Source organism: Nymphalis io, chromosome 1 (genome assembly GCF_905147045.1).
Source record: "Nymphalis io chromosome 1, ilAglIoxx1.1, whole genome shotgun sequence".
NCBI lineage: Eukaryota > Metazoa > Arthropoda > Insecta > Lepidoptera > Nymphalidae > Nymphalis > Nymphalis io.
Window position 1 is genome coordinate 5,762,441 of NC_065888.1, and position 288,358 is coordinate 6,050,798.

A 288,358-nucleotide genomic window follows, 5' to 3' on the forward strand; every position below is an offset into this window, starting at 1 on the left:
TTAAAGTTTATCAGTTGACTTTGTCTTTGAAAATTAACTGTTTCTTTTTTTTTAAATATATTATTCATAGTAATTAATTATTTTTGTAATTGCTTAATTAAGGAATATATATATAATGTCAAAATTTCGGATAAAAAAAAGAATCCTTTCAAAGATCACATGAAATTTAGTGTAAAGAATTCTTATAGGATCTATTTTAGATTGAAGATCTTTCTAGTATTACATATCCAAGAACGATTCAATTCTCGGATTGCAAATATATTGTTTATTTCGGCCGTATCACGTAACATAAATCTTGAACCAAAATCTCCCCATCCAGCTTAAATCCCTGACATTTCGCTTCCGAGCCCTAACGTCCCCACTACATACCACGGCACTTTGTATCGCAATCACTAACGCGCTGAACTCCCGCGCGTCGAGTCGCGCTATGCCTCGGTGGTGAATTAGTGTAGTGCAGTGTTCGTGTTCAGTGATTTAAGATGAAGTCTCTCGGCGCTACCGCGCTACTCACGCTAGCTGTTATTGCAGGTGAGGATATGCTAAACATTTCAGGACGATTGTATGACTTAAATTGCGATAATTATAAATATTTTCAATGGGGTATCTGTGCAGAAAAATATTTAATTATTTAATGTCTTGAATTTTACATTTATGAATTATTGAAAAAAAAAAAACAAAAAATGGTGAAATTTTTAAACAAAAATTTATTAATTAATAATATATATACAACGAACATACTGAAGCTACAATTAGTATTTCAAAACGTTGTTAACGAATTGTTTAAATAGCTTAGTGATTTATCGAATGATATTTTGCTGCGGTTGGAATTTTCGCGGTGCGTTTGCTTCGAGCAATTAAATAATACAGGAAAATGAAGTAGGAATACGACAATGTGATTTATATACATTTGTTATTATAAACTGCGTGCAATCGTGTGATTTATTGTACTACAAATATTATCAATTTTATTTTTTATTTTAGTAGTAACTAATTTAGTTCATATCGTATTATTCTATTGAATTTATAAATTAAAAAAATATTTTATTGTTAGAGATAAAAAAAAACTGAATTTATAAATTAAAAAAATTATTTAATAGAATTACACAGCAAAATACGTACGACAAAAAGCCGCGTAACTTTATTGTCTACAAGAATAACTTTAAATATAGCCTATCAATATCATTTTATAAAAGTAAAAAAAAAATCTTTAAAATATGGTTTATTGTAGAAAAGTAATATGCGAGTCGAAGAGTGATTTTAATATAATCAAACCAACCAAAATCAAACGGAACTTTCTTCTCGACTCTTGCGTCATTTTGCAATTTAAATAAACTCTCTTCTGAATATTTAAGCGCATATTTAAAAAATATATATCATTCTAATTATTTTTTAGTTGCAAAATATATTATCAAACTTATATAATTGTTACAATTCGACGGATTTTTTTAAATAAATTATAATAAATTAAATACAAAATAGATTCATTGTTTTTGAGATGTAAGTAAAATATAAAATAGAAGAAAAAAAGCCGATCTCTCAAATGATGTAATAGTTAGAAATTGCATTTTAGATTGATCTAATTCAATACTATATTATGCGGATCACACTCTTCGATTGTGAATTGAACTTTCGTTTTCTATAAGCCGCACTATTATTATATACAGCATTCAACTAATATCATGAATTTTTTTTCAAATGTTTTCGGGATTAATACGTAATAAATAATAAATAAATATAAATCGGATAAATATCAATAAAAATAAATCGGATATTCACATGAATATGAAGTTATTTTGTCTTTTTAGAAATATTATTTTTATTCATGTGAATATGAAGTTATTTTGTTTTTCATGGTTTTGAAAGTCCATTTCGTACACAAATTGAATTCTGGATTGTCAGATTTTTTTTTTTTATAGAATAGGAAGGTGGACGAGCATATGGGCCACCTGATGGTAAGTGGTCACCAAACACCCTTAGACATTGGCATTGTAAGAAATGTCAACCATCGCTTATGCCAATGCGCCACCAACCTTGGGAACTAAGATGTTATGTCCCTTGTGCCTGTAATTACACTGGCTCACTCACCCTTCAAACCGGAACACAACAATATCAAGTATTGCTGTTTTGCGGTAGAATATCTGATGAGTGGGTGGTACCTACCCAGATGAGCTTGCACAAAGCCCTACCAAGTTTTATCTTATATGAAATTATACTTTAATTTTGCAATAAAATATAAAAAAATTGGTAGCTTTAATAAATGAAATATAATATTTTTGTTCTTTTGTCGATCTTTTTTGTATTTAGACATAAAAATTAATTGCGCTATCGCAAGTTGTTTGTAATTGTTAGTACTTACGTAATATCGGTCTACGCGTGTAACGCCACTGCAACCATAAATTGTGCGTGAAGTCGAATATATATTACTTTTCCTTTTATGGCCGTGTCACTTATTTCGTACTTTGTCATTTGATATTAAGTATAATTTTTTGAAGATGTTAGCATTTATGTATATTATATAGAAAGCTTTTTATCAATATATTACAAGATATTCCAAAGAACAAAATGGAGATGAGGAAAAACTATTAACGCATACTTTTTCAAACTAAGTTAAATCTCAAATGAAATATGTGTTTTTATTTTAAATTTTTTTTAACATGAAAAGACCAATATCTACGAATTCAGTCAGTATTCGAACTTTAACATTGTAATGTCAATATAAATAAAAAATAAGTGTTTGATTATATACGCATTATAATATAATATAGGTTATATTTTAGCACAGAGACTATTTTATACTAGTTATTTAAAAACGTAACCGTATATAAAAATATTTGCGAAGCATCAAGTTTTACGTAAGACTCATTTATATACTTTATATATTATAAATTATTATGCGCAATAATTAAAAAAATGTTAATTGCTGTTTGTTATTTTTGATGTAATAAATTATATAAGTCTGGTTTGACCAATTCACTAACTGACATATTAATGCAAATATAAAAAAAAAACTTAAATTTTGAAATAGATTAAAAGTAGCACTAGTCAATTATAACATCTATACTACAATTATCTTTATTAACTACATGAAATAAATTATGATATAATAAAAGAAATATATGAAACTTAATTGTTATATAAACTTATTATTCATATTATTTGTTAAAAAATAACCGGAGTTGTAAATTAATATTAAAGTCGCAGTTTCAATTTGTCCACACTTATTAGTCTTTTGGCTGTAATTATGTTTTTGTCTTTTTATATCTGCATTACATTTGTATTCCAGATCTATTTGTATATCTAATTAATTACTATTTATTAACTATTTTAACTAAGTAATACCGAATTAATAGTAGCATGTTCGCTAGTCCTCGTTATTTTTTTTTTTTATAGAATAGGAAGGCGGACGAGCATATGGGCCACCTGATGGTAAGTGGTCACCAACGCTCTTAGACATTAGCATTGTAAGAAATGTCAACCATCACTTACATATCCAATGCGCCACCAACCTTGGGAACTAAGATTTCATGTCCCTTGTGCCTGTAATTACACTGGCTCACTCACCCTTCAAACCGGAACACAACAATATCAAGTATTGCTGTTTTGCGGTAGAATATCTGATGAGTGGGTGGTACCTACCCAGACGAGCTTGCACAAAGCCCTACCACCAGTAAAGTCAGCTATAGTCAGCTCTTAAAACACTACAATTTCTCTATTATTTTTTAGCACTTACTTGACTGTCATTTATCGATATGTTAGGAGTAGATTCGGCTTTTCAGTTGGAGATGTTACGATATTTATTTCTCATAGATACAGCAGTTAGAATAAAACAGATACCTTATTCTGTTAGATACTATCAATTGCATATTTATTGACCTTTTAAATTGAAAGACAATAGTCATGATGAATGAATATTATTTAGCTGAAGGACGTTAGGTTCAGGATTCTTATCATTATACCATTAATTTAATTAAGGATTGTATTTTTTATAAATTCAGGCGCTAAAATTTATTTATATATATATATATATATATATATATATATATATAGTTATATATATAATATATAATTTATATATATATATATATATAATTTATATATAGTTATATATAGTTATATATATAGTTATATATATAATTTATATATATATATATATATATATATATATATATATATATATAAATTTGGAATTAATCATTCTTTTTGTAAAAAAAATGTTTTTATTTTTTATTTTACACAATACTTATTTAATTTAAAATTAATAATATATTTTTTCTTAAATAGCTACATTCAGATTTCTTTTATCGTACATATAGTATGAAGATATATATTTTGAAGAATAAACTATATCACAAAAGATTACAAATGAATATTCTCACTTACATTTTTAATATTGCGCATACAATAGTTTCTGCAGATATATTTGCTGTCAAATGTCTATTATACGATGTTCTTCATCCTTTCTGTAACTGTTCTCATTCTGCAATACTTCATGCCTCTACTTACGTCCGAAACACAATTGATACGCTTGTTTTTCGACGGAAACCACAAAGCATCGACAGTTGCCCCACAGCCGAATTATCTACGCTTCGGTATTGTTATGCAAACACTTTTCGAGTTAGTTCCATATCAGAATCGACATTGAGATTCCTGGTAGTGACTTTATTAACTAATAAAAAAATAGCTTTTTTTATTATTTCTCAAATTCAGCTTATGGCCGATATTTTCCGATGTTGTATATATATTTCGGTTTGGAATTTAAAAAAAACTAGTTTGAGTTATCTTTAAAAATAAGTCGTTATTCATTCTATATAATATGTCTGATTTTTGACTATGTTTGAAAGGCAAATACATTATAAAGCGTATTAGTTTAAACGATTGTATGGAACCACAATAGATTATGTCGGCCAAGGCTTGTTTCACAAACGCATTAACGATTCCGTTTGCATCCACAAGTTTTGTTAGGTCTAGCTTAGGAACAAAACATCTAGGTTTTTGTTACAAAACTAATTGGGAATGCACTGAATAAAAAAATGTATTTTAAAAGCAATTTTAAAATTAAAAATTATTATATTTTAATAACATATTAAAATAAAATAAATCAATCACAATACCGTACTGAGATGTTGTTGATATGATGGTGATGACAAGAAGATTGTTTGATAAGATGTTTGATGTAATTGATGAACCATTTAAATTGTTTAATTACTAGGAGAAAAAATCATTAAAAATAAACACGTTAAACATTAAGTATATACAGATAAGTTTTATACGTTGGATTCAAATTCTTTATTGTCTACAATTATAATCATATTTATATATATATATATATATCATATAAAATTAGGTTTCGCCCACGGAATCGACCGCGTGTTTGGTGTTAGGTTTGAAAATAGTAGCCTGTATCCTTTCTTGGGGTTCAAGCTTGCTTCGTACCAAATTCAGTCGTGGGTTAGTCGTGAAAGTGTGAGAGAGATAGATAGAATTACTTTCGCATTTATAATATTAGTATAAATTATATCTTTTAAAATTGGTTCTTTCAAAATACTTCCAATAGATTGTCTCATTAATCCGTACCGTACCGTAACAGCCTGTGAATGTCCCACTGCTGGGCTAAAGGCCTCCTCTCCTCTTTTTGAGGAGAAGGTTTGGAGCTTATTCCACCACGCTGCTCCAATGCGGGTTGGTAGAATTCACATGTGGCAGAACTTCAGTGAAATTAGACACATGCAGGTTTCCTCACGATGTTTTCCTTCACCGTAAAGCACGAGATGAATTATAATCACAAATTAAGCACATGAAAATTCAGTGGTGCTTGCCCGGGTTTGAACCCACGATCATCGGTTAAGATTCACGCGTTCTTACCACTGGGCCATCTCGGCTTATATAATATGTAATCATATATATTAATAATATTCCTTAAAATAAAAGTGATTCCAGCCTTCATTTTGTTTTAAAGCTTTTTAACTTCGATGCTGAAATTTCTTAAATAATATATATATTTCTTAATTCTCTCATTAATATATTATGTAAATATGCATGTCATTCACGTTTTTAAATACGAATTAATTAAAGTATTTCATCTGTGCAATACCAGGCGCAAATGTTAGAAATAAACAGATTATTAATACGTTCGACAGGTCATCGTCACCGTTTTGTTTAATTTAAACCTTATATAATAGGTCGAAGGTTACACAATTGTTCGAATCAGTATCGTATTAGCAAATCCTTCGCAAGGTTACTGGTAGAATGTGGGCGAGTCAGCTGTATCTAGTACAGATCAAAATTTATGGTCTTTGACGACATAATTTGGTAAGGGTGTCTTAACACCGTGGCTTATGAGACGCAATCTGTACTGAATGAATTTGTCACAAAATTATTTTTAGAAAAGGTTAATCTTGAAATTACAAAAAGAAAACGGTTTTAAGTAAACAAAAATAATAAAAGAAAATAAACATTAATATACTATAGCCCTTATAATAATAAATATAATAGTTGCGAAATCAATAAGTTATTTAAAAAAATGAAACATTTTAACATAAATAATTTAAGCAAATTCGATATGTTACTTTCCTATCACCAATTAGTTCACAATTTGTATAGTCGTCGTTATTAATGACAGACGAACGTTTTATTTTAAAACGGTTCCAATATTAATTCTATTATTAAAATATACAAATTTATTTGTATGTGTGTGTGTGTTGTGAGACACACACATATAAATAAAGTGTAAATGGTTATTAAATAATAAGCAAATTATAGAAATAGCAATATGCGGTATTTTTGTCGAAAAATATGGAAATCACACTGTCGACATCTATAAAATCTAAGATATTATTTTCTCTGTGCCTGGTAATAAACTGACTCACTTACTATTGAATGATACCACCCAAACGGGTCTGTAGAAAGCCTTATTATTAGCAATATAGTGTATTAATTCTTCTAAAGACTCTACCAGAAATTTACGTATAACGTAAGATTAACGTATCAAGAATTGCTTATTGCGACATATTTTTCAAATCTAAAGATAACCAATGAAATTAGAAACCAGGTATTGATTGCTAATACGCGGATTATCGCACAAATGTTTACCTAATATTAAACAGAACGTATCCAAATGATCGTAACGCACTAATTACTCGTCATGCGTTACGATGTAAAGAAATGGCATTACGCAAGAATGGCGGAATCAGATATTTTTTATTGTTTAGTAACTGCACTTTCACGGTCATGAATGCTTGACTTTCCTTACATTGTACACAAGGTTCGCTCATTAAACAGTTACATCATGAGTAATTAATCGGATCATACAATAATTGGTCGCTTTCAAACATGTGTGAAATTTTGGCAGTCTTTTATGTTTGTCACTTGGACCAGTTAAAAAATCTTTAGAGCTATTTAACTAACTAAAGTATTTAGTCCTAGCAAAATTCCAATCAAGTGCATTGCTGCTATATTGAGTATTACTATCCAACGTCATCTCAGATGATAAGAACTAAGAGAACAGTCCATTATTTTGGTAATACGCAATTATTTTTAAGGAAAACCATTCAAATGTTATTTATAAATTAATTCTTAATGTAGTGTTAGTTAAAATTATTATATATTGATAAGTTTGGAAAGACAGTGATACGAAAATATGAATCAAAATAATAAGTATTTAATATTTAACGGAGCTATTCACGTGAAAAATTGTAAAAATGACAGGCATAAAGCTAAAATATCTTAAAGTAATAATTTTATTAAAAAGTTTAATTTATATTTTAGACGTTTTTTTAAACATTCAATTATTATCAACTTTTAAAAATAAAAAGTATTTCTGAACGAATTATTAAAACACGGAAGTCGATATAATAAGCAAGATATAATAAAGATAAAAAGGAAAGTGCATTCGCGAATAAAACAAGTCATTTATAAAAAAAAATAGGAGTTTCCCTCTCAAGAAATCGTTACTTTTATTGCTAAGTCCGTAACGTAAAATATCGCTAACACTTCCAGTTTGTTCGTAAGTGAAAACGCGCAGGCGCATCTACGCACACATGCTCGGACGTAACTAACTCACAATTAGTTCGAATGTGTGGGTAAGCTCTCATTTGTGCATAGCGAGACAGGTTGATCGGTATGAGGTACAATTTCATTGTTTCATGATGTCGCGAGTAATTATGCTTCGGATTGAACCAAAAGTTATCCTTTATACTTTAAAGGTGAATGTTATTTTATTTATTCATACATAGTTTTATGTATGTCTTTGATTTTTGCATTTATCTAAAATAAAAAGCTAGATCACGTCCACAAACTCTATGCAAAATATTGTCTATTGTTTGTCCACAAGGGAGCTATCACTCTAGGTAGGTAGCAAGGGGTGCAAAAATTTCAAAGACAATTTTCAGGCGTACGTAAGCGTTGTTTTATTTGAAGTGAAAGTGTCGACCAACGGACGAAGAAAGACAATTTCTACCCTGATCAAGAGCCAGGGCCAGCGCCGGGTTCACGATTACCTCCCAAAATACTACATCCGTGATATACAAATATAGTATAAAATAGCTGTAAATATGCTACGAATGTTTAGTCATTTTAGTTGATTGAACGTTAGAACCAATGAACCATAAATAATTATTACATTAATAAAACACACGATTTCATTGCTTAACTTTGGTTTTATAAACGATTCCGTCAGTCGTTTTCATTGTCTTTTTATAAAATTCGTATTTACATATGTTCTTAAAGCAACAGAAAATCCAAAAGAAAATTAACACATGAATCTAATTCAAAAGTTATGTAAATAACGTACTGTTTGATATTTGAACAAAGTGATGATGGAAATGTACATGTTTATTAATTTTATCATTATCCTTATAACTTTACGAATATTACAGGTCAATTACTATATCAAGTGACCAATTCGTATAATCTCTTTTGACGTCACTATTCGATATATCTTGAATTTATAATAATAATGTTTTTATATTTAAAATTTCAATTTTGGAACGCATTCGAGGTGAAGTTGCGCTTTAAATAGTCTATATGTATTTCTTTCAAGTTGACGGTATCACTGACCATCAACATTACCCATCCGAGTACCCGGAGCGAGATAGACATCAGGAGCTTTTATTCGTATTATTTTATTTATTTTAACAGATTGATTCTCGCTTAAGATTTGACTTAAACAAAAAAAGTAGTCGTAGAAATAAATACGATGTAGGTTTATATTTACAATAATATTATAAATGCGAAAGTAGCTCTGCCTCTGACACGATTTTGATAAAATTTAGTATTCATACTAAATTTCATCTAACACGCGGGAGAAGCCGAGCGTGAATACATGTTTAATATAAACTATTCATTGCCCACCACGCTTTGCAATGCCTCCTTATTTATTTTTTGGTAAGTTATCCGATACGATTTACGCTACACCTACTGCACGTTTTGTTATTTAATTTAGTTCTATGTAACCTGTACGCAAGTACCAAGTACAGCTATACCAAGTATCAATTCATATTTTATAATTATATCATAATAGTTTATGAAGTAGTATAATAAATGAGATAGAGATTTAAGAACTATTTTCTTATTTATTTTTTATAAAGGTAAATAATAAAAAAATACAACAAAACATTCTATAAATAAATCTTGTCACTCCTTGATTTTGACATTCCTCTTACCATTTTATCAACTGCATCTAATAATAAATTTACATTAATAAATAATAGAAACATTAATTATTAACAATGTTATGTATAATTATATTCATCATATATTATACATGATTTTATAATTATTACTTAAATGAAAGATAAGAAAGTTTTACTTAATTCATTAATAATAATTTATTTGTGAACTATGGATGTAAATAACTATCAAAACGAGATCCCCGAATGTAAGACATCTGGCTTTGTGAGAAGGCCACTTTAAGCTAGCCAACGTTACAAAGTAATCAGATGACAGCGATTGCATAATTACAGTTCGAAAGTACATTTCTCCAATATCTACGAAATGTTAGCGAAACTCGATTTCTCACTGACTTTGCATATATGTGGCAAATACTTGGTATGACCGAGGATTCATTTTAAAATTCGAATGGTCATCATTTATGAACATCATGCAAAATCATAAAAAATCTATTTTTAAGAATGTTATCAATGCCATTTTTTTAGGGATTACTTATAATAACTTGTAATAAATACTGAAAGACTTATTTTTTATGTTATGTCCCTAATGATATTCCTGTTTGGGCCTGAGCGACGCGTGCTACTTTACGGGCCTTTACGGGCTTTCTCAAAGTCTAAGTATTATCATAAAAAAGTTTTTTCTAAGCTGGATTTTTATATATTTTTTATATTAATAGTTAAATACTCATTAAAAATATTATAAATTTATATAAAATAAACTCGTTTAGTCGGCTGTAGGGCGGATTCAATTTTCCGGAAAATATCTTAGTCACCTTGTGTTAACCTTGCAATAACTCTATATGTCTCAAAGACATCAAACTATAACGTAGAAGATCACCTCCAAATGTCGAAGGCTTTCGATAAATTCTTAAAAACTCGTTCTCCTACTAACTTTAGTTTATACTGATTTGAATAAAAGTAAATTTTTTGTGTTAAAAATATGTCTTAATGTTGGTTTAAGAACCGGTTGGATAGAAAATATTATTATGGAGTAACGGTAAATATCAAATATCACATATTTATAAATTTATTTTTGTGTCTATGTTATTAATTATTGACTAATATCATAAATACTAGTTGATAGTTGACTTCGCTTGTTTGAGATAGGTGGTTTTCTTTTGATAAATAATTATTAACTTGTATTAAACGAAGTTTTTTTATAGTAAAATTTAAATATATTTCGAAATTTATTATTATAAACGAATAAAAGTTTAGATGCTTGAAAGGTTTTTTTAAATATCAAGCCTGTATTTTGTGGAATGTTTTATGTAGTCAAATAAGATTTAAATATATATCAAGTACTATAAATAAAACATAAGATTACGTTGACATAGACAATTGTTTGTATATTTTATAATTACGTAAGTGACAAATAAAAATGCAGTACATATATGCGATCGTTTTCCGAAATAAAGCACGTCTTTAACAGGCATTGCATAAAAGTGGGTTACAGAAAGTGAGTAATCAATTAGATGTTGCGATACTAGCTCCTTTGTTTTGTGATCCCACGTTATTGCGAATATAATCAGCTCTCAACGAACATTTGAAAATTGACAGATACATTTAAGATAATTAATTTATTCAATGTTTGTTTTAATAATTATTTAATGATAACGATTTATTGTTATTAAACACATGTATTGTTATTATTATCAGGTATGCGATTTGTATAAAACAGCTCATAAATTAAATTAAATCGTATTTAAAATAAAAACGAAATTGATGCTAGATTATTTTTACTCAGGCAAAGTGACTAATTTGTATATTAATTTAACGAAGAATATTTTATTACGCTTTGTATAAATCGAATTTATACACAGTGTATTTTACTTTAAATCGAATTATATTTAAAATTTTTAGTATTATTACCGAACATTAAGAATTTATTAAGAATTAGGAGATTTATCAAATTAAAGACGTGAATTCCAGTCAAACATGTATTTTATTTTAAATCAATTATACTGTGAGATAAGTTAGTTCTAGTTAAATAATGACCTAAGTGGTCAAATTCCTAGAAGAAGAGGTTTTGCCATTTCAGGACGACAGTCTCAATTAGTAACTAAGAAACGAAATTGCAAGTAAATTTTGTTTGTGGTTGGAAAAATAATGTTATCATTTTTTATAATTTTTATAAATAACTATGTGTGCTGATTAACATTAAAGAAAGGCATTACTTTAGACATATGTTTTTTTCTTAAAATAAAACTATAAACGTTTTATAGGAAATTTAATATTTCATTGTCTTGAGTATATATAATATTTAATGTTCAGAACACAAATATTACATAACATATTCATATTAATAGAATTAGGCATTTACTTTCTTTGTCATTGTTCCCAACCCTTGTTCGAAATTTGAATATCACAAGGCAGTAAAAACAATTAAAAATATTTTAATATTCATAATGTTATATTTAATAGTATATTGTTAATTATTTAAAATTTCTCATTTCAGGTAACACAATACATCCAGGAAATATTAGTCGGATGTATGTTTTTCTCACGTACGAGTGTAGTATGTATAAAGTTTTATTGTAATAATTGTAGTGAACCGTCCGTTTTGAAACTTCTTCAATGAGTTAGGACATTTTCCCAAGCAAAGGTTAATAGTTAAATTCATCTTGTGATTACTTCGCGACGTTATTAAGTTGCGCTTACGTAAAAACATTATCGTCTTCACTATGGGAAATGTGTCAATTTTGTATGTAGATGCGAAAAGTTATGAACGTACTGATTAAAATTACGAGTGGTCATTCTGAATGCGACGTCATGTTAAGTGTATTATGCGTCGTTAAAATTTACTTTCTCATTTTCATTATATCAATGAAAGTAATCTTAAAGCAAGTATACCACAAATATATATTATGTTGTATATATCTTTTTTTTTGTAAAGCCGCATCTCCACGATGGGATATTGCATTTGTTGCTAGATTGCTAGTCTACCTATTTTTGGTTAAAAAAAAATCTTGTATTAGCGTCTTGATATAGTTTTTTTTAATTAAAAAAAAATCGGGTTTCATATAAATTAGAATAACGTATAGTTTTTTTGGAATTGTTTATACTGGACAATATATTTCAAAAGACAAACACCCGCCCTATGGTCAGACGATTGTAGGAAGATGGCTGGTGCTCAATGGATGCGACTAGAACAAGACCGGGAGAACTGGCGCGCCTGTGAGGAGGCCTATGTTCAGCAGCAGTTTTAAATGAAAATATAATCACTATGGATACGAGAGCATATTCACAAATAAGGAAATGTTGTCTTCAAGAAAATCGAGACACGCGGTAGCGTGTCAAGCCAAGTTAAGTCAAGTCAAGCTAACAGAACTGGCACCGTGTATAATATTACCACTAGAACCAATTGGAGCCACTTTTGACCCGTTCATAACATAAAAACTATTACAGATAAACTTGTCAAATTTGGCTCATATATTGAGACCTGCGAGATACATATGTACTCTAAATTTCATAAACACACCTAAAACGGTTATTTAGATATTAACGTCCAAAAATCGTCATTTTTATCACTGACTGACCTATAGATCAAAACTCTAACCCAGTTCCAGATGACCTAGAAAGTTCAAATTTGGCATCCCGTTAGGCAGTTGGGTGAATACAAAGAAACTAGTAAATTTTTATGATTTTAATATAATTAATTAATTTTTCAATTAATTGATATTATTAGGAACATTTTGTTATAGTGCTTGTAATGTAAGAATGAGTAATCAAAATTGATGACAGCCGGTCTTTATATGGATTTTAAGGTTTTCACGTGTATGTATAAAAAGTGGAATACCACCCTTAATTTTTCTTTAATCCAAACATATTACTTACAGCTTTTGAACTTGCAAAGGCTATAATATAATTCGTATATGAGAACTAGCTAAGTCAGACCACTGGCTTCAACATATTATCCTAAGTTATAAGAAGAAATGATATTTTAAGTTCTTATAAAATATTTTATGTTGTTATAAATAAATTTCAATACTGACCACTGAACTTTGCACTCATTTAGATCTCACTTCTTTTGTCGTTGAAGTCAACAACCGAGGCATATATCATAATATTGAATTTAGCTTTTATTTCACATTTATGTTTTTGACGAGATTTATTTTTAATGTGTCATATAAAACGAAAACGTCTAAAAACCCATTCGTAACTGTAAACAAGAGTCATCGTCCTTTGATGCCCAAAAAATATCCACATCTTTATTTTATTATTTAATTTATTGAACAGTTCATTAAACGATAAACTTTAATATGTTTATAGAAATCATAACTATTATAATTTATTTTCTTTAAAATTTTTATGAAATATAAGATAATTTATTCATAATAAAATATATTATATTGACCAACGACATTACGATTCTATTTAAAATATTTTTTAGTTTCGATAAAATTATCGTCCTTTGTTAGTCATTTGATGCTGCAGAAACGAAGATGGCGTTAAATAGCGTCTTAAGAAAGTAGGACTATTAAACGCCATCTTCGTTTCTTATTTTCCAAAAATAGATTTTTTTTTTTAATATGTCACTTCATCTAGCCTAAAGTCATCCGTTCTCAAAATTTCGTTTCCTATTTATAAAAATTCAAGAGATCATATAGAAATTATTGAATACTACTTTTCTCTTCAAATAGAAACACAACAGTAATAAGTATTGCTGGTTGGCGGTCAAATTTTACTGGTGGTAGGGCTTTGTGCAAGCTCGTCTGGGTAGGTACCACCCACTCATCAGATATTCTACCGCAAAACAGCAATACTTGATATTGTTGTGTTCCGGTTTGAAGGGTGAGTGAGCCAGTGTAATTACAGGCACAAGGGACATAAAATCTTAGTTCCCAAGGTTGGTGGCGCATTGGATATGTAAGCGATGGTTGACATTTCTTACAATGCTAATGTCTAAGAGCGTTGGTGACCACTTACCATCAGGTGGCCCATATGCTCGTCCGCCTTCCTATTCTATAAAAAAAAAAAAATATTCATATGGTAAGTGGGTGGTACCTACCCAGACATGGCTCCGACTACTAAGACTACTCAGGCTTGCAAAAAGCTTTACCACAGAGTTGATTTATAATATCATTTAGAATTGAAACATTCAATAATTTACATTTAACATATGAATATTTTATCTGTGCCCATTCATTTACTCATTAAAAGTATAAGAAATGACCTATTCAGCGATATTATGGGTATTTATCAATAATTAATTTGCATTTTAACAATTATTAATTTCATGCGTAAAATTCAGGTTTCATGTATAAAACGTTGTTTTTATACCAGCTAATACTAAAACTAATGTAATAACTAGTCATAGTTATTGATTCTCGGATCCAACGGCCAAGGTTGTATGTAGGTGCTAACTGTATGTGACATCACTTTTGTCTACAGTGGTCAGTCTTCACATGTACCGTCAACAGAATAATATCATGGATATTTTTATTAAGTTTTCTTTTATTTAAGTACCATTGACACTTAAAACTCATCTGAGTTTCTTTATTTTTAGATATTTTTTTTTTAGTTTTTTCCAAAACGTAGGAATAAGTAAGAATATTTAAAAAAAAAAACATTATTTTACTGATTGTACATTCAAAATTGTATTAAAATTCATTTAACGTAGCTAACTGTAACCGGTTTGTGTATACTTAAGTTTGGATGAATACAAACGGCGGCTTAGATTAAATGCTTTAGAGATTTTAAAGTGATAAGCTGATTATAATATTTAAAAGTCACACTATTGGTGTCCAAATGGTTTTTTTTTTTTAACAGATAACATTTGATCTGCTTCTCTTGTTTTAACTTTCATATCTTTTAAAATTATTTTGAATTTTTATTTTATATATATGTGACTAGTGTTATCATAACCATATTAAAATTCGAGCCTCGTTAGGAACAGTTTTAAAATAAGTAAAAAAAAATAGTAATAGTAAAGTAAAAAAGTAACAGCTGTAAATATCCTATTGCTAGTCCTGTACTTTTTAGGAGCAGATTTTTGGAGCTTTTACAAAAAAAAAAAAACATTATTTTACTGATGATACTGATATGTAGTGGTGCGAATAGTGATTAAGAAAGTAAAACTTATTATTATAGTAAAAGTTCATTTACAAAGTCATCGGTTGATTCTAACAGTATCACTAAATGAAACCTTTCATATTCGAGATATCCTGTTAATCGCTTGTTATTGTGTTGCATTATAGTTCTTAAGCCGTTGAAATAAGTGCCGGCATGAACGTCGCATAATACGACGATATTTAGAGTTAAAACACTCTTAGCGGTTTCGTAACGTATTAACAAGTTTGAATTCAAGCTTCACTTGTAATGATGATGCTTATTATCTCATTATTATTATATTTGTATGATGTATTCAAATGTTGTTTTAAAGTTTGTATTAAATATATTTTAAAGTTAATATTTGAATGATGTATAGTAACAGCCTGTTAATGTCCCACTGCTGGGATAAGGCCACCTCTCCCTTTTGAGGGGAAGGTTTTGGAGCTTATTCCACCACGCTGCTCCAATGCGGGTTGGTAGAATTCGCATGTGGCAGAATTTCAATGAAATTAGACACATGAATGATGTATACACTTTATAAATAAATAAATAACTTCAAGTGTACTATACCATCGATGTGTTGAGTCGTATGTCATAATATGTGCAATGACATGACTTGAGAGCTATTAAAATGTTTGCAAAATTTTGCTCAAATTAAAATGGGAACAAATTTTTTTTTTGTTTTCAATAATATTATTATTTATTGATTTTGAAATGGATGTATAATAATGACGGCGATGTAATTTTAGCGCGTCCACTCCAATCTCCATGATTATGAGAATTGTAATTTTCCCGATACAAGTCGAGCATCCCTCGATGGGTCTCGATTCGAGCGTAAACGAAACCGCGGTATTTTAATAATAATAACCTCTTAATAAATTTTTTAACCAGTAACTAATAAGCAGATTAATTTAAAACCTAAGAATTTTTTGAATCGTAATGAAATGAAGACAGTTTTATTTGACGTTTAACTCATTCTAGCATGTATGCTTAGCATTTTAATTAATACTTAAACGAGATATATTAAATTATTTCTAAATCAAGCAGATGGTATTTGTGTGAAGATGATTCCAGATTGGTAATTCATGTACTCAAGCAGTTGGACCTTCGGCTTTAGTACATATTTAGTACATATTTAGATTTCTTGCATATTTGCGTTAAGGAACGTACGTTATGCCTTTAAAGACTGTGTCGTCTTTCTATCTTATAAGGTATTATGTCAGTAGCAATGTAATATATTATAACATACTAAATAGGTCTTTTACGTTTTACTTAAATAAGAGAAAAATTTATTTATTATCTACTATGGCAGCAGATTTTTATTCTTATTATATATTGATATTAAATACGTTTTGGAAACTGTTTTGTATTGTCCTATAAACTGATTAGTCTGAAAGGATTCCTGTAATTAGATATTGTACCAGTCACAGGTTCAATCCTTACTAATAACGTAATCGTACAAAAGGTGTTTATTGTGTTAACACCATAAAAGTCAAGTTTTATATGTACATATATATATATATATATATATATATATATATATATATATATATATATATATATATATATATACAATATCTATACATTTATTCGCTTTGGAGTCGTTTATTGAACTGAACTAACTAAATACGATGGATTGGCTTATTTACGGGTTGTACGATATTAAAAAATAATGGCACATAAGGTTTAAGACTCTACATATATTTTTATAATATAATATGATTTATGATAAAAAATTTTTTTAATAATTCATAAGTGAAGATTAGAAGGAAGTCACAAATAACAATAATAATGAAGACAGTCAAGTTTCAACTTCACACAATCTTTTGTATGCATAAATACCGTAAAATATTTCCGTGGTAACATCATTATACGTAACATGAATTTCACAGGAGGCGAGAAAATATGGCATTGTTTTCCTTCCGACAGACGCCATTGGTAAAACAGAGCAGATATTATGCCACAAAATTGGATTTCCTGAGCGCGGGAGAGTGCTTATTACAATGTAATAATATGGAGTGCTCTTAAAGCTGACATATTGCACGAAATTTTGCTGACATGACTGTATTAAAGATTTCTGCTAATCACGTTGATTGGTCAGAAGTTAATTACGAGTGGGTGCGCGTGCATATTTAATAAACATACTATAATATATGAAATCAAATTGTTCTTGTAATTTATTCATTATAAGCATTTTTGAATATTACAAAATTAAATTTAATTCATTCATTAAATGTGTGTATATAACAATATACATATCTCCAATTGGTTCCGTCGTTGAAGCGTAACAGTAAACATTGGCATTCGTATGAATTAATATCATAAAAAATGATCACGTTTTATATATACTTGTTATACATCTATGTTAATATTTGTTCACGTCTCCGCAATTATCGTTAAAGTACGTTTCCTAATTTTATATTGACTATTCGATGATTGTGAGAATACCCATTTTACGTTCCGAACTAGAATTAAATTATTGAATAATTGAGAGAAATCATTCGATTTTAGTTTTGTGTATTCTAATTTCACCCTAGTCGAATAAAGCTACAGGTGAACTATAAACCTGTTATATATGAGAGTAGTATTATGTTTTTATTGTTAATACCATATTTGCAATATACATACATCGGCTCGATAAAAGTCTTATCATTGTACACATTCAACTTTCTCGATATTATCTATTTAAATCGCGATCATACAACTCTTATTTTACCTGACACTTTAACATGCGAAAAATACATGATTGCGATTAAAGCCTTAATCAAATTTTATATAGACGAGAAACTTTATTATGAAAACTTTGTACGAAAATATTATACTAAACAGCGGTTCTAGTTGAATGTTTAATGTTAATAGATCATATATCAAAAAGAGTTTTTTTAAGATCTCTAAGTATAACAGTCATTTTATAGGTAATTTATTAATACTATCTTGCAGGTGGGCGATATTTACGGAAGCAATCAATGTGCGTGCATATCGCATACTTCTATAAGCACGCAACTCTAAGTGAATGTACTCTACCAAGGCCCACATTACACTTAATACGCAAATCATAATCCACAAATATAATTGTTATATTTATAACAATAAGAATGAAATTACTGTACCAATAATTCTATTAATAAAATCGGTGGTGCCTCACTGTTCGTTCTTATTTTGCAATCAAATTTAGCTCTTAAATTTCGTAGACAAATACTAAATTCGCTTGTTAAATTAATCGCAGACGTAGATAATAGTAATTGTTTTAGTTCAGAATACCTGATATAATCATTATGTTATAAGGCGCTGAAATAAATAATAAGAGCGATTAAAGAGAAACTTAACGAAACGAATTACGTATTTGCTTGTGTTTATAATTTAACTATAATGCTGTATATACCTATTAAGTGTTTGAAATTGTATCTGTCATTTTATCGTATTCTTGTTTTAAGTGCCATATTTCAAATACTGTGGTGTATCGATTAAAATAAATAAATAAATAAATAAAACTATTTAATGATTTCTTTAAAAGCGTCGACAGTCGTTATTTAAATATGAAAGTGGGCTGGGGCTCAGGTGTACTAAGTAATTTATCTCTTGTAATCAAAACTTTAGAATTTTTAATAATATAAGAAATACTATTCAAGAAAAGATGGCTTATACTGATTGCTCAAAGAATAGATATTCATATCTTCGGATATAAAAGTATCACTTTTCCAAATAATTACTAAATTAAAACTTTTTAATTTAGAAAATATTGTCTAACATCAAGTAGTACTTTCGGTTGTATTTTTAAAATTTTATTAACAAAAAATTGAATTATGAATAAAACTAAATTCATACAAATTTAAATCGAATGTAAAATTATATATAAAACATATTTTAAATTTTTAATTTTTTCTAGATAATTTCACAAATTAATAGACGTTGAAATTCAGTAATATTTAAAGAAACGTTTTAATACAAAACGTTTTCGTTAAACCTATGTGTAATCTTGACCCGACCTCTCCTTACCTCACCCGTCATTCTACTAAATCATAAACTATACGCTGTCATATAATTATCTTTGGCATAGATGTTATGTGTTTCTATATTACTTATACGGAAAATAATTTCTCAGTATTGATGAGGTGTATTAATATATATAATGTTTGAACATCAAAAACTGTCATTTTATTTATTAAAGAAGAAGGAAAATAAAACTTTTTAGCATTCGAAAGTTACTGCAACCAAATATGCGCAGTAAAATATGTAAAGAACAAAATATATAAAATAAATATAAAAAAATTTAAAATAAATGTATAAAATAAAAGTGATTTTGCCTACATATTATTTTCTGTTAAAATCAAATACAAGGCGTAATTTAAAAAAAAAAAGCTATTAAATGTAACCCGGTAAAGTATTTCAAAACACACAGTCTAAAGCGCTAATATATTTTGTTTTAACTTGTCTAACATTTAATTATATATAGTATAAATTTGCAACAAAGTAACGCGCAAACAAAACAAGTATGTATATATAATAATAACATAATATATATAAAATATTATATGTGTACTTATACCTATTGACTTTAAGTAGATAACGTCTTAAACACGAAATAATTATAAATTTATTTTATTACATTAATACTCATGAAACGCGCGTTATTTTTTTAATTTATTACAACTAAAATTCATTCACTTGTGTCATTTATTAAATATTTTAAAAATTATTAACCATTTGAACTTAAGATTTTGTAAATATTAATATCGATAAGATTTTCCATTATTTCATTCTATTTGATTAATGGTTTCAATTAACTTGTCAAAAAGGGTCTTGTTTACATTTTTATTACCATATCACCATCTTTAGGTTTCTAATTTCAAAAACCATTCAAGTGTTGTCGTAAGGGATGGGGTAAATGACCTTAATACTCCACTATATACCTGCGTTCTAAATGATCCCTTTTGAGTTCATAGGACCCTGACATCATGGTTTTATTTAGACATTTCTTTTTTAAAACATATTTACTTTAAAATGTTATTTAAACAAATAATTCATCGTCTATTTGCTTTGCAGGGTCAAATGTATTAATGAACGTTATAATTGATTGGAATTAAATAGGGGTATAAATAGGGAGTATAGGGTTTTTTAGTCAAAATCAAATCAAATAAAAATAAACTTAATTCAAGTAGATTTTGCACTTTTGAAAGATTTTATTATATTTGAAACTATCATCGGTTCGAAATGTATATTCTACCGGGAGGAACTGGCAAAAAACTCAGTAGCTATCTTTTTCTGACAATCATATTATATACTCAATTAAATACAATTGAATTTTTATTTATCCTGCATAAACGAAAGAAAATAATTCTTCAAGTCACATTCTCCTTTTCATCTAAAAGTTTATGTAGCTTTAAAACGACAATGATATTTAAAGACGATTGTTTAAAATGTAAAGACGAAGTGTTTGGAAGATTTTTTATTTGATTTTAAAGAACAAGAAAAAAAATTTACTTTATGTATTAAAAAAAATCATTATTATATTGGTATTCTACTGAATACCAATACATTAATTATGTGTAAATTATGATAACTAATGACATGCAGGATTTGCGGTGGAACCTTAATATATTTAAATAATGCATCTTATATTTAAATCTGTCGTACCCACTTCAGATAAATCTTATCTTAAAAGACAGTTCATTAACCGTGAAAAATAATGTAAGAATAAATTTAGCGCTTAAATTAAAATGCCCGAATTCATCGATGAGTTATTAAACCCAATATGTACGTAACGACGTAGGCAGGCCAAAGTAAAAACATTAAAATTAGGTAATAATATTTTATATCGATTTAATTATTTTGAATTTCACAATTAATTAATGTTATAATAATAACGATACACAGAAACAGAGAAGCAGCAATTTCATAACGAATTAGATTTATATATATAAATTAAAGCCTTGCATTGCGTATTTATTGACTATTTACGAAATCTTTATAGAAAATATAAATACACCAATTCAGTAATGGATAAAATAATTTTAATTAATACAATAATTTAATTCGCATTAACATCTTTATCTTTATAGTTATTTAACAATTATAGAAAAACATAACTTCCTGATATTTAATTAGAATTTATTTTCAATTTAAATGTCATTGAATAAGTAAGATGTCTTAAGTAAATTATACTGATGTACTCAAAAATCAAGTTTTACACGAAACTCGCTTGTCACTCCGCTAAGTTTGTTTTGAATAAATGCGATCCATCGAAAGTGGTTTTAGACGCCGTCATTACTTTCGATTTCGTTCGAACCTTGAATATAATCTTGTATTTATGGAAGCTTACCATACTTAGCTCTTAAAACCTTTTTTTAATAAGATATTTGAACTGGGCGCGATTAACTTTATTTTGAATTATAATTTTCGTATAATATTTTTCATATGTGCAAAAATAGATTTTTTTTTCTTATAAATGATTATTAACTGATTTACTTTTAGTAAGTTTATGTTATTAATATTTCAACAAATCGTTATTTTTTTCTAAGCTTGTTTTTAAAAAGCCAGTCACTTAGGATATATAAGGGCGTTAAGAGCAATAAGAGAAATCAAAGAACTAGTTATCAGAAAACGAGGATGTATGCAAGGTTTGAACAATATTTTTCTAATCAAGTCCTTCCTTCCGACCTTCATGGTTGTGTACTTCACTATATTAAATAATATTATGCAGTTAATAGCAATTATAACATAATTTGACGGGTTTGATTTACGTTTGACGGGAATGTAATATTATTTATGTCGAAATCATTTATTTTGTAATTGGTATTACATATTATATTCGAAGACATATTTTTCTTTTTAAATGTTTTATAGATGTTATATTAGAGCATAGATTATAATATTTGTATATAAATAAGTATAACTTTTACTCTGGTTTCGTAATGTATTAAATACTACCTACTTGTTTTCGAGAAATGTGAAAAGTGTAAACACAATGTTATACATTGTTACGAGTCCCAAATTTTCACATCCGCTCATGTAATCAAACAAGAGCTTGATTAATTATGGTATTAATTTCTCGTTCTTCCCGTCAGTTGCCATTGTTGTCGGCCATCTTGAAATGACTTGACAGATGTGACATGTAGGTGAATATAGATTATATAATTCTTAAGCTTTTTACTTTAAAATGTACAAGTAATTTAAGAAAGAGTTAAATTATTTTACACAAACGTTAATTAAACATAAAAATAAAACTCAAAATTTATTTGTTAACATATTTTTTATGCTATTTATATTTATTAGGCACACAAACAACATGATCTTGTTGTTGATAATTGCTAACTATATAAAATTAATCCATGAAAGATACTTTCGCTTATTCGTTATGGACGTGTTATATCTTTTGTTCTCAGGCAAAGAGGTGAAAATCATCGCCATTGTTTTCGTTTAATTTATTATAAGTTTGTATGTTTTATTTTGAATAAAATATATTAAATATAATAGAAGTCGATGGTTTCTGTTTGAGAGATAGTATTTTCTAATATTAGTATTGAAAATAATAAATCTGTGTCTAATTCAGTTTCAAGTATTGTTATTTAGAGTTTTTTATTGTATATCATCCCAAAGATGAAGCCTAACAAAAATAAAATTTATATTATTGTTAAACCGAAAAATACTTTTCAAGGAAATCTTTTAAATCAACTCAAGTTAGCCAACGAGTAAAGCGCGAACGTATGCAAGATGAGATCAACCATGACCCTAACTCATTCATTGCTACCACTTTTAAATATGTAATGAAGAAGACAACTTAGTTCTTATTGCTGAGAGATAAAGCGTATTTTTTCATGGCAGAAGTAGACATGTCATTAGCATTTATCTTTGCCGTTTTAAGAAATATATCGCCAGATGGACGTAACAGCTGAGTTAGGTATTCGATATAAAATCCGATTTAGTCCCATTATCGATTCTCCTTTTCATATTTCTCAGAAGTTTTAATGTTATCTCATACCTCGGAAAACGTAATGAAACATTGAATTAAAAGCTTTCATTAACTATATATTGGCTTCGAGTGACCGATCGATTTGTTGCAACAGTGTAATTATTTTATAACACCACAATAGAACCCTATTATAAATGAACTGGCTTTCACTTGCGTACATCTGAAACTAGATTAAGCATAATAACATATATAATAGCAGAATACAAGGAGCTGTTAATTGTTTATTTAGGAAAATTATGATTCTAATATTATAAAGTAAGTAACGTTTTTTTATATATACATCCAAATTGTACTAATTTGATTAACTAAGCAATCTTAATAGTCTACAATTTCATGATAGCCACAGATCACCGTTGAAGAGAATATCCTCAGTTTGGCGCTATTTTGGCAAAAAGTAAAATTATATATGCAAAATGTCCTAAACAGTTTCAATACCAATTTTTTTTTTATTTACAAAGCGGGAAAAATCCTTTTTTTCTTAAAATTATTATCAAAATATACACTTAATATCGTATTATTAATTCATCACTAATAATAATTACCATTTGTGAAATCTGTATTGTATCCATGTGGGGTCAGGGCGATTTGCTAGTATTTAGTATACCGGCGTTGGATAATTCCTGTCTCTAATTATAATATATGGAGTTTTGGTATAAATTTATATATATATTGATTATAAATTATAAATTATAAATTTATTTATATATATATATATATATATATATTCCTATATAATATAATTCCTGTCTCTAATTTATATAATATATGGAGTTTTGGTATAAATTTATATATATATTGATTATAAATTATAAATTTATTTAAATATATATATATATATATATATATATATATATATATATATAGAATATAACATAGTTAATTAATATCCTGGGACATTTTTCACACACGGCCATCTGATCCCAAATTAAGCTTGTACAAAGCTTGTGCTATGGAAACCAGACAACTGATATACTACATATACTACTTTTTTTTTGGAAATATATACTTATATAGATAAGTTAATTGCGTAATAGAAAAGTTTTTGTTTATAAATTTTTCAAAGTTTTATGAAAACTTTAATTATGATGTAGTGATTAAAAACATAAAAACTTACATTTTATGTAAGACGACATTAATTTGTATCGTAATGATATAAATATAAATTAACACGTTTATGAAATGGCTAATGAAATCCGAATAATAAATTGTTGATCGATTAACGAAATCGATGTCAAATTGTACTTGCCGCCGATTGGCATGTGGTACATTTCCATGTTATGTAACGTTGGGTCTACAGTTACAACAGTTGTTACATCTTAATCGATAAAATAATAGGGAGGAACGAATTTGCCGCGATCATTTAATTGATTCTTTTATTTTTGTAGTGCCTGTCCTCAACCATTACACGAATTAAAGCTACCTCAGCTTTAATTCGTGTGATGGTTGAAGACGTTATATAATGTGTTATTAAATACGATGGGAAATTATATTTAGTACGATATCGTTCTTGGGAGGTACAATGAGATACAGACGAAGCGGTAGTGACTAGGTACTTTTATTAATTTTTTTAAGTATCTTGTTCTTCTAAGTTGATTCTATGACTGAGTTGATACTTAGACCCCGTTTGTGTGGATTTGGGCAGAGATTAACGGTTCATGGTTTACGGGGTTTATGTGCAATAGTTATATTGGTTTTTGAAAAGTATTAATTAAAATTGTAGTTCTATTTAAAATAAAAATAATAAGCTTACATTTAATTTAAATTGTTCAACAATCACCGTTAAACGATAAATTTATGATAATAGTTTGGAATTAAATTTATTTTGTAAAATGATTCAAAAGTGCTTATGAGAGTTACTGGTAAATACTATATTTTGACATATAAGTGTGCGAACGATATGTGCGAACGAACGATCAATTTTAATGGAGATTTCTATTTCAAATTAATGTTATAAATATACTTTTTTAACATATGCTTCTATTAATGCTTTATGGCAAAATCGCCATGAAGCATTTAAATAATTCATTAATATTGCTCTTGACCTACAATACAGAGTTGAAAGCAAAACTTGATTGTTTTATTATTCTAAGTCAGTCCAATATACTTTCACTTTGTACACAAAAAGCTCATACATTTTATTCTTTTTACAGGTAATTATCTGATCGTCGCTTCAAGGGACCCTGGTGAAGTTTTTTTTTTTTTTTTGGTGAAGTATTGGGACATTGTATTTAAGTTTATATTTCTAATTTATCTAAATAATTCTAATAATTTAATACATTTCTAATCTAATTTATATTCAATATTAGAGACAACAAACGAATAAATTTTATTATTTTTTTTTAAATTTAATATTCCATTAATATGATTCGTTTTTTTTTTAATATAAATAAACAATATGTATCCCTTAATGGTAAGACTATTGGAGTTATGGAGATCGAGAATTTTTAAGTAAATTATTTTTTAATAAACATTAAAATCTTCACTACCTTTTTTCAAAAGTAATTAAGCGGAATAGAAAGAAAAACTGCTACAACGGGAACTGTTTATTTAAAAAATATATATATATGTATAGAAATTATATAAAAGTTTTTTTTTTATAATTTTCAAATAATCAGGAAACAACCTACTAAACGCGGTAAGACAAAACAGTAATTAAAAAATATGTATAATAGTGTTATCAACAACATAATTTTAATGTTGTAATTGCGTAAGTCCATGCCTTTAGAGGACATTATTTTTTTCAGACACTCAATTAACATGAGTAAGTCCTCGATTAAGATAATAATTATCTTATATAACTCAGTTAGTATAATAAAACACATTATAACAGCTAATAAAACAACATTATGCAAATCAAGTTGTTTAAAACATTATAGGCCTTAATAAATAAAAAACACTGTTTAATCGTTGCATAGATAAACAAGGATTTCTTCACTTTCTGGCATTAGTGACTTGACATTTGAAAGAAGAAGACAAGGCACTATACAATATAAAACGTTAACCACGACGTTTATTAGTAGGCAAAAGAGTATAAAACTTAAATGAAATGTACATTAAATAATATATAAAATTAGTAAAAAGATTTGTTACTCATTAATTTTACAACTAAATTGACTATACGTGTTAAAAATAACATTATCATAAATTTTCTTGGTTTCACTTAGATACGTTATTTATCGAGGAAAGCACGATATTTTTGGTAAGACTAACTATCACGTAATCATTGCGCATTATTGCATATTAATATTATATGATCTGCCTATTATTTTGTGCATAAGTAAATTATTTGAAACAAACATTTATCATCTAATTCAGACTTCATTATAAAATAAGTTACAAAAAACACAAATATGAGCACTTGAGAAGCCGTTGGATGTTGTCATTATAATTTAATAATCTGATTTAGTTATTATAAAACAATATAATATAACACTTTCTTCCAGTAAGCAATCCCAAGAAAGACTGTGAAGGAAGTTGCCCGCCAACATAGCAAAATTAATATTTTTGTCTAGGCATATTGTAGAGTACCTAAGTGTTAATGATTTATGGGTCGCTTAGCGATGAAAAACTTATACCAGAAGACAAAGTGCCTTTAAAAGGCTTTAGTATATAATATTGTTATAAAAGTAAAGGCGTTTTGCAGTTTCACCCGCTTTAAATTTAGAATACTGATGTGATAAGCGCGAATTTCATGTTTTAGTATCAACCTTATTGATGCAAAAACATGCAAGATATTCACGTGTATAAATACGTATGTAAAATCTTAAGTTGAAATATCTAAATATAAAGTACTTAATTATATTATATCAAAGTTTTTAATATTCATAATAATTTACGCTTGTCGCTCTATTTGAATACATTATACATAAACAAATTTACTAATTTTCTAGTCGTTTTTTACAATTTTAAATTATTTTAGCGCTGTAAAAGCTTTTTTATTATTCATATATACTTTCGTTTTTTTTTCTTATCTTTATCAAGCGCTGACAATATTTTATAAATTCAAGGTCAATCATCACCCATGACATTTATATATCATTGTAGTTCTAGTAATAAACAAGGGAAACTGGTATGTAATAAATTATTAAAAGCCTATAATTTATAATAATGCCCCGCATTGCGCTGATTGTTTATTTAATAACCTGTCGATGATTCCATAAATGCTTTGAAATTAATTTCTATAAAATATCATTATCGTTTTTTTTTTTAATTATATTTAATTGTATAATAACCAGTATCCGAAACCAATTAAAAAACCTCTAGGTGTTTACATCCTGTAAGACTTTTAAATCCTTATTTTTCTGCAATCACAAATAAAAATTGAATTTGTCAACGAGAAGTTCATATTTCGAGATGCAGTCTTATTTTAACAATTAAGATATTATATTTTCCCAGTATCTAAACTATTGTCGGACCAGATTCTGTCAAAAGCTGGGAAATAATATACATATACATAAAATATAATATATAGGTAAAATGATTTCTGTAATTACAATATTATTATAGGCATTATACTATAATGCCGTGTGGTTCCGAAAGAACTAGCTATTGTAATCCACTCAGAGATTCTTGTTAACACTTTCTTAGTAAGCAATCCCAAGATAGACTGTCAAGGAAGGTGCCTGCCAACATAGCAAAATTAATAGCATAGTGCAAGGTGCAACACATCAACAATTGTGACAAGCTAAATCAGACCAAGCGTCAAGCAATCTAACCTACATTTTCTTCACCTGCATTATGATACCTCTAAATTAATGTAATGAACCAGTTACTTGTGTTTCAAGTCTCGCAATTGCATTGGTTTGGAACAAGTTATTACACGATCTTGCCCTGGTTCCGAGTATCGGTGACACTTGTAAAAATACCTGTTCTGCTTGAAAAGGAACGTTTGCGAAATAATGCCAGCCCAATAATCATTTGGCGTGTAATTCGGTTATCGTATTATTTAAGCTGAGATCAGAGATGAAGTAAAAAACGTTTTATAATTAAAAAAACGTATTGTTATATAAATCTGTTGTTAGAAATAGGCTGAAAATAAACTACAGTAATAAACTTTATACATACATTGAAAAATATGTGAAAAGGATGTTACTGTTGTATCACATTATATTTAATATTATTCGAAAGATTCGTCACAGAGTTCATTTAAGAAATTGATAGAATTTTCTTCAAGAAAATTTGAGCGAATTTCGAACATTCTTGAAAATAGTAATTTATATAATTATGTTAAAAGGATATGTTTACTTTATAATTTTCTTATATAAAATTTTTATATTTAAATGATGGATCCATTTATTCATCCATAATAACAATATTAAAAACAACTTGTAATAACTTTCTTTCTATTTTATAATCCAATGAAATCTTTTAATTTCTATTTTAATATAGATAACCTATTCGTATCTATAATATCAATTAGTATTTTTTCTTCTTAGTCCAGAGGGTGGATCTACCAGTTATCTGTCCGATAGCTGGTTGGAATCACTACGGGTACGCGACCCCGGACTGCTCTAGCTACTAGTGTCACATTCCTGTATCTTCCGTGATCACAGTATCCTCACCCCTCTCCTTGATACGTTGTTTCCCAAAATTACCCCAGCGTCACGCCAAAGAAGAAGGAAAACTAATATTAAACCCGGAGCGGTGCCTCCGTTTAGGCGTAAGCCAGTCACCTGCGGCCAAACCAGCACCACACGTATTGACTCGTCATTCCTGCGGATCCTGCTGGGGAGGAGGAGAGGGTGGCATGGGTACTGGGCAAGCCCGTGTTGCCATAAAGTCGCCTGGCCCAGGCGTAGCAGCATCCACGGAGAGGACACTTCGCTCACCTGTCTTGCAGGTGGAAAACAACACGGAGAGTGGCAGTCACCGGTTATAAGTCAGCACGAATAGGTGTAAGTGCGGACGCCAGGGGCCACTCTTGACAGTAGGAGGATCCATCGTAGATCCATTGATCAGTTACCGCCTGCTTTAAGTCGGGCAGCCCCCGATCAATAAGGTACTGATCCGCCTCAGCGTTAACTTGTTCCGCCTGGGTGAACGGAACACAAGCCTTACAGCTAGACGTTGACGCTGTGACATTGACCACCTGCTCAAAGAAACAAAAATCTCAAAACCCACAACAACGCTGCTTACATGCGCTTTGCGACATGGAATGTCCGAACGATGAGGACAGGCTTCCCGAACACCTACGGAAGCTCCGATTGCGCCCAAAAACTGCGCAAAACTTACAATATCGACGTGGAGCTTAAAAGGCTCAAAATCGATATCGTAGCCTTACAAGAGACCAGAACTGAAGACGAAGGGTCTTTGCGTGAAGCTAACTACGCTTTTTACTGGAAGGGCAAGAGTTCCTTGGAAACACGAGAGCATGGTGTAGGTTTCGCGGTTCGAAACCATCTCATCAACGCCATAGAGACATCTGTAGGCGTTTCCGAGCGAATTATGGTCTTGCGTCTAAACACAAAAAGCGGCTTTGTCACGCTAATTTCCGCTTACGCACCGACGCTTAGTTCAAAACCTGAGACCAAGGATCAGTTCTACGGCCAGCTCGATGAGACAGTGCGCAGGGTGAATCCAACTGACAGACTGCATATTTTGGGTGACTTTAATGCCCGCGTCGGTCAGGGTACATCAGCCTGGCCTGAATGCCTCGGTGCACACGGCATAGGCAAGCTTAACGACAACGGACAACGACTGTTGGAGTTTTGCTCAAGGCACCAGCTGTGTGTTACCAACACCTTTTTTAAAGGCAAAATGATGCGGAAAGTCTCGTGGATGCACCCTCGATCTAAACACTGGCACCAATTAGACCTTGCTCTAACAAGAAGGAGGGATCTACGGGAAACGCTCCACACGCGGGCGTTTCACAGTGCCGATTGCGACACCGATCACAGCCTCGTCGCTACTAAAGTCCGACTTGTCCCTAGAAGAGTCCATTCTTCCAAGCCACTCGGTCGAAAAAAGATAAATCTTTTCAAGACTCGTGACATGGAAGTAGTGGAGTCATTTGGGGAACTCGTCCGCGAAGAAGTTGCAACTTGGGATAGTACGGCATCAGCGCGAGTCGAATGGGAAAAAGTCAAGTCTCTTCTCACTGACACTGCAGGCAAGATTTTTGGCTATCAAAAGGCAAAATCTTACGACTGGTTTCAAGAAAACGAGAAGCACTTACTTCCCTTGATTGACTCGAAACGCCAAGCCGCTTTAAATTTTCGCCTTAACCCTTGCGATGCGACGCGTAAAGATCTCACGAAGGCAAAAGCCTCACTCCAGCGTAGCACGCGCTTCTTTGTAAATGCGTATTGGACAGAGCTTTGCCAAAGCATCCAAGCGTGCGCAATCGCGGGGGATATTGGCGGGGTGTACGCGGGCATCAAAAGAGCTCTTGGACCTACTCCAAAAAAGACGGCACCTCTCAAGGAAACCGACGGTTCTATTATAACAGACAGCACCCGTCAGATGGCAAGATGGGTAGAATACTACAAGGGGCTCTACTCGTGCCCAGTGGATATTCAGCCAGAAGCAATGGAGCTTGTCCCGAATCTGGCAACTTGGCACGAGCTAGACGTTGCACCCACAGTAGAGGAACTTTATCTGGCCGTCAAGAAGCTCAAATGTGGAAAGAGCCCCGGAAAAGACGATGTTGTCACCGAAGTCGTCAAGCTTGAGTGCCTCTTGCCCATCCTTCATAACCACCTGGCTAAGTGCTGGGAAGAAAACTACGTCCCTCAGGATATGCGAGATGCTAACATCGTCACTCTTTATAAAGGCAAAGGCGATCGTGGCGACTGCAACTGTTACCGCGGAATATCTCTTCTTAGCATCGTCGGTAAAGCCTTTGCCAGGGCCATTTTAGGCAAACTACAAAGGCTCGCCGACCGCGTATACCCTGAGGCACAATGTGGTTTTAGGTCCCAACGGTCAACTGTCGACATGATATTTTCACTCAGACAGCTACAAGAAAAGTGTAGGGAGCAACATACCCCCCTAGTCATTGCATTTGTAGACCTAAATAAGGCTTTTGACTCCGTGAGCAGAGAGGGGTTGTACTCGGTTCTTGTCAGAATTGGATGCCCCCCAAAACTCCTAAGGATAGTGCAATCGTTCCACGAAGGTATGGAAGTTACCGTCCTGCACAATGGCAACGCATCCACGCCATTCGACGTACGCCGTGGTGTTCGTCAAGGTTGTGCACTGGCCCCCACCTTGTTCGGAATATTCTTCTCAGTGCTTCTGAAGGTTGCTTTTGGAGATGAACAGCAAGGCGTCCACTTACACACGCGAACCGATGGTAGGCTGTACAACATCTCAATGCTCAAGTCCAAACGCTACAGGGAGGACTTATTTGTAGATAGTCTCCTCTTCGCTGACGACGCTGCCTTCGTTGCTCATGACCAAGCTCAACTCCAGAGTCTAATGGACAAATTTGCCAGAGCGTGCGACCTCTTTTCAATGTCCATAAACTGCAAGAAGACCGTTATTTTAGCGCAAGGATGTTTAGAGCAACCTGTCATCTTGCTTAACGGCGCACCTTTACAGGTGGTTAACAAATTTTGCTACCTTGGGTCGCATTTGTCGAGCAATCTCTCGCTTGATGCAGAGATCGACTTCCGCATCGGCAAAGCAGCCTCTACGTTCGGGAGGCTCTGTTCAAGGGCTTGGGATAACAGACACCTTACGGTAAAAACGAAAATGCTTGTTTACCAATCATGTGTCCTAAGCACACTCTTGTATGGAGCAGAAACGTGGACAACGTACGCAAAACAAGAACGCCGACTAAACACATTTCACTTGCGCTGTCTTCGGAGCATTCTGGGCATCACATGGCAGGATCGCGTGACAAACGAGTCTGTTCTAGGCGAGGCACAGCTGCCTAGCATCATGGCCATTCTCAAAAAAAAACGGTTACGGTGGCTGGGACACGTGCATCGAATGGAGCAGACCCGTCTTCCAAGGCAAATACTACTGGGAGAGGTTGTGGATGCAAAGAGGTCTGTTGGGAGGCCTATGCTCCGTTACAAAGATTGCGCTAAGCGTGATATGGTTGCGTTTAACATCCCTAGCAATCGATGGGAGGAACTGGCAGATGACCGTGCCAAGTGGCGACGCCTTATTCACGAAGGTCAATCAAAGCATGACAATGACTGGTTTAAACTACTAAAAGAAAAACGCACTAGGCGTCATGAGCGGGCTTCAAACCCCCGCCCATCTGGGGGCGCATACACTTGTCGGAAGTGCGGCCGGAGGATCCTCTCTCGCATTGGTCTATTCAGTCATGAACGCAAGTGCCTTCGCGATGCCGCTTAAATCATCTGTCAAAGATGCAGAGGCCTATTTATATTTTTTCTTCTAAGGTTCGATTTGGAAAATGCTTTGAACTTCAATTCAAGGTGATTTATTAAAATATTACCAATGCTTAATAATAATAATAATATACGATCACAATTCGTATGATCGTCAAATCTTAATTAAGTTATACTTTAAATACATATACATGTGGGAGCAAGAGGTGCTGTAATAAACAAATAGCGAGCAATGTTATTCCTTTAGCAAATTTTACACCAATGACTCCGCGCACCCGCGTGTTGTAAAAGAATATATTATTTTTATAGTACGAGACCTTTAACATTTACTTTTTATCGTAATTTTACAAGTCAATTGAAGCTTCCACTGGTTCTTAATCAGTAGCATTTTTTTCATTTAAAATAGGCAAAGTATATCAAGCGGCAAACGGGCAACTCGATGATAAGTAACCATCGCAAATACAATTTGGCACGTATGAAATATTAAGTATTCCTTACACCGTCATTACCAACCTTGAGAACTAAGATGCTACGTCCTTTGAGTTTCTGATTATAATACTGAGATTAATTTCTCCTTGAAACAGAAACACAGCATTACAAAGTATGTCTATTTGCCAATTACGTCTATTTGTCATTATTATGAAAGCCGATATGACCTAGTGGTTAGAATGCGTGAATCTTAATGGATGATCGTGGGTTCAAACCCGGGAAATTTTCATGTGCATTAATTTGTGCTTATAATTCATATCGTGCTTGACGGTGAAGGAAAATATCATGAGGAATCCTGCATGTGTCTAATTTCATTGAAATTCTGTCATGTGTATTCTACCAACTCGCATTTGGAGCAGCGTGGTGAAATAAGCTCCAAACCTTCTCCTCATAAGGTAGAGGAGGCCTTAGCCCAGTTTACATTAACAGGCTGTTACTGTCATTATTATTGCGTGTGTGTAAGTGTAGTATAAAAAAGATCTAATCTCTCATCATTCTAGATTTTGGTTATTCTCAATTTATTGTTATTCTTATATATATGAATATATTTTTTGATTATATGAACAATATCATCAATATTTATATTTCTCAATTAAAATTCCTTGCTAGTCTGAAAATTTAAATTGAATCCGAGAATCTGAGACTTAAAATTAATATAAAATTATAGGATATCGCTTTAATTTTCAAATTATATTACTATAATTTGTTTCAATAGGATTATTTGAATTTTAAGTATTATTTAGTATATTTAATCTACATTACCGTATCCACGCTTTATAAGGGGAAATTTTTAAATTAAAATAAATTTGAAACATTTTTAAATTGTTTTACAAGGGAAGGTCCTCCAGATCGATTTCGGCCACGGTGGCCAATCTCAAGAGAGATTTGCCAATTGAGCAGGACACATTATAGTGTACAAGTGTGTGCGCAATCACAGGTGCACTTTCTTTTTCCTAACTCTCACAATCCGATGGGATGGCAATCCGACACGACCGGAAAGACTTCAAGCGTAGGACCAACGGTTTTAGGTACTTTCCGAGGCACGGAAGTGGACACACTACTAACTTCAAGACTCCGGGCTGTTATTGAGAATTTTCGACAGAAAAACCCCATTACTTTTATTGGCCCGACCTGATTTGAACCCAGAACCTCCGGGTCTGCGGCCTTACGTCTAGCCAATAGACCAACAAGGCAGTCAATTTGTTTTATAGCTACGAAGGAAATCTATAAATAATTTCAACTGATCCAAACATGGAATCAAATGATTAAATCAACTATATATTGTTGTATATTTTATTTTCGGTAAACCTATTGTGATCTGTTTATTTATTTTTTGTTTGTGTATTTACCATTTTTTACAAAACGGCGTTATACTTAAGGTCTTATATAACCTTAAATGGCTTCATTTATAAGAAATATAATCTTGTAAAAACACGTTTTCTAAATTTTAAATCTCGAAATTCGAGTATTTATTATTACATATGTTGATGAATAACTTTGTTTTGGTAAGGTTTACGTTTAAGGAGTAATATTTATCTAGCCATTTACCGCCGTCAAATCATTTCAAAGCAAATTGTATTATGTAGTTTATTTTCTAAATAATTAATAGTTCAAGCATTAAATAATGTCGTCATAGTTTCGGCGCAGTTTTAGGCCTGAGGCAGTTATATCGAATAATCCTATCTTATGTAAGTTGAATCTGGAGCGATTGCGGAATATTATACTTGTCGCCGGCACTTGAGAAAGGAGAAAAATAATGTAGGCTGTCTGTCAGTTTACTTAGGAAATGTTTTAACAAATTTGTTATAAATATTTAATGAATTGTAAATGTTTTTAATTAATATAACACATAAATGCACTTTTTACGTCCATAAATTACGCCGACGATATCGTTCGTATTTTTTTCACTCATTTGTTTAACAACATCCTTATTCTCTAGAAACGTAAATCATTGTTGATTAATGGTCATTTAAAACGTTTGATTTTTTTGTAATTATCTTATTTAAATAATTTGATGTCGCAATTTACAGAAAAAATATTTATAGAACATACATTTTTGAAAATTATTTGTAACAATCGAGATCTGGCAATTACTTAAAAAAATATTAAAAGTTAAAATTAATATTACCTTCAGCGGCGTTTTTAAAGTTTTTAGGTAAGTTTTAAAAAAAATATTTAGAAATTATTATTGATAATAATAAAATTGATACATTCCCGCAAATATTCAAATAATAAAATTAGTATCGTGTTAATTATTAAAAAAATAATAATTATAATATAATTGAAATTTTGTAGAACGTTATATTTTATTGCACCTGATTAATATCCATTATCACCTTAATGATTGCTAAAATCAAAGATCAATGATGATACAATGATCGATGAACCTGAATTAATGAATAATGATGCATTTTTTGTTGTTATTTATGTCTTAATAAATTTGGATGGTAAATCACTATTTAATTACTGTAAACAAATGATTCGTCTAATAATATTTGTTCTTTTGTTTGGCGATTTTGACATTCTACTTAAAGATATCGATTGAAGGTCACATAAACATTCTTACTTGAATAATAATAAAATTAAAGCTGCGTCTAGACTATGAGTCATTTCACCCAATCCTTAGAAGACGTTTAAGGTGATGAAGAATCATATATTTGAAAACACGATGTTTTTATGAGATTAAAACTTAAGTACGATAATTGTTTATCTAGTTTTTACATTCATTATTTTGATAATTATAAAATTAGAAAATATATTTTTGTCTATTGTCTTAATAACAAGTCTTTTAAAGTATGTAATTATAATGAAAGTAATTAATGGCTTGTGAAATTATAAGCCATTCTTTACAATTACAATGATTTAAATAATTATAAATGTAATTAACTAATAAAGACGTCGCTGGAGTCTAGTTTGTTCAGTCTAACAAGCATTATATTTTTCAAAAGGAACTATATTTTGTTAATTATCATAACAACTCAAAATAAAAATAAACTTTATTCAAGTTTGAGACTTTTTCGAATGCAATTTAAAATATTAATTAAAATTAATGTTACCTTGTGGTAACGTTTGGAATGTATGTTTATTGAACCGCTTAGAATCAGCTTAGAATAAACTATTTTAATACATTATAGTTGTGACATCATAAATTAATTATTCAATATTATAACGAATTCTACCTTTTTAAATGCACATTTTTTCAATTTATTTTTTAATTTAAACTTTAATTAAGCGTGCGTATGATAAATAGCATAGTAATATAGAGCGTGACTTAAGTTTCGATAATCTTAAAACAGTTTTTAATCTGTTTCCTTGAATTTGTAATGAATGTAAATTAAAAACAATGCGTTATTGTTGGTTCTGTGTAATTAATTCTATTTTATATTTTAATTTAATAAAGTTAAGACATAGCTTAAATTTATAATTATACAAGTTATTAAAATACTTAAGCAGTCAATTATTGTATAAAATAAATGTGATTGTCATTCAATTTTCCGTAAGAGTTACAAAGAAAATAAAGGAAATAATTATCTATCTATTGTAGAGTCAACTAAAAAATGTGTATATTCTGAAATAGTTAACTGTATTAAATTCTTTGTTTTTATTACAAATAAGCATGACGTAAAATTTTCCCTCATTTTCTTTTTCATTCCGGTCGTTCTTCCGCAACGATACGTTTGTACATCTCACTGTTTAATAACAGCTATTTATACTTTGCACAGATATAAATTTATGTGAAGTGGCAAGCGGATTCGGAAATGGGCCACCCAAATAATAACTTGTCAGCACTGTTAGAAATATTAATATATAATATAAGCATCTCTTAAATCACTAATTTGCCATGAAACTTGTAATCTAAGATTTTATGTCACTTGTACCTGTAGTGTAGAAGATTCTACTAACAAATTGTCATTTTATCGCAATCGGATCGAAACGTAAACGTTGCTGTTTATCCATTTTCTGATTATTTAATTAATTAGTCGTTATTTGGCTTAGTTAATAATTAAGTTTGGTTTTGACACAACGGTATATGTTAACATTATATTTTGTTTTGATTCTTATAAAAATATAATAATCAAAGTTGGATTGGAATTGAATCGGGAAAGTATCGTTATTGTTATAGATTAGTAGAATTATCCCCCTGACTGTAGTCACTTACTCTTCAGAATGTAATACAACAATTTACTAAAATTAGTTTACAATAGTAGTACTATTTCTGCTTGGTGATAGAATATCTAATGATTCTTTGTAACTACTTTTTTTATAGAATAGGAAGGCGGATGAGCATATGGGCCACCTGATGGTAAGTGGTCACCAACGCCCATAGACATTGGCATTGTAAGAAATGTCAACCATCGCTTACATAGCCAATGCACCACCAACCTTGGGAACTAAGATTTTATGTCCCTTGTGCCTGTAATTACACTGGCTCACTAACCCTTTAAACAAACACAACAATACCAAGTACTGTTTTGCGGTATAATATCTGATGAGTGGGTGGTAACTACCCAGACGAGCTTGCACAAAGCCCTACCACCAGTAAAACTAACGTAGTACGATATACAGTGTATAAGTAAACATGTTAAGATTTAATGTTATAAAATGTTATATTTAAACTAACTCAAGGTCAGTGATTATGCTCATACTAAAATGCGCAAATATTAATTATAATTACTTTAAATAAACACAACATTCCTTGTACAGTGTGACATGTATTCATCAGAAAAAAAAGGTATTTACATTACCCTTTAATGATTACATTAGTACATATTAAATACATATTTGCATGCATGCCATTAAAATGATCGCTGCTATTTATTTTTAAAACAATTTGATTAATTATATTAATTAAACGTTTTTATTAAATTTCATTATTTGCTATGGCGTATTAGTCATTAGTATTCACCTATTTATTTTATTGATTGGATTATTAAACTTGACATTTATTTTCATTGTTTTTATTGCATCTATGTATCACTTCCATAATCTCTGTATCCACAGACGGCTAAGTTTTGCTCGAGCGAATCGATCCGCTTTCCGCATCCCTCCTTCGGAATGTATTTTCACTCTTGTATCTCGACACCACTCTTCCGTGGTTAGTGTGTAACGGATATACTTCCGTTCATTGAAATTAGCGAAACATTATGTTTACAAATCACCGTTCATCGTGTAAGCTTATCTCATATGTAATTATAGAACTAGCTGTTCCACGCGACTCCATTTGTGTCAAATAAATATTCTGCATTTTGTCGTAAATCCGTTAAGGTTCCAGACTACAAATAAATCGATTCTACGAATAGATCGATTTTATTTCCAGCTGTTTAGCGCTGTAGTCGTGATAAAGCTACCAAGAGACAGATTTACTTTAGTATTTAAGATTAACTTTTAGTATTTTTATAAGTTAGATAAATTTACAATTAAAAATATTTTATATACAATTATTAAAAATTATTAAAGAGGCATAACGAATGCACGACTCTAGCTAATATTTAATAAATCACAGACTCTTTGTTTATTAGTATGCTTGCTTAACATTTAGGTTATATAAATATTTATTATTTTAAAATTTATTCAAAATTACGCATCCTTTAGGAATTATAAGCATAATTATTATTATAACTTATCCGGCGAAGGAAGGCGTAGATTGGATATCGTTGCAAAACCATGTTCTTCCTAGTTCAATAAATTTTATTATGTAAATGAACACTCCTCAATTTAGTAATTTGAAAATAGTTCTTAAATCTAATAAAAATAAATGTTATTTTTGCGTGCGCTTTATTAAAACTTTTAATAAGCAAAAGAGACCCACCATCATTATGTTCTCATTTAATTTGATTTCTAAGCTTATACCATATATAGGAGTAGAGTTCGGTATGTATTAAATAAATGAATATGTTTTTGTAATATATCAATTATTCATTTAAATTACCAACCTGTAAATGCTGGGCTAAGAACTCTAATCCGAAAAAATAAAATATTTTAAGGAGACGGTTTAAAGCTTAATCCACCACGCTTATAGAATACGGATTGGCGTATACACATGTGGCAAAATTTCATTTGACGCGTGCAAGTTTTCTCACAATATTTTCTTTCACAGTTGAGCATAAGATGAATAAACATAAATTAAGTACATGAAAATTCAAAGCTTGCGCGTGTTTGATCCCGGTATCTTATGTTAAAATTCTCGTGTTTTAACTACAGGGCCATCTCAGTTCTCTCTAAACTATTTCAATTAATGTTCATGCATTACTTTTAATCCATATGTTATCAGAAAATCTTGAAAATGTTCACTATTTATTATGTACGATGTATATAACCGAGAATGGGTTTTAGATCTTCGTGCGAACATTCCAGCTATGCCTCACTCCTTTCTCGTTACCGTATAGCTATCAAAACGGCAATAAAGTGTAAGATAAGTCTGTAATAGTCACCGTGCATTTAGACTTCCTATGTTAGGAAGCTTGTAAGTTTACGCATGGGCACTTGAATGTGTATTTGGCGTCATATTGTGTGTCATTTTCCACTACAAATGTAGAAATTCCTTTTATGGTATTGAATTGATTCTTGCTTAGCACCGATGCTTCTGGTATGTTTTATATATGTATGTATCTTAAGGTTTCATTTTAAAATGTATATACACAAACGTCAAAATCTGTTGTTTTTTAATAATGTTCTATTTAATTTAATTTAAATGAATGTAAAATTAAAATATTTAATTGATTCTTTTGATTTTGAATGTTTTCACTCATGTTTTTGCATGTTTTTTTTTTAAATACAAGAACCTTGTTTTCTATTATTTCAATACTTGAAACCAGCTTAACAATTTTCTTATTTTAAATGCTTAATGTCGTTTTGTAGTTATATAAAACTGAATAACACAAATATGAGACGAATTTTATTAAATCTTAAAATGAGTTTAATTATTTGAAGACATGGTTTATGCTAGTACGTTCTCACGGACATTTATCTACATCGACAGAACCAAGTATGGTTGCGTCGAATTCAATATAAGAACCGCATTTTTAAAATGAAAAACTATATTAATTACTTGTTAACTTATCTAGTAATCTACAAGAACAAATTCTTTAAATTATCTTTCTTATGTAGGTATATGTGCTAATTTTTTTAAAGCGCTATTTTGCTTGAATATGTAATCGCCAAATTATATGGTTCTGTACCATGAATGTTAATAGATGCTTAATTACTAGTAATATTGTAATAACTTATTATGATTTAATTTGTAAGTCCGAATCTATCTCTGTCGTCATAAACATCTAATTTTTTATATTTGACGTCATTAATAGTTTGGAAATGATTTGAATGATTTTTGGTTAAAAATTCCAGTCCTTTAATTTTAAAACGTAAAAGTATCCAAATATTGGTAACAAGACTAATAGAAGAAATATTTGTACACCTTATTAAAGTGACAAAAGTCTCGTTTTTTTAAGCTCTGTATTGGATATAATATAATATTGACTTTTGTGATAATTTTTTATGATACGTTCCTGTTATTATTTTTATTTTTATATAAAGAAAATAATTACAGATGATATCACTTATTGTTTGTCCTAATAAAGGGATTAATTAATACATAACTTTTTACATATAACGAAAACGGTCAAGACATACGGAAGACATACACAAATGGTATGAAAACCAAAAGTAATATACTTTAACACGGTATTTATTGTATGAATTACCTCTTTAAAAAAGTAATTTATACATATGGTAGAGCTATTAAAATACAGATCGGGCAATAAATATTAATCGCAATTACGAAAATGATTTTATTGAGTGCGTTATATGAATTCCGCTATTAAGTTTCATATAACTACATTCGAATTGAAATCCTTAGAACTGCAGATAATTTAATTTATTGCGCAACATCCGTGGAGAGTGGTCAAACTCTTACAAGGTTAGTAGTGAAGTTTTATTACCTACAAAAAGTGTTATATATAACTTAAATCGAAAAAGTTCTATTTCGCCGGAAACAAGCGGATGTTGTAACCTTGTCTTGTTTAATGTTTATCTATCGATGTATCACTTCAGTCTATAATGCGGATGACAATCATTAAAAGATGCAAGGTCGTCAAAAGACCGGCCCATAAGTGGGTTGTTTACGCATTCTATTATATAAACTTGATTATATTTATGTTGTAATGTTTTTTATTTTACAAATTAAAATATAGAGTACGTGCTTAATGTACACGCTTTTATAGTATTTTTGGTTAGATTTTTTGGCTGTCGTTTCTTCTCTAATAATTTTTATAGAATTGATAGTAGATGTTTTGGACAGACCCTAGGCACTAAAATTTGAGGCATCCACATTCTGAAGCATCATCATCATCTTAGGCGTAACAGCCGCGGGTGAGCCTTAGCCTGGTCCAGTAAAAGCATTCTGAAGATTTAGAGTATAATAATATCGGGTCACTTAGGCCGGTGCCTTGTAGGCCTAGGAATAAATCCTGGGTTGGTATTAGGAATAAATAAGTGCTTTTATTTTAAATAAAGATATTGATTTAATTAAAATAATAATTTGTGTTAATTATCTAACTTTATGTTTAATAAATTATATCTTTTTTGTTATGCATATCTATGTTAGAAAACTTTAAAAGATTTGGATTGATGCTTTATTTAATATAAATGTTTTTGTCAATAATTAGGTTATTTAAATATCTGTCTTGTTTTTATAATGTATGAACGCACCATTAAGTTTATTCAATTTAAAGATAAGTTATCATACATTTTTGTCGCTCTGAAATATTCCTTAGTGATTTAGTATGTGAAGTAGACGTCCGACAAAGTCACGTCAGAAGGTCGACTGACGCAAGTGACTGCATGCGGAATATGTGAACACGGCCTACTTTGTCAAATGTCAACATGTACTTCGTTACAATGTTAATGCTCTTATTTTTTGTTACAGGTAAGGGCAACGCCAGGGTGATACAAGTTTCGAAAACGATTATAAAAAGTCAATTTTTATCGACTACGAAATGTAAGTTTTTTTGCGCAAAAATCTGAAACAATGTCAAAGTCATCGTTCAAAATGGAGTCGACATCAAAAAATATATATGTATATATAAGCGGGTAATGTGGTCATAAGTATGTTTTTATATATAAGATAATATATGGAGAACAACTTGACAAAGTGTTTTTTTACATTAATTATAATTAGAGTAGGCGTCGCTTTGTCGTATACATTTTTTTTTTGCTGCCGTACAACAGCTAGTCTAATAAAGCTATTGACAATTTAAAATCTTAATATAGTATATAATAATTACAATATTTATTTACGTAATAGTAAATTGAACTAATTTAATACTTTAGCTGTTATTAAATTCACAGATAAAAATGTTTTATTAATTATGTTTAATAAAAATGTGTAAACGACATTATTTTAACACTTTTTTTATTTATACAGGTTTTTTCTATTTTTTGGTATCAAAACAAGTAACAATTTTAACAATTTATTTTTATTCTCTTTTTATAGCTGATTCATGATCCCTGTCTATAAAAAAGAGAAAATTAAAAATAAATTTTAATAATAGTCATAATATAATTTTATATTTAATTTTAAATATAATCAATAAGGTTAGTATGTTGTTTAAATTAATTCAAACATTTATCCTTGTCAAATTTTTTAGTTTATAACATTAAAACAATAGCTTTTATTTGCAATAAATTTAACTTTTTTTTGACCTTTGAAAGCGGATTACATTCCATGTTTTTTTGTAAAGTTCATTGATACATATTTCTCGTTACTTACACGGAAATGTCGTATATAGCTACATATTACATACATAATATCTCTCGACCTTCGTTGAATGAAGGTTAAAACAAGTTTCGAGACTACCTTTCATCAAATTACAATAGTTTTTATTGCACTATTGTTTCATATCATATACTGTTTCGCGTTATTAGATATTCGCGCTACTGTTTTTATCGTATTGAATGTTATTCAATATTTTCAATGCAAGAAGTTATACACATATCGTTTCTGTTATAGGAAATTAGAACTACCGCATTTCTACAAGTGAGTGGCGGAAGAAACGACTAAGGGATGATCAAGGTTGATAGCATATTAACGATCAATATAGTCACGGGAAACAAACCGAATGCCCTATATTATTATTCTACTTACTACTTACTAGTTTTATTCTACATTTACATAAATTCCAAGCATGTAATACAATTATTATTCATACTTTGAAAGAGTACGTTAGAAACAACTCCATCACACGTAATCATAATTTGAAAAGGATATTACAAAATTAGCTTAATGCGAATTAGTCTTAAATAATCAAAGCCATATGTATTTCTATTTTACGGATGTGTTCGTTAAATCTTCGGTTATTATAACTACCAATATCATAATTATCCTAAGCCTTAGCAGCATTAACATACATAATTATGTTTAATCAAATAGGTAAATAAGTCGAGCAATGCGTGGGTAACGGGGCCGGTATTGTAATATTGTCTAGAGGCTATTAACGTGATAGGTTAAGTCCATTTTAAAAGCATAGACAATATTTTGCCACAGAACATTTAGAATTGTGAAATTTTGACTGAAGTCTTTGTTTGAAACCGCCTATAAATTGTTTAAAGAATATTAAATTTTTGTCTCCATTGAATACAAACACAAAATATATGTTTATTACTCTATTAATACATGGAATAATATTTTTAGATACAATTTAATATATTAAAAAAGACATCTGTCTCGATTAAAGGTAATTATTATATTCGATCTATCATTTGAAAAGTGATAACTTTTTTTTGGTTGACAATGTTTTAATGAGATTGATATTATGCGTGGTTTCTGAACCAGTTTTCTGATATTTCCGCATGGCAACCCTTACAAGGCATTTTTGAAGGCCAGCCGTTCACTTGCATCTGAACGACTTATTGGAAAATACCGAGCAATGGACATGGTTGCTGTAAGATATGAAGTTGTGATATATAAGTAAAATAGTTCAGATTTTTCTATATTGCCCACGGAAGTTCGAACTTCAAACTTCGTTGGAAATATTTCTGTGTGAGTTGCTTTTCCGCTACTAATAGGTGCTTGAGGATTTTAAAAGGTATTAATAGAGCCGAGATGATCCAGCAATAATACGTCATGGGCATGTGTCGGGTTTCTATCTATCACACGAGTGTCTACCAACCAGCATTCAAGCAGAGTGGTGGATTGAACTCCAAACTTTCTTCTTAAGTGGATGTCTTAACCCAACAATGGGACATTGACTGCTACTTTATTTTACTATTAAAACTTAAGAAATCCCATTAGTCGGCTCTACAACTCCCACTGGTTGAAGTTGGATAGGTATATACTGAGCCTGAACAAAGCGGTTCGTTGGATAAAATTATATATATCTTTGAAACTTCTTTGACTTCCTTAACTTGTCACGAGTCGATTGAAGGTATCACGTGTAGGAGCTCAATAACTTGTTATAAAGTTTATCGACGCGAAAGAGTCGGTTGAAAAGATATACAAATCTATTTTCATATTGCTAAACTAAAATTAATAAGAGGCAAACGACCTTTAATGTTTCAATAATGATAGTGTTTTATTATATAGAGGGCAGTGGAAAAATTGTATCAACCTTTATATTCCAACCGGTTGTAAATAAAAAAGTCTAAATAGCTTCTCGAATACCTCAATGAGGAAGTCTTGAGAACTGGAATTATCCCTGAGTAATTGAACCAGTATGAAAAAGTCAGTTATTTTGTAAATTATAACATAAAATTTACATAATTACTGTAATTAAGGGTGTAAATTCTTAACAGAGATAGGAAATTGTCAATGAATAATATGAAATAGGTTTGCGGTAAATTCCTTTTGTTGCCATAAATTAACAATATACAAATTCCACTATGGCAAACTCGCAGATTCAATCATATCCCCATGGGAGTATGTACTACAAATATTACCTAAATAGTATACTAATGAAACATATTATTTATTACTCACATTTTCCCTACAACATATAAATAAATTAAATAATAAAAATCATATTAAAGGAAACCATTTGAGCGCGTTTCTTTTTATATAAGGTACTTTTTAAGCTTTGAGTTAATACAGTAAGAATATATTTTTTTTAAAGTTTAAAATATTTAATTAATATTTAATATTAAAATTATGATATGATTCATCAAAATCGATTCATTAATATTTAGCAAAATTATATTAACAAATATTATATTACGAAATAAAAGCTAATAAATATATCACATGAGTATTTAGCCTTGTACATAAATTGTTTTATTTATCTAAAATATTTAATCGCGTCTAAAATCGTAGTTAAATAGCATGTCCGTCGAAAATACCGACAATTTTGTAAAACACTGCATTATAAATCTTCCTTTTAACTCATTTTATACGTATATTTTTTTAATATCGACCTTATATTAAATAAATAAAGGTTAGTTTTGTTTGTTATTAAATAAATATCAAACAAACACAATGAGAAACTCATAAAAAATGTTTAAAACAAATCTATAGAAAATCCCTACCAGTTATAACGTGAGGTTAAAATATTTACTTCGTTTCATATTTAATTTAATATTTTCTCTTATAGTATTGATTAATATTGCACCTAGAAATAAGTATTTTTATTATAATATTTCCATAAATTTTTAATATTAATTAAGAAATTTTTCCCTCAAATGATTGAAAGACATCAAGTTTGTGTAATTCTAATAGATGATGAATGAAAGAGTTCGTGTTCGTTTATTGTCCTAAAGTATACATAAATATACTTTGTATATGATTATTTCAAGTATATGATTAATGAAAAAGAGTAACTCCCATTTCACCTCGGTAAAATCTTTATTCCAACCGATGGTATATTTATATTAAATTCAATCTTGTGAAATGGCGAATTAAAAATTTTTGTTAGACTACTTGAAATATTATAATATTCTAATTTGTTTGTGTATCTTGTTTTAATTATTAAAAGTCTAAAATATATTTCTTTTTTGCTACAAAGCAGTTTGCGAAAATATTTTATGTCGTATTATATATAATTCTAGGTCAGTATTGTTGCGGGAAAAGACTAGTCTTAATACACATATGACAAGCTTAGTACCATTAAATATTGTTCTATTAATATTTCTAAATCGCCGAGTAGCACAAGGACGTATTAAAAATTTCGTAATTATCTTTTCAAGTTAATCATATTTGTATGAGGTCATGGTCAATGTCTCTTCATTCTGGTTATCCTTTTTTAAATTTAAACGAATAGAGGCAATAAATCGCATTTAAAATTCAATCATATGCATGTAATCTTTACTAATATTATAAATGTGAATTTGAAATTGTTTACTATGCTATCACGTCTTAACCACTCAAGCGATGATGAAATTTTGCATACACGATGTCAGGAGTACAGATTAGGGTACTTAACACCTACCTTTCTCCCATATACGCGGACAAAACCGTGGACGAAAAATTAAATTCCACGCAGCTGAACAAATTCCTGTCATATCAAGATATGACGTTGTCCAGTTTACTGCACCAATTTAGTTGGTATGTTAAATGTATCTGTTATCTGTCTTTTCTTTACAATTTTTTCTATCACTGTCAAGAACGAGATCAATCATAAATACAAATAATAGCACAGTAGAGCTTGCTCAGATTACGATCTACGAACTTCGGTTCAACTTCACACATAAAAGTTAAAAAAATTTGAAACTATCTTCTTCTAAATCTTTATATATGTATTACGCACTTTCACACTAGAAGAGTTTTACTGTTAGTAGTATTAATGATCGTTTAATTTATGAATGCTGTGTAATAGTTATAATCTATGGCCCTACAATCGTAGCTATGTCAGTCTCATCTTCAATCATGTGTTACGTCATCCGAGGTCGAACTTTCGCTCGAACTTGCCATTGAACTTGACATCATGTTGTGTAAGCTACTTTAAATTATTCATATATTGCCAATTAAATAAATCTACAGTCATAAAGAGGTTATAGTTCATATCCGAGGAACGCTGAGGACGTTTCGAATTGTTTTTATTTTTATAAAATTCAATAGAACAATTGACAGTTTATAAAATACAATTTAATATGCAACAGGGATTCGTGGTCTTGTGATGCATACAAGTTTGACTTTTATTTTTTAATTAATTGCAGTGTATCCTTTTTTTACTGGTATTTTTAATTTCAAAGAAATCACAATATGTGATGATGATTTTTATATCCTCCAGATCAATTTCAGCCACGGTGACCATTCTTAAGAGGAACCAAATGTGTGGAACTTATAGTGCATACGTGTGTCCGTAAATACAGTTGCACTCACTCTAGTTTAAATTTATTGATGTTTAAAAATTAAAATAAGCAAAATGGAAAAAAACACATACAAATGAAAAACAAACAATCTTTGCACAAAATACTTCATGCTACATTTATATGTATAAGTAATTAAATATATTTTAAAATCATATAATTAAGCTAATGATATTTGAATGTGACAGAAGGTTCATTTATGCTTATAATTTAATTAATTCCTTTGATTTACCTAATATGGTCCATCTCGTTAACATCATAGATTACACGCATTTATTCGGTGTGTAGGCGCACATCCTTGTGCTAGATATGCGTGGGTTACCGATCAAATATTAATAATACAAATCATCTGCTAATAATATTTAAATTTAAATTAAAGATGACAGATGTAAAAAAAATATCTTTATTTAAAATTGATATAAAAATAGTATGAAGAATCACTGTCGAGTATTTATTTACATTGACATCTAAAAAAATATTAATATGATTGCCGCTCCTTGAGATTTTTTTTTCAAAAACCCACTTGAGTGTCACCTCTTCATTCACTTAAAGTCACACTTAAGTCTCACACATACATACTGCTTATACTATGGATATTGTTATACCAGATATCATTCGTATCTGCTTATTAGTAGTAGACAAATATGAATAGCTATAGCAAAGAATAATAATTTATCTAAGTCAGATTTCGTAAGTAATACGGCTTTATTAGATAAGCATATATAAAGAGTGATGTATCAATTGAAACGATCATTAAGTTTCTTCATGTTATGATTCAAATAAACGAAGCTAAATCAAGATAAGGATATTGCCTATACTGTATTTCATGTTGATATTTACAGATTATAATCAACTAAGTCTTAACAAAGGTCGCTTTTTATTAAAATCTTTACACTTAAATTAATAAATTGATGAATTTAGATGTGAAGTGTAAATATAATAATTTAGAGTGACTTGACCACAGATACGTAAAATTTTATTTTATGTATTAATTCTTTTTTTGTTGGAATTCGATAAATATTAAAGCTATTTGCGGTCTAGATATTTGAAAGTCGTAAGGTCAAACAATGAACAGACAGGAAATATCAATATTACCTTACCAATATCGAAGCTCGGTGTTTGTTACGCTTAAAAAAATTTTATCTCGGTAGTAAAAAACTAGCGCAGATCATGTCAAGCGGATATAAAAAAGCTTAATTCGTTACCTAATATTAAGGTGCTGTTGGCGCGTTAAATTACATTTTTTGTCCTACTTAACGAAGATTGCCAGCACCTGCCGTTACTCAACAAACATTCTAACGAGCCATTGTCTAAAAAATTAATGGCAAGTTCCGTTTCCATCGTCCATATATTCAGCTTAATACTTGGCAGTGAATATGCAACTATTGTTTGGTAATACACGAGGACACAAGGTATTCAATCACTGTTCTCAGTCCAAGGCTTAGACAGCTGTAGCTTCCTCCAATATTCCTCAATCGGACAGCATAATGCGCTGTGGACCATTGTTGGAACCGGCCGGCTAACAATCGCGGTTATCTCAATGACATCTGTTGCCAATCAATCCTTCAATTAGCTGTCAAGTAACATAGGAATATACAATAAACATGATAAATTTTGAATTTCATTAAACAAGATTTAACTAAATAACTATATTGCAGTTTTTTTAGTATTCGTAATTTTCATTCGAATATACATATAATTTGAATTATTATCATGAAATAAAACTATATCTATATATTAGGAATTTGATTTCTAATTATTTTTATAACATATTTTAAACACTGCTGTTCGTATTATTGTTATTAATTTTTTTTTCATTCAATTAAATTTATATTAGCAATCTGTATTGGTCAACATGACTTGTTGATGTTGCTTTGAATAATTCAATGTATGTAAACTCGAATATTTTTATTTCATTTTGCCGTTTGAGGTTACCGTTAAAGGTTGTTCAAATATATCTTACAGTTTTATATTCGACGCAATGCATCTTGTCGGGTCCCGTTCGTATGTCAGTTTAAAAAATGCATTCAACATTCTAAAAAAGGAAAAAAGAGGGCAAGCTTGCTCAAATGTTTAATTTCTTGAGAGTTTCCTGTTTCTCATATATTGCTTTTAAAAAGATCTTATACCAATAAATAATCATCAATATCATTATCCTCAATATATTTTGAAGTCTAATAAGATTCTAATTTATTTTTAATGAATAAAATGACGAAGGTCTTTGCGAAGAGATTTAAGTCAGGGATGTGTGTCGGTCGTGTCTAACACAATTATAATGAGAAATAATGTATTAATTACAATAGATTTTAACATTATAATATACTTCTATTTGTAGTCATTATCGTACAATTAAATAATAAATTAATTGTATTTGATTAACATACCTATGTAATTTAATTACCGGAAAAGAGTAACTACTGAGCTACCTGCTTATTTCTATCTTCTCGGTAGAAACTAAATTTGGAACCGGCGGTAACTATTAATTCTTGTAAATTAAAGAATCTGATGTGGTTGTAAAAGTCTACTTTACAAAGGTTTATTTTGTTTTTATGAAAATCAAAATAAACTTTAATAAAGTATTACGTGGTTCGTGTTTTTGTTCGTATTCTATGAGGTCACGCATCATTCAATCAATGTATATATATGATATGATATAGCTATTATCAACGTCGAATAATGTGCGTGTGAGTTGCATCAAAAAAAAATAAATTAAAAAAAAAAAATATTTTTTATATTTAAGGAGCTTTGCATGCCGGATATTAGATAGATACATATTATATGTATTTTTATAACTGAAAATAGATTACTAAGAAATTATAAAGAAAAGCATTGTTTGTAATTCAATAAATTGAACTTACCTTTTGTGTAAAATAGTCTTGCGTCAAGCTCTTCCTCAAATAACAATAACATAACGGACAAAAAACGAGACAAATCATTACATCAGGCTACCTCACAACTGTTGTAATCTTGACTTTCACTTAATCTGTGCATCGGTCGGTGCATTCAAAGGACCGATTTTTAACAACGACGAGAGATAACATCAATGACCTACGCATGTACGCGTGTATACTAAGTTCTTGTATCACATCGCCCACGTGGTGTAATAAGTTCAGTGTTACAAAAATTGTGAATCATTTTCGTGATACATGCTTCTTTTCTCTTGATGTAGACGGGTTTTATTCACACAAATAACATCCGTAGTTACAGAAGCTAATATTTGTATATACACGTAAATAGTACGATGTAATAGAAAAACATCTTACACAAAATTGGCAAATTAAAAAAATAGGGACGTTTGTATGTGAAAGGTATCATTCAAATAGTGAGTTCATGGATTCCTTTTTGGCTATATTTTTCCAATATTAAAAATAATAAAAACTTGCTGAGCATCTTTCACTGACTTTTCTTATGTCCGTGTATTTTCTTTTCCAAAACGGTGGTAGTTTATATTTTGCCTATCAATAAGTATTAGAGGTAATGCAAAATAATTCAATTGAAATGAAAATTGAATATAAATTTGAAAAATGTAGTTGAGTAAAAATATTGATAAATAAATGTTACCAACATATTCCATTAAAATACCGTTGGCCGTGATTTCAAATGTTCATTAGCGTTCATTCACTGTGCAACAAGAATCTAATCATTTTTAGATTATATTGATTTTCATTATGTTTGTTACAAAGTTTCTATGAGCTCCGGAGTTCAGCCTTGACTAGTCATAAATGGCACACGACCAGCGATAATTGCGGTATTGCTTATTGACAGTATAAGGGTCAATTGTCAATCACTTATCGAATAAATTGAAGTTGATCTACTTGATGTTTGAAAGGGCAAACATTTTTCTCCCAAAATTCTTCTAGTGCAGAATTTGTATTTTTACAATACTTAGATAGAAACCGTGATGGTAAAATAAAGTTTTATATCAAAGTCTACAACAAAAATGAGATGATGAGATGATTCCCAAATAACGAATAAACGTCGTATGATGCAATGCTTCGACCGCAAAACATTTATCAAAGTGCAATGACCTGAATACTCAAGTTGATCGCTTTTTTGAGATTGAAAATGCGGTACGATGCACATCATACTTATTATAATAATAACAGTGCATTCATGATTTCATTCGAGTTTTTAGAACAGATAATTATGATGATAGAAGTATCCATATGGTCTTGACTCCTGTTTACTCATTTTCTGTCATGAAAGACAAAGACTTCTTTATATGTGTATATATGTTAAATCAATAATGACAGAAATGTTAAAATTTGAGTTTAACTAAGCAGTCGCTAACGTTTATATGTAAGGCCTTATATGTATATGTATCAGCCTAATATTATAAATGCGAAAGCATTACAAATTTAACACAGTAGCAATCGTAATGTTTGACTGTGCTTTAAAAAGCCTACTCGTTACTCTTTTTCAGCATTTTATAAACAAAGTATGTCAATCAAATACAATTAAATTTATATATAGCCTTCCTGAAAGTCAACTCTAGCAATCTGACTCTAAGCTTTTTTAGCATTCATATAATTTTGTATTGACTAAGTTATCTTATTTATTAATGTTTTTAATAAAGGATTGAAATTTATTAATAAGTAAAGTTAAAAGTATCTGCGGATTTTATTAAAGTAACAAATACATTTCCTCAGGAAGGATTTATTGACTTTGCAGTCTGAAACTTGCCGTTAAAAGTTTATCCTTACTTCTCATGACTATACAGTGGTTATCACCCATTCTATAAAAATAAATACATATACATAATAAATATTATTTTCTATTACAATTTTGTTCTAAATATTGTGTGACGCAACTGTAAGGTAAATCCTAATTTGTTAAAACATTCTCAAGGTAGCCTCGAGCGCCATGTTTATAAATAGTTAAACATAAACTAAAAAAGGTAAAAATACTACGTTAACAATAGTTTCAAAATTATAATTGAAATGTGAAAGCAATTTTATGAGTAATTTAAGTCCGTTTTTATAATTTTAATTTATATTTATAATTTTATTTATATAATGAGATTGTTTCATATTTTAAGTACATTTTTTTCTAATGTTTATACGTCTTTTTTCAATTTCCGTATTTTCAATGAACAGTGTGCTAAAAATCCATTCGTATAAGATGCAAAGATATGTAGATTGCCACAAGCGATGACCAGGTTCAAATCTCGGATTGAAAAAAAAAAACAAAATAAAAAAGTCATATATTTTTATTATAATTATATTAATAACGTTGATTAGGGTATAAAAAGATTGTAAATTTAATTAGATGCACTAATGCAACTGCGTATAATATAATTTATTCATGGATTATAAATCACTAATCAATCAGACACGGAATATCTTCCCGTAATCGAATAGCCATTATCTATTGGGCAATTGTCCCATCGTTCTATCACCTGTCAGTCAAAACACGCAGGTTATTGGCCTCAAATTGCTTTGCGGTCGACATTGCATCAAACTCAGGCGCCGGTCTGTGTTAAACACAGGAAAATTATGTTTTGCTTCGATTAACAGATACATATATATTATTTGAAAAATGTAAAAAATTAGTTTAATTTAACTAGATGTTATGCAAAGTTGTTATCAATTACATTTTCATGATTGAAATTTCAGAATTATATTTTTATATTATTTTGTTTCTAGTTTATGCCATTTGATACAGTTGAAATCCAAAACTTATCCTGAGTAAACTCGTAAAGAAAATATATTTGTAATTGTTTGATCTACTCTTATAGTTTAAGTTTTTACTACAAAAACGTATTATACAAGTGCAAGATAAAAACTATACGCGTTGGGGACAAAAGTTTATGTAATTAATTTTAATCAAAGTCAAGTTGTGACTGAAGATTTGATTTGACTGTCTGAAGATTTACAGTTGTAAACACAGAGATTTTCAACTATTTCAGTGGAAATACACTATAATTATCGGAAGTAAATTCACCCGAAAAAGCCCTAATTGATTATAAAGAAAAAGAAGTACTTAACAACATAAAGAGGTACTTAAATTATGTCAAATGAGTAACTAGTACGTTGATAAGAAAATCAAATACGAGTATGTAATGTACGGTGTACACTTGTTAGAAGTCAATTGCAGTTAATCCAAGCGTAGAATGTTGATTTTGAAATAAATTTAAATTAGTTAGTTATCGAATACCGTATTAACGATCAGTAAATAAGAAGCGAGCGGCAGTTTGGTTTTCAACTACTACGTTTTATCACATATTGAATCTTAAATATTTTTAATTCGAACAAGCTGCTATAAACTCAATATGTTGTAAGCTCTTATTTATTTTGTAATATAAAAATAAATAAAACGGGTGTTATATTTCCTACTCATATAAATGTCACACATAGTCATTTCGTGTTCTAAATATAAATTACACAGATTAGACTGTGAAAAACTGAAAACGAAAACATATGAAAAATGATTAAACATATGGATTATTTAGTTGCAATTAGTTTCGAGTAATAAGTTTTTTACGTGATGTTTCTTATAATTTTTACGGGTTCATTAAAAATTAGACATAAAATGAAGTAAGTGGTTCGACATCAACCCTAAGGATACACTTAGCCTTATCTACACATTCCTAATCATTAGTTCATATAGGATTTGTAATATCCGTTAGTTGCCTTAGGGCCCGATGGCTCGGCTGCTTATTATGTATTCTGTTTGCGACACTGTATATGCAGTGCAATCATGTGGAAAAGTTTGGTAACCATGATACTATATTATTTTCGAGTTGTGAAATTTTTAATCATTACTCTAGATTAGTAATGTCATAATGAGGAAGGCAGCCAACTGATAAATTAACTTTTGTTTAAAATTGGTCCTAATCTAAATGGTAATGATTTTGAAATAACTTTAAAATGAGAATTCAATTCCATTTCCCTCTTAAGCATAACTTTGAAATATAATATTTTCTTAGTAATATTTTTATATGCATAAAAACAAATTAAAAATAACTTTAAATAAAAATGGCTTTTAAGTTGATATAATAAATAAATTATCAATAAAAAATGGATACATTAAATTTAACAATATATATGCTAAAATAAAACAAAACTATGAGTATTAAAAAATATTAAATTATACGAAATCAGTATAAACATCGAAACAAAACTGCTTTGAACCCGTGAAAGTGACAGTGGTTATTGCAGCTTTTCCAATGGCCGAGTTTAATTGAAGGTGAAAATACGGCATTGCATAGCGTAATAGTTAGCTCAGTTTCCACTAGATGGCGTTCGTTCAAGGTCACTCGCGTTCACTGTTAACTATCGCGTGCATAATCGCAAGCGAATCGTGTATTACGAAATCGCTACGGAATAAGGTACTTGTATTTACACATTATACATCCACTTATAAATATTTAACTAATTTTTTTTTATTGTGTTAATTATATAAGCCAATAGTAAATTATTTCAAGGCTCTATTTCTTGTTTATTGTTCTGTTATTAAATATTATTATCATTCAAAAAGATCTTCAGGTAATACTACACCTATTCAAAATGATAACATTATGAATGGATTTAAATAAACGAAACCTGAATTTTCTTATTTTTTAAAATTTCGAAAAAGAGAAAACGCTTAAAGTATTTCGATTAACATGTCAATTATGCTTTTTACTATGCCTTTTGGTAGACAGATAAGAAACAAGGAATGCGAATTGAGCAACGCATGGCTACTGACTCGAACCGCAATGGAAGTTACTGCTCATAAAAGGATTTAGTTACATGGGTAGAGTACTCGTTTACTAGACAATATTTGTTTTTTTTTTTAACTTTCTATTTATTTAATTGTCATTTGTCATGACATCGTAGGGATAACTGCGTGTGTTAGGTGAACCTTTGTTACTTCCATCAGCTAATCATTAAGATGAGAGTCATTTAAGCAGCTGTGAAACATTTACAGGCTTTTATTTACAACATGATATATGTACATACATTTTTCATTGTACTTCTTAATTCGTAAAAATAAACGTTTATTTCAATTCCGTAACAGACTGTGAATGTCCCACTGCTGGGCTAAAGGCCTCCTCTCCCTTTTTTGAGGAGATGGTTGGAATAAGCTCCAAACCTTGTTTCATTAGGTCTTTGTTATATTAAATATTATAGCTACTTCCCTTTACATGCTGGACATAGGATTCCCTCAATTCACGCCACTCAGCTCAGTGTTGTATCATCTGTAGCAGTTCGTATACGTTTAAAATAATATATAGCAAATAATTCGATTTAACCAGTTTTTTTTAAATATGTCGGCTGTTTGGTGTATGGGACGCCTGATTAAAAATTATCTTATATTGGCGTTGTAATAAATATTACATTGCGCCACCACCAACCTTGAGAACTACACTCACTCATACTTTAAGCCGGAACTCACTAATATCAGTATGGACAAAATAAATAGAATAATTAGTTGATATACTTGTTTATAATGTCAGCAGTGCTAAACATGTGTTCAAGATTTTAGATTAATCGGTTCGTTGGTTCAAAATTCTATTTTAAATTTAAATGAAAGCTTGTAAATGTAATATTAATAGTTATCCTTAAAATGTAGTGCATATGAAAGACATTTTCAGAATATCTACATTTTTTTTTCAGGAACTAGGAATATTTAAACTTTTTTTCGATTAATATTATCTAATATAATAAATAAAAATAAGATTTATATTATATACATTCTTAAATATATGTAATAAATACTGATTAATTATGATGTTTAAATTAAATTCGTATATATCATAAATGAATACAATAAATATTATAAAATCATAATAATGTTTCACAGCTAAACATCATCTAAAGCTGAAACTTTACAACTATTATACCGTGAACACGCGTTGATGTCGAAATATTTAGCGAAAAAATTAAACTGTCGACAAAAAATTGATAATCATTTTGTAATAATACATGTTTAATTTTATAAACAACAATAAGAGAATGCAAATCACAGTAATAACTATTTCGAAAGAATAGTTTTACAATTTGGAAACATAAAATAAAAATAAAAGGAAATATTGCGTGCTAGTTTATTTTTATGTTTATGTGTGATAGTTACTAAAGAGTTTGTATGGACACCGTTTAAGGCAGCATTCTTGTTATTTTAAGGGCTTAAAATGCTTATTGTGGAAGTTGGCAAGAATTTAAATTATGACAAGACAAATTTGTTAAGATAAAAAAGGACTTTAAAGGTTGGCTAAAATATGTACTAAATAGAATAGACGTTATAGAAAAATATAGAGAGATTATTTTGTATTTATGAGTTCAGCAAATAAATATAAATTATACGTTTCCAATAATGAATTGCATAAAGCGATGTCAGTATTATAAAGTTATTACTAAGCTATTATAAAATACATATATAAAAAGATTAACGATTAAAACTGATATTTAATTAAATAATAGTTTTGATAGAATAGCATAGTTTTAGCCATGCCATGGCCATATAATTTATATATTCAAACATATATTGAAGCGTTCGTCCTGGCTAAAGATACTATATTTTAAATTATTTGGTGTGATAAAGTATCATAATATATTTATAAAGTAGTAGTAGCCTCGATTATTAATATATATGAATACCTTTCTAGCATTATGATGTTATTAAAACCTAAATATATATTCAACAATATTTTATTTTATTTCGAGAGCAATAACATATAAAATCAATCTTTTGACATGCAAAATACAATTTTAATTTTAAAATCCCGCAGCCAACAGCTTTCGCTGACGGTCATTGCCATCGGATGAGACCCATTTCACATTGCCTTTAGAAATAAAAATGCAATACAACTTGTTTGATTAGGTAACTTGACTTATACATGTTTGCTGCCGGTTGTAGTAATTGATATCATTGAAGTAACATTACTCGTATTTTTTTTTTTATATAATTTCCTAACTTACATCTAACCTCCTTAAATTTGTTTGTAAACAATTATTCGATACAACTCAAACGTTGCCTGTTTTTTGAAGGGTAATAAAAATTACCGTAAAGTAAAATACCGTTTTTTACCTAATCGGATAAAGATGAGTAAACACATATAATACGACCAATCGTACGTTTAGCTAAACATTAACAGCCTTACATAAACTTTGCTTAGCAAGTGTTAAGTTAAATAGTGCCGTGTCTTCGTCTTTCGAATGTCAAATCAATAATGACAGAAAGAGCGAAATCATTGTTTAACTAACCAGCCGCTAAGTAAATTTATAAATAAGGCTGTAAAATTATAATTAGAACCGTATAAAGTCATAATCGATAAATGTCACATAATATATACATTTATTTTGTTTCGAAGTCGTTATTCTCCGGTAAATCGTGACCTCGTTACGGTCTCACGTAATAATGCTATCACAGCTACTATCACAATTGAGTAATAATCCTTAGACCTCTAAAAGTACGTAACGTTATCAATATTCGATGTACAACAACGACCACTTTCACTAGCCATTAATTCCCGTACTGTACCGATGTCGGCACCGATAAATACGTCGCGAATTGAATCCGATATCAAGTGGAGCGGAAACGTTACAAATAATAGAATTATTTGCGGAATTTTTGAAATATCAAAAATAACAGTTCATTTAGAAAGAATTGTAAGATTGTGATGCAAGAGATTTATTTGATGTTATCTAAAAATGTTCTAAGCATTTTAGAATCATACACAATAGAATAAAAATGTATTGATATTTATAATCAAATTGGCTTAGCAGAGTAGGTACTATTTAGCAATTATTTTTTATATTCTATGGTATTCCCGGGACCTGGAAATGTAATCTGCACTTCGCAACTGTATTTTGCTGTTGTTTTTTTTTAAATTGCAAATACACATGAATGAATTTTAAATAATAATCGCACCGTCGCCACTTACGTCGGAAGTTAAAATATTTTGACATACTTCGTTCGGAAATGTGTAACGAATCGCGTCTTGCATAACACAACATACATGACTGATGTTATTCAAAGTAATGAATGATTATTTAGCCGAAATTGTCTATCAAAGACAAAACGTCACTTTTAATTATATCAATCTTGTTGGATATGGAAGTGTTACAAAATTTGGTTCATAATTACGTCATAGGATTTGGTAAGCAAATTATAACTAATCACGTACTCGTTCTGCGATCTGTCTGTCTTTTGTCCTTCCGTTTAACCACTTTCTCTATACGTGAGTGCAATAACTACACGAACAGTCACGCTTGCGTGTATTGTGTAACGCTATAATGTAGCACTGCCCTTCGTGTTAACTCAAGGAGCGATGTCAGAAGTAGGACAAGATGTCAATCTGAATATTTTAATGTTTTGTAGATAGCTTTTCAGTTAAATATAACTAGACTACTACGATAGCTTGGAGTATATAGTGTAGTATAATGGCAGGGTGAACTTTCGAATGATTGAGTGTTTGTCGATAGTTATATACTAAAAAAGTCACATTTTTTTGTATGTGTTTTAACAATATACGCCATTATTTCAAAGAAGGCATTTTCTCGATCTGAGTTTCAAGATATTCTAGTTGGCCATAGAATCCACAATCAATATCAAATTTACATCCTCGTTATTGCTGAAGTACAGAAATACAAGACACGTATAAATTCTATTAAATTTAAATCTGCTCGTCCTTAATTATGTAGCAAATTATTTTTAGATATTACGACGTAGATGATTCCATGCAGTACCAAAAGTTGTATGAATTATTTCTGATTTCACAAGCTTACTTTTTTTTCTAAATTTATTTTTAGAAGGCGGATGAGCAACCCGTTTATGTTTACCTTTTGTCCATAGATACTAGGTAAAAATGAACCAAGCCTTGCTCCGTCACTTTTGATCGAAATTACCCGGCTCATCCACCAATAAAACCGGAAGCAATACAAAGTATTGCTGCTGGTCAGTGGGTAGTAATCACCCAGACAGCCCAACATATAGTATAACTGGTTGAGTCACTTTCTGTTACGTCAAATTTTAAAGCATCTTAAGCTCTTGAGGGCGAATCGATTAAAACGGTGTCAATATTTAGTTTAAAGACGTTTGAATTATTAGTTCAAGTAATTAACCAATGATGCAAGTTAAATGCGTGTATGAAACAGAGTTATACACGTAACAGGTGCTATGATGCTTTATATAATTTATTTAATAATACCAAGCGTTGTTTGCGGCTAGTCGTATTAAATAAAATTTCATGTATTTTGCTATTTGTTTAGACTATTCAGAATTCACGTTGATTTGAAATGACAGTATTCGTTTGTAAATAAATTACTAAATACTTATTTTACTTATAATAAGCAAGATATATGTCTAAAATGAATATTATAAATTAATTATTGCATTGAGACATATATTTTATAATTTGTAGTAAGACTAATTATTAAAATAAAATCAAGTCTCTAATCTTTGATTAGATTCAAGACTTCTTGTCATTAGTATATATACCTATTAGAGAGGTTTTTGTGACTTTATATATATGAGTGTTAAAAAAAACAAACAAATTCTTCATCTTACACATATACTAAACATCATTTGTACACGTATAGTTAAAAGAAGCAATATAAACGAGTCCTTACAAAGCGGCTTAATAGACAAAAGCCTTACGTAAATAACTGTAACACGTCAAATTGTTTCCTAGACGTTAAATTGCTATGTAATCGGAGTCTTAGACGATTGCCCGCCAATTTGAGCACTACCTTATATGCAAATATTCACGACTTACCGGAATACTTGCGAAAATTATACATTTTCTCATTAATATTATGTAATTTGGTTTATACTTTAGTAACGTAGTTTTAACTCAGATCACGTGACGTAATGAACGTAAGGAACACTTATTGAAATTAACTTTTGTCGCTGTTGTTTCAGATTTGAGATCTGGAATGACTTATGTAGAATATTATTAATGTACATAAGATTATAATTCCTGTAGGTCGTGCAAGGAAATTTAAAAATGTATTCAGTATATTTTTATTGATTTGGCTAGACTGAAGTGCACGCTCTTTATATAAATAAAAACAAATCTATCTAAATGGGCATTTGAGCTAAATAAAATTATAGAATAATTTATTGTATTATTCTTTGTATGTATTTAGAATATATAACAATATATATTATAATAATATAATAGTGAACAAATTATTATCTGCGGGGGTTAATCTGAAATAACGTCTTAGTTTTAAGACGTGCATTGACGAATTAGTTTCTTCTTCAAATTTGGTAATGCTTAATATTTCTTACAGCGCCAATGCTTAAAGGCAGTGGTGACTACCATAATTACATTACATGACACTTACCATTAGGTAGGCCATTTCCCAGTTCGCCTTCCTGTTATAAATAAATTAACTTTTACACCAACGAACCAGACAATATATATTTTTAAATTTAACAATCATTAATTTAACAATAGTCTTAGAAAATGAGACAAGATTACGTAGACTTTGAAAGGCGCACAATTATATTTTTCTTTATCTAAGTAGGCTCTAATTCACGAATTCGTTATGAAACCTCTTTACTTTTAATGAAAGTTTTTTTACACAATGACATCGGGTATATTATTAAACTCTATTTGTATAGACTTCGATAAATGATTTTTTAAAAGATAAGCAAATCGTGACAAAATTATTGTAAGCAAATTATTACCAAAGTCTGTAAAACAGAGGAGAGATAGCTCAGTGGGTAGAATATGTCAACCTTAAACGAGTTCGAAGAAATTTTGTCACTTTGTCTGCATTCGAGCAGTGGGTTGAATGAGTACTACGTTCTCCTCAAGCGGAGCGGATAATATTTAGTCTTTTATTTATTTTACTGTAAGAACTTTATCAGACATTCCTTATAATGAATGATTCATTAATATATTTTATAATGACTTAAACAATGCTTGAATATATATGTAGACAGAAACTTTTCATATTTACTAATAATAATAAATCTTACAGTTTATTCATAACCTTTTGTTTTATTTTATTCAAATACTGATAAATGCCCAGTGATTAATGTCAGATTTAGATTACCTTGTTATGTTATTACGCAGTGCATGCCTAAAGTACGTTTTCATTTCGTTCGTCTAATTCTAATGAATGTACATACATTCATAAGATATAATCTCATTGACACGATTGCAAGTGCGTTTACACAAGAAACGCGCGTTTCTCAATAACTATCTTTAATCTACATCTGGTGATATTTTTATGGTGTGTGACGGTTGTTGTTGTTATTCTGTTATTTGTTTTCAATTACACAATATCATTATATTTTTTACTCTCATTAGTTTGAGCTAGGTACGAGAATTAATAAAACTGTTCGTCGTTTAAGTATTGGTTAGGAATATAGAATATACCGAGAGGAACCGGCAAGAAGGCCAATGAGTGAATGGATAAACCAAATTTTATCTGTAATATATTAATTGTCTTATCCGAAATTCTATTTTAATTTTATTTTTTTCTCACTTCATTATACGTACCTACAAAAAATTGTATATAGACACAATGAAAAAGTAAAAAAAAACCTCTGCTTAAGAATTATGACAATGAGATAGAATCAAATGATTATTTTGTCAACTCATGATCTATTGTCACCCAATAGGAGATAAAAATAACAAACTCTCATTTCCATATGACACATTGTTCAAGTTATCACCGATCTCGATATGAACACAGACGTGCATAGATTTTCTGAAACAATGATAAAATCACCTTTTTAATTATATTTTGATTTTGATTGGCGCTGCTTTACCCTACGATTTTCTACTAGCTTTAGTTTACCTGGTCTAGATTAAGGGCGTTGGTCCACTTAATGCTTTTAAGACTAATTATGGATAATTAAAACTTTTCGAACTTAGATTCCTGGTTGATTTTATCGTACAGCTTTATCATTACTTACTTTGCATTATTAATCAAATTTCTTTATACCTGTAAACATTGCAATTACGTAATTTTGAAATACGTAATCGGTGTTTGTAAACTGATCTAGTTAACAGGGCACACAGTAGACTGTGATCACCGCAGTAATACAGGCCTATAAACAAAGCGCTTGGCCCGAGTCAGGAGAAACACTAATTTATAAATGCGAAAGTAATTCTGTTTGCTTGTTACGCTTTTAAGACTAAGCCGCTGAACCGATTTTGATGAATTAAATTTGGTATGAAGCAAGCTTGAACAGACATAGGCTATATTTACCGAATACCCGCCCTCTCCTCCTAAAACGTGGGCGAAAGCGCGTTCTAATACTTGTACTATACATCTGTCTTGAAAGGTTACTTATAAAAAAAACATAATGATTATTGTTCTTTGTTAATAAACCCTAGATAATTATATAAATTTGAAAGGATTAGCTATAACTACAATAGCTTTAACTGATTTATTGCGTACGGTGTAAAGGGGAAGAAAGTATTTGATTAATTGTTGTGTTTTGTATTTAACAAAACAATTGCAATTACAATAGTATTTATTCAGATAAGCGAATGAAACGGACACGATGAAACAAATTTTCGACCATTTTATCATCTCTAATTAAATTTAATTAGTACCATTAAATATGTAATAGACAATAGTATTATTAAAAGTCATCAATCAATTAACAAATCGACAAAAAAATTTAAAAGTAAAAATTTAAAATCGAAACATTTAAATTTACCATTGTACAGCCTTTTTACTTAGACCACGAAAGCTAGCTGCCGACGCGTGCGCAATAATACGTAAGAGCTTATCAATTGATCACATAATAGAGCTTAAGCTCAGTGTCCTACATGTAATAATCACTGATAGCGGCTCTTATTTAATATATTATTTACTAGAACTACGATCAAGAAACCGTTATTACGTAAAATAATCATAACTCGTATAATTATGAAATTGTTGAATAAGTTTTATCTTATTTTCCAGATTAAAATAGATTACAGGGTATTTATTTGTCCATGTAATTTATAAAAATATATTTTAAGATACTTAGTATAGATATATTGTATCATGTAATGTTTCTGTATCACCGTTGTTACGAGACCGATGTGCGCTGCTTGTCGCACAGAACGCACGTCGCGTTTAACGGCCTGGTCACGGAAAATTCACGCTTCTTGCGATAAAACAAATATATAAAAATTTAACAAGCCATTGCGAAAGTTGCCCAACGAATCGCACGAACGTCAAGTGACGTAGCGATAGAAATAGTCCAGGAACCAAAATCGTTTAGTAATCGCCGCGAAATAATGGACATAGTGGTCGTTCTGAAAGTCTCGCAACACGCGCTGAAATATGCATTATTATTTTAAATAGATATTTGAAAAATATCTTTGTTTTTAATTTTGTCATGATGGTTTTTGTTATTTTCTTTAATTATTGTAAAAACAATTATATTTGTTAAATATAATTTGCTTTGAAAGTCGAGATGGCCTAGTGGTTAGAACGCGTGAATCTTAACCGATGATCGTGGGTTCAAACCCGGGCAAGCACCACTGAATTTTAATGTGCTTAATTTGTGTTTATAATTCATCTCGTGCTTGACGGTGAAGGAAAACATCGTGAGGAAACCTGCATGTGTCTAATTTCATTGAAATTCTGTCACACGTGTATTCTACCAACCCGCATTGGAGCATCGTGGTAGAATAAGCTCCAAACCTTCTCCTCAAAAGGGAGAGGAGGCCTTAGCCCAGCAGTGGGACATTAACAGGCTGTTACTGTTGAAAGTAAAAAGACAAACAAAGTTACTACATAATATGTACTTTATATATATACGAACGAACTTGAGAAATCGATTGTTAGTTACGTTTAGAAATTGACAGTTACATTGTTAATAATAAAAATGAATATTATTTTTCATGTACTTTATAAATAGGCTGATAGCTGATTCATTCCTATTACATCAATTGCGTTATATACGAAGAAAGCGATAAATCATTAATGTTACGATATGTTACGGATGCGAGGGGAGTCGGAAGGTTTGTTTGTTTCACGCTCAAATGATTTACATCATGTAACGAAAGATTAACTATTCTGTTTATTGAAATGAAATAGCTGAAGTTATAATTGCATATTGATGTTCCGGATAAAAAAGAATAAGAGCTTCTTCTCACGTGTTGTATTATGATTTTAAATGTCGATAACATAATTGTACAACAAATATAGGCCTTGATTAATAAAAATTTTCTTTACTGAAAATACGCTATTTAAATTAATTAAGCCGGAACACTTGCTTACAGTTAACTCTGTTCCCTTACATATTCAATTACCAAATCGAATTATACAATATAACAGAAGTAATAGTGATCCTTTTAATTTTCATTTTAAATATTGAATACTGTCGTACACCATAATTAGTTAATATTTCAATTTGAAATTTATGATTAGTGCGCTTTAATTGTTTTTGAAATGAACACAAAAAATTTTGAGATATAATTCTTAAGTATATACATACATGATTTAGAATGATTTGTGTATACAATAGAACGTATTGAAATCAAAAGTAAAGTGTAAGGAAATGACCACCTTAATAAATTCGTGACGTTGAAAGCCTCAATCGCTTGGCACTATTTGCGTGTAAAGTGATAAATTGTGTATAATGATTCCCCAGTCTCAGCTGCGCATGCGCAGGGCAATTTACGATCTCGAATCGTGAACTGGTCATTTGTTCTACGTGTTATTATAAATCTGAACACACGTAAGTGATTTCCTTCTATGCACGAGTTGATCTAAATTTATTTTGTGATACGATTTGTCAATGTCAAACAAATTAAGCGGTGTTCTATTATTTTAATTATGCCCACGAGTCATTTCCGTTCTTAGATTAATTGGTTAACTAACTTTAAAAATACCATTTTGTTATACGGAGTACTTTTTGTTTTTTAAAATATTTTCTTGGAGACAAATTATATAGGGTAGAATATAACATCTTTTTTTACCCGATTTTATTTATTTTTTCATCTGCCAGTATATTTGGATGTTGGTGAAATGCGATATTTATTATTCAATCTTGTATTAAATAAAAGTTTGTTTAAGCTTTTAATTTAATTCATATTTAATAAAGTAAATTTACAACTAAATTTCTTTATCATTTTTATTTTAGTGTTCGCTACGGTCACTTATTAATCCTACCCAGTGATTGGTATTACTAATAATTATTATTTATTGTTTCAGGTAAAATCGTAGTGGTTTAGCAATTGTCCAGATCGAATATGTAATAAATTTTGATGGCGAGTAAAGCAGAAACATAACAAGAAGTATCCGTATGTAGCGTATGCTTATGGTATCTCTAGGTAACAAATAACAATATATTAGAATATGCGCGGTAACCGCAATGAATTTAGTAATTTACCGTTTTGTTTGTTGTCAGATCGGTCTCAAGGTTTGATAATTTATTACACTAATAATACATAAATAGTTATTTGAAAGTATGTAAGGCAATTTGTTACTAACATTAATTTCAATGTGACGTGGAGGTCGTTAACCAAAGTATTTGGTTTTAAAATTATTACAATGTGAATTATTTACAAAATGATTACATCGGTTTCTTGTTATAACAGTAAAGTATACGGTTTTATTCTTGAATTAAATTTAAAGTAATTTTTCAAATAATCGTTACAATATCTTTTATTTACGTGTCAAAATAAATTAAATTTTTGACGATAATTCATGTATCTCAATAAAATCTTCATATTATTGGAAGAAATCTTCCTGACCGATATCGAGGCTTGCCACGCAATATTAACTATCTGCACAGGACTTATTATTATAGTGGACAAGTGTATGCGCAAACATAGGTGTTCTTTGTTACCACACGGTTACAACTTAACGAGCGTTTACCATTATTTAATAAAACCCCGGGCGGTTATTGAGAATCCATTGAGAAATTTCAGGACCTCAGTATTTGCAGCGCTATAGGCTAGTCACCTAGCATAAAAGCAGTTTAGAAACATACACCTGTCTTAAGAATAATTTTATTTATGATAAATTATTTTTTTTTAAACTTTATGTAATACAAACTTATCAAGTAATCAATTGTTACCAACATATTTATGGTATTTGATTGACAGTGACATTTAAAAGTAAACTTTTAGGCTACAGGTTAAAGTTACTTCCTTATTCACTGTATATTCACTTATATAAATGATATTCTTACTTAACCTTTAAACTTTAATATAAAAACTCTTTGATGATACGATAGTTAGAATCAATTAATTTTGTCACAGATATATATTTTTTAAAAAGTTCAAGCATGTTTAATTATCTAAGGCTGCAATTAATTGGGTTTTACAAAATGCAGAGAAATAACTTTTTGTTTATTTTATTGAGCCGAACATAGTTAAGCATTATAATGTAAATACGTCTAAGTCTTAAGTCTGTGAAGTTTACTTTATAAGTACAGTTAACTTATCAAAAACGGATAATCTGAACTGCGATTTGGCATCAAATTATACTCGTAGGGTATTTTTAATGTACTATTTTCATTTAAAGACTAAAGTAAAGAGCTGACTTTTTTGAGGAGAAGGCTTGGAACGTATTCATGCAGGCTGCACCATTGTGGATTGATGAAAGATATAAAATAGCGTCAGTATATTTTAAGAGTAAAATTGACACGTTTCGATGTAAAATATTGTAAAGGTCACGGAATAATCCGGCGATGAGCACGACGCATGATCATTCGGTCAATAAGTCGTAGGTCGAGTGACGTAATCGTGACGTGACGTAACATTATCACCTTTTAATACTAGCACGGTAACATCGGAATTAATACGTAAGTGTCTTTTTGCAGAAATGTTATAAAATTATTATTATTTTTATAAAATCGATAGGCGGACGGGCAAATGGCCACTTGATGGTGGTGATGATGATATTAATATTAGTTAAAATTACGAAATAACTCAAAACTAGTTAAAATTCGTCTTGTCTCGACACGGATCGAGACAAATGACATAATAATGGTCAACGGCAAAAACTCATATTAACATTGATAGCAGCTGGAATAAATGCGAACGCGTATGTTCTGTGATAAAGACGACAATTTCAAATTTTGCTTAGACATTTAAGTTAAAAGTGAGTATTTAAAAAAAAATAAAATAACAAAATAATTTAATTTTTGTTTACATTAGATAATAAGGTTGAGTTACAATGCATTACTGTAATAGTAGGTACAGTTATATATTAAAATTAGACCGCTTTAACATTCTCCTTTTAAAAGGAAATAAATGTAAGTGTCTTTCTTCTTATTTATGTTTTTGATACTGCAGTGATGCCCACAATAATTTGATTAAACTATAGTCGTGATTATGTAAAATTAAAACGTCATTTTGACATTTCAAATTTGTGAATACTTTCATTCTTGTATCCGCTCGCTAGGAAGCCGAGATGGCCTAGTGGTTAGAACGCGTGAATCTTAACCGATGATCGTGGGTTCAAACCCGGGCAAGCACCACTGTATTTTCATGTGCTTAATTTGGGTTTATAATTCATCTCGTGCTTTACGGCGAAGGAAAACATCGTGAGGAAACCTGCATGTGTCTAATTTCATTGAAATTACGCCACATGTGTATTCTACAAACCCGCATTGGAGCAGCGTGGTGGAATAAGCTCCAAACCTTCTACTCAAAAGGGTTAGGAGGCCTTAGCCCAGCAGTGGGACATTAACGGGCTGTTACTGTATCCGCTCGCTATACAATTAACACAACTAAAAATATATTGTAAAAAAAATTATAAGTTATTTAAACATAGTGTTTTTGTTGTGTATTTTTGATGTCTAAGTTTGTATTGCATTATTTTTAATTTAATATTTGGAATGACTTCCACAATTTTCTCTATGTATATTTCTCTATATAATCAATTATCTACTTATAGAAATATCGAATAACGAAAAACAAGATGCAACCGTTATTTGAGAACATTGTAACTTCATAAATATATAACAGCGCGATTTGATATTGAAAAAATGATCAGAGTTATAATAAGTAATTTATTATCTATTTATGTGAATTGTAATAGACGATATAAGCTTAATTTGTAGTTGTAATACTTTTTATATAATTTGAAAGTGATACATTTCTCTTAGTAATTTCAAACTAGTCACGTTTTGTATTCGTGACAGCTAACTACCGCCTGCATTCTAATTAGAGCGATTGAAAAAAGATTATCTCTTTATCCGCCGCGGATTCTTTGGCACTCCACCCATTAAATAGTAACTCGTAACAAAGTTACTTAGATCGATAGATCACGATTCCGTTAAGTAACTACTTATTATGGTCGGGTTATAGGTAGTTAGTCCAATTAAATGTCGAATTTGTACAAATTATAATGCGCTTGATCGAGTTTGATACTTTACACTATACGATTAAGTATACGTAACTATAGTTAGTTGAAGCAAGCGTGCATCTGAGAATCTTTAATGCGAAATACTTGGTTACAGGTGGTTATGTGTAATGATTTTAGCATTGATGTTTTTATGTTGTATGTCTTTAACAAGGATTACACACATTTAAGTTGCAGAAAGTGATTTAAACATTTGATCTGAGATTTTTTTTACAAATACGAATTTTATACATTTATATGACTGATATTATATAGAGATAAAATCGATAGACTTCGAAATTTGAAAAATGATGTTTAGAAGACAATTTGCTATATTAATTGTAGTTGTTCAAATCGTTTGAAGGCATGTGGTTTGCGATTAAGTAGGGCGGCAGGTTGGTTGCGCCCACCTCGCCAGCACCATTGCGAAACAGAAATACTGGCTCCGGTATTTAAAGGGATTTTGCAACGTTTCATAAGGACCCATTTTAGTATTTTTGGTTTAATATAAAATACAAAAAGATAAATATTTCCTTTAAAACGATATTTTAAATGGATTCAATCATTTTGGCTACTCGACGCTTTGTACCTTAATTGAAAAGAAGGCTAGGGTCAATTCTGGGTAAAAAAAATGACTAAGCTTTTGAAATACTAAACACATATTACAGTAAAATTTATCCGATAATCCGCAATGAAGTTGCGTGGTGAATTATACTTCGAATTATTTTCATTAATAAAATTCAATCCCCGGTTTAAATGGCTGTATAATTAGTATTTTATATATTTTATTTAGAAATGAATATTGCATCACATTTATACTTTCATAAAACTATCTTATGAAAATTCATTGTATATTCATTCATGTGTCATTCTGTGCGTTTATATATGTAGTGCTGATTCGACGAGTAAGTTCTTACATTATTATAGTAGGCTTGCTTTCATGGCTGTAGATACCGAGATCCTTGTTTTAAGTCTTGAGTAAGGCCTTTAAAAGTTATTGGTATTTAACTGTTGAACAATTCTCAGTAGCAACCCGGCACTTAGAAGTTACAGTTGAGTGTTAAGCCGTCTGTAGGAAAGTACATAAAGTCGTTGGTCCTCCGCATGATCACCTCGGTCATAGTGGACTACTGACTATGATTATGTTTATGCACTATATTATACCTAGCTCTAGCTATATATAGACAATGGTTTCATAAATTTATGAATATTTCAAACGCATGGTATCTTAACATTACGCATCATAATTCTTTCATCAGCTACGAATACCATATCAAAGAGTTACAAAACAATATGAGTAACCAATTAAACCGGATTTAGTTTGGCACAAAGTTAAACTCACGCGCATCTGCTATTTGGCAATTCATGTAAATTTACGAAGGAAAAACCATTATATTCATTTGAAGGCCAACATCCGATTATACGCTAGAGGTTGCGTTGTTTTCCCATACTATTTTATTGTTGTGTGTTTCTAGTATGTAATATATAATTGTAAATAGATCAAACTCACATCAGGAGATTAGAATTTATATGTAATAACTTAAGTTTTGAAAAAAATGTAAATGTATAAATATAAAAATATATAATACCATCTACCAGATAAAGGCTTTTTTTGTGTAAATGTCTTGGAACATATTCCATTACGCTCCTTCAATGTTGATCAATATAATACACATAAAGTATTTATGCATCAGACATATGCATGTTTCTTTACCATGTTTTTCACCGCTAAGCATAAGTCGAATTATAAAGAAAAATTAGTCACATACGGGCCGATTAGCGTGGTTGGTAGATACTTGCCTTTCACGCGGAATTCACATTATTTTAATTCTGTTCACAGGAGGCGCTGCTAACAGAATTCAAATGGAATTAAGTTTAACTTATTGCAGACAATAATTCAATTTGATTTAGAATAATCATATAAATTAGGAATTTATTTCGAATATTGTCACTGTAAATTAAATATTTTAACAATAAATAAAACATAAAAATGTATTTAAAAGTTTCAAACAAACAAAACAGAACTATAAATTAATATTAAGCTAGATAAGCTTGATAAATAATAAAAATAATGGTTTAGTGTTTTTCAATAACTATTGGAATATATATTTCGCGTTTTAGACATTTATAAAATAAAATCATTTAAACGATAACTTAGAACAAAGAGATCAATATTTGACATTCGAAACACTTAAAATCAAAAACCAAAATAAATTCATAAAAAAATGACGAGCCGGTTAGCGTGGTAAGTGGATGCTTGCCTTTCAAGCCGAAGGTTGTGAGTTCGATTCCTACCCAGGACAGACATTTGTGTGCATGAACATGTCCGTTTGTCCTGAGTCTGGGTGTAATTATCTATATAAGTATTTATAAAAGAAAAGTAGTAAATGTAGTATATCAGTTGTCTGGTTTCCATAGTACAAGCTCTGTTTAGTTTGTGATCAGATGGCCGTGTGTGAATAATGTCCAAGGCTATTATTATTATTATACACTCAGGCAACGGCCTAGAATTGAACCCGTGTTCTAGCCTGGGACATGTCGACTTTGTACAGGAATTGTTAAAAACTGTATTTATCAGTGAAAGGAATCGATATCTATATTTTCAAGGATTGAATCGCCTTCACACTGTTCATAATTCATACCCGGCTATTGTACTCAATGCGATTTGAACCGCTTAATACAAAAACGTGACTTTTAACGTGAACTCTAGGTCAATTATAGTTTATGCTATTCATACAGATTGCTTAATCTGTCACGTCAGAGTAAGCGAATTCTTGATTAGATTTCAAATATTTATTATATGTATTATCTAAATATAAGTGGTGGGGCTCAGAGTAATAACCACCCACCTATACAAACTCATATTGATGTGATCTGGCTTGAATGGTAATTGTTATAAGTCTCATCGTTGGCAGTTTAACTAACTATTAAAAATATAAATTCTAAGTGTTGGGCTATCACAACTTGAAATAATAATTACTAATAAGCACTTGTTATTGAAATTGACTGATTGGTCTAACAGCTAGTTTTTTTTTAATTATTTTACTTCAAAGAGGTAAGATGGGCAAATTTCAGAGGGGTGAATGGACCATCCGATGGTAAATAGTCATCACTGCCCATAGACATTGATGCTATATAAGAGTTTCAATTATGAGTTTATCATCCCTTAAAAATGGCTGCTGTGTCTGAAATTCTGTTTTTGACAAAAATGTTATTTTTTTAATAACTTGAGTAAGTTAAAATCTATCAGCTTCCTCTACTTAAATTATGCAATGATGATGTTATCATCTCCTCCAATAGGATATTAGTAATTCCATCTGCTTGACGTCAAGACTCTTGACATTTTCTTAAACACTTTAAAGTGGGTTTAAATTATTAACTTCATATTTATTAACTCTGACATTTATTATAAATTATAACAGTTGGAATTATGAAATATAGAAATTAGATATAGAAATAAATAGCATAGATTTTACATGTCAAAGGTATACTACGGGACATCTAAATAGGTGTTACATGACTGAGTGTGGCAGTCCAATTTTTTTTTCAAATAGTTTATATTTAGAAAAAATTAAAAACGATTAATAACGTCTTATAATAATATTCTATTTGTTGGGCAAAGTCTTAAAATATTTTTACTGTGTTGATGAAATGTTCTTGACAAATATTATAAATTTAACGTATTGCTTGAAATAAAATGTTTTATATTATTTCAAACATTATTTAAGGATTATAAAATAACTCCATGCCGTAACAGGCTTGGAAGTATGCATGTATTATATGCTCTATTACTTAAAGCAAACTACACAAAGTCAAAATATTTCGCAATTATATTTCCTCAACCTACTTTATAGCAATATATTATGAGTCGACTTTGAATTGTGAATTAAATTCATAATATATAATAACAAATGATAATCTATAGATATTTTAATAATTATTTTAAATAAATTAAATTTTTCTTTTGGTGGTAGGAGTATGTGCAAAGCTGGTCTGGGTAGGTACCACCCACTCATCAGATATTCTACCGCAAAACAGCAGTACTTGGTATTGTCGTGTTCCGGTTTGAAGGGTGAGTGAGCCAGCTTAATTAGAGGCACAAGGGACATAATATCTTAGTTCCCTAGGTTGGTGGCGCATTGGCGATGTAAGCGATGGTTAATATTTTTTTCAATGCCAATGTTTATGGTGGTGACCATTTAGCATGGGGTGGCCCATTTGCTCGTCCACTTACCTATTCTATAAAAAATATATATTAAAATAATCTATCTTACTATTAAGTAAACTTAATCGATGTGTATTAATTATTTATAGTTCTTAGTAAAAATATATAGTTTGCTAGTTGTTTAAATTATGTACAACGTTCATACTAAACTTAATGCCAAGGTTTACGAGTTACAAGTGATCTATATAGAGGTAACTGTATTAAATAATAATTTTAAACCGGCTGTTATGTTTCTGGAAGGAATAATTATAGTTAGCTATCATTGTTAGGTTTATGTTAGTATTATTACTTGCTTGAGGTTGAAATTTCTGAGAAACGCGTTATTATTTCGAACATGTTAAATTAATTGCTCTCAAAGTGGATTTTCGTTTAGTTGGTGTTTTATAAATAGTTATTATATGGTCATTACGTATATACTAAACATCACGAGGCAGCAATTCGATTTAGTAAAATATAATCTTGTAATTTTTTTTGTAGAAAGTAATTTTCGTAGAAACAAAATTAAAATCGACTTCCTAGATTTGTTTGTATACTGACTTTGAGTGAGAAGTCAATTTAAATCTTTAAAAAAAAACACTAAAATATGTCAGGACAATTGCAGGTGATTTCATAACCTTCGGTGAAATATTTATACGTAAATGTAAAAAAAATGTATTTATTAAATAGTGAACCAAAAACAGTAGCAAGGTCGATTTAACTCTATAAAAATTCTTTGCTGTACTTTGACACAAAAAATGAGGTTACGAGATCGAGCGGAAGGTTTTCACTTTGTTCACGAGTCTGAAATTTTAAACATTGTTTTATATTTATGTTATAAACAAAACATGGTTTTATTTGTACGTTTAAATTGCATATGAATTTAAATTTAATATACGTGACTAAAATAGATTTATTTTTTTATTTTCTTTGTGGTAGGGCCTTGTGCAACTGTTTGGGTATATAAGAACATTTGAATTATTATAAGCACTCCACTGATTTACATATAAATTTTCTTTGTCGGTAAACAATTAGCAGTAATCTCTCAAAATATTTATAATTGATATAATTTTTTTGTTTATTAATAGCAATTACCTTATTTATAGATATACTCCTACAGAGTAGGTTAGCCAATCGAATGAATGAATGAAGTTATTAAACGAATTTAATTTAAAAAATATGAACTACTTTTGACAGATTTAAAACGATATTAAAAGGACACTCCTACTTATAAAAAATAATATTGCAAATCACAAGTCGTTGTATATCTTATATTACCGTAAAAGTATTGATATAACTTATTAATAACTACCGGCCTTACTTATAAACATTGCTTAGCGGCTGTTTACCTAAATACTGATTTCACATTCTGTCATTATTGATTTGACGAAGTAGAGACACAGCTTTGTTTAACTAATCACTTGCTAAATTACATCTTTAAATAAGGTCGTAAGTAATCCTTTTTTTGGTATACATATTAATTAGTTACTATTAAATTAAAATCAACTTTGACAGCATAGAAAATTGTTGTAATTTATAAGTCAAGGTTTCATATAATTTATTGATATGTCAAATGGTCGTTGATATGTGGCGAAACCAAGAACATAAACTGATTGATTTTAATTGGTTTTTGCTCGACCGTACTTGCTTCTAGTGAAATACACGCCCACTCTATTGTTATTATTAATAAAGAATTTACTGTGAGAGAGTTTCAAGGCTCTGTATAGTTTCGATTGTTAGGACAAGCGCAAACTCAGCTATATTCCTTTTAAATATCGAAGTCATAAATATTGTTTGAGTCAGTATAAGCTGATTATATTATTTACCTCTTAGATACCGAAACAAAAATAAAAAGAAACGAGTATCATTGGTATAAATAGTATTGTTACGTCATTGATACTTTTACTTACTTCGTATATACTGTACTACCACAAATACATTGCCACATTTAATTTTTTTTGTAGCGATTTGTTCTTACCACGAATGGACAGTATTATAAAACGATAGAACCGGCAGATATTTGCTAAAGGTTAACCAGTCTGTGCCTGCACGATTAGTATTGTTAATATAATCAGAAATCAGTATTAGAAATACAATGCTTTTACATATTTTCGTAGAGTAATTAAAATGAAAATCATACGAATTTCAAAATATATTTGAAGTAACACGGCTGCGAAATATAATAAACATATTCAGTTTGACAACACGATGCAATAAATCTTACATTTTAGATTTTATCTTACATCTTTATCGAAGCCAAGCAATGCGCCCCCATTGAGTATAAGCTAGACTTGGTTAAACTTAGGTTCATTAATATTTTTTTTTAGCACTAACGCAAATACAGATTAGCTTAAATATTCTTGACCATAAATAATGTAAAATCATCATAATTGTTGATGTTTATTTTCAAGTTTATTATTTTGAAGCATGTACTAATGTCTTGAGAGTTAGGAATGATCTCCCGATATACTTGCTTATTTTTTTAAAATTAAATTATTAAAGTACGTTAGTGATATAATTTTCAGCTTGTCAGAAAGCTTAAGTGCAGATTAAAGGAAATAATTTTTTGGGTTAATCGGTCCATCAATACTAGCAACATTTAGTGTCTCAACATATCATCAGGTGACAAAAAGGATTGGGGCCAGGCCAGTCGTAAAAATAAGCCAAATGATTTTCCTTGCGCATTTTAATAGTAATATAGAATAAGGTCAAGCAAATGATGATTAAAATATTAAAAAACTAATATAATTTGAACTGAATATAGCACAATGTCGCAGTAACAAACCGCAATTGCATAACATTTATGTCATATCAAATGACAAATCTGAAACAAAATGCAGCGCCGTACGTGCTATAAACTAAGTTGCATAAAAGTTCCACGACTTAAGGCAGTTAATACGACTTAAATTACAAAACCATTATTGTAGCTGCTTGCAGCAAACTAATATGTTAAAATTTTTCATGAGATTTGTGTCAAAAATGAATCATATTGCTTGTGTTTTCATTTATTATACCTAGTTTTCATTTACTTACTTATGAGTGAGCAAGGTAATGGGCAATAAGTGGCAATTCGCATTGAACGCATTGAATTCAATACGCATTAGCGTATTAGTATCAAAAGATTTTTGAGGGTTTTTTTGTTGGGCGGCCTAATTGTAAGTGGTCACCACCGCCCATAGACATTGGCGATGTAAGAAATCTTAACCGTTTCTTACATCGCCAATGCGCCACCAACCTTGCGAACTAAGATGGTATGTCCCTTGTGCCTCTTAATACGCCGGCTCATTCACCCGATAAACCGCCTAGTACTATCAGTGATGAGATGGCCTAGTGGTAAGAACGCGTGAATCTTAACCGATGATCGTGGGTTCAAACCCGGGCAAGCACCACTGAATTTTCATGTGCTTAATTTGTGTTTATAATTCATCTCGTGCTTAACGGTGAAGGAAAACATCGTGAGGAAACCTGCATGTGTCTAATTTCATTGAAATTCTGCCACATGTGTATTCTACCAACCCGCATTGGAGCAGCGTGGTGGAATAAGCTCCAAACCTTCTCCTCAAAAGGGAGAGGAGGCCTTAGCCCAGCAGTGGGACATTAACAGGCTGTTACTGTTACTGTTACTGTACTATCAGTACAGTATAGTAGTAGTATCATTTGGTTTTGGTGTGGCTTATCATGAATCAGTTACATAGTATATAATATTAACGAACAATTATAGTAATCAGACTAAAGATTTTTTTTAATCTAAGTTAATAACTCGTAAAAATTTCAATGTTTTGATACTAATCGATTCTTTTTACTACATTATTTTATTTTTTAATACTCATTCATTTAAAATTAATTTATAAGTTTTAGTAGTAGAATATTCCACTGTTGTGGAGGTTGCCCTGCCTACTTAATGTATATCCTACACGACCCACGCGGGAACATTTAACAAATTTATGTAGAATGTTAAAAAACTGGACTAAAATTAGTCATTACTTTAAATTAAAACGAGAAGTTTTTATATAAACTTCAGTGACATTAATTAATACAATTACCAGTTTACTTCCATTTGTATGTGTGTCTTGATTCCAATTAAAGGCATCCATTTCATTTGTACTTATTCCATTTTTAGGGTCCTGTACATACGACGTAAAAAACGAAACATATATTGAACTACTGTGTTTGTATATCAGTCCGTATTTTATAGACTACTTATAGTGATTATAATTTTTTAATTTAATATTCCGGTTTTTTTAATAAAATCTTGTAAGCGCCATGTGGGGTATCAAATTATTGTTTTTTTTTTATTGCATTGCTTAAGAAATTTAACGACCATTCTTCCGTAATGAACGGAATTGCTCGAATACCTCTCCATGTGAGTTCAACTTGCACTGAATATGTTTTTTACATTGTAGTCCCATACTAGTCAGAAAATTAGTGGGTGTTAATGCATTCAGACCCGCAAGCGATGCAAATTACTTAGCAACCGGGAGATATCATTCTAGTCGCCTACACCTCGCTCGGCGAAAAATAGAAAACTTGTTCTTTAATCGAAATGGAATTAAATTAAGGAAACGCACAACTGCAGGTCAATGTCCAACGACAAAAAGTCTTTAAGTTCAAAATAATACACGTTTTAAAATAAATTCTAGAATAAGATATCGATTAGGTTTCGTGCAAACAAAAATAACACTGTATTTAATCTAAAATTCAAAATTAAATATTCATATATCAACAAGATTTTGTTGAAATCAAATTGGTTACAACAACAAGATTTTTTTTATATAAAGTTTCCTAAAGACAATATTGAGCATATCAAAATGCCGGTATATAATGCATATATATATGTTTGATTTATTGTTTATAATTTTTTCGTTCTAACATACTCAGTTCAACTCACTCAGATATTGTTGGAATATAAGGTAAACGTATTTCAACACATGGCCGTAAATCTTCGGAGCATTTCCCACACAGCTGTATCATTATCTCAGTTTTCAATGATCAGTTCAAGGCTACGTAGCTTTGTGAACTTTTGCGCCATAACAGCGGGCTAAGATTGATCGTTGTATGAAGTATTAGCCATATGGTGGTCTAGATTTGTTCTATAGTATATTATATAATAGTAAATTTCCACTATCATAATCCAATGGAACCACAGGAAGGATTTCAGGTAATATCTAAAGGCTAAAGGCATTGCGTATTTTCGGAGGAGTTCTCACGGGAGTTTAAGAAATTCAAGCTGCTACTGACATTTATTTATCATTAAATTTTATTGAAATGATCCAGGATTTTAACCTCGGATCAAATACAAATTATTTTTCACCTACAGCCCGAAAGGAAGTTGAACATTATTAAGAACATTGTATATATATGTTTAGAATGTAAGTTATCTAAAGAAATATTTATACAATGTACATATAATAAATTGCAGTATTTATATTGTCGATGGGTCACAACTTATTTTCCTTGAGTTCAGCCTTTAATTCTATTAACATAGTGAAACAAGCATCTATCTTGTAAACAATTTATTTTCCGCTCTCAAGGGCTGTATGTCGACAAAACACGTGTTGTGCGCAATTATAGCTCTTAAAATAAGTACAGTAAAGATTTTTATTTAATTGAAAAAATGTAAATGACACGGTGAATTGTTTTGCGTTATTTCGCTTCATGGGAGAATACCGCTTTGTTTAACTATTACTATTAACTATTGTGTATAGTAAGTTGTCTTTGTTAGAAAAATTTTGTTCGAGGTTTTGTTGCAACTCGTGGAATCGTAATGTGTACTTTGAGATTTTTTTGTATTTACAATCGGATACGCAGTTATTATGGTTTATTACTATTCTGCAATTATCTATGCACAATTGTTCGTTAAATATTTGTGTTTTTTCTTGATATGATTAATTATCATGATTAACCTTAGTTTTTGTTATAAAATTGTTGATGTTGCTAATTTATAGAAATCGTTATCTTATGTTTTATACCTATGTAGAGACTTAGTGTACAAGTCCAAGATTAGTAAGACAAAATACATATTATATATCGTTACTCCCATATCCGATGAGACGGCAGATTCTACACGACTCCAATGAGTTTAGATGCTTAACCAACGGTGTCATGTACTTTTCGAGCAATGGGAGTGTAGTTTATTGTAAGAAAAACCTAATAAATCTTTATTGCTTAACCCATCGACCAATTCTCAGGATCTAATGTCTTAGCTAGCGACTAGATCAACGATGTCGTCAAAAGTATATACGAGTGAATCTTCCGCTAAAATTTAATATGAAATAATCTCGGCGAATTAAATTGAACGTTAAATAATCTTCTATATTGCACATTAATAACTCAAACGTGCGCGAGAGTTGGCTGACGTCCTAAATCCCACACCGCTCGTGAATCTTGGACGTGACAGGTTATTCGAATTAAGATAAAGTTACATATTTAGAGAAATTAATAAAATGTTAAGACAAGCTAATCTTCATGAAACATTTTAGATGTTGAACCTAACAAATAACTAAACGAATAGTCGAGTCCGTAAATATTTAAATTTATGCAATTCAATTAAAGGTCAATTGTATGTTATATATAATTCTTAGCAAATATTGTTGAAACTATTTACAAAACAATGCTTTAAACTTGCCCATTACCAACTTGTGAAACCGAATATTCTAATATTGTGAAAGCCACAAATGCGTGTCCTATTACAGCAAATAGATTTCAATATTGCAAGTAAATAATGTAAGGTGTGGTTAAATCAGTCCAGTGAATTTAAGAGAACGCAACGTGTTTGTCAAGTACGTTATCTACAAGGCCAGTGGTGCAATTGTTCTGAATACCTAGCTTTTACTGTATATGGCTATTAGAAGCACGATCTTGTTACAAAGTTTCCTATATGCTTAAACATTTCAGTAACAGTACGTATTTCAAATGTTAAATTCAAATAAAAATTAAAAATAGTTACTATATAATCATGTTCTATCAATTCTTCCCTTACGAGTTATTCGTTAAATTCCATCCTGAATCATAGTCGAGTCGTCAGGCTATTGGTATTCATGTATTATAGATTTTTTTTTTTGATAATCGCAATCCTATTTTTATATTACAGAATGTCTCGGGGCACAGGACCGTTCCCGGCAGCGCTCCGGTTCCTCTCGGAGCGTTCCTGTAGCGGCCAACATCAAGAGGGATACTGACTTCGATTGCCCCGAAGAGTTCGGCTACTACCCGCATCCCACCGACTGCACGCTGTACTATGTTTGTGTATTCGGCGGCGCCTTGCTCGAATCTTGTACTGGTGGCCTTATGTACAGGTATAGTTATTTCTACAAATATATGTGTAAATTTATTATAAAAATGTATTAATTGAATGCTTTACATTAAATAAACTTACATTATTATTACTTTTGCAATAAACAAATATAAGATTTTTAAAATTAAAATAAGTGCTATGTACTTTATAGCCACGAGCTCCAAACTTGTGATTGGCCGCGTAATGTGGGCTGCGATGCCACCGGTGCCGTGGTTGCGGAAGACTTAGAACGCTTGAATGGGAGGGAACCTCCATTATATCCACCAAGACGCAATCCACCGCCGCCGCCGAGAACGCAGCCCAACCCCGTAATCACTTCGCGAGGACAACCGAAATTCAATCGACAAGAATACGAACAGGTTAATAAAATTAAAATAAAACTATATTAACATTTACTACAATATACCCAATTATTGAACTAAAATACGAATATGTCAAATTTTAGCAACAACAGTTGTATGCTGAAGTGGATGACTTACCACCAGTTGAAGAGATTGAGAATGACAGGCAGCAGAGAGTATACAGAGGACAGCCTTCGACGATAGGACAAGTTCAAAAGGACAGAGATGGCTACGGGTCCCAGGCCATTAGTTCTGGAAGAACACTCAACTCGAATATTATTCCTGCTTCGATTAATCAAAATACTAAAATTGGTTCATTTTCATTTGGTACTCAAATTGATGACAGAAGAACGGCTCCTTTAACTCAAGCGCCTCAGACGTATAGGTAAAATATAGTAAATTAATAATTCTAAATTTGCAACATATTCACTTAAATACTTACACGACTATATGATTTCAGAGGAGGTAAATATGACGACGCTACTGACTCTTCTGACAGACATAAATACTTTTCGACTGATACAGGTACTGTGAATGACATAATTAATGATGATTATGACATAATAACAAACACAATATCGAGAAAAAAAAGAGAAATTGGAGATCCTATTTTAAATGTGTCTAAAATACCGGATGAACTATCTAAGCGTAATGATAATGATGAAGTCATGGAATATATTGAATTTGACGAACATTCAACTGAACGAGAGGAGTATGATGATGAAAATTTAGACGAAAGTGAGAGAGGAAAACGACAAATTCGATTTTATGTTAAAAATGGACACAAGATACCGACGAAAAATTGGCAAAATGCTAAACCTTTAAAAACTTTGAATTATCCGCAATTTACATATAATCCAAACATACAGAGTCAAAGGTTTCAGCCGATTTATAAAACCTATAATTACGAAGTTAGAAATAACCAAAAACCATACCATACGAATAATAATTATTTTGCGTTCGATAACTCGTTTTCGCCATATTCAAATGACAATACTCAAACCGTAAGGCCATTTAAAGCTAGTTTGCCAGATCCATCAAAACAAACGATTACACAAAATAATGCACCTACTCAAATAATAACAAAAAGTCCACCTATATCTTCATTAGTTAATATACAAAATTCGTTTCCTACTTTAGCTGGTGGTTTTTACAATAATGTTTTAAAAGAAAATGACAATAGAAACAATAATCATCTCAATTCACAATTTATATCGCCAACGAAACAAGCAAATTCAGTTTCCTTCCCTGATTCTTCTCTTCTTTCCAGTTCAATTGTTACTGGTAAACCAATACAAATTACTTCTTCAACGCGAGTTCCAAATAATTTATCAAAAAACCAAATCAGTAACGAAAATCCATCCCCAAAACCAACCCTCACGACTAACTATAAACCTAAAGAAATCATCCAAGAGCAAGATTACGATGAAGATGAATCAATTGAAGATGAAGAAAACTCGTCTGAAGAAGATGATAATAAATTCAGTCAAAATTTTCAACCAGATACATCTAATCTGCCCTATGGTTATACAAATCCTACCAATAAATATGCAAACATAGAAAATCCATTTGCAAATCCTAATTTTAATTTTGATGCGTTCTTAGCAAAGCTTCAAGGAAATCACTACTCTGTTACTGATGTAACAACGGAGAAGCCAACTAAACAAAACCCAGAACGTGTAGTTAATAATAATAATATATTCACGACTGCGGCATACACCGATAGTGGTCTACGTTCTTCAACCTTAAAGTATAAAGGAATAAGTACTCCAAAACCTTTTACAATGCCTGTCAGTTTAAATAACGATGGATCTGAACAAGGTAATGCCCAAAAGCAATCACAGTACTCACAACAAGAAAAAGTTAATCAAAGGCCTCAAAACTATTATCAATCTCAACAGATTACTCAAAATCAAAATTATAATAGACAAACACAAATAGGCGCGGGAATTCCATTGGAATCTCTGAAACCAAGATTAAAACCACCTAACTTCAATGATGATCGTCAACTTCCCATAAGTCACAGTTTTAATGCCGCGATAAAAAGTACTATTCAGCCTACGAGGCAAACAGTTACACAAAAACCATATACAATAATATCAGCTACAGGATCACCAATAGCATTCTCCACCCCTAATAATTATAATATTGTAACTTTTCAAAATAATTTGTCAAGCAGAAAACCGTATATTACGTCAACTATCTCACCAATGAATGCGCTAATTTTATCATTTTCACAGTCAACCCCAAAGCCTTTATCTAACATAGCTAATCAACATCTTTCTACCTTACAACAGTTCTGGAACAATCCTTCAACTGACATTACGGTTCCAAAAATTACGCTTAGTAGACCTAATCCAGTTACGGAAATCCCGAATAACATTTACAAATCTATACAAATTTCAAGTCAGAATGATAATAAAAATACTTTATCTACGACCACAACGAAAGATCCTCCTAAACGAAAACCTATACCAAAACCTTCACCTGAAATGAATGATTATTATTATGATGAAGAGGATGAACAATACTATTACGAACCAGTTGTAAAACCTAAATATATGCCTAGTTCTGAAATCAAGCCCCAGCGACCTCCAATGGCACAAAATTATCAGGAATACGAAGACACATCGTATGAGGAAGATACAAATCAACGCGTCAAGCCCGAAATCTCTTCAAAACCCAATAAATATAATCCATTTAAACAGGAAGCTGTGACTAAAAATCATAATGATGTATCCGTTGTTACGAAAACACCATATAAACAATCAAACAAAAATGTAAATGGAAAAATTCCAGTGCCAGTAATGATTGATTCAGTTAATTTGTCTGACTCAATATCCACACACCCAGATAACCAGAACGGTTATCGATTTATTCATAATAATCATCGTAATAGAACTGTTCATTTAAGAAAACCAATTCGATTAGACAATAGACCAAATACATTGCGACCTCCAAAATATCTAAATCATACAACTTTGCGTCCTTATACGTTAAGACATAGATTAGCCAAGCCAACTACTGAAAAAAATCAAAACGATCTTGATGAAGAAAATAAAAAGAACAGAGGAAGAGTACGACATCATAACATAGTGGCACAAATGCTTATTACCACTCCTCGTGACAGCTACAAACAAGAGACTCGTTTTACAAAGACTAATCATGACGATAGAACTAACAGGTAAAAACTAGCATTGACTAAGTAAGTTATATTGTACTGCACAGCTATGTATATTGCCTTCCGAGGAGACGATTTTTTTCTGCACTAAGCTATATTTCTTTTTACCTAACAAATATACAGTATTTTCCGAATGTTCTTCTCTAAACAGGTAACTTGTGGTAATACTGTAGAGGGTGGGTTCTGTTACTTCTTCTTTCACGCTCTCTGATATGACACCAAATTGACTTATGTCACATGTAACATACATTTAAATATCCAATATTGACAAGACCAGACTAGAATATGACTTGCAATATATTTAACACATGACTTTTTGATTTCGCTTATTAATGACGACTTTATTGATACATTAAAATAGTATTAATCTAAGGTAAAATGTGTTGTTGTTTTTTTTGCTTTATTTTATTCATACTAAGCTGTTTTATTGTTTTTCTTTAAAATTAACGTTGTTTTGCATAATTTTCTCATACTTCAGATTGGAACCGACCGAAAGTATTACCCCAACTTCGTATACTGCAACCCCGCGGCCTAAAATGTTGTACAATGGTTCTCAAACTTACAGTCCTGATCAGTATGATCCTTATTACGCTGTTTACGATGAAGACGGTGAATTGTACAAGGACACAGGTGAGGAAAATGCACTTAAATCCCTCAATTATTATCGATCATGTGGACAAACTTGTATCATAATAATTATGTATTTAAAACCGTTTATTTAAGTTTTACCTGGTTTGATTATAATTATAAATGAACACATATATTATTTTGTCAAATAAATAAGCATGTTATTGTATTCCTAATACAACTTCTTGAATATTTACATTTGAATGTTAAACTATTCAAGCGATGTTCAAAACTGTTTTAGGTTAATGAATAATATTTATCGATATAAAACCTAAAATAATGTTGTAAATATTTTTAATAAATTATTTATATTAAACAATAACTTTGGAATTTTCTTCGGAGTCCTATATTAGCATATGTAAACCTAACATTTTATTTATAATATTATTTGTAATCAAATAATATTATCATATTATTATTATAATATTAAATAATAAATAATAGTCTAAGACATTCATTTTCTTTAACATGGCAATAGTACCGTCTAGTAGAAATTAAATGATTTGCAACAACCATGTTTTGATAAACGTTTAACACACTAACGGGATAACGGTACCGGTGTTGGCAGACTATGTGCAGCACTATAATACGGCTTCGCTTCGACCAGCAGTCCAGCAGACTTATCGTGGTACACCACCGCCTGTTCGCCGACCTGTTGAGACTTACTCAACAAGACCGGTTTCTCCTGACGACTATGATGATGCTCTTATTCAAGGACAGGTATGAAATTAAATACTCTAGATATACTATGAATCCTATGCACATGTGAATTTAATAGAATATGTTTGACTGTAAGCTAAAACTAAAATTAAAATATAGTTATAAACAAAAACAAAAATAATGGTATGTACAAAAGGCATTTTCTCGCTAAGAGAGCGATATTTTTCACAACCTTTCGATAAGGGACTTGAGATTGATAAAGCGGTAAGGAGATGTACGGTTTATGCACTTATAGTATATTTATGATTGGTATAAGTTTTATTTTTTTATTATTTTTGTGAATTTTTAACACAATACAATCATCGTCAGCATTACATACTAGAATATATTATATTATTTAAATGTTTTCAGATAAGCAATCAGAATCAATACCAGTCCTCCATTCGACAGCCAACAAGGTAATATTTTTAATTAGTAAATTATGAATATATTATAAACAAACTGAACAAGCTAGTTTATATTGAAAAGTTATTCATAACGTTTATAATAAAAATAATCCAGGGGCGAAGGTAACGAATTGGGCTATGATCATATTCCAAGCAGCGTGAGGACGACTGTTTACGAAGCAACTTCCCTACGCACTACTCCTTCTACAACTAGCACAAGCACAACTACTACTACTACTACTACCACTACTACCACAACCACACGACGTCCAACAACTGCACCCTACACCGAAGCTATGACCCCGTCTCGATATACTCCAAGGTACTACAAAAGATTACGTGATTCTAAATATTTAATCATCAAGGCTTAAATCATTACACCCAAATTCATTTTCATACACATACTTCATTTTTTCAAAGTGATTTTTAATACTTTCATATTTCATTGATCCTTTAATCTCAAAAGCAACCTTAAGACTGATAAAATAATTAATCACTAATATAGGCTTGGAATAATTTTAATCGGTTTAAAGGTTGTTGTAATACAACGTGTATTTCTTTTTTACCTTAATGTATATAATATATTTTATTATTTTTAATTTATTTATTTCCTGCCTTATGATGTAGTTGTAGATTTGTTTGCCTTTTGTAGTATCTTTATTTTATGTGAAAGATTCTATTTGCATAAAATGTAATTTTTTTATTAATTACTATGTGATTATGAATCTATCATATAAAAAACAGATATGGTTTCTAAGTTCAGTTGAAAATATCTACATAATAGGAGTCGGTTTTTCAGAGCTGAATTTAGAATCATTTCTTTGCTTTGTATTCGACAGATCATCAAGCGATGAAAATCGTATTCGCGTTCCCGTTTCTGCATCGACCCAAAAGTCTTTTAGCGAATCCACACCACTAATTCCTTCTACAATATCACCTCTTATAAACTTCTCATCCCTGGCTAAACCTTTTGAAAAGACAGACAATTCGTATAGGTTAGACGAACCGTCGACAGAAAAATTACCGACTCGTAGACTGACTTCTCGTGTGACTAACGGCAATCGTAAAGATACTGTTAATATAGAACAAGATAGGCAAAATGAAAAGAATAAAAAAATGTTTTCACTATCGACTGGTTTCTCTTTCCGTCGGAATGTTAATAATACAAAAAATCCTTATACATTAACTTTAATTTCAAAACCTTTCGATGGGTATTCAACGTCAAGAACAAAAAATAACCGCGTTAATAACAACAAAAAACAACACATACAAAGATTTCATTATGACACAAGCAATGACGGTAACACTGTAAAACACAAGAAGAAATTATCCACTTATGATGATAGTACGTCATCACGAAGAAAAGATAATAACGAAGAAACAAATAATAACGAAGATGATGTATCCATTTATTTGACACCTCCTGTACAAAAATCTACACCAAAAACTAGAATTCGTACAAGTACTACTACAACTACGGCGGATACAAAATATTACTTAAAAACTGTTTTAAAACGTCCTGTCAGTAACGATGATTCTACGGAAAATTCTCTTAATACAGAAGCTCTTTTAGAAAGAAATTCACACAATGTAAGCGATGATCATCATTTTAATTTAAGTGCTTATCCTGTTGTTGACTCAGATAACTGGAAGCAAATTGATTTTAGTGATAACTATAATGAACCTATCGTATCACCATATAAAACTTTAGATAATCTAAGAAATACTGAAAGTGTTACATCAGTAGACCTTACACAAGATATTGATGCTGTGACTACTTTATCAAGTACAACTAAGGGTTATTTTTCAACTACATCTAGATTAGACACTTTCGAACAATCTAAGCCAAACTTCTCTAGAAAACCCTCCTATTATCAATACCAAGTAGAAGATGAAGTTATGACCGATCAGACAACTGAAGTACTTAATGGTAAGTTCAAAAGTGCCATTAAAAGCTTTATAAGTAATTTTCCAAGTTCTTCAACCCCAAAAAAATTAGATTATATATCTGCACCGCCACAGACTGATGATAAAGTTATTAACATAGAATCTCAAAGGATAAAACATTTTCCTATTGAACAACCTTTCCGTAGCCACTTAAAACAATTAAAAATTATAACAGAACCTAACATCATTCGATACATTTCTCCGACTGGCGAGACTATTTCATTTACTGGACCAAACAAAGACACAAAAAATGATTATTCCTCATCAACAATGCCTACAATATATTCAACAAACCAAGGACCCTTAGTAGATATTGAAACGGAAGCTGGATTAGTAGATACGGTTCCTAGTCCTGACTATGTGTCAGAAAAGGGTATTTATGAATCTAAATTTAGTACTCTTGTAAAAGGTAAGTCAGACATCGAAAAGTCGAGAAAATATCAAAGTATCATTAATACTGAGGAAACGCCTGATGATAATATTAAGATTAAGAATCACAAAAACAATGATTATATTGAAGTAACACCAATAGTTGTAGTGAGCTCTGAAAATGTTAAAGCACAGATTAAAACTGATAATCCACGACTAGTAAATGACTATAATATAAGTGACATTGCTTCAACTACTAGTACTACTAAATCGACTACTACTTTGAAAGCTGTAATAGAAACAAAGCCGACGACTAAAAGCGTATCCTTTCCAACTCGTGCCTCTCGAATCAACCCTGCCATAAAGTTAGCTGCGGCAAATCTTGGAGGTGGGCGCAGGAGTTACCAATCGTCGTCCAATTGTTCATCAGACAACAGTCTGCAAGTGAATCCAAAATGCAACGAAATCAAATATCAGAGGTACTCGCCGGCCAGTAGTCGTAACATTCTAATGTATTTCATATTAATTAATGGACGGTGGAGGCTCCATACTCCTTACTTTCCGCATCGCGTAGTAACTGGCATGTGAATGAACATATCTCTAAACATTGATAATGGCACCCATAGCTAAAATCTTTTGCTTAGCATTCTTTCTATTATATTCTCATTGGGGGACTTCCAGTCGGTTGAGTTTAATTTATGAATTGTTAACTCCTGACGCGACCATTTCCATTTCCTGCACCATGCTGTTTTTATTGTTAAAACTTATCTTATAATAATAATCAATGTGTTTAATGAATTACCTAAGATCATGTTATTGTTTTCAGTAGAAAGTTCCTCAATGTAGTTAGCCCTGTCGTACTGTTTGCACCACATCGCAATTCATCATCTTTATTTAATAATGCACCTGAAGTAGCAAGAGTATTCAAATTTTAAATTTTTGATATACGACTGCATGAAAATATCAGATTTTTTTTCATCTAAATATTAGTTTATTTCATATACAATTTTGATCAAATAAATATTAATTTAATTTTTTTCCTTTTGATTTGCTTATTTCTAAAAACACGCATACTAATTATTTTTTTAATGAGCATTTTACTCCAAATATTTATTTTACAGGCCAAACACCAGTACGCGAGGTCGCGGTTCTGCTCATTATTCAACTTCTGGTGCATCTGATACGGCTCAACAGACACCCAACAGAGGAACACCCCCAACGTTAGAATTACAATTATACATAAAATTGTAGTGCTTAGATAACTAAATTATAATATTTATATTTGCTGCCCTCACGTGTCATTGAGAGTCTTTATAACATTTTAATTTATTTTTATTAATTTGTACAGTCGCAGTCGACCAACGTTGAAACCATCGACTGCTATAGTAGCTAAGGTGTCAGAAGTGGATATTTACACTAATCCTCCAAGTCGACCAGCTCCCGTATATCCGCAACCTACGCCTGATAAAACAGCAGCTAAATGCAGAAAAGATGTCTGCCTCTTGCCTGACTGCTTTTGTGGAGGAAAGGATGTTCCTGGTATGTGCTAAAAAATATTATTGCTTGACTTTGTGAAAGTGGAACAATTTGTAAAATAACAAAAAGTCAAATATTGTAACAAATAATCTATCATAGGAAATTTGCCTGTCAGCGAAGTACCACAAATAGTTCTTATAACTTTCGACGATGCTGTAAATGATTTAAATAAAATATACTACGAAGAGTTCTTTGAAAGGGGGCGTGTCAATCCAAATGGGTGTCCCATAACTGGCACTTTTTACGTTTCCCATGAATGGACAGATTATAGTCAGGTGCAAAATTTGTATGCAGATGGTCATGAATTTGCGTCTCACACTATATCGTAAGTTTATAAGGTATAGATGGACTATTGCTGAAATCTGACGTATCTTCTGGAAGCATCTATAGAGGTTTCACATAGGGTCGACTCCTCAATGCTATAAGACATAATTGTGTTTTACAAAGCACTGAATAGTCGACCCATATTTCTAACTAACGGTTTTATGGCCATCTATTTATACAGTTTTCTATTTAATACTGTATAGTATATACGGATAAAATATTTATGTTAACTATCTGATAATTTATTTGATACTTTTTTTAATAATGGTTTTTCTTTCTTTTCTTCCATCCTTTCTACCTAACACCTATACCTTCTATTGCCTGTCATATTTTCCTCTTCCTGGCACATTTGACACACCCAAATCACACGTACAATCACTACCTACATCCCGCGACAAATAGGCGAATTACCGGTGGATAAGATCCCGCAAATTGTCCTGCTGACGTTTGACGACTCTGTTAATGATTTGAATAAAGGACTCTACGCTGACTTATTTGAAAAAGGTCGCGTAAACCCTAACGGGTGTCCTATTTCTGCTACATTTTACGTATCACACGAATGGACGGATTATAGTCAAGTACAAAATTTGTATTCAGCTGGACACGAGATGGCATCACACACAGTTTCGTAAGTGATTGAAGTATACACGCACAGAGCCTAACTTTGCACCTTATTGTTTTTTGTCGACCCAAGATTATTATTATTTTTTGTTTGAAAACATTATATCAACATTATTTTTTATAATATGTATCTGGTTTTGGTACTAAATCTATTTAAATATCTATTACTTTAACTTATTAAGCTTAATTATATTCTTTAAAAATGCTTTAATATATTGAAATACTGAAAAGTAACACTAAAATTATTTTTTGTCATCTCATTGTTGATTTAAATTTTCAGCCATAGTTTTGGAGAGCAATTTTCTCAAAAGAAATGGAACAGAGAAATTGGTGGTCAAAGAGAAATTTTAGCTGCTTATGGAGGTGTAAAGCTTGAAGATGTTAGAGGCATGAGAGCTCCATTCTTGTCTGTCGGTGGCAACAAAATGTTTAAAATGTTGTATGATTCGAACTTTACTTATGATTCATCACTTCCCGTGTATGAAAATAAACCACCGAGCTGGCCTTATACTTTGGACTATAAACTATTCCACGATTGCATGATACCACCGTGTCCGACTAAATCTTATCCAGGTTTTATATTTTTTCAAATATTATAATAATAATGCGTATTAATGAAATATATGATATCAAGTTTAATGGTAACAATTTAATTGTAATTTGACTTATAAAAATATTTTAGGAGTATGGGAGGTACCCATGGTGATGTGGCAAGATCTTAATGGTGGTCGTTGCTCTATGGGAGATGCCTGTGCTAACCCTCCAGATTCAGACGGCGTGTACAAAATGATTTTAAAGAACTTTGACAGACATTACACAAGTAACAGGTAAATTCAATAGCTACATTTACAAACAAGTTTGTATATTATAATAATGTCCTCCAGACCGATTTCGGCCACGGCGGCAATCAAGAGAGATTAGCCAACTGCGCAGGAGATATTATAGTGCACAAGTGTGTGCGCAAACACAGGTGCACTCTCTATTCCCTAACTTTCATAATCCGATGGAACGGCAATCCGACACGACCGGAAAGAGTTCAGGCGCAGGACCAACGGCTTTACGTGCTTTACGAGGCACGGGAATGTATACACTTCAAATTTCTAGACTCCGGGCTGCTACTGAGAATTTTCTGACAGAAAAACCCAATAACTTTTTATTGACTCGACCTGGGAATTGAAACCAGGACATCCGAGTCTGCGGCCTTTGTATATTATATATAGATATAAAAAGATATACATTTTATATACTTTAGTTTTATGTACATCGAGTAATATAAAGCTTCAAAAATCATATTCTCTGCAGGGCTCCGTTCGGACTATTCTATCATGCAGCTTGGTTTACTCAACCACACCACAAAGAAGGTTTTATCAAATTCTTGGACTTTATAAATCAAATGCCTGATGTATGGATCGTCACCAACTGGCAAGCTTTGCAATGGGTCCGTGATCCAACTCCAATTTCAAGAATGAATAACTTCCAACCCTTCCAGTGTAATTACCAGGTTAGTAAGCAATTTACAAGAAAGTAAAAAAAAAATAGCAGTAAATTATATATTATAATATGATTTTTTTTAATTAGGACCGACCGAAGAAATGTAACAATCCGAAAGTGTGCAACCTTTGGCACAAATCCGGAGTAAGATACATGAGGACGTGCCAACCCTGTCCAGAAATATATCCCTGGACTGGCAAAACTGGAATAAGATCATCACGCATCGACCATGACATCGAAGAATAAATAATCCTATCAATTAAGTAGTTACAAAACAAATAATATCCATCCCGAGAAATGATCCATTAGTATTTGCTTTTTATTTGTAAGCCAACGAGGCAAGGATCACTAGTAAATTATTGTCAATAGAAATTGTTTTGTCACCAACTAGTATGTGCCATTTAGATTAGATGGTCACAAAGCAAAAAGTGTAAATTATACGCGACTTCATAATAATTGAAGGAGTGTTTTGAATATTTTATATTAAATTACATTTTGTTCCGTTTTAGATAAAGTTGTAATGTATTGGAAACTGTGATATTATGTGTTTTCAACCGTTTAGAAAGAAAAATGCGTCCAACATTATTAGTAACTTTATTTAATTACTTTGTCGGTTACGATATTCTGATTTATATAGTTTTCTTGTAATAATTTATGAATAGGTCTTTTCAAATACTTTTATTGGAATGGAATATATAATAGGCATAAGAATTTTATATGAAATCACAAAGTTACTCAAATAGGAATCAGATAAGCTGCGATGCTATCAGTTCCATAATTATTGAAATCATCTTCATTAACATTTTGACACAGATTATAATTTTTAACGTGAGCCATATTAAAATTTAGAAATACTTCTCTTATCTTGCCAGCGTTGTGGTTAACACTGCCTTTTTATACAATTGTAAATATAGTTAGTGCTTTGTGTTAAGTGTTAGGTTAAGACTATGTGAATTGTAAGCGCTTTAGATATAACGGTAATTGACATATAACTTACAACTTTTGTATTACGATTTGGCGATTTTTCGGCTTATAATTTCGGCTAGCGTCCCGTGAACGTCTGTCTACATCGCATTTGTGATGAAGCACATGTTAATGTGATCGCTATTAACATTTAGAAATTGTACCTATAATTGTAATGTTAGACCTTTATTGGAACTGTGAAAAATCAATTAGTTTGCAAAATATTTGATAGTTTTTTTTAGTTTCATTTATTTTACATATAATTTTTATTGCAGATACAATGCACATTAGGTGCTGCTAAACCAATAGTAGCGCTTGCAAAATATATTTAAAAATTTAAATATTTATAAGTACTATTATTGTAAATATAGATATAATATTTAAAATTGGTAGTTCCATTCTTACGCGAATCTTATGTGTTTGATAAATATTTTGAATTATTTTTATCGGCTTTTTGATGCATGTCGTTTGTGATATTTGATACTGGGACCCGTTTCTCCTACCAGATGTACTTTATGTATTCTTTGAAGTAATTTTATTACTTCGACATGTAATTAACGCAAGCTGTGCAGCTTAATAAAATGATATGATTAGTTTGGTGTTTTTTTGTTACGCAATTGTTTTGAAAATAAAAATATGTGGAACTCAAAAAATACAGTAATTACCAGATTTCGAACTAGAAAACTTATTTTAAGAGCACGCCTAAAACCAGCAATATTTTTGAAAAATAAAAAGAAGACCTACGCTTCCCTTATATGTCCTTCTTGGCGCGCAATCTGATTACTCTATTAACAACAACCGGCAATTTTATTTAATAATTTTTTTAATGTTCTATATAATTTAAAAATTATTGAATTTCAACAACACGTACGAAGTGACTTATTTAAAAAACAAATATATGTTTGAAGTATGGTATAGGAGGATATAGGATAGGAGATGTGGTTTTCATAAGAAAATGTAGTAAGCTGCACCTCATTATAAAATAAAAAAGGGATATTTCAATATTTCAGTCAATAAAATCATAATTAAATGAAAAGTGATATTAAGGCTTATACACACCCAAGTACCAAATAGTGTTTTTTTTTTTTAAAAAACTCATTAAAATACAATTATAGATAAAACATAACACAAATAATTTATCACAACATTAACAACTAAGAATTTACTAAGAACGTAACTTGTGTTCTATAGAATGACGGCATAGAGTCATACATAACGTAATATCCCTGACCATGAAAACAGAATTGCTCATAAAAAATAAAAATTCAATCATAACACCTGCCTAAATGTCAATTCGTTTTATTTCAAGTCTAGCCAAGGTCCGTGAAAAACCTATAAAAAGAAGACTTGACAAATCATATCCACATTTTACGATATAAGCTTCAAGTATAAACAAGGAACATCGTAAAATATGAAATTTATATCCTCTATGTTTTATATATTATACTCATGCCAAGAAATTTGTAGTAAACATAGTAATGATTTTACATCAATTTTTTTGTTACAAAATTATCAGAAACATTTGTTGTATAAGAATCGCTATAATTTTTTAGAACTAGAAAAGAACAAACTTAAGTCTGATAGTCTCGAACAAAATATAATTCGAATGAAGACTAAAAATCCAGTAAACGTTAAACGAAGTGCGGATCCAGTTTTCCATGGACATCCGAAAACAAGAGAAGAAATTTGGCATGAAAATTTTTTGCAAAAACGTACAACTTTCGACCAAACATCGTCACTAATTAATTTAATTTATAATATAACATTGACATATTTCAATGATTGTACACCAGTGATTCTATATGATGATCAAATAAAGGCCAGCGGGAACTATTTATTTCAAAACCTTTTCAAAAATTTTCCTGTCTCATTTATGCATGGTTACATAAATGAAAAAGATTACTTGAAAGAGCCAAAGTTGCTGCAACCCAGAAGAAACTGCCATCATTTTATAGTTTTCCTGACTGATGTTATGAGAAGTGCTAATGTTTTCGGTAAGCAATCGGAAAGCAAAGTTATTGTGGTCGCGAGGTCTTCACAATGGGCTGTTCAAGAGTTCCTTGCAGGACCTATGTCAAAATTTTTAGTAAATCTACTTATAATTGGGCAAAGTTTTAAAGATAACGAAAATACGGTAGGCATTAAAAAAAACTAAACGTCAGAAATGTATAATAAGTATAAAATTAATTAAATAATTAATAAATTAACAGGAAGCTGCGTACATATTATACACTCATATTCTATATACAGACGGATTGGGTGCTAGCAAACCATTAATATTGTGTTCTTGGAGTCACGGTAAATTTTCACGAAAAGTTAATTTATTCCCATCGAAAATGACGAATGGCTACGCTGGTCACAGATTTTTAGTTGCTGCTGCAAATCAACCTCCCTTTGTATTTAGGAGGTATTAACTTATTATAATTTTTTATTTTATTTAGCCAATATATATTTAAAAATTTATTAATATTTCTAGAATTGAAACTGATTCAGATGGTGGAAATCCAAGAGTCGTTTGGAATGGTATTGAAATAAAAATTCTTATCATGCTAGCAGAAAGGAACAATTTCTCTATCGAAGTAGTTGAACCTCGGGACCTTCATTTAGGGTAATATTATAATTACATAACACATTACAACTATAACGATTATAAAATAAATAAAATATGAATATATCGTTAAACTATTTTTAAGTTCTGGTGACGCCGTAGCTAAAGAGGTAACTTCAGGTCGAGTTGATATCGGCATAGCCGGAATGTACATAACAAAAGAAAGAGCTCGTGATATGGATGTTAGTTTCTCGCATTCTCAAGATTGTGCCGCATTTATAACCTTAACCTCTACTGCTCTTCCTCGGTTAGTATCGAATAGGAATAAATATTTTTATTTAGAAACAATGTGTTAATTTTGTTAACAACGTACCTATATATTTCAGGTACCGAGCAATACTTGGTCCATTTCATTGGCATGTCTGGGTCGCTCTTACGTTTACTTACTTAATTGGTATAATCCCTTTGGCTTTCTCAGACAAACATACGTTACGTCATTTGATTCATAATAAAGGAGAAATTGAAAACATGTTTTGGTATGTCTTTGGGACGTTCACTAATTGTTTTACCTTTGTCGGTGAAAATTCTTGGAGTAAAACAACAAAAATAACTACAAGATTATTAATAGGTATGGTTTTTCATACATACGATGTGATCATACTATTATTTATATAGTTTATTTTGTTTTATAATATTGTAGGATGGTATTGGTTATTTACAATCATTATAACGAGCTGTTACACAGGTTCAATTATAGCATTTGTAACTTTACCAATATTTCCGGAGACAGTAGATACGATATCACAACTTCTGGCGGGATTTTATCGTGTTGGAACTTTAGGTAAGACAATTTTAAATTTATTTCAATTCCAAAAATTATAAATATTTACACTTTGACATAGTTCGGATAAAAAATAATATTTTTATAAATAATAATTTGTTACATAAATAATAGTTAAAACAGTAACAACAGAGTTAAAAGTATATCTGAAGATTATTAAATGTCATATTTTTATTAAATTACGTATCGTCCCAGATCATGGTGGTTGGGAAAGGTGGTTCTATAATTCGTCGGATCCCTTAACTAATAAACTTTTGAAGAAATTGGAATTTGTACCTGATGTGAAAACTGGTATTCAGAACACTACTAAGGCATTTTTCTGGCCGTACGCATTCTTGGGATCACAATCGGAGTTGGAATATATTGCAAAAGCGAATTTTACAAAAGCGGAGTAAGATTCATTCGTTTCATTGATCAAATAAAGTGATGATTCTCCTTACCGATTTCAGTCACGGCGTTCAATCTCAGAAGAGACTAGTTAATTGCGCAGGATTCTAGTGAACAAGTGTGTGCGTAAACACAGTTGAACTCTCTCTATTCCCTCACTTTCATAATCCGATGGGTCGGCAAATCTAACACGATCGGTAAGAGTTCAGGCGCAGGACCAACGACTTGCGTGCATGAGAGTGTACACACTTCCAACTTCCAGATTTCGGGATGCTACTGAGAATTTTTCGACAGAAAAGTCCAATAACCTCTTATCGGCTCGACTTGGTGGTTGAACAGGACTAAGCACTAGACTAATGTCAAATAAAGTAAAGGGTTAAAGGATAATAATTTATAATTTTAGATCGAAACGTTCTCTTCTTCATATATCTAATGAATGTTTCGTACCATTTGGTGTTAGCATGGGTTTTCCAAACAATTCTTTATATGGAGCAAAATTAAGTAAAGATATCAGTAGGATGGTACAAAGTGGTATTATAAACAAATTGATTGATGAAGTTCGATGGGAGATACAGAGGACAAAATCAGGAGGATTATTATCAGTAAATATATTGAATTTTTTGCAAGCTCATTTTAAATTTTTTTTCTAAATTGTACTGGCCAAATTATCTTATATTAATTTTTAGGTAATACATAGCCCAATAAAGATAAACTCAATTGAAGAAAAAGGCTTAACATTGGAAGATACGCAAGGTATGTTTCTCTTACTAGGCGCTGGTCTTCTTATAGCGGCCACTGCTCTTTTATCTGAATGGATGGGAGGATTTACAAAAAGATGCCGTAATATAGGCAAAAAAATTACGTCAACGAAGAACTCCAAGAACCTTCCTAAAACGCCTAGAACTTCTGCGAAGAGGGTAGTACTGAAAAACGATGGTGCCGAAAGTAAATTAGGTTTAAATGAAAGACCTTTAAGTTATGATTCCGATAATACTTGTGATGGTCAAATTATAACTATAACCCAGGAAAGTATAATAATACACAACGATTGTAAAGAAGGTTGGGATTCTAACCGATCCAGTTTGATTGATTTAGATTATGAAATACAAGAAGTTTTTGAAAAGGATAAACTTACAGGAACAAGGTCAGATGAAATAAATAGAAACAATACCGCATCAAAAGGAGCATTTGGAGATATTGTTGATACCAAATCTTAACATTTAAATGTTTACGTGAAAAATATATTTGCACTATTGTTGTAGTTTTGCACGAATTATATTACTGGGAAGTATAATAAAAATAATAAAACCATGTTGACATCCAACTCTTTATTATCCTTCGAACAGTCATCAAAATAATTTATAACAATTTTCTAACACTGTCCATTAAAATTAATATTCCATTCATCCATTGAGATGTTATTATCGTTACTCATTCACACATAGGGCAGATTGCGCTGCCGCGCAGAAACACAGGCGCTGTAAGACCTAAATTAATGCAATATTTGGCCCGGCCTCTTCTTAAAAATAATTATACATTATGACTTAAATTTCCACGAGGCACCTTAGAAAATCTTAGGTATCCTCATTATTATCAGTAAAAATATCGATAAAATACAACAGATTTTGCATTACCTTCTTGTAAATTCAAACAAAAATATACCTAATACCTACCTAAGCGATTTGTTACATTATGTATTGCACAACTGTTGTTACAAGAGAAATAAGTGTGAAATCGACTTGAGTATTCAATAAGGATATGTATTCATATACCAATAATCTATCTGGGTTGTCCACGACTGCTGTGAGGCAATAGCAAAAAGGGGAAGTTAACGAGGACTATTATGTACTACGTCGAAATCTAATCTGATTTCGGATACTATATGCTTATGACTACAACATTTAAATGCAATAATGTAAAACTGAAGTGACTCTTTGCTATTGTGACACAGCTAGATAAATACAGGTAAAAACATACACAAAGTAGATACGTCTACAAAACAAAACAATGCAAACACTTTTTACAATAACACACAACACGGTTGTGCGCGAAATGAATATTATATTTAAATATTAATTATAAAGTGATATCATTCCCGATAGCAAAGCTCACAACCTCGGAAATAATGCTCCCAATACCAGCTTACTGATGATATATTTTTATACAAGAAAGTCGATAAGTTACGTAAAGTGCAATCGACATAGTTATCTCTTATCAGACATTATTATAATAAGTGAACGACTCACATAAACAGACAAACAAAGTATTGTCCCTAAGTCTACTACACGAAAAATATTTAAAACATTTTTACTGAATTTTATACATAAGTGTTGTTTTACAACATGATCAGTGCAAACAATTGTGATAGGTATGTAGGTAACAACGTTTATTGTATCTAATTCACTAAGCAATCTATGGGGGAATGGAGTTGCAAGTCTTTGAATGATTTCTCATTTCAACATTTGATTTTCTCATATCTTGTTCGCTATTTGATTCAACTTTGTTCAAATAGTAAAGAATATTGATCGATTTGAGAAATCAATAAAGAAGTCGCGACCTTAGTAAGATTAACAGAATATGATTCAATTCTTGAAGTACGTGTTAATGGCCAAATGTTAACGGTTGAGCAAATTTCAACAAATAAAGCACTCGAACTTTTCATTGAAAGGAACAATTAGGAACGAACGATCGAAAACGATCACATATGGATATAACGAAATTTTAGAATTTGAAACACGATATTTGTAACAGTGCAGTGTATTGATATCACATTAACAATTTTAGACTAAGCATTATATTACGGTGTACTCTTATACTCCCTCAAACAAGGGCCAACATTTATTATGCTCCGGTAATAAAATATTTATTCGTATTACATCTAGTTGTGTATAATATTTTACAATGCGAAAATACAATTATTATTCGTTCAGACTTTTGAACTTCAAAATGAGTACTTCCCTGTACAATTTTTAACAAATATACATTAACATTTTGTTACTGTGATTTGAAGAATTAAGCAATTTCTTCGATTTATTTAATAGTTGCTACATTTTAACAGTAACATTGAAATTGTTAATAATATTTTAACTAACGATCAAATACAGTTGGCGATTATACATTTCCATCTATTATTCTAACACTAAATATTTCTTTACATTTTGTACAATGATAATCAATTAAACATGTCCAAACACATAGTTATGTATGCAAATGAAATTAGTTTTTCAATTGCAATTATTAACATTTATATATATATGTATATATTAATATATATTGTAAATACTTAAAAATATAAGGATGTGAAAAAATCGATGCACAAAACGTATAGTACGATACAAATTTGGTAAAATATGGTACATTTAGGCACTGTGAGTAAGGCAACTACAGTGAGGAGATATGAGGAAGTATCTAACACGAGAATTTAAGAGGGTTAATCATTCGTAATGAGAACTTGTGTTCGATGAACATTCTTCAAATTCAAGTATTAGATTGTGATATAAAAGTAGAATACATTCGAAATATTTGAACAATTAAGTATTACGTGGTCGTTTTGGATATCTAGGTAACAACAATATTATAATGAGGAAATACGTTTTGTTTATTACGTTTATATAACATGATCTAAAAATAGGGTGGCTTGTGACTTAATAGTGCTTTACGAAAATATGTATGATTTAGTGATAAATATATTTCTGTGTTTGAATAAAGCTAACAATCATTAACATGTGTGTGACACAGTGTGTATCGAAGACTATTTAAAATATGATTTTTGAATGTAACACTTCAGATCACATTAACAAAATATTTTTTTACTAACAACAAGCTTCATTTTTCAATAGCAACCAATAATAGCCACTAATATATAACACTAACACGGGTACTTTAGAAGTACGGTTTTACAATGATATTAAAAATTGACTTTGTTTTTGGTCTGAAAATTAGACACTCCCGTACGTTCTAAATAAAGAAATTAATTTGATTTAATTTTTTTTTGTTATATTTCAATTTTAATTCATAAAAAAATTGATAAATTCAAAGTGATTGTTTTTAAATTTTATTAGGAGTTCTAAGTTTGTATAAATAGAATCGTGTTTACTTACATGACTGCTTAGAGTGCGAGTGTTATCATAAGAATTTTAAAGCTTCGTGTGGTACCTTTATATAGTCATCTCTACCTAACTTTACCTACTTACATTACATAACATTCGTTCCTAACGGGACGTGTATACATATTATGTAAATATCATTATGATTCTCATGTATAAATATGTCAATAGATAAAGTACATTTTCCAATACATAACTTATTATCTCCTGTGATGACGCTACGCTTAATTAATTTACAAAGATTCAAAGTTCGGATGTCGCACTAATGATATTTTAAAATGGCACAAAAAAACTTTAAAACACTAACACAAAGTCAACAGTCGGTTTAGTTCTCAACGCACTCGCACAATACTGTGGTCTCTTTTTCGCGCACACTTCTCCCTCTGGCTGCTCGTAATAGTTCACGCACCGAACTTCAGAATTTGTTTCCACTATAACTAATTGACTATAAGCTAAACAGATAATGGCACGGATTGCACATATAATGTCGCTATTTACAAGGGTAATTGAATTCTATCTATATACGTTTAAAGTTTAAAATTGATCAGGGTTGCATCTACAACACATAGTTGTACTTAATTTAAACATTAATCCTTACTCTTTAGTGTACTTGCATGTGCATTACATTAATAATTACGTATCATAGAAGGGTTGTGAATATGAACAATTAATCAACATCAACATCTACGGGAAACGAAGGTTTGAAGACAGCGTAGTACTAATCTGCCCTTTTCCATAGGACTGATCACTCCAATGATTCCAATAACAAATGTATATTTCAATATAACCGCACCATTTTAACATATTTCGAATTTTTCTCTGATTAGTTGTATAATCCATTTGAGGAAAAGAGCATTTTGTGTAGACCAGGACGGTATAGTACCGAAAGCTCGATGGAGGATTTGCAGCCACGTTTGTTGGGCTAGGAGGTGCGTGGCCCTGGGCCTAGCCTGGGCCGTTTAGCAGTGCGGGTGGAGGGGCCTCGGATAAGAACCGAAGGCCTCATAGCCTAGCTATGTGGCCCAACCTTCGATCCGCGGCCGTTTTGTATGAGGCTGCTCGTAGTCTAGTGGGACGGTGTTGGCGTGCCTCATATCTTGCCCGGCTGGCGACCCCATGTTACTTGATGTGACTGATCCTATAAATGAATTGATGTATATAAATAATATATATATATTAGATAAATTTATCACTTGATTATAATATTTATTGTCGCGTTGATAATTGCGTATCCTTCGGTTATTCTTTAAATAATTTTATATATTTTTAAGTTTCTCTGATACTCTTATTAATTCGACTGTTCCATTTTGGACTTAAGTTAAAGGAAGAAGTTTTTAAGTACCATCAATGCCTCCGGACAAATGCGCGGGCTGCGGCGCGGGCGCACGATGCATGTGGTCAGGCGCACGCGGAGGCGACACGGGCTCAGCTTTTATTTTCACGTTGCTAGGCGATGCAGCGGGCGGTGGTGTACCTCCGCCAAGCACTGGCAGGCTGCTTCTGATAAGAAAAAGGAAATTATTAATCTCGTCTTGGAAAAACTAATAATATTAATTTAGCAAAAACAATATTTCAAACAATTTTGCCTATAGAGACAAATAAAGCGTGCTCTAGCCAATATTAATGCAATATACGAACATTTTTTAAATAATTTATAACTTACTACATTAAAAAAAATAAGCAATTTGATTTGAAGAATCTTTGATTTTAAGATCTTTGATGTTTTATTTTTTTGCTATTTAACAATGTTAACAAGAAATAAACAAGACTTAATCGTGCGTAACGAATTACATTACGCTTAATGCAATTCCTGGTTGTAAGCCTCGCTCTAGGCGCCAGGTAGGGGTGCGAAAATAGTAAAAATGATTTTCCAGAGGAACATAAGCAATGTTTGATTTTATAAATTAAACGAGCGTTTCTTATAAGCATATTATAATTTTACGCCAGATTTGTTTTGTTTCGAAATGGACAACATCTAAATAGGCAACCATTAAATTGAAAGTCAATCGACCGTGAAATTACAAGTCAGAGGCTATAAGAATAATATAGAGATAAATTTGAAAGTTACAGATACCAGCTTCGATAGCCGTGATCGTCTAGTGGTTAGGACCCTACGTTGTGGCCGTAGTAACCCAGGTTCGAATCCTGGTCACGGCAGCGTTACGCTGTCTCGGCGAAGCGTATTTTTTTTTTTATATATTACATAATTGACCTATAAATTTTATCTTTTCTATTTAGTTTTAAATTGTTGGATTAGATAATTGTTTCCGATTTAAAGGATTAAAAATATAATGTATAAAGATAATTATTTCTATTGCATTAATACAAGACTAATTGAATTAATTAAAGCAGTATTTTACTAAGCAAAAAATGTATCAAAATTGGGCACAGACATGTACCTGTTGTGTTGTAGGGTCTGCAGCTGATGCGCGCCCCACGTCAGTCCAATGCCCATATCCGAACTCAGGCTGAAGTCCTGTGGTCCGCCAAAGTTGCCAAGTCCTGAGTAGCTCAGTGGTGTCTGGAACAGATGATGCTATAAATTAGACATAAATCTTTGTCGAAAACAGATGTAAATATTTAATTTATTAAAAATATTTCTTGATTATATAGATATTTATAAAGGTTTACCGATATTTTAACTTATGTTTTACCAAACATTAGTATAACAAAAGAAATATTTAAAACAGTTTAGTGTGTAATTAAATAATATATATCTTGTATTTTTCATTAGCTGGTGATAGGTTGGACGCTGATTTTTTAAGATGCAGGGTTATCTTATTTGGTCACGAGATTAAATCGCCTAAAATTCGATTATATCTAAAAATATTTTGTATCTTTTAAAACATTAAACAGTTTTCAACTCACTTCTCCAGTGTAAGATATATCGTCTTGCGGTGGTGGCATGGAGCTGGGTATGACGACGCGCAGGTTGTTGTGACGGGGCGAATGGTGCGGCGGTGGTGCATGTGAGTGTGGCTTGTGCGGATGTCGGTGTGGAGAAGGAGAGGGTCCGGGGGACGGCGAAGGTGTACAGCCCGCGCCAAGTGGCGAGCCGGCTCCTGGGTAACCGTTTGACATCTCTAGCATTCCGCCGCTTGGGTAAACTGAAATAGAGAAAACGATTAGTGTATATGTTATCAATTGCAATATTATATTATAAAATTTTGCACTGGTCAACTCATTTTTAATTTTCAGCTATTCATAAATTTTACCTGAATCGGTTTCTGAAGACGATGGCCGTGGACTGATAGAGGAGTGCATCTGTGGGCTGGCTTGCAAGAGTGACTGTTCATAATTCCCGACTGGCACGCTGACAGGTAAGTTGTAGTTGCTCCCGGTAACGCCGACTCCGACTCTGCTGCCGTTCAATTGGTTTCGCTGCATCATCATTTGGAATTCCTCGTCAATCTTTGAATACTTTGCCTCGGTCCGTGGTGTCAGGTTATATTCCGGTTCTGCTTCAGGGCTGTCAGGCGACATCACTCCGTTCTTATGCTCTTTCTTTGTTAGTGCCTGTAAGTGTCAGCGAAACCAGCTCAGGTGGCTTGACGAGCCCAAATTATAAATCCAATATGTATGACTTCATGCAATTTAAAACTGAGTTACATATTAGAATCACCCTCTGTACACACTGTTAGTTTCAAACACGATTCGATTTTCGATTTAAAAAATAATTGCTTCAGTATGTAGAAGAGGGTAGATATGTGCTATCTATCACAAAACTACAAAGCATTAACTACTAAGTTATACGTGAAAACTTTTTAGCGTACATTTGTGTGTTGTGTCGAATGCAATGTTACAACACTGACTATACCCTTATCGAATCTCGGAGTCAGGTAGGCGCGCTTAATTCAAATAAACACAAAAATATTTATAAAACCCATGCTGCAAGGAAAAAATAACATAAATATTTGGGGTGGCCGGTCATAAACTGTTAGTATGAAACTGGGTGTCTGGTGTTTTGTACTTCATCTTTTTTTTTCTAACAGGAAATAAATATACATGCTGCGCGGTGGTGTTTGTCTATTTATAATACTAAAGGTAAAAGTGAATTTTACAACATTGATTCTATACTGGGAATATCTACTATATCGATTTGTTATCTAACTGGAGTTTTATTAATATTTTTGGGTTTGTTTTAGTAACACATGGTTGTATTAGGTTTGTTTGTGAGTATAAGCGCTGTTAATTGGATAAGTCAAGTTTGCATGGACATTGCATTGCGATCACGGGCACACAGATGACGCCGTACTTAATGTACCTCGATTATGTTGCGGTTGGTCAGGGACTCGTGCGGTTCGTTGTATTCCGTGTATTTCAGTAACACCTGGAAATTTATTATCGGAATATTATTCGGGCTATTGTACAAGAACAAACTCAAAACTCATCACGGAAAAGTCGGTTGTCAATATATATATCAAGGGTGAGTAATGAAGTGAGTTTTTATAGAATAGCATTGCTGGATAAATTCTGAAACTCCATGACTCGTTTTGAAGAAATGTGTAAATTAATTCCTATCGATATGCAATGGTGATTTTGTTTAGCAGCATGTTAACTGTTTAGTAGCGTATAACGGATGTAGCGTGTTTTAAAAAAAAAAAAAAAAAACATTAAAACTTTGTAACCGTCTTTTTGCTTGTATTCCATATTCGCGTAAATCACGTCATCGTACATCCGATTAAATTTAAATTTTGTATAAATGTTGGTGCGAAAGTATGGATTATTGTTATAAAAATAAATAAAGAAGCATTGCAACACGTGTCGTAGTTTTATATGGATTGAATTCATATTGTATGCCGCATTTGTCTATGATAATATTGTAGAAAAAAAATATTATGTTTTTTATTGGATATATGTTGAATTAAAAGGATTCTATTCCTACACTTTTTTACTGGCTAAAAGATAAAAACTCACGCGTAACAATGTTAACATACTTTATGCAGTCTAAGCATTTTCCGTGTAACTATGTAAAAAAAAAGTTAAGGATAAGATCCTATTGACTTCTTTTGGCGGCATAGTTTTTCATTCTTTGAAATCGGAAAAGCGATTCAAGGGGAAAACTAAAAAATATATTTTTGCCTTTTTTTACATTAATTTCTGCCGACGATGCCGCCAGTGATGTGTTAGTGTATGTATGTTTTTAATCGATACACACATAATAAAATATCAATAAGTAACTTGAAGATAGTAAAATCATATTAAAAATAAATAAGATTTTTTTTAAGTAAAAATGTTTGTGTTGTACTTACTTTAAATTGTTTTATAAGCATGATAAATGGTAATTAAAAAAATAATTAAGTGTAAAACTTGTAAAAAAAGACATTATGCAGAACGAAATTAATTTTATCTTTAAACTAATTATTTATCATTAAATTAAACTAATTAAAATGTAACATTAAATATAAAATAAAAAAACAATTAAATTTTATATATGATCATATACATATACCTGGCAGCTATAGTTATATGTATTTATACAGAGAAGGTTTTAATAATATCAACTTCTACATTATTTAACTGGCAATGTTGCAGGGTTTTGCTAGTGAAATATCCCGCCCTGTGACGCTGTTCAGGCCATTTGAGCCAACAGCAAACAATCAATTCGAAAAAATAAGTGAAATATAAAAAATGAAATTCAACAACAGATATTTTAATTTATCTTACCTTATCCATATCCGTGCTCGCATATTGGTAGAGTTTGTTGTTGGAGCTGAAGATAATAAGAGCAATTTCACAATCACAAAGGACGCTCAGCTCGTACGCCTTCTTCATCACTCCGAATTTGCGTTTGTTGAAAGTCACCTGAAAATTAAAATATATTACAGTAACAGTAACAGCCTGTGAATGTCCCACTGCTGGGCTAAGGCCTCCTCCTCTCCCTTTTTGAGGAGAAGGTTTGGAGCTTATTCCACCATGCTGCTCCAATGCGTGTTGGTGGAATACAGATGTGGCAGAATTTCAGTGAAATTAGACAAATGCAGGTTTCCTCACGATGTTTTCCTTCACCGTTACGCACGAGATGAATTATAATCATAAATTAAGCAAATGAAAATTCAGTGGTGCTTGCCCGGGTTTGAACCCACGATCATCGGTTAAGATTCACGCGTTCTTACCACTGGGCCATCTCGGCAAAAATATATGAATTATTTAATTTTCTGAATAGAATATTTATGTCTCAACTATCATTTTAAATCTCTTCAGAATTGTGTGCATAATGTGAGCTGATTACTTTTTTACTTTGATTATAACATATCAAGATATGATTTTAACATTTATTGTCAATCTAAAAATGGAATTACATTAACGAGACTAAATTTTTTGTAGTAAAATCTTTGCATGTAACAATGAATTATGTCGCAATTTAATGTTAATTGGTAAATAATACATTTTATTGAGTTAATAAAATACTTTAAGCTGTATATTTAAAAAAAGTACACCATTGTACAATAAGATAGTCATAATTATTTGTATATTAAGAAATTAAATATTAAGAAATTAAATATTAATTAATTCTGAATAAACATTAATGGTCGTAAAAGCCGTGGGCGTTGACTAGTTAATAATATAATTGTACTTAATTAACATACATAGTATGTAATTTAATTGTTGGAAAACATCCCGAAACGTTGGTTGTGGTACTTAATCTTATCCTTTTTAAAATCTTAAGTATGTAACTACTGAAATAAATAATGTATTATTTAATTTAGTCTAATTTTATCGAACTCGTTACTTATATCAATATAATCTAATGTCATAAAAATCATTATAAATAAACAAGTTATTTATTATTTTAAATTTCAAAATTTTATGTTTGTATAAAAAAATATTACTATGCTATCAAACTTATGCTATTACAACTAAATTTTGTCAAGCAAATAAGTTACGTAATCAGTGTTGTATATATCTGTAATTGGTAAATGTTTAATATATTCATTGTAGATGTCACTTTTTAAATAAATATTATGAAAAAATATTAAACAATTTTAATTATAATATTTATATCACAACTTTCATATCTGGCAACACTACGTATAATAAATCAATATGATTACAATTCATTTTCATTGTACAATCTAAGTTGACAGGACATATTATGAGGACAAAAATTGTGAATGTGTCGGTTTACGTTCATAAACAGCTCGTACTGTATGTGTACAAAGAAATTATTGTATTTAAAACGACGTCGAAAGTTATCGGTCTCAATATATTGGGTCACGGACACTTATGTAAGTAATTATAAACTGGACCTGTAATGTAACCATTTTAAGTTATTTAAAATTTAAATTTGTTATAGTAAATATATTCATTTCTAATTAATATGCATATATGGCTAGTTATATATTTTTAAATGGGTTTTTAGCCATCTAAAAAATCCAGTGATTAGGGATACGTTAATCATAGCCGAAGATTGTTGAATGAAAACCGGACAAGTTTAGGGAAGGAAAATATTGTGATTAATCTTTCATGTGCTAGATGAGATTCTGCCACGTTTGTAAAAGCTCCCAGCATTGGAGAAACGTGGTGGAATCAGCTTCAAAATCATCTTCTCAAAAGGAGATGAGAATTTTGTCCAGCAGTAGGACATTTTTTATTTATAGCATAATTTAGCAAGCGGGCATATGGGCCACCTGATGGTAATGGCCACCGTTGTGTCATATTATGTTCCTTGTGTGTACATTGGCTAACTCACTCTTCGAAACAGAACAATACTAATATTGATATATTAATGTTTATGCGGTAGAATATCTGATGAGTGGCGGTACCTACCACAACAAGTACTTCATAGGCCGTTATTTTTTACTGTTTTAAGAATCTATTATTCTTAATAAAAATGCGCCAAATATTATAAAGTCGAAGTAAGAGTGCGAGTCATACTGGCATTAAATGCAAATTTAAAACAAATATTCTATTTTTTTCGCAATGGAATTTTGTAGCTTACTCCAAATATTGTCATTATTTGTATTTTCATTAAATGTTCTCCTTTTCAGTTTTACTTGTGTTCTATTTTTTTTACGAGGTGATTTTTTTAAATTACGATTTAAACGACCGGTACAATGCCTACAGCCAGAATGTACTTTTAATTTTTTTATTTTCAAATGTTATTTATTTTTAATATTAAAAATAATTTATTTATTAAGTTAAACAATTAAAAATCCTTTTAAAATTTTTCGAAATTGAAATTATATTTCATTTATTTGTAATAATTATTTTATTTATTCTCATAAAAAAATTAAAAAAATATTATTTAATATTATTGAAAACCATTATTTTCTAAAATACAATCAATATCCTCAGTTCGCTCTCAATTTTGTATCCTGTTTTTCATTTTATCATACGAACACTTATCGTCATATAGATTATATAATGGCTGTACTAGTCAACTCGGCATGCGTTGAATCTCTTTACGTTTTTTTTTTGGAAAAGAATATCCTTAACCCCACCTTTTTTACGTTGAGGGTAATATGTTAAAAACCTTTGCATAACTACCAAGAACAAATGTAACCGTAACCGTAACAGCCTGTGAATGTCCCACTGCTGGGCTAAAGGCCTCCGCACCTCTTTTTGAGGAGAAGGTTTGGAGCTTATTCCAACACGCTGCTCCAATGCGGGTTGGTGGAATACACATGTGGCAGAATTTCAGTGAAATTAGACACATGCAGGTTTCCTCACGATGTTTTCCTTCACCGTCAAGCACGAGATGAATTATAATCACAAATTAAGCACATGAAAATTCAGTGGTGCTTGTCCGGGTTTTGAACCCACGATCATCGGTTAAGATTCACGCGTTCTGACAAATGTACAAAGCTTCAACTAAATCGGATGGAAAATAAAGCATAGAATATGAACAAAAATAACTAATTATGACGATATCGAAAATTAAAAAACACGACTGCCAAAAAATTAAATAAAATGTAAAAAAATATGACCAAAGTCACTCACTAGATGATGTAAGAATTCTAACGATATTCCTCACCATCCAAATCTGTTGCGGCATTTAAAATTGTGGGGGAATAAAAAACTCGCACACATACACGAGCCCTAAAAACATTACGCGGCTTTTTTAATCAGTCATGTAATAACCAAATTTCACATATTAAGATATACAAAATCGTATTCAATAAAATAAACTTCTATATAGTTATAATAAGTATACATAACATGTTTAAATTTCTATTATATGATAGTTAATAGGCGCACATTGATTTCGGCGGTAGAGTAAGCTACCCATATTTTGATTGGTTGATTATTTTAATTCAAAACATCAATATATTCAGTAGCATTATATTGCTTTGTAAAACAACTTACATATGCCATAGAGTAAAGTATGCTACAAAGAAAGAATTTAATAATTTCGCTTAAAATGTATTAAAAGCATTTCAAAACAAAAACTAATTAAATAAGTAATTTTACATTACGCGCTATTACCTACATTCTAGTTTAGCACTTGCAAAATGCAAATTGACCTTCGCAACAAACATTTCAGCCGTCTGATGCTCACATTAAACCAATCAGCTTTGACCTCCTCCCACCATGGTTTTTTAAAATAATTAAGCGAGCTTGAATAAGCTTTATAGCTCAGTGGAGACTGGACAAGGGTATGTAGTTGTATAATTAATAAATTACAAGCAAGAGCGGTCATTGTCCCTAGCGATAATGTTAGCAGCGCGTTCTGCTGATATGTCCATCTGTTAGGTCAAACCAATAAGGTCATTATTTTCACTCTCTCACAACCTTGTATTTAATTTTCGTTTAAATTTTTAATATTTGTTTCTTTTTGCAAACTATCTTTATGAGTTATATATGTAATATAACCAAATTATGCTAAAATTATCAAGGCATTAGTCGTCCCGACTTCGCACCAAGAAAATTAGAGATTTTCCACTATTTAAGGGTCTTTATAAACAAATAAGCTATAGCCATCTCCTCCACTACCTTCGTATGGTAAGAGCACCCAGACAATTTTCTCTCCGACCGCGTTGATATAGCTCTATATACCCAGATGAAATTGGGTTGAGCTAAAAAAGAATAAAGAGGATATTCTTTTTCATCACATTTTCGTCAATATTCATAGTGGCCGATAAAGTACTACAGGGTTTGGTTGTGTCTGATAGGTAGCATAAGTTTGCCGTGTTCAAGCATGCTTAAGGACTCAAATAAACATTTATACTAAACTATATTATAAAAATGTATTTTTTGATGTTCTATAATTTAGGTTAGGTGCAACACATGATATTTCTTGATTTCGTTTCAAATAATGTATAATAAATGCAATTTATAAAGTAATTTTTTGACCTCGAAAGCCTTGGTTACACAGTTTAAAACTTTGTAAGAATTTTATTATGATTCAGACAAACTGATACAGGTTTAATAATAATTAAAATTGTTTATTTTTCTGTACACTTTAAACGTTTGCGATGTATGTTATGTGCTTAAAATAGTATATTTAGGTATTAAATAATAATAAAAAACTATATGATCGTGGTTATAATTATAATTTTTAAAATGTTTATTTTTAGCTGTATTACATAGTTTTGGGTTTTTAAAATATTTTTAAGTACTTAGTTCGAAGTTTTATAACGTTTTTATGACTGATTTAGGTATCCAAATTTTTAAAACGAATAAATGATTCTGAAGAAGTAATTGTGGTACTTTGAACATATTTAGAACATACTTAGAACGTTGAAATTTTTGGAATAAATTCTAGAATAATACAAGAATAAAGAGCAGTCACGTATCTCCTTTTTATTTTAGTTGATTTATGTTTTATATTAAAGGACTACAATGTGTCTTTCTGAGCAAAGAATGTGTACTTGTATAGGCATCAGTGTTATCTTCAACAACATAACATGGCCTTATTTACAAAAGTAGTTACATATTATACATATTAAAGACATTTTAAACAGCGGTATTAAATATTAATATTAAAGAAAAAACTATATTTGACAATATCGATTGTCTCTGGCTGTTACTATATGTCATTAGATAAACTTTGAACTTGCTCACTGTTTAGAAGTGAAGTATAACTACTAAATTTTTATATATTTAATTTATATCTATACTCGAAATTCATCTCGGGCTTGACAGTAAAGTGTATGTGGAATAAAAATCTGCAATAGGTATGTATATTAACCAACCCGCCTTGAAGTAAACCTTAAGAGACACAGACCTTTGCACAGCGGTCCGACATAAAGGCTGTTATTTATTTTGTTACTTTCTAAGTAATAAAATGAAAGTGATTCTTGGGGTTACTCAAAAACAAATTTCACATGTCCACAATCAAAGGTCTAAGACACATCATTTGTTACTGACCTGTCGATTCCGTTCATCCGTGATCCGTGATATTTGTATTTTCTTCCGACCCATGGTGGCAGCAATCTTGGAGAGGGTTTGAGGAGCGGGGGGAGAACGACAGTGGCCGGGCGGCTGGCTGCTTCTACGGACGTCAACAGCTATCTGTTGGCAAACGATAATGAATTTTAATACTATTAACATAAAGTAAATTTTTAATTAAATGTAAGTTAAGTCCCACATATCACAGTATTAACTTGTTATTATCAGAATAAAAAAAATGTATACGGAAATATACAAAACCTTCATATGTGAGAGACAAATAAAGGAAAGTTATTATTTTTATTTTTTGATTTAATTATTTTTTGTAGTAAAAAAATAAATCTGTCAAACAAAAACAATTTCAAGGGAACTTGTGAGAAAACAACACGATTAGACGTATTTCCGTAAACAAATTTCACTCTCAAAATAACAAAAGGACAAATGAACTTGATGTGGTGATTTAGACAAAAAATATATTGTACCCTTAGTACTTTTATTTCGTTTCGAATAGATGGACAGAGCTAATATAATAGCCCTGATCAAATAAAACATAGTGATACTGTCAACATTCACGAATCAATGAGCGGTAGGTGATAAATTTGCATAATGACCCCCACAGTCAGCCCCTATGACCTAAATTTTTCCTAATCGACAAGCGATTTCTGTCAAGAAGTGGGCTATGATGAGAGCGATGAATGCACAGTGTAACCATGTAATATAATCATATTATATACTATAAAAAAGGCAATAAAGTTCATAATTTTGTACTTTACATATATTTTTCCTAGTGAGGCCTGAGGTAGGGCCTGAGCAATCCACTCATCATTAAGTGTTCTACTGCCAAACATTTTATAATTACTATTGATCTGTTGTGGTCGGGTTTGAAGTGTAAGTAGTAGAATATTTAATTGAATTTGTGAGAGTACAAAATCAGATCATCCCTTAAATTTACATTCCAGAGATGATGAATACGTGGATCAAAATGTTTTAATCCGAATCTTAATGAATCTTATCCGAAAATTTTGTGTCGAAATCCGGATAAGAATTAGGCTTTTAACGCTTAACTTCGGCGTGTGCTTGGCAGTGAAGGAAAATAACGTGAGACAGCCTACAATCTACATGGCAGATTAAATTCTGCCATTTGTATAGCAGTATACCAAGCGACAATGAAAAAATATAGTGGAGTAAGTTATCTTATCCTTTACCGAAAGGAGAATTAACATTACTATAATTAATATAAAAATAATCGAATTGAATTACCGTAATATTAAATAATACGAAATTTCAATTATATTAATTAACGAAATCTCAGTTAATTGTAATTAAAACGGCTTAACGACAATGTTTGATAAAACCAGTCTCTTATTTTGATACCTTGTAGCTATATATAATAATGAATTTCTGATAACTTAAAAAATTGGTCATACGGTGGGGCAGATAAAATGGTTTTAAATGTTTTATCCTTCTCAAAAAAACCAACTCTGTAACTGCGCCAGGCTCTCATATACAACAAAAGCGTTCTATGTGGTCTTTATTTGTGTTGCATTTTCCTCTTTTTGTTCAGACTCATATTGCTCAGTTTCCCTCAGTCTCGCATGTGTGAGTTGGCGGTCACGCATTACGTTGCACGTTTGCACTTAGCTGAGCACATATAGCTGTGCGGCGGTCAGTGTGTGAGTAAAGGGTGAGTAGGGGAGAGGGTGTCAGGTCACTGTGTTTATAGGTGGCTTGTTACGTGGCATTTGCGTTTAATCAGGCATTATCAAATGCTTTATATGAGTGACGGTAAATCTTACTTAACGTGCCGTGATTTCAGATACGTTTATTTCTTTTTTAATTTATGAGGTAAAAGTATTTTTATTACCGTATTTAAAATAAAGGAAGTACGAATGCAATTAAATACAGTTTTAAGTATTTATAAGGTATTTTGTTTTATTTATGTGCGACTCGTTTTTTTTAAACATGACAGAAAGAATAATATTTTAATAAATTTCAGTATACAATCATTTTAATGTAAACGATGAAATTAATGATTTTAGATATTATAAGCTCAAATTATGAAAAGAGGTCTCACGCCTGTTATTTTTATGCCTTGCCATGGTTTTGGTATGGTAAAATGTTAACTAGAACGCAGCAATAAACCATTTGAAAATACTTTAGTAACTAAAGTTAGATAATTTAAAGTAAAATTAAATATTTAATTAAAGCAACATTATTATATATATACATATATATAATGTTTTGTTGTCTTACAGGGATCTAACGATATACCGTAGACGGATTTAGATCAAAATAATTTTTATTTCATTATAATTATTATTATCTAATAAATATTTTTTCTCAATACAAATCGATAGATCCAACATGACTCTTTTTTAATTACTGTTAATGTAATGAAATACTAAAATATTACTTTATTAAAAAATACTCACAGGAATATAAATATAAAGATCTAAAATGTTTTTTTTTTTAAACGTATATAATATTTTTGATATACAATGAAAATGTTGATATTTTATTTTATGACTGCAAAAAGTGAAAATAAAAGTAATATATAGGTTTTTGATATAATGTTTTTAATGTTGGAAGTGCTATTGAAGCGAACGTGGGTGTTTCGACGCCTACGCTTTTCACGGTATTGTGACGTACGCGCGTCGAACGGGATACTATTTAAATACTTATAAATAATTCATATACTATAGTTTTGATATTCTAGATTGTTTCAGTTTCATATTCTATTTGTAGATTTTACATGATAAATGAAATGGGTATTTGATGAACTGAATTATTGATTTTTCGCATACCTATTTGTTATAAATTTCGTTTTTCTTTTGCCTATAAAATTAAATAGTAAAATATAGGTATGTTAGTAGTGTATTCATGATTTGAGAGATGCAAACCAATTATCATTCAAAGGTAGCTTGACAAAGATGTCAAAAAAAAAAAAAATGATCGAAATTCTTTACAAGAAAAAAATGGAGAATTCGAACATAAGCGATACTCTTATTCATAGACACCTCAAACGTGATTAGTAAATACAATTGTTTCTCCAGACTTTTTTTTTTTGTAACTAACTGTTTACAATTTTCATTATAGTTATTCTTGTCTACTACTTATTATACTTTCAGCTTCTTATTTGTATTCGTTATTATTAGTGGAAACTTAATTGGTGTATGTGTTATTTTATTGTTATTTATTATTTACGTGTTATTGAAGTGCTTGTTCCCTGAATATTAAATAAATAATAACTAAATATAACATTGTCAAAGTAAGAATTAATATATTTTGAAGAAAATGTTAATGATCTTGTTAGAATTATATTCAACAATAACATAGTATGTCTGTTGCCGCTTAATCTAATAATGTAACACTATTATAATATAGGCATTACACAAGACCAAGCCAAGGACTAGGGCATTCGATAACTTACCTAGCATATGTATCTCTATAGTCTAGTATAATATGTTTAAATGTTTTTATATACGACTTCGTGACTTTGTATCAATTTTATTTACGAAATATTTAATGAATACGAAGTTGTTTTTGACAATGTCCTGAAATGTATCCATTTTTGACAATGTTATGTAATGAATCTAACTGAAATGAGGTTTATTTATTACGTAAAAAACTTTTTTAACGAATTTTATTTGAAATTTATAATCATAGCAAACTTTAGCGCAGAAGCATTCCTTGAAGTCGAGTCTTTTGTTTCACGCTGATTCGTTCCGCATTGGCGGAAAAAGGTTTTTTTGGCGTGAACTCTGGTTGAGACAGGTCAGTTAATGGAATTCGTTTTACGTGGGTGTCACAAAGTTACAACGAGTTGACATTGTCTATAAAGGTATAAATAAAGTACTTTGCTTGAATCAATACCTACATATACAATAGATCTAATACTTAGGACATTAGTATTATAGACAAGTAATATATACGTTATATATATACTTCTTTATCATTATATTATCATGTTTATATTTATAGGGTACTCATCACAAAGCTTTAATAAATTTAATATTAAAAGTATTTAGTTGTATTACCATTTTTCCTTAATGTACTATTTATAGGACCATATTGGGAATTTAACCATATTAAATTTTTTAAAGTAGCATTTTGACGAAATTCGACCATATTTTTTGTAGATATGTTTCATTAGTTTGTATAAAATTTTCTGATTTAAATATATATAAGTACAACTAACAACAAAGTACAACTTTGTCACGGTGCAAATCTATACATAGATTTGAGCTGTGACTGTAAGTAGACTGTAAACAACTAACAGCCGCGTCTGGTTGATACGTCATTTGAAAAGGTCTTAACTAATTGATAAAGATTATGTACAACCATTTCACACTTCAATATATAAGTATGTGTGTGTGCCTTCAATCAAACTGTTCTTGGAAAAAACGCAAAGTTTAATTTAATAAGTAATTTGTCCTTATTTAAAACAACCGGCCTGTTTTTAATAGAAATAATTATTTCTTGAATGAACGTTATTGCTAACAAACGTTCTAATCTACGCACCTTCACTGGAATATTTACGAGGTTTACATAATATCAATAATCGTATCATATCTTATTTGCTCCGTTAGTCTTTGTTTGATAACTTTGATACTAGTTCGCAAACAAATTCCGCCGCATCATTTCTTCACCTTTCATAAACACCTGTTTTCCCCGCTCTCCTCTAGCCGCGTGACCTTGCGGGGGGAGCTGGGGAAAAAGCGCCTACGCTAAAAATAATAAAGCACTCCATTTTGAACCTTGTTATCATGTATTAAGACTCATTTAAAGGTTTTGAGTGTTATGGTCAGGATCCTTGTGGACATAACAGATAGAAATTCGATTACGTTCGTATAGCAGGAAGATCATATAGCTCGTTTACTAGAGCTGGTCGATACTGAGTAATCCATTAGTCTAGTTATATGCGTTTCAGATTGGTCACCTTTGTCCATCGCTTCGTGGTTTTCCTATTGAAATACTGATTGAATTCGTAATTTTATTCACGTTATAAAATTTTATTTAAAACGTAACAGGTTGTTTCGTATATTTTAATAATATATCAATAAAAGCAGCTCTTTGTAGCGTGTGTGTTCTGCTGCTTCAAGGTTACGGAATGAAAAATGATTACAAAAAGAACTTTAAGTTTTTCGTTTAACATTATATTTTACACTAACACAATCCATTTATTGTGAAAATAATTTGTATTATGATTGAAAATGAGTGATCACCGTCCACAATTTTAAGCAATGAGAAAGATTCATATTCAAACTTGTCATCACAATTAATATTCATTATTTATTTAACAATGAACAATTTAACGATATACTCACTACTGAAATTTCAATTTTAATATTACCCAGAGGGAAATAAATGTGGGTGAGGGTATAGTGCATTCGTAAGCCGAGATTGCACGTGTAGCAGCCTCCCACTTTCTCCCCCTTCTCCCACGCATAATTCCCAATGTAAGGGCGAATGAAAGGAAAATCTAATAACGAGTAACAGTATATGGAAATTCTTCAATAACTAATTTAAGCTTACGAATATCATTTAACAATTATATTCATTAAAAAATTACGCGAATACATTTTGTGAATAAGATATTCCATAAAGTTCATTTAGCTACGGTAAAAATACATCGGAATATTAGTTTAAACTAACAATTTGTAAAATTACTGGAACTATGTGACGATAGTGGAAAATTATATTACACAGGTAATCGACTAAATGAGGTGAGTCGAGTGTCAAAGAAAAAGTGTAATCATAGAAAAGAATAGGTTGGAAATTGCAGTAGCTGCTATTTATGCCATAACGACTTTTTGTGTATGAATATTACATAAGAATCGGACAAGCACAAGTACCATTTATGATTTTAAATGCTTAAGTGCTATTTATAATTTCTTTAGTATTTTACGACAAAGAAAGAATACTGAGCTAACAACAACATGTAACAGGCTTATCGCTACTTCCCTGTGTGCACTTTGGTGTATGATGGAGATCATACCCTTCCCTATGAAGATATTACCCAGTAATATTTAACGGGCTGTCTTTGACGATTGTCAGGATTGTTCAAGCTCTTATTCTTAAGAACTAATGTTTTTGAAATAGTTTTGCTCTCTGTAAGTTGAGGTAAAGTCACTTGGTTGTTTGTGTTTTTAAATATATTTAAGAATTTATTTTTTATTCATGGTTAGTCATCATTACAAGCTAAGTATATGAAATAGTTAGCATATATTTGATGTAGGTTTCATCGAGTAAACTTTAAATGATAAAAAAGTATGTATCTGTGGTAACTTAAATAAACATTTAATACCATATATCCTCTCAATATTAATTGACCGTTGCAAGAACACAAATCAAAATTTAAATGGTAATTTTCAATATAATTTTAATAAAAATATGATCTCTTTTCCTGTAAACCTTGATATGGAATGAAATATTATCAAAAATAACAATGTTTGCCCAATTAGTAGTGAAAGTAATGGTGACTTTGGTTCAACTTCGTTTTAAGAATAATATGTAATCCACAGTATTGAAGGTAAATTTTATTATTTTCCAAAATATAAAGAAATTCGTAGTTATTGACTTCTTATAAGGAAGCTTTTTTTTTAAATTATAAATCAAAATTACATAAATTAACGATTAAATATATCTATTTTAAAAGACAAATATCGCCTAGACCTAGATTAGCTGATGGACTATTAGAATTTAGACATTTAGTGTGTCTCGCATTGACAAACTTATATTAATGGTAATTTCATTTTTGTTGCAACTGAATAGTGTCAAAAGGTCTGAACAATCAAGTCAACAAATCGATCGTATATTAAGGAATGATCTAAATCGTCTAATTGTTTTGAATATGAGTGGCGGAAGATATATATCATGTAAATATTAATATATGATCCTCTGCCCAAAGGTTGCCTGGAAGAGATCGCTGCTTAGCGATAAGGCCGCCTGTTTCACCTCAAAAAATTGTAATTTTTAGTTTTAAGTTGCAATAAAGTGTCAATAAATAAATAAATATTAAATTTATTAAGTTTTTTTACGTATAAAGAGGAAATGAATTTTGTCTCGCATAGGACGTTCTGTTCATAATATATAGCTTGGCTAGTAATAGGACTTTGTCCAGTCCCGTCATGATGGATATTACCCACTCATTATTCTACGACAATTGCAACTATGCCTGTGTCGTAGTTAGAGGGGTGAGTGTGCGGTGTACGCAGTAGTTTATATGGTGCCTTCTTGCGATCAGTATTCTACGAGATTTTATTTTATTCTTTCAGGTTGTGTTAATATAAAAACGTAACATAAAATATTTTTTTAGTATTTTACTTAATTTTATTTAAAACATTATTATTTGTCTCAGATACTATTTTCATAGCATCGAATTCAGAGCTGAATAGTCTAATACATTATGTAAAAAACAGATTAAATATTAGTATAATGTAAATAAGACCGTCCATGACGAGTAACAAAATAAACGTGACCATTGCATTAACAATCTTTTATTAGTTTAATATTTTTTATCTCGTTCACACTTTTTAAGTAAAATATTTACACATCCTGTGAAAATATTTAGTTAGTTGAAAATTCAGTACAGAATTAACACGTGGTTTCTAATCGTAATAACATTATATAATACTCTTTCGCTTCGAAGTTTTTAATACTGAAAATATTCATGCAGACTAGTTGGAGTTTTGTTGTTTTCTTTAAGTTTGTCAATTATATAAAGCATAATTAGAAATAAATAATATTATATTGATTTGTGTCATTTTGTCTCTACGTAGCGCGTGCTGAGTTGCTTGGCAACGCGTCACTGAAGCAAGATGGCGCGGGTGACGTCAGCCCAAGGGACGAGGGGCGGAGGTACAAGGTCTTGCGGCCAAGCGTGTCACTTCCCAATGAAAAAGAGGCCTGAGACCCGAAAGAGGGCTGTCCTTGGAACGATCTTGCGGAAGGTAAAAGTATAAAGCAATTCTTTTTGTTTGATACGTGAAAACAGAATAAATCACCGCCCTGCCATCTACTATAAGGTTTACGATCGCGTGACAGGTGGATATGACATCAGCGGTCCTCTCAGTTTGTTTGGCTTTTGAGTGTCATCGCACAGCCGTTTGACCTATGTCAAGTTCAGTGAAAGCGAAACTTGTTAGGTTCTCAATAAGCTCGTGTCAGATTTTGTAATAATGGGCAACCTACGCACATCTCTCGAGTATTATTATTGGTATGGAAAGCTTACAACTGCGCAAAAATGTCAAATACAGTATTGCTCTAATTGAAATATAATCTTCTTAATATTCTTATAAGTGTATTAGAATGTACAATTAATGTAAGCTAACGAACAATTGTTTTACGCAGAAATGAACCGAGTGACCGAGTGTCGCCCGTTAGCCATTAAAGCGATGAGTCGATGACAATTGTGCATGACGTCACCTACGCACACATGCACCACCCTGCGCGTATTACACTGATAAGGAAACCGCAAATGTGTGTATACAAACACAAGTGTGTGGGTTTGAAAGATTACATTTGTTTGTTGTTGAGATCGTAATGTTTTTAATTGGTCATGTAGCACATTCATTATAACATCGAAACTTAATGTTTTATTTCTCATCACATTGTATTTATTCCAACGACTTTATAGTACTCGTACAATATGTATATTTCTACGAAACGTTTTGTCCTTGATATTATAATGTTTAGTTAAACAGAATTGAACGGCAAGGCAAGCTATGATATAGGTTTGTCCAGTCACAGTAAGTGATTTTTTCTTTCTACCGCCAAATGCTAAAGTATTAACTATTAATATTAAAAAAACAGCAATATTTACATAATTTGTTGGTAAAATATTGTATTTTTTTATATAATCTACATAAAAATATTTGCGACCGACCGACAGTGAATGTGTACATTAAAGCACTATAAGGATACGACTTTTTATCATTTGCATGTCCTTAACCTATATACTTATTTTTAATTATTATTTTATACTTAGTTATTTTCTCAAAAAACAGAAGAATTTACACTTAAAGAAAACCAATAAATATATATGGAATAGACTAAATAAAAAGATAAGAAAATCTTTAACAAAATAAATATTTTATTTTTATTTAAAAATAGCAACGGAAGTACATAGTATAAGCGAAACGAATCAACGAGGGAGTAAAAAGAAGCGCCGTAGAGAGAGCAATACTCCCAAAGCGCGCCAATAGCTGTTTAACATCATAAATGAATTGGATAGATAATAAGGCATTATACAACAACCCGTGTCGAGGTGTTTTCTGCTGATGGTATTAATGGCTCAGAACGCGATAATTTTTTATTGCAAACTCTTCCAAATCGCACGTCTTCGAATCAAATGTTTTAATGTTGCAATAATGCTTTCTAATTAAAGATACCTACTTCCTGCTACAGACAGGATTTCAAACGATTATGCAATTTCACAGATATATTTATAAAAAATGCTAAAAAAAATACTTACGTTGCATAAATATTATGTCTAAATTTAAACTGGCCTCGTTCTTGATAAATATATTAAAAGTAGGACTTTATCAAATACTGATCTATGATTTACAACTAAACTTAACATTTGATAGTAATTATGAAAGTGGTCAGATATACCTACCACCGGTGACCTTGTTTTAGAACGTGAATATTATTTTTAGTATAAGTATTTTTTAATTACAGACGACACATATATTATGTGAATTAATTATCGTATGCCTAAGATATAAAAAAATACTGCTTAAATATTAGGCATTCAAATTTACATGCAACAAAATATTCGACAAAGAATAATAATAATTAAGACATAATTTTTTTGCATACATAAAATTTACGAAACTGTTATATATACTTTAAAATATATTCGTGTAATCGGAACTGTAAATCAAAGAAACTGTTAAAATCTAAAACGTACATTAAAATTGATATAGCTATATTATATATGTATATATTATGCTAGTGTTATTGGCTATTAGCTTCATTCGTTGTCTCATGTACTGGTTTGTATCGCACGTAGAATATGTAATCAGGTCTGGATGGCTTTGAACTTGTTAATTGAACCTTTTCAATGTTCTCTTGTGTGCTGTGTAAAGACATTCGTTAATATCGACATTTGTTAATATACGATTTATTGAATTCTAAATGTCAACCGGTAATATCTTAGTAATTAAACAACAATCGATTTTTTAGGCTTTTATTATAATCTGCGACACGAGCATATATTTTCATGTTTCTAATATCTACAAACGACATAATAATTGTTTTTTTATGTCAATAGGTCGTTGACATGCCTCGATAGATAAAACATAAAACGATGAGATTTGAATAACATATTAGTACGTACGTTTAATTTAACATTACTCGTTACATAAACATGTACTTACTCATACATCTACTTCTTTAAAAGCAGGATGTATTTGTCAGATCTATAGAGCATCGTAATAGTATTCATAATTTGCCAAACGATTTCATATCTTATCGTCAAGGAATAACATTTAGAGTTGTATCTTACAACGGTGTACTGATAAGGTGTTAGGTCAGACCTTTGTCGAGATTACAACGACGATTCGAAATTTTCAAACTCTGGTGTCTCTTATGATGTTAATAACAAAAGATGGCGCCTGATCTGATATTATCAGGCGGCGTGCGGTGGTTGTTATTTGTCGGTTATACTTACGTTATTGAGTTGGAGTAATTTATTTTTAAACGCGCTCGACCATAATAATATTTTTTGTATTATGTATACGAAGAAAACTCCAATAAGAGCCGTCTACAATAATCTTGAAAGGGTACTTTGGGAGGCTATTTTAATAAAAAGAATAGGCATATCATTGAAAAATAATATAATATTCAAGAAGGAATAAAAGAAAAAAAAAGATTAATATTTAATTTTAATGTTTTATACATTTATATATTTCATCAACGATGTGTTAGGTGGCATTTGTCTTATTAGAATTCTGGAGACACCGCAGCTTATAAGCCTGAACACTTCTACGAATTTACAACACAAACCAAACAAACTAAACATAAAATATATCGTAGCGTCTTAAGCGTGTGCGAAATCAAACGTGCCAAGATCGCTCTTTCTTCCGATCCCGTGATGTCGTAACGGGCATTTGTTTACGGGGCACGGGCACCCGTCTGACCCGAAACACGAAACTGTGTCAAGCAGTTTATTCAATCTGCCGCTCGTGAGACTCTCATCTAGATTACAAGGGAAAAAAAGACCTATATTCAAGATGATAAAGTGATATTTTCTAAAATGCAACTCATGGGGAACGTTTCTACTTCTTTGGTTAGTTTCTGCCCTTGAATGTGGAATTAACGATGTGTTTAAGTAAAATTGAAGAAAGTTTGAATTATTTAATCCAATTACTGTCTTCGAGTTTTACTGTTTTAGATAAAAAGTTTTTGTACCGGAAAAAAACAATGAAATTATTTTATTTGTTGATCAGGATCGAAGCTGCGACTTTCTAATATGGCCATATGGACTATATTTCATTGAGCTATTGAGACATCATATATACTGTTGTCACATCACAGGTACTCAACACATTAATTATGAAATTTAAAGTTATAATCATAATACAAAATTTATTTTGAAGCAAAACGTAGGTATATATATAAATGAGGTGTAACTATAAAGACAAAATTTGCTTATAAATAACAATTAATATACAATATTGTATACATTGTATAAACCCATTTATGGAAACGAACGCTCCCATGTTTATATTCAGTTGTTTTTACAATGTTGTGTGCTTAGAATATTCGTTCAATTAAAATCAGTCTTTTATTTTGAGATTTACCTTAAAATACAAACAAAAAGAACAATTTGTTTCATATTTTTTATATTAATTGGACTTATATATATTGTACGGGTAAAATATATTTAAAACAGAAGCTAATACGGTATTAGATGTCACCATCAGATAGGTTTGCCCTAATAAGTGGCTAATTCATGGATTAATCTTAACGCTTCGGTAACGAAACTCGTCGCAAATCCAGTGTACGTGGCATCCACTCTTGGAAACGGATTACCGTGTCCCATCAACCGTGATATAGATAACATACGTCACCGAACATATTGTCAATATTTATAGAGCGCTACATCAAAATTAACAGAATATTCACCTGCAAAAACATTGTTGATGACTGATCTTTTCTTCTTTTTTGCTTCAATGTATTTAAGATTTAGATATAAATTAAAGTAACTTCAATGATTAAATGTAATTAATTAAACTTTTAATGAATCGATTAAATACATATATTTTTTAATCCGATAAGTCGTTCGTAAAAATTTTTGAAGTTTGAATTTTTACCAAGTTTTTAGCTAGCTATATTGTGGGTAACATACGCCATTAAAAAGCATTGACTAATTAAAAATATAAATTACATAAAATAAAGAGGAGAAAAGTTGCATAACAAGATGCATTTTAATAAAATAAAATCAAGTAAAAGCGAACGCACCGCACGCCGACATGCTGGCAACATTGAACGCGTGAAAAAAAGCAAATGGCCGCCGCCAAGGTCGTAAGAAGCTGTCCTAGTCACGGAGGGCATTTACATTTTTTATAATCGCTTCAGGAGTTTTGCAAAACAGGCTTGTTTTTAAATTAATGCCTCATTTCTCAACAGAATCGTTTTATATCGTTTTGGGTCCGTTGCATCTTCTCCGATTAAACGATTATTGGTAGTCCCACAATCGAGTAACGAACCAGTTAATGGTTTTATGTTATTTTATCTTATTCATAGATGAGTAAAACTGGACTTGCGGGTTGTAATGTGGTCATAAGAGTGAGCTTCGGTCATACGTTGATGCGGAATTTACATACTTTCAAGACGTATATTATGTGAGTCGATATAGCAGCAGGAGAGCACTAAAACAAACGATGAATCTAAAAAATATATGAGGAAATATATTTAAATAAACAAATATTTATGTGTTAGTTCACAGATTACTATCCGTGAAATAAAATAAAATATTTGTTTATATACTATTATGGAAATCTGATAACTATTTAACCTGCCTCACTGTATGAAACAGTGTACCACACACTGTCTAATCTTTTGTATACTTTTAATATTTTTTAATATGATTGGATGTTACATAATGCATGTCATAATAAATTAGACTATTTTTAAGCAATGCTATGCAAAACATATATTATGATTTTAAAACAAATAGTCATTTTCAATAGCGAAATATGATAGTAAAACTAATCGGAATCAATATAACATTATATAATAGGTAATACAGTACATAACTAACAAAATCGGTATGTATATCAATTTTGGTAAATATATTTTAATAACTTCTATTTATAACTACTAAATTATAAATTTCGTATGATTTGAAACTTTGAGCATAATATGTTATTCGGGTGTTACAATAATTTGGTATCGTCAAATTGATCTGCTGATAAAGTCTGGTGGTAGGGTAAAGCCAGCTTAGTGCAAGCCAGTCTGGATAGGTTCCACCCACCCATCAGATATTCTACGTCATACATTAATACTTAGTATTGTTGTCTTCCGGTTGGAAAGATGACTGAGCCAGTGTATGATACACAAGGGACGTAACATCGTAGTCCCAAGGTAGGTAAGGGATGATTAGTATTTCTTAAGGCGCCAATGTCCATGGTCTCTTACCATCAGGTGACCCGTTTGCCCGTCCACCTATGTATTATATAAAAAAGGTGTAGTAAAAACCTTCAAGAGCTAATTGTAAACCTTCGTTAGTAAGTTCGTAAGTTTTGGCTGAAATTTTGTTTCGTGTTAACTTGCACTAATTTACACGGACAAAAACTTATACTTATTACGTAATTAATCCACAAACGATGTCTTTCTGTTTTACAATAAGTATAATTTATTAGCATATCAAAATCACTTATTTAATAAAAAATATATATGAATTTGTATTTTTTTTTTGTATCTGAAATAGGGTAATAAATGTTAAAAAAAATCGAAAACGAAATAAAACGATAAAATCGAGACGGCACTATCTACTATCGATATTACGAGTTGCCTTGCAAAACCAGAATCATTGTGGACCCGTTTGAGAAAAAAGTTAAAAACCTTCGTGCACTACGCGACGATCGCATGGGAACGGAACGCATCTTCTGAAACGGTTTTGTGTTGCAATTTTGGACCCTGCATCGATGCATTACAGAATATTTTACTTGCCAGTACAAAAAAAAAATGTTGGCTACTCCGTAAACGGTCACCCGCACCTGCCACTAGACACAGCTAGATGTTCTAGAACAGGATGGTGGAATTGACATGCTTTTTTAATATAAGGTAGCGTATCGACAATTGATAATGTCTTCGCAGACAGCGAAACTGAATTCTGTGTCGGAAATTCCATGCCTTCTTTAATTAAAATTGTCTATGTGTGATATCATTTGATCATACGTGGATGAAATATTTGAACTTAATACTGCACTTTATATTATATATTCTATAGTCTGTCACTTTCGCACCACTCCTTCTCATAATTTATATGTTCAATTCTTGGGTCTTAGGATTTCTAAATGTCAAAATAATATTACAAGCGTTTCAGCGGTTAAGCGATAATGAAGACGAAAGACGTTCGCATTTATAATAGTTCTCGTTCTCCATGTCGATAGAAGGAATCATGTACGTGTAAAAAAAATATATCCAACAAGTCACAAAGTCACCTTATTTAAAAAAACATTTATAGACTGAAATATAAAATTTTATTGACAAAAATTAGAAAATAATTTGTATGTATGATCATTTATATGCGTCTAAAATTAAATCAACTGTTTTGTAAGTAAAGATTTAAATCGATAGCACTAAAAAAGTTGTTCGATAAATTAAACTTTTATTTAGTTGAATGAATTCGTTTATATAAAACATTCACGTCATATCATAAAAATAATTTAAATTTATACTTATTTTTGTCACATACATATTTTATCTAATTTAGTGTCTATTAAATATAATTTTTAATTTATTGGTTTTAACATTTCGTATTTCACCAATGTGAATGTTTTTATGCAAATAATCTGAATTTAGAAAATAAACTATCAATTAGTTTAGACGGTGCAATTTGACGTATTTTTCTTACTTATCTATAACTTGTATCCCCTAATGTGAAGGGAGGGGAGCAGATGTTAGGTACTCTATGTTCCTCTTTGTATCTTTGACTTGTATGCAAAAATTCCTGATGACCGCTTGAGTAGTTAAGACGTTAAAGCGTTACAAACAAATAAGCTTATTTTCGAACTGACTATGCTTCTATTTGTTCAACACGTGAAATGAAATAAAATGTTGACGTTTTTTGAGATAAAAGGTTACATATATACGTCGGTACACGGAATACGGTATATTATACGTATGGTATGTACCGGTTCTATCTTGCGAATTTATAAAAGAGTTAATATTACTCTGTAGAGCTATTTTGTAAGAACAAATTCGAAACTCACCGCAGAACACAACCATGGACTGTCAGAAAGTGATATGCGACATTGACAATAACAATTATAAAATTTTAATGATATACGTTTAGTAATACCGTATCACTTTATATTCGTTTTCAATATTTCACGAGTGAGGTACGAAGTAAATTCGTACAGAATAACTCCAATGATTGCAGTAATAATAACGCAATGCTAATAAATGCATCCAAACTATCTGAGAAATATTATAAAGTAACGCCTAAAATGACATTTTTACAATAAATCGTAAGAAATACGCATTTTTTAAATATAAAAAAATAAAACACATATTCCGTTCGTAAGGTAAAGTTTCATTAATTTCCCTTTATATATAACAATCGAATCTTACACTTTATCAGTTTTCATAAATATTTTACATGTTTTTAAAACTAGTAATAACGGGTTTTTTGAATATATATTTTGTGGTAGTAAAAATGAATATTTATTTGTTAACAATCAGCAACGTAACCAAAGTTATAAAAAATATTATAAGTGACCAGATAATTTTAACAGAATGGCAATACAACTGACACTCCTTATACGCTTTAACCTATATGTACACGTATAAATGTATATACATTTAACTTGAAATACTTTCAAAACTACCTGTCAAAACAATATTGCTTGAATAAATAAAATTGAATACTGGCTTATAACTACTATATATATATAAAGTTTAAAACATAACATTAAACTTAGCTAGAAAACAGAAATCTGCATAATATTAAACATGAGTATATAGAGACATTCCGCGATTAATAGATAAAATCCAGATCGTCTATAAAGATTTGCTCTTATATCTCAAGAGACTGTCGAGGCGAGTAAAAATATTATACTTAATAGCAGCTTTTACTGTGTCACTTAATTGCCTCAGACCGGTCCGAGTTCTCTTGGTAGCAATGACTTGAAATTACTACCCGTGGCGATGCATCTGCACTGCGCCCGATTAACTAAACGCCTAGGATCAAAATGTTGAAAAACTGGCAAGGATAGCAACGCTTGGAAATTACGATGTTCTTTATAAGCTATATCGTTGACGACACTGAAATCTTATGTAAAAAAAACATATGTCGGGTATATAAGTATAATTGTAAAATTTATTTCTTTGAAACATATTATTTGAACTGATGATGAACTTACCCATATTTTAAATAATTTCTCTAAACCAAAATAATATATATGTCAAATTATTAATAAAAAACAAATATTTTATTTTGGTTTTGAGTTTATGTACAGCGATAATTTTATATACTATGGGTATTGTATTGTAGGCTATGGTAACTGTGACATCATTTTATACATACATTAAGCTTATTTACTGCGTAATGAAATTTCCAATGAAGTGCTTCACCAAATGTAATAAGCATATAGGTAGTTAACATTTTAAAATGTCTGTAACATTTTAAAATGGTCTATAAATAAACTTAAAAAAAATTATTATCATGATTAAAAAAAATATATTATGATATCTAAACTAATATTATAAATACGAATGAAAGATTGTTTGATAGGCTTTCACGTCTTAACTACTCAACCCCTCATCATGAATTTTTGCTTACATGTTGTCAGGGGTGAAAAGGACATAGGGTTGCGTTCATCTCAAACGCAGGTAAAGCGCTGGAATCTAATAATAATATAATTTTATGATACAACATGTAACTGTATAGTAAATTATCGCAATTAAAAATTATATTCTTTAATAACTCCATAAATATTGCGTTTTGTTTAAAATACTTTTGAATTTTGTATGTTTAAACCAATATAATTGATTATTAATATGTAATTATCTTTATCCTTGAAAGTACTTTAAACGATCAGCCATTTTAATCTACTTTTTTAAGATACCTTTAACAAAAACAGATAATTAAGCGAACAAAATAACATAAAGTGAATGTTGTAAGACAGTTGTACCGTATTAAGTGTTGGGTACAAAAATTTTATACATGTAGAATATTTTATTCGGACAAAAAGATTTAATATGTTTCTTTGTACATATGTAATGCACACTGACGAGGGACATTGCCTGCACCTTAAGAGCGTGCATTATATTTAATAAATATATTTTTCAATAATATTTCATGGAATATTATACATTAAAATTTTATTTATTTATTATAATACTCTTCCATTATGTCCGCACATTCATCTCTAATATATGTATGTTTATAGACCACACAAAATGATTTCTTTGAGTCCAGGCTATAATATAATATTTTTAAATATGGCTGGCTGAAATTTTAAGTATAAATCGGCGTATCAGTAGTAATTTTACATAAATAGAGACAATAGGTAAATCTTTCTTATTATAAATGAAACTTAATTAAAATTAATGGCGATCCCTCGATGACGTCCAGCCAAGGTATATGTATGTCTGTCCGTTTGACGTTCTGTCAGAGTGATATATCAACAAAAAGTCTGCTATCACTCTCGTCTCAAATTTAATAGATTAAATTGATGACAACACCACAGTCTCGCCGTCATATATATAAGAAATGGTACATTTTTATGATGCACTATCTTACGTTCTTATTTAACGAACCAAATATTCTATAGCATATTAATGCATTTCTTATAAAAAAATGAAAGAAATAGAGTAAATAAATATGTCAAGAAAATTTCTTAAAAAAAAAGTGGTACAATTGATTTATAAGATAAAAAAGAGTGAACTGAATTCAATCTATAAGTACTATACAATTCAAGTCCTAGTAGATTGATAGCGAGAATGCTAACAGCTTTTCCTTATTAATAAAGATTTTCTCGGTAATAAAGTCAGTACTCCACAGTGACGCACCGATACGCTACATACATTACATAGCTCCGCTTTTTATTGACTTCACATCAATCCGTTTAACAACAATTTGCGACGATTATAGAGTAAAATAATATGTTTCTTTTATAACATTGTGAATCTTTGATTTATCATGGTCTATCTCGTTGCTCTAATAAAGCTGCAGAGCAATAAAATGTCTTTGATTTTTCTGTTAAGTAATTATCAGTAGCAGTCCGAAGTCCAGAAGTTGGGAATGTTTACACACCAGGAAGCACGTAAAGCCATTGGTCCTGCGCCTGAACTATTGGTCATGCTGGATTTATGAGAGTGAGGGACTAGACAACACTTGCATTTACGATTACACTTGTATATAACCTGCGCAGTTGGCTATTCTCCGCTGGAAATGACCGCTGTGACATCAGCAACCAGTCAGGAGAATATCATCCTTATCATCTTAAAGTAGTAAAGGAAGGAATACTCTATGGATTCAAGTTATCATTTAATCGGCAGTCATCACTGAAATGAAATGTTTAAAATGTAAATTAAATAAGCCCGTAATCGGGCAAGCACAACCGACGATGAGTTGTCCCTGCAATTCTGTTGCTAACCGAATAAATTAGCAGCGTGGTAGAATGAGCTTTCATGCCTTATCAGGGGAGTAGTGGTACCCAGGAGCTATTGCAGCGAATAATGCTTTACTTTACCTTTTTTGATATTTAACACCGATATTTCTCTACTCTCTCACCCTCTCTTTCTTACACTCTCTATACACGCCGTTTCTTTGATGTGATAAGTTTCTACAGCTGTCATTGTGGCTCAAGAAAACTGTAATATTAGGACGTTTATATTTTAATAAAAAAATATATGTAATAATTTAATGGCATGAGTGTTTAATGCCATTATATTGTATAGTTATTAGATGATAAAATAAAATGAACATATACTTATTATATCGTAAAACTGTTTATGTTGAAAAAATATATAGAGTTAAATGTAAGCGTCAATAACGTGACAAATGCAAATTCTACAATGATTCTTGAACGACTATTTCTTTTATTTACAAAATCCATGGCCGTAGCTAGGCTACCTGCCTTCAAAGGTATTTCCTCGGCTGTGGAATGAGATCATCATAATCTGAGACAGCCTTCAAACCTACCGGTCTAACATTTTAATGAGGTCTATTGTGAATTAAGTAAACATTACGCATATACGGAATAATATTGTGTTGACATTATTTGAAATCTTTTTCTTTATACAATTAGCCAATTTAATATAATATAAATATAATAAAATAAATAAATTTAGTTACGATTTGTATGTGTTAATATCAGCGTTCATTTTATGAAATATCTTAATGATGATGTCAGAAACAGGGTCATTTCAAGATTGTATTTTTGCGTGAATGTATTATAATCATTTTAATTTAACGGATAAAGAAATCATTCTTTAATTATTAAAATAAAAGTGTACTTTTATTAACGAAACATATGTAATTCCTGTAATTACAAGGGACATAAAATCTTAGTTCCCAAGGTTGATGGCGCATTGGCTATGTTAGCGATGGTTGACATTTCTTACAATGTCAATGTCTAAGGGCATTTGGTGACCACTTACCATCAGGTGGCCCATATGCTCGTCCGCTTTCCTATACTATAAAATATATATATATATATATATATATATATATATATCGTTCAACATATATATATGTTGAACGAATTTACTTTAAGTGTATTTTATTTCACAAAATATTATATATGATATTTTCTTTAGATTTATGTTTCTATTAAAGAGACTTATTTTTTTTTTTTGATTATTAAACCATTAGCCTTGTCGTGAATGTAGCATTTAGTTTAACAAATAAGGGCATTGTTCCTACACATAAAAATACAGACGATGTGACGTCAGACTTACGCAAAGTAAAACAAGACATCGCCTATGCCTAGTACGAAATGGCGCCAAAACTAATTTAATTAGCTTATAAAAATGAACAACAAAACTTTAATAAATCAAATAGTTTAAATACATAAATTTTTATTAAATTTGTTATAGAAATATGTTTAATTCAATATTTCAATATGTTTTTTACAATCATTGTTATTTTAGATTGAAAAGTGCAAAAACTAAAATGTAATTTGAATAATACATAATACTGAAAAAAAGGTTATCTACGTTTTTCATTATACGCCTTAATAAATAGTAAGCTTTTATAAAATACCTCTTCATAAATGTGAAAGAAATGTTGGCTCTGCATTTGATGGAGGAGCCTTAGGTTAACATACCTGAAAACCAAAGGAAAATCTATTAACTATATAGGAAATAAACTTGTTACGTTGTTAGAATAAAAAATACATTTCAACAGGAAATTTAAAAACACTGGAATATTTTGAATTCAATTAAAAATCTTCGACGTATTCAATTGTAATAAAAAAGAAGTTTGTCTATTATTTTCGATATTTAAATTATTTTAAATAACGATTATTTCGTTAAATATATTAAATTTTAAACAAATACTATTTTTTTTAATGTTTGTAACGTAGTATTAAATTCTAGGTTGTATTATTTCTTTATATAGATCATTTTAGAAAATGTTCCGTTTATTAATTACTAATATGAATTGACATTTATCATAAAACTAAGTCGTCTAAATTTATATTTGTATTTTAATGATTTTTACCTGAGAACTTATATCTAACTTATAAAAATAACAATTCGTTCGGATCAGCAAAACAGATGAGATAACAGTTTCAATTAATTATTTTAACAGAGAATCGTTACACAGAATATGGTTATAAAGTCGAGATTTAAACATAGAAAAATTTGTTAGAGTTTTTACTTGTTTAGGTAAATTGTTATAAAGTTTTGCTCCCTCAAAAATAATCATCTTTTTTCCACTCTTAGTTCTAGTTTTAGGCAGTATTACGATTTACGTATTATGTATTAAGATTTACTTCTTATTCGTAAATTTCTTTATTTATTTGAATTTAGGTCAAAGCACTCTATTATATTAAATATAATGAAATAATAGCCCTTAAACATTTTGTTTTAGTAATAAAGAAATACAAGTTAAAAATATATATACAAACTTAATTTCCTCTTATTGTTTTAAATAAAAGGTCTTGCTTATAGCAAGGCTTCATAAAAAGGAAAAAAAAAATCCTTTCGTGCAATAAATAACACAAGTTCTATTTATAGAATAATTTAAACCAGTACTCAATTTGTCAATCTAAAATACTATTTATGTACTAAATGTAGATAAATCAAGTTTTTTGTTTATGATAAACGAGTAGAAGAAATTTATTTTAAGAGCATTATTATAAAAGTGAGAACAAATACTATACTATATTTTTAATTAAAAAAAATTGAATGTATTACATTAGATGTAAATTCAACTACACGTGTTAAATTCTACTTACATACTGGTCAAAAAAAAGCTGTCAACAAAGAAAAACAAACGATACAACATGGCGTCACAACGTCAGACTACTATCGGTCTCAGTCGCGTTATCACTAGCGCGTAGACGATCCATTTTTAGAAATATTAATTCAGTAATAACTGTTGTACAGTAAACTATTTTTAGTACGGCCTAGGCTAAAAATACACGGTCGCCGCGACCAGTGACGCTTACTTGATAATACTAATGTTACTCATGTTATGTTGGTGTCGTTGACTTGTTGCAGTTTATTGGGCTTGCTCGCGATTGACATTCACAGAATATCGCTGGGGTTATCATCAATGTTTACAAAGCGTAGGCTCTTATACTTGTACTGGACTATTTTTTTATCATTTATAACTCAATTAAAATTATGCATATATAATAAACAGAAAGTTCTACAAATTATAATGTTACTCCGAAGGCTTTAATAAATCCTATGTTGTTTGCGAAATATAGGATACAAAGGCACTGACTGATATAATTATTGGAACATTAATTTCAACATTTGACTACATTAGTATATTAATTCACGAGTTATGTAACCATTCGGCTACGAGACGTGCTCGGTCGAGCCACAAGGCCGATCTGTCGACATTGACCGTGAAGTTACGACATAATATAAAAAAATACTCAACAATGTTTCCGCAATACGAGTCGATTTTAACTATTTTTCCACAGCAAAGTAACGAAGAGGTCAAATATGATTTATCAAATTAAATTACTTGTAATATTGTTTTGAAATTAAATGTTATTAACTGATTAAATGGTTGCTGACCTTTTTCAGTCGTCGATATCGAAACATATAGACCTATATGTTATTGTTTTTAAATTATTAACAGCGAGTTCGGTTTTACATCGAGGCTAAATACTCTCAAGCTGTATAACATGAGAAACATGACAATATAAAAACTATTGTTATAAATTATTACAATTTATAGATTATTATTGCATTATTAAACTTTTTAAACATACCTAATCGCTTAAAACGAAGAAAATACATATAATAAATAAAACATTTCATTGTATAGATGACATTTATATACAATAATCATGCAGAAATAATAATCGTAAGCAAACAAGTGACGTGAGATAATTCGTTCAGAGAAGTAAATAAGCGGTGTTTATTAAATATCATTTTAATTGTATGTTGTGAATATTCAACAATAACCTATTTTTTTTAAATTAATTACAACAGTTTCAAATTTATTACCGAGGTGTAATGCGTAATAAGTAGCATTAAGCAATCAAAAATTAAGTAGGCTAGATTCTAAAAATATATAAATGCTATTTTTAATATTAACATAATTAATTATAGCTATTATATGTGTAGAAATAACAAAATATAAAAATATATTTTATCGCGAAATCAACTCTGCTCACTTTTTACACAACGTATTATGTGCGTTTCGTTTTAAATAATAAAAATAAATAATAGAATTTTTTTACATGATTAAATTAAGTGCAAACCACCGATTCGGAATTTAGATTATCGGTTAATTAATTATTTGAATTAATGAAATATATATAGCCATTAATGAAAATGAATATTGATTGATTTTATAATAACCGTTTCTAAATTAAATAGGGAATAATTTGTAGTGCATATGCAATAATAGTATTATTGCTAAGAAAGCGAAGCGGCGTGGATCTTAAATTTCGCCAGAAAATTAATACATATATGTAATTTTTGATGTTATAGGTAGACCGACGGGTAAATAATCCACCTGATGTTAAGTGGTCACCATCGCCCATAGACATTGGCGATGTAAGAAATATTATCCATTCCTTATATTGCCGATGCGATTAACTTTGGGAACGAAGATTTTATCAGTGTCCCTCGTGCACTAAGTCGAGAGAGCCAGTGTAATTGTAGTTACACTAGCTCACTCAACCTTCAATCTGGAACGCAACAATACTAAGTATTGCGGTTTGGCGGTAGAATATCTACCTACCACCTAGTCCTAGAGAATATAGCGATATCCACTGGGCAATAATAATTATTTTTAAAAACTTTATAAAGCACTTATATGATAAAAAGAGCACTAATAGCGAGAAGAGTTCTGGTGAAAAGTTCGGTTACTTTTCTTCAAGCTAATTAAAAAACAGTGTTTCAGTCATTCTGTACATATATAATATGTGTGCACGATATCTTTTGACAATCGATAATAATCACAATGATTTTTTTTATTTATTTACCTTCAACCGGATATTTTATAAAATCATTTTAAAACGATAATGTGTGCTAAATTGATGAAATCTGAAAGGCCGCCAAACGGGTATATCGACCCATTGGAATTATTCCGCAGGAACGGAATCGAAACAACAAAGAATTCGGTAGTGAAATATCTGAAAGAGATATGCGGTATTTATTACATTAATTATAATATCTACAGAATATAAGTACGCGTAAAATCAGCATATCTTAAGACACGCCAATTTCAAACATTGGCGATAAACGCGTATTTTTAGTTAATAATAATATCCTGGGACATTTTTCACACACGGCCATCTGATCCCAAATTAAGCTTGTACAAAGCTTGTGCTATGGAAACCAGACAACTGATATACTACATATACTACTTTACTTTTGTAAATACATACTTATATAGATAATTACACCCAGACTAAAAACAAACAGACATGTTCATGCACACAAATGTCTGTCCTGGGTGGGAATCGAACCCACAACCTTCGGCGTGAAAGGCAAGTGTTCTACCAACCACGCCAACCGGCTCGTCAATAAATCAAGTTAATAGGTAACAATCAATTTCATAAAATATTATCGAGGATGCGTTTTAAAATGTTAAAAAATGATCCAAAACAACAATGGTTATAATTGTATTTAATACTTTATTTTATATAATACCACTGACTAGTGTGATTGCGTTTTTAAATGATTTGATCAAGTCAGCGTACAGTTCGTTGCTGGTACTATTTCCTATTCGCAACAGCCTTGGACCAACGTCTTTCGTGATAGTGTTTATATGAAATATCGATATCAAAATGCAATAAATTTTATAATAATTTATACGATAAATTGTCATTTACTAGAGGATATCCTTTAAAATTTATTTAAAAAATATTCATATACAAATTTACATATTAATTATCTATCAAATAGTATAAGATTGTTTTAACATAATATATTATGACAAATATAAATGTGATTTTAAAAAATTTAATATTATGATACATGAATGTGCTTATTTTGAATCTCATTTTTTTTTTAAATGCGATTGTGATTTCGTAAATTTTGAAAAGTACGTTTACCAGTTTTAATTTCGTGGTTATATATGGATATTATGTTTTTTTTGTTATTGTACCACGTTTTACTTTCACAATTACGCAAGCGAACCTTCTGTTACTAGTTATTTTCTTTCAACATATTATTATTATATCCAAAATTTTCACTTAATTGACTTCATTTTTTTAATGCGATAAAATCTGTCTTATGTTAATAATATGACGTAATTAATTAATAACACGCTTTTTTGGTTTGTACCTATATACATATTTTGGTTATAAATATATGAAATCCTTAATTGGAAAACTTAAAATTCAAAAAACCTTATATACAACCACTTTTAAATTTTACAACCACTTTTAAATCGTTCTTTAAAATGATAAAAGCTTGCCATAATTAAGATGCAACTGGCATTTTATAAATAGATATATATTTAAAAAATATTATGAAATAATTCAACAATGATCTTATTTTTATACATGATTAAAATTAAGTATCAATACTTTAAGGTATTTGAAGTTATATTTTATGTCAAAGAAATGTATTAATAGACTTTGTAGACTTTGACTGTTGTTTTAAAATAGTATTCGCATAAAATTATAAATGAAAGTTAAAAATAGCTGTTCCAGATATAAATTGTCAACAATTGTTAGTATGAGATGCTTTATACCAATTAACAAAAATGATTAAGATTATTAACACTAATCTGCAGTGGACGGTTGGCGCCAACGCGTCAAGCGTGGTTCAGTTTTTGTACCGTTCCTTGCATTCCGAATTCTTTGCGCGTATAAAATGTGAATGTAATTATATTTTAAAAGCTTTCTTATTTTATCCGGATTTTTATTCTTGCATAACGCAAAGAAATGACGGCGATATGCAAAAAAAAAGAAAAGAACATTTTTTTCTGTTAAAATAATTATCTATAGGTATTGAATTCCTTGCTACGAAGTTTACACAAGTCTTTTAAAATAGCAAATAATTTACTGTCCAAAAATGGGGAGAGCGGTAAAGTAGCTTGAATCATATTGTTTATTAAAAAAGAACGAACGCTGAATTTAAAACTAGAGGCGATACCAATAACTTTTACTGTTAAGCCCAGTAAATTACAATTAAATTTACAAGTGAAAATAACTTATAACAATAACATTTTGCAATCATGCTACTACTGTTACTTCGGTACTATTAATGTTCGTAGATCAATAAGCTACGTAACACATCAAAGTGAAATAAAGAAATTTATTACATTCTTCTGCCTACGTGTTACCCACGTAAAATATGTCCCGCACCTGATCATTCTTTGGTTGAGTCGGATTTCTGTCCGACCGGACTACGAGAGTGAGGGAGTAGATAGTGCAACTGTGTTTACGCACACACTTGTAAAATATATTATCTTTAATATTAATCGTGGGCGAAGTTTGTTGAGCATTTTTTTATTATTATTATCATTTAGTTAATGATATTTAAATTTATAATATAAGATTATGTTTGCGAATCTAATTTGAATAATTGTTATAAAATAAATTATGTATTTTTTTTATTATTTTCTTCGTTTCGCAAATTAACCTTCAACCGTAGAGCTAAGACTTACTTTACTGATGTGTTTTATTTATAAATATATAAAATTCTTGATTGTTACACGCGAACGTTACACGAATGCATGTAACGGGAAATTAGTCCGTATTAGTCGTAATTTGCATTGATCTCAAATAATCTAGTATTTTTCCTAGTCTAATTCGGTCACTATCATCAACACGTTTTATACAGTAAGCGTCAAACATGCGTTTCGTAATATGAAATTGTAAAAATAGTGATTAAGATTAGATTAGAATTTATATAATGTAACGTTACAAGGGAATTGTAATGATGCAAATTTGTTACGTAATAACAAATTTCGTATTTTTCAGATATTTAAGTAATTAAATTCACCCCTCTACAAGCTAGTCTTCGCATATATACATACTAACTACGGTATATCATTAAATGTATTTCGTTAAACTGAAACAAAAAATAATTAATTTTATGCATTGTTGAGCTTAGATTTGCGATTTGATAAATATTTGACAGTCATAAAAAACCTCTTTTAAATTTTATGTTTGAATTTATATGATAATTTTTTTAAATTTATTATTTAAATAAAATATTAATTTTTAATTTTAATACAATAGCAGTGAAAAATTATACTATTATTATTTATTTTGCAGACAATTAAATAAGTACGATGCTTGGCTCGCAGTAGGCGACTGCGTCACAGTCAAGGTTGAGACGCGAGGAAGTGGGCAGACAATACGAGCGTGCTGATTTCGCAACACGCCTTACTCTACCAAATGAGGAAGTCCAGTGTTATCTTGACATTTACTTATCAAACGGAGGTATTGGGTTCTGTCAGATAAAAACAGGTGTAGTTTTAAATGAGCCTTAGATATGCAACATAAATAAAAACTTAGACATGTATATATTTATACGTCAACGTGAAACGTATTTATAATAAAGGAAGGAAAATATATTAATAACATTTGAAATTGAAATTGTTTCAGGCATGCAAAGAAAGAAACCGAATTTTTAAATAAGAATAACATATATTTACATATAAATATTTTAGTATTGTTCGATATGAAATCAAACGTGATTCATTAACGTCATTTTATTAGAATATATATTAATGTTGTATTTAGTTTTAATGACTTTAAGAAGGTGGCGGGTACCGACTGGATGCGGAAGGTGGAGGACCGAGAGCTTTGGCGCACGTTGGGAGAGGCCTATGTTCAGCAGTGGACTACGATTGGCTGTTGATTGATTGATTTATTTATTTCTTTTCAGTAATAATTTTTCGAAGGTGCATTTTTATATAATAGAACAATAAGAATATTATTTATTCATTTAATTTCAAGGCAGAATATGTCAATTATGATAGCAAAATGCTTATAGGATTATTGGATAAATATGAAATTATTATATAGTGTAATAAATATGTATAAAACATTTCTTAAATTGATTTAATAAAATACTATATACGATTTATGATGATGTCCTCCTAACCGATTTTGCTCACGACGGCCTTTGTCAAGGCAGAAATAAAAAATAGTGCATAAGTGTGTGCGCTAACACAGGTGCACAGTCCATTCCGTCTAAGCCTGGTGTATATTTTACTTTTAATCTTAGTGTAAATAATAATAAATAAATAATATTGTCTGCGGTAATCGAGGAGACTGTCCGGTGTATAAAGCTCTACCACCTTTATAATTCCATTTACAATTTTATATATTATACAATAAATAGCTATTCAATGCATAATAATATGAGTAAGTAATAATCATTTAATTACTAAATTGATTATTATTTAATAATGCTAATTATCATTTTAGATTGTGTGCGTGTGTGTATCTCATGCTAATGTTAAAATAATTACTTATCAATTTTCTAATGAAATAGAGTTTATCTAAAGATTCAATGTGTAGTATATCTATATAATACGATAAAATTGTAACAGGGCTGTCTGACGGCTGATTATTTCAATTGTTTTTTTTTTTTTAATATTGAAAATAATGAATGAGTTTAATGATAAAATTATTCCAATAATTTTTGCTTATTATCGATTTACTATATAAAATAAATTTAATGCTTCTTATTAAAGATCTCGGATCTCACTTTTCCGAGAGGAACAATTTGATTAGCATTAAATGTTTAATTTAACGGAATTATTTGAACAATATTATTAAATTTTGATGGCTACTTCGATCGATATTCAAATATACTTTTAATAATTTGCTAAGCTCTTCGCGACATATATTGTTAGCAATATTATATCTCTATAATTTATTACAAGATGAGATTAGACCTCGAATACGTAATGTACGCTGATGGATGAATGAAGGCCGCCTTAGTTTTGACATTTATCAAAAGTTTTAAATAATTCAATTAGTAAAGTTGAAATCGTCGATCTCTATCTGCTCTTTCCTATCACATTAAATAAAAAAAAGTTAAATTGCCTGATGATATAATTTGATATCGTTTTAAAAAAACGTCATATCGTACATGATTAAAGCGCTGATTATTTTATAAAAGAATGTTTTGCAAAGTGCTCTGTACGGATATGTTTATATCTTTAAATTGACATTTTTTTATCTTTAAATGGCGTCATGCTAGACCACCTAATAATACAGAGGTTCGTATCCGATAATCGAGAGATATGTCACGATATTGCGATTATAGTAGGACCATGATAATGTACATAGATAAAAAAACTGCCAGATAATATGCTGTCAGAGTTTATTTCCTTCTTTTTTTAATTCAAAACGGGATATGTTAGATGTGTTTCACCTTTTAAAAAAAATTACAGTAACAGTAGTATTTTTGTAAAACAGTAACAGTTAAAAACTTAATTTTGCATTTTTAATAATGATATAATCAATCAAATATACGCGTTAAAAAACTTTTCTTCGATTTTTCTTTTTTTCGATGGTTATTAGACGATACTTACTTTTTTTTTAAGTTTATAATTTAGCATATATTCTTATCGTTGACTAGATTTCTCATTTTATTTTTAATTTTATTACTTTTGTCCGTTTTTATTATGTTAAATAAAAAGTCTGATGTTAGTTATATGAGTATATATTTTAAGGATAATTTAAGTGTTTCTATAGGTTGCCAATTGTATGTTGATATTAAATTATTTATTAATATGTCATAACTCATATTAGACCTACACTTGTAAAAAACTTTTAATAATAATAGATATATAAAAGTACGTGTTAAAGTCTTTTGTAATATGGTATGATTCGTATAAAGTTCTTAATTTTTGTACTATGAAGGTGTTATTTGAATAATAAAGCATAGTCACATTTTCTGGTGTCAATATAATTATGTATAAATACACCCTACCGTGGGAGAAGGCGCATTGGTATTGAATTTTGAAATATAAGGATAAGTTTTATTATTATTAGGCAGTGGAAAATTTTAATTAGTTTTCGTTAATTTTGATTGACTAATTATATATAGAAGCTATTGCTCATTCGTGTTGGAGAACGACATGATTCTTACTGCTTTGTTTTTTTATTAGGTACCAACTTTTATTTACCTTCATTTGTTAGTATTTGTACTTCAAATCTTGTAATTGAATTGCGAACCAAAACTATGTAAAATATTGCTATTTTCTATATATATTTTTTTATTTAACTTTCCCTGTCAGTATGTGTGGGGCAAATATTGAACCAGTTTCTTACAACCGATTGAACGGAAATATTGAAAATTTACACGTGGCGTTGGCGACGGTAGGTATAGTCTAGTTTACCTAATTCGATTCAAAGACTTCGTAAAAAGTTGTCTTGTTTTAATTAATTATTTTTTAAATAAAACCCTACTATAGTTGACCATTGAATAATAAATAAACATAATTTAAATATTAGCTCAGATGGTGTCTAGAAACCTGAGTATACTCAGGTTTCTAGACACCTATATAAACTAACTAACCTAATATAAACTACTAATTAATAATTAAAATATATATATAATTATTATTAATTAGTAGTTTATTTGTATCATTAAAGAAATATAATGTGCAGGTATTTTTATTTGCTTGTATGTCATATAGGAAAAATGCAGTCCTTCTGCTCTTGGAGGTAACCGAAAAAATTTGCTTTGCTTTAGGGACTTTCTTTTTGTTTTCAAGTTAGAGAAAATGTCTTAAAGAAGTTATCTTATTATGTATTGATTTACAATTAATGAAGGTGCGTTTTCAAGGTTCACAATCACAAGATTATTATTAAAGATAAACGTAATTGATAATTTGCAATAATATAAATTTAGGGTTGTCCCAAGAATGTTACGTTAAATAAATGTCAAAAACAATTATTTGAAATAATTTGATCATTTCAAATCCGAATAAAGCAATAGCTTGTTAATATCAGTACTGTTCTTGCTACTCCAACGCGGATTGGTAACACATGTGTCAGCTTTGACAGATTTTCAGCCGAGGAAACCTAGTTTCCTAACTATGTTTTACTGCAACTCCAAGAGATTTACACAAATTAAGCACATGAAACTTCAATGGTACATGCCCAGGTTTGGCCCTTAAATCTTCGGTTAAGATCGGTTCTAGCCTGATTTATCCCGGCTCTTGAAAATCTGATTAGTACTAGTAATTCATTACTTCGCGAAGGGCTCCATAATAAATACTAATATATATCGTTTAATTGTTTAGTATTCAAAAATAAGTTCTTTTGAATACTAAATAAATGTAAGGATATTTAATAATGAATTTTACAAGACAAATTAAATAAATTATTAGTCAAATAGTTTTCAATAAACAAGCTTTTATATACAAAATTTCGTATCTATGGTTTTGAATAGTTAAGGAGTTCCTTAGTCTGAAGTCAATTTTGGGCGTAGAATTAGGTCATCCTTATCAAAACTAAACCAAAACGTAAAATTTTAACTTGTTCTAATTCCATTCTAAGAACTTTTACTGGTGGTAGGGCTTTGTGCGAGCTTGTCAGGATAGGTACAATTTTAACTTGTCATTTTTGTTTGTTCCTCTTATACTACGTAGTAAACTTGTTCTAATTCCATTCTAAGAACTTTTACTGGTGGTAGGGCTTTGTGCGAGCTTGTCAGGATAGGTACAACCCACTCAGCAGATATTCTACCGCAAAACAGCAGTACTTGGTATTGTTGTGTTCCGGTTTGGAGGGTGAGCGAGCCAATATAATAACAGGCACAAGCGACATAACATCTGTGTTCCCAAGGTTGGTAGCGCATTGGCGATGTAAGCGATGGTTAACATTTCTTACAATCCTAATATCTATGAGCGTTGGTGACCACCATCAGCTCATCCGCCTACCTATTCAATAAAAAAATCAGCTAGCAAGATTTGACCTAAACAAACAAAAATTACAAGTAAAATAAAAAATTGTAAAGATACAACACCATAAAAGTCAAAGAGTCTTGTGACAATTCACGAATCACTTGACTAAAATATACGTATATATACTATTTATTATGTATAATTGTGAGTTACGGTAACAGGCAATACCAGCGGTATAAGTGACTTGACATTGAAATCGCAAGAACACCGAACAGCTAACTTTCAGGGGTTTTTTGGGGGCACCCATCGATTCCCGTGGAAAAGGGGTCACCCTCCCTCGACCTTGGAACGGAAACGCACGACGCGAACCGAAAACAACCGAAGTTTCATTCATCGTTCGAAAACCAGACTGTCTTGTAAAAACTATTTAAATATTTGATGTATCGAATCAATAATGCTGTTCATGCTTTACATAATTTTGTTTATTTACACGGGTCTTTTTCAATGAGGCTTGGATTGCGTTGATGAAGGAAAAGTTATTAAAAGTCATTTAATACTATTCTTTTGTAACTATTGTAATAATTTAAGTGAACAATAGTCTGGTTTTAATTTATAAAGCGTAAAACTTACATTTAATTTATAAAAATTTTTTATTAACTTTAAAGTTTTATTAATAATAATATCCTGGGACATTTTTCACACACGGCCATCTGATCCCAAATTAAGCTTGTACAAAGCTTGTGCTATGGAAACCAGACAACTGATATACTACATATACTACTTTTTTTTTGTAAATACATACTTATATAGATAATTACACCCAGACTCAGGACAAACATACATGTTCATGCACACAAATGTCTGTCCTGGGTGGGAATCGAACCCATAACCTTCGGCGTGAAAGGCAAGTGTTCTACCAACCACGCCAACCGGCTCGTCATAATCGGTATCGTCATATTATTATAATATATGTAAGCAGTCTCACAAATGTTTATTAAGTTAAACGCAATTTGTATTTTAATTGTTTATTTTAATTGCCGTGTTAAGAAGTTTTATACTTAATTAAAAAAAGATATTTAAAAACAATTAAGAAAACTTTTTTGTTAAAATATGATTGCTTATTATTCAAATAAGTTTTTCATTAAATAAAAAGAGCAGTCACCTATTATTATATTATAAGTTACATATAGTTTCGATTGGACTATCACGTAAGAAATTTAAATATAAGTCATCGGAATATAAAAACAATTATTTGTAAATATTTAGTTTTCCGAAACTAAAAGAAACAACTTTCAGAGCGAAAACATAAAATAATACATATGAAGTGTAACATACTTTTTCCATCAGTAAAAGGTTAAAGGTGTAAATATATTATATCAGGTATCGTTAAACCAATACCTACGAAATATTTACTATTAATGATGCGTCTATATCAGACGAATACATGTCATATTTATACAGCAAGTGTGTGGACGCGGCATGTTTGCTACTGGATGACGTAATGCGATAGCAAAACATTCAATATTTGATATATGCAACCATAGCCTATTAGCCGTGGCGTGCGATAAGACAAGTTCACTAATGAATAGATGAAATAAACGCGGTACATTCGTTAAAGTCGCATTATACTACTGGCGGTCATGGGTCAAGGTATCTGAACAATTTGACAGTTTGCATTAAAAATTTAATTAACACATTTATTTTCTATATTTTAACAGTTGTTCTAATTTAAGGAAAAAAAAAAGTATCAAAAAACAAAAATTTAATACGAATGCGTGGATATGCTATTACTTGTTACAAATAAATGACTGAGTTTGACGGCGCTAGTTGTTAATAATATTCGTTGTATGTAATAAAGCATAAAATAATTTTCATGCGTAGTTTCGTATAAAATCACTGCAGGTTTTAATATTTCGCAGAGGAGTGCGGACGGAGGTGGGAGGGAAGACAACAGCAGAAGGTTATCAATGTTGATAAGAGCTCATCCATCATTCAGCGTATCTATTACAATGCTTCGAGACATCGTCGTGTAAGGAATATTTTGAATTCTCGGAGCATCTATCAAAATAATATCTTCTAAATAATGTTAGAATAGCAAATTTCATTGATACATATTATTTATTTATTTACTTTATGTTCAAACAAATTAAAACTTATTCGAATTATAAATTAATAATATTTTTAAGCAAATATAACATAATGATTCTTATAAATGTCCAAATGTCCCAAATATATGAATCACGATTATTCGAACGCAATGGTAATAAAAATAAAATATTAGATAATTGATGATTACTTTTCATAATATAAGTAAAAAATAATAATACAACAGATAACAAATGTACATAACTTTTTATCTTATCTGTAAAACTATCAACGTAAGAGCGTAATTTATAATCGATTATTATCATTATAAATAATCAGCAAAAACAACAAAGTTTGAGGCGTGAAGGATAATTTGCTTTTATGCTTCAATAACTAAATAGACATTTACATAATTTACTAAACAAATAATAATGACTTATTATTTATTATAAAGATTTGTTATATATGTTATGTAACTTTTATATATTAATGTAAAATCTTTTATATTAATAAGTTCGGAAGGATATAAGTTGAGACATATCATTAAGCTGAATTTATTTATCCTATTTCTGTTATATGATAATATACATTCTATTTAGGCCAGTGGTTTCAGATTTATTATATGATATTTGAATAAACACATATTAAAGACGCTACGCGTAACGTGTATTAACCGTGTACGGTAACGTGTATTAAAGGAGACCAGTAGCATTGTCGCGATATCGATTATAATCAAAATATTTTTATGATATATATATTAAATATATATTTTTTTGGTAATTAATCTGCAATACTTATGTATGATTGTCAGAGTATTCAAGTAACGTATAGTTGAAATTTAAGTTTAAAGTTGTAGTAATTTAAAGTATTTCGCCTACTTTTCACGAAAAATGAGATAAAATAACATAAAAAGAGGATTAAATATAATATCATTCAATGACTTCAAATGGCTAACTATAAACTTCATAGAGACATTCAGAGAGAAGAAAATGTTTTGCGGGATATTGCTTTTAAAGGGAGCCCTTAATCTTTAACTCCAACTAATCAACTTTCTCCATTATTTGTCTTATTCGCCCACCAAAAGATAGTCATATATGGAATTAGAAAAACGTATCGCGATAAAAAGGCGGTAATATATATTGGTTATCTTAGCCGTGGTTAATTATAATAATGTACATAGGCACGTAGATACTTGTAGTCACTTTGTAAATTCTTACAAAAATATTTCTTAATATAAGTCGCGTTGGAAATATTCTCAACGCAAACAAATTTATGAATGAATGTTTTCGTATACACAAACTGTCAATGAATCTAGACATAACCGGAAGTCGAAATCAAGAGGTGATAAATATACAGAGTTAATGTGCAAAAATGCTTAAGTATTCCACGTGAACACTGTGAGATTGTTCGAGCCTCCCGTACTTACGCAATAACTCGTGACTGCTATAACGACTACCTCGAATAAAATACGACACAACTCTTATCACTTAATCAAACAATTTATACCTTTCTCCCTCACAAATAAAGTTGCAATTCGAATGTCGCTAAATTTTAACTCTTCCTTATTTGAAATGAATACTAACACGCTTTTTCCTGTACTTTTTGTATGTATTATCAGTCCATTATTCGGTGCAGCCACATAGTTTAAATATTTGGTAAATTTCCATAAGACATGTAGATATTTTGTATAACAAATAACATAATTGTGAATTTAATTATCTTATATAATACGCTTAATTATGCTAAATAGGAATAATTTAAAATATATTAATATTTATGTTTTATTGTTACACAGTAAAACGTGAAAAAAATAATTACATAATATTACGTTTAATTAAAAATAAAAACATTTGCATAGAAAGGTATATTGTAGGCAGTAATCAGTTCAATAACGTCAAACGCAAAAAAAAAATCATTCAAACACGCACGTCTTGAAGAACCCACGAAGTTGGACTCGCACTGGCGCAAAAAAGCGTCTACACAACACACACACAGGAGCAAAAACATCACAGATGTGCTCACACGCAGCGGGGAAAAAAGCAACCCGCGACTCTTGATCTTGTCTTTGCTCAACATGTTTTGCTAGCGTGTAATATAAAATTCATTTCTTTCTTTTTGCGTTCATGAAATTGTTCAACGCTAACCGATCGTTGCCATATTTCATACAAGTTTATAAAAAGGCATTATTTTTCAGATATTTATTTCTTGAAAACTCAATTCCTATGATCTCTAGAGCCCGTTTTCTCTCTGCTTTTTCTTTATTATTCAAAATAAATAATCAAGTCGCATTTTCTGCAAGAACCTGCGCAATTAAACCTTTATTGTCGTAATCCTTTGCTTTTAAACTGGTTTAATTAATAGCTTGCAAGATTTAAAGATGGCGAGATTATATTTAAGTTTTTCTTAATTACAAATGACATTGTTGAATAATAACAAAATTAAGCAAAGTAAATAGTACTGTTGATATTACAATATCGGTGCTTATTAGATTTGATTTGTCAACAATAAGCAAATTATTAGTAGTAAGTAAATATTTATCGTACATTTCTTTAGTTATATTTTTGTTTTTAAATTTACTTATCTAACGATTTTATATTTGTCCTTTGACGAAACCTGTTTGACGATATTCAATAATACATTTTTTGTTTTAATGATTCAGAATTATTTTGAATATGTATCACAATAAATGTGGTAACTGTAACTGTAATTTTGTCCTGAAAAAAAAAAAAAATATAAACATTAAACAAGGTCGATAGTTTGTGGAATCAAAAATCTACTTCTGATGTATATGGTACTTAACGATGGTAAAGTTACTAAGTTTTATTGCCAACAACTTCTTAGTAGCATAGTACAGTTTGGAAAAGCGAGTAAAGCCGCTGGTCCGCCTGATGCGCCTGAACTCACTAATGACACATAGCGTTATGGGAGTACAGGTGCACCCACCTATGTTTGAGCACACACTTGTATGCAATATCTTCTGTAACCAAAATCGTTTAGAAGGACATCATAATCAGGTATTTAATGAACGAAATGCTATAGTTATATTTTATTTATCAATCGTACCAGTGATTATTTACAAGGATAATAGTAGGCTAAGAAATTGATATGTTTAATATACATTGTTTAGTTTATCGAGGTTCGGTTATAATTTGATTTAGAAAACATTGCATTGTAATTTGTTAATAGGTTAGTTACAGAACCGTTTGTCATACTAGTTCGCACCGGATTCCACATATAAACCTAATTGAAGCGAATACTTCCCTACAATAAACGCTAACACAAGTACCATCAATTGCTGAAGACTCCGTAGCACTTCATACATAAATAACCGCATTATATAATATCGCTATTAATCCCTTACTAATACTGTAAAAATGATAATAGTTTAAAAAGAAGTTAATTATATTACATAGAGTATTTACATTCTGTGTTGTAGGGCAGGTCATGGCTGAATGCGTAAGCGCAAACGGATGTGCATATGATAAATTATTATCTTAATTTAATTATTTGTTTTCAACTAGAGTGACATTCAGTTTAGTTTATATTTCATGTTGAGACTGAAATAAAAATAATTACTTATATTAAACGTCTCCAGTAAGTGTTTGTTCAATTTGCTTTTATGTTTTGTGGATCTTGGTATTATTTTATATTTAATATTTAAATATTTTATATCACTACTTTTTATATGACTGATAATTATCACGTTATAGTATAGTATAGTTGTCTGGCTGCTACACGAGTACCAGGCGAGCAACGGATCGCAGTGGTATCACGTTACGCGGTGGCTGTTGACACCAGCGCCTGATTAATATTTATGATACGACTGAGCATCTCGCATGGCCGGTTTGTTCGTTCGATGCGAATTAACTCTGTCCCGCTCACACCCACGCCCACATCATTACGACCGACGGAGAAAACATTCGCGACTCATACACTAACCGCTTTTTCAAACATACGTGTGTGAGTAAGTGCGAATGAGAATCCCAAATCTTCTTAATTTTTGTACAGTTTTGTTTTTGCTTTCAGTTTTATAAGTTAAAACGAGTCTTGAAGGTCACGATCAAAATATTACAAATGTTTAGTTCAAAAAGTCTTTAATAAAAATAAATATTTAATATTCTATTCATTAATTGTTTTTATATTTTTTAAATGAATCAAAATATGTTTGTAATTTCTGAAAAAAAAAACATAGTTTTGTTAGGATGTGTGCATTAGGAAGGGCAGAATGCCTCGAACCTGACCGTATCGAGGTGACCTAACCGGACAGACTTGACTGACACATTACAAATCTGCAACCTATATTACCAATATAAATGTGGCTTCTAGAGTAGGACGGACGGCGCAATACACTTTTCGCTTTAAGTATTTACGAAACAATTTATTTAATTAATATAATCATTTTCCTGGTAAGTCCAGTGTGGAATATTGACTACCAGAATTTCCTCAGAAAATTTGTTTAACATAAATCTAAAACAACGAGAACTCTATCCTAGTAAATTACTCATTACATAGTATTAGTCATTTAATTGTATAATTAAAGTTGTTTTTGATTATTTATGTTGGAGTTAATATCTGTTTTTGTTTCCAGATCTTTCTGTTCCAGTTATTTGTTTTGCGTACAAATAAATATTGCAATATATAAATTTCATATAAGAAAATGTTTGTTTAAAATAATCTTATTAGAATCTAATTGAGAAAAAAGTTACGTTGATATTATTATATTAAGAAGTCCATTAGCGTTGTTTGTCTGAATATTTTCCGTGAGCTCGTGTGCCTCCAGCGCCGGCCGGCATTCGGAACAGTGCCTCAAGGTCACGTTATCAAGCTGTCGCCAGCCGAACCTAACAACGCTACTGTCAGATACGCGCTCCGCAATAATTACCTACACATGCACTACTACTATTAACTCCTTGCGCTCGGCTAATTTATCAACAATTACGCGACACTAGCATGACCGTTTTACAGGAACTCGGCAATCTGGACCTCTGCAATCTTTATGACTAAGTAGGTCTAAGTGTATTGCGTACTCTTTCTTCTGACCACCAATACCGCAATATCGTCTCAAATCAAATTAGCGGCATGTTTACATTTTATAAATAGAGTGCGTTCACGTGGCGCCGCTGCAAGATAAGCGTCCAATGACTCGTTTTGCATTACTTACCGTACGCTGTTAACATCCTCCGTGGCAGAAATCTGATTTCTCCGTCACACTGACACTTGAGCGGGAACTAAAGCACTCACAACAGGCGCACTAAGTTCAGCGGCACACGCGAGGACTGCACGGCGCGACACCCACGACTAGAATGCGGGCGAAACGAATGCGGGGCGCGGGGGCGGAGGACGACAGCGACACACGGCTCATACGAAGGCGCGGCGACTAGGACTGCGGCCGGGCAACAGAGCAATCCCCCCCATTGGTTGGACGAGGAGTGACGTCACGTAAAGCGACCAATGGCCACGAGACGAGAACTTCTCGAAACGATCACCAGTGGCGCTACTGTTTACGAACTCGCCCGCCCTACAGAGCTTTCTTCAGCTTGGGCGTATGCTTTACCGGGCGGCAAACGCTGATAAAATGTCATAATGAAATTAATATGCGCAACAAATGTCATTATCAATAAATTGTAGACAATTAACTATTCATAAGTGAGCACTAACATTTGAAAGCACCTACCAAAGCAATACCGATCAGTAGTTTCGACGTTACTTGTTGGGCAGTTGCCAGATAAGGTGAATATACCTATGCCGTAGATAAACACAACGATAAATCACTAATGAAAGCAAATTGATGGTGTCATCGGAAATAAAAATGATGTAGCAACAGACACATATATTTTTATAATTCTTGTTTCTTATACAATTGAAATACATAAATAATACAAACTCTCTTAAAAACATTTAGAGTTATTGCGATTCTTAAATAATGAACATAGCAAATACTTCAATTAAAGAGAAAAAAATCTGTACCAAAAGCTTCGTCATTAGAGTGTGCTGTAAACAAAACCCTCAGCCGTGCCCGAGGGAGCGACAGCTGTCCCCAAGCCTCAGTGTTGCCATTAAACACCCACGGTAGATTTCATAACACTATTTCAAACTAAAAAAGATCTTAATCCTTTATATTTTAAAGTCACTTTTCCAAACGTAGTTCTTTCAAACTTCTTAAGGGCATCATGAAATACGTGATTGAAAAAGAACTCTTATCGTTAATACATATAATGACAAATATTTCCTTTTGATGCTGAAAAAGTATTAAAGTTTTTTTAAGAACATGCATATATGAGGTAAGTTTGGTGTTTAAAAGAGACTAGTTAAGGTTTGCATGTTAAAATTTTGCTGATGAGTAATTACAGTCGCTCTAGATACGCGTACAGAATTTAACAAAATTATCACTCCCGTCTACCCAGGGCAACGAGGTGCCATTAAAACGTAAATTGTCTTACCATAAGCATACCATAACAGCCTGTGAATGTCCCACTGCTTGGCTAAAGGCCTCCTCTCCCTTTTTTTGAGGAGAAGGTTTGGAGCTTATTGGTGGAATAAGCTCCAAACCTTCTCCTGCTTCAGGGCGGGTTGGTGGAATACACGTGTGGTAGAATTTCAGTGAAATTAGACACATCCTCACGATTTTTTCCTTCACAGTAAAGCACGAGATGAATTATAATCACAAATTAAGCACATGTGCACAAATTAAGTGATGCTTGCCCGGGTTCAAATCCGATCATCGGTTAAGATTCACGCGTTCTTACCACTGGGCCATCTCGGCTTTCAAACCATACGCACAAATACTTCGTATTATTGAGTTTCTTGTGAGGCCAGTAATTCAATGTTATAAGCAATTTTGTTGTCTATTTTTTCCGGTATATTTAAGTAGGAACTATCAATGAATTAAAAAAATACTCAGTATACAGCCTCTTTGTAAATAAGTCATTCGTATATATTTTTTTTATTTTTTTTAATAAATAGTAACTTAACGTTGTCATATAATATATTAAATAACAATTTCAGTTGAACCGTCCATTATTAGGTACGAGTAATATGAGATTTTTATTCATTTTGCTTTTGATGATAAAAAGTTACACATTCTTTAATATAGTGTTCTTATATAAAAACGATCAATTTTGATGTCTCAAGAATTTCGTGCGGCAACTATTTATTATTAGAATATTATTACAACATATAATATGTTAAACTGTACATATAATCATTGCCAAAACATAAAGATAAATAAATATTTTTTATTGTTATTGGTTATAAAGGTTTATCTTCTGTTGTCGAAGCATATGAAAACGTAAATTATATAATTGTAACACTAAAGTAATACTCACTTTAAATGTCACATTAATAGATTTATTCGTATTTTAAATTTGTCGATAATTGAAAGGTCATCGACCTGGGTGTTCATTTTTTGTTTTTATTCAATGTGCGAAATTCAAGTCTCTTGTATATTTGTTTTTTCCTATTATTATTAATTGTTTGAACCGTACTTAAACCGCAGAGTTGGGAGAGGAAAAACATATTGTTTTCTGTAAATTCGCACCGATGAAAAAGTTACAAAATTTTCTTGATTTGCTTCGAATTAAAATTTTGCCGAAAATATAACTTTTTTCCTGTTTTTTTTTTGAATAGGGGTGAATAACTTCAAAAATATGTAATGTTATTTTTTCATGAGCTTATTTTAACATAAAGTACAACGAAACTGAAGTCATAGCAGAACATATTTTCTGACGGACACATACACATACTGTGAGTATTTACACACACATTTAATTATATTTTCTATCATACAATTAGTAGCATCATTAACTGTTGTTGTGTGCTTAACTTAGATTATGCAACTAATGTATATTTCTTAATGAATGTAGAAGTGTTATGGAAGAGCGGCTTTTGTCACAAGAACCAATAGAATTACTAGTAGCTTACCAAATTAACTCCAATGTCAGTATAGAGATGATTTATGAATGTGATTTTTTTTATAAACATATTATATTTGTCTAAAAAAAAATTCCAAGAGCGCGCTTTCAAACGCTTACGTATCATCGATTGACAAGATTAACCTAAAACTATTAACATACAATTTTATTAATCTTCTCTAATACTTTTAATACTTCTTTTAACTTAGAATATACTAATACTGCCCGTATTACCCTTATCATAAATCTGTCAAACTATAATGTCAGTTGATCCTTAAAAGGCGAATTAATGTGAAGTTACATTTTGTTCCCCTAATAAAGCGTTAACGTATTTATTCGTAACAAGAAAACGAATTGTAATATATATATTTTAAACGTAGTTCCAAATATTCGTCTTTTAGTATTCTTTTTGACCTCAAAACCTCTAAGATTATAATATAAAATATAAAAGTAATTAAATAATAAAATAAAAGTCTTCTTTAAGTTACACGATTGAAAGCTCAAAATTATTTCATAGCAACAATATTTAGTTAAATACAATTTCCAATTTCTATCAAATAATAGTTTAACTTAAATAAATAAAAATAACATTTAAATATTTATAGTTAAATCATCATTCGCGTATGAATATGTAATTTTATTATTCACTCGTAGATATACAGGAACAGATTTTGTTCACGATATATCAAAATATACATATATATTTTAGTTCGTTTTCAGCGCTACACGTTTATTTAATCACAAAAATTTGTATGACCATAATTATTTTTCTTGGTGTGACAAAAGACGGATTAATTCGATCACTTGAAGAGTGAAGCCCTGACTTTAATTCTCGCAAAATGCTTGTATACTTTTTAACATTAGAATATCAGCTCTTCTGCAAGTTTCAAGTCAATATATGTCATAGCTTAAGTGGTGTGGTACTTTTATATTTACATTATTAAAATAAAGTACTGAAGCTTAATAACTAACACAAAATTTTAATATCTTATTAATTAAATTAATTCTGTATTCATAATTCCGTATTCCTTATAAATCATTAAACAAAACTTCAGACATCTTTCGTTACAAAAGAAAACCCATACGTCTAACAGTTAACTCCGTAATCTGAACACAGGAATCCGTGTGTGGGTCTATTTTTGAACTCCCCTCGGCGCGTGCGCACAGCAGGAATTACCGGGAGTTTAATGCACTGAAATCGTTTAAATGGATGCGGCTTAAGCCGTGTAACAATAAAATATGCTGAAGTGGAAAACTGGAGTGCCGGTACCAGTTACATGCCTTTTATTTTATTATTATTGGTGTTTCTAGTACATACTATGAACATATTTAATAATGACTAAAATCGCTTTAAAGTGTGAATATTCCAGCTGGGGTAAGACATTTCTTTTAAATAGGGTTTAGAGCTTATTCCACGCTGCTCCAATGCGAGTTAATCGATACACATGTGATAGAATTTCAGTGGAATTGAGCATATGAATACGTTCCATCCCAGCTCGAAATCGCTGGACAAGAATTTTTCAAATAAACTAATAAAATCGAGTACATGTTAAAGTGAGACAATGGTTTTGATAAAAACTCATTGATTGAACAATAAGCGTTTTTCTCGTTACTTAATAATAAACTAACATGAATACATACTTAATATTAGTAAGGATTGTATGCAAATCGCAAGATCCTCTTTGCTTGTGTACCGCATTATCAATAATATACTAGCAACTCCCACTACCTTAGGGGATGTTTTTAAAAATTCAGTCAAAAATAAAACTATGCTGTTGATACAATTAGTATCAAGCGCACCGACAACGTCGCCCTTACTGAACTAGCCAATAAAGTCATTTTTTTATTATGTAATACAAAATATATCTTTAAATATCTCTAAAGAGTTAAGGCTAAATTACTTGTGATGAATTTATTTCATTCATTCTCTCATCATCATCATCATATCAGCCGGAAGATGTCCACTGCTGGACAATCCCAAGGATTTCCACATAGTTTAGTCATTATTTATGTGCTTGCTGTGGTCTCATTTAATTGAAGGAGCACACATATTTTAAAACATTATTCCACGAATGTATTCGTAAGTGTGTATCCTTTGTTGGAGATCCCTAATAAAGAAATAAATAATACACTTTTTATTGTTCGTTTTTTTCTTTAATTATTTTAGTTTGTTATTATAACTTTTATTATTTTAATTTTATGGCATTTATTAATTAAAAGAAAAGGTTTAGATTTCTACTCCATATTTAAATTGTAAAGATGTGCGCATGTAAAAGCTTTTATTATCTATTTTGCTATTGCTTCGTTGTTGTTTTTAGATTTTTTTTGTAGCAAGTTATAATAATTTAAATTTAATAAACGTGTAGTGTTTGCTTTTAAATTGTTCTACAAATTTTGTAAATGTATTAGAATTGTATGTATTCTAAGAATGGCCAATATAAAAAACGCTTGCAAACCTATATAATAAATAATATTTAAATAATATATATATATTTAATTTACTTTGTAAGATGACGGAATGAATTTTATAAATCTACTTAAATAATATATTGTTTTGATTTGGTGGAATTTGCACTTGTCGGAAGAAATACTGATACATGTAAATAGATCCGTCTTTATTACTTTTTCAATAAGCTTTCTGAGCACTCGAATAAGAATAAGAGTATTATAAAAAATATGGAGATGGACGGGTTGGATGAGCGGGTAACACCGCTCATAGACATTGGCGGCGTAAAAAATGTTAACCGTTCCTTACATCGACAAAGCTTGTTGTGAATGTAGTTACACTGGCTGTTTGGTGGTAGAATTTCTGATGAATGGGCAACTTTACCATCAAGTAACATTAACATTTACTGGTATAATTTTAATTTGAATCGGCCTACCAAGAGTCATCTTCAATTGATATCCAACCTTGCTTAAATAAACTAGGCTACAGGCCTACCAAAGAAAAGGTTTTGAAGCTTACACCACCAGGCTGCCCCAACGTGGTTCGGTGGAAAAAGATGTCATTTTTAAATCATAGCTCTACGAGAATAGCGATTTCCATAAACTACAATCCCACTTATCCAGCAATTTTTTCCGATTTGGTAAAGAGCTTTATTAGAGTGTCATGTTTAATTTTCATCATTATTGAAATTTTCTTTTTTCTTGAATGATTACTTATAAACGATCAACGTTATTGAGTTAAAAATGGTTTATACATATTTCAAACGAACTCCTAATAATGAACAAACGGCTAATCTACTAACACGCTGTTCATCTGTCAATAATTTCGTTGTCAATTGATTATTAAAAATATCTCAATCACCAGTGGTTTACATAAATTTGATTAAAATGTGTTGTAGTGACCAAAAATTAATTAATTATTCTTTAAAAAAGTATAATGTTACGAATATTGGTTTAGTTTCAATGAATAAAATATTGTTTTATTCACATATTATTATATTATTCACACACAAATAACACATTTTACTCCAAAACAACAATTTCAATATGTTGCGCATTATGCTAACCTTTCGACTGTCACATCGGAGTCTCCCACAAGGTAACAAAATAATCCCTGAAGGTATTGAATACATTATCATTAAAATACGTTGTTCACCTTATTATTTTAAAAATAAGGTTTATTTTGCTTAATAGAATGTATGGACATAAGTTGTTAACATTGAATAGTTTTTTGTCTTAGACCCACGTGGTGCACCACATGTTTAGGAACATCTCATCCCACTACAATCCGGGAGATAACGTATATTAGATAAGCTTATAGTTTTCTTATTAATGTTTTTTTTGAATTGCAATATTATTATACAAGTAGCTCAAATAATTCATATCTTGGGCTAATCTCTTTAGAAGAAAATAATTCAAAATTAATTAAAAGATCTAATATAAATTATTTTTTGTTTTAAAAGTTTTATGGTAAAATTTTGTGCGAATTAAATAAGAAATGAGATTTTTCTTAATTTATGAATTTAATGCTTTAAAACTTACTTTTTTGTGATACCATGGAGACAGTTAAAGAAGCAATATGAATATTATAACTCGAATATTATGAAAAAAAACCTTTTTTTTATTCTGCTGTACACTACATAAAATATTTAAATACCAGTCTTTGATCTATTAACAATATTAGCAATATTTTTCATATTAACAAAAATATAGGTTTTGTAGTATCCAGTGTAGCTGAATAAAGTAACTATTTAAAAAGCGTATTAATTCCAAATTATTTATAATTATTTATTCATATGGAGTAAATGATAAGTAAATAAAATATGACAAAAGCCAATGAATCAGAAATTCTCATGAAGACGGCAGAGCCACATGTGCCACACATTTGTAACGTCCTCCCTCAGCGCACGTAACCTCACCCCCTCTAAGGGAACCACTGAAAAAATTGGACCAGCGTACAAAAAATTGCACCTTTATTACAACGACATAAGGTATATTTAATATCTGCTATTTAGGTACGGCGCATATTAAAATATCATGTGTAAGGGACATATTTTTTTTCTTGGAAATTAATTCTTAAGTTCAATGACCTTTCTATCGTCTTAGCAATTTTGTTTTTGAAATAAATTTCAATATTTCTTAACAATTAATACACATATGTTAATTAATCAAACATCATTATCAAAAAAAAGTAACAAGTACGATATAATTATTTATATTAGATATTATATTAGATAGATATAAGGAAACTTATTTTTGAATATCATAGAAATAACCAATTTCTTAACACATAATAACTTTTGAATGTATAATCATGCAAATATCATAAAGAAATAGAGTTTTTTTTGCATAGCAAGATAGACATATAAAAAATAAATCATCTGTCAACTTTCGATAGATTTACAGATAAGATAAATATTTCAAGGATATATAGACTTATTTTTCTTTTATTCTCTGATAATATTAGTATATGTGAACACGCGCCATGACTACCATGTGGTTGCTTATAAGCACATGTAGTGCAATTATTTGTGGTGTTTTAAGTCAAGATAATAATATTTATTTACCTAAAGTTAATATTTCTCAAGGAACTGTTGTTGGCTCCGTATCTACTGATGACAGTTATTTTGAATTTTACGGTATCCCATACGCTGACTCGACGTCTGGTACCAATAGATTTAAGGTTTTTATAGTTGTCTTGATTCTTTTAGTTAATATTTTGAATGAAATAAATTATAAATATACTTTTTTTACATTGTCATCTCATGATTGTTTCTAAATATTAAAATTTCAATAATTTTTAGGCACCATCAGCACCGCCATTATTCGAAGATGAGTTCATAGCTAATCGTAAAGATATAAAATGTATCAAAGCTTCAGGCATGGGTTATGAAGGAACCGAAGATTGTTTGACGATAAACGTTTTTACTCCGACACTCAATAATTCTAGGCAATTGCCAGTAATGGTGTGGATAAAAGGCAAGGAATTTGATAATGCTAATGATGCAGAACTATCATTCAAAAGATTCTTGGAAAAAGATATTATAATTGTAAATATAAACTACAGAGAGTCAATTTTAGGATTCTTATGTCTGGGAACTGAAAGTGCTCCGGGAAACGCTGGTCTAAAAGACATAATAGCAGGATTAAAATGGATTCAAAATAATATTGCTGCATTTGGTGGAAATCCTGATAATGTTAGTTTATTTGGACATGGTAGCGGTGCTGCTGCAGTAGATTTAATTACACTTACCCCATCAGCTGAAGGTCTTGTCCATAAAGCAATTTCACAAAGTGGAACAGCTATGGCTCCTTGGGCTGTAACTCGTAATAATTTACGATATGCTATCAATGTTGCTGAAGCTCTTGGTCATAAAATAAATGATTTAGATACATTATCTGATGTGTTTGCACGAACTAGCGTGGCAGCATTAATGGCTGTCATCAATGAACTAGATCTTACAGATAATTCACTAGCATTCGCCCCATGTATCGAAAGAAGTATAGATAATGTTGAACCTTTACTATTAATATCACCTTATCAAACAATAATGGAAGGTAAACAATTACAAATTCCTTTTATGACTGGTTTTGTGGATATCGAAGGAACACTGAGAGCAGAAAAAGTTTTAAAAAATGATTGGTTAGAGAGAATGAACACATCTTTTAAAGATTTCATCCAACCAGATTTAGAGTTCTTATCCGATGAACAAGAATTAGAAATAGCGCAGAAAATTCAAGATTTTTACTTCAGTAATGAATCAATCGACGATAATCATGTTAGTGATTTCTTAACATATCAAGGTGATACGATGATACTGATTTCTGCTATAAGAGAAGCTCGATTGCGAACAGCTTCTTCAAACTCGTCAGTATATCTTTATCAGTTTTCTTACAAGGGCGATTTAAGTGAAGCGCTTAATAGGCCATTGCCAATTGATGCTGCCGGACATGGAGAAGAACTAATTTACCTATTCAACAAAAATAATAATAGTGATATTAACACTTACGATCTAACTGTCAGTGAAATTTTAATAGAACGGTGGACTAACTTCGCTAAATATAGGTGAATTAACTAACAATTAATTTTATCATTAAAAAATATTATTTACATGTGCGTGAATTATACAAATAGTAAATATACACAGTTACAGTTTCTGATTCTAACGCTGTTCTGTGATCTTTTTCTTTTATTTTGTGTGAAATAAGGAAATTTATTATTATTAATGTTATTGATCTTCCTTTTCTTTACAGTATCCCGACAAGTGAAATATCTCAAGTGACGTGGCAACCATATACGTTTACTAACAGCAATTACTTACGTGTGCTTGATGACAGAGAAATAAATGAAAATGGAAATTCTAATTTCGAGTTGGATTTAATAAGTCCTCATCCTAACACTTTAGCTTTTTGGGACGCTATATATGCTCAACATTTTATTGATGCGAAAAGTAGATGGATTCTTAATGATAGAGCTGAAGAAGAAGACAACACTGAGGGTGAAGGAGACGACGGCAATGGTAACGGTGAAGAGGACAACGACACTGGCGGCGAAGAAGATAATGATTTAGATGGCGAAAATAATGAAGAAAATAAACCTGATGACAGTGCTCCTGACTCGGCATCAACAGCTGTAGGGTACACGTTTGCGATCATAACGCTATTTGCATTATTAGATAAATTTCACGCTATGCAAATACTGTCATAATAACTTACACGGTAGAATATATAGCTATTGTATAAGTTGTATGTAAGTTAAAATAAAACAGCTTATTTGGATTTTGCTAAGAAATCTGACTTAAGTAAAATATAGATATATTAAATTTATGAAAAAAAAAAGAAATATGTTATGTTAGATATGTATTCACTTTTATTTTCATCAGATAAATTTATTATCTCGATGTATTTGTGTGTATATCTTATCGAAATTTTCGAGAGGATGGTCTTGATGGAAGAAAATTGCATTACTTAATAGTAATACAATAAAAACGTTTTAATACCCGTGACATGTTTCAAGATTCGATATAAAAACATGAGTCGGAAATGACAATAAATAATAAATTTAAATGTTTCTTTGGACACACTAATCTTATGTAATTTCAACTTAGCTACATATAGTATATAAAAATCATTACATTGAATATATTTCATTTGAAAAAGAATAAAGAAAAACATTTTTTTTTAAAACTTAACATTATCCAACAATATAAATAAATCATAGAATACTCTTGTCACAAATTGTAAGCGAAATTCACAATACGAAATAATAAAAAACGTCTGAGAAGCTATAAAATTTTATCTTATTTTGATCCACAAATATTTCATGTATATAAACTTTACATTTTTTCTTCTTATAATATATACTTTAAACAAATAATATTTACTTTTTCTTCTTTACTTCAATTCTTTTCGTCGTTATCCATAAATAAATTTCCACTGATGAACTTCAAATGAGAAAATATATTAAATTGTACGACTACTATGATTTTCCAGGGGCTAATATAAATGAAGCCAGTAGATTGGTATAGAACGAGCATATTTTTCTGGCGCTTCTTTCTTTTTAGAAGAAAAATATTAGCAATGTCCGTTATTTAAGGAATTACTAATATTTCTATTTACCTCTTCAATTAAGCGTATAGCCTGTGGTAGAAGTGGGGGTGACAATAGCTCAAGGGGTCAGAAATGAACCTGCGAGTTTTACGTCGCTAGGTGGCCCGTAATCCATTGCATTTTGACGCTTCGAAGTACACTTCAAGTGCCTAGTCCCCTGGAACGGGAAGCTATGTTATGTCTGCTACCTAATCTCGGGGGATTGAGTGTGGAAGTTCGACATCTCTATGCTCGTGTCATACAATTTCTCCGCAAAGAACGGTATACAAGCAAATGTCTCGTCGTAAAATCCCAGTTTTAGTGGGTATTCCGCCACTGTTCCTAAATAACCTGCTCATCTTAGATGGACTACGTATGCTACGACTATGCACTGCATGGAGTAGTGCATGCTATACCGGGAAGGTTACCCTGTTTGCGTAACTGTTTTTTTGTAATAAAGCTAAAATGTATTTACAGTAAAGGTGTAAATTAGCGTGTTAAATGTCGGTGCATGAAAGTTCAAAGGGCTTGCGAGGCTTGTGTCAGCCGCGGAGGTTGGAAGGTCAGGTACGCGTTATGCTAATACCTATGCACTTGTTAGCTGAATGTCGTGCAAACTTAATTATACTGACCTTGATCGTGCACGATCCCTTGTGCCTACTCCTTTAAACATATAATACACGATACACAAAGTATGTACGCATATATATTTTTTCTAACTGTCCATTTGTCTTGACTGTTTTTGAACAATTCACGTGGAAACCAAAAGCTTTTTTATTTATAGAATAGGAAGGTGGGCAAGCATATGGGCTACTTAAAGGTAAGTGGTCACCAACGCCCTTAGACATTGACATTGTAAGAAATGTCAACCATCGCTTACATAGCCAATGCGCCACCAACCTTGGGAACTAAGATTTTATGTCCCTTGTGCCTGTAATTACACTGGCTCACTCACCCTTCAAACCAGAACACAACAATATCAAGTATTGCTGTTTTGCGGTAGAATATCTGATGAGTGGGTGGTACCTACCCAGACGAGCTTTTCAACCCACGAAATTTCAATTTCAGTCGTTGAATTTCAAATTGAATTTTATTTCATCCCCAGGAATACTTCTGGTTGCATCACTTTATCGATTGTTTATTACAGAACAATATAAACCCATTTTATTAAGCACTCATTAGGAATGTTTACCAGAGTCGCCGATGTTGGCAGTAAAACTTATAGGGGAAGCCATAAAAACTGCAAAACTGCAAATTTAATATATCGTTGAAATGCAGCTGCGTTTGATCGTTAACATACGACTAAACAAATTAAAGGGTATGTTAGGTTTTCTCTTAATATACCAATTTAGTATGAAAAATATTTGAGTTAATTATGTCATATAAAATTTACTGAAAACTCTATAATTATGCATATTTTGTTTTTAAATAATTATTTTATTCATTATATTGCAATTTTTATTTCATCAAAGTTACAATTTCAAATTAATGTTTTTTTTTCGTTTAAATATGTTTATTACAAATCTCGATACTGCGCAAAATAAATTGTATAAATCTTGTTAATGAAATAATTATAAGCATACTCTTATTAAAATTATTGTTGTATTTATTGACAAGTAAATAAAGAAGGGCTTAAACAGCTACCTTAGATTGTATGTCACAGTTTACGTAATAGACAGAATTAAATGCTATTATTTCAAAATTTGATTCTGTCAATATTTAACACACGTGTCTATGCACATATGCTAGAGCAAGTTTAGTCATACTTCGAGAGCACAAAACATAGGTTTACTGTTATTTGTATTTTGTGTCTTTATGGGCTCACCAACAATAATATTATAAAATGTATATTAACTATCATAAATATAATAAATCTTCATAAAATTAACGTTACATGCTACGTTATTATTGTTTTGTATTGTTATTACATTACGTAAGAGCTATGCATTATAAATTCTGTTATTTTATTTCAATAAAAAATTGTATATGCGAAGAAAAGCAATACATATTGGAGTTGATATTAAACAAAGCTAGAAATGGTATGGCATGAAAATTTTACATTCCCAATATGTATGGTTAAATAATAATAAGAATAAAAAAAAAAAAAAACAAGTAATCGTGATGTGATTTTATTAGTACCGAAATAAGCTTAATAGCCTTATACTGTTCATTAGTCATTTAATATAAGTAGGTAAGTATACATGGACGGTGCATTTGGTTGAAATTGCCTTACACACGTGCTGTTTGAGATTTTTAACGTTACTCTTTCATTCAGAAATATTAGTACGGACGTGACTTATCTCGTTTATTGTTTTTGAAATGTATTATTTATTTGACGTATTGTATAGCTATTTAAAACTAACTATTAACAGTGCTTAGACTTTACTTTTAATTAATTAAATCGATGTTTTAGTAGATTCGTTATATGTGTAGTATAGGTTGGAACTTCGATTCCAGAATTAGGCTATAACAACTTAATGTTTTTAATGACTGGTGGTCATTAAAAGGAAGGTGGTGCTGTTATATTCTTATACCTCTGTAAATCTGATATGTCGAGGGTCACGAATCTGATCTCCCTGAGATATTATGGAGTGGCCAACCCATCAAATTATAAGAATGAAGGAATGTATTGGACCCCTGTGTCTACGTTCACAGGCCTCCACTATAATGTTTGTCTAGTATGATTTGATTTAGTACTTATGTTTAACCTGACCTGGTTAAACATTGGTTCTTAAGTACAGATATATATGTATCATATTTAAAGATGTATTATGCTAGTACATAATATCAATTAATTTTTATTTCTCGTTTATTTTATCACCAAAAAATAATATTACATATTTCATACATTATGTACTGTCATTATAAATATACAGCAGCAGAAGCTAACGAGTACCCTTTTTTTTATATTCCCTACGTATAATAGAAACTTTTTTTTTAAATATAAGAGTGTAACGATCAGTTTGACTTTTAAATTTTAATAAAATAAACTTGTTATTTACGGTTATTTTTTTAGTATCATGTCCACACTTTTCCACGTACGCACCGTTCCGTCTATAGACGCCCGTGCCGCAGCCGCCTCTTGCGGGCCATGTGGCACATCCTGCCATGTTCAGGTTACACTGAGTGACGAATGCACCGTGTTTTGAATGTACGTATGTACTCAGCTTAACTAATCAGTGCGTGTGATTTTGTTCAATTGTAAATTTCTTTAAATTAAAGAAACCATGTATCAAAGAAGCAGTAATTTGCCAGAGTGCAACTTGAATTGTAATATTTTGTATGTGGAACTAAAATTTGTAGCACTCCAAGTGTATTGATACTCAGGTAAGGTAACGCCTTCCTTATCTCAGTATGCTAATAAATCTTGTAACCTTAAGTCAAGCAACTGACCAGGTAGATCATTCTTTTTTACGAGATTTTACGATAAATTTTGTTTAAGCGGCAATTAAAATTAAATAAGATACATATGAGTAGAAAAAGTATTAATACTTTATTGTAATTAACGGCTTAAAAAAACTTACATTTCTTATTCTTTTCTTCCTACTATTTATTTTTCTAACTGACCAGGGTCTGCTGCTTTTTAAGATACAACATATTATCGTAAAAAAATTGAATAAAATAAATTAGCCATTTTAATTTTTTTTTTTTTTTTGGTTTGTCCAAATTCAATAAAAATATTTATAAATTATTATAATTTATTAAAAGTTTATTGAGTTTTAACATACTTAATAAACAAGTAACAGAGTACAGTATGTATATAAACTCTATAAATATAATCTAATCAATGAAAAACAACAAATGTTTTAGATTTTGTTCGTTCCCTTGATACATAGTACTTTATCGATTTATAAGTTATCGATACCGTTATATTCTATTCGAACTTCAAACATAATTTCAATGACAAAACATATTTACATGAAAATGAGAAACTATATCCTTAGAGATTCAACAATTCCTATATAATGCGGTTAGTATATTTGTATTATTTATACATGTAACGCAATTTGCATGTTGTACACTATTGAATAAAAATATTTTTATATACAATATAACGAACGGCTTAAAAATGTAGGTAGAAATATTTATTGGTTGCAGTTTGACTTCCGACCGATTAAAGTAAAAGTGATATCATTGTTTTTTTTTTTATAGAATAGGAAGGTGGACGAGCATATGGGCCACCTGATAGTAAGTGGTCACCAAACGCTCTTAGACATTGGCATTGTAAGAAATGTCAACCATCGCTTATAGCCAATGCGCCACCAACCTTGGGAACTAAGATTTTATGTCCCTCCCTTGTGCCTGTAATTACACTGGCTCACTCACCCTTCAAACCGGAACACAACAATATCAAGTATTGCTGTTTTGCGGTAGAATATCTGATGAGTGGGTGGTACCTACCCAGACGAGCTTGCACAAAGCCCTACCTGTGGCATGTAGTGCATGATTGTGGTAATATCAATTCGATTTTAGCTTTTCCAATTAATTAATAAGTCAGATTAAATATTACAAATTTGTATATAAAGCGTTAGTGTTACTAAATATAAGTAAATTAATTTTTATGTACTTATATCGTATATATATAAATATAATTTTTTTTTATTTTGTTTTGTGTGTTATACTAATACTCCTTGATTTTGAGTTTATTACCGAATCTACATTCCGAAACAATGGTAGTTTTACTTTTAATATAATTCTGTAATTTGATGTTTTTATTTATATTAATTGCATTTATCAGCATTGAGCATTGAGAGTCATTCAATTATTGAGCAACCCACCAACAAAAACATTCCCTACGGAGGTCGGCGTTAGTAAGCTGTGAAAGTATATAAAATCCCATTTTTCATTGTCTTTCAAAATGCATTGTGCTTGCTCTAAACAAACAGAATTTGAACAAAGTGAATGATAAATTTAATAATCAAAACAGATAGAATGAAAAAATATTTATATAATTTATTTGGGTGAAATATATATTATAAACAAAGGAAACAAGATATGCATGATAAATTAAATTTGTAACAGTTAAAAATTAAATTCGATAGATATAGTTTTATAGATTTGTTTTGCCGTACTTGAGTAAGTTGTACAGGAATCGATACAACAATTATATTTCCGTAGGCGAATATGGAAGTTATCCTTGACCGGTTCTCTGAATATCCTGTCGAAAATACACTAATCGGAAATATACGAACTGATGTTAACTTATTAGATATTATATGTTGTATTAAAAAAATATAGAAACTATTTGGAAATGTTTTGAAAAGAAAAAAAAATCTTTATAAAAATGTTTTGTTTGGAAATTTTTAATATAATAAAAAAACGCTAAATAAATATGTGATGAAGAATAAAAATTAATTATTTTTATCTTTAAAGATATAAATCGACTTAAAACATGGATGTACTCTTCATTCAAAACTGACATAGCACTCGCTTCAAAAACAAAAAAATTTATACTGGAACATAAAAAATATATATATTGAGGCTAATACTAATTACTGTTTCTTTAAAAAAAAACGGTGGTTTAAAAACAGTCCATATTTTAATTTTTATAAAAATTAAATTGTTAAGCTATAAAACACAACCGTCGTTGTAGAACCCAATCTAGACGGAATTTTTCATAGTTTTTCGAACTGTCAAACCGTCAAACACTGAAAAATGCTTTGAACAGCCAGACCGCTGAATTATATAACGCTCATGCTCGATATGCTTTTAGAGAAATGAACTGTTTGTCTGAAGTAACTTCTGGAGCTTAATACGTCTTAGCTTCTGTGATACGATGGCTGAGTAATTGCTACTATATTGAGAACAATTTGAATCAATGATCTGAGGGATTATTGCAACTTTATAGATAAGTGCTTCTAAGAGTAATAGTTGAAGTATTTCTGGTTATTAATCGGATGTTTCAAACCTATAGTATTTCATAAAATCTGCATTGAATCAAAGTATGATGTTTAATTCAAAGTTTGATACTTTCACTAATATGTTGAAAAATTTTTGTTGACATTTAAGTCAAAAAAATGTATAAATTGTTTACATTTGATACTATGGTATTGGAGATAATATGGTACACAAGTAGCAAGTAGTGGGTACAAACAAAAATGCACTCTCCAATGCTGTGTCTTTTTCTTCGAAATTCAAATCAGTAATGACAGAAAGAGAGAAATATATGTTTAAAAAATCATCCTCTAAACAACGTTTATTAGTAAGGTCCTTGATGTACAGCAAAAATATTGATATTTATAAGAAATTATATTCTTTGATTATTCAAACAATCTTTAGAAATAATTTACATACCAAAACATTAAAATCGTCAAAGTATAAAACACATTTCCTGGCACTCTCAGTCCGATGGGATGGCAATCTGTCACCACGGATGGGACACCGGGACCAGACATAAGGCAAATGTCAATACTTTTTGAGGCTCAGTAAGTAACACTGCTAGTATAAATCCCAACTAATAATTTCTTGATAAAAAACCCAATCACTTTTAATGTCCTTAACCAGCGAATACGGAACATCACAACCAATACTCCTGCAAACCGTTATAATAACGAGGCAGTTTACTTCATATATTGTACATACAAATTATGTATAACACAAATTATTAAGCAAGAATTTTAAAGTTTATTTATCAGCTTTTACAAAAAGATAAATCGAATTTAAAAAAATATTAGTATTTTTTTAGTCACGCAATATATCAACAATGCGTATGTAATGTGAATACACTATTTGAATATTTTTCTTAACATTTACTGGTACGTGTAACCATAATAGTACTAACTTGAATAAATTTTTTCGCATATTCTATAGTATAATAGAATCTGACTTGACCATTATTTTTTAAATATAAAAAAATAATATAAACGTATTACGTCACTTGAATATTTAGAAATGTAAATTTCTCAGTATTAACTTAAAAATAACTCATGTGCGTGACTGGAGAGTTTTATAATAGCATAAAGTTTATAGAATTTTAAAATGGAAGAAAACGTCTAATGTTTCAAATAAGCTATAAATGGTAAAATTTAATTAATATTTTTATTAGATTTATGTTCATTGATTTATCTCATTAAAACGAAACAAACTGAAAATAAATTTACTTCCAAACTTTATAATTAATAACAATGTTGGCAGGGTTTAATAAAACGAAGTAATTGTTTTATTTTAAAATATAACACATAGTAAGACCTACTTTGATACCATCAAGCCTCTTAAATACAAGATAATATACAAGATGTTGAAGTTCATGGAAAACTCAGAAATCACTGGAGTTTGCGATATAGTAGAAGTTGAACCTGCGCCAGTTAGGTATTGCATACGAGCTGTTTCGGTATGTAAATTATTTCTAAAAGATAGTTTTATATAATCGTAAGATAGTTTGAATAATCAATGAATATAATTTCGTGTAAATATCAATAGTTTTGCTGTACATCAAGAACCTTACGTTGTTTAGTGGATGTTTTGTTGAACATATATTTCTCTCTTTCTGCCATGACTGATTTGACTTTCGAAGAAAAAGACAGCATTGTTTAATTAATCACTTTCAATGCAGCATGTTTAAGTAAAGCCTCCTTATTTTGTAAATCACGTATGAATGGTTTAACGTAGTGGAAAATGTGTACTCGACATCGCTGAATCTTAGGGAACAACCATGACAAAATCCTATACACCAAGCCAACAGACAATAAATAAGTGTACGAACGAACAATGTCACAGGTAGGCTGAGTACCAAGTTAATATTCAAACCTTATAACATTTATAAGCTTATTTTCTTAACTAATAATTCTAAACACTTATCGACTTCAGTAATCACAGTAAATTGTTTCAATCCAGCAGTAAGTGGTTTTCTGTCTTGTTATTAAGTCATAATGCATTCTTTTTCGAGTGGACTAGTTCGATTGAATATTCGACTTGTCGTAGAATAAGTAAATTATCGTAAAATGTTTGCTTTATTTCTTTGATTTGAAACGTTGAATTAATGAACTGTTGACGGGAATTAACTTTTCAAATGTGGGTTAGCAATTTGGATAGTTAGCAATTTGCAAGATTATATTATATGTATATTTTATGGAGTACAAGTACATTATCCCATTAGAGGGCAAATCCAGTATTACCTGATACATTTCAAGATCAGAACCAATATTATGTGCTTTTAAAGGTACTGGAGGCACGTAAACACTGTCGACTTCCAGACTGGAGTCTGGCGGCCACTGAGAATTTTCCGACAGAAAAACCCAAAAAATGTTGTTGTCCCGACCTGGGGTCTTTAATGTATTCGCTGCAAATGAGTAAATCGAAAATTATAATCATTTTATACATATTATTGCAGAAATATACATTTAAGTAAAATAAACTTCATTGTATATTTATTATTCTTAGTCTACAAAAGTTCCAACATGGAACTTTCGTAGCCCCATATTCATGTGTAGTGTAAACGCATACATAATTTATACGCCGAACAAGTGGATACTCATATTATTACGATAAAAATAAAACAAATAAAAAAATAAACCCTTCGAAATTTAATTTAAACTTAACAAAGCGGCAAATTTATTATTAATTTAAAGTTGCCGCACTTACTAGTACCATCTGTCAAAAAGTAAATAATTAATTGGACAGAGTATTATAGTATTTATTTACTGACACAACGTATAAAGTACGTAATACAAGATGATAACTTTATTCAATTAACTTGTCAAGAGAACTGATATTATGTTATTAAAATCTCGATACATGGTAGCGTGTCAAGCCAAGTTCAAGCTAACGGAACTGGCGAGCAGCACCGTGTGTAATAATATTACACGAACCATTTGGAGCCACTATTGACCCCCTCATAACTCAAAAACTGTTTCACATAAACATGTCAAATATATAGAGATCAGATATATAGAGGTCAGAGTCTCAATATATAGGCTTATATATAGAGACTTGCAAGATACGTGTGCGCTCCAAATTTTATAAACACACCTCAAACGGTTATTTAGATGTTAACGTCCAAAAATCGTCAGTTATATCACTGACTGACCTATAGATCAAAACTCTAACCCAGTTCCAGATTACTTAGAAAGTTCAAATTTGGCATCCGGATAGGTATTTGGATGAATATAAAGGAATAAATAAGAAACTAATAAATTTTTATCATTTTATAATAATTTTTTAATTAGTTGATTCTATTAAGAACACTTACTTATAGTGCCTATAATGTAGGAATCAGCAATCAAAATTGATGACAACTGGTCTTTATGTGGATTTTAAGGTCTTCACGTAAATATATATAGGAATACCACCCTTCATTTTTTTTTAATCCAAACATATCAGTTTAAGTACTTATAACTACTTATAACTAAGAAAATGGTCGTTTTTCGTATTTATTACGTTACTAATAATTATTTATAAGTACACTACACTACACTACACTACACTAGTACACTATTGATGTGCGCTAAATATTGAAATATTAATTATTACTAAATCCCAGTTAATAACGTAATAAATACGAATGTGGACTATACTCATAGTTATAAATTAGTACTCATAGTTCTTATAACTTAGAATAATATATTGATGCCTAAGGTTTGACTTGGCTAGTTTTCATATACGATATGATATGATATTTTAAGTTGTTATAAAATATTTTATGTTGTTATAAATAAATTTCAGGACTGACCAAGTTCAATAACTTGGCACCCATTTATGTCACACTTCTTTTGTCGTTGAAATCAACTATATCACAATATTGAACTTGGCTCTCATTTCACATTTATGTTGTTGATTGGATGTTGATTATAAAAATACATTTCGTGCTAAAATGATCTTGTTTTAAAATAAAAAAATGACGTAAAATTTGTCAAGCTCCCTTTCGAATTGATTGAGACCTTTAATTTTATCATTGGAAGCATTTATATGTTATGAATATAAAAAAAACGACGAGAGTGAATAGCGAATAAAACTCATATATCCTTGGTTAAACATAAATAATGAGGCAGTTGATAATGATATTTAAAATTTATTAAAAAAACAACATTTTAAATACAAGTTTTTATTAATCAGGGTACGAAAATGAGGGTTCCAATGGTAGATTAAATAGTCTCCAGCGCCAAAAGCGTGTGGAAATTTAATTTAAATCGCTTATAAGAAACTGATAAAAAAATGTGCCGTCGGGGGTGCCCGTGTTATTTAAGCGATATTTTTTCGATTCAAAACGTGTTTTAAAATTTAGAATTATATAAATTATGTTTCTGTATTTTTGTCAAATTAAAGAGTCACTATTGACGGGCGTTTACCCTTTGTCATGTCAAGTCATGTTGATAACAAAGTTGTTAAAGCTCAAAATTTTAGTTTACCAAGCAGAACACTCAAGGGTTTTCAGGGAAAACTAAATTACTCTTGTACAATTAATTAGTGCGCTGATGTCTTGAGTATACCAGCCTTATATGGAATCAATTGTATTATTATATTATTATTATAAAATGCATGATTAGTTTTAATTTATATTTTTATTAATTTTTAATTTCAATTATGATATCGCTTAATTTTTTTGTTATAACAATAATATTAATTAATAGTTTCATTTTGATATTTAAATAAAAATACTAATGAATTTTTGCTACTTTTAATTTGAATTTGATTAGATTGAACCAGGGAGTGCTATGTACACTTGTAATTGACAAGCATATTGGATATACCATTATTGTTTTTTAAGTTAATTTTTCCAATCCTTTAAATGTATGTTTTGAGTGTGCTTTTTAAAAAATAATAAATAAATAACAAAAAAAAGTAATGACCATATAATATTAGGCAATTTATCATGGCATGTTTATTTAATTGTAAAATTTAAGAAAACAATATTTTCATCCGGTTCTTACCGGATAAGGTCATCTCTAGTTCGAATTTTATACTAAGACATTTGAAATTGATTTGAGTTGAAGATAACGTCAAGAAATGTAGGCGGGTCACATGTACTTCGATAAGTACGTGAGCGTTGCAAATTTAATTTAATTCACATGGAAATACAGGTCAAAAGCATGAATATTATATATTATATTATAATTATTATTATATACAAAGGAATACATGCAAGCGATAATAATATAAACACTTCTTAAGAACGAAAAATACATAGTCTACTTTATGAGACAATTATTCTGATATTAATCTTGTACTATAAAATTATCAGGGCTAATTATAAACTCGTAATTTCAGTGGAATTTTCATTTAACGTCTCTAACAGAAAATCTCAGCTTTTTGCTGTTAGAAAATTTCGATAAGTAAATGACATTGATACTGTTCGATTAGTGATTTAGTGATTTGGATACTTTCATAGTATTACATCTTACGGTTCATTACTTTAGGGGAACGACACAGAGGTTGAAACTGTGTTCATTCTACAGATAAGAGTTGTGAGGTGTATTTATAATCTAGAAGCTCATCATTTCTGTGTGACTGTGAAACACAGAAATTTTTCGCACAGATTGCCGTTACATCGGACTATGACAGTAGGGTTAAAATGTAGTGCCGTTAGCTAATAAATAAGCGAGGGCTCTAATAATGACATCATAAAACATAACCATTGGTATCTACTGGTAGATTACATTTCTAATATTGTCATGCATACAAATTATTATATTATATTCGTATTTTTTACATTAAACTCTTAATATCCTAAGTGATAGATAGAATAATTAAAAAAAACGAATCATTTTAATAAATAAAAATAAATATTTCTTTATATATTTGTCCTCTATGCTTGCCTTATCCATTAGTCTAAATGTGAGCCAAGAGCCGAAAAACGATACTGTCTTTATGTGTCCTTTAAAATAAAGATTCTATAAAGATCCTTATTCTACTCGTGCAAAGTGGGCCGCGGACGCAGAACTAATCCTGTATAAAATTTCAAGGTAAACTAACTCTAGCTAAACCTGTATAAAATTTCAAGGTAAACTATAGAAATAAAATGTAAAATTTGATAAAGAATTTCATGTTTTTTAATTATTTAACATACTATTTATTATACCTAATTTTTTAATTATTTATTTAATCTAAACACGAAAAAGATTGCGTGTGACATTCTCATAATGGCTTTAATATATTTATTTTGTAATAAGATTAAGGAGTCAAAAAAAATATTAAGAAATTTTACTATTTAATTTAAAATATGATTTAACACTTTGTAGAATTAGTAATTAAATCAAGAATATGCTTAATTCTAAAAAGTAAACGTATCTCGAGGCGTAGTACAAGAGGTATTTGCTTTTTGAATGGAAATTATGTCGTTCCTTTGTTATGAGTTGTTGTTCCTCAATAAAAGGTGTATTTAGCTCATTGTATAATAATATAATAATGTTTAGTATATAATAATGTTTTTGTAGCAAATGTTGTTCTAATTTTTGTTGTGAAATTATTTGAGTCTTTCGTTTTCATGGTAAAATGTAAAAATTGATTTTTAATGTCTAGTCTAGAAGACCCACGTGGCACCCTAACATTGGTAAGTAAAAATCCAACATCAAAAATGCACAATTTCGTTCGACATATATATTGAATTTCTTGACCATTAAATTATTGACTTTCTTGTTGTATGTTAAAGGTCCAAGGTGCGATTGTCATATGAATATTTTGTGTTTTTTTTACAAATGTAAATTTGAAAATCATAATTATGAAGTATTCAAAACTTAATGTAATTTGTCTCGATGTGACAGTGAATGATATAAATGTATTCACACGATATATAAGTGAAGGTGCCTTAACATGTTCACATATGCAAAATTTGTTGAACTCGAAAAAGGTATTCTTTTTAAAGAGAGAGTTCATATTGATTAAAATTAAAAATGTATTTGCGTAAGCATTTATGTACAACCGGTCGAGAGCCTCATATTATGAAAAAAGAAACCAGGTTTTTATTATGGAAGGGCTATACACACTACTACTACCTTAATAATAGTTTATTGGTTCGTTGAATTATAATCATTCCTCGTATCATATGTAAGTAAATCTAAAAATTATGTTAGCAAAAATAAAATCATTTAATGTACTTTATCTTTTAGAATTTTTTAATGGCTCCAACCTCAATTTTATTTATTTATTTATTTGTTAACAAAGTAACTTTCAAAAATAATATTATGATCAATGATAATTTTGAATATGATAACTGACTGACATATAAACACACAGCCCAAATCACGGGAACCAACAATTAATGTTAATACAATTAAAATTTGCATAAATTTTACACATAAGATTACTAATTAAGGATTTTTAAAAAATTCAACCGTTGAGGTAGTGACAAAGGGGATGAAACTTTGTATGAAATCCTTCATTTTTTAAGGAATAATAATATTATATTATTATTTCGAGCAAAACCGTGGGTAAAGCGCTAGTACGATATAAAACGGTAAATGATTAAAATCTGCAATAGATATCAAATACCAAAATATCTTGTCCTAGATTTTCTTCGATGCAGGTAGTTATTTAAAGCCTATATCAGACTCGGTTACATCCGATGTCGCTCAATTTTCATTAATATACTACAGGGTTAAGCGGTTTTCTATGTTGCACTGTCCAGAAATAATTCTACCTTTGCATTTCATATTATTTCGACGACCGTTAAAAGGTTTTAATTTAATTCATTTCGCCGTACATTCGTTTTAACATTTATGCACTTTGTGATCAGATTCAATGCGGTTTATTTTTATTATATTGATTTTATATAGTGATTGTTAATTAGGATGTTTACATTTTTAATTTTCTTTGACTTACTTATTTACTGGTGGTAGGGCTTTCTTTAAACTAGTCTGGGTAGGTACCACCCATTCATCAGATATTCTACCGCAAAACAGCAGTACTTGATATTGTTGTATTCCTGTTTGAAGGGTGGGTGTCCCCAGTGTAATTACAGGCACAAGGGACATAAAATCTTAGTTCCAGGTGGTGACCACTTACCATCAGGTGGCCCATATGCTCGTCCGCCTTTATTGACATTTACCTTTTTAATAATTATTCAGACAGCTTTGGTTGAAAGTTGGTTGGTTGGTTAAATTTTGGAATTTTCGTAACTATATGCTATCCATATACAGACATGGTCATAGCCTTGTTTATTTTTATTTATACAACTTGACACACAGGTTTATTTAAAAACGAAATAAAAATATAAAGCAATAAAATAAATGGAGTTTATTTTTTATAAAAGACCTTAAAAAAATATACAAATAACATAGTTAAAGGTTATTAATTAAAATTTTATTATGTTTTACATTTTTACACGGAAGATAAATGAAAATCAAACTTGCTTTCTCAGCGACCTTACTTTTCAACGAGCGCAAGCCTAACCTCAATCCACAAAACACTAAAATAAAAGGCCAATAGGTCTAAGGGTCACTCGCTAAGTGGGGGTGACATTTCAGTGTGCATAATTGGGAACGGAACTGACGGCCACCCCGGCAGGGGGACGTCAGGCGTCGACGTGTCAAGTCGGGGGCCTGAATTATATATTGTAGAGTAGGCGGATGGCTCTGCCACTTATGTGGCTCTGAATTATATATGCAACGGCTATGGAGTTGGTTTGTTTAAACAGTTGCATTGTGACTCGCTTTGAACTGGAGTTTGGTAACTTGCATCTGTATCACTTTGTATATTCATTATGAAGTTTCATGGCTAGTTCATTTTAACTGTGAAATTAAAGTGTTTGTTTGTATGTTGTGTAATTTTTATTGGCTGACTCGAACTTAACTGCGTTTTTTATGGTGTAAATTCTTAGTAAATTTAAACATTCTCTAGTAATATATTCTCATTTCGAAGAAAATTTTCAAATGTCGACCATTATTTGCTGTATTTACATTTTTCCAGTCTAATGTAATTTTGGATTAGAGCAATTTTTAAGATCTTAAAAATATATTGTTTTACTAATATAGATATATGAAACATGAGTTTAAATTTCACTATGATTTTATAAATGAAACTTCTCATTTCATAATTATATATTGCATATTTCAGATTTTCAAATTAATTTTCAATTTCAATTTATTACGAATACATATTTGTATTATTATTTTGTTTACAAAAAACTAAAAAAATATACTTTTAAATGTTTATATTAAATGAAGTCATCACAACTGTCTATAAAACAGCTATTTCGAATTACGACACAGTGTTAAAAGTTTATAATAATCAACTTGAACAAACATTTAAATTTTTTTATTACTGAGCCATAAAAACATTGGTTATTTTAGCGCCATACATCACCAGCCATATCAACAGTTTATAGAAAAAGGGACATTATAGTGAACTGTTAGAGAAAATTAAAAAGCTATAACTCGTGCGTGTGCGTCGATCTGTTGCCGCGGCGCGGGCGCAGGTGTCACGCCGGATGCGGCTGAAAGAACGGAAACGTGGGGGACTGATGTGTTCTTAAATGAAGGATAGTAATATGAATTTTGTGTTATTGACTTCCATATACGTAGTGATTAGTTTATTTATCATACATTACATCTGTTATTTAATTATTATTAATAAAAAAGCCTCCTCTGATCTAAACTCTTTTATTAATGAATGTTATTTATGCAACTAATAACAATAAAATTAATTTATTGGTACATAGATTTTTTAATTAATTATTCTCATTAGAAGTTATGATCATTAATTTTTTTTTGAAGCGTTTAAAGTTCGTTCATAGTACGAACAAATAGACTAAAGAGAATTTCATATGACAACAGCTGATGATTTTCTTGAATACTGGTTGTAATAATTCACACAGTGCTAATTACTGCCGTAGAACGAGTATGACGTGCAATTATTAAGCTTTGTTTTTGAATCGAAGATAATGACGGTATAGTCGTGAAAGCGCTCTAGACCCGTCATTTGTAATTATTTGTAATTTTGCATTGAGTTTTGCGATAAATAATACGATGCACCAGTTGTTATATAACTCGTAGTTCACAATTTAAATAGATAACTAATAGGTATGAGTAAATAGGACAGTTTTTTAAGGATTCATTTTGTTTGTATTTAAGATATACTCATTGATATTATCTCCATAAAAATAATTAGATGCTAGATTGCCATGTTATAAATAAAACATACAATTCGAAATAAGCTATAGAAGTGCACAAAAAAATAAATTTATTTTGAATTACAATTCGTGGAAATTTGAATTCAATTCAAAATAAATTAATTGAAATCTAAGTTATTATTTCACTCGGTCGATTTTGAACTTGCTACATCCAAGTGTCTACATTCTATATTAGCTTTTAAATTTTTACTTATTTTGTTGATATTGTACCTACAAGCAATCTGTAGTAATTAATCTCCAATTTCCAAACGATTTCTCAAAGAGATCTCTTGTGAGAAATCTTTTATACTCTTTTTTTTCTCATCGTAAGTTGTGAATAAATACAGATGAAATATTAAAAAGGTCATATTAGAAAGAAGGTAATTAAAAGATAACTATAGTAACTGACTTAGCCGAGATAAGCAAGCTGAAGTGGCAGTGGGCCGGTCACATCTGCCGCGGAACCGATAACGGTTGGGGTAGAAGAGTTCATAAGCGGATATCACGTCTTTGCTTACATAAGAGGGGAATCTCAGACTAGGTACAGTGACGACACGTGGAAATAGCAGATTAAATTTGGAAAATAAGAACTGAAGATGAAGCTCAATGTCTTACTTTGTAAGATGCCATTTTCATTAGTAAAAAAACTTGCACTGATATTGGAAGGCAATTACAGTAATAGTTAAACTTAGACTGATTTTTTTATCACCAGCTCTGAAATAAAACATAAATTTTATTTTAATAATATATATAAATACGCTTTGTGGATTAAACTACAGTTGTCGCCTAAACGGAAGAAAACGCTCATATTGCGTTATTAAAGATCTATATTTGCTGTGGTTCGCTCTGTGTTATTATAATATTGTGATTGTGTTAACGATAGCCGCTCACAAGAGAAACTAACTATCTTCGCAGAACATATCATACTCGTATTGCACAAGTGCGTGCACAATCAAAGTGATCTCGCTTTCCCCTCACTCTTGGTAACTGATGAGACGGCAAATCTGATATTACCGATAAGAGTTCGGGTTGCAGAACCAACGCTTCGTATATATCGTACTATAAAATGCTATGTACTCCCAGGCACGGGACTGTAAATACTGCTAACTTCTAGAAAAACCCAATAATTTAAGCAGCAGCCATATAAGCTAAATACTCAATAGATTAACGAAATAAATAAATTACATAATATTAAATAAACTTCGTTTGTTATAACCAAAACACAAATAATTACATACGTCTAAATATGTATGTATCTATAATGTATATCTATATGCTTATGTACATGTGTATGTACTCTATTTAATTTTCTTCTGCTCGATTTGTTAAAGTACAGTGTAAAAATGGTAAATTTCATTAAAGTAAAACTAATGGATGAAAAAATTATTAACTCAATGCCCCTTAGAATAAGCACGAGTCTTACGTTAGGGGAAGTGTTGGATGATCAAATAATGCAGTCAACGTGAAAATTAATTTCACGTGAGTTCATTATCGTTCCCCTGAATCGTTCCGTTTGAAAGAAATGTTACACTTTTTCTTTATGACGTCGTAAATTTTTAGAAACGTGTTTTGTGATTATTTAAATTCTTTTGATTTCCTTGTCACTTAATCGCATTAAAAGTTTTTATATATATTATTTATATTTAAGCTACATAAAAATAGTAATCAAAAATGATGTACACTTCGGAAGCATTTTAACAAAATTGTTCAAGTATTTAACTAAATTGACTCTCTTTGTTATTTAATTTCTAGGGAAATTACTTAAAATAAACTTCGAAAATATTGATTTAATCTAATCATAGTTTAAATTAAATTATAACAATAATTTTAAAACATATCATAGCACTGAATTTCATTCGATCAGCGGATGCAAAGGTCTTCGTAAGCGGTGGCGCCGTCGTCGGGTCAACGCCCGCTCGTTTTTGAGCCCACCGGCTGGGCCCGCTTCCTGTCACAATTAGTCGATTTTTTTCTTTCACCACCGTAACAGGAATAACATTTTTTGTCACGGTAAAGATTGATGCTCACCGAAGAATCTCTTATTTCATTTAATTTAATCGTGCCGTAAAATTCATATGTAATAATGCATTTTGAGAAAATGAATAAAACCTTTTTCATATTTATAAACGTACCGTAATACCGTAAGTAGTAACGTACCGTAAATATTCTTGGCTTATAAATGTACCGATTACATTTTATCTATGGATGACATTTCTTTTATATAAACACTTCTACATATAAGGTAAAACTTTGCATAATTTTATCAAATTGTCTATTCGGATCTGTTGCATTGCTAATTAGAATTGACACATCAGGCCAGACGGAAATATCCCTGTCTGGCTCTAGTGGGGTTGGGAGGTACCCCCTTATCTCGTTGTTTTGCCTAAAAGCATTCATTCATTTTAATCTCTATTTCTATCGTCATAAGGATTATTTGCGAGCACAATACATTTGCATGTTGCAATAATGGTATTTGACAGGACTACTCTTCATAAGCATGTTGATTTTTTAATAAGAATCTCTCTGTTATAAATTACTTTTAGATGGAGTTAAGAAACCTCGTGCTGCGTTTTTATTGTTGAACTGTTTATATTATTAGCATTTGCTAAATATAAATATATATAATACAATGACGACGACTATGACGACGTGTCTGTATTGATGACATATTGTATATATTAACGCGCATCTCGTATAATCTAATGGATAGATTTTGCTAAAAATTCAAATAGTTGAGTCCACGTTTTATTATAAATAAAAATGTATTATTTAAAAAATTAGCGAAAAATAATATTTGATTGTAATATGTAAATTTGCATCGACATTGGCACCAACACCCATAGACATTGGCATTGTAAGAAATGTTAACCATCGCTTACATCACCAATGCGCCACCAACCTTGGGAACTAATGTCTCTTGTGCCTGCAATTACACTGGCTTACTCAACCTTCAAACCGGAACACAATAATACCAAGTACTGCTATTTTGCGGTAGAATATCTGATGAGTGGGTGGTACCTACCCAGACGAGCTTGCACAAAGCCCTACCACCAGTGAATTGTCGATGAAAATATATATTTTAATTACATAACCGACACCTTACTGAACATAAGATGGTTCAGTAAGTAACCCGTATTTTGATAATTAGATTCGTAACGATTTAAATCGTATTTATATCGTATCGTATATCTTAAAAGACACAAAAAAAACTTGTACGCTTTGTTTTAAACAAAATACTATAAATATTATAAATTGCTTCCTTTATAAAATCAAAAATTAAACGTGAAACGTTATAAGATGATTTAAGTTACACTATACCTATATTTTATTTTTATTTTGAAGTAATAAAAATGGAACCCAATTAAACATGCTAAAGTTAAAACTGCCTATAGCTAATAAGAAAAAAAAACTCAAAACAAAACTACAAAGTGACGATATAAGCCGAGCTGCGCGTTGATGCTGCGAGACGCCGTGTCCCATACACACCGCCGCGACGGCGCATCTTGCGCGCTACGACTGCAACGAAAATCTTCGCAATCGAGGTATAAATAATCGTTTACCGATACGTCCGAAAACACGCAAACCACCGGCCGTAGTACGATATTTCAGGAAGGTATTCCCCCGTCCGTCAGACGCAACTACAGAACATCCTATTTATAAGCGTCTATGTATAAATTCACTAAAAGTTAACACCACAACACACGTAACGAATATAAACTCGGAAAAGCCTCTATTAATAATCGACCGACTGACTTTGCTACCAAAAATAATAGTCTAATTGTGAAAAGTTTATGCGGGATGGGTCGTGGACCGGGGCTATCTTGGGGCGGCTAAACTTAGTGGTGCGTACGAGCCAGATGGTAAAATTAGTGCTGAGTTTCTCAACGAGACGCCGTCTGCTCTGCTCCTCATGACGACACTGCGTCCATTCACTCAGCACACGCCAGCCACGGTGACGAACGCGTTACCAACTGCCAAGCTTATGACATTCCATTTTCAAATTCGACCGCCATACTGCCAGGTAAACTTTGCCATGGTAGCAGTGCTGTCACGAGCCCAGAACGCTACCTTGATCTACTGCTGGCGAGCAATTATTTACTGACAGACGAACACTACCTTGACAATAAGAACATTGAAATGCCGCTGCGTGGTTGTCCAAAACATTATCTTAAATCGATCACACTCAATGACGAAATTAAATTATATATATTTTTATTTTAATGAACAATGATCCGTATGTGTAAATTGCCATAATGTAGAAAAATAAAAGTAACCTTCAAAATAACTAAGGTTTTGAACTTAACTTAATGTTAATTAGCTTTATGTTATATAAAAACAAGAAAATGTCACAGTATAAATTAAATTAAAAGCGATAAAAAATAAAAACATATTACTTTTAAAGGCAATATATAAAAGAAAATCAAGACATATTTAATTTAAAGAAAATATTACACATGAGGAATTTTCTGAACGCGTCCTTTGTCAATAAGTAGTTGATAAAAAATCTAACGAAGGCTTTTAAATTTTAAGCTTTATTGGTCATGGCTTGGACCCCGTAAAATGTGGTGGAGCGGCAATTCAAAGGTTTTTAAGGGCCGCTTGGTTCATTTCTGTAATGAGAGGAAAATTACGCTAAAGGACCAGTGAATTTTGAAGCACTAACTAAGATAGCTACACGACAAAGAGTATCTGCCCTTTAAAGTTAATCTATATTTTTTATCTATTTCGTTTTATATTTTCCTGCTCTTAATATTGCTTAATTCATTATTAAATAATATTAATTTAATTTAATTAAATTTGTGAACAATCGGTCTTTGAATGATTTACGTATGACTATTATAGTCATAAGTTCTTGGCATAGGATTGAGAAAACACATGCTTTTATTGTTATAAAAAATTTTAAAAATCCTACAATAAATGTAATTAATAATAATTTAAAAAAATTCCCTCCACCTTTTAGAAAAATTGGGTATAAATAACACGTAAGGTAAAATAAATATGTGTATTTATTTTGAAAACTTTAAGAATAATCATGAAATTTATAAAACTTATCTCGTCTTATTCAATATTAAGATACGTCCGAACGTATAGAAATAATTTTCGTCTCGGAAATGACGCGACGCTTTACGCTGTGGTATGTTTGGACGGACGCCAGAATGAACACAATCGTGATGTTCTATACAAGATTTGAATGATCATCTCTATTTATTGTTAACTCAATTTAGAATAAAATATCCGTTAATTATTTACAATCTATGTCCAAAATAATATAAAAGAGATGTTTTTGCTTATGATAATATTTTTCTTAAAGATTTATACACTAGACAACATTTTCACGTTGCAAAATGTATGTTTAATTTCTCTTTGAATAACGGGAACAGATCTGTGGTAATAAAATAATATGTTCAATGTCATAATAAATACATAATAACTTCTTATATCTGATTTGGATGGTTATTGTTTTGTGTTGAGATATTAAGAAAGTAATTTTATTTATTTAGATGTTTTATTTTGTTCAAAACAACGAACTAGTCCTTTATAATAAATAAAGTAAGGCTAATAAAGTACGCTCATACACAGACTTTGGATTTGTCATTTTACAATATTATACTAAATTATATAATTCAGTTTCAATACACTTTATGACAAATAGTCAGCTTTACATTTGTAAAACTATCACAGCAATTCCACATTATCACCATTTAAATAGCATAAATATGTCAATTTTGTATTGACTTTATTATACCCTATTATTTTGATTTTATGCAATTAAATACTAACCTGTGATTTTTATCGTACATATTTAATTTTATTTTATTACTTTTTGATTACACGAAGTAAAACTTGATAAAATAAATGAAAGTTTATTTCAATTTAAAACCAGTAATTCAAAAATTACACCATCTAAGATCTTTTGTAGAGTTAATTGTTAAACCACGTGAAATCTAATTATATTAAATGTTAAAATCTATTTTTACTACCAAACACATATGTAAAAACACAATGTATAATGTATATAGTCTTTAAAGCTACCGAACAGATAACGTGTGCGACGTTTCTATTACCGTAGTCACAGTGCTACGAAATAATTAAAACGACAGAATGACCGACATTTTAACAAGTCTTTAAGTCTTTTGCATGTAAGTATAATTTTGATACAATTTTTACGTATGATGTGATTACTTAGATAACAAAAATTATATTAAGTAGATCTGAAAGCCCGTAAATATCCCACAGCTGGGCCTCCTCCCCTCTTAAGGGGAGGACCTTATTACCCAGTGATTATTTATTCGCGGTTTGGTGGATAACCAGTGGAGCTTGCCATTTGATTTGAACCCACTATTTTTAGGCTAAAATGTACAGAACTAAAATAACTTAATAATTCTTCATCAAATTAAATTAATCTACAATTCCTAATATTCATATATACGGTTATAATAAATATTACATCAAAATTTAATTGCTTTCATGAAGTCTTATAAAAGCAGCAAGTTATATCATAAAATAAAATATTTAAGTTCAAAGTCGCCGTATAATTAAATTGTCTTCAACAGCGGATAGTCGATATTCAGTGTACTTGAGTCGTACCTCCCAGTTTTCTGTAGTAGCATTTATCTCTTATTCATGAGTTCAAGAGTGCGCCGTCGTTCCGACTTGAACAAGCGTCAAACACGTTTGTCGGCTTTACTTTCCGTTACGAAACTTTCATTTAACACGATAGTTAAATATGTTGTTTTGAGGTTAACATTTATGTTACCTTTGTGTATTTGGCATTCAGATAGACTGATAATAATTAAAGTGATAGCATTGGAAAGAGATTTAGACTTACGCTTTTGTAATTAGCGTTTTTAGCTGTAAGAACGATTTTTATTATTTTTTTAGGTATTATCGATAATATTAATTGAAGCGTGATTCAACATATGAATAGGAAGGGGTAAAAAAATGGTTGATATTTTAGTAACAGTCTATTGCCTCTATTATGTTAGGTATTTGTTTAGCCTATTCCACAATTCGAGTTAATGGATATAAGTTGGTCAGAATTTTATCCAATATATAGAGATTATTCAGTATGTTTTCTTTCACTGAGCACGAGATAAATTATAAGCATAAAAAAGTACATGAAAATTTAGTAGAGCAACGGAAGCAACCATTTGAACCTGAATTTTATTCACGGGCCTAACCATCTTTGTAATGATAATATATAATTGATTTATATTTCCATCTATCCCATAAGTTATATTTTACATTGGTATAAGATAAATACCGTTAAAAAACTCATTGTATGAATAATCTCTCTTTGCAAAATAGGAACATTTTCTAAACGTGTTAACCTGGTTAATAAATTATGTTTTTCAAAGATACTAATGTACTTAGTCGGCCAAAACTTGGCATCGGTCAGAGTTGTTTTGTATCTTCATATTGAGGAATACTACGCTTGGCAACAGTCACGCGATGCGCTGTGCCAAATGGAGTGTCAATTAGTAATATTTTATTAATCTCAACAAAAATAATAATTCTCCTCGATTCATTACATGTTACAAGTAAATTGTGATAAATAGATGTTTACGATTGAAAACAAATTTAATTAATTTTATAAGGACTTTTTTTGAATTTTTTCGAAATGTCGTGTGAGTTTATGAGATGCCCATCCACTAGAAAAAATATTCGAATCAAATCAAAATCCTTTATTTAATATAGAAGCATTACACTTACATAAACAGCCGATACCGCGACCGCTACCTTGGTCGAGCCTAGCGGGCTTGCCGGTAACTGGGGGCCTTTTTTTGGGCGCATCTGCCATTAAGGAGGGTTTGCCCATACTCGCACTGGCGCACCTTGGGAGAGGCCTATGTTCAGCAGTGGACAACGATTGGCTGTTGATTGATTGATTGACACTTACATATAGATTGTCAAATTGGAAACTACCATTGGCTCAGAAAAGAGAAGTACCAGCTAAAGAAAATCAGAAATTCCAAGGTGGATTAGTAACTAATGGCCACAAAAGTCTGCCAAGACACCTTGTGCTCACAAACTATCACACTGCGGCGAATCCTTAATAAATAAATAATAATAATATTATATACGGGATGAGGGCAAGCTGCTGTTTATAAACGTCGATTCAAAGTTTTAAATTTTTGGTAAGGTAACTTATGACGATTATACGTATATCTCAATAAAGTCCAACCAATCGATCGTTCGTTGGTTATGATGTTTATTATGACGTCGTCACAATGACAACCAACTCATCAAAAAGTAACAAGGAATACGGCGTTATAGTCTGTAGGCGTGAAATAAACGCCGTAAGATTGTATACAAGTAAAGTGATCAAGTTTTATTATTGTGTGTGTAGTTCATATTTTTTTTATTAAAAAATAGTAAGAGGATAATTTTTTATTTCCGTAAAACATAGAGATGACTGAATTCTTACGGTAGTATGCGCAAGCGATCTCGTGATGCTTTCCGAAGGACGGAGTGTGTCCTGCCTGTTTTTTGGTAGGTATTTCGGTACATACACAACGCTGGCATGTTCCATACACACATTCTCTCCTAATTCATGTGGAGAAACGGGTAAAAGAATTATTCAGTGAGATAAAAAGTGGGTACATATGAGAAAGTTCACTCATCAGATATAATTTCATCCAGCTATGATGTTTCGCGGTACTCTCCGTTTTAGAGGCTGAGTTAGCCAGTTACAAAAGGAAAATTACTTAAATATTGAAAGAATAGACTTAGTTAGAATTTATTGTAATGAAAATATGTACAGTACATAAATAAAGGTTGGCATAAGCATATTTTCTAATCACATGAACTTATGTATAACGTTATATTATGAAACTATCTACGTTACTGTGTGCCTTCCTGCTGGTTATATTTTATTTATATAAAAGATAAATGTATTTTTGTTAATGTCGCGACGCATCTAATCTCTCATCACAGTAACAGCTCATTAAAATCTACCATCAAAATGGGAAACGACAGGACGCTTTACGCTGGAGTAATATAAACACCTTTGTAGTTCTAAGATACGTTAATTTGTTTATTTCAAGTGTCATAATATACTTTTATAATGGTATAAATTCTCTTTAACCTTCAAACTTATACAATGTATTCAATCAAAATAACGTACACGTGTATACATTTTTTATAAACACTTTTATTTCATCTCTAAATAATTACAGATCGTGTTCTCAATTTAAAATTTGTACATATTTATGTATTGTTATTGATATAAAATCATAATGTATTTGCATAATATGTGTTGAGTTGTGAAGTAAAATCAAAACTCCCTGTAAAATTGAGGCGAAATCTTGCCTGCACACTGTAGGGCGGGGGGCATGAGCGTTATACCGCCCAAAATAGCTCGCACGTGCCGCCGCGGCTGCCCACGCGCACCCAAGATGGCCGCTGCCGCCGCATACGTCGCGCATGTGTGCGTGTGATTTATGCAAGCCAACGTACACTTGTACAATTTATCCAACTATCGTGTTATAAGTTATAAAATGCAGACCAATTTAGAATCTAATACATTTATGTAAGTGTCAAAATTGTCTAATAATATATTTTAGAAACGAATAGTGTGTATAATCAGATAGCCGTGATGAAAATTCGAATGCGCCAAGTCTATGTAAGTAGTGTAGTGTCGTACAGAACGATATTTTACGCCGTAGACTTGTTTAAATTAATGTATAATGACAAGAACGTTTTGTTATAGTCAGCATTTAAAAAACAGAAGTAGAATAATGTATTTTAATTGTCTAATATTACGCCGTTGGGTCTCGCATAGGAGTAGAAGGCGTGAATGTCGTACGAGTTGTTGAAATTGAATAATTTTTTTAAGATCGACCAAGTTCATGACTGTCACAGACAGTGTTGTGGGGTGCACCTTCAGCAAAAACAATTCCATAAAAGGTTCCTATCTGTCAAATCCATTTCTAGCAGATAACACACTTAAGAGATCCTCAATAATTTTGATAAGTAGAATAATGTTGATAATCGATGTGTATTATATTTACTGTGTATTTTATTTTATTAACGTTCCTTTCTCGTTTTACAACATGTAATAAGATAGTGCATGAATAAAGTTAAAAATGGAAATATTAATATTAATAAATAACAAAGAATGCTTATTATATAAAATGATTTATCAATGAATCAGCAGATCGCTATATCCTGTAGGTGGGATATTTTTTAGCACATGTGATCCTGTCATATCTCAAGCCGACATTTTTCATTAAAACTCTGAATCATGTAGCAGACAAAACGATTTGTTTTAGATCAAGTGCGGCACCTGACAACAATATGTCTCGGAGATAAAATAAACAAAAAATATACAATATTTTCATTAATCGATTTCTTTTTATTTATTTAAAATAAGTAGGCGGGCTGGCAAATTGACCATCTGATGGTAAGTGGTCAATTTGCCAGTCCTTGCCAGATGGTAAGGCGTTACCATCGCACGTCGACGCTGGCATTGAAAGAAATATAGACCATCTCTTACACCGCTAATGCGCCACCAACCTTGAGAAGTAATATGTTATGTCTCTTTTGCCTGTTGTTACACTGGTTCTCTCTTAAAACCTTATAATAAATACCATCAAACCGGAACACATTAATACTAAGCATTGCTGTTTGGTGGAAGAATATGAAATAAGTGGGTGGAACCTACTAAGACGGGCTGGCACAAAGTCGTACTACCAAGAAAATTTAATATTGTGATTTTTATGATTTTTAAAACACAATAATTTAAAAGAGGATTTTGCTTGCAGTTTAAAAAGTACCTAACATTTAATTATTTAGATGTTCAATTCAATTAAAATATATTAATTATATAAATAAATCCCGTACTAATAAATATAATAATAATTTGTATAATATATATATAATAATAAATTTATATATTATACAAACTTTTTATATCAAATAATTGTTAAAAGTTCACAGCTACTCGGGAACATAAAACGTTCCAGCGTCGATGTAATGCGTACATCTATAACACGCACATAAGCTAGGCTATATAGGTGAGCGTCGAGGTAATACGGTGACTAGAAATGCGATGACTTAGAGACTGATGTTACATCTTTATAACGTGTAAGATCCGCTTGAATCCCGATAAAAACATGGCGGCAGCTTTTTGATCTATTTTATGAAAAATTAAATAAATAAAGTTTTTTTTTTTTTTTTTATAGAATAGGAAGGTGGACGAGCATATGGGCCACCTGATGGTAAGTGGTCACCAAACGCCCTTAGACATTGGCATTGTAAGAAATGTCAACCATCGCTTACATATCCAATGCGCCACCAACCTTGGGAACTAAGATTTTATGTCCCTTGTGCCTGTAATTACACTGGCTCACTCACCCGTCAAACCGGAACACAACAATATCAAGTATTGCTGTTTTGCGGTAGAATATCTGATGAGTGGGTGGTACCTACCCAGACGAGCTTGCACAAAGCCCTACCACCAGTAGGGCAAGAGAATTATAAGTATGAATATTCATAAAATCTCTGCCGATTATCCTCTGGTATATTTTCGTTTTCCAAAGTACTTAAAGAATCCTGTATGTTATTATAAAGAGTCCTATATATTTTTTTCGAGGGTAATGCTTTTTGTATATAAAAAATGTATAATCACCGAAAATAATAGGTACTGGTGCAAAATTGACAATACGGACAAAGATCAAATCAAATTTGTCATAATTTTGCGTGAATATAAATTTAATTTTTCCAATATTTTTTGTGTTACAATTTCAACCACCCTCTTTGTCCTGCTTCAAATAACAAACATCTGGTCACTGCGCGTGCGCCGATCACGCGTCGCGGCGCGAGCGCTTCTAAATATAGCCCCGCCTCCCGTCGAGCCGATGTAGACCGACACTGGAGATTTCCAACATTCCAACCCCTCGTTATTGTTTTTCTAGTCAGAAATAATGAAGATTATTCTCCACCTGTTATCATTTGTCTACTTAAAAATTATTACCTAAAGCTAAGTCCAAGGTAAACATTTCCATAATTGATTTAAAAAAATGTATATATTATAAAAGCCCTAGAAGAAAACTATAAATTATTTAATGTACTTATTAAATATATATTAAGCATGTTTGCTTCTGTCATTATTGTCAATAGTTTCAAAGAATAAAATCACATATGAAGTATCACATTTAAACGTATTCAGCCAACGTGAATACGTTTTGTATTCACGTTGGCTGAACCCGTATTTGCCCGTGGGGTCGTTTGATCCTATTGATTAAGTATATAACCAAAAAAAAATATCATCTATTTTATATTAATGACTATAACACGAATCTATTCGTAGCAATTCCTTCCAAGTTATGGTTAAAACACAGTCTATTATTTAAGTATGTAGTTTGACAAGGTGTTTTAATGACGTAACCACTTGAGCAACGTTGCAGTATACAACCCAATCGCTGTAAAACACAGATTTTTTGTTCTAAAATTCAAAATATAGTTACAGGAAAATCGATTGAAATCTATTTTAAGCCAATTTCCACTTGTAGCTTCGCCCACATGGTGGTGGCAGATATTAGATACTCTATGTCCTACTCAGTCACAACGACCCATGACGACGTGTATGAAAAATTTCATAATTATTGGTTGAGTAGTTAAGACGTAAAAGCCTAACAATAAAAAAATGTACAAACTCACTTTAGCATATATAATATTAGTAACATTCTTACTAATAATATAAATCTCCGTTAAAATCAACGAAAACTTTACGCTTATATTTGAATGTTTTTTTTTTCAATATATAATTTAAATTCGTTAAATAGCTAAGATTTCATATTACTTATATATACAAAATTGTATGTATTCAAAAGCTGAAAAGAGAATGTGTACGAAAAAGTTTTTTTGCAAAGTAAAAGTTTACATATTAGGTTATTCAATTATTAAAACACGTGAACTTTACACGCAATCGTTGTATTTCATTTAGAATATACATAGACAAAAGTGAACTGTAAAAAATAATTAATTAATGTTATATAATAATGAATTCATATAAAATATTAATACATATAATATACAATCCGTGTATTAAATAACGATTCTGAAATGGTTACTAATTGAATTAATTGTATTCTGACTAGGTTTTTTTATATCTCTTGATTCTAATTAAATTGTAATAAAGCAGTGAATCAAAAGAAGATTGAGAATATCATAAACAAGTTGTCTATTCAAACTTTGAACTTTGATTTTAAGACCTTATGTATTATACTATTATGCAAAAGAAAGGAGTTAATAAAGTTTTAACTTTACGTAATAAAATATTGGCGTACGATTTATCGTGGCATCCTAGTTTCATGAAAATATTTTGTTATTTCTTCGTTTCGACGTATATAGCGATTGAGGCAATAATTTTTTTTTTGAGCTTTGCAATCAATTATGCAATTAAAGCAAGTGCATCTGATATGATGATGTTGCCCTTAGTAATAGCAGCCAAGGTGACAGTTCTCAAAAACAATTTCTTAGTTGCGCAAGAGATATTATAGAACAACATTGTGCTCTCTCTATTTCTTCAATCTTATAAGCCAAGTGGACGACAATCCTACAAGACCGGAGAGATTTCAGATACAGGATCAGAGGCATTACTTCCCATCATCCTTACATGCTTCTGATAGAAATGTTCACTTAGATTCAACCTTGAAATATCACTTTAATTTCGCATTAAGAAGTTTCTTTACTACATATAAATAATATTTTCTTAATGAATTATAATATGCTTTAAAATAATTCAAAATTTCGTATATACCTATTCTATTTTACTTTCACGTCTAAGGATATGACACGTGCGCCGTCCGCAAAGTAAGTTGAGATCCTTTGGCAGCTGCGGCTCAATGTGACACCCGGTGACTCAACTGGGAGTGCTTTAAAAAATCCAATTGGTAATTTAAGAGTGGGAAATTTTTTGACATAAAACTTTTTGATAAACAAAAAATTACTGGACGTAAAGAATCTATAACAATAATTTTGACTAATTTTGGTGTAACTAAAACTTTAGAGATGTTTGCAGCAAATTTATAAAAGAGTAAGTGAAAACTATTCCAAAATATAATTCGGTTATAGAAAAAGTTAGTTAAGAAAAAAACAAAGCTGTATAAATAAATATATTGTAAAACAACGCACAAATATATTTTATATTCTGTCTCGTTTGTCTAGTAGGCAGCTTTACGACTGAACATCCTTAGGCCTTAGGTGTAGGCCCTGAATCAGGCCAAAAACAAGTTAATTCGTTTTTTTAGCGAAGATATTCTATTCCGAAATCAATTCCGAAGTTTTAAAACTATTGTTAGAATGTAAAGCTGTGTTTGGCTAATACATACGGTTACGTATACGATTTATCAAGAAAAGCTTTGAAACGCACGGTAATAGCTGATAAGATCTAAGCACTTCTTTGCTGGCACTTTTACTGAATTCATGAGTTATTATTATAAACAAAAAACAAGAAAGGAAACTGAAGTAGTGCAGCGATCATATTAAGTGTACATATAGCGAATATAATGGATCAGCATGATTGTTTTCAAGTTATTGATTTCTTTGGGTAAAAAGCTTTCAATCAGAAATGGTTCTCGATGTCACCGCCTAACTGTGACATCAATTCCATCGCGAACAAAGAAATTTGGCAACTCCTTTCTTTGCCGCACTTCCAAAAAATGGAATTCCTTACCAGCTCACGTGTTCCCCTCCTCTTACAACCCGGGTTCCTTCAAACGAGGCGTGAAGAGGCATCTTGCGGGCCGGCAAGGCGGAGGCGGCTAGTGCAGAACGTTTTTCCCGTCTGTACTGGCCGACGTCGCGTTTGGACTCTACTACCACTTACCATCAGGTGGAGTAGAGTCATTTGCCCTCCCGGCGAATATAAAAAAAAAATGATGACATCCGCAGGCGAACCAAAGTAACCGACATAGCCCGAAGAATTGCTAAATTGAAGTGGCAGTGGGCGGGGTACTTTGCTCGCAGAACCGACGGCCGCTGGGGCAGAAAGGTTCTCGAGTGGCGACCACTAACCGAAAGACGCAGCGTGGGCAGGCCCCCTACAAGGTGGACCGACAACTTAGAACGAGTCGCGGGAAGCCGTTGGATGCGGGCAGCGCAAGACCGGCCAACGTAGAAATCCTTGGGGGAGGCCTTTGTCCAGCAGTGGACGTCTTTCGGATGATATAATGATGATGATGAAAAAGCTTTCATCGCCCACACTAATATTTGCGTCTAAATATGAAGAAAAAAAATGCAAATTAATTCAACTTGAAAACAACAGAAAATGCACTATATAGATAAAAATAATAAAGTTAAATTTAAAAAAGCTTTATATGTACAAGTATATCGTTGGCAAAAATATAGCCAATTTTGTTGGTTATATTTTCTTCCAAAGCTTTCCATAGGAGGCTTGACGTCTGGTGTTCTTTCGCCGTAAAATTCTACCAAATCCTTCGCATTTTGCACTGACCCAAGTCCAAATAAACAGGATACCAGCTACCACGTCATGACGACACAAATGACGATAACTTATTTACTAAAATAAATATGTATAAGTGTAATAGGTAAAGACTCCAAACATGTTTTGAGGTTTCTACATTAAAGTTGTTTTATTTTGTAAAAGGGTGGTTTTACTTGGTGGTGGGGCTTTGTGCAAGCCCGTCGGGGTAAATACCTGCCTACATCTATATACATATTCAACCACCAAACAACAATAGTCAGTATTATTGTGTTTCAGTTTGAAGTGCAAATACAGAAAGGGACATGACATCTTAGGTTTCAAGTCCGCATACTTATATGAAATAATAAAGGGTAAAATAATTAAGTGTAATTTTATTGTGATTGCTGCATTCCAGTTTGATGAGTATTTGATTACAGACATTAGGGATATTATAATTTAGACACTGTAGTTGGTAGAAGGGCCTTACAACATTTTACGACTTACGTTTTTCACAGTGAAAAACAGGCAGCGATAACTACTCACTCTATCTAATAATTTATTTCAATGAACAAAACCTTCAAAAGTACTCTTGAGATCTTGAAGCAGCACACAGCTTAAACTATAAGACATCGAGATTTTAATTTGGAGGATGCCCTTGGTAGAAAAGGTGCTATTTTGCAAAATTTTATCACCATCTTCAAGAACATTCAATCGACCCGTTTGAAGTTAAGTTTTTGAAAATAGACCGTCTCGCGGAACACGCATCAACATTAACTTTTAACTTTCCACAGGTGAAGCAGCGGCTGTTAGTGCTATAGCATGAGTGTTATATAGATGTGGCGAGGTGAATCGAGCATCGTGTCTACAACGAAGGCCACTTTATTTACTGTCAACGATGAGACAGAGGCATTATTCTAGACGAAGTAATGATTCATTCGGTATGAAATATGAATAAGTTATGTTGAAATCATGTTTTTCATATATTTACATATTTCTTAGTTTATTACGTCATTTATTCTCAATTATTTGGTTGATATACTTTCGACCCTTCTCGTTGATATATTTTCTAAACAAACTACAGTACGGTTCTATACAATTAGGACCAGTAGATTTAGAAATATTACTTGTATTTTATAATTAACGCGTGTTTAAAAGGACTAAAGGAAAATGTTGTTATTTCAGACATACAAACGGATAGATAGATTAACGCAAAACAGAGTGCATTAGAATATTTTTATTATTATTTAGCACAAAATCATAGGATAAGACACCGTAATTTCATCCCTACTAAATCTGGAACATATGTTCTTCAACTATTCTTATAAGACACTAGTAATGTATAGATATGCAAAATTACAAAAAAAAAAAAATTATTTACGACGATGGCCTCCGTCGTTTCAAATACAAATATAATATAACAACTTAAAAAAAAAAAAAAACTTTCTCTGGTTCTTCTCAAGAGTACTTTTTCTTCCGAACCAGCAGTACATTTTTCATAATAGACATGTAAGTGTAATATTTCTATATTGAATGAAGATTTATTTATTTACTCTGTTAACGTTATATTAACATAGATGATGTAAATGACGCATTAATCGAATTTAATAAATGAATGAAAATAGGTCAGTACTTCATAATTACTTTTTATTAACATTACAAATTCATAGCACGTAGTTTTTTTACTTTTGTAATTAAAGCGAACGTCTGTTTTCGGTACGTAATAGTAAATCTCATTAATACGTCCCCAGAGGAAGATACGGAAGTAGAGGGAGGGATGGATGATTTGCAGATGTTTTGTTGCTTTGAGTTAAATTTTACTGGCTTCTACATGTCCACTTTTGTCGGCGGTGACAATCTAATCGTCCCGGCTTCGTACGGGTAGATAAGGGTAAAAAATTATTTTGGGTAGGATTTGCGTAAAATCCGTTCTTAGTGAGCGTCTACGTCGGAGAAGGAGTAACCGTGACAAATTTCAAGTCAATCGTATCTGTTTATATAAAACATTGAAGTGTAAGGTTAAAAGTTCTAGGAACCTACTGATATATAGAAATAACTCTTAAAGTGAATTGGCATAGAAATAACGCAAAAACATATTAGAATTGATAACTTGCTTTTTTTTGAATCAGCTTAACAATTTCACTTTCCCAATATATGGTTTTACTTAATGCTTTAAGAGAAAAACGGTGTATCATGTTAGCGCCGGTGTAGGCGGGTTTTTAATGAGCTGCCACCGTGGCGAACGGTGGTTTGGCTTAATTTTATTACAATAATATTTTTTACAGAAGATCACAAGTCGGAACTCGGACAATAATCACTGTGTGTACGTAAAAACGCTTAATTTGTATTTATTATTCATCTCTAGTCTAATCCACTGAGAATTAGGAAAAAAAACGGTAATGAAACTTGAATGTGTCAGGAGGAATTATGAAACATGAAAACACACCAAATCAACACTGGGATGACTTTAAATCGAATAAAAATAACATATTTTTACGGATATAAAAATAATTAAATCAAATTGCTAATTTTATTGTGACGTAATAATATTATATCGATAATGATATACGTTTACAAATATATAGTTCGTTATTATGCCTTACTGTACGAGTGATTCAGCAGTTTAAGTGTTTTAGTACAAAGTTATTGAATAACAAATAAGATTTTTTTTTAAATACGATGATACGAAACGTATTCGATGTTACTAATTTTCTGATAATTTATTATATTCAAAGACAATAAACATATTAAAACAAATCATTCGTAATAACTAAAATCACTTACACGTGCCAATAAGCAATAATATTTGGAATAATCCCGCCGTCTTCCCACGTATCGATACTAAACGCCAGAACAAGATCTTTGTCTGAAGTGTCGTTTATATGGATCTCACAAAGCACTTTGTCTAATCACTTTGTTTTGAGTGCATTGCTATTGCACCTGCGCTTTTATTTTAAACTCGGCCGAGTCAGGAGACCAGACCAGATTATAACATAGATATCTGTAAGTCATTTTAACGTGTTCCGTTCTCACAGTTTACCAGTGAGAACTAATTTAATGATATTAATATGGAGATAGTTTTATGGAATCAATAAAATTACAATAAAGAGTAGGTATTCGCAGCATATATATATTCTTAAAGGAGGTCATACTAGCGTAGAAAATTGCAATATTTCATTCCAAATATGAGATACGTGCTGTAAATTTATAGGTTTGTTACCAATACAACGGATATTACAAAAATAGTGAACTACGAAATTAAAAAACGTATATTGTATATCTTTTGAGGAGAAGGGAGGCCTCCTCTCCTCAAAAGGGAGAGGAGGCCTTAGCCCAGCAGTGGAACATTAACAGGCTGTTACTGTTACTGTTACTGTATATCGCAATTTATAAACGACGTACTATATATAATAATCTTGACGTATGCGTGAAACAAGAGACATTGATACGTACATACATACTCGCACACATCCATCACTCCCAAGTATATAAACACACAAAAACATATACATTGACAAAAAATGGTCAAAAGTGAATGAGGAGAAATATATTCCTTAAACGAGCAAACAATAATATAACTTACAATAATTAAAAACATATCTATATATAATCTACTATAAAAAATTCTTGGTCACGTTGCAAAAATGGTTATGAAACTGCGCAAACTTTACTCGTCAAATAATTTCGAATTGAATCATAGATTAGACGTCGATAAAAAGGTTCATACAGGCATCGTATAGCAAGCCCGTCTAAGTAGGTACCAACCACTCTTCAGATATTCCACTGCTAAACAGCAATAAATATTTTTATTGCGTTCCGGTTTGAAGGGTAAGTGAGCCGGTGTAACTACAGGCACAAGGGATTTGTATTTGTATCGCCACAGACGTATTGTCCGTGCCTTTGGTGTATCATATCTATAATTTTTATTAATGTTATAATGTTATTAATATCTATAATCTGCCTGCATGTTTATTATCCGGCAGCATCGCAACCTACGTTTCAGGATTAAGAACTTTTGACGTCGTAGAATCCAGATGACTACTTCATACTTCTTTGGTATGTGTGCCAGTTGGCTTCCTTGAAAGGGTGTTAGTTGTCTTAGATTGTTATGTATTACAGTATTTAATATGATGAGAAATTTAATTGGTAGTGGTTCTTCTTGGTAGTATCGACATTCCTAATTAGGAACTTTACATTTGATATAATCCTGTAAAATTACGAGACAATCGTGCTTATAAAAGCCTACTTTGATAAAGAATATTTTATATAAGTTTAGGTAACTATATCTTAATATACATATCAATTCATCATACCGTAATTTATTCCGAAATTTCATGGGAGCAGAAACTTTTAATTACGTCTAAGACAATTTCTTATTAACTTTATATTATAAGTCAATTGAAACATATTTATATAATAAATAAATGTATAATAATAATAATTAAAAAAATAATCAATTGTGTACGAAAACCTCATAAAACATGTTGGACTCTCAATAAATTTTCAGTACAACAGCACTCAGGTTCGACTCGTTCGCTTTGTCCATCTTTCAGCTCACTGACGCACCGTTAAGCCAAGAGAGGGGGTGATTGTGTTGGCGTGGTGCCAAGTCGGCGTCTCTGGCAACAAGCCAAATCGGGAGCGTAATGGAAAAAATGGCCGTCGCGCATCTTTTATATGCGTCAGAGGCGCGCGCGCAACGCTGCCTAGTTATAGGCGGTTCTCTTGTGGTTGTGAAAACTGTAACAATTCGGGTTTATTATTTTTATTTTCATCCTTATACTTAAATTTATAAGAATATAAAAAAAAACTATATAAATATTTCATATAATGCTTACACGTAGAAGCATGCGATTGATGACGTTAACAACATACTTCACTGATATATTATAAAAAATTATGAGCATATTTGAATTTGTATCTTCACTGCTATAGTAACTGAAGTACAAGTTAATGTAACGGGCGCATACATTAACACAAACATTATCTATTACATTGCATGCATTGTAAGTTACAAATAAATAATCTGTAATGAAATTTCCATATAAGAAAATAAACTCCAAAACTTCTAGTAAACAATATCTTTGCAGACAAAGACGGCTACTGTTGTTAGCCTAGATATATTTAAATCAACAATATTCATCTGATTTGATATCGGAGAAATTAAATTAAATACTTTAAAATAACATTTCTATACGTTTTATTAACACAATATATTTAAAAAACACAAAATCGACTTACATGCGTAAGTCAAACAATTAATTTCAATCAGTAATTTCAATGGCTGCAAATGATTGAATCGCTTTTAAAATTGAAGGAAAGGAGAAAAAGGTACACGAATAGTAAAATATGATTGACCATTCAATTATTTTGCAAAACGACGTTGGATATTGAGTTGTGCGAATAGGGAAATGTCAAACGAATAATTCATGTAAATATGATTGCTTTAGTCCGTTCAGTGAATGGTTTTCTTTTGTTTTCAGAGTGATTTGTAATATTTTGAAATAAATTTTCGTACTAAAACACATGAAGTTAATAGTTAGTTAAGTTGTTTAATTGAGTTTATTTTTTCTTATACGCTTAAATAAATATATTAAGCCAATCTTTTCTTTTCTACAAAATTCGATTTCGGTGCAGCTTGTAAACAAATAAAATTAAATTATATAAAAAAGGCAATTAAAAATAAGAAAACATTCTTTTGTAATCAAAACATCTAAAATTGACGTAGAAACCCATAAATGAAATAAATGTAAAACCCTCTTTAGCATCGCTGTAATCCGGAAAACATGACCGAAGCTCGCTTTGATGAATTAAATCAGTGTATTATTTTTGTCAAGAACGACAGTCAGACAAAATGCTTTAATGAAACTTTAAATTTCCTTTTCCGCTTAACAAACGATGCTTTCATAGACAGCAACTGAATGAATAAAACATTTGTGCAAAAAATATTACCGCGAACATAGACGGAGCAATTAAAGCTTTTAAGATTTAAAATTGTTTTTGAGCCAAAAAATTTGAGACGTCGGCTCGAATTACTGACAGTTAAACAGAAATATATATAAAACGTATAACATTCACAAAACCGTAAACACGAACTAATAGCATTGAAACTTCCGTGAACAATGATCGATAAGTGAAAAAAAAACGGTAGTTTCTGAGATGTTTTCGTAAATTTCTTTTGGATATCAATCAAATGTATGTAAAAACTTATGGATTACTATATCGTACCTTTCTTATGATTTATTAGGTACTGAAGAACAAAACATTTGAACTATAAGAATATTAACTTATCCTAACGTATGTGTAGAATGACAACGTTCATTCCGTGGTCCCCGTTAGAGGTTAACTATAATTAACTATAGGCTTTTTTCTTAAGTTTCTAAATAAACATTTCCATAGATATTTGGCGTCAGACTGGTCTGGCACTATGAATATGTTATTTTATAAAAAGCATCTAGGAAAAATTATTAATTAAAAAAACAATTCTTATATAACTTTTATACGATTTCCGAATAGCGATTTCAAAAGGAGGCCCAGTAGAATTATTCAATATTAAAAAAAACTCTAAACTTACGGCAAACACATGCGACATTCATCTTAATAATTATAAAATTCAAAGGATACACGGATCAAAATATCGGATAAATATCGTTATAAGTCGATTCAACATTTCACAAGTGAAATAGCTACGATGTAACTTACAGAATTCCATTCCTTTTCAATATGTTTTGTTCATCAACTCGAAGCGTATATTCTATATAAGTACTCTTAGAGTACATAACCTAATGATGACTACAATAGAAGTAATTTGTATTTAATTTATTTGAATATTCTGTCATAGTACAGCCCGAGCCAAAAACCGCGTGCATAATACTTTTATACGTATGTAACTTGCCTAAGTTTCGACGTAACACATACTCTGAATACAAATGATACTGTAATTAGTCAGTCAATTGAAATAAGCTGTAAACATTTTTGTTATGATTTTCATATTTTATTTTTCACTATCTAACTCGACATCGACTTATAATAATTGAAAACGCTGTAAAACCTGATGCATTCTATTAATCTAAATGGACTTCAAAACCTAACAATACCAATGAATAACATTAAAAACTATATATATATATATATATATATATATATATATATATATATATATATATATGACTTTGTGCAGGTCCGTCTGGTACCACCCACTCACTAATTAATTATTCTACCACTAAACAGTGATAAATCGGTTTACTACGCTACGGTTTGAAGGGTGAACGAGCACAATTACGGACATTAGAGGCAAAAACCTCAGAAGAAGTGATTAATATTTCTTACAGTACCAGTACTATACCTAAGGGCGCTATACTTTCTAAAAAATATGGTTCAAAAAATTAGTCATCTAAATGGTTAACATAAATTGTTACTTCATTGAAAATTGCCGGTACATTTTCAGATGATGTATTCTCATGAACTTTAAAGCTAGTACGTTTTTTATTAAGCGACTATCGAACCATGGAATCGTTAACAGAGGATTAATAAGTAACTTTTATGTAGTAATTTAGCATCAATTAAAAACGACTTATTCGTAAGATTTTAATACTTTGTTTTTCATTAAAAAAACTAGGTATAACATAATCATAATCCTCAAGAAAAATAGAGTTAACCGAATAATAAAAATCATGAGGCCCTATTAAAATTTTATAGAGGACATTCTAACACTCGATGTTGTCGTGAAGAGTTGAGTGTTCTGGAACGGTTCCAAGGCGCAACAGGCGAAGCCGCTGTCACATAAAACGTAGAACAATCATTTCTCGGCTCTCAATTTTTTTCTTACTTGTTTTAATGGCTTGTAAGCTTGTGGAGTATTTTTCTTTTACTTTTTCATTATATCATTTTATTGTCTCTGTCAATCTATCTAGCTCTATCTACAGCTAGCTAACTAGCCTATACAGAATAAAAAAAAATGAAGAATCATTGAAATTATTTCGTTGATTTAAATATGTTTGCTATAAAGTAATTAAAGCTATTGTTTTTTCTTTCTATAATATTTGATCTTTAATTGACATTTGAAAATGGAGTTATGTTCTTTTATTTAAAATGAAATGAAATTCATGGCGGCGGGATACGTCTCCAATACTTATCTGAGTCGTTTGGCGGGATGCCAACTTCGGAAGCTGTAGTGGTGAAAATCTACGTATGCGTGTGCGCTGAAAATGTACGGTCAGCATAATTGACGCCCGCCTTTATTAATTTTAATTATTGAATTATAATATAATATGACATTAAATTTTATTTGTTATAAAATCCAGATTATTTTTTGCAACACAGATATTTCAAATAATTTTTATTACCTACAAAAGAAAATCAAATTTTGTTTGAATTAAATGTAGGTAATAAAATTAAATAAATGGCTCTTATAGAAAATAAGCGCCTAGACAACAGCATTATTGCGTTATAAATAACCACTGATATCGGGATTAGGGGACAGCACATGCAAATGCATGGAGCTAATATATGTTGATTTAATATCATATAAACCAACATATCTATGCAATTTAATTTACGGTAAAATGTAAAGAGTTTTTTTCCGGTTCTTCTCGTAAGTAGAATGAAGTTTTTTTTTATGTCTCCATAGCTTACAAGAGCATCATATCTAGTGGCTAAAAATGTAGGACTTGAGGTCACCAGACCCTCATCAAAATCAATACGTATATTACATTCCAATCCAGGGAACATATAAATTATTTTGCAAAATGAGGATAACATGTGCTTGTAAGAGGAGACTATTAAATAAATAAAAAAAAATGATTTTTTTGATTTCAAACGAGTGCAGCAATTTACATTATATGATAGATACATTTCTTTCAAACTTCTCATTATAGAGAGCTTGTTATGTAAATGTTTTCTTCAACCGTACGTGGTAAGAGAGTACGTGGTACGATGACCTCGAATGCACGTCTGGCCAAATGCCGGCGAGCCGGACCGCTGTTACGTCGCTAACACACATTTGATTCTGAGAAAGTTTATAAAGAATGAAATAAAATATCTGTATATATAGTCAAAACAATAAAGGCTTTATATGATATTAATGAAGATGTAATTAATTCAAATGTGAGAAAATGAAATATCTTCCGTCGTTTCTGCTAAGCTGTTTCTTTGTGTCTTTTGTTTTATTCCTACATGCATAATATTATTGTCTAATCTGTCAATTTTTCTACGTATTGTCTCATAAGTAATATAGAAAAAGAATATTTTCGATGTGCTATATAGTAATTATGGTCTTTTTGTCAGTTATATGAGTATGCTCAAAATACAAAATAGTAGTTATTTTATAAGTATTAGTTTTTCAAGATCATTGTAATATTCAGTATCTTATCTTAGAAAACTCGGCGGTGCTTGCCTGAAATCTTACCCACGATCTATCCACAGATTTATCTTCCTAGGCTCTTATAACATAGTATATATATAATATATTTGAAATACAATAGCACATACATTTATTTGTAACAGACTGTAAATAGCTCACTACTGAGCTTATTCCATTACGCAGTTCTAATGTGTGTTGGTGGATACAAATATGGTAATTTCCATTGCACCACCAAGCATGAGAATTATGAACACAAGTTAGGCACATGAAAATTCTGTGGTGCTTGCTTTGGTTCGAACCTACATTCTTCGGTTAAGAGTCACGTATTGTAGCTACTGGGCCGTTTCGGCTAAAAAAACAATAAAAGTAATGAATTAATTGTAACCTTAAAAATAATGTTTGCGCATGTCTATTTAAAAAGGTTGGTTAATATTTTTTTTCACACAGATGCAGTGGAAATGGCATTAGTGATAATAATCGGACAGGGATGACTGTTTCAGCAATAATATTTATATTTCGTTTGCCAAAAACGTGCCGTGGGCGTACATGGGTTAATGTGACCACGACAATTGGGTTGAATCGGACAATCCTGACCCGATAACTTAATTAATTCACGATCAAAACCTTTATTCAAAATTGGGAATATATAAGGATGTGGAAATGAAATATTGATAGATTTGAAGATGGGACTGGGTCACTCGCACTGACTGCTTTTGGCTTTTACGGTTTTCTTCGGAAGCTAATCAAGTTTTCGATTACTCAATTTCAACATTTGCAATGCAATCAAAATTACCTTATCTTATATTCTTTCTTTTATAACTGACCGTCTGTAATTAATTAACATTGCCTCTGGTGAAACAATATTAATGTTCTCGTGATCGAATGATCGACAATGGAATCTGTCACGATTGGAGCGCGTTCAGGCAGGCAGGCAAGACGTGATCAGAGGCAGGGCTAACAGTTTTTCGTGTTTTCCGAGGTTATCATTTAACACAGCAAACTTTTTAATTCCAAGCTGCTGAGAATACCTTGCCTGATCCAATAAATTTTTCATTAGCCCAATCTTTTATTGTAAAATTATGTAATCACCCGTTGATCAATTCGCTAATTTTAACGTCTCTCAAAATTTCACAAAAAGTTGCCATTAAATTAAAAAAAAAACATTCCTCTTTGTCCAAGAAGCGTGTGGCAAAAATTAAATAAATGCTATTAAATAATCACTCCTGATATTTTCAAATACATGGAATCCCCTCATGTTTATATCTACGTCGTGTGAAATATTACATTACTACTTAAGCGTCCCGACTTCACACTGGTAAAATAACGGATTTACCTCATAATATTTTTTCAAGTAATTCTTAATGTATCACAAAATTTATTTATATATCAATAAAAGATGATAAACGATCTCTCCTTCCGTTTTATTTCTCCTTAATCTCCTATTGTTAATAAATAATATTATGACCGAGTTTTATTTAAATATCTTGTAAATGGTAACTAACGGGTTTGCTTATAAACTTTGCTTAGCGGCTGTTTAGTTAAACGCTGATTTCGCTCTTTTGGTAATTATTAATTTGGCATTCGAAAAAAGAAGCGGCAATTTTTAAAAGCAAAGCATGTTTGGAATTAATATTTAAACAATCAATTCGCGTACTATGACTACGTTATACATATTATAGTTAAAGTATAAGCTATTATACTGTAAAAGTACCATACCAATTTACGATTATTAGTTATAGAAATTAATCTGGAGAAAAAATACGAACAAAACTTCTCTCTATAATATTTGTGTGATTTGAGAAAAGGAAACAGCTACATTATATTCGAGGTCATTACGACGGGAAATTATTAGTAATCAATGTAAGAAGGAAGTCGAGCTATTTGTTGTGATTTTGTAAAGTACGTGTAATAACAAATTTCTCAATAAATACAAATATTATTAAGATATCCAATGACTTGTGATATCTTTATATTAAATTTTTTGGTAGAATAAAGATAAAATTTTATAATTTACATATAAAATTAATATGACCCGCTGGATAACTATATGATAAAAGTAAATCGTGGGTTCAAATACAAGCAACACTTAGTTTTCAAATGCTAAATTTGTTTTATAATTAATGATTGTTATTTCATAAATGTTTTTTCCAACTATATCATTCTCCACTTTTTATATATAACATTAAAGCTTTGAATTTTTATAAATATATAAACGTTGTATACTGGCGTTAACTTCTCGGTAAACTGACACATCGAATTTATAAAAATTGTTCAGTCAAGAGTGACTTATAAAGTTTTATTGGATAGAGAATTCCTGGATTCAATTTTCTGCTAAAATCTTTTTACAAAACAAAAGCAATACAAATACTTAGCAATACTTTTACTTTTAGAATAAAAAAGTAAACATTAGGGCCTGTAAATGTCCCACTGCTTATTCCTAGCCGCTATGTAAATGAGGCAGTCATTTTTTAAATATAAATAACATGAAAACTGTCGAAGATGCATAATTATCAGTTGATCTTATAACTAAGTAGCGACCTCTTATAGACATTGTTATAGATAAGATTCGAGACGAAAGCAATATGAACTTAAGAGCGGTGATTATATTTTTATGTATATAATATATAGTACTAACATAATAACTTTCTTATTTTATTTATGTCAACGTTATAAAACGCTAGTAAAAGATAGCCAAGTCTAACATGGAAAAGTTAACAAAGTTCTGCGTGCGTTCTAGTGCGTAGTTTTTCTTACATACAGCGAACTGATCCATCCTAAATGTAAGCATGAGCGGTCGCCCACGTGTTAAATATTTACAGAATTATTCGCTGAACCATTTGATCGAATGATGGACGAAGGGCAGAGAGAACGTTCATGACGATATACGTATTAACCTCTGTAAATCTGTGAAGCTACGTTGATTCAGGAAAAATACCCCCTTCTTAGTAATAACGATATGATGGGTCATCATCCTGATTTTAGTAACAGCCACAGTCAACGGAGACTAGCATTCTGCGTCAGCGTTTTAATAGTGCATAAGTGTGTACGCAAACACCTTCATTATTTATTCCCTCAATCTGATGAGACGGCCAGCCGACACGACTTGAAGCATCTTAAGCGTAGGACTGACGGCTACACGAGTTTTCCGAAACTAAAAATTGCTTGAGAGACAAAACCAATAGCTATGTATTGTGATTCAGAATTTGAATACAGGACCCATAATTAGTTTTATTAAATAACCGAAAGACCAACGAGATGCAAAATACACTTTACTAATAAACGCAATTCTTTAACTATTATTAACATTACTTCACTATTACTAACAATACTTTGTCTTTTTCTATTGAATTCCATAATGGTAAGGACAGAAAGAGACATTCGTTTATAAATTTACATATGCATATTGCTATATATATATGTTGCTATATATATATGTTGCTATATATATATGTTTCTGGTAGTTTTTTTTTCAAAATCGGTTCAACAGCTTGGTACGCCGGAAGGAGAAAATAGAACACCCAGAAAAAGAGTAAGATGTCTGATTCTAACTACATATATAACATGTCTTACCTCATTTAAAGTACTGACGTCGCCTAATCATGACGTTTTGCCTAAATGACATAATTCAGAAACTGAAGTCTGTTTTATTATAACTCAATCCAGCTCTAGAATATTCCACTCAAATATTGAATCACTTTTGGTATTTAAAATGCTTAATGTCACTAAACAATTTCTACATTATCTCCCATGAACTCTTTTCCAAGATAAAAAATATACTATACGTTACGTTACATAGAAGCTTGCCCTGAAAATATACATGAACATTCGAACAATTATGTTTTGACATGACATTTAGTTACCATGTTTATTTATTTTTTCAGCTTCTGGTTCGTCCAGCAGTGGACGACGATAAGCTGAAAAAATAAAGCCTCCCCCATAGAACGCCAACCATCCCAATCTTGGGCAGCCCGCATCCATTTTTCAAATTTTTCAAATCGTCGGTCCACCTTGCCGCAGGGCGTCCTACACTATTTGTTTAGTTGCCTAAGCGTGGTCTCCACTCTAACACGTGTCGGCTCCATCGGCCATCAATGCGCCTGGACACATGACCAGCCCACTTCCACTTCAGCGAGCTAACTGAATAATAATTTTTACTATAAATGTTCTGAAATAGTCGTCTAAATATATTATGTTCGGTACATATTAATCCCTATTTAACGAATATATATTATCACAAGTAAATATTGAATGAGCAATCCTCCATGCGGATGATTTGACTAGAAAATTGATACGTACATACATACATTTAGACATGACGTGACAGGAAATTACGTAATGCTTGACGTGTAACTGAAAACGAGAATCATTTAAAATTGATTACGAATTAATAGAAAAAAAAATACAATTAATTATATCGATAATTGTTAAACATCAAAACAAATTATCATCAACGAAAGTTATAAATAAGAGTAAGTGCCCATCAACTAGTTCCATTAAAAATTTCCCGGTATCACACGTAACCTTTAGCAAAGGCGTCACGCGTTGGCTACACACTGTGACTAACACTGGCACAACTGGCAGTGTGCCAAAATCTCGACCTATATACCATGCCATCTCGCCTTCCTAGAGCACCGCTTGACAATTGAATTAGGTTCATATGTACGTTTTATTGCTTTATATGGTTCCGTGACGTGTTGTGTTTTAGTACTAAATAAAACCTTGTAATAATACCTTATTATTCATATGAATCAACAAACAAATATTTATCTGAATGGATACATTTCAATTACATTTTTACCAAATATATTAAGTAGGGAGTTTTAAAAATTGATACCAGATTAAATTAATATTTACTGGTGTTAATTAATATTTACTTGGTGGTAGGGCTTTGTGCAAGCTCGTCTGGGTATGTACCACCCACTCATCATATATTCTACCGCGAAACCGCAGTACTTGGTATTTTTGTGTTCCGGTTTGAAGGGTGAGTGAGCCAGTGTAATTACAGGCACAAGGGATATAAAATCTTAGGTCCCAAGGTTGGTGGCGCATTGGCTATGTAAGCGATGGTTAACATTTCTTACAATGCCAATGTCTATGGGCATTGGTGACCACTTACCATCAGGTGGCTCATATGCCGGTCCGCTATATTATTACCGCCTATTCTATAAAAAAAATAGTTTGGTATACGAGACGAATTAACATTTATTTTAATGACTTTATAAGAAACTTTTTTTTTAAATATAGATAACTAATCGAATTCAATCTGGTATTAGTTAAAAATTAAACAATTAAATTTGGAAATGTCCCATTATTGAGTTAAAACTTTTTAAGTTTCTTTTTTAAGGATTCGTCCTCTACCAGTCTAGCATCTACGGGCTTTACATCAATACACAAATTAACAGATTTCTATCAAACATATGCAGTTCCGATTATGAATATAATAAAGCAACTGAAAGTTCAAATGTTTTTCCCAGAGCCGAGCTGAACCCGCAACCTTAAGTTAAGAATCACTTACTGCGACATCTCGGCTCTCAATCTAGAATATTCCAAACAATAATGGTTACAGAATAATATTAAAAAAGAAATATATTAGACACAGAAAAATAAATGTTCTACGATAAATGAATTTTATGAGAACTCATCAACTGTATCAAGATCACAGGTTGAAGATTCATAAGTGTTTTTCTTTAGTAGAAATAAAACTATTTGATAGCAATTTATCGTGATATGAAAACAATAACATAATAAAACAAAAGTAAGTTTACGCCCACATATTTAGACACTGTTCAGTAAAGGCAAGATTCTTGGCAGCTAAAGCGTACTAGTTTATTTCATAAAGTAAACATCCCGACGCGATGATGTAACTCATTTCACACCTTAAATATGGCCATCTATAAGCATACATTATCCTGAACTTCATAACATAAATCAGAATATTAAGACGTATCTACAAAAATTTATGTGTAAACTATGATTTCAGAGTAGTTATTGTTGAATTTTAAATAACTCCTACTGTTGCTTTTATCTCATGGATAAACTTATCCATGTTGAACTCTAAATGATGATGTTCTCCTGACTAATTTCGGCCATGGCGGCCAATCTCAAGCGAGATTAGCCAACTGCGCAGGACAAATTATTACGCACAAGCGTGCACAAGCCTTAATCTAAAAAATACTGCCGCAAACATCACCTTTACTTTACATTCAACGTCGACGTCAAAAATCTTTATTCAATATACACTACACTTGCCCATTGATTATCAAAAATTTACCACCGGTTCGAATAAACGCAGAACTGAGACGAACCGGCGAACGAAATTCAGCGGGCTTTTTGTTATCTCTTCATATTGTATATATCTTAAACATTACATAGATATATTACGACATCTGTAAACAGCTCCGAATGAACAGCTCTTTGTAAAATTGTGTGTTTTTTAAACTTACAACTTTATCTTTATTATAATATATATAAGTAGTGATATAGTACAAAATGACATAAATGATTGAAAACTGTCATGGATACGTTTAACCGCATTCACAAACGAGTGGGTGGAGCGTCGCACGCGCATATACAATTACTCGTAGATATGGCGCCTTAGATACAGATGACAAAAAAAGCTTTATTCCAATTTTTATTAGGCCAATCACAATGTCGTTTTTAAACTTTAAATAGTCTGTTTTGGACATGTATAAATTAAAAGTTAATTCATTAATTCGAGCATTAAGAAGAAAAGAGAAGTTTATTGATACAATTTTGTTGTATAGTTCTTTGTCAATAATCGAATCTTCCAATGTTTTATTTTCAAATCACAGTAAATAAAAGAAACAATTAAATGCATGCACGTAAACTAAGAAAAAAATGTTTTTATATTTACATACATGTCATTGAAAATTCTCTTAGTAATTTTTTAGTTTCATTTGATTAATTTTTATATTAACGTTATGTTATAATTTTTTATATTATTTACTGTTGTTTTGTATATTTTCCATGAGTGTACTAACGCTGCGTCGACGCACGCCTTATACGGTCAGACGCCTCTCTTTGCCTCCTGCCCATTGGCCTCTTGGCTTGTTTAACCGTAGACTAGGTATGAAAGACGCGTTTGAAATTATATTTGCTACTCGAAGACTTTCCTGAGTCGTATCTATTTGTGTAAGTTCATTATTGTCACTAGTAATTCACCATTTTTCTTTAAGAGAAAAGTTTTCTATTTAAAAAAAAATTAAATAACTTAATGCAAAGTATAGTCTGAAATTTGATATATCAACTCATAATTACCGTTTTTTGTGAATAGTGCATTCATGATTCTAGTCATTATAAAATATATAATTGACAAACGTAATGAAACATATACACGTATTACATGTTTATATACACGTTGCAGTCACGCCCACATAATATAACATGTATGTAATGTAACATGCATTACGTAAATAATATATACGTGGGTATATACCTATACTGGTGGTAGGGCTTTGTGCAAGCTCGTCTGGGTAGGTACCACCCACTCATCAGATATTCTACCGCAAAACAGCAATACTTGATATTGTTGTGTTCCGGTTTGAAGGGTGAGTGAGCCAGTGTAATTACAGGCACAAGGGACATAAAATCTTAGTTCCCAAGGTTGGTGGCGCATTGGATATGTAAGCGATGGTTGACATATGCTCGTCCGCCTTCCTATTCTATAAAAAAAAAAGATATTCATTAATCAAACGATACAAACATTGTCGGTACTATTTGCTAATATTTTTCCAACCAACCATAGAGGTCAACGCACACATAGTCACGGGTGGTTAACGCATAAATAACAATCCAGTTCACGCTAACCGAAAACTGTAAACCGACATTAATCGCCCGGTAAAGTAAACTACAGCAGCGGAAGCAACAACGATTATCGGCTAACATAACAATGTATGTATACACGGCCTTATGACATGGGTGGCGTCGCCTGACCGCGGGCTATGTTTGATAATTTAAGAAATATATTAATTTTTAATAAATTCGAATCTTTTTAAAGGAGTTATGTATATCAAGGTCATCTTTGTAGGAAGTTGAGCTTTATTTTAATGGATAAAAACATCACCATCATCTACTTTCCTGTCACACCAACGCTCACATTTCTGTGTTCTTTATCCACTACATTCCAAATACAAATGCGAGTGCACTATCGTACACTAACACAAAGGCATTTACGAATAAAAAATACTTAGTGCTTATATTCTAAACAAACATAGTTAATAATTATGTACTATTACGTAAAAGCCTGAGTCAGTCTTCAAGCTCTCTTCTTTAATATGAATATTAAAATAAAGTCTCTTCTTTAATATGAATATTAAAATAAATATTTCGTATTAAAACACTATACGTTTAAATTTTATATAAAAAAAAGTAAAACTTTACAATTAATTTCAAACTATTTTTTTTTGTTCGTGATTTAAAATAATCTGATGTGTCAATGCGTCCTATTTTTTTAAGGTTTCTGGAATGTTTTCATGACCCTCACTGACTTGACATACCATAACATACATAGGTATACAATATTACAGTATTATAAGAAGAGTTAGTAGATTTAGATGTTAGATTAAAAAAAAATACGTTTTGACAATTTTTCTATATAAACACTGTCATTTTTTTTAGATAATAGTTAACTTACAATTATAAAATGTAGCCCTAAGGATAATCAATCTTTAATGGATCTTCTAATAACTTTGTTTCTTAATAAAAAAAATGGTAACAAAGCTTTTTAAGCTAAGAAAAAGTTTCTGAGGAATTACAATATTTTTGTGAGTTGACTAAGTCAGAACGGAGAACTGATGTACGTACTGTAACTTATTCTATATTGTATTATATCGTATCTATAGGTATACATGTATTTAAAAACACATATCTACGAAACTGGGGCGTTCGTCGTAAGACAATTGTATTATGACAGGTCATTAATAAGATCTCTAAAGAAATAGCTAGTCTAAAATAATTCAGAAACAGTAAATTCATCAAATTAAATTATGTAAACATATGTTAGCACACAAAACGAGATTCCAGTACAAAACGTATACATTACATGTTAGAATCAACGCATACGCCGCAATAGTGTAATTCGATATGCGCCCGCGCATTCCGTATACGGTTGTGGTGGTTAGCAGCAGCCAATCACAGACGAGACCTCCCGCCCAACTCTTTATTGTATTTGTGTACGTCTATTATGATTTATCACAGATTTATGTACGTGATATAAGATGGATGCAAAACATATACTTGATTACTTTAGTACAAACATATGTACGAGTACAAGCTGCACGCAGTCATCCAGCTGACAACTGACAAAACTTTTGTAGTACGTTCTAAGTATTAATTTTATTATTATGCATTCATTCATTGTATGTGATTTAGAATACTGTATTTAATGTTTCGTGTCCACGAGTATAATTTAATACTTTATTATTAATAGAAGTAAAATTAATTTCATAATATTTTAATATTTATATTTCCTTGTTTTTGATTTGGTTCATACTTACGGACATAATTATGTCATTTATTTTCATATGTTAGTTCAAGCGTTCAAAAAACAATAAAGCCATTGTTTTTATAATATTTTTTCTTTTCATAAATATTATCATTTTCAAAAAATATAAATGAATATTGTAGTATAAAACGACACAATGAAAAACACACACAATTTCTTAATCCATATTTTTCTTCGGCTTTACCTACACTGTAGATTTAATGCTGGCTACGCCAATGCAGGGCGGTGTGAAATATCACATTCCTTTTAAAAAACATATTATTATACTATAATATAACTTACTTAATGTTGGCTCAGTAATTTTGATAAGAGTTTATTTAATACACGTTGGTGGGTGAGCAGATCCGTCAAATTTAGCACGAAACACACAACAAACGATATACCTGAATTGGCAGCGTATTTCTAACTACACCCTGTGGGCTTTTGAGCAAGCTCGTCTGGTTGGGTAGCACCCTATGTGACGACATATTCTACAATCAAACATCAAGACTTCGATTTGTTCTAGTTTGAAAGGCCAATGGGCCAGTGTAAATACAGACACAATATATCATCTTAGTCTCCATGGTTGGCGGTGTTTCGTTGATGTTAGTAGTTGAAATGGTATATGATATAAAAAAAAAAGATTCTTACAGCGCCAGGTTGTCCACGATAGTTGACATATTGTCGTTATTAACCCATTTGCCTTCCTACATCGAGAAGAATATAAATTTTATTTTTAAAATATTAACTACACGAATAAATTTTACATAATATAATTACGTACACATTTAAATAGGATTTTAAAACGCTTTTAAATTTCAATTAAATGCTTTCATTGATTTTCATGCAATTCTAGGTAGCGTCATGGCAAAGCAATTCTCTCGATAGCGAACGTCTTAACCACCATTCTCAGAAATTTAGAAACTTTATAAGATAAACTCTCGTCTTCTCTTCTGTTATTACACATTTGTACAAGGAAAATTATTTTCATATTATTTCAGAAATCTGTTTCATGTCTAGCGATGTGTAATTTATAATTTGCTTTTTTTGTAAACTTGTACACAAATTTTACAAATAATAGCAAATTTTATATAAGACATTTTCAAACAGTCCAATTTATTAATTAATAAAATCCATTGTGAGTTTAATTTAGCTAAATCGATGCAGTTAATTATGGCTAACTGCCTCGTTGGTCCAGAAGTTAACAGACTAATCCGGGGATGCGTAGAGGCAAAGCCTAGTCCGCGAAGTTTCACGAGGCCTTACGAGCAGTCATGTGAGCGATGTTCCTCAGGTTATCACCAACACGGCCCTCCACACTGATAAAAAATAATTGTGTTTCGCTGACAAGGAATTATCAGTAATCTGAAGTTTGAAGTTAGTGTTTACATTAATTCTCGAGCCCCGGAAGTCGAAAAGCATGTTAAACTGCTTAACCTGCGCTGAAATCTCTCTAGTCGTGTCAGATTGCCATCCAACCGTATTATGAGAATGTGCCTGTATTTGTGTAGAGGTGCATTCTCATAATACGGAGAGGGCTAGCGCTCTGTAGCCCAAGATGACTATTTTTTATTGAGAATGGCCACCATGACCTAAATCACTTAAAATATGAATATCACAATGTATATCTGCTAAAAATTTGATGATGCAAACCGTAGGTGCTTATGAGTAAGCACCTAAATTTCATCACCTATGGTATATCTCAAATGATATATTTCCGTCCAAGACGCATTAATATAGAACTTAAAATGTTCATTCATTAACAAAGTCAATAGCTGCTCCATTACAAAACCAAATTGCCGTAATTCACTATCATACGTATTTGCCTGACAGTAATAGTTTGATGACTGTCATTTATCACTGATTGCGTGTTTTATTCTTTCTTTAAACGATGTGTCATCGAATAATAGGCGTATTATTATAAATAAACATTATAAATGGCCGCATAATGTTGTTTAGAATTGTATTAATAATAATTTTACTTTAATTTAACATTTGCTTAAAAAAAATGCAAAAATCATTGTCGAATTTTATCAGCGCCTTCTTCAATTCCACTTTTACTAAAGTTAACCAAATGCTTGTATTTAAAATCAATAATACACAACTATTATCGATTTATTCTAATATAAAATCAGTTTACATTATGCAATTACTGCGTTTTGAAAATGACGATGTCCTGACAGTGGCAAGGTAATAGCTTCCTGATAGAAAACCTGAGACCGTAGGCCTAATTCTTGGAAAATGATCTCGTTACGACGGTTTGTTGTTCAGCCGCTCGGTTCGCTATACCGCGCCCTAAATGATTTTTTTCTTTAGCGCCCTCTTTATGATAAGCAAAATGAAATTCTGACGAAAGAAAATTTTTCACAATACATGATACGTCAGATGATACAGGCATGCAATGTCAATTGATCGCGGCGGTTACTTGCCGGACGTCATTGTCAAAACGTAGTCATTGCGAAAGCTGCCATACCTAAAAAATGTTTTCGCATAGTCATTACCAATGGTATACCTAATAATGTGATAGTTGCTCATACCTAATAATTTCTCGTAGCAATATATATTTCGCTTTCATACGTGGTAGTTTTTTTGAGTTACCTTAAATGGAATCAATTTTTTTTTACTTTGTTTTTAATTCTTGAAAACGATATTCGTAGTGTTGAGACCAGCCGAAATTATAATTAATCTGTTTTTAATTTTAAGTATAAATACTAAAATAATACGATTAGGTATATTTAACGATTTTAAATAATAGCTTCCTTTAATAATAAAAGTTTAAATAATGTGATGCTCAAAGAATTTTCGATATATTTGCATTGATTTTTTTTTGTTTCGGCTACAAAATATCAAACCAATAATAGGTTACTTCGATGTTATGAATTACAACAATCAATAGTTTCAAGTCGTCCTTGCCGTTAAACACGTATTTTACGTCTCATGAATCGTAGTTAATAATCCTTCGCGTTCTTTTAAAGACAAGTAATATGTTTTTTTTTTCATCAAAACATAATTTACAATCTCTTGTTAATCATTCAGTCACTAGCTTTTTCTTAAAAAAAAATAACATAAAAATAATTATTTCGTTAAATAAGAATTTATATGAATATTTGATTTAAAAAGTTTGCTAACGAAGTTCAAACGAAATTCAAGATTTACCTGTGTTACTACCGTTCTCTCCCTTACCGTTACACTGCTCATTGAAATGTTTATGTGTTTTTAGGACTTTTTTTCCGCCAAGCCGCTTAGCCGTACTCAAGTGAGCAAGAAAAAACCGAAGCCATCGTATAAGAACCAAATAAATTATTGTATTGAAAAAAAAATAGATCTCAATTTTTGTTGTAAATAAAATAATTTATATAATGCAATATACTCGTATATAATAATTATATTAAAAAGTAAAAAAATAAATGAAAAGGAATGTCATTAAACATGGAAAATACCGCTTCAAAGAAAACTAATTTCACACAATTTTCATATTAAAACAGACAAGAAAATACGACGTACAATGTGTGTGTCATTATTCATCAAACAACACTATATAATAGCTGTATTTAATGTATCTTTGGTATTCATATTTAAACGAAAGGGTTAAAAGAAATGTACATGTTTTTTTTTTTTTTACTTTTTAATTATAAGTTCGACGAAGGTAATTGTAATTTTCATATTTCGCCGGTGAGTGAAAGTTCTTTGATTTTTCAGACATTTCTCATTTTCAGAACAATCCTGGGCGCCGCGAAATTTAATTACAATGCCTCTACAGTACCTATATTTTAGGTAAAACGTATCAAGTTTAATATAAATAATTTATGTAATAAATAAAAACTGCTTTGTAAATTTTAAATATACGCTTCAAGTAAATGCTAAACTAAGTAAATTGCTTCAAGTGCCTAATTTGTGTTTTTTTTTATAGTATTGTGCTCAGTGGTAATCAACGTGTGAAAAATTGCACGAGTAGAAGCAAATCATACCACATGTATATTCCACCAACAAAAGTAGCAGCGCAGTGGAATGAGCTTCAAAACCTTCTCCTCAAAAAGTAGAGGAAGCCTTAGCGCAGCATTGGTATATTAACAGCCTGTTACTCCACTTCTAACATTTATAAATCATATGTTTATACAACATGAAGGTGTAATTTCCCTATGTTTTTCAATAAACCTAAAAAACAATAAACTTGTTATGAATTATATAAATATGACTTACATAATTAGTTTTAATATTTCACTTAAGTAAAATATTATCAATCAAAAACTTTACTATTAACATAATATGATCAGATTATTTTTTCACATCAGTCGAATTGCTTCCACACTCATATGTAATTTTTTTTAAGTTTATTAGAAAATGATACCGTATTTCAAAGAGAAATTACCAAAATTATTGCATTCATCGCCATTATCATCTGTATATAATATACAAGCGAAATATCACTTACCACGAGATCTCCTAAGCTATGCTTAGAATTGACTTGAAATTTGTCACAGTTACTCCTTCCTCGACGTAGGCGCTCGCTAAGAACGGATTTTACGCAAATCCTATCCAAAATACATTATTCTTTTTATATATCGTGCCAAGACGACACGGTTAGCGAGTATACCATAATATCACTGTCACTACCCTAGATGTCACTTCAATGGATTCCTTGGCAATATTTTCTTCGTGGAACTGCACTTTGATCCACAGAAGGGAACTTTAATCATTTTCTAATTGCGGCAGTATATAACGTACAAAACGCCTTTTTTCACGTCTAAAAAAAAACCTCTTTTACGAAGTACTCATAAATTAAATGTTAATATTGCTAAACTGACTTATGTCATTTCATTTATTTTAAGTCTTTCAACGACTCAGTCTTCATAATATTGATTTCTTTTATTCGTAGACAGCCATATATGAAAGTTGAGAACTGCTCTGTTCTAAGAAATGACGTCAGCAATTTGAGTTCAACATTTTTTTAATGTTCTCGTCAAAAACTCCTCGTCAAAATCAATTCTTATAATTTAAATATTGCAGTGATTATCTACTAAGCCCCAGTGCGCCGTATAGGCTTAAAAAACTTCAATATTTCAATTTACAATATTATTATTTTTTATCCTGGGACATTATTCACACACAGCCATCTGATCCCAAACTAAGCAGAGCTTGTACTATGAAAACCAGACAACTGATATACTACATATACTACTTTTCTTTTGTAAATACGCACTTATATAGATAATAATACCCAGACTCAGGACAAACAGATATGTTCATGCGTATGTCTGTCCTGGGTGGGAAACAAAACCCATAATCTTCGACGCGAAAGGCAAGTATCTACTAACCACGCCAACCGGCCCATTAGAAAGTCATGATAATGACTTATTGACTAGGCGAGACAGTAATTAAAGTATAAATCGGATTTGTAGTCAAGGTTAAGGTATACCTAACTTAAATCCCTGTTATATGTATGTATGGTTGAACGCCATCTCAGGAATTACTACTTCTTCCAGTCGTATACGTTGTCCGATTTTAAGCTGTTTGCGATATCTCTTTCCTACCGGCAAACGTTTAGGAGGTAATAGACTACACATACACATACATGTATCATTCGCTTTGACCCTGGGGCACTAAACGGCTATCAATATGACAAACTATACGAAACAGAACTCACAAAAACCCATTGCAATAAATCCCAACTCACAGTCAAGTGAGTGTACTTAACTGCAGCTACTGGCTATTAATTAAATATTGCTTATCTTTGTTATAATGAAACACTTGACCAGCACGTGGTTGGTTCTTAGACTAACTCCATATCTGGCAGTTGTAACATTCAAATATTAAGTACTTAAGTGAACGAAATTCCAGTCAAGTAATAAATACTTGGAAGTTATAATCGTAAGTAATAGAAAGCGCCTTAATGATCATTTTAGCAATAACGGGTTTATGTGAAAAGGTATTGTGATCTAAAATATTATTTTTAAGCCATTATTCAGTTTCATGTCGGTTATTCGTGGTATCATATACTTTTCGAAATAATTGTAGCTTAACGAAGAATTTAATATCGTTATGTGACCATTTAAAAGCGCTTAGAAGCGCTTGAATAAAAAACATTTTTATTGTCATAATAATATCCGTAAAATTATGTAACTGTTAACAAATAGCTTATTTAATTTCTTATAACGACTACCAGTCAATTAAAGATACTTTAAATACCTACTTCTAAATAGATACATAAAATCTCCTTAACAAATGTAAACTTACTAAGCATATTATATCTATTGGAATAGAATCTTAGATCGCAATCTATAAAAAAATTCTAATATATAAACTATATAACAACCCCCCCTTCCTTTCCTTTTGAAGTAGAAGTTTGAAGCATATTTCACAGCACTGCTCAAAATGTAGTAGCGCTTACCAGGTTGTGACTTGAGCCCAAAATAGTTGCTTAAGATCACGTGTTTTGTTTGCTGGGGCATCTCAGCTACTAATTTATGGTATAATATTTTATTAATTAAAGATTTATCTAACAAACATAGCCTTATTGTTATCGTGAAACTGGAAGATGGATAAAAGATAAACATAATTCAGTATCAGATCATAGACATCAGAACAATTACAGCAATAGGTGCATAATTGGCTGAATGTTATGTTCTAATCTCGAGTAAGATCAACCGACAAAGGCATGCGGGTGGCGCCGGCGCACCTCGCTCTTGACTTTACTTAGCATTGGAACAAGTAAGGCTATTGAAATGTGAACGGGATTCATTCAACGCTGGTGGCTGAACACTTTAAATAATCCCGACGGAAAATTAATCGAACGTATGGCACTGCTTTTATTTTATATATGATCATATTTATACTTATGTAAATTATCCAGATTGACTATCAACGCATATCCAAAACTACTGAATCTAAAAAGCTGAAATTTCGAACATATTTTGATATTTGAAAATTTCAAGTTTAATTGAATGGAAGATGTAGCTTTGGATGAATTTCGTAAGGGTAAACGAAGTTTGGACTGAGCTAGTACACCATAAGACACTTATGACTGTCGTGTCTGTAAAATAACGCCCATGTCCTTAAAAAATGTAATTATTATACTATACTATGCTTCTTTATATCAATAAAACTATATTTTTAATGCTATGGAACGTCTTGCATTTGCTCTGCGATTGTTGATTTCTTTGTCGCACTTCCAAAAAATGGAATTCCTTACCAGCTCACGTGTTCCCCTCCTCTTACAACCTGGGTTCCTTCAAACGAGGCGTGAAGAGGCATCTTGCGGGTCGGCAAGGCGGGGACGGCTAGTGCAGAACATTCTACTACCACTTACCATCAAGTAGAGTAGAGTCGTTTGCCCTCCCGGCAAATATAAAAAAAAAGTATGTAAGTATTCTACTATCTCATTTGTTTTACAAGACTATAAAACTGTATAAAACATCGATTCTATTTAGAATATATGTATATGGTAAAGTGATTTCAATACAGTAATAATATAATATTATATATATATATATATATATATATATATATATATATATATGTATATATATATATATATATGTATATATACATATTAGTTACAGTTATACTTAACTGATTTGATATCATAAACTTTTTAATATTTAATATATTTTTGTTCCAAATGTAAGTTTAATTTTTTTTAGAAACGTTTCTTAGAAAAATATTGCAATACTTTATAAAAAAATACGAGTGACATATTAAATATATAACTAAAGTTTTTGTTACTTGTACATTTAATAAAAAAATAACTTTTTGTTTCTCACACAAAAAGCTTTCGAGTGTCTGTGAGAGTGAGTGAGTTCTACGTATATCTTCGGCTCACTAAAGGCGACTCTAATAACATACGCCTTTCATAAAAAACAGTACAATTAAGAAAAGGACCTTTGATGAAACTTATTACCATTTATTTTCTAAGCAAAAGCAATTCACTTACCTTTATAAATTTTAGTTATTTTTTAAGCTGTGCTGGATATAAGAGTCATGATATAATGTACTAATCGAACTTCATTTAAATAACTAGCTATATTGACTATATTGGAAGTCAGTCACTACCTTTATAAATTATTATTTTTAAAAATGGAACCTTTCACTTAGTAAAACTTTAACAGTGTGAAGGATGTTTTTGACCGGAGTTTATTATATAACGCTCCGTTAGCAATAAAAATATTTTTATTTTATTTATCCTATAGTTTTTTTTTATTTGAATTTAATATAGAATGGCAGACGGAAAAATGAGTCTTCAAATGGTAAGTGGTCATCGCCGCCCATAGACATTGGTAATATAAGAAATATTAACCATCCCTAACATCGCCAAAGCGCCACTAACTTTGGGAACTGTGTGCCTTGTGGCCTTAGTGGCTCGATCACCTTTAAAACCTGAACACAACAATAAAGTACTGCTCTTGGCGGTATACTGTATAATAAATTGGTGTTACCGACCCAAAAATAATACCTTGCCATCAAGTAAATTTAAATAAGAGATGAAATTTTGCATGGAAGTTCGTCAGCACCATAGGTTTATTTAGACTATAATACGTAATCTACCTGTTAAGTAGTTTTACAAGGCTAGACCGCTGCAGGGTCGCATACACAGATAAGCATTTATTGCATATCTATATATATACATAGCACCTTTCATAACGTCAGACTGTGCGCGAACCGTGAAGAGGTTTCATGGGTCAGTGCGTATAGTGTTCAATGCGCGAGAGAGTGCCTCGGCTGATAGGTTGAAACGGCCTTTACGTGCCTCCGCATTTTATACTGTAAAGTTTTTTTCCTATTATTTTCTATCTGCATGATTAGAAACAAACCTACATCTGTACCGAGCATATTGCAACTTGTTTTTACATATACACTGACATCATGTTATTATGACATTTTCAAAAAAAATATGTCAAAGATGAAATGGCTAAACAGCCGAAAATTGTAATCAATTTAAATTTGATTATTTCGTCAATTATTACGTTTTTGCGTTTCGGTTCTTTGTTCTAATTATAAAAAAGTAAGAAGAACTAGTAGGGAATTGAAAATCTAGCTTTTAATAATATTTTTAAATATTCTAAATGTTCTCTTTATATACGACAATATACGTCAAGGTGTACTCTACTTAAGATACTGTCTTGGTCGTCTTTGACAGACGTGTAGCCTAAGTAGTAATTGTTTAATTAACTACAAGCAGAAAACCATTTTGAAGCAAAGCTGCTAGTATTGAAACAAAGAACAAAAAAACAGATGTTTTTGAAGCACGTCACACCTGGATTTATGTACGAAGCAGATCTTTGTTCATATTTATTTTATGTACCTAAATATAAAAGGCCACCTTTCGTAATACTTTATTTGTTATTTACAAGTGTTGGTAAAAAACTAGTCTGTGTATGTGTGTGTGAGTTCAAGCTTTTTTCATGCCATTCTTTATCAAAATCATTTCAATGTGGTTAAGCCGTTAAAGCGTTACAGATTAACAGACATAAATACTGAGTTGCTATAGCATTTATAATACTGGCATAGATTTTGACTAGTGATTGCCTTAATTCTCGTCCAATTGGTAAGAAGTATTAACTATTATCATTGGCGATATGTTCCTTATATCGCCAATGCGCCACCAACCTTGGGAACAAAGATTTTATGTCCCTTGTGGCTGGAGTTACACTGGCTCACTCATCCTTCAAACCGGAACACAACAATACTAAGTATTGCTGTGCTGGTAGAATATCTGATCAGTGGGTGGTACCTACCTAGACGGTTTGCACAAAGCCCTACTACCTAGTTGTTTGTTTTAATTGGCATATATAATATAAATTTAAGATTTAAAAATAATTATATATAAGACAAATAAGTATATATAAAGAGCCGGTTTGGAAACCGGTCAGACTGGACATAATCATCTTTATGGGAATTACAAATAAATTATTGATTAATTTTCGCTATACAATAATAATAATGCCTGGATGAGAGAACATTTCAGCATAAGTAGAGTAAATATTTTATTGTTTATATTAGTAGGTAATTAAACTATAATGAAATAAAATAACGTAACAGCCTTTAAATGTCCCTCTGCTGAACTAAGCTGGGCTCTTCTTGAGAAGTTTTAGAATAAATTCCAACATCTTGGAACTTGCATCAATACGAGATGAATAATAGGCACAAATTAAGCATATGAAATTTCAACGGTGCTTACCGGGATTTGAAGCCATCAGCTGAGTTTTTGTTATTATTGAGTTTGTTATTTGGTAAATATTGAACGATCGAATTAATGCTTAAGAATTTAGGAAATGACTTTCGTTGCCAACCGTCCTAATGTGACAATGAAAGAATATCAACACACATCACCACAGGTTTATACATCTGTTACAAAAAATATAGCAAATCAAAATATATTCTATTCAAGTAGGCTCTTGCAATTGGGCATTTGAATCGTAATTTTAAAAGATTAATTTAATTTAAAGCTACCACCTTTTCGGAATGTATATTTTACTACGAAGAACAGGTAGGAAACTTTTTTTTCCTACCTTTTCTTCTCAGTAAAATAGTCTCATTACATTATCCTTGCTAAAATTTCGTTCAAATAAGATGGCCTGTTGCTGGTTATATTATATTTAAATAATTATGGATCACAGGCTCTCGTCACATTTCATATTTTTTAACGTAATTAATCTCTAAAATAATTTCATAATTATTTTTGTAATCTCACACCAAGCCACTTTTCGACCCTTTTCTAGCAATCTTTTAATGATTGAATATCGGCGAAGTGTGTAAAGTAAGTAAATTTTAATGTGTCAAACACTTTTTAATCTGGAATTATTATCATCATCATTTTTTTTTTTATATGCGCCGGAATGGCAAATGACTCTACTCCACCTGATGGTAAGTGGTAATACAGTCCAAACGCGACGACGGCCAATACAGTCGGGAAGAATGTTTTGTACTAGCCGTCCCCGCCTTGCCGGCCCGTAAGATGCCTCTTCACGCCTCGTTTGAAGGAACCCGGGTTGTAAGAGGAGGGGAACACGTGAGCTGGTAAGGAATTCCATTTTTTGGTAGTGCGACAAAGAAAGGAATTGCCAAATTTCTTTGTGCGCGATGGATTTGATGTCACAGTTAGGCGGTGACATCGAGAACCAGCTCGCGTGGACTTAAGAAGGAAGGGGGAAGCAGGAATTAGAGAGAATAATTCCTCAGAGCACTCGCCGTGATACAGTCGATAGAAAGCGCTCAGTGCTGCTATCTCGCGACGCAATTGTAAAGGTTCAAGGGTGTTTGTGACCTTTACGTCGCCAATAATGCGTACTGCACGTCGCTGCAACCGGTCCAAGGCCTCCACTAGGTACTTAGCGGAGCCATCCCAAAGGTGCGAGCAATATTCAACGCAAGACCGTACCTGTGTTTTGTATAACAGGCAAAGTTGTTGTGGCGTGAAAAAACGCCGCACCTTGTTCAGAACTCCGAGTTTCCGTGAAGCTGATTTAATAATAGCCTCGATGTAATCCCTTGGACTAAGGTCGCAGCGAACGTCCATCCCCAGCATGGCGATTTTGCTTTGTATCATCAGCGGTGTGCCACAGAGGGAGGGATGAGGGTAAAATGGTGATTTTTGCGCTGTGAGAGCGCATACCTGTGTTTTCTTGGCATTAAACTCAACAAGATTATCAGAACCCCATTTGGCGATGAGCTCTAACGTCCTATCGAGTTCAATGACAAGATTCTCCCGCCTCTCCTCAGTTTCCGCCCGCCAAGCAACTGCGCGTCCGTGGTATCCACCATGCACTGTACTATCATCTGCATAGCAATGTATGTTCCCAAGAGAGAGCATATCATTGATATGCAAAAGAAAGAGTGTGGGAGATAGCACAGATCCCTGGGGGACCCCAGCATTCACTACATAGAATTGTGAAGCGCAACCATCTACTAAAGCACGAAGGCTACGCTTGTGTAGGAAGCTGGCAATCCAGGTGCATAGCTGAGCTGGCAGACCATATGCCGGTAGCTTGGAGGGAAGACTTCTGTGCCAGACCCTGTCGAAAGCCTTGGAGATATCGAGGCTGACAGCCAACGATTCTCCATGCTTGTCGATAGCTTCACCCCAGAGGTGTCTTACGTACGCTAGAAGATCACCTGTGGACCGTTTTGGTCGAAACCCGTACTGACGATCATTAATTAGACAGTGATCTTCTAGGTAATGGATCAGTTGGTTGTTTAGAATCCGTTCCATCACCTTACAAAGTACTGAGGTGATAGCTATTGGCCGATAATTTGCCGGGTCAGACCGATCCCCTTTTTTGGGAACCGCTTGTACATTAGCTCTTCTCCAAGCCTCCGGCACACATCCCGAAGAGAGAGAAAGTTGGAACAGGCGCGTTAACACAGGAGGCAGCTCCACTGCGCACTTCTTCAGCACTATGGCTGGTATTCCATCGGAACCGCCAGCTTTCCGTATATCAAGTGATTGCAGCTCCGCACGCACATCACGTTGCCTGATTTTGATGTCAGGCATCGTGGGGCCACATGAAGGTATTGTTGGTGGCAGCGCACTACAATCATCTATCACAGAGTTGTCGGCAAAGAGTTTAACCAGGAGGTCGGCTTTCTCCTGCGGACTGTGAGCTAGCGATCCGTCCGGATTTCTGAGCGGTGGCAGCGAAGGTTGGCAAAAATTATTTTGCACAGACTTGGTCAGACGCCAGAAGCTACGGGAGCCCCTAGGATGCGAATTAAGGTCATGACCAATCTGTACAATGCGCTGTGCATCCGCTCTCGTGTATGCCTTCCTACAGGACTTGGAATTTTTATTGTAGTTTGTTTTCAGTGAGTCAATGTTAGATGCCCCGCTAACGCAGCCGTTGATCCACGCGCGATATGCCGCCTGCTTAGATGATACAGCGTCGGCACATTCACGAGTGAACCAACGGTTACGCGTACCCCTACTGATAGATCTGAGCTAGGAATGTAGTATTCCATTCCTAACATGATCTCATCAGCAACAGCAGCGGCACTAGCTGTCGGGTCATTCCCACTGATACAACGTTCCTTCCAAGGGACTGACGCATAGTAATCGCGCATACCGTCCCAATCTGCCGACTTATAGTGCCAAACGTTTGCATACCGCTGATGGCGGCAGCTTGGCCTGTGGCACTTTGGTAGATATAAGGCCGTGATCCAAAGAACCAAGTGGAGCTTGAACCACAACCTGATATTCCACCGAATGAGAAGTCAGCAGAAGATCCAGTAGAGAAGGCGCTTGCCCATCAATGTCTGGGATCCTGGTGGGCTGACCAACCAGTTGGGTCAAGTCGTGTGTGAGAGCAAAAGCATGAGCAGTTCTTCCAGCATGGTCAGTTTTGAGGGATTTCAACCATGATTCATGGTGAGCATTAAAATCCCCCAAAAACACCAATTCCGCGTTAGGAAACTGCTCTTGCGCAGCATCTGCCACCCGACTAAGATGGTCAAATAATCGGCTTGTCTCCAAGTCACCATTGTGGGATCAGTAGAGGCACACGTAGACTCGACTCTGACGAACCAGGTCCACACGTACCACCAACATGGAGAAGGAGGGGTCCTCCAAGCAGCGCAATCGGTGACAACAAACATCCGCCCTGACGAACAAGCATACTCCGGCTTTCGCTTTGAAAGATTCTTCAAGCATGTAGCCGGGATAGTTAAGGTAGCTGGTGTCGGCAGGGCGGAGTATTTGTGTCTCCGTGAGAAACAACATTGCTGGCCGTGCTGTCTCGAGATGGCGGTGGACAGCGTTGAGGTTAGCGAGGAGTCCTCGGATGTTAGAGAACTCGACCTCAAACAGCGTGGGTATGGTGGGGGTGTGCACCGGTGAACGACCGTTATTTCTTAGTTGCGCTACCATTTGGAAAAATAAGGAAAAGAGACGTAAAGCGAGCGACGTATTGCCACGATAGGGATGGGTAAAGTATGGAGGCGTGTTTTTCCAAATGGTTGCCAAAAGGGAAAATACACTGATCCGCCGGACGGAAGGACCCCGAACCCCCCCGGAAGTGGCCGCCGGGACCCCACCTTCCGGTCACCAACCGGCACGACAGTAACCTCCGAGATCATGCGTGGCCTGGTGGGGCAGCCTCGCGAGCTGGTTAGGCACGCTCGGGCCCCTGTACTATGCCACGGGCGGCCAGCGGAACAGCCGTTTCTTCAGGTCTCCCTGTCCGGCAGGTCAATACAGTTTCCCCCGGTATTGGTTCAACAGCCGTCTCCACTGGACCAACACCCATCGCGACAATACTCGCTCGGGCACTGGCTGTACGCTGGCTGACCTCGAAACGCGGCTGCAAGCCACTTCACGAGTTTTTCACCATGCGTACGGTGGTAACAAGCCAGGCGGATGTTAGCATCCTACCACCAGATGAGCAGATGGTCGCTCAGATATCCCTTAGTCGCCTCTTACGACACCCATGGGAAAGAGAGGGGCAGTGAAATGTATTCTTTCTCCGTCACTGCACGGATAAAATCATCATCAACAGCCAATCATTGTCCACTGCTGAACATAGGCCTCTCCCAAGGTGCGCCAAAGCTCCCTGTCCTCCGCCTTCCGCATCCAGTTGGTGCCCGCCATCGGAATTATTATACAAATTACAATGCCTTGAGGATTAATTTTGTTATAATTTGTTAAAGTTTTATCTTAACTTTCTTTGGTAGATATTGATATTGATTAATATATTTAACATACAAACTGAGGGCACAATTATTATTATTAATATAAAGAGTTACCTGTATGATGTACCTTATAATGTACCTAGGTACCTTACTGCAATCCTGGTAAACCGTATTCCGAAAATAATTTTAGATTATAAAAAATATTTTAGATTAATAATAACAAACATTTTCACTGCACTTTTTTTTTAACAGTGACTCAGAAATTGCACCCAATCCAACGCCAACAACCTTGTGTTTGGTAGATATTTTTAGTAGGTAACCTGTTTTTAGAAACATTATAAATTGTAGGTTTAAAATTTGTCAAAATCAAAATGACACTAATAATGAATAAAAAAAATGTTGGTCTTTCTAGAAACAAATGACACTATACGTACTATAAAGTGTCAGCAAGTGTATTTTATATAATATAAAATGAAATGCGTTTAATTAAAAATAAGACTGACGATGAAACAAATGGCGATGAGAAAAACATCGCTTAACGTATTTCTGAAATTAAATATGTAAAATGTATTTATATTTTAAAGTGTTTTTTTTTTTATATAGAATAGGAAGGCGGACGAGCATATGGGCCACCTGATGGTAAGTGGTCACCAACGCTCTTAGACATTGGCATTGTAAGAAATGTCAACCATCGCTTACATATCCAATGCGCCACCAACCTTGGGAACTAAGATTTTATGTCCCTTGTGCCTGTAATTACACTGGCTCACTCACCCTTCAAACCGGAACACAACAATATCAAGTATTGCTGTTTTGCGGTAGAATATCTGATGAGTGGGTGGTAGCTACCCAGACGAGCTTGCACAAAGCTCTACCACCAGTAAAAAAACAAGCTATTTAATTAAACATGCAAATCTGGTGACTATTACGATTTGAAATTGTTTATTTCGATCGGTTCAGATATCGCTGTATTAGTGCGAATTTTCCTAGTTAATATATAGTATAGTACAGTAACAGCCTGTGAATGTCCCACTGCTGGACTTAGGTTTTCTCTCCTTTTTGAGGAGAAGGTTTGAATTTCAGGTTTCCTCACGATGTTTTCCCTCACCGTCAAGCACGAGATAATTTCTGAACACAAATTAAGCACATGAAAATTCAGTGGTGCTTGCCCGGGTTCGAATCCACGATCATCGGTTAAGATTCACGCGTTCTAACCACTGGGCCATTTTAATATGAACTCACAAAATCAGTAAGGATCTATGTCATCAATTGCAAAGAGGACAAAAAAGGTTGATGATCTGAATACAAAATTATATAATTGAATAACAAAACAACGAAAAATATACATACGATATGTATGTTTTTGTTCTAATGAAATACGGGAAATTATGTCAAACTGATAGAAATCCAATTAAATAATCAAAATAATGGGGTACACACAAGCTACGATTAAAAAATCATCATGTGAAGAAGGGCTCACTTCTATGTAAATGCAGTATTTATTAAATTACATCTCATTACGACAAGAAAAGCTTACCGGTAATTGATTGACTACCTGCTCAGCGCGTAGGTGGCGTGGGCCGGTTGCCATGGTGACGCCCACGCGGCACCCTCGCCCCGCTCAGCATTGACCCGGGAGGCCTTGACCTCACAGCTGACAGACGCGTGCCGCCGGCCGCGCGCACGGAACGTATGAAACTTATTCCGCGGTATTTTCGATCGCCTAAATCTGGACGCTCTTTCGTTCTTTTTTTAAATTACAATAAACTGTAGCTGTACAAAAAGTACTTTCTAAAGGTTTGCCGTTGTTTCATTTATTTTTTGTTTATTTATGAATTTTTAGGATTTTTTCTAAAATTATTAATAAAGATAACGGATATAGAATTCAAAATGTGAAATCAAGAATACATTTTGTGGGTATCAATAAAATAAAAAATATATATTTTATAAACATTAATAAAGCAGATTCGTATGCTTTAAAATTTTCACGTGAAAAGATGAGTCAAAATATAATAAATTACGACTAAAGTACCTGCCCCGTGGAACAAGACAAAAGTTCTCAAAAACACAGTGGATATTGGGACATATATTAATAAAGAGTACTTTTTTTAATTCAACATTTATTTTGTAAATAAAGATACTCTCAAATTCTAATAAATGCACGGCGATCCGACTCGAACGAAGAGATCAGGGGTGTATTCTACTAATCTATAACAATTACTATACGTTTCCAATTCAATTCCAATCCAACTTTGACAATTCCATATTTATGCGGATCAGAAGAGCAATTTCAAAATAAACTGTACCCTTCTGTAAAAAAATATTTTATTTGTAATGTTGTTTTTGTTAGTAATACAAACTTTATCATAATGTATATTATAGAGAAAGAGAGTTTATTATAGAGAAAAATAAGAAGGAACGCGGAATCCGAGGTATTTTCTCTTAAATATCGAAACCAAACGAACTTTGTGACGTACTTGTTTCCGTTGTGCGACTATATTTAAAAGCAAAATTAAAGAAATTTAACTAAACTAGATTTTTTTTTACATAACTAAACTAGTAATCCGTATTATCACTTGATAAATCAAAGAAAATAGCCGTAGCTTCAAGGATTTAAGCAAAATAAGTGTGTTTTATTCTGTTTTGTGACTGTCGCTTTTAACTTTGTTATTTTTTTAATTTTAATCCGTAAATATAATATTTTACTTGATGTAAGTAGCTTTTTCGAAAAGTAGAATAGAATAGAATAGAATGTGCTTTATTGTACACCAAATGAGTTACAGAACCATTTTAAACACAAACACTGTAATATATTTATTGGATACATAATTTTGGCCGCACGGAATTAAATCGTAAAAACTCGTAGATTTCATAGATTTAACTTCATAAATTTGAAGGGACACGGTGTCAAAATGGAAGTCTTAAAAGAAAAGGTTGTATTCACATGATTTCAAAATTGCCTAAATGTGTACCTAGTATGACATACATTTTGCTTTCCGACCTAGAAACGAAACGTTAAATTTATGGCACATAATGCCAGTTGATCATTTTTTTATACTTTTATTTTCTTTTCCAAGTTTTTGTCCGACAGTGTTTTTAGTTTCAGAATTGTGGCTGTAGCCTGATAAATTCGAAAAGCATCGGGCCGTACAACATTTACATTTTTTTTTGCTTAGAAGTGAGGAACATCAGTTCTACTGTAATAATACCTACCTAATGATTAAGAAATTAAAAAGTTTGATCATATTTTCTGATACACATATTATCTATATTGATAACATTCTGTAACAGTATACATTTATTGGGTCAGTCGGGTGCAATATGAACTAAGCCTGATGCATTTCGACCTGTTGCGACCTGCTGTTCCGTTAAATGTGACCGTAGAATAAGTCACAAAACGGAGGTCACATAATGTAGTTTTAAATTGTTTAACAATTACCTATCCTACTTAAGATTATTAACTTTTTGATATCAAATATTACAAATATTTTGCAACATGTCAACAATAATAATTATTAAATAAAAGTGATTTATAATAGTAAAACTTGGTCACACACCTGAGGAACGAATTTGAAACAGAGAATATTTCAACACTGCGTCTGCGCTGGCCATAAGTTAATTTGAAAATTAAACGAATGGAGTCTCTCGATGAAGAATTATATAAGTGCTGCCAGTTCGAGTCGAATTGTTCCTTAAAATAAATGTTTTTATACCTTTAACTTTTAAATTAGACTTTTAAGAATTCAAATTATAATTACTACTATATCATTCACATACATGAAATTATTGGAATTATCAAGATAATCTGACACGAGTTGGGAAGGGAACAGGTAAATTCGATGGTCTTAAATATTTTAAAACCTTTGTAAAATTTATATTTGGGAAAGTAAAATCAAATCGACAATTTATATATAATTTTAAAAATATATTTTAATTCATTTAAATCAATATAAAAAATAATTAAAAAAAGTTGAGGGATTCAGCAAAAAACTACGGTAGATTTTTTTTTTAAATTGCTCAGAAGCGAACCGATATGATGTTAACATCAACCGTTATGTCAAAACGATAATAATATTATAAAATAGGAAAACGGATAAATGGCAACGATTACGCTTCGATTGGATTGCAATGAAGTGACAACAAAATGAAAATAAAAGTGAAATAATTTCTGGAGCTGTCGACTGGCGTTAAATATTATCGAAACGTGACACCCGCAAAGATCGTGATACGTGTTACGGTGCGTAGCTTAGGTAACGTGATCGTTGTGACCACTGTGCTCAGTTGTGCTTTACTCTGTGACTACTGGTAAAGATTTCAGACGATACTTTATTTTTGGAAGGGGCTATAAAGCGATTTATAAGTTTTAAAACATTACTCTGATAAAATACACAAAAGGAAAACACTTATTATTTTTTTATAATTTACTTAATTGAGAGTATTCAATAATATTGAAAAAGAGCAAAAATGAAATTGACGACTTCTTCTATTTTAGACTTTAAATGAAATCAATTGAGTTGAGGAATGTCTTATATTTCTATAAAAAAAATTATACTTTATTTCAAGAACGACTTCTGTTTCCCAAACCATCTAGCTGATTACAAAACGAGGTAATAAGGTACTTTGGCGTTTAACGTGCACAATAATATTATTTTATTAATAATATTTTCTGTGTTAATTATGAACAAAGATCCACCATAGTGCCAAGAAACGATTCCTTTTGCTTGAGGATAGTAGAATTGTCTACGAGGCGTAAATAAGTAGCTATCATTGTTTTACTACTTACTGATCAGAAGTCTACGAAAAAAAACGTTGGGATAAATTTATAAATATGACATACAATAAATAAAATAAACATCCTTTAATATAATAAACGGGCTTAAGATACATTTGTTTACGCTGTATAATTTCTACCTCTAGCCTAACTCGAAGAAAATATCAAAATTGATATTTGTATCAAATTTTCTTATAGTCATTTTTGAACCAAATGTAAAAATAACTAATTTCTGACTGGACTTTCCAATTATTATAAAATATGAAAGATTATTTTCCCTTAAATTCGTAAAAAGCAAGCTATAATAAATAAGTGCAAGGTAGTATACAGGAGAGACTTTACTATGATGCTTATAACGAAGTCTTTATGACATATTTCAGCAACGGGAGTCGTTCTCATCGAATACTAGTTAACTTCTCGAGACTTATTGTGCACGTGTGTTTTCGCGGTGTATGCAACACAGGTTCATATTCTCACACATACATATAGTCCTATGGAGCCACAATCAAGATGACTTTCATCAAATTTTCAGTTATCAGGTCCAGAAATTTTACGTTTTCTCCGAAGAATTACAGTGTAAACTCTGCCAACTTCCTAATACTGAAAACTCTTTATAGAAAAACCTAGTAACTTTTGTCCCAAAACGAGATTTGAACCATTTACCTAGAGATCTATTAGCTCACCTTGAGACCAATGAGCATATTATTGGAAGGCATTAAAGAATATGTAATTGATACAATTTTACAGAATGAAAGCTTTCATCTTATTCAGTCCTAGTATACGGAAAAAGTGTGATCTTTTTATATTTAATGAGTTCTTGCCGTATATAGATTTTGAGAAAAATTATAGTGAAACGTGTGTATGCTCGCGACGATGTTACGACCTGTAATTACTTGTAACGAAAGAAACACTTAAAAGGATTCGTCGAAAAACTGACAATGGGGTGGAGCACGTGGCGCAGCGGACGACTCTGTTTGCTATACTAATTATAGGAATAGTCATATTGTAAGAGATGCGACCAAAAGGTAAAAATGAGGGCCAGAATCCAAGAACTCCGTGTCTATGTTTGATGGGAAATCCCATTAGACACGCAGCCAATTTAAAAACAACGATAACACATTTCAACGATTGAGTGACAAATTGTTGAACTCTGCACTACGATTACGAATCTCTATATAGAATGCATCCAGCTTAGATCTAGAGGTCTCTAAGTTCGCATACATTTGCCAAATTCCTATCAATTTATATAGCAAAATTGTTACCAAAATACAGCTTGGATGAATTTTTAAGGCAAATAATTCGTCGAAAGTAATACTCGTGAAGTATGTGTTATAAAACATAAACTTCAAACAACGTGTATGATGAAATAATATTTTTCAAGGAGTACACGTGACATTTTATAAAGAGTAAACATAATTTGTATATGGATTCATGTAAAAGCTTTTTTTAAAAGAAATTTAATCAAAGTCGATCTAACATAATTATTTTGACTCAAGAAATTTTTATCTTAAGCTTGAAAACCAGCGAAGTCTTATAAACTTTTAAGTAATTATGAAACAGTAACAAGTCGAGTTTTAAAGTTTGATATATTTTTATAATTTATAGCTATTTATAATATTTACGATATTTGAGGTATATTTGGATCTTACAAAACATTATTTATATATATTTTTATAATATCTTGTTTTGGTTGAAAAATATAATAATAAATCTACTTATTTGTGAGTTTGAGGTTTTTGACAAAGCACCGTGAAGAATAAGTTTTATCACGATAAACTACAAGCAGATGTTATTTATTAATTTAGGTATTTAATAATATCCATGTAACCTTCAGTCTGTTAAAGGCCCACAACTTGACATTTATAATAGGACCCTTTTATCGTTTGTCCTGATTCCTATGAATGTAGCGGTTTGCCGCTGCCTTTAGGTTGTTTCTCCAGTTGTTATTTATGAGTCATGGTCTTCATTTGAGGAACTTTCTTCCGCATGATGATGATGATGATGTTGTCCTTATAACCAACTGTACATGCAAAGCGTGTGTGCAAAAAATCGCACAGGTGTACTGCCTATTCCTTCACTCTTGTCATCCGATGGAATGGCAATCCAACATGGAGAGAGTTCAGGCGTAGGACTAACTGCTTTAAGTACTTATACGTATTATCATTATTTTGACCGTGGCAGAAATTTGATCAAGTGGATGATGAAGTGATGGAAAAACACTATATTTGATTCCATTTTTATCACTTTCAAACATGGGGTTTCATTAAATGAAGGAGTAATTAAGCGTGACGTATAATTTTACTTCGATTCGATTCGAGTATAATATAATCTTATTTTAATGTTTTAATCGTAAAAAGGAAAATAAAAAGATAATTACATAGGACGATGTTTACAATATCCCGGCTATCAGTTTTCTTATTAAAAAATTTTAGTTATTAAGGTTAAGGCTAGGTTAGTCGAATATTTTCAGTTGCAATTATTTTATTGAATTCTAACGGAAAATTGTTTATATTTAGAATACTGGTGGAAGGTTCAATAATAAGGTCCATATTTGTAATAACGGCTTTTATAAATTATGTTATGTTTGGTCAGAAGTTTGCTTGTCATAATACTCTATTATATGCAAAATAGCTACAAAATTGGCAATTATGGAATTACTGTATTATACAGATTTGAATCATGAGATTTTTTTTAATTTAGCTTACAATCACGATAAAACTGAATAAGTCTTTACGCGAAATATGTCATAAAGAGTAGAAATTCCTTGCCTTGAACATAACTTAATTATGCGCTGCACTCCATATCAAAAGCATTAGGGACAACGGCGTACAAAGCCTTTCATCGCTATAATACGACTAAACGAAAAAAGACTTTAAGTTTAAAATTTATCTACTAGTATGTAGTCGCCGAGTATAATACTAAAAATGCATAAGCACAGTTAAATACAATGTATGGTTTTTTTGTTGTTGAATGTGTCCGTATATTTGCTGATTTTACATTTTTTTTTCAACTTGTACTTCTTCTTTTTCTTAAAGTAGCTTTTTTATAATTTCATAATTCTAAATAAATTAAGAAGTAAGTTCTAATGACCATACGATAAATTATAAGCACAAATTACGCACATTAAAAATCAGAGGATCTTGTCCGAATTTCAACCTATGATCTTCACCTAATATAAACGTATTATTCTAAATATACAGTGATATTCATTAATTAAATTATAATCAATGTAACATCCATATAATACTGAACTATATATTTTTTAACTGCTAGTCGAATTCGATAAAAAAAAATGTATTGTATAATTTCTAATCTCAACGGAAGTCACATTTTTTTAAAGAAAAACGAAAGTGAAAGTGTGGTAAAATTATTGCATATATATAATGTACACCAGATATTTAGTGGGTAAGTTTCTTATTCATCCCAGACAAATGGTTCAGGTTATATTTCACAGTGCTAATGCCTTTTTTTGTTTTCGCTGAAAAAACGCATTTACGCGTTTCCCCCACATGAAGTGGGGGTATGTGGGGCTCGCTCACGCTGAAGGCGCCAGAATACCCACTAAAAAATCAGCGGTATCCACACCGTCTTTTCGGGGGACGCCACGGGATCGTTTGCGCATACTACCGTAACGTCCCGACGGTAGGCCCGCCTCTGCAGACCTCCAACTTAAACAATGCTAATGTCTATGGGTGGTGGTAACTATTAATTTGTCTGCTATATATAGAAAATATATTTTGGTAATCTTTCTTAGATCAGAAAAAACAATCCTTCATCATCCTATCTTTTATACTTGTATAATTTTATCCCATTTAAATGAAGTCTCCTATCAATAATGTATGATTCATGAAATTGTGATTGTGGTTTCATTAGTATTATTGATAGCCTAATAATATCAGAAACCCACAATTAATGTGACACGTTTAAAATTTTATTTAGGCAGCACTTCAATATAATTTTAGATGCCTAATATTTAATTATTGAACAGTAAGATGATAAACCCTGTTACTTCAAAAATAAAAGTGCAACTATAATAACCGAGAACCTCAAGCGTCTGCGGAAGAATGTTTTGGAAATGTAGATGTCAAAAAAACATAACGCTTTGTAATGAAATTTGTTCAGATAATGTCGTAAAGAACGGTATCTAAACCTCTAGAATGTAATGTAAAGTCTTATGTTCACATTTGTATAACAAATATCTTCAATACTCCTTCTGTACGCTTACAGAATATTTAAAATAGCTTTTAATATAATATTTTCATTTTCTCTTTTTTATAGCATTCAGCAGCAGCTGGTTTTTAAAAATGTTTGTTACTATATATATTTATATTAATTATCTCTTTCTGTCATTATTGATCTGACGTTCACAAGAAGAAGACAAAACATTGTTTAATTAAGTTGTTTAAGTAAGTTTGTTCATGTCAGTAAATATGTCAATGTTGCACGGTCGCTTGCCTGTTAATTTACTACGACTTATAAGAAAAAGTTACCCCTCTTATTTCTCCTCCTTAAAGTTGAACTTTCCACAAAACGTTTATTAGTGTTTAAAATGTTGTTTAATAGAAAAATGTGAAAAAGAAAATTGTAAAGTTTGACTCGTGAAGGATTTGAACCTCCGCCCTCCGATGGTCAAGATATATTTAATATCGGCGCTCTAACCTACTGAGCTAACGAGTCTTCTTGCAATTTGACAAAAACTTCGGCTATCTTTAGTACATGACATCATCTAAATTTTTCAGTGCTAGTCTTGTAACGTCATTTGTGGAAATGATGTATTTTTAATGTGTCATTGTTACATGATCGCTTGCCTGCTAATTTACTACAATCTAGTTCTTTAATAAGTAAACTTTCTAGTGAGTAGACTTGACCCTACTTAAAGCTTCATACTTTATGCTTGAACAGCAGCGAAGGGGGTTGAGCCTAAATAGACAAAGGCTTGGTCGACAGCACAGTGTAGCCCAGCAAAATTTATAATTTGCAACATTCATCGTTAAATTTGCTAGACAGGATGCAAGCCAATACAAATGACACCTATCTCGCCAAATTACGCAAGTCATTGTGTGAAGAAAACCACAGTGCAATATGCAGGTTATGCTAGACTTGTGAACGGACCATCGACTTTATTCTCGGGACCGTTTTTACAAGTTTTTAAATTGATTTTATTTATGTTTGTATTTATATTAATTATTAGAAGTCAGTCCCGAATTTGTATGGGTAAAATTCCCTTTAAGTAAAAAATCTCAAAATATCCTTTGTTAGCATAAACTTAGGTTATTAAATAAACTTAAAATTTTTAGCTATCTAGACTAAGCTGTTTTGGCTGAGCTTTGATAGTCAGTCAGGACAAACGGTTTATATGTGTAGCTGTAAAGCTGAAACTTTAAAAAGAAGTATAAAAGAAAAATGTGAAAAAGAAAAGAGTAAAATTTGACTCGTGAAGGATTTGAACCTCCGCCCTCCGATGGTCAAGTTAAATTTCATATCGGCGCTCTAACCTACTGAGCTAACGAGTCTTCGTACAATTTGCCAAAAACTTCGACTATCGTCACAACATGACATCATCCAAATTTTTCAGTGTCAGTCATGCAACGTCAATCTGTGGAAATTTATTAACAAAAATCTTTATGACAAATCAAATAAGGTTGATTTTTATTCGACTGTTGGAAAAAATACGAGTAAGATTGGAAAAAGATAACGATAATTAAAGAATATAAATTATAGTTTTATCTCCTTTGATAACGAACCCTTTGTTTGATTATTATTGACTCGCAATTGCCCAGTGTTACTAACGGGGGTGTTCAAACTCTCAGGTCTGCTGCTCATACACCGAGTTGCTTAATTAATAATAATTATTATTCATCTAGAATTCAAAACTGAAAAAAACTAGTACTTGCTTAAGGCGTAAAATTCAAAACATGATTCCATACTTATCGTACCACGAGATATTTACAGACTTAGGTATTGTCATTTTGTTAAATGTTTTAAAGACAGAATAAAGAAATTAAATAATAGTAAGTACTTATAAGCAAGTAAATGTATATATTTACTTATAGGGAGGTCAGAGGCTTGTCTTACTTATTTTTATTTTGAAACAACAAAATTAAAAACAGGGAAAAGAAAATTTATGATATGTATAAAAGTAAGACAGATCAAACCATATATTTTTAATCAAGCTTCAAATGTGTCTTATAATGTAATGGCTATATTTCGGTGTTTGAATTATTTACAAATCAAATATTTGACATAATCAAAATAAAATTCATAATCATTTTTATATATTTTTTTCCTTTACTGGTGTCATAATTATTTTATTCGATTTAGAAGTATGACACTTACTCATTAATTGTCAAATTAAAAACTAGCACCGGTTCGGAAAAGTAAATACACTGACCTGAAATAAGCCGGGAAAGTAACTGAGCGGGGCTTTTTTAACAGATTTTTGATTGTTTACAAATATTTAATATAACAAATAAATAGCCAGTCGATCGTATACAAAGCCGTCACCTAGTATATAATAACATTTTGCAATAAAATCCAAAGCTTCTCCATAAAGGAGAGGCGGCGTTACTCCAACTACAGGATGTTGGGCGGAATTATTTTTACTTTTGTATGAGGAATTACTATGGAATATTTTTCCTAACTTTTTTTCTAAGTAACTAGTAAAATAATTGGTCATTTATGACATTCAAGATGACAATACTGTTTGTATGTACATGCCTCGGAAACACATACCTAAATGCGCTGACTTTGTATCTGATCACTCTCCAATATCGCTCATTTTATTTATTTAAATACATATTACAGAAAACCAATAGTATTATAACACAATAAATTTAACAAATACATAAACTAATAAGGTTTCCAATAATAAACAATACATCAAAACAGTAAAAAGCCCACATTAATAATGTATTTTAAAATACAATATATAACAATATAAATTACAAAAAATCCACCAAGTTATATAAATTTATTTAAAATTTATTAATGCATACGACAGATTTAATTCAATTAATAACAGTATTTCATGTGCTTATTTACATTTATCTTACGGTGATATTCTATTTTTTTGCGTGCATTCAAGAAATGTTATAATTATTATGGTCAATGTCCAATAACCATCACTTTATGACATTTCACGATCCTATTGTGCAGTGAGTTCCGGGCTTGTCCTAACAGAATACGTCTACAGGTATGTAAATATATATATATAATTCTGTCTTACGCAATGAAAGTAAGCGTGGAATCAGTTACTATATGTAATAAAAGTGTAAGTAATGTAGTTTTAATTTGTTAAAGGAATTAGTACAAATGATGAGCGAATTTATAAAATTTGTAATATTATTATATTACAATAAAAAAAAATTAAACTCAAAAAATATATTGATGACTCGTGAAGGATTTGAACCTCCGTCCTCCGATGGTCAAGATAATTTATATATCGGCGCTCTAACCTACTGAGCTAACGAGTCTTACTACTGCGATGAGAAAACTTTGAACAGATCCAGCGACATGACGTCATCGAATAAACGTCTATTTTGTATCTTGCAACGTCATGAAAGGAAACTTTATTGTAGTACACTGAAGGTTCATTTTTATTCGAAAAATATATAAATTACGTATTGAACAGGATAATGATAGTGATCATTATCATTAGTATACATATTATGTATATCAGACTGATATTTTAAAGGATACTGAAATTTGTTATAAAGATGGCTTGGGGCATAAAATACGGAAATTTTCGGGAAAAATAAATTTACTTACGCATAAATAACATACGCGACGGGAGTCATGGGGGACTGTTAGTAATAAATAAATAATATTATATATGGCTTTAAGTAATAGATACATAAGTATTGATGTAATTTATTGATTATTTTTTATAAATATTGTAAAATATATATATTTCGTATCTAAACAAAAAATCCACAGAACTAGTTAGATTAGTTAGGTAGACTGGCAAATACCTGATGTTATGTAATCACCATCGCCCATAGACATTAGGACTATAAGAAATATTCCTTACATCGAAAATGCACTACTAACCTTGGGAACTAACATGTTATGTCCCTTGTGCCTGTGAGTCTGACTCACCCACCCTTCAAACCGGAACACAACAAGACCAAGTACTGCTGTTTTGCGGTAGAATATCTGATGAGTGGGTGGTACCTACCCAGACGAGCTTGCACAAAGTCCTACCACCAGTAAAATTATACCATAGTACACGTAAAGCATTTTAATAATGTAAAGGTAAAGTACGTATGTAAGTTACTTTAAGAATATCAGTCATAGTTAATAATGCTAACAGTATTTGATGATATGTGTGATATATCAATACAAAATTTATCCCAGGGAGGCAGTAACAAATTACTTAAATCCATAATACATACGGAACGGCTACAGAAATCTATTTATCTAACGAACTTTCCTATATTTATGATTAATGTAGAAATTATTGACGTATTTACTCATATAACTAAATAATTTTCGACCAATATTATGCTAATCATTAAAGCTGGATTCAATAAAAATAATTGCAGTATACTGTTTAAGTATATCAGTTGTATACATAACTTCTTAATACGTTGACATAATATAAAGCATCTCCCCATAAACGGATTTATTGTCGTTACGTGTTGGAAGTGGTGGTGTTGGTATCTTTTAATTATTAAATATATATTGCTAATCGGTGGTTTTCTGTATTACATTACTAATTCTTTTGAGCCGTAGGATCTTAGTTATAATATAATTTGACCTGTATTTGTTTAGGCTTAGTCATTCCTCATACTGAAAGAGGTCATAACGTTGCTTCGCGATAAAATGTCCGATGAATGTAAGGTGAGTCAGTCGTGAGCTTTAACATTAATACTTAGAATAAAAAGTTTTTATATAAAAAATATAAACTGCCACTTATCATGTTTTATTTCATGTCATGTTATATAAAACATAAAAAAATACAAATTATATATATTTTTAAATTCTCCGACTGTAAATGTCATTCATTATATTAATGAATTTGGTAAAATAAATTCGCTAAAGCTATTTCTTTAGTCTGCCTAGTTTTTACCTGCAGAGGGATTCTTAGTTACTACTGTTGTATCTTTGTTTCTCGCTCACATCGAGTTGTCCTGAATCATAGGATAACTCTGTATGCTTATTTTATTGCATTTGGTTAATTATGTATGATTATGTCTGATAAGTATTAATGTTTCATTAAAAAATGAGATCAGATGTGACTTTGAATAGGCACTTGATTCTAATTAATTTGATATTCAATTTATTTTATTGAGTCAAATTATTAGGTATGCGTTTAGATATTAAAAGGTCATTTCACTTTATTGGTATTTAATTTGATTTTGACGTACATACATACTGTTTTTATGCGTATATTTTTTGGAAATACAAAGGTAGGTATGTCGTTATAATCGATGACGTTCCTGTAAATTGACCGCCTTCCGTGGCGGCGGCGATTCATGACAGAGTTTAGCCAACTACGTAAAACATATAACAGTGAACAAATGTCTGCAGAAGCAAATTTTCCGAAGGAAATCTCAATATTTTTATTATTGGCGTGACCAGAGATTTCAACCCACCTACGGATCAGCGGCTGTAAAAGCTAGCCGCTAGAAAAACGACACAGTTGAACACAATTAACAATATAATGCATGTGAGCCGATAATATCCTACTTAATATGTTATAATGATTATCATTGCATAATCTTGTATACATCGCAAGTTATATAACATAGAATTGTCTTTGTGCGACACCTTTTCATAATCCCATAAGCCAATAAAGAACGAATATAATTGGCATATAAAGTAAAAACTGTACTGTCGAAAAATATAAACTTATAACTTTTTTTTCACATGTGTAATCAATCAATCGATACGACAGGAATGAGTACAGGCGCAGGTTCAATAACTTAACGTACTCTCCGAGGCACGGGAGTGACACGACTGTCAACTGCCACTCCGAGCTGCAATGTTTCGAAGATACGACTGTAAGTTCAAGCTTAGTAGAATAAAACCATCCCATCTCAACCTGTTGGAGGCGTAAGAGCCGACTAAGAACTTCAGCCTTAATACTATTAAATATCCCTTTTTATTGATAAACGAATATTATTACATAATATATTTTTATGATTAATTCATAATTGATGAAACACTGTAATCGCTGCAATACTTATTTAAAACAATAAATGATATTATATTCGCGTTATCTTATCTTTCGGTTATCGTTGATAACAACAATAAGGACATAAACACTGAAACTACAACAAGGGGACTGTATTTTAATCACGAAAATAAAGAATACTTAAAATAGTAGATTCTTAGAAGATATTTTTAATCGTCATTCTGCAAGATTAAATTTCATATTAAACTCTCGTAGGTTCGGAATGAAAATTCTACCGAGAAATAGCGGCATGAAGCTCAATAGTTCCTCTTTTTCAACAAATATACCTATATACATGTATGAATCATATACAACTAAATTTATGTATCCTGTATGAAAATAAACGAATATTCACACAACAGTTTACCATGTCTTATTTATTATTAATATTTAAGTCTATTATATAAATAATATTGTTTATAAAAATGAATGAATTATTTATAAAAACTGTAATTTTAGTTTTAAATTTATTAATTGGTAAAAGAATCGAGCCATTCCCTGAAAAACATGATTAGTGCGTTCTGCGATGTTCTTTGTACTTTTGGACATCGTTATAAATATTCAATAATATAGAATGTGGAACAGTTATCATTACTGCCACTTCGAGTTGGACACAGGTTATTAGGTATGTGTTGTACGTCAATACAGCTCGCTAATACTGATGTGATTATGGAAAAGGCTTTTTTGCCAAATTAATTCTCGCTAATTTAAATATTATAAATCGAATAATATCATAACAAGTAAGATGATGTGATACCTTCCTAAGCGAGGCGTGCGACGCCTCCTTATGTGTTTCCGGTGCACTCTCATCGTCCAGGGTGATGGCAATTTGACGTGTGTGGAAGATTGGGTGAGATACCAACGGCTTAACATAAACCTTGAGATACTAACCTTTAACATGGGCTCGGGCGGTATATTGCCAACTCCAATCCAATTTTCATCTGCTGCTGAGAATTTTCTAGATAAACGTAATGTATCCAGTACAATATTATATAGATGACAAAAAAGTATGAAGTTAGTTTTCGTTAATTTTCATGTATCTGTATATAATTAATAATTGTAAGTTCCTATCGATTTTTCTCGGTATAATGTACCAACGGTAAAATTCTATCAAATTGCTTGTTATTAAAATATCATTAAATGGTATTTAAATAGATCTTATTAGAAAATACTTGAAAACAGTTTCAATTGATTTTGATTTAATAACTTAGACTGTGGGCGGACCACTTATTGAATTATCACTTGAAGTTCACTTCAGGTCCTGTTCGTAATATAATATATCTTTAAAATCTGTCTCAATAACGTATCATATTATTGCAATAGCATTTTTTGTTTAGTAATATTAAATATAATAAATAATATTATTATAAAAATAAAATACTTTTATAAAATCAATGTTTATGATATCTTGCAAATAACCAACTGTAAAAACAATCTCCACACCTGATAGCCCCACGCACGGCGCGGCGGGGGCGCAGTGGGGGGTAAAACGTGTCTCCCTGGCACTGCACTTGTGTACCCCCTACCCACACCCTATAGCTTAGACTGTTGCACCACTGAAAAACAGCTTCATTTCTATGAAATATTTAATATTGTGTTAAGTACGTAGCATATTCTGTCGCGGTATTTAATTTCGATATTATTATGATCATTAATGAACAGTTCGTAGTGGTTTTTACAAACCTATGTTTGAATTACTTGAACAAAAATGCTGCAATAAAATTTACACAAGAGTAGCACCAAAATTAAATTCATGTCATTATTTAAAAAATAATTAGACTTTGGAGCCCGCTCTCGCAATTTAGCTCTTTTACCATAGATATCCTTCTGACCGAGTTCGGCCAATGATCGCTTTTCTCAAGTATGCGCTGCACAAGGACAAGTAAATTCTCATAATATGACAAACAGCCCTATCCGGGTTCATTTTCGAGATTCGGGCTACTACACGATAATTTCAAGACAGACTTTAAAGAATCAATCTCCTTCTAAAAGTATTACATTCAATTGCGTTTAATGAAACTAAAAAAAGCCCACTGAGTGCTTAGGAACCTATTTTATACGAAACAAAGTAACAATGTTTGATTATGACTTTAGTCATAAAGTACTAAACAATTAGAAATAAAGAATCTTGATCATGTAAAACTTTTCTCTTCTATTTTTTATTTAAAACGAAATAAGACAATTTAATTAATGTATATTTTTACTTGGTTGTAGGGCTTTGTGCAAGCTTGTCTGGGTAAGTACCACCCACTCATCAGGTATTCCACCACAAAGCATTTATTGTAGTTGTGTTTGAGGGGTGAGTAAGCCAGTGTAACGACGGTTATAACATGTTAGTTGCCAAGGCATATTGGTGATGTAAGTACCTATTGTAGATTTATAGTATTCTAACAGTACTAATGACTTCGGCCGACCACTTACCGTCAGGTAGCGGACTTCTCAGATTCCCTTTATATTCTATATAAAAAAGTCATCTACAATATATTCAATAATTTAGTTTTAAAAAGAAATACGTCAAATTTCTAAATATATTTTTTACTCTTTTAGTGGAGATTTAGATTAAAGTGAAGAGGCGGGTATGGATATGGCCATGAAAATTAAGCGCCTGTCCACGCAACAAATAAGCTTATGGAAATTCACGAGCAGAAAATTGTTTATTTCCCTTTAGTTTATTATTCAATCTTGTTACGAGTTTATTGGGTTATGATCGTGGAAGCGATATTGAAAAATAAAAAAAGCACTTACACATTTTATAATTATAAAGTTTTACCTTTAATATACAGGTAATGCTTAGTCTTATAGCTAGCTAATATTTATTGTCTTAACAAAATAAATTACCTTGTATCATTATTTCAGTACCATATTGATGAGATGATTTGCTATAATAGTTCAAGTTTGCTTAATATTTATTGTTAATAACAAAAAATAATAAAGACACCACACGTCAGTACACTATATTGTATGATTTTAAGAGTTTATAAGACCTAGTGATTATATATAATATATATTATTATATATATTGTCAAAGAAAATTTTTCTAAGTATATTAGATTATAATCATTGTTCAATTATATTCCTCAAATTGTTTATAGTATTGAATAGTTCGTAATAAACAACAGCTGATCATGTTTAGTTTTATGCTTGTGCAATAATCGACCACGTGTCAATGTATATAAATGACCACTGGTCAATATTGATAGTCGATAAATGTAAGACTTCTTTTATTTATTTGTTTAAGTGTAGGTAGCGAATATATTATTCGTGTTATTTATATGAGTTCTTAGTGTAATTTGTTTTTATCTATGAACGTCGTTTTTTAGTATATCTCGTGGGAGATCTCAATTTTCCGCAAAAAAGTATCTTGTATCAAGACTCAGAATATAAGCCGATGCGATATCAACTTTTATTAGTAAACATTTTATAGTACAATTAGTACATAATATTATAATAAATGTTGTTTTAAATACACATTCATTGTATCACTTGTATTTATATAAGAAAATGTATACTTAACCATTACATTATTTTCGGTAAGTGGCTAGCGTTTAAGGCATCAGATCTTGGAGGTGTGAACCCAGGATCGGACCAGCAAAGGAAAGCTCAATAAGCTTTCCTGTTATTGTTATTATGATTTAGAAGTTAGCAGTATTACACTAGTGTCGTTGGTCCTGCGCCTACGATCCGAGGACGTCATCACTGTGTATTTTTGTCTTTTTTCTTCGCTGGAAAAACGCATTTACGCGTTTCCCTCACATGAAGTTGGGAGGTATGTGGGACTCACCAGCGCTGAAGACGCCGGAATACCCACTAAAAACCAGTGGTAACCACTCCGTCTTTTCGGGGGACGTCACGGAATCGCTCGCGCATACTACTGCGAACTGTATGTGTCACTACAACCACTGCTGTTGCAGTCGACCTTGCAACACCAGGTTACGGAATTCAAATCCTGTTCATCTATTCTCGTATTAGTAGTCACATAGTCAGTCACCCCCTTCAAATTAAAATATACTCTTTGTACTACAATCATTCTATTTCATCCTCGAACTAAATCGACGAATACTATACCCTTTTATCATCTATATAATCAATTATGGAGTAATTCTATGATAAAATTAACCTTATTGATTGGAAAAGCTAAAAGTATTAGAGGAATTTTATCATAGAAACGAATAACGTGCCCAAGGAAGGACGAATTGACGTAGACGCCTGGTGTTACAAGTTTTTCTTTATATCTCGTGCTTAAATATCGGTCATTGTTCGGTCTTAAAATTTTCGGTTACTTAAAATTTTATTAACTTACTTAAAAGCATCCCGAAGGGAGTATCAAGCTTCATGCACTAGTTATCCCTCACACAGTTCATTCAATTTTTTTTCGATATTTCTCTTGCCTCAGCCACCAACATAACACGACACCACAATCATACATCTTCTTGTGTCATTCATTCTACATTACACACACAAATAAAGGTGAAAAAAATATCGTTTATTATTTTGCATATTTGAATATAATCAGATCTACAATTAACATGAGGTTCACACAGTAGGAATGTTACATTACAGTAATTGGACAAATGGATATATACATTTACACATATCCAATTAATACGATTATCAAATATAATTATTTTTATATTGAATTTGTATAAAACGTTACTAAGATTTTTTTTAAGATTTGATTTAAAAAGGACATAGTTATTGTTAGTTAGTTTTCAAAGACAGTTTACGTTTTACACAAATCAAGTATATTTTATTTATTGATCCACACAGATAAATAAGCAATAGGGTCACAGATAATATTTTTAGTAATTCTCGTAAGAAAGTTTATTCTTTGACACATTATTTAAAGCCATACTGACATACTTTTGTTATTTGACGTTTCCTATATATTTCTTTAAATTATTTTAAAAGCCAACAGTAACATTTTTTATATAAATTCATCGAAAATATAGAAATTTGGATTTCATAAATTAAAATTTCCATGAAAAAAAAAATTATGAACTAAATATACTCATCTCACGTTTTAAGACGTGAACAGTATTAGTATCGATTTTAAATAAAATAATAAAAATCCGTAAATGATTAATCCGAATTTAAACTGTTTCTACGAATTAACAAATAATTTAAAAAACAAAACTTTCAATAAAAAAAGGGTGAAACCCTGTGTTATGTTACATACATTCATTCAAATGTATGTAACATTCAAAAAAGTGTCACTAAATAAATTGCACGTAAGGTAATAAACACATTGTTTGGTAAAATAATACTGTAATGACACAACTCAGTAAGTACATTACAAAATACACATAAAATCCAATTATATAGTTTAATATATATTACAAATTAATATGCCTATATAAAGTAATCTCATTATGTGAAGTTTTTTAAACGGAAGAAAATAATATGGACAATTTACCAACCAAAATAATCTTTACTCATATAAACACATAAAAGTAAAAATATTGGATTTGATTTGAATATAGAAATACAAAATTGCCCATATAAAAAAAATGGTTTTTGTTAAAAAAATAGTAACGTGTTTAATTTAAATAAACATAATACATATTAATGTTATTTATAGGGTTATTAGTTAAATAACGCTTCTACTTTTTTTTTCGTATGTCAAATCAATGATGAAAGAAAGAGATAAATTAATGGTTAACTAAACGCCCCCTAAACAGATTTTGTAAGAAATACCGCTAGTAGCCATTTATACTTACATGACAATTACATCCATATAATATTGAAATTAAAAAGCGTCAATTTATTATTCATGTCACTAAAAATTTTGCAGTATATCATTTTGATTCTTATTTGGCATCAGAAGTTTCCACACTCAATGTATTTCTTATTGCAGTTTTATATATTTGGGTTTCTATATTTAAAAAATTTGACGCATTTGAGCGATTCAAAATATGTGTAATACAATGTCTTCCTTAATATTTAATAAAATTATGAAATATATTTTTTAATAGTATATTATATACAAATATCGAAGTCCATAGAGCAAGCCGAGTCATTATATGTTTAAGTATACATTCATCTATAATTAAGATTAAAATATGTTAACACAGATAATATATATTTATTAAAAATATGAAATATTTTTTTTGAAAAAACCTTTTTGATATGCAACTACATTATGCACTAATACATTCAAGTAAACAGATTATATTAAATATAAGTAAGGGATACACACATTCTACAATTATATATCAGATATATGTTTATAAATTAAAATTATACTATCAGAATACGAAAATTAACAATTGTGAAATAAATTAAATGTATGTCGATGCTGCCAGCATAAAAAATCAGATCTAATTAATTCGCAGACTTTTTCAGTAAAGCTTTTTTGTTTAGTAAAATTGATAGAAATATAGATTTTTTTATATAAATTTATACTTATTATATGGAATTGTCGTAGACTACTAAGTCTTAGATTGACTAGATAATACATTTAACGTCATACTATAAAATTGAAAATAAATTGAATACAGATAATAATTCTTATAAATAACACTTTATATTGTGTACACGTACATATACTTTAAAGGGGTGGTATTTATTGATATTTTATACTTTATGGTGCAAACTATTGTTATAAATAACATTTAATGCTGCTATTTATGGTTCATAAACAAATATAGAGTAACGATTTTAATCTATTTTCGTTTAAGAGTAAGTACTGTTAGTTACAAAAAGTATCAAATTATAATATTACTTAAAAACTATAATATAATGATAATAAATAATTTACTGTTTCGAAATAATAAAAAAATTGTAACGTTTATAAAAAAAAAAAGTCATATTATAATCTTCTTTGACTTCTTGAATACATATATATGCCAGGAGTATTTGTAACACTAACTGTCTTTGCCTTTAAATTTCATTTCATCAATTAAATCATAAAATTAATTATTATATACCACATTATTTTTATATCATTATTGAAAGTAGAAACAGATACAAAAAGTTGCTTTTTTTAATTATATCATAATTATAAAATTGTAAAAATTACATACATGTTGTGTAATAAGCGAGTATGCGATATTTATATGTTTTACGGCCAGCCTTACATGTGTTTTTGTGTTAACTGCGATTTAGTTTGAAGTTTACTGCGATTTGTATGGAATTCCGATTATTGTCAGTAGACTATGCTGTTTGCATTCCATACGAATCATGGTTAACATCAACGCCATCGAATAAGTAAAAAAAAAAAACTTGCACTAGCACACAGAAAGTGTTTTGTACTCGCACTTATATGAAGTATATACATTTGTTATTATATCTTGGTTTTAATCTTCATATATAAATATCTTTAATCATTATAAAATGGAGATGGAATGTAAATAAGACGTACATAATAAATACAATAAAATATTTTATGCATATACCAAAGATAAATAAGTTTTCAGATTGTGTATCCGGTAAAAACTCTGGCAACTTTTAAAGAATAACATTTTAATTCCATTTTGTTATTTCTTCTACTTTATTGTATTTGAATTTTTCCTACCTATTACATTATATAATATTTTATATTCCCTATTGCAACATTAAAGTAAAAGAAACAATTTGACTTATATTTTCTTGCATGTCTTTTAAACTTGATCACTAAACTTAAGTAACTACAATAACTTGTCCTAAGGATCCTGTAACATATTTAACACTTGTGAAATATAACTTGAACATATGTAGCCTACAAAACAGGACATACTACAACTCTAAAAAATTTTCATAACAAGATAAAATTTTGTGCCACAGATACAAATAAAACTATAAGACTATGAGCTGCATAAATATATGAGATATATTTCATTTCCATTTTTAAACTTGACAGCTACATTTTATTTTCTTACACAGATATTTTAAATTGAGATCAAAAATATTTTTTTTTTTTGGCGTTTGACGCTCTATTTTTCTATCAGATCGATTATTTTATAACCAGCTCCTAGTCTATATAGTCAAGGAACATATCGGAATGTTATACTTCTTAAAGTATATTGACGTCCATGTCAGGAATGCGGTCGAATGCCTCTGGAGCCCTGTTCCAGTAGTAGTATGGGGGGCCGGCGGAGAAGCAATACTTCTGGGTGAGAGGAGTGTCATCTTGAACCCAGTACATAAGGTAGAAGTTGCACATTTCATCATTGTTTGTTGGTCTAGAAATAATAAATAAATATGTCATAATTAACACTATCAGAGAAAAGTTTAGTACTTGTAGTTTTGGTACATAAATATCACAACTGTAGGTCAAAACATTTTTTTATTTGTGAACACAATAAGAATTTATTATTTCAAAATATAGTATTTAAATCGAATTCATGGTTTTTTTTTTTACTTTTTATTATAATTTAAATTGGAAATATATATTATTATTTTTATATTTTTTATCAAAACATACAATTCTAATAAAGTATACATTTTATATTGTCGATATCTTGTCACTCTTTTGGCCTTACTTATAAGCATTTAGTAGGCAGTTAGTTAAATAATGCCGTTTTCTTTTTTTTAATGTCAAATCAATAATGACAGAAAGAGAAAAAATATTGTTTAACGAAACAGTCGCTAAGCAATGTTTATAAATAAGGCTGTTTAAGTTGTTAAAGACAATGTAAGAACATAAATAAAACTTATATTAACTCTTAATTTACCCAATCTGAACAGCGTGATGGCGGGTATTATTCATAACGCATCGGGCAGCCAGCACGTCGTTCTTTGTAATAGGGGACGTGTTCACGACCGGGTAGAACATCTGAGGTAGCTGAGGATTCTTGCTACCTAACACTTGCCAGGTATCACCTTTCTCAGACCGACGGACAACGTAGCCCGTTACTTGGGTACCTAAAAGAAAATGGAAATTTAATATTTTTTCTGATATTTAATAGTTCGGCATTAAAACTCATGCAAGTAATTGACAAAGCCAGTAATATAAATTAGAATTTTTAAAGTTACAGTATTGCAATTATACTGTTATATTTATAATTTTGAGTTTGAGTTTTGCGTTTGAGTTTGAAGTTAAAATATATTAAAAAAGAAACTTGTCTAAATAAGTTTTTAAATCAGCGGTTAATCAATTCTGCAACTTGCCATTAGGATAATATTGCCAATAGTTTTGATTGGATGACCATTTAGTTGATTTTATAATTTCTACTCAAATGATAGAGTTCGGGTTAAAATGTTGTCTCACCGAGGGCGTGCGTGTGCGGTCGAAACGCGAACGGATGTATGACCTTGTCCTCGTTGATGGTGCAAGCCGTCTCCATATGCTCGACGCCGTAGGGGGCGATAACCCCGCTCGTGCCCAGCAGGAACACGCCTGCCTGGCGCGGCATTCTGCAAACGAAGATTTTGTTATAAGCTTTTAAGCAACAGGTAAACTGCTAGTATGTTTACTAGGTGGTGAACATAACATCTTCGTTTCCAAGGTTGGTCGCGCATTGGCGATGTAAGGAATGGTTAATATTTCTTACATCACCAATGTCAATGGGCGATGGTGAACACTTAACATTAGGTTGCCTATTTGTCCGTCTGCCTACCTATAACATAAAAGAAATGTATGAGAAAATCTTACAACAGAATCTTAACCCAGTTGCAGACAACCGACTGAGCTGAAACTTCACACTTTATACTGGTTGTTGTTGGCTAGTTTGCTTCACGCTGGTGACAATATAATCTAGAATACTTGTTATTTATTTAAAATGGCCGCCAAATAAAAGCTAGTCTTACGTAAAGAACAAAAGTGTTAATGGCATTAATTTTCTTCTCAATCAAAGTTTTGTGTTAGATTTAAATTTTAAGAATTTAGTTATTTTTGTAAATTTAAACATATTTATGATCATTTTAATGATTAATATACCATTTATGTTGACAAAACATACATTTCTCTGTTCATGTTTTATGTAATTTTCCTAATATTATATAGTATTTTATTGTATAGAGTTGCTTAGAAGACTGAGACGAAAAATATCATAGTTTTTTAGAATCGGTTTTAGGAATATAAATATCGAATAAATTAATACATTAAGGATACTTACTTAGTTGTTGTGTATTCCAAAAATACGCCAGAGTTGTCGGTCTTTCCAACTAAAACAAATTAGTGATATAATTAAATTAATGATAAAAATAAAGTATAAACTTATTATTATTATACACAATTTTGAAACAAACATACACCAAAACTTGGTGGTGTGACTTTGCACAAGTACATCTGGGGAGGTACCATCCACTAATCAGATATTCTACTATTAAAATCAATACTTATTATTGTTGCGTTCCGACTTGAAGGATGAGTGAGCCAGTATAATGCACAAGGGACATCTTCGTTCTCAAAGTGGCGCATTGGCGATGTAAGGAATTGTCAATATTTATATCGCCAATGCCTATGTGCGGTGGTGACCACTTAACATCAGGTGGCCCGTCCGCCTACTTATAACATGAAAAAATATCAAATAGCGAACGCATTCCTTATGAGAGCCGGTTTCTAGAACAGAGTCGGTTTCCACTTGCCACGTCCGTCGGTAAAAGTCTATTAAAACTTGTTCATGCAGTTTACACATTACACCGACTATTAACAAATGAGATACAGACACAGAACAGTGGAAGTAGTAAACTCACCTGGAAACTTCGTCATATAGTGCACTTGTAGTACGAGATATTTGATCGAGGAGTCGTGGCCGATGAGGAAGCCCACATCCTTTGGCAGCTGGAGACTAGGCGCGTCACGAGCCCACGCATATACTATCTGTTTATAAAAATATCTCTTTATTTTGTTTCCATACATACATAAAAATTTAATAAATAGTGGAATTACAGGCACAAGGGACATAACATCTTAGTTCCCAAGGTTGGTGGCGCATTGGTGATGTAAGCAATGGTTAACATTTCTTACAATGCTAATGTCTATGGGCGTTGGTGACCACTTACCATCAGGTGGCCCATAAGCTCGTCCGCCTTCCTATTCTATAAAAAAAGGAATATCACCTCAAACGTTCATATTATAAAATGTAAAATAAGAAAGAGATAGAGAACCTAAGAAAGAGAAGACATTAAAAAATGTTATTTGTATAGGTAAGATTAAAATTTTAATTGTCATTATAATTAAACAGACAGATTTAGATAGTGATTTGCAATTGGATCATTCGCAAACGAGAAAAGTCAAACAGCAGTTTTTTTTAATTTAAAACTTTCCAACGGGACAATTTACGTCATATTAGACTTAATAAAAGCAAATATACATTTATGTTTTGTTAAAAATGTGCCTTAAGACATTTCTTTAAAAAAAAAAGTATTAACGGTACTTTTTACTAGTAATGTACCATAAAAGATTTCAATCGAGAACTATAAAGCGTTAGTAATCAATTTTTAACAAATTATATATCAAGTTTCAAGTATCTTAAATATAAGAAGGATTTTTAAGACAAACCTGTGATCCAGAACCGCAAGGGCTTGCTGTATTGTAATGGCTATCCAATTCGTTACTCTGCATTTCACCACAGCTCCTGAAAATTTATACATAATTCTCATATACAATTCGTCAATGGCAATGCTAATTGCAAATACAAAATCAAAATATTTTATTCAAGTAGTAATATTTATTATGCATAAGTAGCATCAATTCGAATATCCAATTAAAGGCCATTTTAACTTATTTTTGTTACTTTAATTTAGCAATCATAAAATTATCTTTAACAAAAAAATAAAACTGGAATCATCGTTAAAAATTCACGTCTTATTTTTGGGCCATATCGGCTCGAATAATAAAAGCCAAGCTTATCGCTGTGAAGATATATCCATACTCGTCAAGGAATAAAAAAAATAAATAAAGTAAATGTAACAAAAAGTAACTGTACGTTTAAAGTACACTGGCCGCCAAAAAAATCGACCCACCCGTATTTTTTTACTTACAAAGTTGTTATCTTAACTATGCGACGACCTAGGTGGATTGTTTTATTTATGGGACATACATTTAACATTTTATTACCCACTTGATATTGATTTGGAGGAGTTGTAAGTGTTATTGAGGATATTTGGAATATTTTTAAAGTATTGATAAGAAAACGTTACTTTGTGCACAAAGTGCATGGTTAGTTTATTTCCAGTTCTTAACGCGGAGTCATCTCGGTTCGATTTTTATTGTTGATTAAGTGTATGAAACTTTGTTGAAACAATAATTTTAATAAGTTTAAACATAAAAAATGGATACTACTGAAGCAGAAGCTGCTCAAGTCGTAGCTCTTATTCATGAGGGGTTAAGTTAGCGAAATGTGGCTAGAACACTAAAATTAAGTCGTTCAGCGGTGCGAAGAGTGTACAAACGCTACTTGGAGACTGAGGAGTATCGCCGGAGACCAGGATCTGGCAGGGGGCGTGTCACGAACCCGACCGATGACCGTTTTATTGGTTACACGTCTTTAAGAAACCGACATCTTTCGGCTGTTGACGTTCAAGGTAGACTCCGAGAAAGTCGTGGAGTGTCTGTGAGTGAAAATACTGTAAGAAGAAGACTTCGAGAGTAAAACTTAACCCCTCACAAGCCAGCAACAGGACCAAAACTCACAGCATCCCATCGACAAGCAAGACTACAATTTGCTAGGCAGCGTCGATTGGACACTGGACCAATGGGAGACAGTATTGTTCAGTGATGAAAGCCGAATGTCTCTAGTAGGCTCTGATGGACGACGTAACGTCATGCGAAGGCCAGGAGAACGCTACTCTCAGTGTTGCATTCGAGAAACAGTCCGATTTGGTGGAGGCTCTACAATGTTTTGGGGAGGTATTTCTTTGACGGGACGCACAGAGCTGGTTTTTTTTCGTAATCGTGCTGTTAATGCTGAAACTTACATAACGGACATTCTGGAGCCTCATGTGATGCCTTACGCTGTATATTTTGGGGATAATTTCCAACTTATGCACGACAACGCACGAACTCACGTCGCTAGAATTGTTAAAGACTATTTCAGGGAAGTCGAAATTCCAGTTATGCAGCGGCCAGCCAATAGTCCGGACTTAAACCCGATAGAGCACCTCTGGGACCAGCTAAAACGTACGGTTCGAGCACGAAATCCAATTCCAGAAACCCTGAATCAACTGGAAGCTGCCCTAACTGAAGAATGGCAACGGACCCCACAGGAAGACATTAAAAAGCTAATCAGGTCACTTAATAGGCGTATGCAGGCAGTGATTAGGTCAAGAGGAGGAAACACTCCCTATTAAAATAAGATTTAGGCACCCAAATTTAAAAACAAACGGCATAATCGTTTTGTACACAAAAAAATAAAATTGCGTAAAATTTTGTGTTTTCGTGTTTTGTCACATATTTACCTAAAAACCTATTTTTTGCGCACTATTTCTGTTTTTGTACAATCCTACAATTGCATTTTTTCATTATCAATCTTAAAAATATAAATATGTGGTAGTTTAAAACCATACGATAGCTTTTTTACAAAAAATGTAGGTGGGTCGATTTTTTTGGAGGCCAGTGTAGATTGTATTTACCGAAAAAAAAACAGAGAACAAAAAAGAAACAGAACAAATAAAACAATGCTATAATTATATAGGTTGATTCAATTCGAGTTTCATAAGTTGGCAACACTGTAAAATAGAGCTGAAAATGTTGGATTCAAAAGCCCCGTTTGCAGTTACTTTTGGCACATTTGCAAAACACGTTGTATATCTATGCCCGTATAAAATTCAGTCAACCCTAAGCTGAAAAAGAAAAAAGCTCATAGACAGTGTAAAGCGAAAAATTCACGCAGTTTCAGTGTCAAAAAGGCAGGAATTTTTTGCTGATTTTCAAAGAAAATTTTCTTTTCTAGAATTCGTATGGGTCACATTTCATGTTAAATTAACTTTTTTAACTAAAAAATAAACAACACAAAAACATAAAATAATATGTATAAAAAAGCAACTTTTTTGTACATATTATTTAATGTATACGGACCACTCTAACAAAATTGCGGGTTTATTGTAAGGTAAAGCTAGTTTTATGTCGCATTTCTCAGTCTATTTCTTTTTATGAAGGACAGTCGTTACATTTATGTGTCTCATTATGTGAACATATATATGTGAAATTCGTTAGCACTTAATGTTATTTGCTTGCAATCTTTCATCCTTATATAGTTTTGTGTATGTAAATAGTTTTCATCCGCGGCTTCATCCATGTTATAGGATATCTTAGATATAAACAATCAATTACATTCATATTGATATTTTGATGTAAATAAATAACATTTTCTTTGGTGTTGTATTATTTTGATTTATGTTATGTAAATTGTTATTGTTTGTATGAACAAACTATTTAAGCAATCAACTATATTGTTGATAAGCTTTGCTTGTTTTATTTTTAGTGTGTTTTAAATATTTTCATTATTGTGTTCAACAGTATAGAGAAATCTTAATCTATAATAGATACAGAAATGTTATAGTGTTGACTTGATAAATGGTTGTGTAAAATAAAATAACTCTATTTTTTTAAAAGCTTTTTCATGCCTAAGATTTTTACCACATATCTATTGTGACTGAAGATTTTCCATACTGTCTGTTTAAAAAAATATAGTTAATATTAAACTTACCATACAGAGTCATTAGACCCTGGTTCAGAACAGCCATATAGAAGCATGTGATGGGCTGTATGCATCGTAGCGTTAGGCTTAAATCCCACTGGAAAAAAAGAACAAAAATTATTATTGATTCCATATTTATAAGTTTGGTATGGTGGAATTTTACTCACCCACATAGAAGTTTTTCTCTGGAGCTATTCTTATTGGTGTGCATAAGTATACTTCATCCTGTAAAAGGAATGGTTAAAATTTAATATAGTCCTTTGCAACAATATAGCTATTATAAATATACAATATAAATTATAGGGCTATGTAGTTTAAATTGTTTAACTGCCATATTGGTTTAATGGACTTTTGAAGTCCTGTGTTCAAACCCCAAGATGAACCAATAAAAAGTTGTGGTATTTTTGTATCGAAGAATGTTGGCTGTCTGCCTTTAGTTTTTTTTGGTAATGTCAGATATGCCATCGGATAATGAGAGTGAGGGAACAGAAGGCATCTGTGTTTGCAAACACTTGATCACTATAATATGTCTTGTGCAATACAATATGTATATATGTGTATGGTGGCACCAGTTTGATGGGTGAGTGAGCCTGTGTAATTACAGGCATAAGGGACATAACATCTTAGTTCGCAAGTTTGGTGGTGCATCAGAGATGTAAACGATGGTTAACATTTCTTACACTGGCAAAGTCTATGGGTGTTGGTGACCACTAACCATCAGATGGCCTATATGCTCGTCCGTCTACATATTCTATAAAAAAAACTTATAAAACATATTCAGTCTGATGTAAACCTCGTACAATACAAATTTTCAAGTTTAAATAACATGGTCAGAAATAAAATATTACTATTATTAGATAGAGAATATTTTATAATAAAAAAGGATGAATTAGATTAATTAGAAATGATGAAGTATTATAACAATAACTAAAAATCCATTTACATTTACAATTGTATCTTAGGTACTTTGAGTAATGTCCTATTGTTGGACTTTGTTTCAATCAAATCTGTAATATTGATTGAGATTGCCTCCCACACACTTCACCCACATATTAATTCCCCTTATGCTATCTACCAGAGATGTTCAGATAAAACTCAAGTGCTTAATTGCAGACATATATCATATGTATAGTTTAATATTATAAATGTGAAACTAACTGAACCAACTCTTATAAAATTTGGTACACAGTAACTCCAAGGAAGGACAGTCTACATTTTTATACCCAAAACCTGTACCTCCTGTCTCCCTCCTGTTAGGTGAAACAAAATGCAAATCTATCCTAAGTCGTGTTTTACAAGACCTTCAACATAAGATTTAAAGAAATTCTGCTAATTAAATAAGTATTTGACATAACTTACAAATGACACTTGTAAATTGTGATACAATATATTATAGACAAAACAATAGCCAAAGTATGTATATCAAAATGCTGTGCATGTTATACCATTTCTATTTTATTTTCCCTTTTTGTATATATACATGTCTAAAATGCTACAAAAATTAAAACAAATTAAAAATGAGGACTCTTATATGATATAAATTTATAACTTAAGGGTTTGTAGACTTCAAACCTTAATTTTATTATAATTATTTTAATGTTAAATGCTGTAATCTTATTGCAAAATGTTTTAGAAATTAAGTTCTCTAGATGAATTAAAAGCTTTATTGGTTAGTCACAATAAATAATATTTTCAGTTCTTCTGGTCTACCATGAAGTGAACAATTTTACAGGCTTGGACTAACAGTACTAGTATGTAGTTCTAATATTTCTAAAAATCTGCCCAAGTGAGTTATTTTATTAATTTTAATCAATTCTTATCAATATAATTTGTTAATAAAATAATATTTCTAAATATATCATTCTAACATTTGATTGTTAAATAACACTGACCATTTAAAATTGAATTAAAGGCGATAAAAGCACTAAGCGTAAACTTATTGATTTTTTATGTATGATAAGTTAATTTATTTACCTTGTTAGGCCAAACATTTGGCATGAGAAAATCGTAAGTATCAACTTCGTAACAAAATACACTTCGATTTAAAATAGCAAGAGCAATAAATAAATGTAGAAAAGAATTAAACGACTTCATTTTTCTTTTATTTAAAAAAATCTAATACACGTCAACCCCGCGGTAATTCCCTAAATAAATTACTACGGTACTTGGTCTCGTCAACGATGTGCTAATTGATAAACTAAATCAGTACAGTTTATATAATTTTGTTTGTAACTGATCTGAATACTGAACTGAACAAGTGAACACTGACGAGACCACGAGCCACAACTAGTGTTTAATGTTTGTATAATTTTTTAAAACTTTCAATCGATCAATAACATTTCCTATTGGCTTACTAACGTCATAGATGTGGGTAGCCAGCTTAAAAATAATTTTACAAAATTCCATGTACTAATTTGTAAATTGTACATATATATTAAATTATAAACTTAAAACAAGACAATTTTAATAAATTTATAAAATATACTGTTTTAGGTATTTAATCACAAGGCCCTGTAATATTTATTTATTGCATTTAATTTTACAGAAGTAATGTAATTTTTCAAAATACAAAAATAAATTATATATTTAACTACAAGATTTTAAGTAATCTTTATTCGATGAAATTATTGGTTAAAATATTTAAAAGTTATATTTATACTTTTATACTTATTAATATATATGATATATTACAATTTATTTACTTTTGATTTAGTTATTTGTTAAAAAGATAGATGTTGTTACTGTACATTTACTCTATGCTCCCTATGATTGCTCACAGATGGCACTGCTTATACTTGATGTCGTTTCAGATAATGACATTAGATGACACTAAAATTATATTTTAAAGTAAACAAGAGGGACAGAATGTAAATAAAATGAAATCTAACTGGCTGTATTTTTTAAATACAGTACCTATATTATGGGTAGCATTGAATTGCTTTTAAATCAAGATGCAATGCGCCCGATTTTCGAGTCGTAACGTATTTCTTTCAGATGTTTCAGAGGCTTGGCTGCGAGGCTTAAAAATCCATTAGACCTAACCAAGCTAATAGGAAGCAAGAAATGATATTTTAACTATAAATGGAATGTTTAACCTACGTTGCAATAATGAAAGTTACGACCTACATATGTAAATGTATCATAAATATTTACATTGCTTAGCAAAAGAAATATGCAAATAGCTATAAAAGTAACACAAGTACATAATAGTTACCTATATTATATGCACTTTTGTAAGTATAGATTATCGATGTAGTTAGCATAACAGTTAATTATCGCTTTCCAAGCGAATGTTACTAACTGGTGGTAGGGCTTGGTGCAAGCTCGTCTGGGTAGGTACCACCCACTCATCAGATATTCTACCGCAAAACAGCAGTACTTGATATTGTTGTGTTCCGGTTTGAAGGGTGAGTGAGCCAGTGTAATTACAGGCACAAGGGACATAAAATCTTAGTTCCCAAGGTTGGTGGCGCATTGGCTGTAAGCGATGGTTGACATTTCTTACAATGCTAATGTCTAAGGGCGTTTGGTGACCACTTACCATCAGGTGGCCCATATGCTCGTCCACCTTCCTATTCTATAAAAAAAAAAAAATATAATAAAATAATATTAATGTCCTCCAGACCTATTTCGTCCACGGCGGCCAATATCAAGAGAGTTTAGCCAACTACGCAGAAGATATTATAGTACATAAGTGTGTGCGCAAACACAGATGCAACAGGGAATAGAGTTCCCTAACTCTCATAATCCGATGGGACGGCAATCCGACACGACCAGAAAGAGTTTTGGCGCAGGACCAACAGCTTTACATGCTTTCCGAGGCACGGAATTAAACACCTTTCCAACATCCAGACTCCGGGCTGCTACTAAAAATTTTCTGACAATAAACCCAATAACTTTTTATTTACTGTTTTACTAAAACTATATCAGATAAACAAAAACTTTGTGTAACTGTATAATTTGTATATCTCCAAAATTTATTTATTATCGCTCAGCTCGATATTAATCATTCGTTTGCCCTTTCCCATCTTTTCGGAAACGGTGTACTGTGTAAACTATATAAGAAAGCGATTTGCAGACCTACGGCCTGAAAACAGTTGTTGGGACTGATTTTGTTTATAAGCTGGTTACCGCCTAGGCATTGTGGAGATATGCAAGATTAATAGAAGTGCTTAACAAAATTCCCGTGGTCGGATAAACCCATTGTTGCTCTATTCTACTCTGGCTTATCCTTTGGCACTTTGTTTGATTAAAATTAAATAGGCCTCGAATTGGGAAGTTAGTTTATGTTATGTATATGAATCGATCACATTTTAGTTTGTATATATGCCATGATATCACACGATAAAATAACTATAAAATGAGTACCCCTTTTTTCTCCTCTGCACAGAACGTTTTTCAACTCAGTGTTGCCGTCATCAATGCACCGCCATGCCAACCTCCTTGAAATCTGCTACATTATTATAGAATTTATATTGTTGTGTTAAATTCTTGGTTGGAGTAATTATTGTAATTTTTCAAAATTTTATTATGGTTGGTTATATACAGAGTATATTATGCATCTGATAACCAAAGTTGTTGGCAACTTGCTGGCCTTTACACCTACAACTGTAATGAGATAAGCCGAGCCACGAACAGTTTACAAAGCATCTTTTTATTTATTAAAAAAAACTTTTTTAATTAAAATTATTGTAGTTGATTCAAAATGTGATGATAGGTAATAATAGAACAATAACTGCTATTAGGATAGGCAGGATGGCAAATTGGTCACCTGTTGGTAAATGGTCACCGTCGTCTTAAGATATTAGCGTTGTAACCTAGCATTGTAATGTAGCGTTGTAAATATTAACCATAACTTAAATCGTAATGCGCCACAAACCTTGGGAATTAAGATGTTGTTTCATGTGCTTGTGGTTATGCTGGCTCATACACCTTTCAAACCAGAAAATAAGTTATGAGTGACCACTTACCATCAGGTGGCCCATATGCTCGTACACCTACAAATTCAACAACAAAAAATATAAATCAAAAGACATTAGCATTTATATTTAATATTAAATACATGTGTACATAAGCTATTTAAATGGTATAAAGATATAAGGCATGTTACATAATATGATATATTATACTTTAAAAAATTGCATTCAAGTGTTAAAATTCTATTTCGTAAATGCTTTCAAGCTCTTGTGCAAGCCTTCGGCTACAATGACAACAAAGGAAGTTTGTTTACATTTATCTCGTCACATCACGAACTATACATCAAGCGTGTAATGGAAGTATCTTGTAGTAATAACGTTATCTGTCAAGTCTCAAAACTACTAACGGTGTTGCCCTCTTTGAAAAATTCTATTACGCTTAGCAAAATAAATTGATGCCAGAGACTAAAGTCAAGCAAGTTAAAAGTAAGTAAAGTTAGTAAAAATCAGAAATAGGATTTTTAAATTGGGTTTTTTTATATACGACATACAAATATTAATAAAATGTATATACAATTACGATAATTTGACTGTTTTTGTAATGAGGGCGTTTGAGAAAGTAATGATGAAGTTATTTGAAAGGTATACAATATATCAGATTGTATGGAATATCTGATATGATAAATAGTAAAATTGTTTCCTAAAACTTGTAGTATAATGTCATACTTGTTATGTTATGTACATCTAGTCTCATCCTACATTCTGAAAATCCAATCCATTCCATCCATTAAAATTTAAATTATGATTTGTAATATAAATATATAATGAAGGATCAATGTAAGGCATAATATGTACACATTTCAAAAATAGGTAGGTACTTGTGTTTGAAATAAAACTAATAATTATTATTGTTTCTAATAGTTTACGTACGCGGAGAAAGTAACTTTTTATTTTTAAATCAATATTTTATTTATAAAAGGGTTATTATTCTACGAACAAAATGATAAAATTCTTCATCTCTAGGCTAACCTTACAAGATAGATCAAGAGGAGTAGAAGGGTCTTAGAATGAAATGAAATCCAATCCTTCACTATCCCGAAACGAGGCTCACACGTTTTTATTTCGAACACGACGCAGATGTTATCCAATAAACCTACTTATTGGTTTTCATATTGTATTATTAAAATATTATACTAGGTATTCTTTTACCAACTACTGCAAAAATATTTGACTGTTTACCAAGTGTTAAAATAAAAATGGACTTATGACGATAACGAAAAATAATGCTAGAAATAAGTTTATTCAGTTTGTTTTATTTTTTGTCAATAATTATATAATCCATACGCTTAGGCTGCCCTCAAACAGCCAGAATATCATATCTGAATTCATAATCTGAAATCCAATACGTTACCTTACACGTGTTTTGAAAATTCTGACTGATTATTAGTCAAGTTCAGGCGAACGTCTTTTCTAAAAGTTTTGTTATTAATTTAGTACCTACGTCTTTCCATTTTTTTTTTTTTTTATAGAATAGGAAGGCGGACGAGCATATGGGCCACCTGATGGTAAGTGGTCACCAACGCTCTTAGACATTAGCATTGTAAGAAATGTCAACCATCGCTTACATATCCAATGCGCCACCAACCTTGGGAACTAAGATTTTATGTCCCTTGTGCCTGTAATTACACTGGCTCACTCACCCTTCAAACCGGAACACAACAATATCAAGTATTGCTGTTTTGCGGTAGAATATCTGATCCATACATTATTATAGAGCACATACACATACAACATTCAGATTATCAATAGTCTCAATTATCAGTAAGCTCGCTCTAACCTGTAGCGAGCACAAGAGCTCCATCATGTGTGACACGAAAAAAAATATTTTGTGTGTAGAAAGATATGGGTATGTATGTTCATGGAACACTTCTTTAAAGGATTAGCACAACAGGGAAATAAAATATATAGCGTAGTCGTATATATCCAAGCCTGTAGTTACAAATTGAGAAACGATAAACAAAGCATAATAAGCGATATTAATGTTGAAGATTGAATATCATAGCTTAGTCTTCATCATTGATTAAACGATAATTGGATTGCCAAGTTATTTCACAAGATGGCGTCGTGAAGTATTGTAATCTCATTCCTGCCAGAATCAGTTGGTGGTCTTCATTGTAATCATCTCTTACATGAACAAAATTGTAAGAACACATACACAACCTTCTTTACTTTAACAGCAAGTTCGTATATGAAAAACTCGTATATAATAATATTTGCCTCGCAATATACCTACAATAATATTATATCTGTAATACCAATAAAGTGAATCTAGCGATATAAAGTTGTATTCGAGATTAAAATAAATGCTCGTGCAAATAGAAAGAATGATTGTGGAGTTTGTTAAAATTTCTGCTATAAAAAGAAATATCCGAGTCATTCGAATAAAATCGAAAACAAATTGGAAGTCAGCGTATTCACAATTCGATATATTACTTTGACGTAGAATTGCCGTGGGAAGATTCTATCAATATCAATTTATGGTTATTACGATATGGATATCGTAGTATTGATTTATTTTATTGTTACGTCATATTATTTTGCTCTTTACATTTAAGCAGAAACCTCCATTCTGAAGGAGTTCATAGATTATTCCATATTTGAATTTAAAACCAACTATGATCGATACAGTCGGTAGCACCGATACAGTCATACACTTTGTATTCGACAATTGTAGAAGCGATTTCGAATTTCGCTAAAAGCTTTTGAAGCTTTTGTCTAAATTATCCAATTCAATCCGTTAATTATTGTTAATCATATAAATAGCACTACTTACAGTTTGAAGGATAAGTGAGCTAGTGATAGGCAGAAGGGATGTAACTTCCTAACCACTGTTGGTTATGGTTGTCGATAAAAGGAATGATTAATATTTCTTACAGCGTTAATGTCTATTTGCGGAGGTGACCACTTACCATCACAGGTGATTCTTTTTCCAGTCCGTCTAACTATTATAAATAATTTAAAAATCCTATGAAAAATCGAATACACTTGTATTTTTTATACATTTTGCTCTTTTGTACAGACGAAATCGACAATCGCTCTGTGACTTTTGTCTATGCCCACTTTACATTCTTAGTGAATCATCCAATTTTGAGTTAGATGTTTTTTAAAATACTACTCCTTAGATCTTTAAAATGTTGATTAAATTAAAAGGCATTTATAAAGTTTTACATTGTGTACACATATGAAAAAATGAATAAGGCCACATAAATTATCAGAATATTAATATATTATTTTGTTGTTATTCCTTCTTACCGTGAGAGATTTTTAACTGCAAAAAAACATACATTTCTGTGTGGAAATTGAAATTTTTATATTTTTTAAACAACACATGCTTAGTGTGTCTTTATTGTTCGTATTATTATTATTATTTTTAAATAACTCCGGTTTCGACTACTTTATTTATCGAGGAATGCTTGACGTTAAAATCACGTCAGCGACTATAAATAATGGCTTATACTTCGAACAATATTAATATCCAGGTGCAGATATGACCACTTATCTTCGGTCCATTTGCCTGTCAACCTTCCTAATGTAAGCACATATTTTCCACTTAGCATATATGTAAAAGCATATAATATATAAAATTTACATATTATGTAAAACGAGGATTTATGTGTGGAAAGTAAAAAAAAATATGTAATAATGATTTTTGAAAAAAAGTATTTTAGATTAGTATTTGTATTTACAAATTAAATTTTCACAAACTATTTACATTGTTCTATTTTTAAAATAGCTTAGCCTAATACAATCATTTATTTTTATTTTATTTGTTCACCAACGATGACACAACAAAAGCCTATATATCTTATCTAAAAATCTACATCAATCGAATTTCCATTATATATGGGCAACAATGTTCTTCTACGCAACTGGCTTTACTCGAAACATGCTATAGTCGAGGTGGCTGCTAACTCTTAATATATATGTACACTCTTGACATATCCATTAACTAAACGTTGTTTACGATATTTGACACAAGGGCATAAACATTTACAGGTAATTTGCAAGAACAGCTTTTTATATTTATTAAAATGAACAGTATACAGCCTAATTTATTTGTAATATTCTTTAACAACGTACATGAAAAAGTATGGTAAGCAATTATCGTTAGTAAAACCTGTAATTTTAATTCGTTATTCAGATGAGTATCTTCGGTAATAATAAAATATTATTGTAAGAACGTATAATAAGAACGAAACACGTTCCATGTAATGTCTTATGGGCTGAAAGATGATTGATGTGATATCCAATTAAACCAACTGGGTTTATTAAAAACACTTATTATATCCGTCCAAAATCAAGCGATAAGCTTGTAATTTATGAATATATAATAACCTTGATAGTTCTAGATTAGGCTATCGTCAGGGAAATGGAATATTTTTTGGATACATGGTGGTTCTATAATTGTTTACTCTTTGGGAACACATTACGAAACAGACCGCGTAGCGAGGTATGTATTGAATGATCCAAGATACTCGTACACGTACAGTGACATGTATTTATGCGTGACCTTATTCCGTTTACGGGTGAATGGGGCACAAATGTCGGTGTTATTGGGGTAGGCAGTATAATATCTTGGAATCGTATTAGTATCTATTTCAATTACCTTGTTGTGTGATTGGTGGTACAATTAACGATTTAGTTTGTGTATTTCACATACATCAAATACATATTGTAGTAAATATGTTTTTTTTTAATATAATAAATAGGCGGACGGGCAAATGGGCAATCTCATGGTTAGTGGTCATCGCAACCCACATACATTGGCATTGTAAGAAATATTAACCATCTCTCACATCGCCAAAGCATCACCAACCTTGGGACTTACACTGCCTCACTCACCCTTCAAACTGGAACACAACAATACTAAGTTGTTTTGTGGTAGAATATCTGACCAGTGGGTGGTACCTATCCAGACGAGCTTGCACAAAGCTCTACCAACAACTAACTTGTAATTTATCTTTGACGAAAGCCCAGGAGGGAGATTATATTTTCGAAAGTTGTATTTTTATTTCCAATTACATAAGGACAGGACAACACAAGTTCCGAAGTGTGCTCCGAAATGTGTCGTAAGGTGATAATAAGCAAATTACAAGTTAACATTACAAACAAAACAATATTTGCTATCGTTTGTTTTTGATATCATATGTCTTGTGAATGAGGTATATAATATTCACAATGAAATATTTTCAGTGTTTAGTAAAAGAGTGTATCGTATGTGCTTTAAATATACTTGTATTATACATTTTATAAACTTTGTTAATTACTTTGATTCCAAGTTAAAGAGCGTTATACTTGGAAAGTGCGAAGTACTGATTAATTTCAGACGAAACTAAGTTCATGGTAAGGGGTAATTAAGATTCAACGAACTCTTGCCTGATGTATCAGAGTAGTAACGTGATTATGTTACAATTTTGACGTTTACTTAACATACTATTAGTCTAAGGGGTTATCGTGTAGAACGCAATGTTATGTCGTTATTAAGATGTATTTGAATGGACACTAATGAACCAGTTAATGAGGCTTAAAATGAATGGACCTTCTTGGTTTATGAAATGCTTCATACGCTATGAAGTATAGTTCAAAACCATGACTTAGCTGAAAGTAATAATTTGCAAATTTAACTTGTTATCAAGTTTCGACTTAGTCCGGTAAAACAAGTATTTAAATCTAAATTTGACTAATTAAGAATAATAATCTTATTTTCAAACACTTTATGTTTGAAAATATTAATATCAGCTCCTGTACTATAACATACTAATTGCCTTAGCGCTAATGTTGCTTAAATTTCTTTAATTAGGTTAAAATTACTTTGACGAGTTACGTATTATTTGATCAAGGTAGTATTGAATTAAATATGATGCGTGCCATTTGAATTGATTAATTTAACTATGTTTTCATTAAAACCTATGCAAATATTTACATAACATTTTAAAACACGTCTTTACTTAATCTTTTCTAATAATATTAAATGAGCAATTCTTGTTTATACTAAATATACAGTACAGTAACAGCCTGTAAATGTCCCACTGCTGGGCTAAGGCCTCCTCTCCCTTTTTTTTTTTTTTTTTTGAGGAGAAGGTTTGGAGCTTATTCCACCACGCTGCTCCAGTGCGGGTTGGTGGAATACACATGTGGCAGAATTTCAGTGAAATTAGGCACATGCAGGTTTCCTCACGATGTTTTCCTTCACCGTAAAGCACGAGATGAATTATAATTACAAATTAAGCACATGAAAAGTCAGTGGTGCTTGCCCGGGCTTGAATCCACGATCATCGGTTAAGATTCACGCGTTCTTACCACTGGGCCATCTCGGCTACATATAATTATTTATAAATTGATTTCGTTAATCTAAGAAATGGCTCTAACGATTTGGCTTCCTAAATAGCACCTTTTCTGTAAAAAAGAATTTATCAAAAAAAAAAAAATTCGAACGAAGATTGTTCGCCAAGGTACTATTTTATCTACGAAGAAAATATACATTTTTTTTATTTAAGGTTTAACAATTGAACCTATTGCTTATCAACATCAACTAGTCCAATAAAAATTCGAGCGGAAAAAATCCGAAATATCTTTAAATTGCAATGTTGCACCCGAACCCCTCAAAGATGGGCTGATACCAGAAGCAATTCCTTCTCAATGATAGGGAGTTGAGGGTGTAATAGAGGCTTGGTCGTATAGATATTATTGTTACACTTGGTTTCATTTTGACAAGTGAAATTCAATTTATTTTAGTTTGATTACTGAAGCATTAATCGGATGATTTCACTTCGTTTAATTCCGTGTATATAAATTATTGTTAATCAATTGTAACGCTGCTATATTTAAAAAAAAGATAACGAGCTGCTTGTTACCCACTCGCTTCTATTGTCGTTAATAATTTCAGTTATGTTTATCTCATATATAATATAAGAATGTATAAATTATATATAAAAAGTATCCCATTCCACGATATATGTACGTACGAGTATTTCGCTAAGCTTTGATAGAATTCGGCCATCTGCATGATTGTTTAAACAAGCCCCCAATCAAGACAAACGCCGCAGTTCAAAACAAAAATAAAAAAATATGCTTTATACAAATAAGCTCTAATATTATGAGCACTTTTGAATCGTAAAATATAAATTAACTTTAATGCTAAGGAATGTAGTTTCTACCGGGAACAACCTGCAAAAAACTCAGGAGTAAATCTTTTCCATCAACTCAACTTCAAATAAACGCAATAACCATATACATTCGGTCGTATTATATTATATAATATTAATTATAAGGATTGGTTAAGGTAATTTGTTGTGGAATTTTGAGTGCATATATACTTGCCCTCTAGCCCAGTGATTCTTTGTAAAGGCCCACAGTATATTCTATTCGAAAAAAAACTGTTTTTTTTTAAATTATATAACTAACAAAACTTTGCATTTATAATATGAGAGGATTTTAAAGTATATCTTAAGTAAAACACTAACTTACAGTAAGAGCGTACCTTTAGCGCTGTTGGCAGTAACCCATGCGATCCGGGGTTACGGGTTCGATTTTCGCCACGAACCTGGCTGTATTATGTATTTATATATGTATATATATATTAAAAATATATATTGTAAGTATGTGTATCAGTCAGTCAGTCTATTATCTAGAATAAAGGCATTAATTTACATACCTTAGGAACAACCGACAGTAAGTAATAAAAATGATTCGTTCAATAAAGTCTGCTAGCTTTGGTAGAGTATAATATAATACTCTAGAAGAGCTAGAAGACTCATAATTGTATATAATAGTGTCTGTCTAGAGGTCGAATTATCACCAGTATAATCAATATTGGAAATCTTATGAAAACTTATAGGATTTCTTTTTTTATAACACTGAAGCTCTTCAGAAACTACCAAACGAAAAAAAAAAAGAAAATCGATTGACAAACAGAGAATACAATTTTGAAGCGTTTTGTTTTAGTCTACTTATATATAAGGAAACTATAATATAATAAAATTGCTTGCCATTCTGACCCCATTCGATAGTTCTTATCCTATCGCAACTCTGCAATGTTATTTGTCACGCAAGGTCATTCCAGAGATAAAACAAAAAAGCACAGAGCAAAATATCATATAACTTAAATTTCGTATACTCGAACTTTTCATAAGGAGTGCTTTTAATATTTCTTATTCTGTGGAAGAGTGGTTTTTAAAATGCGTTGGGGACAATTTATGTTTAAATGGCGTGTTTAATGGCAATTTCAGCCGTGAAAACATCTGTCATAGGCTTAAGTAGCAAGGGTCAGTAGGTTAACTGCTTTATATTGTGTTTCACGAATGTTTGGTTAATATTATCTCGAGAATGCGTTGAAATGAATAATTACCCTATCGATAGCATACTCATAAATTATAAAATTGAGGTCATTTTAATACAATAACCGCGAAGGCTTATGTATAATTCTAATTAGGTCATATTCTAAAAATATATATTGTAAATTATATGCCGTGATATTCATTTTCATGTTCTGTATATTATAGTCAATGTCAGTACCATGGTCATTGACAATTAGACGATTGGAATTGTCAAAAAAACAATAACCTATTATTATTATTCTACTGAACTTTGTTTTTGCTTTAATATTCATCATTACATTCTTATCATAATTATAATTTTAGCTAAAAAATATAATAATAAACGTATAATTATAATTTTAAAAATTGAATCTCTATTCCTGATGCAATCGTAACAGAAAAATATAATTATATTTTACTCATGCGCTTACAACTCACTCTGTTGACTACGAACTGAATAAGAGGTTAAGGCTGTTGGCGGCTTGGTTGAATGTCAAACTCCTTTGAAGTTTGCACGATGTGCAATGATGGCTTTATTGAACAAATTACAATATAAAATATAGTGGGTTGTAGTGTAGCGCCATTGTGCAAAACTTTACCTCAATCGGTCTAGTGAAACTTGAAAAAAATGATGTAAATTATATGGACAAACTTTTACCAAACGCGTCACTATTACAGCCAAATCAGCTTGGAGACGTTTTTGCGTTTATTGAAGTGCACTATCAGCAGAAAAATAAACATATACTTAAATGTATTTTTTAAAGGTACTAAATTTCTTCAAATCAATACTTTCATCCGACAAATCATTTATGTTACCTAATTATAATTCATTCTGATATTGTATATAAGGTCTCGTCTCAATCCTGAGGTTATTTTACCTCTTCGATGGCACGTTGACAAATATTTCCCCATTCCTTTATAGTTATGCCATTATTTTTTTCCTCTGATAATGTCATTATAGTATTCATATTCATCGTGACATTTTTAGCGACGAAAGTTTCCACCCCAAATGTTTTATTATGAAGTAATAAGTAAGAAAATAATTATAAACAAAATGTCACTATAACGGTACTTATGAGAGAGTATAAGGCACGTGGCAAGCTTACTTATTTCAGTTTTAATCACCCTGTTTAACAAACGCAAAAATGTCTTAAATATATATGGGTTATTTTTAGAAGCTTGAAAACTGAAGACAAAATTATTAACCATTATTTTCATCCGTAAGTAAGTAGGTAAATAATCGCAAATAGTAATAACATCGTCATTCAAGAATAAACATTCATTGGAATCCATCAGGCAGTACAAACAAATTCGAAATTGAAGCATAGTATCAAAAGTGTAGCCGTGCGGAAGGGACTCGATTCTAGTCTAAGAAATATATTCTATAACTAGACAAGTTTATTTCACTTTGCTCTGCTAAAAATGAGTTTTAATAATTATAAGATTTTTTTAAGGATTACCTTTTTTATGGATTTTATTATTGGTTATCAAATCGTAAAAAAAGTGTTGTTTTAGCAATTACATTTGAAGCTTAATTCTTAAGAAAATTATTGGGTTTCTAAAGTATAAAAGTTTAATTATAATAAAAACTAATTTTAGTTTTTCGAGTTAACCTAAATGTATCGAATGAAATCTACATGTGTATCAACGACTGGTTCGTTCAAGGAGCGTGGGGGAATAAGTTCCAAGTCTCTTCAAAGGGAAAGGAGGCCTAAGCCTAACGAAGCAACATTTAATTTAAGTTATTTTTGTTCATGATATTTTAGAACATGCCTTTTGATTTATGAAGATAGAAAGTACCGTGGTCGTAATATTCCCTTTCTTCTTTGTCATACTTCCCCCGAGTATACCACGAATCTAGTATAACTACTAGATTCGTGGTTTTCTATTGATAAGAAGAATAAATAAGATTTTAAGCATTATGAAACTTTATTAACAAATATATCTTATATCGTTTCCATTTATAATATTGAAGAAAGTGGATTATAAAATGAAAAATAAATCGCGTTCGACTCATTTATTCGTTACACAAGAGAATCTTTTTTGCGTCTGTAACATTGCAAAATTGCAGTTTAGAATTTTACTCTTATCATTTTCAAAGATACTAGACAGCTGATAGACAGGTGCTATTTTACTTTAAAAAATTTACAATAATACCATATGTAAATAATTATATTCTAAAAATATTCTTTGGTGATGAATATTTATCCCTAAATATTCATATTTAGGGATAAATATTCATCATATTTATCCCTAAATATTCATCACCAAAGAATAGTAGTATTGGCGCATGAAGGAATAAATTCTTTTCCAGTTGTTTATTTTTAAACGGTACATTTAACTTTGAATATCCGTCATGGATCGGTCGGTTTGCGAATTGTTGTAGCGAATAATTTTCACGATTTTCGAATGAGCTGCGAGACGAGAATAATTCGAATTAAGCGTATTGATAATTTAGTTTGCAGCGTATTTTTTTAGGTATTTAAATGTAAGGTTGTTATTTCTTTGTGATTTACTTTAATAAAATATTAATATTCTTTGTGATACACATTTTTTCAGCTTAATAATACGCCACATAGTAGTAGTAGTAGCTGTTAGAACAAACTCGAAACTCTCCGCAGAAAACGGTCGTGAATTGTCAGAAAGTGATATGACACTGACCATAATAATTATAATATTTCATGAATACACACATCAAAATAGTATCACCATAACTCGGTTGATAACTTTTCACGGGTGAGTAATGAAGTAAGTTCTTATAGAATCGCACCGCCGCTAGATTACTCGCATGTGTGACGCGTGTTTTAGTACATATTTACTCATAGTTTCCAAAACAGCCGCAATCCGTTTGATGTATTCCAGCTGCAGCGAAGGGCAACTCGTGGTCTCTGACTTGTTTCTAGATAGGTGTCAGCTGTAGGAATATATATACCGTTTAGCATTTTGATGTAGAATGCTTTGAGCCCGTATGTCTAATACGCTACTTTTATTCACAGGTGGCTGTAATTAATATTTTAAGCCTTCGTTAAACGAGATATTGAAAAAAAAAACTTTTTTTTTCTGTATTATATAATTATCGTGCGAACTTTATTAAACCTTCAAGTGACAATGTTTAATATTTTTTAACAATTTGACGTTTAAAGTAGTAAAGCTGCTAAGTCCACAGTTTATATATATATATATTGTGAATAAATATTCTTTGTACATAGAATTTTGCCTTTACTTTGTAAATAATTGCGATACAACACTAAGAAACAAAAGTCGGTAGGATTTATCGTTAGCCGTAAAGTTAATGGAGGGAACAGGAAAAAAGTTTTAGGGGTCTTCCTGTATATTGTCTTGCGTAAAAAGTGACGGTACTGGGTCACACATACAGCGGGGACATGTTCTTGACATATATCTTAATGATAATAAGATAAGCCTAATGTTTGCTCGCAGTTTTGTCCTAGAACAATCGTTCTATTTTTTCGATCAGAATAAATTTATAATAATGATGTCTTTTTTTACACTCGGTCGTCTGCTTATAAGGTAGGCAAATTTAATGCCTGTGTTATAGGTAACAGCCCACTGATATACATATTTACATATAACAGTACAGTAAAGTAACAGTAACAGCCTGTTAATGTCCCACTGCTGGGCTAAGGCCTCTTCTCCATTATGAGAAGGTTTGGAGCTTATTCCACGACGCTGCTCCAATGCGGGTTGGTAGAATACACATGTGGCAGAATTTCAATGAAATTAGACACATGCAGGTTTCCTCACGATGTTTTCCTTCACCGTCAAGCACGAGATGAATTATGAATACAAATTAACACATGAAAATTCAGTGGTGCTTGCCCGGGTTTGAACCCACGATCATCACTTAAGATTCACGCGTTCTAACCAGTAGGCCAACTCGACCGCCTACCTATACTATAAAAAAAATCTTTATCTCAAAATCAAAATATGTAGTCGCTCCAAATGACCAATTGCCAAACGAAATAATTATTCTAAATTACATATATATAAAAATAATTAATATCAATCGATTAATAAAATGGCGTGCCGTTTTAAAAACATGTATATATGAATTTCAGAAGCACTGGCAAGTAAAAAACATAATCGACTTTCTACATCGTTGATATACCGATAACTATGGACCTAAGATAATAATTATGTTCCTTATGTCTGTAATTAAATTCATAGCAATAACAGAGTATTGCCGATTGGGGAATAACCGGAGTGTGGTTGATAGACACGCCTAAACAAATCCCTACAACTACGTACATAACAAACTACCAACCTCCTCTACTCATCATAATCTATAAAATAAAACGCTTGAACTTTTCATGTCAATAGACTTCAGCTTCTAAAAAAAATCTTGAATACCGCATTATATTATACTAGCGTTATCTGGTAGTCGTTATCCTGCCTGTATAAATATATGCCAGTTGTCATGGTGATCGGTTGAGTATCAGATTCAATAGTCTCGTGACCTAGGTCTCAACTTGAAAGTATTCAAGTCTCTCGAGAATTGCTCCTTGCTTGTCAAAATCGTATCGTCATGATGTTATTTACAAAAGATCATTTTAGATCAGATTCTCTCACGAAACTCACAAAACTTTTTTTTAGAATTTAACTTGTGAATTTCTTAGACCTTTAGTAATTATTGTTTAAATTTGGAATATGGTTTTATGCATAAATTAATTTTGAATATGTATTAAATGGTTGTTTTTAAATACAAATAATCAAAAATGGTAATTACGAAAAGTCTTAAAGTCCCGGGACTTCGACTCTAGGATGTCTCGAAACTTTGAAAATGTCGAGACTTTCCAATTGTCCAATTTTAACATGTATTGGCACTACAAGTAATAATTTTTTCCCTTTTTTTATATAATTTTTTATTCATCAAAATACACATTGCTTAAGTTATTTCAATGACTTCATTATATTAACATTATACCCATATAGCATTATGCCCATGCTATGCTATGCTATGCGGTGACGCCAAGTCACGAGTCTATCGCCTACGCAACGCGCCTAAAGAAGTTTTCACTTCAAAAATACATGTGTTAACTTTCATATACTTAAATATACCAACAATTTTTTTTATAAATAAGATTTAATAATAACAAAAAAAACAAATATATTAATTATAATGGTACGTCTAATTATAACTGTGATATGAAACCGAACACTCAAACAAGTCCTTTGAAACTCGATAGCCTATGTATTTTCCCATAAGCTTAACGAAACTGTATAATTGATTTACCCGCGCCCGCTTCAGTGAAAATGAAAGTAATGTTATTATACACGGGCTTTTAGCTCCGGGACGCTGTCTAATTGTATTATATAGCAAAAGGATACATTAACATGGAACTTTGAATATTTTTAAAACAGCGTAGTGATATTGTTGTGACCGCATTTAAACAGATAATTTAATTAGAGCGGAATTAGTTATGTTTATCGTCTGTTATAATGTGGGAGATAAATTGTTTTTGTTTATCTACTGGGGATCATAAAGATAATTTAAATGAAAAACTACTACAATATATTATCTCGTATATATTAGAAATCATATTAAGTCATCAAAAGCTAATATGAACTGGTGGTAGGGCTTCGTGCAAGCCCGTCTGGGTAGGTACTCACCAGATATTCTACCGCAAAACAGCAGTGCTTGATATTGTTGTGTTCCAGTTTGAGGGGTGAGTGAGTCAGTGTAATTACAAGCACAAGGAATATAACATCTTATTTCTCAAGGTTGGTGGCGCATTGGCGATGTAAGCGATGGTTAACATTTCTTACAATGCCAATGTCAATGGGCGTTGGTGACCACTTACTATCAGGTGGCCCATATGCTCGTCCACCAACCGTTTTAATTCTCTCAAACAAAGAAGTATGCTGTAACGCAAAAACAAAACGAGTTATATCCATATTATATACATGTTTTTGGGTTACAGGACTAAGTTTTTAAAGAAAACAAGGATACGAAGTCATTTGCTCATCTCTAAAAGTCAAATCATCTTAAAAACGGATTTCCATAACGCCAATATTGAGGACACTGCGTTATCATGATGGGGTACTTAGTTAGAGGGTGGTAATAGCGAGCTAAGTATAAATAAGAAAAACTCTTTTAAGTACTTGTCATGATTCCAATTGCATACATTTGATTAATTATATATTCAATAAATATGGTATCGGACAAATATAAAATAAAGAATATCAAGAAACCTTTTGTATTTTATTTCAAAGCTGGCTAAAATTTTCTAAATTATTATTACTTGGTATTACTTTCTGTTTAGTAAATACGTCTTATAAAGATTAAGAAAATATTATTAAAATATTTACTATTTTTCTATTTTATATGCAAAGCTTCGAACGAAATAATATATTTTATACTTTTCTAACCTGCAGGACGATAGAATCACAATATGGTATGAATTATGAAAACAGTACATTAAAAAATTAAAAACGAGAAAATTATTCTCATATATAAGTAAGTATCTATGAAACGCCTCATTAAATATTTTTCTTTTTTTTTTCAACACTTAAAACAAAAACAAGTTACTCGAAACATTATTACACCGCTTTATAAACTTAAATAGTATTTGTCTCACGTCCCCGTGTCTCTATTATTACACAAAGTAGCCTTTCAATAGGCTGTAGACGCCAGTAGACACCCTAGGCCACGTAATTAGCATCCTGCCCTGTCTGAGAGATATTTGAATAACGCGCAAGGGAGGGAAACGTGTAAGGGTTGGGACATAACTAATCATAAATAATTAAATTGTTCCTAATTAAATTAAATTGTAACTTATAGCATAATATTAAACGTTAATTAGACTATGTTTGTACGGACAATATATTTTGGTTATAGGTGCTTGATTATACCTTAGTGGTATAAAAAATATTTATTAAAATAAAAACTCAATATTTTTTATACACATGCGAAAATCAATTAATAATATATATTATAAGAGTAAGACTAATCAACGCGTAACATACTCCTTTACTGTAATATTTATATAGACTAGATACCAGGTGCAGGTTTCACGTGCTCGCCTTTACTTTAAGCTATTGAGAATGACTTAAAATAAAAACACAATAAGTTTTTGTCGCCATGACTAATATTTGACACGAGGACTCAAGATTTGCAGGATATTTCCGAGAAACTATTTTTGTAATGTTGATTAAATTGAGTTAACTTATATATGAATACCTTTCAGGATCTTACTCGGAATCTACATACTGAATCGTTAGTAGCATACCATTTACTTGGTGGTAGGGCTTCGTGAAAGCCCGTCTGGTTAAGTACCACCCAGATATCATATAATATTCTATCGTCAAACAGCAATACATAGTATTGTTGAGTTTTGGTTTGAAGAGCGAGTGAGCCAGTGTAAGAGGCACCATGGACATAAAAGAGAAAGTAAGGGATAGTTAGTTTTCTAAATGTACCAATGTCTACAGTTGCCATCTATATAGATGGCAACTGCAGACTGCTTACTAAATAGCATTGCATTTCACAGCATAAAATGAAATTACAATACAAATGTTAATTTTATTATCAATATCACCGCAAATGTGTCCTCAGCTTTAAGTCGGGAGCGGCGTGTATGGCGTTAACGCTCCTCTGGACACGTTAATTGAAAGTGGATTGGAGGTGACAGTGTAGGACGGAGTTTTTGGTTTTTTTTTTAACATTGAATGTTTGTATTTGAAATTTCGTAAAGCGTTGTCCTCTATTGAATAATTTCGCACTTATCAAAAAAAAGCTGTATTATCCAAAACAATTAATTATGAAGATATTTAAATGAAAGAAATATCCAAACTTGAGTGCATAAAATGTATTAATAATTCGACTAACTGTTTCTATTGTGTCGGGATTTTTCTAAAAAATATAATATAAGATCTTTATAAAAAATACTGTCTATTTATATAGATATTCAAATACAAGCTATATTCGTTTGATTTAAATAATTTCAATAAATATTTATAAATAGAATATCTATTGTGTTGTCTATTGACGTTCATTCACAACGAACACAGTTTCCCGAGAATGTGTAAGAGAAAAATTCAATGTTCAGTGGCTATAAGTCGCTGAGCAAATTGCGTTTAAGATACAAACTTTTAACAATAAAGTATATTATATAATATATTATATATTAAAGATATTTGTAATTGTATTGTATAAATGTCATTCATTTTATTAAAAAAACTTCTAAATATACGTTATTAAAACAAAGATATTATATACTCTTAACGTAATCGAAGTTCGTTTAAGTAGTTCATTCCTGCTATTAAAAATTTAAATATTACTTGTATGTGAAAGTAGAGACAAAAAATTATGCGTTACAGATTACTTATAAATCTATGATTTGCTTTAATGAAAATGACAACAATATTGTGAATGCCATGTCATTAGTTATATTTTCTTCCATCATATAGTGAGGTGATGTCACATCAAAATAACCTAATTGCAAATTTAATAATAAATTAATGTTTTAATTATAAACAAATAAAAAATAAAAAAGTAGCTACTGTGCAAATCAAATTAATGTAAAAAAGTGCACCGTCGCTCATTCCTTAGACCAGTGTAAGAGATCTCAGAATCTTTATCTATTCTGTTCGGCGCTATTCGCGCGGCAAAATAAGATATCAGTGGATATTGAATGACGCGAGCGATACCGTGAACGTGGTTTTGGCTTTTCCTATCCCTTTTTACCCTCCTATAAACAAAGAAGTTACGATTGGTGATTTGCATTGTTCGGATTACAGATAATAAATAATTTTATATATTAATATTTTTTTAATTAAAATATATTATTATAGTAATTTGCTTATTACGATTGTCAGTATTTTCCACCATCCTCGACAAAATAGTTCACTCACTGCTGTTTGGCGATATACCGTCTGATGAATAGGTTCCCTTTTCAAAATAGCCCTCTTAGTCACGCTTTTGGAAATCATTGGTGCAGTGGTCACCGGCTTGCTTCGATTATGGTGTTTCCGGACTACAGCTACAGGGTTCCATAACGGGAGAATGTTTTGAAGGGCGATGGAAAGCGTTTTTTTTCTATTTACATACAATTAATAAATATAAATATATTTATAAAAGATATAAAGTGCGTTTTTTTCCTTCTTATTAAGTAATTTTAACTTCTTTTTAGACATATTTTTTTTAACTAAAATAGAATTGTTGATTAGTTTGTTTGAATGATAATACAGATTATAATCTGTTTTAAATTTAAAATAAAGATTTTTTTTTAAATATAGGCTAGCGCTTGACTTGACCTGATGGAAAGTGATGATACTGAGTCTAAGGTGCAGCGCGCTTACCTAGAAAATGCCTATTCACTCTTGACTTGAAGGTAGGAAGGTAAGATATATTGTAGGTGGTGGGGAAAACAGAGGTCGGGAGGGTATTCCAGACCTTAGCGGTGCGTATCAGAAACGAAGAAGCAAATCGTTTCGTACGTGTCTTAAGTATATCAACTAGGTAGGGGTGCAGATATTTTCGATGCCTCGCAGTTCTGTGGTAAAAAGGTGACGAGGGAACCAAATTTAATAGTTCCTGAGCACGCTCTCTGAAATATATCCTGTAGAATACCGGCAGAAAGGTAATCTTACGACTGTGTTCAATATTCGTTCAAAAGAGCGCTACTAAATAACTTAAACTTTCACATTAAAACTGTAAACTGTAACCAGCAGGTAATGTCTTATTAGTAAGTTTTTAATAAATTTAATATGAATAATGCAGAAATAGATTGAAATAACAGATCAACCGAATCACAACCGCTATAGAAGTTTCTTTAAGCCGTTTAAATATTTTTAATCTGTAAACATGTGAACAAAGATCTAAATACTTCATATCCCTCAAAATAATTACAAGTACGGCTTACGTTCCTGTCAAAAGCATACACCATTGACGAGGGTTACCCGAGCCGGTTAGCAACGATTATTTAGTTGACCTCTCCTTCCACGGTTTTGATCCGTGTTAATTCATCATTTTGCAGGGCTGTTTATTTTCTGAATTATGACATTGTCAATTATATTCATTCTACGATAGTGCTTCAAATTTGTCTACACGCGTATTTGTATATTAATAGATTCTAATTTTAAGTTTTAATTTTGAATGTTCATTAAGAAGGAAGTATTATTGTTAAGTATAGAAAATAAGACGTTAAAATGAGCCATCTAAAGGAATGTGGTTACGTCAGAAAAATATTGGTTTAGAATTAATTAATATTTAATTAATTCTAAACCATACCTTACACTATTAATACGCCACTAATAACCGTATATATACGCCAATAATAATCTTTATTTATGAAATTGGTATGTGGGCCACTTGGTGAATGATCATAACCACCGATAGTCATTGCCACTATAAGAAATAATAACCAACAATTATAATCACAATCACAATGTGTCACCAATCTCACAAACTAAAAGGTAAGAAAAGCTCCTCTGGGTAGGTACCACCCACTCATCAGATATTCTACCCCAAAACATCAGTTTTTGGTATTGTTGTGTTCTGGTTTTAAGGGTAAGTGAGCCAATGTAATTACAGCCACAGGGGACATAACATCTTGGTTCCCGAGGTTGGTGGCGCATTGGCGAAGTAAGCGATGGTTAACATTTCTTACAATGCCAATGTCTATGAGCGTGGCCCATATGCTCGTCGGCTACCTATACCCAAAAAACGTAAGATAAAATAGTTGCACTAGCTCACTTATTTTTCAACCTGAAACACAATAGTACTAAATATTGCTGTTTGACGGTAGAATATGTGATAAAAGGATGGTATTTATACGGGCTTGCACCGAGCCCTAGCAGACAGTAAATACTTTTATATTATGAGGGTAATCATTATGATTTATCAAACGGTACAGTGGTAAACAAATTAGAATAAATAATATCATCTGCCAGTTTGCAGGTAGGAGAGGAGTTACAATTGCAATCGGCAATCTATTAGCCAGATACTTCAGGATATACTCAAGCCCAGTAGTGGTAATTTCTCTGACCATTATCTATAAAAATAAATAAAATTAAAGTGTCGGCCTGTGATTTAAAAAAAACTGCCTCTTTTTGAGATTATAAAGCTATTTGCGAGTGGCAAAAACCGAAAAAAAACATCTTTATTTTAGACTACATAATAATAAAAATATGTTATATCTACAATTGAATGGATTTTATGCACGGCAGAATTTGAATATTTATCACATACTGAATTTCACGCTAGCGAAGCCGCGGGTTAAAGTATAATTTAATATATGTATATTAATACCCAGTATGATGTGTGGAGAAATCATTATACAATATCAATAAAAACAAATTGTATTATGTAAAATTCTAAGCAGTTTTGATTTGATGGTCATTTAACACTGTTTTACATTAGTGTCATAATTACGGATGCTTTTAATGGCTTTTAAGTTATAACTATTAACAGGAACCAGGGGTGCGATGTTGGACACGACGGCCGGACGACCGCTATAGGACAATTAGGTATTACCAATGTTATTTATATATTTTATTAATACACTTTAATTTGCACTTATTATGATTTAAAACGGTCATATAAAAAATTAGTTCTAGATGCTTCTATAACTACTAAATAGTAAAATTGAGATATTTTTTACGGATTTGTACAACTATACAGGTAAGGAAAGATTACATTTGAATAAAGCCGATTTATATCATACGATGTTTTAAACTTGGAGGGATAATCATTTTATCATACAGCAACCCTACAAAGGACCTGTCAATTATATTTGAAGATTATAATCAATTTTCATTGTGTTAATAATAATGATGTGTGTACATTTACATAAAGGGATCCGGCTTTAGTGTAATACTTAATGAATGTAATAATTGATTGTTAAATTACATTATATTTTGTGTTTAAATTTAAATATATATCACAGAAAATTTTAAATTAATTGTTGTGTACATGTTAAGACGTCAACAAAAAAAATGCGGATTTTGTTGTACTTATGTATTTTTATTGTGGGTCATTACTTATATCATTCGAAAAGTTTTGTGGCAAAGGTAAAGCAAAGTCTGTTATGTTCCATTGCTGGGTTAAGGCCTCCTCCTCCTTTGAGAAGAAGGAAACTAATTCCACCACGCTGGGGTTGGATACATATGTGGTAGAATTTCAGTGAAATTAGACATGCAGGTTTCCTCACAATATTTTCTTTTAACGCCGAGCATGTGCTGAATTATTAACACAAATTAAGCACATTATAATTCGGTAGTGCTTGCCTGAATTTAAGCTCTCGATCGTCGGTTAAGACTCACGCGTTCTAACCACTGAGTCAGCCCTGTGTTATAGATGCTTATAAAAAAGATTTGAAAAATTCTTAACCACATTCGAGGTTAAATACTAGCTATATAAGATAATTGATGTTTCGTATTTTCAAGTTGTGTGGCAAGTTACATAACCTTATTACATATAGTATATGGCTCTTCTGAACATGCTTCAGCGTTAATGTTTTTTTCAAAACATATTCTTCTGGGTCTACCTACATATATCCCTGAACACAGCAATCGATAGTGATATAACTAATGAACTATATAGGAAAAATTGTCTAGTAAATAAAAAAATATATATACTTTATCTTATATTCAATTATTAATAAATTATTTACATATTTAACATTAAATACTTTTTGTCTTTTTAAATTAATAACTTTCTTGCGAACTGTACCTCGTGAAATATTTCCATGTAGTGGAAATGATATTTTTCCTATGTAAACTCCATTTTTCCGAGGTGCCGTCCTGTCACGTTGCACCTCCAGACGTGAAGCCAATATGCACGTCTGCAGGAAAATATCAATTTCAAAGGATATTATTTTCTATGACATTGTTATACCACTGACCTCGGCATTTAATATAAAGCTGTCATATTTTGTTGGTATCATCACAAATTGTTAACTTTGAAAAATACTTTTCCTATTTTAAAACAATATTATATCGTTATAATTATTTAATCGACTTACAATGTTTTTAATTGTATTTTTAAATATTTATTTATACTTAATAATAAAATGAGAAATGGAACTGTTTTAACATTCCCGTATGTCATATATATTATTTTAATTGAATAAACGTACGTAATTGATATTTGCGTAGAAATTAGTATTAAGTTAAGCAACTTAGTATTAAGGTTTTTGGTGGAAGAGTTTAAAAATAAAGGTACTTAAATTTTAAATATTGACTTTGGTTTAATATTTTAAATGAACCGCATATAAACGTACCTTCTGTTAAAAAATAATATTGTCTCTTATAATAGTGTTAAAAAAAATAGAATTTCAAGTTACTACTCTAAACAGTATCACTAACCGAAAATGCATAGTTTGTGCAATCCGATAAAAAATTGACGTTTGAAAGTATAATGGAAGGCCGGAAGTAAAACCGGATGGTGCAGTCTGGTGGAGGGGGCGCTAGAGGCGCGCCGAGATATTTAACTTCCGGTGTGTGAGAGGGATGGTAATAGGAAATGAATACGTCTGACAATCGAATGATTCTATTGCTAAGATATCTTTGGACTTCAATATGATTTTCCGAGTAACATGTTTTATCTTAAAAATGTTCGATCACATGAAATTTTAAAAGCTTCTGTAATGTAAATAACCGTAACCGTAACAGCCTGTGAATGTCCCACTGCTGGGATAAAGGCCTCCTCTCCTCTTTTTGAGGAGAAGGTTTGGAGCTTATTCCACCACGCTACTCCAATGCGGGTTGGTAGAATTCACATGCGGCAGAATTTCAGTGAAATTAGACACATGTAGGTTTCCTCACGATGTTTTCCTTCACCGTAAAGCACGAGATGAATTATAATCACAAATTAAGCACATGAAAATTCAGTGGTGCTTGCCCGAGTTTGAACCCACGATCATCGGTTAAGATTCACGCGTTCTTATCACAGAGCCATCTCGGCTTTTTTTTATATGTATGTAATGTTTTTTTAATGTAAATAAAACATTTTTGAAAACGTGATATTGTCTTATCAGTTACTGTTAGGGAGCTGGTAGGCATTGTTTTTTTTTGGGGATGTAATTTGCTCATGTACAAATCGATAACGATTTAAGTTTAGATCTTACGAATAAGTGTTTCAAATTTGTAAAAATAAAAGAGAATACTAATTTATTTGCTCACGTCTGCCTCTGAGGCTAATAGTTAAAATTCTCTGGAAACGAAGAAAATACATGAGGCAGAGGGCTTTACTACAAATATTTCACGGGACGTAGTTTTGTGAATGTAAAAAAATAAGTTCTACTAAATCATTTGCTTAAATCATCTGGTTGCGTTTATTTCAAATCTATTTTTTAAATCGCTCCTATTGATTGCTCATATAACATAAATTATTTCCATTGAAAATTTTTATACTTAATGCGAAGAGATAGCGTGGATTTAAAAGTAAATGGTCCACCTTTGGAATATCACATGCCTGGATGTTTGCCTCATCGATTTTCTTCGTTTTTATAGTTACAACAGATTAAATATTTAAACTAGTAAGCAAATAGTTAATTAAATAAATAAATATCACATATTCATATAATAATTTTAAGTTAAAAAAAAGTAATCCACGTAAAGTAAAGATTTTTAATCAAACCAATGTAGATTCTACTTAAAATGTATTCTCCTCATAAATCAGCAGAAAAATGTGTCTCACCCTCAATTCGCAAGCTTTTCCTTGTTCTTTGCATCAACTACATTACTAAGCCATTCAAGTTTATAGATGGCGTTACAATCGCGCCTCTTAAAAACCGAGTTGTGGTAATTTAAATAATTTTAAAATTTATTACTAAAAGTTAAGTCGTATTAATAACATAATTATATATGTGACTACGCAATCATGTCAATGTCACCTTAGTTAATACTTTTGCGAATAATAAAACAAAATGACATAAATCACAGGATTAAAATAAATAACTGTATACAAATAATCCCCGTGGTGACGTATAAAATAAAATAAAATGAAAACCATTTATATATTGTCTATTTCTTTTTTATTTTCTTAAAATTTTTAACACACATTTTTTCTCACTCAAAATAAATAAGTGTTTAAGGAGCTGTGTTGGTGAAAACAGTTCAAAATGGCCGCCGTAGGCGGAATGGTTAGGCGAAAATCTTTTATTTATTTATATACTCTTTATTGCACACCAATATAGACAAAAATAATAGGAGTAAAACAAAAACAAAGAAAAGAAAAATGTACAATAGGCGGCCTTATCGCTAAAACAGCGATCTCTTCCAGGCAACCTTTGGTAGAGGAGAGAGATAGGATGGTAGGGGTGTACAAATTATTTAATACATAAAAAAAAAATAGATACAATATATATATGTATATATACGATACATAAATAAATATTCCATAAATATATAATTATATAATAATATACATACACACTGGTGGTAGGGCTTTGTGCAAGCTCGTCTGGGTAGGTACCACCCACTCATCAGATATTCTACCGCAAAACAGCAATACTTGATATTGTTGTGTTCCGGTTTGAAGGGTGAGTGAGCCAGTGTAATTACAGGCACAAGGGACATAAAATCTTAGTTCCCAAGGTTGGTGGCGCATTGGATATGTAAGCGATGGTTGACATTTCTTACAATGCCAATGTCTAAGAGCATTGGTGACCACTTACCATCAGGTGGCCCATATGCTCGTCCGCCTTCCTATTCTATAAAAAAAAAAAAAAAAAAAGATACTTACATAATAAATAAAATATTTAATTGCAGTATTTCTTGATGAAGCAAGATAGTGCTCTTTTATCATTTTTTTAAAAGAAGTAATAGTTGGTGCACGTCTTGCTTCTAGTGGAAGAGAGTTCCAAAGACGAATTGAATGGACTGTAAATGAGTCACTATAAAAAGATGTTGTATGAGGTGGTATTTTTAAAATCAAATTCTCTTCAGAACGAAGATTATGGCTATGTGAAGAACTAAGAAATTGAAAACGTTCTTTTAGATATGAAGAAGAAGACGGATTGAACAGAATACAGTACAGAAGTTGAAGGATGTGAGTATTCCTGGGAAGCCGGATTGGGAGCCACTTGAGCTTTTTACGAAATTCAGAAACGTGATCATATTTACGAAGACCAAATATGAATCGGATGCAAAGATTTTGGAGACGCTCAAGTTTATTAAGTTGCTCCTCTTTTAGATCATCATAGATTTTAAAATATTTATTGCATTCGAAAAATTTACGAAAGAATAGCAGGTTATCAGATTTCAGATTGTAATCTCGCTATCCTTAGAACTCTTAAACATAATAAAAAGTTATTTTAACTTCACTAGGTATTCATGAAAATAAGTGAATCAATTAACTTTAGTGCACAAGATCAAAAGAGCTATTATTAAATTAATCCCGATACCTACGATATATTGCCTTCCGTTAATAATCCGATTTCGCTTCAATTGAAAATACTCCCCTTTATGGAATCAATTGATTATTCGAATGGTTAAAATTTATATACCTAACTATAATACACATTAACAGCCAATATAAGCGGTTTTAAATAAAGCCTCGTATATACGAGTACCTCAAAACATGAAAGGGCTCAATGGATAGACTTGGCTTCTAGCCGAAAATTACGAATTTGAATTCAAGCAAGCATTAATTTTATGTCACCACTGTTTATGCGTATTGGTAATATAACATATTATCTATTCCTTACAACAGTGTTACATAGCTCATATCGGTAAATAACATTATTATTTTAATTATATTTTTTTATATATACGATATTCATGACTTCATAAAATATTTTAATGTACTGTACCTGCCTTATTGCATTTTTTCCACCAACGCTCAATGACAATAGCAAAAGTCAATTAGCCCTTTGTAGAGCCGCAGCTTTATATTTCGTTAAATAAATATAATTCGGTCATTATTCAACGTAATCAAACACGTGCCAAACTTGACAAATATTTTCTATTACAAATTAACGCTACGGCAAACATTAATCATCGAATATTTCGAGTAATTTAATTAGGTAGTTGGTAGTTGGAACAAACAAAGAACCTATTTTGGATCGCCAAATGTAATAACTAATAATATAAATATATTGCAATACTGTTTTATTTATATGTCATGTATGTATTTAAAGTTTGTGGAATGTCTGTGAAACGTGACTTGAATTAAAAAATGAGGCTGTCATGGGACGCCATGATAATATGAAACATCGCAATGAATGGCTATTGAAATATTTTATTGTTAAAGAAAATATATGTATATGGAAAAAAACTACGTGTTTTATTAATAAAAGTTTTTTTTTGTTATTGTTATAATAATATGTGGCAACGAAGTATACATAAGTATATAAGTACATGCGCACACAAGGAAGTAGAGAGTGGGGCGGTGGAGGGCAAATGAGGTTTGGAATTATGGCGTATAAGTCGGTCTTACCCCAAACGAACCAATAGATATTTCATATCAAACTAAAACGATTTTTACTCTTTAGGTGATTATAATGAATGCATCGTAAGAGCGATACGGAATAGGCCAGACCAGTAAGCAATATAAATGTCACAGGTTTGATTCTGGTATCTGGACTTTTGATTTACCTATACTTAATTCTTAGCACGTTTGATACTTATTTCTAAGGAAAAGTAACATATAATTAGTAGATAAAAAATACTACAATATTTGATACAAAGTACCGTAGACGTAGTATTTATCTATTTATTTTATTTTATAAATCATCGTAGTGTATTGCTATCATTGTAGCGGGTCAAACAATTGAGAGGGTGCGCAAGTACAAATATCTAGGGACATGGCTTAATGATACCTGGAGCTGTGAACAGGAGGTAAAGACTCGCATAGAAATAACTCGCATAGAAAGCGCCTTCTGCAAAAAAAAAAAGTAAAAAAAAGTACTCTGGAATCGCAGACTTAAGATCCCTGTGCGCATAGGACTCTTACATTGTTACATCTGGCCTTACTTCTTTATGGATGCGAGGCGTGGACAATTAAAGAAGACCTCAAGAAACGTATAGAAGCTTTCGAGATCGAGATATAGACGTATGTTGACCATTAGTTGGATTCAAAAGGTCTCGAGCGTGGAAGATCTGCGACGCGTCAACCAGAAACGGCAACTTTTGGAGACTGTCAAGAAGAGAAAAGTTGTATCTCTCAGACACGTGTTTAGGCATGAATGATATGAACTTTTGCAACTTATTATGATGGGAAAAGTTGCCGGAAGGAGAAATGTTGGTCGCAGAAAAAAGTCTTGGCTGTGCAACATCCGAGAATGGACGGGAATTGCGAGTGCTGCCGACGAACTCTTTCTCCTACTACTAAACTACTCGTAAAGAACAAGAAGGAGTATTCAAAGCTGACTGCCAACCTTCGCTAGTCGGAGTTACACTCGAAGAAGAAGAAGATAAATCATTCAGAAACATTTTCGCTTTTTAATTAAAGGAAGAACAAAATGTAAAGTTGGGTTAATTTTCTTTAATTTTTTTTTCTGTAAGCGTAAAATACATACTCGTTATTAAAATTAAATAACTTATTATTTTCAGGTTTAATTTTTATTTGTTTTATAAAATTTAATGACCACTTTGAACCATAAAATTGGTAAGAAAATTTAATTATGATGCAGAATAAGTTTTCATCAATATCAATCCGACTTATTGAAACTTTTCCGCG

The 288,358-nt window shown here is 31.2% G+C and overlaps 5 protein-coding genes and 1 non-coding gene across 16 annotated transcripts; 4 read left to right on the forward strand and 2 right to left on the reverse strand.

Moving 5' to 3' along the window:
- The first annotated feature begins 373 nt into the window (after positions 1 to 373).
- On the forward strand, positions 374 to 93,610 carry LOC126768551 (mucin-5AC). 5 transcript variants are annotated; one of them, XM_050486741.1, is made up of 16 exons: positions 374 to 528; positions 80,308 to 80,512; positions 80,663 to 80,870; positions 80,957 to 81,237; positions 84,512 to 84,663; positions 85,229 to 85,380; positions 85,732 to 85,778; positions 85,882 to 86,088; positions 86,606 to 88,561; positions 89,204 to 89,302; positions 89,431 to 89,621; positions 89,718 to 89,943; positions 90,844 to 91,136; positions 91,246 to 91,390; positions 91,866 to 92,064; positions 92,142 to 93,610. In XM_050486741.1, the coding sequence occupies exons 1-16, from the start codon at positions 480 to 482 to the stop codon at positions 92,298 to 92,300; spliced, it is 4,569 nt and encodes a 1,522-aa protein (XP_050342698.1). In that variant the 5' UTR covers positions 374 to 479; the 3' UTR covers positions 92,301 to 93,610. The 5 variants fall into 5 exon arrangements, with proteins under 5 accessions (XP_050342698.1, XP_050342689.1, XP_050342707.1 ...); XM_050486732.1 differs by lacking the exon at positions 89,718 to 89,943 and adding an exon at positions 90,345 to 90,570; XM_050486750.1 differs by lacking the exon at positions 89,718 to 89,943 and adding an exon at positions 90,345 to 90,570 and having other exon boundaries at positions 85,268 to 85,380.
- A 1,013-nt stretch (positions 93,611 to 94,623) lies between these two features.
- Positions 94,624 to 98,010, forward strand: LOC126781407 (ionotropic receptor 21a). Its single transcript, XM_050506371.1, has 9 exons — positions 94,624 to 95,151; positions 95,228 to 95,424; positions 95,494 to 95,625; positions 95,711 to 95,872; positions 95,952 to 96,193; positions 96,266 to 96,406; positions 96,602 to 96,797; positions 97,197 to 97,395; positions 97,480 to 98,010. Exons 1-9 carry the CDS (start codon positions 94,624 to 94,626, stop codon positions 98,008 to 98,010), a joined length of 2,328 nt encoding a protein of 775 aa, XP_050362328.1.
- Positions 98,011 to 98,106: 96 nt separating this feature from the next.
- LOC126769157 (myocyte-specific enhancer factor 2) lies at positions 98,107 to 151,396 on the reverse strand. Of its 7 annotated transcripts, none has more exons than XM_050487829.1 (9): positions 151,188 to 151,396; positions 112,213 to 112,356; positions 106,567 to 106,704; positions 105,164 to 105,229; positions 104,115 to 104,415; positions 103,768 to 104,006; positions 103,293 to 103,435; positions 102,242 to 102,399; positions 98,107 to 102,037 (listed from the first exon to the last, which is right to left on the reverse strand). In XM_050487829.1, exons 2-9 carry the CDS (start codon positions 112,264 to 112,266, stop codon positions 101,913 to 101,915), a joined length of 1,224 nt encoding a protein of 407 aa, XP_050343786.1. In that variant the 5' UTR covers positions 112,267 to 112,356; positions 151,188 to 151,396; the 3' UTR covers positions 98,107 to 101,912. The 7 variants fall into 7 exon arrangements, with proteins under 7 accessions (XP_050343786.1, XP_050343746.1, XP_050343737.1 ...); XM_050487789.1 differs by lacking the exon at positions 151,188 to 151,396 and adding an exon at positions 132,680 to 132,729 and having other exon boundaries at positions 103,299 to 103,435; XM_050487780.1 differs by lacking the exon at positions 151,188 to 151,396 and adding an exon at positions 132,680 to 132,727.
- On the forward strand, positions 102,985 to 103,056 carry Trnah-gug (transfer RNA histidin (anticodon GUG)). Its single transcript has one exon. It is a non-coding gene; the product is annotated as a tRNA-His (tRNA).
- Positions 151,397 to 158,866: 7,470 nt separating the features above from the next.
- LOC126781416 (venom carboxylesterase-6-like) lies at positions 158,867 to 161,089 on the forward strand. Its single transcript, XM_050506384.1, has 3 exons — positions 158,867 to 159,064; positions 159,186 to 160,447; positions 160,636 to 161,089. Exons 1-3 carry the CDS (start codon positions 158,867 to 158,869, stop codon positions 161,087 to 161,089), a joined length of 1,914 nt encoding a protein of 637 aa, XP_050362341.1.
- An 87,040-nt stretch (positions 161,090 to 248,129) lies between these two features.
- LOC126769253 (peptidylglycine alpha-hydroxylating monooxygenase) lies at positions 248,130 to 258,757 on the reverse strand. Its single transcript, XM_050487905.1, has 9 exons — positions 258,399 to 258,757; positions 256,592 to 256,649; positions 256,434 to 256,521; positions 253,286 to 253,361; positions 252,478 to 252,604; positions 251,898 to 251,946; positions 251,051 to 251,196; positions 250,515 to 250,704; positions 248,130 to 250,022 (listed from the first exon to the last, which is right to left on the reverse strand). Exons 1-9 carry the CDS (start codon positions 258,516 to 258,518, stop codon positions 249,854 to 249,856), a joined length of 1,023 nt encoding a protein of 340 aa, XP_050343862.1. The 5' UTR covers positions 258,519 to 258,757; the 3' UTR covers positions 248,130 to 249,853.
- Between the last annotated feature and the right edge of the window lie 29,601 nt (positions 258,758 to 288,358).

Bases quoted from the DNA above. Each gene is read 5' to 3' on its own strand.
- LOC126768551 (XM_050486741.1), top strand. From the start codon at position 480: ATGAAGTCTCTCGGCGCTACCGCGCTACTCACGCTAGCTGTTATTGCA. The intron at 80,513-80,662 runs GTATAGTTATTT...TGTACTTTATAG, and splicing joins ACTGGTGGCCTTATGTACAG to CCACGAGCTCCAAACTTGTG. The intron at 89,303-89,430 runs GTTAGAATTACA...TAATTTGTACAG, and splicing joins AACAGAGGAACACCCCCAAC to TCGCAGTCGACCAACGTTGA.
- LOC126781407 (XM_050506371.1), top strand. From the start codon at position 94,624: ATGAAGACTAAAAATCCAGTAAACGTTAAACGAAGTGCGGATCCAGTT. The intron at 95,626-95,710 runs GTAATATTATAA...ACTATTTTTAAG, and splicing joins CCTCGGGACCTTCATTTAGG to TTCTGGTGACGCCGTAGCTA. The intron at 95,873-95,951 runs GTTAGTATCGAA...TATATATTTCAG, and splicing joins ACCTCTACTGCTCTTCCTCG to GTACCGAGCAATACTTGGTC.
- LOC126769157 (XM_050487780.1), bottom strand. From the start codon at position 132,715: ATGCAGAGCCAACATTTCTTTCACATTTATGAAGAG. The intron at 105,230-106,566 runs GTAAGATAAATT...ATAAATTTCCAG, and splicing joins CGAGCACGGATATGGATAAG to GTGTTACTGAAATACACGGA. The intron at 102,038-102,241 runs GTACTTAAAAAC...ATTCATTTATAG, and splicing joins TTTGTCCGGAGGCATTGATG to GATCAGTCACATCAAGTAAC.
- LOC126781416 (XM_050506384.1), top strand. From the start codon at position 158,867: ATGACTACCATGTGGTTGCTTATAAGCACATGTAGTGCAATTATTTGT. The intron at 159,065-159,185 runs GTTTTTATAGTT...AATAATTTTTAG, and splicing joins CTGGTACCAATAGATTTAAG to GCACCATCAGCACCGCCATT. The intron at 160,448-160,635 runs GTGAATTAACTA...TTTTCTTTACAG, and splicing joins ACTAACTTCGCTAAATATAG to TATCCCGACAAGTGAAATAT.
- LOC126769253 (XM_050487905.1), bottom strand. From the start codon at position 258,518: ATGAAGTCGTTTAATTCTTTTCTACATTTATTTATTGCTCTTGCTATT. The intron at 256,650-258,398 runs GTAAATAAATTA...TTCCTTTTACAG, and splicing joins CAAATGTTTGGCCTAACAAG to GATGAAGTATACTTATGCAC. The intron at 256,522-256,591 runs GTGAGTAAAATT...CTTTTTTTCCAG, and splicing joins AGAGAAAAACTTCTATGTGG to TGGGATTTAAGCCTAACGCT.